General features: G+C 36.4%; 12 protein-coding genes and 4 long non-coding RNA genes across 18 annotated transcripts; 11 read left to right on the top strand and 5 right to left on the bottom strand.

The window, feature by feature from the left end:
* Positions 1 to 22888: 22888 nt before the first annotated feature.
* Positions 22889 to 25691, bottom strand: LOC136810195 (uncharacterized). The gene has a single exon (XM_067066763.1). It carries the CDS (start codon positions 25541 to 25543, stop codon positions 23066 to 23068), a length of 2478 nt encoding a protein of 825 aa, XP_066922864.1. The 5' UTR covers positions 25544 to 25691; the 3' UTR covers positions 22889 to 23065.
* A 10685-nt stretch (positions 25692 to 36376) lies between these two features.
* Positions 36377 to 69871, top strand: LOC136810330 (uncharacterized). The gene is given in 17 exon segments (XM_067066888.1): positions 36377 to 36690; positions 42716 to 44017; positions 44205 to 46166; positions 49903 to 56732; positions 56767 to 58311; positions 58373 to 59983; positions 59985 to 63409; positions 63411 to 64908; positions 64911 to 65568; positions 65571 to 66242; positions 66245 to 67870; positions 68007 to 68223; positions 68357 to 68626; positions 68741 to 68794; positions 68907 to 68992; positions 69259 to 69315; positions 69614 to 69871. Coding segments are annotated over 17 exon segments (21948 nt in total). The 5' UTR covers positions 36377 to 36629; the 3' UTR covers positions 69688 to 69871.
* A 14784-nt stretch (positions 69872 to 84655) lies between these two features.
* Positions 84656 to 87494, bottom strand: LOC136810193 (uncharacterized). Its single transcript, XR_010847073.1, has 2 exons — positions 87271 to 87494; positions 84656 to 85723 (listed from the first exon to the last, which is right to left on the bottom strand). It is a non-coding gene; the product is annotated as an uncharacterized lncRNA (long non-coding RNA).
* Positions 87495 to 88062: 568 nt separating this feature from the next.
* LOC136810304 (uncharacterized) lies at positions 88063 to 89590 on the top strand. Its single transcript, XR_010847090.1, has 2 exons — positions 88063 to 88367; positions 88733 to 89590. It is a non-coding gene; the product is annotated as an uncharacterized lncRNA (long non-coding RNA).
* Positions 89591 to 91654: 2064 nt separating this feature from the next.
* LOC136810303 (uncharacterized) lies at positions 91655 to 92849 on the bottom strand. Its single transcript, XR_010847089.1, has 2 exons — positions 92747 to 92849; positions 91655 to 92484 (listed from the first exon to the last, which is right to left on the bottom strand). It is a non-coding gene; the product is annotated as an uncharacterized lncRNA (long non-coding RNA).
* Positions 92850 to 101639: 8790 nt separating this feature from the next.
* Positions 101640 to 103115, top strand: LOC136810192 (hydroxymethylglutaryl-CoA synthase 1-like). The gene has a single exon (XM_067066762.1). It carries the CDS (start codon positions 101648 to 101650, stop codon positions 103019 to 103021), a length of 1374 nt encoding a protein of 457 aa, XP_066922863.1. The 5' UTR covers positions 101640 to 101647; the 3' UTR covers positions 103022 to 103115.
* A 21426-nt stretch (positions 103116 to 124541) lies between these two features.
* Positions 124542 to 129116, top strand: LOC136810189 (uncharacterized). The gene is made up of 2 exons (XR_010847072.1): positions 124542 to 124722; positions 127927 to 129116. It is a non-coding gene; the product is annotated as an uncharacterized lncRNA (long non-coding RNA).
* Positions 129117 to 131816: 2700 nt separating this feature from the next.
* On the top strand, positions 131817 to 148259 carry LOC136810190 (uncharacterized). The gene is made up of 20 exons (XM_067066760.1): positions 131817 to 132050; positions 136062 to 136322; positions 136743 to 136913; positions 137208 to 137387; positions 137639 to 137889; positions 138037 to 138182; positions 138357 to 138574; positions 138826 to 138876; positions 139296 to 139412; positions 139625 to 139762; positions 139959 to 140096; positions 140382 to 142895; positions 143252 to 143368; positions 143827 to 143976; positions 144168 to 144296; positions 144532 to 144657; positions 146708 to 146797; positions 146981 to 147229; positions 147398 to 147518; positions 147716 to 148259. The coding sequence occupies exons 1-20, from the start codon at positions 131948 to 131950 to the stop codon at positions 148071 to 148073; spliced, it is 5628 nt and encodes a 1875-aa protein (XP_066922861.1). The 5' UTR covers positions 131817 to 131947; the 3' UTR covers positions 148074 to 148259.
* Positions 148137 to 158499, bottom strand: LOC136810191 (uncharacterized). Its single transcript, XM_067066761.1, has 10 exons — positions 158042 to 158499; positions 157522 to 157704; positions 157098 to 157257; positions 156692 to 156804; positions 154336 to 154485; positions 153929 to 154142; positions 153458 to 153688; positions 151854 to 153245; positions 149208 to 150926; positions 148137 to 149012 (listed from the first exon to the last, which is right to left on the bottom strand). Exons 1-10 carry the CDS (start codon positions 158042 to 158044, stop codon positions 148549 to 148551), a joined length of 4629 nt encoding a protein of 1542 aa, XP_066922862.1. The 5' UTR covers positions 158045 to 158499; the 3' UTR covers positions 148137 to 148548.
* On the bottom strand, positions 150931 to 151848 carry LOC136810302 (integumentary mucin A.1-like; the record flags this gene model as incomplete). Its single annotated transcript, XM_067066870.1, has 1 exon — positions 150931 to 151848. A coding segment is annotated over one exon (918 nt), but the record flags the coding sequence as incomplete, so codon positions are not given.
* Positions 158500 to 163105: 4606 nt separating the features above from the next.
* Positions 163106 to 179750, top strand: LOC136810188 (transcription intermediary factor 1-alpha-like). 2 transcript variants are annotated; one of them, XM_067066759.1, is made up of 8 exons: positions 163106 to 163120; positions 168498 to 168556; positions 168960 to 171328; positions 175039 to 175238; positions 176010 to 176062; positions 176210 to 176262; positions 178233 to 178388; positions 178770 to 179750. In XM_067066759.1, the coding sequence occupies exons 3-8, from the start codon at positions 169022 to 169024 to the stop codon at positions 178914 to 178916; spliced, it is 2916 nt and encodes a 971-aa protein (XP_066922860.1). In that variant the 5' UTR covers positions 163106 to 163120; positions 168498 to 168556; positions 168960 to 169021; the 3' UTR covers positions 178917 to 179750. The 2 variants fall into 2 exon arrangements, with proteins under 2 accessions (XP_066922860.1, XP_066922859.1); XM_067066758.1 differs by lacking the exon at positions 163106 to 163120 and adding an exon at positions 176681 to 176755 and having other exon boundaries at positions 168419 to 168556.
* A 15011-nt stretch (positions 179751 to 194761) lies between these two features.
* On the top strand, positions 194762 to 198931 carry LOC136810187 (heterogeneous nuclear ribonucleoprotein A0-like). Its single transcript, XM_067066757.1, has 4 exons — positions 194762 to 194824; positions 195861 to 196488; positions 196615 to 197097; positions 198750 to 198931. Exons 1-3 carry the CDS (start codon positions 194822 to 194824, stop codon positions 197091 to 197093), a joined length of 1110 nt encoding a protein of 369 aa, XP_066922858.1. The 5' UTR covers positions 194762 to 194821; the 3' UTR covers positions 197094 to 197097; positions 198750 to 198931.
* A 286-nt stretch (positions 198932 to 199217) lies between these two features.
* LOC136810186 (dol-P-Man:Man(7)GlcNAc(2)-PP-Dol alpha-1,6-mannosyltransferase-like) lies at positions 199218 to 207697 on the top strand. Its single transcript, XM_067066756.1, has 8 exons — positions 199218 to 199397; positions 199788 to 200094; positions 200203 to 200397; positions 200549 to 200652; positions 200825 to 201060; positions 201240 to 201415; positions 206207 to 206285; positions 206970 to 207697. Exons 1-8 carry the CDS (start codon positions 199254 to 199256, stop codon positions 207208 to 207210), a joined length of 1482 nt encoding a protein of 493 aa, XP_066922857.1. The 5' UTR covers positions 199218 to 199253; the 3' UTR covers positions 207211 to 207697.
* Positions 207698 to 208638: 941 nt separating this feature from the next.
* Positions 208639 to 220045, top strand: LOC136810185 (L-threonine 3-dehydrogenase-like). 2 transcript variants are annotated; one of them, XM_067066754.1, is made up of 13 exons: positions 208639 to 208842; positions 209190 to 209245; positions 209639 to 209741; positions 209924 to 209986; positions 210270 to 210356; positions 214165 to 214230; positions 214349 to 214409; positions 214649 to 214746; positions 214892 to 214982; positions 218677 to 218713; positions 218838 to 218962; positions 219228 to 219282; positions 219501 to 220045. In XM_067066754.1, exons 1-13 carry the CDS (start codon positions 208680 to 208682, stop codon positions 219558 to 219560), a joined length of 1065 nt encoding a protein of 354 aa, XP_066922855.1. In that variant the 5' UTR covers positions 208639 to 208679; the 3' UTR covers positions 219561 to 220045. The 2 variants fall into 2 exon arrangements, with proteins under 2 accessions (XP_066922855.1, XP_066922856.1); XM_067066755.1 differs by lacking the exon at positions 214649 to 214746 and having other exon boundaries at positions 214349 to 214384.
* Positions 220046 to 222574: 2529 nt separating this feature from the next.
* On the top strand, positions 222575 to 223785 carry LOC136810184 (muscarinic acetylcholine receptor M3-like). The gene has a single exon (XM_067066753.1). It carries the CDS (start codon positions 222709 to 222711, stop codon positions 223681 to 223683), a length of 975 nt encoding a protein of 324 aa, XP_066922854.1. The 5' UTR covers positions 222575 to 222708; the 3' UTR covers positions 223684 to 223785.
* Positions 223786 to 232236: 8451 nt separating this feature from the next.
* On the top strand, positions 232237 to 253286 carry LOC136810183 (cleavage and polyadenylation specificity factor subunit 6-like). The gene is made up of 8 exons (XM_067066752.1): positions 232237 to 232436; positions 247513 to 247599; positions 247805 to 247841; positions 248379 to 248509; positions 248888 to 248991; positions 249973 to 250038; positions 250280 to 250359; positions 252184 to 253286. Exons 1-8 carry the CDS (start codon positions 232398 to 232400, stop codon positions 253035 to 253037), a joined length of 1398 nt encoding a protein of 465 aa, XP_066922853.1. The 5' UTR covers positions 232237 to 232397; the 3' UTR covers positions 253038 to 253286.
* The last annotated feature ends 3282 nt before the right edge of the window (positions 253287 to 256568 follow it).

Raw genomic sequence — 256568 nt, 5'->3', positions numbered from 1 at the left:
CGAGCTGTACCCTAATTAACCCTTTAAGTACAACGGTCCTTTTTTTCTAAGTTTTTTAAGAAAGCAGCTAGTTAAAAGTTTAGAGGCTTATATCTCCAGATCTACAAAGAGTTAGAAGCTCATTCAAAGCTCGTTAGATAGCTGAGAGTCTCCTCTTTCTTTTGGGCGTCCAATTTAGGAAGGGCGGGATAGGCGCGGGCTAGGGGGTTAGGTTAGGGGAATTAAAGTAGTCGACGGAAAGGTGCCCAGTGGTAAAACTTCAAATCAATTTGCTAGAGGACAGAATAAAGTCAAACTGGGCCAAATTTCGATGTTCTTTGATCACTTGTTGACCAAAAATGGTCAAAAAACGGTCAAAATCTCAAAATATGGATTTTTGTCAAATTTTTGAATTTTTTTGACTTTTTGTATGAAAACCTCGCTTGAAAGACTTACTTTTGAATTTTTTTTTGCTTGACCATGAAGCACAATCCAATTTCTACGAGTTCGACCAAAAATGACGATTTCTAGCTTAAACTGGGCATTACAGAAGGGCTCCGCCCTCCTATTTAGGCCATGTCCGATATACTCGACATTGGAACTTAAAGGGTTAAGAAGTTTTGGCATCCGTAGTAGACTAGGTTTAAAGTAGAAAGTAAATGTCATTTTTTCTTCCTTTGATTACGTATTTCACAAGTACTGCTGATTGACTTATCCTGTTGTCGCAAAGAAAGGCTTAAAAAGTACCCTATATTTCTACTCGTCCAAAAATGACTTGTGGTCTCGACCTTATTAATCAGGAATACGGAATAACTAATGAGGGGTGGCCGCTTCCTTTGAACTTGTAGTCTTATGACGTAAGCAAGGTAGTCAGCAGCCCTTGCTTTGGAATAGTATAAAACACCACCATGGAAATTGCTATCTATACGCTCGAAAAAGCATAAGGAAAACACACAGATACGAACAGTGCAATCGACATCGAGATGATTTTTCAATTTTTCACCGTAATCCTTACATATCATTGGTTTAATGTTGAGGTGGGTAGTTCTTCTTTTTCTCTCCTATGACAATTCTGTAAAGACAAATCAAATTTATAAAATTTAAAAAAAAATTTAATCCACTTTGAATATGTTCTCAGTTTGTAATTCGAATTCTTCATTTTCCCTGATTTTTCATTTTAGATTTGGTCTCTTCCCATCCAGGCGTCCAACACAACTGGTATCGGTCATCAAGTCATGATGAATAATACAGTCCATGGTAATTACAGTCTCGCATACTCTGCCTCATGCCAAACAAATTATAACAATACAAACTGCCCCATGTTAGCCAAATCGTTGATTCAAGATCCATCAAGAAAAAGGTGTCAAGTTCCGGAATGCGGTCATCAATTATGCCCGCATGGTTATGAATGCCTAACAAAGTTCCACTGTATTTGTGAATGTCATGACTGTCCTTATACGTTCTGTTGTCCAAGCCCAGGTCGGATGCCAACAAATAAGAAAGTAGTAACTACGTGATCAATTAATAATCCATTATTTTTAATATTTAAATCAAAATACAGTATCGCGATATTTTGACATCTAAAGTTAACAATTCATACTACTAAGTGAGGGCCGACATCGGAAAATGCGCAAAACGTAAATTTTTCGCCTTAAGCCATATCTCGGCACCAGGAGGTCGAAACTTAACTATTAACCCTATTTTCCTTCTCTACTTTTTACCGTGGCTGATTTAGACAAGAGTGTTTGTGTTCTATTTTAAACGTCCGGCCGCGTGTCTTAAACGTCCGGCCGCACATCTCGAAAAATCACAAACGTGTGGCCGCGTTTCTTAAACGTCCGGCCGCATGTCTTGAATAATCTTAAATGCGCGGTCGCGTGTTTTAAACGTGTGGCCGCGTATCTTGAAAAATCTTAAATGCGCGGCCGCACGTTTAAAACGCGCTGCCGCACGTTTGGCGATTTCTGGTCTGCAAATTTTCTTCAAAATTCTCCTATAACCTCTACATAGAGCCAATACTTTCCATTTTGAGCATTCCTTCTGTTATAATGAATGGTATTATGTAGGCCAAGGTACTTTTAGCATGCGAATTAGGTAAGAATATAGGTAAGTATTGGAAAATCGTCGTCTCGCAATGATGTGAAAAATGCTCTGTGACTGTGCACTGTAATGCTGGGTGGCTGACTGTTTTGATTTGACTGGAACTTTGCGTAGAATTTGCCGACCAGAAATCTCAAAACATCCGGCTGTGTGTTTTAAACGTGTGGCCGCGCATTTAAGATTTTTCAAGATGCGCGGCCACACGTTTAAAACACGCGGCCACGCATTTAAGATTATTCAAGATACGCGGCCGGACGTTTAAGACACGCGGCCACACGTTTGTGATTTTTCCAGATGTGCGGCCGGACGTTTAAAACAGAACACAAACACGCTTGTCTAGATCAGCCACGGTAACTTTTCGCACTGAATCTGATGGTAACATCATATATTTGATCTTCATATTATCGTTCGTTAGTAAAGGGGGACCCTTGATAAGTTCTATCGTTTAACCAGTTTTTTTAGATTTCTTTATATTTTATATTATTATTTATTGGCAAGTTTATATTTTGTACTTTTGTATTTTGAAATTTTAGATTAGAGTATTCTAAAAAAATGAAAGAATGTAAAAGTGTTTTGCTATTAAATTAATAAAAATTATTCGTAACTTAAATGGGTCATATGACACGTCTTTTGGTCATAACTCCTGACCACTTGAGATCCAGAGAAAAAAAATCGGCTATTTTTTGTAGCTGAGAGAAAGAGCTTTCCAACGATACCAAAGTCGATACCTGAATCGTTTGTCCTGGTCGAGAAATTGCCTTTGAAAGAATAAATTTCCAAAAAAAAATGTTGAATTTTTTGGCTTTTTTCAAAAAAGTTAGCGGCTTTGAAATGTTAATAAAAATTTTTTAAATCTTTACAACTGGTCCAAACTGTCCAAAATGACTATTGGTACTAAGAGAAAGTAGACAAAGGCATTTTAAATGAAAAATGAAAAACGATTGAGCTCATGTTAACCCTTAGGAGGCGAAACACGTATATATACGTTTTGAAAAGGTCATTTTACCGATACACAGTCTTTTGGTCATAACTCCTGACCACTTGAGATTCAGAGAAAAAAAATCTGCTATTTTTTGTAGCTAAGAGAAAGAGCTTTCCAACGATACCAAAGTTGATACCTGAATCGTTTCCCGGGGGGGGTACTACCCTTGTCGACCGACGGGGGTGCTCCGCTGAGGTTCGAAAAATGGACCCTACGTGGGACTCGAAATTTGCGAAAAAAGTGACCCTGAATGGGACTGAAATTCCAAAATTTTCTCAAATTTTCTACTTTTTCCCCAAATTATCCAAAAATAGGCACCCTACGAGGGACTGATTTTTATATTTTGGTACTCGTGGAGGTTAAAAAAGGTACCCTGACCAGCGGATCATCCCCGTAACCCCCCCGGGAATCGTTTGTCCTGGTCGAGAAATTGCCTTTGAAAGAATGAATTTCCAAAAAAAATGTTGAATTTTTTGGCCTTTTTTAAAAAAGTTAGCGGCTTTGAAAGGTTAATGCACAAGAGAAGGGAGTTATATATCTGAGCACTTAAACAGAAATTTTGATATCATATTATTTGGTGAGACATTCATCTCATCTCATTTAAAATAAGTACATACTATGATTAAATTGGAGCAAGATACTGAAGTTTCATCAATACTCTAAGAACGAATTAGAAAGATCACAGTGTGAGACTCGGTTCTCATGAATTACTAAAAAATACTGATTCAAAAGTACTTCAAGAAGGAAACAAGACTTTCAAGAGCACTTGAAATTCCGAAAAATTGGTTCTTGTCAAAACCATGTAAACTATTCCTGATCCCCAAATTCGAATTAGATATTAAGGGAAACTAAGAAGGGTCTGACTCTTGTAACGCTGTGATTGACCAATCATTAAAAACCGACAATTTGACTTTAAGTCACGTACTGAATACACAATTTTAATGAATAAGTCTAGCATATATATGAAAATCAAAAAAATACAGCAGCAAGTCACAGGAAAATTTGATTGTTCTTATAATTGAACCTGTACTTTAATTTCTCAGCAAAAATCTTTGATATTCCGATAATACGTAGAAAAAATTACTTATACTTTATTTGGCATTACATCTTTTTGGGTTTTCGTCAACCCACCCCATTACAAACAAAGTCAAAACTTTAAAGAAAAAAAAGAAGCGTGACGCATTTCCTTGTTGGGTGGTGAGTTTGATATTCATCAACGAAAGGTTCCTTTGTGTGGGTTACTATGTCCAAAATTATTCGGTATTTCTGAAGAAAAAAAGAATTTATTCAGGTCTCGAAAAGAAAAAAATAAGTGCGATGGCTCCAAAATCTTTTTTGGTGCTTCTTTTTTTAGCATTTATAGGAGCCAACTGTAGTGTTAAGATAGAGCATTCGGCTACTGCGAGGGTGGCCGAGGCCGACTACCCCGGTCATAGCAAAGGCTTCCTACTTAGTACAAAATGGTACCTCAGAACAAAATGATACCTTTCTGCTTAGCAATTAAGAGATCAAGTAATTGGTGCGATCTAGGGAGAAAAAGAGATGTCTCGGGTAGATAGCTATCGAAAGAGAAGCCTTTTGGTTGACTCCGACTGTGGTATTGCATCTGTTATCTGATAACCTTATGGTTATGGTGCTCCCAAATTTTAAAAGAGTAAAAAGAACTCGCCCTTCGATGTTGTGAAAGTTGTTGTGTAGTCAGGTGTTATTCTTGACCTCTTGACCTTAATATTAAAGATTTTCGGTTTTGATTTTGGCGATGATGAACTTCACTTTTTTGTGAGCTTGGTCTGCAAGGTGTCTATAGGACCATGAAAATGAAAATCCAGTTTTAAGACCCATAAAAATCATATTTTAGGACTATCTACAGCATTTTGCGCTTGCGCTGCTCGCCGTCATTTCGTTACCCTGTGTGTTGTAAAGACAGTCATTCAAATTCTGTCAGATGCAGTACAGTTTAGACTATTTGACTCAATCGTCAAACTGACAGAATTTTGAAATCTAGATGGTTCTATTCTCTTGTATGTTCTAGTAAGGAACTGAATGTAGTTCCTTTTTTTCACTCAGAACTTCAAACTTTATCATAATTACAACTGTACTGTATTCTTTTTAAAATTCAACTTTTGAAAATCGTCAATCTTCCACTTACAGTTCTACCTGTAACGCCAGTCTTGGTTATTTGCTTGACACCTTTCAAATATATTTTCATTCCAATGATCCAAAAACAAAATTTTTATCATGGGTCTTAGTCTTGAATCTTGCGACGGACACATTCAGTGCGATGGCAATTACTTTGCCAAACCTCAACACTTTGTTAGATATGCAACAAAATATTGCAATTTGCCCAAGTTGATTTCGACTTACAGCACACCCAAACAGCTATACCTCCTACATACTAGTGTCTTGTAATATCTTTTTCGGTAAAAAACTAAGAACCAGTTAGGAACAAACCCAGCCTCAGATTTTAGAAAATAGCTAATAAAACATTGATTAAAAAAAAGCTCCTTCTAAGTCAATAAGTAAATATAGTAAGCATATCAAGAACATTTTGAGAACATTTAAACCTGAAAATCACGGAAAATAAGAACAGCCGAGACTCAAGTAAAATTTACTGGCTCTTACAAAAAAGAGCGTGCACATAAAGGTGTGATCAAATCACTTTTTTCTTCCTATTTTCCTCTTGTTTTGTCTGAGTCTACGTGACTCATTTAAGCCCTTTGTCGCTTTATATTCAGTTTTGGTTAAGTACTTTATAACGCCAGAGTCCTTCAGATAGGATCCAAGAAATGCAGTCGCGACGATCGGATATCGTCCATCTGCGTAATGAGCGATGGTTGACCCAGGACAGCGGATGTCTGACGTCATCATGGGCATGCGTATAAAAAGGGTCAGAGATCGTTGTAAGTCAGAAAGCTCATTGCTTAATTGTGATTCTACTTATTCACCACGAGTTGGCAAACTCTTACTCAATCGCAACCACAAACTTATCAACGGACCTGTACCGCAAGGCAGCAGTCGATTTTTGGAGTGCTACAATGAATTTCGTCAAAATATCCTACTTTTTCTTATTTCAAGCCATATTTTTTCAGGTAAGATTTATTCGAGCTTGTTTTTGTTTACGATAATCTCTGTAATAGCTTTTTATAACTTTTTCTCATCAAAGGTTGTTCTAGTAAATAACCTAAACTTTGGTCAGTAACAGTAAATCTAAATCACTGCTTATATATTTAGATAATGGCCGCCCCGGCACCAAAAAACGCCACAACCTCAGGAGTATCAAATTCTCCAAGCATCCCTTGCAGACCCTGTCAGGTCCCAATACCAGGTCATCGGCTGTGTCCTGATGGCTACTGCGCATGTCCTCATAATTGTGACTGTCCATGCCAATGTCAGTCGGCAACCGTCTTACCCAACATATGCTGTTTCCCTTCACGGAGCTGTACAACTTTGTTCGATAATGGGACCTTTTCTGCTACAAACAAAAAAGTGATCACATAATTACCCACCGCGTGAATCAAAATAAAGAAAATGATGCAAAAACTTTGAACTGGACATCCTTATCACATCTGAATTGATTGCTAATATTGCACTTTATAGTATTTAAAAGATAGATTAACCGTCTGCATAGAGAGGTTGTTTTTTTGGGTATGTGTGACAGGAATTTATAACGTAAATCCATGAAATAACGTTATTTATAACCTCTTTATATGAAACTATGACACAAAGTTATACTTATTAAAGTCTTCTGATCTCTCTGTTTCATTAAGAAAAACTAAAGAACAGGCTAGTAAATGCCACACTATACTTAATCCCTCTATGTAATATTCCTTGTTCGCTTCAGCTATTTTCTTTATAACTTTTTATAATTTTGATTTTATAGTTAATCATTACATGCTTTATCATTTTCTCTACCATAAACGTATTGTAAAAATATTTACCGAGTTTACTGATTATAATTGATGCACAAGTATTTAACTGGGCAACTAAAATTTTGTTCTGTAGTATATTCATGTCTTTAGTATAAAAAGAGTTGTTATTGTCAGAATTTAACTAAACAAACTTTCTTGAGAAACAAAAATTTAATAAGTTTGATAGATTTTTATATTTAAGGTCCAATAAATGGTAGGTTAGGCCACCTGTTCGGTTAGTATGGAGGTTCGGCTCACATTATCTCTCCTACAAATTGTCAGAGTGTCACGCTGCGTATTTTGGTCTTTAAAATTTGAAACCTTTTCTGTGGTTTTTTGCTATAAGTGCATTTTAGTGTTTGTTTTGCATGAGTTTCATAATATAACATATAAGCAATTGGTTATTGCTCCAAATCAATTCAAAATTTCCCAATGTTTGTTTGTGTGTAGCCTGCCAAGTTCGACTTTTACTACTCTCATTAGTGATGTTTTGACGCCCTCGTCTCTACCACAGTCAGTCGACACCCATTGACAGCCAATGAAACATGAAATAGTTTAGAAATTACTAGACGGTTCCCGTCGCCGCAAACACTGGTTAAGTGTTGCTGAACGCGAGAAATAAGTGATATACATGAAAAAATTGAAGAAAATAAAGGTAAAGCTGAACGATCATAAGCCCTATGGATAGAAAATGGGCGAAAGCTTGGATTTATAAGCCGAAAAACGAAAGATTACCACTTAAAATAGTTTAAAACTTCTATTTTATAATACGCTTAAATCCAAACTCTCCCATTCTCCCATTATCGCATAAAGGTTTTCGCTAGCGATTTCTAAGCACACGGCAGCGCTTTTTCGCAATTTTTCTGTATTGCTCTTTCAATTGGTCAATTTTCAGCCTTAAAATGAAAGCCGCAAGAACATTTTCTTTCCTTTTTCTAATCTTCTTTGAACACTCGTCCCTGTTTCCTTTTTATTTTGAAATATCAAGTTTTCAAAGCGATTCAAAGTCTTTCAAAGTCATCCTCAAATGTCTACGCCCGATGGATAGCCACGATGGCAAAGCTTCTAGCGTAAGGATAGTTTTTCAAGATACTCTTGATTGTGGTAGATTTTAGCAATGTAAGATCTTCTTTCTTTTTTGCCACTAGAATTGAAAAAATGTCAGTTTCGAATCGATTTCTTTTCAAAATAACTCTTCTACCACTTTTTACCTTTCTCGAAAAATCAGCTTGGTAAAACTACCAAAAAGATTGCTTTAGATAATTTTCCTTTGAAAATACAGGATGTTAACTCATGATGTTCCATTCAATATACAAGAAATTATTGTTGTTCATTTTCTTTGAAAAATACAAGAAATCATTTACATATCTCGCATAAGTAAGCAATATATTCAATTTCTCAACAATGACAATAGCTTAATTATTATGGTGAAGAGTCGTCTCGACGACTTTTTGTTCCTTGATAAATTGAGGAGTCAACCATCTTCCAACTCGTTTTCAATCTCGAGATATCGCATTTTTTTCTGTTTGATGACGTCATCAACTGAAAGATTCAGCCAAATTTTAAAATCATTCTCAATCCTCATAAAACCTTCCATTGTATTCCCCATAAAATTCTCGATCCAACATCTAAACTCCCTTTCAAACCCATTTCAAACGTCATTGGGTCCCTTTACCCCTAATGTTTCCAACGTTCAATTCGTGAATTTTGGTCCATTACTTCCACGGGAAAGTGATTTTTTAATTTTGCGAAAAATTGACAACGACTTCTTCTCCGGAAAACCTGAATCTTAATTTATTCTACCGGTTTAAGCGGACGTAAAATTAGGAAGATATTTCAATGAGAGTGGCCGTGACGATCGGGATGTTGTCAAATACTGGGCGTAATAGCGTATAGCGTAATATAAATTTTTCATAAACCCATAAAGTATAGTAAGATACAAATTTTAAATGAAATCAGATTTTACCTAAATTTAGTATTAGGTACTAGATTCAGGGGGATACAACCCTGGTTTTTTCAATTTTTTTTTCAAAATAATGCAAAATGGCAATGCCTAGTAAAAAGTGACGAAGCCCGATTTTCGAAAAAAAATCTTGGCAAGTTTGAGCCCAAAGCTGAAAACAGAGGGCAAGGTCCTTTTCTGGCTAGCCGTTTTTTTCCGGAAAATCTTTTTGGCCGTAAAAATCGGACTTTCTTATCTGGGGAAATTCCCTTTTGTCATTTTTTTTTTCGAAAAAATAAATCCTTGGGCAACTTTTGGCAAAAAAGTGCCTAAAATAGGGTTTTTTGGACTTTTTAAAATTGGTTTTTGCCTAAAGTTACAGGGAAAGGTTTTCTTGAAAGTGACTGAAACCGTTTCTCCCGGAAATTTGTTTTGCCCGTAAAAATTTAGGGAAAATTTCCTTCTGTCATTTGGGCATTCCCGCGAATGGCTTGGTCGTTTGTGGTTTGCATTTCCTTACTATTTTTTGCCATTTTTTTCTATTTTATTATCATATTATCCTTCAGGTAGGTCCATGGCAGGTTTATGAGCTAACTGGTTTTTAGTCTATTTCGAAATTCGTTGCATTTTATCTTACTTGTTTAGCTGCTCGAGTCTGGACAGCCCCCTTGTTCCTTACGACGGTAGTTTTCCAAGCAAGTCTATCCATTGTACTGCATTGTAATGTTTTGTAATTGATTCAGTGTGGATCCAGGGTCGATTAAGGTCTGATCTTTGCAACTTTTCGGAGGTCTCCCACGCGGTCTTTGTCTTCCTTGTATGCGGTGTTCATTGGGTTGGTAGGATCTCTACGAATCCCATGACCAAACGACAAGGAGCGTCTTTTTATAATTGTGTCTATTGTGATTTGAAGTGATGTTTCCATCATATCGTTAGGACTTTAGCTATTCCTCTGTATGCTTGATACCATTCTTGATTTGCATCATAAAATTGTAGATCGTTTGGCTTTAGGCTCTCTCACGGTTAGTTAATCATTTTGTCAATCGGACATTAAAATTGAACTCAACCTGAGTTGAGTCAACAAAGATTCATTTGAGATTGAGATTCATTAGATAGACTTCGACAAGCTAAGAGTCAACAAAGATGAATTACTTCACGTCCTCTACATTGAGTTAAAAATTTATGTCGGATGGACAAAATACATTAAGTTCGAAATTCTTTACTGAAGATATTTAAAGTATTTTTAAAGTATAAGAAAGAAGGATAATGTTGGCTCAACATATCAAATTTGGTAGAGCTTGAAGTCTTGAGGGGGAATTCTGGAGGGGGGGAGGGGAGGGGTTCGAGGCCCCTTTCCTGGACTTTCTCCGAGATTTAATTATTTGATTCTTCACACTCTGACGGAGTTCAATTGTTGAAAGAAATTTATCTGCTTATGGTACCAGAACTATATCGAGTTTTTTGAGTAGTTAAAATTACCAAAAAACGTGAGCTCGAAATAAGCCTGATATTATTACTTTATTCGAGTTTCGGAAAATAACATCTTCACTAGCTCGTATTGCTAGCAATATCAATGATTATTTTCTCAGAGAGAACTAGTTTTTCTAAATTCAAATTGAGCTAGAACACTAGAACAGTAGAACTAGAACTATCCTTATAATATCTGTTTGTCTTTTTATCTGTCATGAACCTTTAGTGCACCCGGCCGGGAGTGGTCTTCCAAAATGGCATGGTTATTTTTAATTTTCCAAAAGATGGGCCTAGGAATAGCTATAATTTAACCAAAAACATGATGTAGAAATTGAAGTTTGATGCCGGTTTTGGCTTAAACTTTCGAATATTTTAGTTAAACATGCACTTGTAAAACCTGGACACTGTCCAGAAATCAATAAAATAGAAAACACTTTTTAATTCAAGAGTTTTATAAATCTCTCTGAATGGTGCTCGCAAATTTTTGGAGGGAGAGCAATAACCAATCAGGAAAGTCTTTACTGCATTTGTTAGAAAATATTTTCAGTCAAAACAGGAATAGCCTTGTTTATCTCTTAACTGCTGCTGACGTGTACTGTCAAGTAGACCTCTACATTATCTATTTCGCGACCCTTTTTAAACTTTCGAAAAGTGCCATGACCATTCATCACTTCAAGGATTGGTAGCCATAACAATGTTATGTTGGGTATCAACGATTTTGGTTTGGGTTGGTTTTGATTTAGAAATGGTTAAAATTATAAAAGGTTTAATATTGATTTTGAATTTCGAATTTAGATGTTGTTTAGTGTGGGTGTCGAATAATTTATTTTCATGTGAAAATCTTTTAATTTTTAGCTTTCGGTCTACTCCTGGCTTGAAAATCTACAAACATTGATTTAGATAAGGGTTTCAATATTTTGCTATCCCACGCACGACACTACCTTAATGGCTCTATGTTTAGTAAATTTCTTCCATTTGCGCATTGTGGTTCGTGTTATTTGTTGCATATAAATCCAAATCGTTGGAGGTTCTAAAATTATTTTGAATCATCTTTCAAATATATTTTTTGTTGGCCACTCCCACAATTGATTTCACAATTAAAATAGTTGTCGTTCCACATCTAAGTACATCTAAGTCTGTGAAAATTTCTATCATAGTTTCTTACGAATAAATTCTGAAAACAAATAAAATATATAAAAACATGGTTTTATCCAGAAAAATGAGAAATATCAGATCAGAATTTTCAGTGACTCTTCCATTTAGAAATTTAGTTCTTACTTCATTTTAATACTTACCATAGTTTCATATTGGTGGATCTAAGAAGGAATCAAAATTTGACCTAGCTAAGTGTTGATTTTCACACGAGCTTTGCCTTTAATTTCAACAACTCTGTCTCTGATCCATCATTGCATCCTGAATATCCTGAGGTTTAAATCATTTTAGACAAACGAACATGATTTAAAGTAAATTGTGAGTGCAGCGAACTACCGTTGTATAATCTCAGAGGTTCTGGTGTGTTTCTTCTTATTCTTGTCAATTATTTTACACCCAATAAAAATATTGAGGGAACATTTCTATTGTAGACTGTGGATCAATTTGCTAAAATATGTTTGCAGTACCACTTTTGCGTTTGCGAAAATTTTCTAAAAAACACTGCAATTTTTTCTTCCTTTTTTATGTTTTTGTTTCTGTTTTTGCCAATTAAGCTTTATTTCATCCTTTTGGTATGTTTTGTACGATTTTGGATGATTTTATTTTGAGAAACTTTAACAATTTTGGTATCCATTTCCCTTTTAATATAAAAAAAAAGAAAAGAATTAGTGAAAAACAAAAGAAAAAACACCTGAAAACACCTTCGTTTTACTTATCAAGTCAAAAGTATTTTCGTAATAGTACCAGTTATTGCCTTTAGCCACCTAGGCACCCTATTAGCTTACCAATTATGGTTGGACAAATTTTTATTCCTTAATTTTCTTGATCATTTTAATTCAAAAAAGGAAAATGAGCAATGTTTTTCGTCAAGGATATTGAATTAAGGTCGATATTTTTGAAATACGTAACAAGGCTAGTATTTGAAGAAATCTCTTATGTAGTAAGATATTCGTATAGCTGTGGTGTGGGTCACCCTTAAAAATAACTCTGATGAGAAGCTTAAATTTCTTCCATGGTTTTGATTGATATTTAACAAACAGTACCACAGGAGGCCCATGGAGGCTCTTTTTTTACGAATTGATTTTTGTGAATATCGCCATCATAAGTTGATTGCATCTCTACTACATTATTACTTAAACATTGGCTATGTACTGTCTGTCATTGTCTGTCTTGGTATACAGGTGTGGAAGCCATGTTGAATCCATTCTTTTTTTCTAATGATCAGTATTACCAGAGATTGGATGTGCGCTAAGATTTGTTTTGGATATCCCGCACAACATTTCAGCGACTCGGTAATTGTGTTTGATGTAAAGCCATCTTAAGGATGACGTGTAATTATAAACTACCTACAATAAAATAGATTATATTTGGGAATACATGTTTTTGCTATAACAGCAAACTATGAACATAAGGACATGTTTTCAATTGTTTCGTTTTTGGCATTTAAAAAAAGTGAAAATCTGAATGCATGTGTTTCATGCTCCCAAACTTATGTATATGAGCCATTTTAGCATTTTCACCTAGTTTACAAAATCCCCTAAATCAGTACTAAAAACCATTTATATCGATAATTTTGCAAATGAATCTTACAATGGGATGGATGAACTATGCTGTATTGTTATGTGGCCCACATTTTCCTAATGTACGGTCTGTTTTTGAGCCAATTTTTAACACCTATTTTCTTGCTAATTTTTTTCTCAGTTTAAGGCCTTATAACAGAAATGATTGTTTGATGCTTAGTCGAATGCTATATTTACTAACCAATTATTTAAGTATTGAACCCATAATTTGGCCAGAAAAATGGAGCAAAAACTTTCCATCTCACTATTTCACGGCAGGTGCTAATTACAATTTTTAAGGGCTAGAAGGTTAACGAAGTATCTAATAGTCAAATAGTACCTAAATTACCTATTGAATGATGATAATTTTTTAATTATTGCAATTTCCGAAATGAAAGGTAACTTTGTGAAATATAAGAAATGGCCTTCTGTTAAATTTCAGCTCATATAAAAGGACATAGCAATCTCTATATCCATAAGGCTTCGATTCCCAAAATATTAAAAACAAGTTATTATAAACAATATATAATATAAATATATAATATAATGTAAATATAATGAACGAAGGCTTCAAAAAATTTTAGGTAAAAAACCGTATAATTGTTTTTGAATTAGGAAATATTTTGAAAGAAATCTAAATTTTTAACTGGATTTCATTGGACCCCAAGCAAGGGGATTGGGGATGTCTTGACACTCAACTTCCCATTTTTGACAGTTTATAAATTTAGGGCTGTCAAATTTTGTACAAGATCCCTACATAATTTTGACAGTCTGTAAATTTCAGGGTTGTCAAATTTTGTACGAGGTCTCAAATTAGCTGTTTTGAAGGTTTATTTATTTTGTCGCGTGAAATTTGCGCCTGAGTTTTGTGTTGTGTAAGGACAATAGAAAAACAGGAAATGTGAATGGAAGTGTCTCTAACCAAAAGTCAACTTAAGAGTTCGTGCACGATTGTGACGAGTTTCAGTCAATGATGATATCATCAATATGTTTTAGCTTCATTGTATTTCATATTGTTAGAGTCGTAGGAAGCTTTTTAGAATTTCTTAGTTAAGAATTTTAAAATTAAAAAGACAGTCGAAATATGATTCTAAGTATACTATTCTAAATGATTATTTGAAATCTGGGATTTTCATTACCTCACGCGAACCTAACGTCGAATTTTTATTGTTTTGGAGCAGGACAATTAAATTTTTATATTTTAACAGGTTAGAACTTTTTTAAAAGGTCACAAATTTTTTTCTTCTAATTATCGATTTACTCAAAATTTGTCCATATTAAACTTGGGTAAAGAATATTAGCGAGGTGTGCCCAGGATTATTTTGGCCATTTTCATCATGGACATTCTTATAAAGTGTATTCTTATTAAAAAAAAAAACGTGTAACTTAGGAGAATTCATCACGTCAAACGATGGAGTTTTCGCTACATATCTTTCATTTCAAAAGGTTTACTTCAGGCATACAAACCTTTCCAAGAAGAAACTTTAGCAAGGGTGAAAATCGAAAATTTGACAGAAATGATTTTCGTGAGCATTGATTTTAGCGAATCATCTGGAAATGAAAATTGTCTTAAATGTGAAAATAACTTTTTAAATTGGGCTGAGACGGTTGTTTTTAAATTTCTTCTAAATGTATGCTGGAATTTGAATATTTTGAAGGTTTTTACTACATTAAAAAAACAATATCAAGCTTGATTTTTCAATTTCTGTATCATTACTCTGTTGCAACCCGTATTTAAACCCGTAAATTATGTTTACGATTTTGCTTTAGGCTTTTCCACACGGTTAAATTTCGTTAAAATTTATAGTTCACTTATATATAATTCACAACTTAGACTATAATAATTTTTTAAATATTTCTAATAAGTTAAATACATGAATCTACTAAAGTAAAAATATTCCAGTGAAATCTACACTCTATAATAAGCCGATGGTGCATTGATAACAAAATCCCAGCTTTTTTTTTCTCAATTGATAATTTTCCATTTTCTCTGCATGGTCTGTACAAACTTCTTCGTCATTCTATTATCCTGTTCACTTGAGTTCGTCACGGTTTGTCCAGGAGTACATGCGGCCGGGTTGGATGGTGGACAGCAATAGCTTGGTGCATAGTCGGGGCATTCGCATTGACATTTGCACTTGTGGTTGCATATATATCCGTCAGGACAGAGAACATGTCCTTTCTGAGGATGCTGGCACCTTCTTCGGACAATGATTCGTGCAGCGTCATTCTAAAAATGATTTATTAAGAATTTGGTTTCGATTTTGTGGATTTTTAGGGGATGAGAAAATCTCTTCGGCGCACTAGATTCAAGAGCACTTTCCCTTTTATTCAAATAAGCAGTTTTCAAGATTGAAAGTCAAGATTGTAATCAAATTGGTGTAGTAATTTTTGGTACCCGTGAGATATTTTCAGTAGCACGTCCTTTCTGGAGAAGAAAATGAGTAGGGGCTCATCTTTTACTCACCATTGTAGATAGTAGTAAGAAGACCACTGTGATTGCTTGTATCCAAAGTCTAAACATCTTTCTCCAGCTCGTTGGGTTGGGTTGTTCTTGTAGTTGGAACTTTTTGGGGAACTGAAATGTATCATTTGAATATCGGTGCCATTATTTATACTAAATTGTTCAAGTGTTGAACAATGAATTAAGAATGGTTGATTGTGTTCATAGATTAACAGCTCTTTTTTACTACAAGTAGAGAAAACAGCTTTAAGATGACGAAGTGCCTTTTTACAAAGCCTATTTGAATGTGTATTCTCCTTCCTTTCAAGTTTACCTTCAACTATGTGATTCAGATAAATGACTTCACAAGGCGTGTCTCTTGCAACGGAAAATCTGAAGTTGGCTTCTCCAATAAAAGTAAATTTAAAGTGAGCTCTTAATGATTCACCAATACTAGAGTTTCCTTCGGTTTTAAAACCATCAAAAAATAGTGCTTCTCGTCCCATCATTTCAAAGTTACTGAACAAGGAAATGTTAAAAACTTCATCAAGCACATAAAATAGTGTCAACTGGGAACAGACCATCAACCTCGCCAAAAAATGAACCGTGTATACTCTATAAAGTAAGAATAAGTTTATGTCATCTTTTTACGCCGGCTCTTATGATCGTTATTACTGGGTACAAAGGGATAAGGGGTGGTGTAGAAGGACCAAATATTAGAGATTTTTAACCTTAAAATTGGCGCCATTTAAGATTTTAAGAAATGATTCTGGAAATAAAACAATTTTTTTCAAGATGTGTGTAATTTTCAATATTTTCCTTATCAAATCATGACATTTATGTGAATTCCAACCCTGGAACTGTATCTGAAACTTGTTTTTTAATGAATTGTACAGGTGGCCATGTTACGAAATTTGTTAAATTTTTTCCATCTGTTCCTCCGACATAATGCCTTTATCTCGAGTTAATGGTCACGGAAAGTATAATTTTTAATAACTTTCTTCTGTTCTCGTTGAAAACGAAAATGGAAGGAGCCAGGGGAAAAGTGTGAAAATTAGCTTATGATACTGACTTCCAGAACAAAACAAAAACAAAAACAAAAAGCTAATAAAGGAGAGTCTTACTTTGAATTATTTTGTTGGATGGACAAGATGCGCCGAATGACAGAGCCAGGTTCACGTGCACTCTTTTATAATAATGTAGCCTACTCTCAATTGCCTAATAAAAAGAGTGGTCAGAATAAACGGGAGAGAGGTTGCAAAAATCTTCAAATTTTAATGAACGAGGGGGGTATAATTACAGGGGGATTGGAAATTGTACCAATCTTTTTGATGAGTGAAAAGACTGCTAGTTTGACGTAATGCAGTAGAGATCTTTCTTGAGAGCTCGCTTATGTTACGTAAAATTTGGCACGGTTTGATATTTAAATCTTGAAATTGGAAACTCTAATCTAAATCTCAAATATAAACAAATGGGGATTGGAAATCAATATATATCTTGTACTATAGATCGGATCGCTTTTATAACGAGAGCCCTTCCCTTTCTGGAGCCACAAACTAGGATGAGCTTAACATTTATGTTTCTAGCATATGGATGATACTCATCTTTTAATTGAAGGACATTATGTAACGCATTTCTTACCATTAGCTTTAAAACATTAGAAAAGAACTTTTTTCCTCTTTCAGCGCCGCGTGAGCAATACTTTTGAGAAAGTGGTTACTCTGCTTTGTCAGCATTGAGGAGCGCCTCCTTAAGCCTCAAGAAAGTACTTTACAGACCATAAATATATACTTAACGATTGTAGTGTAAATGTAGAGCAGCATCCGGCTGCGCTGCGCAAGGTTATGGGTTTCATCTCAGATCAGACCAAAACCTCATACTTAATACAAAATTCTACTTGATGCCTTTTTGGTTAATGCCCAGCAATACACCTGTCCCGAGTCTATTTCGACTTTTTGAAAAACAATATTCCAAAACACTGCTCTACTTGCGATTAATTTAGAAAGATTCTACTACGAAATACAAAATCAACAAAGAAAGAATTATGTTAAAAGCTCTTCCGGTTCTTGAGATATTTAAATTTTAAAGTTTTTTCTTGAACAAAAGTATCCCATAGAAACGGCATAGAAACGAGGCCCGGTAGGATAAAATATCTTTTAAGAGAGGTTTGACTGTAAAAACAAGGGAATTAGTTAAAACAGCCATAAAAAAGGAACGGAAAAAGCTTTTGATCTCAAATTTTCAGAATGACTTTGTATCCCCAAAAGCTTCAAAAGTATCAAGTTCTCGTTTCAAACTGGAGAGGTCGAAAAAATCGATAAACTTGGGAAAGGTGTATTAAGGGAAGCATCAAGTGTAAGTGGAGAAATCTAGGAAGAAAGGGCCCTCCCCTACGGATAGATAGCTATCGGAAGAGGGGCTTTCTGGTCGCCTCCGACTGTGGTTGTATGTACTTAGCTAAAATTGTATTTTTGATGATTGTCTGAATCGATTGAATGCTGATTTGTATAACAAAAATGACCAATGTCCAATTGGACAAATTTCCATCAGTCATAAGTACTGACCATCTCGAGTACCCTCCTGGTTGATTTTTTACTGACCGATTAGTTTTTTAATCCAGATGCTCACCTTCTGCATAATTAATGGATCCCTTTCTTTACTGTAAGTCATTATCTGAATGATAATAGTCTGAATCCAAATTCACAGTAGATTCTGTTTCATACATAGCAGCCATAATGATAAAGCTGAGGCAAACCCGCAACCACCCTCAGTGCTTGTTTCGTACAAAAGAAGATTCTGTTTTAACGGGTAGGAAAACGACTGCAGTGGGAGAAGACTTCGCCCTTGGTGACTCAGAGTATGCTGATGACACGGCAGTTTTGTTTGATTCAAGAGAAAGTTTGACTGAAAAAGCTTCTAAAACAGAAATCCAATTCGTCACCTGCCGCAAGCACCCAGCTTCTGAAACCGACCGCGTAAAGATGAGCGTGAATTAGGAAAGATTCTTCCCGTTGTCGATAGCTTCAGTTACCTTAGTTCAATCATAACGAACAACTGCTCAGATCGTGAAGATGTGCTTTCTTGAATTAAGAAAGCAGGAATTATGTTTGGCTCCTTGAAAAAGTGTTTATTTGGAAATCAAAAAGTAAACTTTAAAGTAAAAGGAAAAGTTTATGAATCACTCGTCTTGTCAGGGGGGGGGTCAGTGTACCAGAAGGTGGCATATATCCTGGGATGGGTGGATGTTTGAGAAAGAAATTTGTCATTTACTATCTGTGTACTATAATTGGGGTGTTGGGTCCAAAATCGATTTCGATTTTTACTACCTTAAGTGGATAAATTTTGGGCGTGGATTTAATTTGGCGAATTGGCGAATTTGGAAATTTTGGCGAGGATTTAATTTGGCGAATTTTGCCAAAAGTTTCTCTATTTTCCGGATTTTTCCAGGTAGTACCCGGTAGTAAATGGGGGGTATGGGGTGGTTTCGGTTTTTTTCCCAGGTGCTACCCGGTAGTAGATAGGGGGTATGGGGTGGTTTTGGGATTTTTCCATGTAGTATGGTGTACTTCAGGGGTGGGTGGGTGTCAAGTTTTGAAAAATACCTTGTACACGCTTTTTTTTATAAGAATGGTGTAAATCCATTTCATCATGGATATTCTTAACTTTTTTGGGAAAATCATCCTAAAATATTCTTACAGCATTCTAAGGTTAGGATCCTAATCAAGACTAGATTTAACATTTAGTGGGGATTTATACATATGTCTCAAGCATAAAATGACATTTTTGTTAAGAGTGAGCCTTACTTGAGGGTAATTCACAATTTATAATTGAGAATGCTCTAAAAATATGGCATTCTTAGCTTGAGTAGCAAAATTTCATGATGGTGATATTCTTAGCATTCTTCTTCTTTTTTTGGCCATTTTCATCATGGACATTCTTATAAAGTGCATTCTTATAAAAGAAAAATCGTGTAGTACACATAGGGGGGGGGCAGCTGGGCAAAAGGACCGACGGGTATGTGCGGGTCCTAAGGGTGCCTTTTACAATATGTTTAAAATGCACTGTAAGGGTCGGAAAAACTAGAGATGCACTGTAAGGGTAGAAATTTCAGAAAATTCTTGAAAAATCTAGATATTTTGACCAAAAATGCTAGAATTTTGACCAATTTTTGCACGAAAGGGATCGAAAATTTGGGGGGAAATGCACTCTAAGGGTATGATTTTCACTGATTTTTGCTGCACTGTAAGGGTGCAATTATAAAAGCCAATTTTTGGCCCGCACATACCGTCAGTCCGCAAACCCAGTGCCCCCCCCGGACATGCCACCTTCTAGTACACTGATCCCCCTAGTCTTGTCAATATTATTGTATGGTTTTGAATCGTGGTGCTTGACGGAAGAGCTATTTCGCTGGTTGCGTAGTTTTCATAACCGATGCGTCAGAATTATGTGCAATGTTAATATGGCTGATGTTTTTTAGAATCGTATTACTACTGAGAGTTTGTTGATTATGCTTAGAATCTCTTGCATTGATGTTTACGTAACGAAAAGACAGTTACGATAGGTTGGGCATGTAGTTCGTATGGGAATGAATAGATTGCCCAGGAAAATGTTAACATCCTGGGTTAATGAGAAACGCCCTCGTGGCTCGCCAAAAATGACATATGATTTTTTTGCACAATGATGCTGCAAAGTGGCATTGCCCAAAATAGGACGAAGCCCGATTTCCGAGAAACAAACATGATTCAATTGTCAATAAAACAGATTTTTGAAGCTTTCTAAAAACCGCCTGAACAGCCGAGAATCGCCAGAAAACAGTTTGTCTTGAATTTCTCGAGCTGTACTTCATATTTTTTCATGAAGTTTTGCACTCTTTTGAACTCCAAACAAAAGAAAAGTGTCAATATTACAATTATAATTTTAATGGCGCGACAAAAAGCGGAAATAAGTACTATCTTTCATTTCGCGACACTATCTTTATTAAAACGACGCTATCTTTTTTAAAACGACATCATTAAAAACAGCGAGCAAACCTTTCTCTCGTTACCAGCTTTTCTCGGGATTGTCTCATTAGCTGTTTTCTGATTTTTTGCACAGTGATGTAAAATGGTGATTTTCAAAAAGGGACAGAGCCCGATTTCGAAGAAGAATAATTTTTTGGGGCAAATTTGGGCTAAAACGGACTTCAAACGGAGTTTTTTTCTGATTTTTTTCATAAATATAGGCAAGGTTCTCTAAAAAGTGGCACAAGCAGTTTTTTTCGGAAATTTTTATTTGGCCGTAAAAATCGGATTTTCTTATTTGGGGAAATTCCCTTATGTCATTTCTAAGGAATAAGAGCATTTCTCCCCGCGATTGGATTGATATTTTTTGCACTTTGATGTAAAATGGTAATATTTAAAATCTTTTTTCAAAAAAATAATTTTTTCGGGCAAAAGTAAGTAAGTAAATATATTCATCTGGTGGCGGAGCCGGGAGTGAGGGAGTCTATCCCCTTTTCTATTTGCGCTAGACCTAGGATATCGAATGCTGAGGTGGAGCGCCACACCTACTCTCAGCTCCCAGTAACTTATCGCCTAGATCAGATTAAACTTAGGCCAAAAAGTACCTAAAAATGGGCTTTTCTGGACACCTTTTATCGTCAGGGAAATCACGCTAAAATATTTATTCACCCACGACTATAAGTCATACGACTTTAACTATACTTCACAGGTCGATATTAATTAGGGCTGTGATATTCATGGTAATCTATTCAAGCTGATCACTACACTTTTTTACTCTCGTGCTATTTGTCCTATTTTTATCTGATTCTCATCATCAGGTAGGTCCAGTCAGCATGTTGCTTGTTTCTGGTGGCCCTAGGACCCCATATATTATTTTCAAGGTAAAATTTAAAACATAATTCTATCCGACTATGATAGCGGCAAAAAAGTGCATCAATAAGCTTCCATACCCAGCTGGCACACAACGTTTTTTCAACGTTCATCTAACGTTATATAGACGTGGCAAATGTTAGATAAATGTTGAAACAACGTTGTGTGCCAGCTGGGTAGCTTGACGCTGTTTGAACATACATGGGGTTCGGGTTCTCAAAGAATTGGATATTTTATGTAATTGTTTCAATATTTTTTTGGTTTCTGCCATATTACAATGAATGCAATGTACAGAACTTCTTTGTTCCTCAACTCAGAAAACCACTATTTTATTTATTACACTGTACTAACTTAAATTTAGCTTCAAAGATAAACCACCCTACCAGCTATTGGTCAGTGCACTGTGTTGGTACCCCCCCTGGAGTAGGAACATTTTAGGATTTCGGGTTCTAAAAGCTCAAAAAATGTTCCGTTAAGGATGAGAATATAGCGTCACTGATCCTCTCATAAATCGAACTGTCCAATGGAACAATCTCGTCAATCTAGCCTGAACCTTAAATTCTAAAAAAACGTTAAGATACACAAGATACACGCATTTTGACGCTGATTGTAGAAAATTTATATTGCTCTCAACTCAACGCCAATTGGGATGGTTTTGGAATTCAATTTTTCTATTCAATTTTCAATGCGGGTAAAACAGGAAAATCATCAGGCAATTTCCCAATGAGATTGAAATTTTAGGGTATTTTTCTACCAGTGTTGATATTTTAGTCAACTTTTCCAGTGGGGCGGGTATCCACCGAGATTGTGAATACGAATTTTCTTTAACACAATATTCACTGTTTTCTGAACTGTAAAGTTTCATAAAAGTCCCTGATAGAATAATTTTTTTCCGTTTTTGGTCTTTTTCTAATAAAATTGAGATTCTTATTCTTGTGGGACCGTTATCTGGACCGTTATCTATTCAACGGTTGAATTGACTTACTGCTAGTCACACACGATGCGATGTCTGAAGGGTGTCCTTTGCATAATCTCTAAGATTTGAGGTGAGCGCTGCGAAATATTCCAAAACTTGTTTTTACTGTTCCTTCAATACATATTTCGCAAGATGTGCATTTAATCTCAATAAGAATTTGTTAACAAGTTCTCAAGAAATCTCTCTTTTTGTAAATAAGTAAGTGTTTTCTTTGGAAATGCTTGGCTACAAGCTTTAAAAAGTACAAAGTTTTCTCTTCCAAGTCGATTGTTTTGTACCCTTTATTTCTCTTCAAACAAGGTCAATTGGCCTTTTTGGGTCAGTCAGTGTTAACAAATTTGGGTAATTTGGTCCTAAACACCTGTATCCACTTGATGCCCAATCTACTAAACTTTCAGCTTTACAAGTAGGTACGAGAAGCAAGTTAAAAGAACACAATGAAAGCCTAACAAGTCTTGGATACTATACTCAATTTGAAATGAAACGGGTTAAGTTAAGTTTCTTTCTTTTTTTATGATAATATTTTCAATAATATGTACAATTACAATTAAACCTTCGTTAGCACAATAAAACACAATTTTGAATAATTTACTTTATTTTCTTTTTTTTATTAAGTTCATGGTGAAAGATAACCAGTGTATTGTTACATTCATGGGTTATATTACAGTAACTGTCTGGCAGTACTTATTCGAGACTGTTGTCCTGGACATTTGGTGATTGTGTCTCATTTTCCCCGGTTTCTGCGTCACTGTTGTAGGATACGGTAGTCGCGATCGAAGCTCGTGATGGGGGCCGTTCGGGCTCTTCTTCAGGTACAGGGGCATTCGGTCGCTCTTCAGCAATCGGTTCCGGCGCTGCAGGGCGTGGCGGTGGTTCGTCTGCCACTTCTTCGGATGGCTCCTCTTCAATTCTTGGGGATTGTCTCAAGTCGCCTTGACTTCCCTCGTGTGCACTACAGCTACTATCACTCCGTATTAATCGAGATTCTGAACTGCACGAAAATTCGGATTTTCGTCTTGTTAACCTAGCTTGACTGCTGATGGTGTCAGAAGGTTGTTCAAAGAAGACACTTCCATCGTCCATATCGATAATGGTTTCTTTGTTGTTCTTTTCATCTTGTGGTTCCTCCTCTTTATCCGCTTCTTCCTTGGTTTGCTCATCATCAGATTCACATTCAGTGTCAGTGTCCATCTCAGAATCACCATCACCTGCCATTTCCAATTCCTTTTTGAAGTTTTGGATCTCCTTCCACGTCCAACATTCCACATTCGATGCGAAATGGTGGTAAAACAAACAGATGGTTTGGATTCCGTATAAGCCAACAAACAGCCAAGCATAAGTGCTGCTGTCTTGGTTTGACATGGCCATCACACCAAATACATGCGTGAAAGCGTACACAAAAATGTAGCCTGTACACCGTCGAATGAAAATGGTGGATCGCGTGTAAAGGTAATCATATTTACTTCCAATCCAACTCATTAACTCCCACACTAACAAAACATCGAAAGCGACTTGCATGATGACAATACCAATTGTGGGGATGAACATATAGAAGGCATCACCTCCATTTGCGTACACCCACAAGAATTGCGTTTTACCGGAGAAGACGTAATTGTAGCCTGTTGCTGCTCCAGCCATTGCAGCAGACATTCCAAAAGCCAAAGTGGAGTAGAAGAAGATCATGCCAATGGAACTGGAATACAATGGTGTCATCTCATGGTAAAGATGCACTCCTTCCACGATGAACCAGATCGCTGAAGCGTGATGAAGAAAATGAAGAGCTGCAGCGATGATTTTGGCTGATCCAAGGTCTTCACTCGTCATGACGCTCAATAAGACAACAGCACAGTAAATTATGAAGGTGATATCAGCGGTACGATACACCTTCAACATTCCCCCAAGATGTTGACATTTGAGCGCGTAAGGTAATATGATCGACGCCAATGCAGCGAAGATACCAAAACCTGAGATAGCGTAAAGCGTGGTAGTCAAAGAATCGCGATTCAATTTCGGTGGTGCGGGTGGTGTTATGGTGAGATCAGAAATGATTGCATACCGACCAACTATTGTGTCACAAAGGCAGTAGATAAATTTCTCATCTTTTTCGTGCACATAGCAGCCAGCGTCTGACCAGAAAGAGATACGGGAGGGATTGTACTTTACGCATCGATGATTAGTAGTGCCTTCTGGATCTCGAAGTTTAAACTTGATTAAAACGTAATCTTCAAAGTTCTTTTTCAATGGAGCTACTGAAAAAAAGAGGATGTTGCTGTTGATTTGGTATCCTAGCTCTTCATCGGGTGCTGGGTTCGAGATGCTCGGTGGTAGTTTCTCCAAAGCCCTTCGAATGGGTGTCGCCTCTTTCCAATAAAGGAAGTTATCGGTTGGGTTATAGATCTCAGTGAAAATGCTACATTCATAAGAAACCATGTCCTCTTCCAAAAGATGTGGTGGAAATTGGAAAGTATCTTCGATGTTATCTTCAGAAAACTCGACTTCAATCTTATTGTGTGATAATGTAAAGGACCTCTTTACCGTTCCAAATTCAGCTGAGAAGTGAACGCCCTTGACTTTCTCGATAATTTTCCCTCGGAATTCGGCTTGTGTTGATGTATAAGATGTGATTCTCTCAGCTCTCAACAATAAATACTGTGTCAATTTTTCTGCAATGTTCTGAGGCTCATCTTTGACTTTTCGTGAATTGCATTCAAGGTGGATATCAAACAACTTGGCATTCCTTTGAACATCATCTGAGGTTAATTGTATAGCGCTCGTCAAATAAACGTCAGGGTCCCATTTGGTGTACCTTCGACATCTTGTTTCAGCTGATGTGGTTGGAATCACCACTATTGAACTGTTTGCTGGTGTGGTTGCTGGAGCAGTAGGTTGAATTGTGGTATGAATCGAAGACACACTTGATGTACTGATTGTTGTTTGACTTGCGGAAGGTGTGGCAACGACAACGTAAGTTGGATTATCGTTAGTTATTGTCTCTGTTGATGCTATTTCCTCGATTGTTGTGAAAAGAGTTATTGTAGCGTTCGAGAAATCGTCAAATATCGAAGATGAGTTATTTGTGGAGTTTGTAATGTTCAAAGCATCCACAGAAAACAAAACAACCAACAAAAGTAAAGTCATCGTCTTTTTTGATGCAACTCTCATCTTAAATTGTCTTTAAGTTGAACAAATTATCAAGAAAGGTAAAATACATCTACATGTTGTTTCATTATATCAAGTCATTTTTATCACTTGATTGATAATATCCCTTTCTCATAATATTTTCTTTTTCATGTAATGACAAAGCATCATCTTTTCTTTTTCGAGATTTCCTAAATTTAGAAAGAAAAAATTTCTTGATTAATAATTTGATTCAGTGAAATTGAATGGTACCAATCAGTTCAATAATCTTCGCCATTCCACCCTGAATGAAAATGATGAATTTTTCATGTGTCGTTTCATTGATTTCGATTTCACTATTCAATTATTATCTTCTGTCTCTATGGGAATAAACAAATAATCGCGAAGTGATAACAAGTCAGATTTGACGTGCAATATTTTGACTAATGATAGGAAGCAAATAAGTCTGCGATCGCAGTCGGAGGCTCCGCTATCTACCCGAAGGTAGGGAGGGCGTCACTCTTTCACCCTGGATTGCTCCACTTACCCTTGATTGTAATTGCTGAGCATCAAACAGAGAGGCATCAAGTACCATTTTGGAAAACTTTGGTTTGACCCGCCAGGTGGTTGAACCTACAACCTTACCCCCCGTAGCCGGATGCTCTACCACTGCACTACGGTCGCTTCCCATGATACCTATATTGGATAAAATGGGACCATACTTGCTGGCATGAATTTAAACTTTGAAAATAACAGACTCATAATAACTAAGCGGGACACTAATTATTATACAGTGGTTCATATACTGGTAGACAGGACGGTTGAAATCTTTCCAACAGAATTGTGTATTTGGACTGATCTATTTAAAAGACTCTTTTTAAGAATATTTGAACAAATATTTCACCTGATTTTATCTTCTAGACAAGGAAAATCCCAACTTCCCAGGTAAAAATTCCAAATTCCCAAGAAAGCGCCAATCGAAATATCGCAAATTTTGAAGCAAGTTTGAGCACTTATTCGATGAACCCTTCTTTGGGTGAATGTTTTTGATTTTAAGAGATTTTGATTATGAGGGGGGGGGGGGGGGTCGGGTTCAATAATCCGAAATGATAAGCCGTCGTCGAACATAGAGGTCGTTGTCGCCGCACATAGAGGCAGTGGTCGCACATAGAGGCCGTGGCTGGATGTAGAGGTCGTCTTCAAACATAGAGGTCGTGGTCGGACATAGAAGTCGTCGTCAACCATAGAGATCTTGGCCCAATTTTATTTTGGTCTTTATTTTGTAAGTTCTGGTCTGGAAATTTGACAACACAGTCTTCAAAATACACCTTCGTCGTATTTGTGTATAGCAAAGTCACGGCCGAACGTCGTCACCGGACATAGAGGTCGTCGTCGAACATAAAGGTCTTGGCCGGACATAGAGGTCGTCGTCGAACATAGAAGCAGTGGCTGCTGGACATAGAGGTCGTCGTCGTCGAACATAGAGGTCTTGGCCGGATATAGAGGTCGTCGTCGAACATAGAAGCCGTGGCTGCTGGACATAGAGGTCGTCGTCGAACATAGAAGTCTTGGCCGGACATAGAAGTCGCCGTCGAACAACGGGGTCATTGGTTAACTTTTCAAAAATATTTTTCTAGTAGCTGCAAGTTTTTTTCAAGATCAATCCGCTGTTTTTCCTGGGCTTACCAATAAGTTGATTTACAAAATTTTAGTTCAGCCACCTATTTCGTATTTGTTGAAATTCAGCACCCTGGAAATTCAGTCTATTTGCCAAAATAAATTAAAGCAAAATATACCGAAAAACGGTTCTAGGTGATATTTAGTACTAAACGGACCAGTTTGTAAAATTTCTCCATCCAAAGGATGGCAGAGAAAACGGGAAAAGGGAAAATACCACCCTGAGCAAGAACCACCCTGCTGGATAAACTGCCTTCGTTGATGCGAACCGCCACGGCGAATTCTATGTCCGACGACGACCTCTTTGTCCGGCCACGATATCTATGTTCGACAACTTTACAATTTGAATAAACATGACATGGATCAAGCACAATTTACAGACTTTGTTGTCAAATTTCCAGACCAGAACTTATAAAATAAAGACCGAAAAAAATCGGGCCAAGACCTCTATGTTCGACGACGACTTCTTTGTCCGACCACGACCTCTATATGTTCAACGACGACCTCTACCTCCAGCCACGGCTTCTATGTGCAACGACGACCTCTATGTCCGGCCACGACTTCCATGTTCTACAACAACCTCTATGTCCGACCACGGCCTCTATGCCTGGCGACGGCGACCTCTATGTTCGACGACGGCTTATCATTTCGGATTATTGAACCCGATCCCCCCTGATAGAAAGTGAATGTTCTTTGTCCGTTTTAACGATCTTTTTTTGCACTTTCATTAAAGTGTATCCAAATATAAATGGCAGTGGAAACAGTAACCTGTAACTTTTGATGGTCAAAATTAATTATGGAAATTAAAAACCTTTATTAAAAATTTGGAAATTTGATATTTCACAGAAAAGTGCTACCAAGGGACTAGCTGGAGTTTTTACAAGTTCTTATTTGATTTGGTTGGTCGTTAAGATGTAATAAAAGAATCGTATTACTTTTTCTAAAGAACGTGTCATCTATATCACTTTAAATGACCAATTAGTGAAGTATCTTGTAAAACTCCAAGGCATCTCGCTACTAAGGGGTATTTCGGGTCCCATATCTTCCCAAGGGCTTTTCTGTTTGCCTTGAAATTTGACAACCTTCTTAATTTAAGATCGAACTACCCCTGATGTAAAAATGAACGTTGTAGCATAAGTAGAAAAAAAGCTCAATTTTTGCAATCGCAAATTTAACCGCTAAAAATCGCGAATTTTTCAACCAAAAATACATTCAAATATAGCACTTTTGATTCTCTAAAACAAACAAAAAGATTTTCGCAATCATATTTAACTAACACTTAGTTACAGGTATTCTTGTTTCCACTGCCAATTATATCTGGATAAAATTTAAGCTACATTTGCCAATAACCGAATGCTTGTTCTTTTTCAAGCAAAACCAAAACAAGGGGAAAACTCGAAAGTTTTAATTGATTTGGTTTTATCAATTTTTAGTTCTTATATCTTGGATCGAATTTAAAAACAATATTATTGGCTATTTGATTAAGACTGACAAATAAATGTACCCCATTTTTTATCCACTTAGAAAGCAGAGTGCACAGCGAGAAAATGAACGTCTTATTTCATTGGGAAATTTAATTTGACCTTACTTACTTTATTGAGCAGTTACTTTGTTGAAAAGCGCCCCTAAAATGGCTCGGGTTAAAGGGCCACGAAATATGATTCAATTCGATTCAAAAGAAAATTCGATTTTACAACTTTGTTATATCCGAAAAGATTTTGATACTCCGCGCATGACACGTATTCACTCTAGGGTCATGGCTCCGTAAAAGAATCTGCTCAGGTTGATGGACAGCTTTGATCTTTTTTATCCAGATTTGGGATGAATATTAAATGAGCTTTTGAGTGCGGTGATTGGTTAAAGAATTTACCAAATCAAACAAACATTTCATCCAGGGATATGTAATACACGCTTTTTTTTTATAAGAATGGTGTAAATCTATTTCATCATGGATATTCTTAACTTTTTTTGGAAAATCATCCTAAAATATTCTTACAGCATTCTTATTACTTGGGGGTAATTGGCAATTTATAATTCAGAATGCTCTAAAAATGACATTCTTTGATTGAATAGCAAAATTCCATGATGGTGATATTCATGCAGTACGTTTGCACATATTTTGCTTTGATGTTCCCGTTTTTCATCAAAATAATATTTGCAGAAGATATCCCAAAAGCTTCCTTGTAAATGAAATCTAATTTCATCAGCGTGTGTATTGATTTTGAGAAGCTTTCATGATTCCTCTTTAAAAATTTCGGATGTAAGTATTCTGACAAATATTGTTTCAATTGACTTGAAATCTTTTCCATAATCAGACATACCGACTCGCTATCTGAAAATATCAGTTAGAAAGTGAGGCACCCTGCGGTGTAGCGCGGTGTTTCATTAATGAAAACAATATTTTTCATTTTTTTAAATTGTCATTCACCAATGTTTTACAGACCCTCTTGATAATTAAAAGTTTTTAATCGTGAAGGATAAATGCAGCAGCAGAATCATTGGCTAAGAGGAAATCCAAATTTCACGACTTTGTAATTAAAAAAGTTAAATTTCATATCAAATTTCAGGGTACACAGAAAGAACAAGGCTTTTTCAAATGTACGTTATCCAGCTCCGCTATTACATATCCCTGTTTCATCTGTAGTAACCTACTGGAATGCTAAGATCTTCACAAAATGGAACTATTTCACTTGTGATAAATTTCTCAACATCATCTCTATTCAATAATTTTCAAAATAAAAGGAATTTCTTTTGCTTTCACTTTGGTCCGATATAACGAGCCAAGGAACTACAAGTAATGTGATAGCAAAGGTTCTGTAATGCTCCAAATAAAACATTTTTAAGGATGTACAATGTTTTGCGCTTTATTCTTTAATTTCCCACCAACATTCTGAATAGTTCTTCCTTACTGTCACCATAGAGGTATAAAGAAAGACAGGAGATGAATTTGTCGGTAATTGGTCGTTAAAGTCTTTTGATTTCTTTTATGTAATAAATCAAAAGAAATTCTAGGCTCGCCCGAAGAAATACGACTTTTTAGTAGAACTCAAGTTTGCTCTGAACATTCGAAGATTTCTAGCCTTCTAATATACGAGAATAAAATATAATTTAGATCCACGAAATAAGTTTGCGTTTAATTTTGTCATCCATTAAATTTTGTTTTGAAAAGATATTTTCTCCAGCCAGAAAATAAAAAATTATGTATAAGCACACACAATTTCAGACCCAATTTGTAGACAAAAAGTCGCTGGAGAATTTTGGAGGAAAGTATTAAGCAATAGAGTTCACCTTGAAGAAAATGTTGATCGAAAAATCTTGTCATTTGATGAAGGGTTGCAAAGTTTACAGGCCTTTTTTTAATCCAAATATTTTCTTACACCAATGTCAGAAACAATGAATCTCGTCTCATCTTATTTCCAACACTTAAGTTAGCCAATAAGATTTCACCTATCAACAAAAGAGCTCATTAAAAATGCACGATATATGAGATTATGAGCATGCATACCTCGTAATTTTTTTAATCGTAGGTTGAGCATGGTTACAATAGCATACTTCTCCTGTTCCTTTATACCTCCATGCTGTCACTGTCACTCAGCTGTCGGTCAACAGTTCATTTAACATCTTTGGGCCTCTTCGCTGAATTGACACTATTTTACTTTAGCGTTTTCATCTCTATATTTTTCGCTTCTTTATTAGACAACAGTCTACTACCTCTCCCTCTTCCTTTTTCGTAGGAAAACATTTTTACGTCACTCTTGTTAGTGCATGAAAGGATTGAAATATGGGAGAAACGACGAAAGAAGCAAAGAAGCGGGAAATCAGGCCATCGTTTTCTTCCAGATTTCATTTCTAACTTTTATTGCGTTTGTCTGCACCCGAGGCACCTGGACAATTCACCGTATTTAAGGGCTCTCTCACCCTCATTTACAAAAAGTGCTTAGTTTTAATGGGTAATTAACCTTTTTGTGTTTCGAAGTTTTTTCATACTGTAGGCAAAGAATTATACTGCTTAAATTTTTCGGAAAAAGTTTTTAAAATGATGCATCAAAAATTATGACTGTTTTTCTATGAAAAATTGGGATGAAAACTTGGTAAAAAAGCACTATTTTCAAGATTTCGAGACGAATCAGCTTTTAGAGAAATTTTCCAAAAATATGTTTTTAGTTTGGTAAGGGATACACCATCTAACCGCCAAAGTCGAAAAAACAACTTTCTTGGACCTATATTTTGTTTTTTTTTGATAAAACAAATGGCTTCTTTTATCTCCCTCATTAACTCGATGTGCTTGCTTATTTAGATAATCAAACCTAATTAGCAACATTAATTCAATCAGTTCTAAAGCACAGAATGTTATACGAAATTAAAGTAATCTAATTATGCTCTATGATCAGTTGATAATTATTTTTGTGACGTAAGTTATGAAGACATTCTATAGGTTTGCTGATTATTTTTCATTCGAGGTCTTCATTTAGTTTTCTGGCATTTCAATTTCTAAATTTTTTAAAAATATTCAGTTTGTTAACACACAAAATGTAATGACCAGCATGTTTTTTACTTTCTTTATAAGAGCATCCAGTTTGAAGCCTTCCGGTCTTCTTAACGTTTTGAGTTTTAAGGCTAGAAATGTTCTTAACATGTTCTTATTTTCACCATTTTTAAGCATTTTCGTTCATTTCCATTTGCCTAACAAAGCGGGTGTTAAAGAGTCCGCAAAGCCTTGCAATGTTCTGAACTTGTTCTTAATATTTTGGCCATCGAAGCCTTATTTTCTAAATAATTTTTTCTTATAAAAAACGCACAGAAAGTTTAAATGGATCTCTTGGATGTGCTCATTCTTTTGCCAATTTTATTGGAAAGTTTTTATTACCTTGGGTTATAAAAATTGGTCCTCGAGCCGAACAAATCTGCTTTGATTTAAAGTTTGAAAGTAAATAATTACTGCAATTACGAGATAATTTTGAGCAAGTTTGGCTATCTTTTCTCAGGCTGTCTTTTACGATATTATTAATTTTTCTCAAATTTCAGCTCAAAATGTTCTTATAAACTGTGTACTAATAAAAAAACGTGCATTCCACTTCCCATGACTCGGTACAGTGTCCAGTCAGTGAAATAGAGCTTTTAGGCTAGAAGCGAATACCCTATGCATATAGGATTGGAGCCCCTTATTCCCTATATAAGTTTCGCGTCCTGCGTGGTTTTCATGCAAGCGCTGGATTAAGAAACACATTTACCGCTAGATTTCCCCACTCGAAAACAATGAAAGACTACGCAAATCTTAAGGCTTCCTTTTATCTTGCTTGGGAAATTTGGCAAGAGTGCGTTTGTTGGTTTTGGTTTTGACATGGCACTCTGACTCTAAAGGTTTAGTCGGTGACGCAAGTCTATTCATTGGCGGGATACTGCTTTACATTGCAGTCTTCTTTGTTTTTTTTTAATCTAGTATATTTTTTCGATGAATAAAGATTTTCATTGTTTTTCAAAGTATTTTTTTTTTGAGGGGAGACGATAGTTTTTTCAAGTTTAAATTCCATAAGAATGAATTCCTTTATATGGTAATGGGGAAAATCTAGTATTCTGATCGGGACCAAGTATTTATGATTCCAGGTAACAGTTTTGTGACTTGAACTGGAGCCAACCTCAAAAACGTAAGCTTTTATTTTATTTTTCAGCAATGCTAAATGTTCAAGAGCAATGTATCACCATTCCATTAGAAGCAAGAAAATCATTTTTGACGAACAACCCACCGGCACAATCACTGACACTCCAGAAGATTCACCTGACGTTTCCTCTATCAACCACGTGACCATGTCTTTGAGGTGAGTTAGCATTACATCGTAACTTATTAATGCCAGACAAATTTTTATAAGAACAAACTATATAAGAACATAAGGCTTCGAGGCCCAAAAATTTAAGAACATCCTAAGAACATTCTAAGGCTTTGGAGACTTAAAAACATGCATTTTCTTAAGAAATTACATCAAAATGCTCAAAAAATGCTGAAAATAAGAACATTTTAAGAACATTTTTAGGCTTCAAATCCAAAAAACTAAGAACATCCGAAGGCTTCGAAAACTTTTGACGTTCTTATAAAAAAAAAACGTGTAGTCATCTTCATAACCTCCCCACACTTTAACGCCAGACACTATTAAAGCTTACAAACGTTTCTCTTTCACCTCTAAAAATATAACCCGGGGAAAGGGGGGGTTAGAGGTATGCAAGATGATGGTTATGTCCGACTTTAATTTTCGAAAATTGTTCCTTAAGAAAATTGTTCCTTAAGAGAGGGAAAACTTTTGTCCAATATTTGATGTTTTAACGACCTTTAGAGCCCAATTCTCAGCGAAAAGTTTCGGATTTTATGAAACGTTTGATTTCGCAATTTTGGAACCGTTATAAAGACTTGAATTCTTTTTAAGATTTTTTGTGTGCACCCCTCCCCCGGAATTGAATTTATCACATTGCTCAAAGAAATTCAGCTATGATTAGTTTGAAAGAGGCTTAGGATTTATTGGGATAACCATAATAGAGTAGATCTTTTATTTGTTAATAGCTCACACGAAGTAAGTAAGGGTAAAGGGAGTCAAAATTGAATTTTTACCATGTCTGAGTTTAAACATTGGGATATTCGTCTCCTCTTATACCTCATTCGCCGCTTTTTGATATACCATAGTATTGTCTTGTTTTTGAATGCATAAGATTAGGTAACCTTACAATCAAAAGGTCCCATTTCATTTCTCTCGGATTTTGAAATCATCTCAAGGGGCCTAGGTTTTCTTTCGGCCATTAGTGAAGTGAATAAAGCCTGGAATACACGAAGGCGAGGTTGTAGTCTAGCAAGCTAGACGACTAATTCAGACATATTATTAATAAAGCAAAAAAGTAAATTTTATACAAACTAAATCCCGTATCATTATTTGTGTTTATTATTACTATTACATGCATTATAAACGACTCCAGTCTAGCGAGGTTGGGAAATTACATACACGTTTTTTTTTTTATAAGAACGTCAAAAATTTTCGAAGCCTTCGGATGTTCTTAGTTTTTTGGATTTGATGCCTAAAAATGTTCTTAAAATGTTCTTATTTTCAGCATTTTTTGAGCATTTTGATGTAATTTCTTAAGAAATTGCATGTTTTTAAGTCTCCAAAGCCTTAGTATGTTCTTAGAATGTTCTTAGATTTTTGGGCCTCGAAGCCTTATGTTCTTATATAGTTTGTTCTTATAAAAAAAAAAACGTGTAATTTCTTTCACCCCTAACACTGTCATTGGATAATTATTGTGTCAAAAGCTTCCAGCTGAGTCTATCACGCCAGTACTTTCGGATTTGATTACACTGAGAACCTGATATTTTCAATTATTCATTCTTACTCATAAACAGCACATAAACATGCTCATTTAATCAAAAGCCATTCAAAGCTATTTTAAAAGAACTTCTGAGGGATTATGAACTTCACTCAACTTCCAAGCCAGTTGTATAATTTATGTTTCCTACTAACATGTTATTTATAAGAACCGAATGAACTTTGGCTCGACCTCGGGCGGTTCTTAAGGCTTAATTCTTTAGTCTTGAACGTTTTTGGACCTACCCCGGTGGAGGTCCTATAAATAATTAACCTCTGTCCGTTCGTCCGTCCGTTCGTTGCCAACTTTTCTCAAGATTGGCTCATTAGTTTTTTCTGATTTTTTGCACAAAGATGTGTAACTATAAACCCTCGAATGTGACGGAGCCCGATTTTCGAAAAAAAAGTTTTTGGGCAAATTTGGGCCAAAAAACGGCTAAAAAACGGGTTATTTGGACTTTGTGAAATATTGGATCTGATTTTTTGCATGAAAGTAGGTAAAAGATGGCTCAAGCAGATTTTTGTTAAAAAAAGAATTTTTCAGCTCAAAAAACGCATGTTCATCTATAAGAATCACTATTAAAAGTACATCAATGTTCTTAGTCAAATTACTCATTTTTTTTATGAGGTAGATGTTTTTTTTTGCTCACGAGGGCTTAGTTTCGAAGAATATGTGTGTTTAAACAGGAAATTTTGGTTGCTTGGCGTGTTTTTATAGAAAAACTGGCCAAATTTGATATTTTTTATAAGCACATTATCAATTACCTAGGTATTAGCTTTTCTTGAGATTGGCTCTTTCATTCTTTATGATTTTTTGCACAAAGATGCATAACTATAAACCCTCGAATGTGACGGAGCTCGATTTTTGAATAAAAATTTTTGGGGTAAATTTCAGCTAAAAAACGGCCAAAAAAACTGCTCACGAAGTCTTGAATATGAAAGAATATTTCAAGAGCATGAAATTTTAGTTTCTAAACGTTTTTTTATGAGAAACAAACGACTAATTTTATTATTAATCACTATTTGTGTTCGCTGAATGATTGTTTAATGGTCACGTCACGTAGATATCAATTATAAATGTGTTAAATGCATGACCAGTTAGGTCCATAAAAGTATCACTTGTTGGAAGATATATTTCCTTATAGGTTTCTGAAGTTTCAGTTTCAGACTGCTGTAAGTTATTTTATCTTGAGTTCTGTATAAATTTTGGGCTTCATGTGTTTATAATAGCCTCATAGCCTCGAGCTGCCCACCTGAACGGATGGAAAATTACTCAATCAAACTCTCAATATATATTGAGGTCTTTTAATTAGCATGAAAAATAAGAGTTTGCCCTCATTACTAACTCTCATTACTCATTACTAAATTATATAAGAATTTGATGAAAAAGGCCTTTATTAGATTCCATTGGATTTGATACCTCTATCTTCTTTGTCATTCGACTAGAGAGGTGAAAACAAAACTACAAAAGGTCCATGAATTACTAAACGAAATAGCTCAGTTAATTGACAATTGTCTAATCATAATAGGAGGTATTTAATTAGGTTACAATAGATATAAAAAAGGATGAAAAGGGGGATTACGTTGAACTTTTTCATATGTTTTAATAACCATTTACTCCATTTGAATCTTTCAAATCTAATCAAGCTTCAAAAATTAGTAAAGGTCCTTTGTATTGACTAAATATTACTCATTCCCTTTCTACCTACTTTAAAGTATTTTGTTCGGCCAATCGTTTTATCTCCTAATTTTCTATCATTATTGTGCCCTTTATCAGGCCCTTTGTTTTACACATCATTTCTATTCATCGAACTAATGAACTTGCCCTTTTCCTTTATCTTGCATAGCCCCTCTTGCATGCTTTTGTTGTGAGCAATCCAGTGCGAAGGGAGAAAAAGTTCACTGATCGAAACTTACTTAACTCACATTAAAAAGCCCCTCAATCAGAAAGGGGCTCAAGTGAAAATATTTTTACAAATTAAGCTTTTATAAATTTGATACACTGGAAAAAATTTTCATCATATCTCGAGAAGCAGTAGAAGTATTGTGTTTACGAGAATATTGAAGTTTTCAGTTTGTTGATAAGAAGGGTTTTAACGCCCAAAACGAGAACCATGGTGTTCAAAGAGTGGTGTCTTGTGCTGGTTGTTCTCAGTATCTCCCTTTCTGTTCAAGGTAAGTTACAATCCAACTTTGTTTGAATTATTTTATTGATAATCAGGCCATTGACGGTGACTTTGAGAATGTGGAAATCATACATTTCAATAAAGTCATTCCTTTCTTTATTTACAATTCAGCCCCTGATATACGTATAGTAGGCTACACAAGCTTTGGTTCTCCCTAATTTATTGGAAAGAGGACTGTCAAGACCTCATTCGCTTTCGCTCAGTTTTTTGCTATCTGCTAATGTTGCCAATTGTTTGGAGAATTTCTTTAAGAGCTGCTTGAAATTCCTAGGAGATTTTCTCTTGATTCAGCCTTTGACTTCTTTCACTTTTTTAGGCTTCTTTAAGTCATTTCAGTATTAAATTATCACTGATTTTTGCCCCTTTTTATACTGTTTAAAAAATACACATATAAGTGTGTTTGATGTGAGTTTTTACACTGAAAGCTAGATGGGAGCTAGATTTAAGATAAATCTTGGTAATGATAGAGCTAAAAGTATCCAACTCAGAATATATGCGACTTAAGATGAAAACAGGTTGAGGCTTGATTAAAGCTTGCCATACCTATCTATACTTTCATTAAAATATTATTAAAATATTATCCATTGAAATAAAGGATAACTAAGGGTTACTAATTTGCTGTTTACTGATCCGCAATTATATAGCATCATAGTCCGCATAAAAAAACCGGTCTGGGAGCCTTTTGTTTCTTTCCATTGTTTCTTACTTGAATTTGTGTTTGAGAAATTAGTTTGTCTTGCTTGCTTTTTGATCATGTGGTTAAATCTTAAACTAGACTAGAGTCTACTTTTGGCTGAACTTTGCTTTTTTATAATCTTTTATGACACTGAGTCCAGTGAAGTAGACTAGGAGCATTTGGCGAGGTCACCATTTTGAAAAAAAATGTTAAAAATCCAAATAACAATAAAACTACTTGGAGTTGAAAGATATAATCAAAAATGAGAAACAAACATAAATAACAGATTTGCAATCCTTTATTCTCAAATGAAAACATTGCTTCCTACTTTTTTTACCTTCCAAAAAAGCATATTACCATATACTACCGGGCCATTCAGTCTATAAAAAAAGCTTTAAGTGGACCCCGGGCTAATCTTAAACCAATCCCAAGAGGAATAATTGGTAACGTGTTCAAAAACTGAGCAAAGCGATTTTCATCTTTTGATAATAACAAAGGAAAAAGCTACCAAAAAGTTAAAAAATAAGCTTCCAGACCGGGTTTTTTATACGGACTATGCTTATATAGCTACATAGTTTAAATCGCTTACGGCCTTGTATGCAGACTCACGGTTTAGCAGAATGAGTCAAATAATTTTCTTAGAGCACAATCACATCATTTAAAGAAGCGTATCCTCATATACTAAAAATGAAAATTGGCCATAAAGCTTTCAGCCATCTAAGTTTAGTGTAACAAAAAAAAGAAGGAATTCATTTCAGGTTTTATTAGCTCTCGGTAGCATTTTTTGTGAATACGAATGTATGAGTTTCCTCAATAATCGAAAATAGAAAGTATCTTGCACATTGTCAATAATTACTACAATATCTAATCTGTAAACATGCAACCTCATGCGTTCGTTGATTGATAATCGGTTGATACGATGGTTGTTTATTTCTAATGATCCAACACTGAATTGATTTTTAGACCCTATCACTGAGTTCCATCCTCTTCCTGGAAAGTAGAATTCACCCTCATTTAAGCACTAAAAGTTTCAAAAATAATTCACAAGGTTTCATTTTCAATATTGAAGGCAGTCCCAATGAAAATTAGGAAAAAATAAAATTAAAATGAGACCAAATAATTTGCTGTTCTCCAGGTAGACTGTCAGAACGTCACATCAAAACTAAAAAGAAGTCACATTTAACAAAAAAATTAACTGTTGGTGGATTCATATTCAAGGGGTCATTATCTACCAAAATTTGACCTCTTATACTTCAGGCGTACAAACTTTCGCGACCAGAAACTTTCGCGATTTTCGAATTTTGGCCCTTTTCGCGAAAGTAAATGTCTTAAAAAAAATTCTAGAAAGGGCCATTCGCGAAAGTTTATGCTCACGAAAAATTCTTGACAAAATAAAAAATCTGTAAAACTTCAAACTTTGAATAAAATGTAACTTTTTTGGCACTTTTTAGCCTGCTAAAAGACTAATAAGTTAAAGGACAAATGTTTCAAGCCAATCCAAGAAGTATTTGTCTCTCTAAGCCAATTTTTCATGTGAAAATTCTCAATTTTACGTCTTGATTCGCGAAAGTTTATGCTCGCGAAAGTTTGTACGCCTAACGTACCTTGTCTATAACCTTTTTTTTTAATTGAGTTTTATTTGTAAGACTTGATCCACTGGAAAGTTTTCAATTCAATAAAGCCTTAAATACACATTTCAGAACTAAAAAACCTTAAAAATGGACGTTTTAAATCCATAATTTTCAGTACACGCTTTTTTTTTTATAAGAATACACTTTATAAGAATGTCCATGATGAAAATGGCCAAAAAATTAAGAATATGGTAAGAATATCACCATCATGGAATTTAGCAACTGAACCTAAGAATGCCATTTTAAAGGCATTTTAACCTGTAGATTGCCAATTTCGATCTTAACCTAGGAATACCGTAAGAATATTTTTGGATGATTTTCGCCAAAAAGTTAAGAATATTCATGATGAAATGAAAAAACACCATTCTTATAAAAAAAAAAGCGTGTATTTTATTTCACAAAGTTAAAACAATTTCAGAGTTAGAAAGACTTAAATCCAATTTTGTTGTTAAGGCTTTTTAGCTCTGAAAACCTTTATTTGCGTTTTTCTCAAAATGGCAAAATGTAACTTAAGTCTTTTTAATTTTGATATGACGAGAAGTTGGATGTAATATTTTCATCGATTGATTTGAAGGCTCATAACATCGCCGAACTGATGTTTTTTGAAGTGCTTAAAATTTAATCAATCATGATAATTCTTTCGATCCTTAAATCTCATGGCGAGTTATTTATTTATTTTCTCTTCATTATATAAAAGATCATCTTTAACATGAGTCATTATTTCAAACGCTTCTTTTACCCTAATTTAAAATTTTTTAATTTGCTGATCTGTCAGAAATCTTTTCAAATAATTTTTTCATACTGAATTCTGACCACTAAAACATCGTATTAAGTCACAGGTATACTTTCAACCAACAAAAAGTAAAAGTGTGTCTAAATTTTCTGAATTTAAAAGATTTTTGTTCTGAGCATAAAATAAATATCGTAATGAAAGAAAGGTAAATTATGTCTGAATGCACGATTCGTGAGCCGATCATTTTTCGAAAAAGCTTCCTTTCTCAGACCGTTGAAAGTAAGCGGCTATAAAAACACAGATGCTGTCTTAAAGAAGAATTCTTGAAATTTTAATGAGTTTTTATAAACATTTTGAGTTATCCTGGACGATGAAATTACTTTGAAAAGAAATTTTGGGCTAAAAAATGTTGTTATTACAGTAAACGAATCCGTTGGTATTTAAAAATAGCGGAAAAGAGGGGAGCAATCAACTGGATTAGGTATTTTAATAGCACTGTCATTTTTCTTCTGCTACTGCTAGTTAGTAAGCTCTCAGTTGGACATTGATCTTTAATCAACAAAATAGGATTTGGATAAACAATGCTTTCAACCAAGGTACAATCATTAGTCACCTAGCAACATCATCTGATAGCTAATTACATTGAATACTTGATTACTCAGCTAATGACTCATTTCTTCTCGAGTTTTTCTGACATGTCCATAAAATCACTCCCTTTTTTACAAGCGTATGACAAACGGATCAAAACTTTAGATGAGGCTCTAACCTTAACTCTTCTTTTGTTTTCTCGTTATACCGATATAACTATAAAAACAAAAAGATATATTTTAAGGATTTTAAATTTAGAGGTTTCTCCCCGGTTTCTCTTTCCAGTAATACCCAACAAAAAAATTATTAGGTTAAAAACAATATCTTATTTTCTAAAGAATCCTACATTAACTAAAAATAGACAAAAAGAACAACAAATTTCATAAAAAACGACAAATTCCGCCGTCTGCAACCCCGACTAGGTTAGTTTGTCCAACCCTGCGAATTCATTCCTCTTTGTTTATCACGGGAATTAATTACATATGGTTTAAAGAACGAAAAATTACGTATGCGTGTTACAATGCAGGATTCTTTAGAGGAACAGACTGCTTATATTAACTGAAAAATATAGATTGGTTTGGATAACATTGACCAACAGTTTCTCTCTATATCAACATCTCTTTCTCTAGTTATTGTAATCTCGGTCAAATATGTTTGAAATTTCTATTTCAAAGGTCTTCATTTTTTTTTTGAAATGCTACCCGTAGAGAAGTCATTACAGCGTTAAAAATTGACGTCTAACAGCGCTACATCATCCGATGTATTCGATGGAACGTTGATCTAGCGCTCTCGATGCATTTACACCGCTCTTGAGTAGTGCCGCCATTAGGGTGCCACTTTTCAAAAAGTTCCGATCTTGGCCAGGATTGAGAAACTTGGCCCAGGGTATATACAGGTCAGTGGTGCGAATAGTGTAAGTTAATTAAATTAAGGAAAAAGTGAAAAGTAAACAACATAAAAAATGAACTTTTTAATCGGTGGTAAAAACTTAATTTTTGGGGTAGGGGCACTTTGTAGGTAGCTCGTTAGAGTAAAAAACACTATTTTTGCTGGTTATTTTTTTCACTTTAACGTTCCATCTTCTAAAGCTTGTAATTTTCAATGCAATAATTCTTTGTGAAAAATAATTATTTAGTTGGCGTACTTTGTAGGTCGGTAGAGTCAATAATATGTTTTTCGTATCACTTCAATGTGCCATCTTCTAGAGGTTGTAACTTTCGATGCAATAATTCTTTGTAGAAAATGCGATTATTGAGTTGAAATCAGGAGGCTTAGAGGTACCTCTGTACCAAAAATGTAGTTTCTTTGAACGAATGAAAAAAGTTCCTTTTTTCTTTTAGTTTTTGAAATTCCTTTTTGGAATTCCACCACTGCAATGACTTAACGAAATTATGCAACTTTTCTGTTTTTGTTCCACCCAATACGTCACTTTTTCTATTGTTTAAGCATGGATGTAATAAAAACTTCTAGGGGAAGCTGCCCATAAAGCCATCGATAGATTTAAAAAAGAATTACGTGTTACGATTAGGAACCTTGTATCGATCATTTGTCAGAGTATGATAACCGCTGCCCACTTAGACGTGAAGATTTTAAGATAAGAAACTTGATCAATGATAATGTGATGCAACTCTCAATGTTAACAAAATACCAGCCCAAAAATGTGTCCTTATGAAATTAATATACTCTTACATCAGTTGAAACTATTTCGAATCACATTTTAACAAGGATTTTCGGCAAAATTAAGTTTTTCAAAATCAACCAAACAGTCTCTTTCTGTTCTTATAAAGTTATAAATTGATGTTTTTTGCTTCCAATAATGGTGCAAAGAAAAACCGCTTTGAATAGATTTATAAAAGATTTCAACGACCATTTAGATCATTACCGAGACGTTTTCTCTCCATCTATATCTTTATTACCTCCATGGTTTAAGGGACGTATTGTGACGTATTGGATGGAAAAAATTAAAAGTGATGGTGCATATCATGATGTGAATGGACATTAATTGATGTTAAAGTTACCAATTTTTATAGCTGCAAGACTCATTATTTGAATATCTACCCTTTCCTTTTACTTGAACCCCCTATCCCCTTTTACCCCTCCTTTTCCTGATTTTCTGGAGTCCTCCTTTTAGGCTGTGTCTTTATGGTATAATGTAAAGTCATGGGAATTACGCCACCTTTCAATCAAGAATCTATTCGAACGTTCGAACTTTAATAGAACAAACACTTGCATAATGTTAGAATGTAGGAAGAAAATTATTACCGATTAAATACCTTTTCCCTTTTCCTTGATCAGAGCACAAAAATATTCAAAAAATTTTTTACTAGCCACTGGTTGTTTTTTCGCAAATTAAGGGACCATTCCCTTCTTTTTATTCATCTTATAGGTTTGAATTTCGAGCAAGCACAATATACAGTAGCAAGAACGGAATCTACGTTCAGTAGTCGCGAAGTTCTAGTGACGATCCCGGTGAAGGGAGTAAGTGGAGTTGTCACCTACGCTTCACCCAATGATGGACTGGACGTTGACGGAAACCAGTACTTCGAACTCGTTAAGAATGATACTCTCAACACTGTCAGTCTTGTTGTTGATTCCAGCCCTGCTGCAAGTCTTTTAGATTATGAGTTGCTTGGCAACTATATCTTTGGAATAAATAATCCAGTGGCAAGATTGACAATTATGATTACAGCCACTGATTCAGCCGATAATACCAATGCCACAACCACAGTGTTCTTGGACATCTCCAACGATAACGAATGTCAATTTTCATCAAACTTAATAAGACTTGTTCTTATGGAACAGTCTGCTACAGTCAGTTCAGAGTCACCTAATTTGTACACATTAAGAACGATAGTCCCTTATGCTGGTGTCACTTTCGGTTTGAACACAACAAAAACATCAGCGGTGGCAAGTGGGATATTCGATCTGAACTCTATTAGTGGTATTGTGTCTGTAAAGGATGGTGCTGTTATTGATTACGAGTCAGCTACGGAACATTCTCTTTTTTTCAATTGTTTAGTGAATGGTGTAGCTTCGCCTGCTGGCACAGGAGAATTTGAAATAAAGGTATTGATCGGTGATATAAATGACAATAACAATGTTTTTGCTGCATCGTCGTACGCATTCAGTGTATCTGAAGATGTGTCCATTGGATATAGTGTTGGTAATGTATCTGCTACCGATGCTGATTCTTCAACGGAATTCAAAGCAACCTACTATTACGTGGCTGCCGAACAATTTTCCAGTTTTTTCATCATCAACTCTACCACAGGGATTATCTCAACGAGCGGTACATTAAATTATGAAGCCTCTACGTCATACGCTCTCACCGTTTGTGCCACTGATAACGCCACCAGCGCTACACAAACTGACCCATCCTCAAATATCAGGGCCAACTGTGTTCCAGTCACCATCACCTTACAAGATGTCAACGACAACCACCCAATTTTTAAAGCTACTTCTCCTTCCGTCCAAGTCTCTGAAAAAGTCCCTGTTGGTCGTGAGATCTACACTTTCGTTGCCACAGATGAGGATTCTGGAGTCAATGGTGTAGTCGAATATGGATCCGACAATATCAATGCTTCACTCTTCGCTTTGAACTCATCCACCGGTGTAGTTAGTACCGTTGCTCTTTTGAACCACGAAGATGCTGTCAGTCATACAATCACTGTTTATGCTGTAGATAAAGGTATTTTTTCCTTTTACTTTGGTTTACTCAAGATTCCAAATTTATCAAGTTTATACAAACTGCCCCTCGAATCGACAATTGTGATTTCAAGTAATGACAAAGATGATTGCTGTAGTTAAGCAGATTTCTTATGAATTCAGAAAATGCCCTCTTATCTCAATTTCAAAATTCAGTCTTCTTTTTCCAGGAACACCAAATACACTTCAATCTTTGACTAACTCGACTTTGACCATCAATGTTGCTGATGTCAATGACAATAACCCAATCTTCCCAGAGGATATCTACACATTCAATGTCACTGAGAATTATGCTGGCTTTCTGACCAACATTATCGCCGTGGACTCAGATGGAACAAGTCCAAATAAAGATGTCACATATCGAGTTGTAGACCCTTCAGGCTCTGCTATCATCACTTACCTTGCTGATGGTAACATTACAATCAACACAGGCAAGCTTGACAGAGAATCTTCTTCAAAACACGAGTTCTTATTGGTGGCTACCGATTCTTCAACGGATACAACAGAACAAAGATCTGATTCTGCAATCTTGATTTTGAATGTGCTGGATCAAAATGATAACGCTCCAGTCATTTCACCTGAAGATTACAACGTCACCATTGCCCATTATGCTCCCTTCCAATCGTCCATCTTCGACTTTGATACAACTGATGTTGATATCATCGGAGACATCACCTTCCAAGCTTCTGATCCATCTGATCCTGACTGGTTATATTTTGAATTGAATTCAACAACTGGTGATATCCTCCTCAAAGATTCTCGTGCAGATGTTGGTGTCTACACAGTTCAAGTGTATGCAAACGATGGAGTTCACAATTCGACCAAGATTGCAACCTTAAGAATCAATGTTAAAGAAGATAGCTTGATGTTTGTCAGCGATCGCTATCATTACGAGCTTCCAGAAACTACTAATGTCGCCGTCTCCGGGTTTATAGGAATTGCCGGAGTTGCCTCGAAAGATGCTCCTGAAATCACGCCTGCGAACCCCAATGTTAGATATTACATCAGAGATGATACCTCCCATCAAAGTGAAAGCAAATTCCAAATTACTGATCCGAAAACTACCATTATATCGCTTAAGGAAGTATTGGACTTCGAAGCGCAAAGATATTACGCCTTCAATGTGGATGCTGTTGATTCCACCGGTGAATTGAGAAATGCTACCACTCTTGTGGTGGTCGATGTCCTGGACAGAGTCGATGTCAATCCTAAATTATACGTTGGTTGCGATGCCAATCCTAACAATTGCACCGAAGGCACGTACAATCTTGGTGAAAATGCCATTGTTGGTGAAGTGGTAGCTGTTTTGTATGTAGATGACATAGACACCGAATCAGTCAATGTGGGTGGAATGACGTATACATTGAACGATACTTCTCTTCCTTTCAATATAATTATGGGCCATCGTCAAACGACTGCTTACATTGTGGTCAAAGATAGCGCCATCGACTACGAAAGTAAACAACAATATGTATTTACAGTTCAAGTCAGAGATGCTCAAGATCTCGAAAGTAACGTTGTCCCAATCACAGTCAATGTAGTTGATAGGAATGACAACAGTCCAGTTTTTGAACAACCTGACGGATATACATTTTCAATCCCTGAGACTACTGCTTCTTCCTCGAATGTTGGACCGGTCAAAGCTAACGATGCTGATGGAACTTCACCCTACAAGGACGTGACATACTCAGTACGTGGTAACGAAAATGATGTCATCATCAATACTACTACTGGTGAGATCAGTATCAACGCTTCCCTCGATTACGAAAGCAAGAAATACTTCCATTTCATTGTAGTTGCCACTGATAGTGCTTCTCCGGATTCATATAAGCGTGAATCTGCAGTTTTCATCACTATCAATATCACTGATGTCAACGACAACCACCCGATCTTCAAAGCTACTTCTCCTTCCATCCAAGTCTCTGAAAAAGTCCCTGTTGGTCGTGAGATCTACACTTTCGTTGCCACAGATGAGGATTCTGGAGTCAATGGTGAAGTCGAATATGGATCCGACAATATCAATGCTTCACTATTCGCTTTGAACTCATCCACCGGTGTAGTTAGTACCGTTGCTCTTTTGAACCACGAAGATGCTGTCAGTCATACAATCACTGTTTATGCTGTAGATAAAGGTATTTCTTCCTCCTTCTTTAGTTTTTCCTCCCGTTGATAAATCTTTCAGGTTAATATATAAAGTTAGGCTCATTAGAGGTAGTAACTTAAATTTGCAACGCTCAAACGATATCAATGACTTTCGAAAGACACATGATGAATGTTTCTAGGACAATAATTTACCCTCAGATAAATTTCAATGGCTTGAAAGCTTCATTCTTGACAGAAAATATCACTTTTTCAATCACAAATTCTCGGCAATGTCAATGAGGTTATGAACACAACGAAGTTTTTAAAAGTCAAATTATGGTTATTTCTTTTGTTCTTTTGGACATTTGTAAGTTAAAAAGAATGATTTCCCTGGTTTAGTTGTTTATTGACGTATTAACTCAAACCAACACGTGAGATATCTTACTAGTGAAGTCTGTCAGTACATAACATAAATACGGTACTTAAAATGGTGATAAAAGGCTGAGATTTATTAAAGATGATCTTTTTAGCTACATTTTTTAAAATCAGTTAGCAGGAAACCAGGGGGTACCGTCACCATCAGGAGGCCATTAGGTCGCTAGATTTGAGACTTTTGGGAAGGGGGCTAAACCCCTTAAAGAAATAAACAAATAAAAATTATTTTCAGCCTAACAAAGATTTATTCTAAAGCCCTGGGAAAGCCCTAAAAGCAAAACCTGCAAATTTCACTAGCTCTTTGTTTCTCGAAGTAAAGATATTTAGGTTGTGGTTTTGAATGCTTGCTAGAAAACTAAAGAAAAAATTCAACGTGAGATTCTTGTGAGGAAAGAAAGTTTGCCACTGCAAATCGGATTAATTAAATCCAAAGTAACATTTATCTTGTTTCCTTAAGTGACGAAAAACGACTACATTTTTCCCAAACTAGATTTTTTTTCAAATTCTCAAGACGAGAACCAAAATCTATTTTTAGGATTCATGTATGAAATATTTTTCAGGATTTACCTGCAAAGACAAAACTTCGATTCCTTTTAAAGTTGATAATAATTATAACAATAACAATAATAATGATATATTTCAGGTAATGGGATTTTCCAGAAAAAAACCGTGCACCCCCTAAATTTTTTACAAATTTTCGATCATTACCCCCTTGGAACTCCGCTTATTTTTGACGGATTTTCGTCTACCCTTATGGAATTCCACTGCATTTCAAACCTTACCCCCTTGGAACGGAAATGGACCTCCTTAACAGAGGGTGCACGATTTTTTTCTGGAAAAGCCCATTTCCAAAATTTACATTTGGCTTATGGATTGAATGTATGGTAAGATTAAGATGAAAAATTGGTAGCTAGGCAAAGAAAAACCTGTATGAAATCGACTGAGCGTGTCAGCTGAGTCCATCTAATATTCAATAATATAAAAGGAATTTTACTAACATAAATTTAAAATTCATTGATTGATTAATTAACATATACTACAGTATATGGCCCCCAAAACGGAGACGGCCCCGTAAACGGAGGTTTTGCCTTAATGAGCCATGTTGATACTTTAAAACCTGGAAAAGCTTCAGATTCAATCCTAACACATTTATCTTGAGTCCGAAAAAAGAAAAATACCAAAATGTCATTTTTAACATGGCTAATTTTATTCTTTCTTTTTTTCAAAAATTTGTTCCTAAAATCCCTTTATTTTTTCCTAAAACCGTCAAAAGTCGAGCAAAATTGGAAATTAACACCTACAAACTGGGTAACTCTGGAAAGTATAAACATATACCAACAAACCAACTCAGTAATTCAAAGTTTTTCAGAAAATTCGAAATATTTCACGATAAGATTAACATTAGAGACTGCTAGTATTTTGCACGGGATTTTGCACTCAGCCAGGCCTGAAACACTTATCGTTTTGGTATGAATATTTTTTGCAAAATTACCAAAAACTAATTATTTTATCGTGTCATTAATCCGAGACATGTTTAAGTGATGGATTTTTAAACATTTCAATTTAATCGAATCTACGTTTTGGGGGCCACTAACCTCCGTTTTGACAACCATTTGTATGAAGATAAAGAGAAAAAAAGTAAATTTTGACTTTTTTAACTCGTAAAGCATTGCCCTCATTATTGATAGTAATTTGATGTCGGTGCTATGCTTTTTGATTAAGATATTTCGAAAAAACTAAACCTCCGTCTTGGACTCAACTTTGACTGAAAAAAAATTATACAAAAACCTTTATTCTAAGAAAATAATCTTTTGGGAAAGAAACTAGACATGTTGAAGCTTAACTCGCAAGAAAAGTTTTTAACGTTCCCTATTTTTTGAATTACACTCCTGTGTCACAGACCCGCTGGAAAATCTGGCAAAAACTTTGACCCCGGTAGGAAAATACCCTGGAATTTCAGCCCCACTGGGAAATTTACTTAGATTTCATCCCCACTCGAAATTAAATGTTTAAAAATTGTAGTCCAAAACCATCCTTACTGGATTTCTTAAACTTTGAACAATAGAATTTCTATCCCCATTGGATTTTCAATAGGGATTCTTATCCCCACTGAGGAAAAGATTTCCACCGGGGCTGTGAGACAGGGGTGTTTAATTCACTAAAGAGATTTCAATTTGGATAGACGTTTTGGGGGCCACATATGTAATGCTAAACTAAACTAAAGGTTATTGGACTAGGAAAAGATTTTTTTTTAAACGACGAAGATTAATTTCATTCCCTTAGTGCGTCGATGCCAGTGTGAGATTATAATACTTTTGAAAGTATTTATTTATTTATTCAAGCCATAGCCACCTGTCATCTTCTGAAAATTTATGTGGAGATCTTAATTATCTTTAAAGGCTAACCGACAAAATTTCATCTTTTTAAAACTTTTTGAGGTATTGTTTTATTGCTACAAACACCACCTAATAAATAATATCAGGTGATTTGATTCGGAAACCTTTTAACGAAAACGGAATAATAAGCAGATATTAATTAGGTAAAAATACTTGCCCTTATCGGGGAAGAAAATGTCGGAGTTTTATTAAGTCGGGGAAAAATTCGTCACCTAGATGCATTTTCGTCACTTTCCCCGACCAAAATTTCAAATTCGTCATTTTTCCCCGACCAAATTTACAATTAAGTCACTTCCACCCGACTAAATTGTCCAAATGAAATGGTTTCCTTCACTAGCTCGAAAATATATCTTGTAATTCGACGTTTAAAGCACTTTCGGTTAATAAAGGCGTAAAAAAAATGGATTTTAATTTTGGTTGGAGGGAAAAATCGAGTAAAAGTTTCGGTTGGGGATAAAATAATCGGGTAAAAGTTTTGGTCAGGTGATAAAATGTCGGGGACAAATTTCGTTGGGGAAAAATTTCGTCACTTTCCCCCGACATTCTTTTCCCCGATATGGTCGAAAGATTCACATAAAACACTCCCATAATCGAACGTTCGAATGTTTTTCTTTTTTGATGATTTTCTTAATTACTTTGAGTCATAAAATTTGTTCATGAAATCGACAATAGATTTATTTTAATAAATCTCTTTGATAAACAACAAGAGCGACATAAAAATTACACTTTGAAAGCAAAATTTGAAAACAAAATCTACTGTGGTATAATAGCCATGGTATATCAAGAATCATTCAATGGCTGTTTTTGCCTACAGGTATATAATAATTTCGGTTATCACTGACTCTTGAACGGAATGCCCTCTTAGTGTTAATTTAGTAGGTTTACTTTCATTTGTCATGGAAGGTGCAGACATAAATGAAAGTTATAGACATAAATATAAAATTATTTTTTCCAGGAACACCAAATACACTTCAATCTTTGGCCAACTTGACTTTGACCATCAATGTTGCTGATGTCAATGACAATAACCCAATCTTCCCAGAGGATATCTACACATTCAATGTCACTGAGAATTATGCTGGCTTTCTGACCAACATTGTCGCCGTGGACTCAGATGGAACAAGTCCAAATAAAGATGTCACATATCGAGTTGTAGACCCTTCAGGCTCTACTATCATCACTTACCTTGCTGATGGTAACATTACAATCAACACAGGCAAGCTTGACAGAGAATCTTCTTCAAAACACGAGTTCTTATTGGTGGCTACCGATTCTTCAACGGATACAACAGAACAAAGATCTGATTCTGCAATCTTGATTTTGAATGTGCTGGATCAGAATGATAACGCTCCAGTCATTTCACCTGAAGATTACAACGTCACCATTGCCCATTATGCTCCCTTCCAATCGTCCATCTTCGACTTTGATGCAACTGATGTTGATATCATCGGAGACATCACCTTCCAAGCTTCTGATCCATCTGATCCTGACTGGTTATATTTTGAATTGAATTCAACAACTGGTGATATCCTCCTCAAAGATTCTCGTGCAGATGTTGGTGTCTACACAGTTCAAGTGTATGCAAACGATGGAGTTCACAATTCGACCAAGATTGCAACCTTAAGAATCAATGTTAAAGAAGATAGCTTGATGTTTGTCAGCGATCGCTATCATTACGAGCTTTCAGAAACTACTAATGTCGCTGTCTCCGGATTTATAGGAATTGCCGGAGTTGCCTCGAAAGATGCTCCTGAAATCACGCCTGCGAACCCCAATGTTAGATATTACATCAGAGATGATACCTCCCATCAAAGTGAAAGCAAATTCCAAATTACTGATCCAAAAACTACCATTATATCGCTTAAGGAAGCATTGGACTTCGAAGCGCAAAGATATTACGCCTTCAATGTGGATGCTGTTGATTCCACCGGTGAATTGAGAAATGCTACCACTCTTGTTGTGGTCGATGTCCTGGACAGAGTCGATGTCATTCCTAAATTATACGTTGGTTGCAATGCCAATCCTAACAATTGCACCAAAGGCACGTACAATCTTGGTGAAAACGCCATTATTGGTGAAGTGGTAGCTGTTTTGTATGTAGATGACATAGACACCGCATCAGTCAATGAGGGTGGAATGAAGTATACATTGAACGATACCTCTCTTCCTTTCACTATAATTACGGGCCATCGTCAAACGACTGCTTACATTGTGGTCAAAGATAGCGCCATCGACTACGAAAGTAAACAACAATATGCATTTACAGTTCAAGTCATAGATGCTCAAGATCTCGAAAGTAACGTTGTCCCAATCACGGTCAATGTAGTTGATAGGAATGACAACAGTCCAGTTTTTGAACAACCTGACGGATATACATTTTCAATCCCTGAGACTACTGCTTCTTCCTCGAATGTTGGACCGGTCAAGGCTAACGATGCTGATGGAACTTCACCCTACAATAACGTGACATACTCCATTCGATCTTCAGTCGAATCACAAAATGTTTTAGTAAATGCAGTGACTGGTGAGATCAGTATCAATTCCTCCATCGATTATGAGATGAACAAACATTTTGATGTAGTAGTTGTTGCTACAGATGGTGCAATACCTGATTCGTACAAACGCGAGAAAGCTGTTGCAGTCCGCATTGACATCACTGATATCAATGATAATGCTCCAATTTTCTCCGGTTCTTCTAACTTCTCACTTGATGAGGATACAGCTGTCAACAGTCAAGTTTTTGCAGTTGCGGCTTCGGATGCTGATTCAGGAGATAATGCGAAGTTCGTCTTCACCAGCGCAATGTCTTCACCATTTGCTGTCCTCCCAACCGGAGAGATCATTTTGAAAAGTGCCCTTGATTACGAAAGCCAACAATCGTATGTCATGAAGATCGTTGCAAACGATACTGGAGGACTGTTTACAGAACGTAATATTACCATCACTGTAGTCAATGTCGATGATAATCGTCCAATATTCAATCAATCTTTAGGTTATGCTCAATCCGTTTCTGAAGCAAGTCTACCTGGCGATTCCAACATCCTTCTTAAGGTAGAAGCTACGGATGCTGATTTACACACTTACAACAAAGTCTCCTACAGCATCATTAATCCTTTCAAAAATATCCAAGCTTCAACATTATTCCCCTTCAAAATCAATGCCACTAGTGGAGAGATCATTTTGGCTTATCCTCTAGATAGAGAAACACGAGACATGTATCAATTCATTGTCAAAGCTACAGATGATGGCCAACCAGAACAATTAACCAATGTCGTTTTCGTCAATATCACCGTGACTGATGAGAATGATAACAGTCCTCTTTTCAACGCACCATGCTATAACGTTACCATTTCTGATGCTACCATCGTTGGAGGTACTGTTCGTGTGGTTTCTGCAAATGATATTGATGCAGGACTGAACGGGGAGATCCACTACAGCATGGAAGACCCTACCAACCATTTCTCCATCGACAATGCAACAGGTGCTGTATACGTTGCTGACCACCTCTACTTCAAGAATAGAAACAGTTACCCCATCAAAGTGGTTGCTAGCGATAAAGGACAACCGAGCCGTAACGGATCATGCTCGTTCGTAATCTCGTTGACAGCAATGAAGAACTACCCAACAACAGTTGCTGAAGTTGACTACATGGAAAATGTGGGTGGAAACCTTCCGTTGGCGCCAATGATGATCCTTTCAACAAGTGATACTCCAACGTATGAGCTGGAATTTATCAACAGAACCGAAAGTGCTGCTCATTTTTCAATTAATGCTGCTGATGGTATGGTGTCAATCAACCAAACATTAGATAGGGAAGTTCTTAAGGAACACATCTTTATCAGGAAGGCTCTTGTGAATGGGTATGTGATTGGAGAGCAAACAGTTTTCGTGGATGTACTTGATATGAATGACAACATTCCATATTTCGCACCTGAATCCATCAATCAAGTGGTGAACATCAGTGAAAGCAGTGAAGTAGGTCAGATTGTGGCTGTTTTGCGTGCGTTTGACCATGACGAGACCGATAAACTCTCCGTCTTCATTACACCAGTACCTGGATTCAACTTTGATGTCTCTTCTGCCAACGATACGTACGTTATCTTCTTGACTGCTGAATGGGACGCAGAGGTTGCCACTGAGGCTACTTTGGCTGCAACATTGGATGATGGAAAAAACAGAGTTAGCACTAATATCAAAGTTAATGTCATCGACGAAAACGACAACTCTCCATTATTCAATCAAACTGTTTACAAATTCAACAAAATGGAAGGTTCCGCCGATCCAATTGTGGGACAAGTCTTTGCGACTGATAAGGATGCAACTACCCTACGTAATGAAATCAAATTCCGAATCTTGGATGTAGAGCCACAGCAAACATTTGAGATATATGACAATGGAACAATTGTTTGTAAACAGACCTTGGATCGCGAGCAAGTTCCTTATTACGAATTCACTGTAGAAGCTTACAACACTGATGAAGCCGAGAGTCGTGTAGGTGCTGCTGTTGTTCATATTACAGTTGACGATATAAATGACAATCCACCGGTGTGCCATGGCCCAACCACCTACCTATTCAAAGAAAACAAACCGTTAGGTACTCTATTCATGATCAACGCGACAGATGAAGATGCTGGTGAAAATGCTCGTCTCACTTATATACTTGTCTCTCCTGGCAACCTGGACGTAGTTGTTGATCCCGTCACTGGTGCTGTTCAACTTTTAACTCCTATGGATTATGAGAAATACAAGTCCACCAGCATCACGGTCGATATCAAGGATAATGGTATCGCTCAGAAGTCTGTCTCCAAAACATACATCATTGAACTTGAAGATGTTAATGACAACGCCCCGGTCTTCACCATCCGACCTTCTCTCAAGTACATACAATCTATCATGGAAAATGTTCCAGTCGGTACCTCTGTCATCCAAACAAATGCTTTCGATGGTGACAGCGGTGTCAACAAAGAGCTCAATTTCACTCTCTACGATGCTTTCAACAACCTACCATTCAACATCTCATCAACTGGTTTGATCAGTATTTCAGGACCCATCGATCGTGAACAACAATCATTCTACCAATTTTTCATCACTGTATCAGACAACGGGGATCCATCATTATCCGATACTATCCTTGTAGAGGTCACTATCTTAGACGAGAATGACAATAACCCAATCTTTGACCGACTTGAATACAATATATCACTGGCAGAAGGAACGCTGAAAGATTTCTCTGTATTACAAGTCAATGCCAAAGATGCTGATGCAGACCTCTTCGGCAAAGTATGTTACGGTTTGAAAAACATTGACAACTCTCTCTTTGCTTTGGATACAAGCACTGGTGTTTTGAGCACCACCGATAAAGTTGGTCCCATTCCCACATCTTACCGTATGATCATCAATGCTTCAGATAAAGATACGGTAAATATGCGACACTCCCTCCAAGATGTCATCGTCAATATTCAAATTGTCCGACTCATTGGTCCGAAATTCAGCAGAAACTACTTGGAATATGACATTTTGGAAAACAAAGAATCCCACATTGCCAATGTTAAAGCGCAAGGAGATGTTGTTGCATATTCAATCATTTATGATGATGTCAGTCGACCATATGCTCGAAACTTTATTGTCGATGATGGTAATTTGCATATAGTTAAAGGATTGGACTATGAAAAAGTGAAGACACTTTCATTCACCGTTCAAGCACGCGATGTGTACAACTTGAATGCTACACTCAATATCGTGATCAATGTCTTAGATGAAGAGGACAACTCTCCATACTGGCTGCCAATCAATAAAACGGATAACGTCATCGATGTTACAATCACTGATGAAACCAGACCTGGTCAAGTTGTAGAAACTGTAAATGCTGGAGATGCCGACTCCGTCAGTCACAACAGATTAAAATTCACAATCGTCAATGACATATATTCAGCTTTCGATATCTTATCTTACAGAGATGTCGGTAAAATAGTCGTGACAAAGGATTTGAGATTCCTTCCAAGTCCATTAACCATCAATGTTGAAGTTGAAGATCCCAAGGGAAACAAAGCCAACACTAGCTGTTCACTAAGAATCTCCGTCCTGCAACCAGCATTACCAAAATTTTTACCTTCCGTTTATTCATTTGATGTGTTTGAAGCCAACACAACCCTCATCGGTCAAGTCTCAGCTACGGGTGTTCCAACAATTAGATACAGAATCATAAGCAACGAGGACCAGCTTAGTCCTCTCTTCACCATCAATGATAACACTGGTGTCATTACAGCCACGCGCTTTTTGGATATTGAAAGTCAACGTGAACACACGATCACCGTCGAAGCTCGTGAAAAGGATTCCTCTAGATTTGCCGTTGCTGTTGTCCATGTCAGCGTTAAACCAGTCAATGAATTTGCACCAGTATTCACATCACCTATACGATACTGGGTTTCTGAACTACTCCCTATCAACTCCAATGTCATCCAACTCGATGCGTCAGATGCGGATTATTTCTACAAAACGCTGACCTACTCATTTATATCCTCTGACCTTGCAACACTTCAATTGAGTGTCAACCCACAAACAGGAAATGTCACATACCTCGGTGGTTTGAATTTTGAATCGAAACCAACAGTTTCTGTTACTTTCAGAGCGACGGATAATGGTGGAAAATTTACAAATCACTTGGTTCAGATGTTGCTGTCCAATGTCAATGAACATAGCCCGGTATTCACATCGAGTATTTACTCCACTAGCATCAACGAAGATTTTAATGGGTTTTTGAACGTTGCCGTGAAAGCAAATGATAACGATGCTGGACCTTCAGGTGAAGTAGAATACCGTTTCTTGACAGGACAAAATGTTGGGCCCTTCGTTATCGACTCTGTCAATGGAAGCATTTCAATGAATACTCTTCTTGCTCTCGATTATGAGACCAAGACCAGCTATGAACTGGTGGTTGTTGCTAGCGATAAAGGACAAGAAACACGTTCGTCGACCGCAGTTTTCGTCGCAAAAATTAACAATGTGAATGACAATAGGCCAATATTCAATCCACAAGTTTACCGATTGACAATTTCTGATAACACTCCAGTATTCCGTTCCTTGTGTAATATCCAAGCTACCGATGCAGACATTTCTCCATTGAATAATTTCACTTATCAAATTACAACTGGCTCAGGGATGGAATACTTTGATATCAACCCTGAAACTGGCGAAATCTTCTTGAAAAAAGCCATCGAATACCAATACCCAGACACGCGTAGTTTCAAATTAAAAGTAATTGCTACTGAAGAAGCTGGCCTTACTTCTCCCACTCCAGCTGATGTGACCATTGATATTGTTCAATCACTGTTACCAGAACCGCCATACTTCATCCGAGCACAATATGTTATCACTTTCAACGAAGACATTGATTTGAACGAGTTATTGAGAGTTAAATCCGTCAACCCATCCGGAGGACCAGTTCAATACTCTCTAATCAACAACACCTTGATTCCCGATGAAGACTTCTTTTATTTGGATAAGGATGCTGGTGCCTTGTTCTTGACCAAGAAATTGGATTATGAGACACAACGTCGTCATGATTTCGAAGCAAGAGTAACCTGTTCTACAACTGGGATGTCAGGCGTTGCTACATTTACTGTCTTTGTAGAAGACGTCAATGACAACCCTCCACAATTCGTTGCTCCAAGATCCAAGACCATTCACATCAATGAGAAGACCAACATTGGACAAGAAGTGACCAGGATCTTCGCATCGGATGTTGATACGGTCAGTAACGATCTCTTCTTCCAGATCAAAAGCACCTAACGTCCCTTTCCAAATCTCTTCTAATGGTAAGAATGCAGTGGTCTCCGTTTCACAAGAGCTTCGACCTACCATCTATACCATGGAAATCACTGTCTTTGATAAACATGGAAATGGAAAACTTGCCAATGAAGCAGCTCAAAAGTATTTCTTGACTGTTAATGTTACCGAGAATGACAAACGGTATCCGCTATTCAGTCAAGCTGTTTACAGTTACACACTTGATGAAAACACACCAGCTCCTAAGGCACTCTTCTCTGTTTCAACATCGAACCCACCCAACCCTGTCTACAAATTATTGGATTCACGTGGAAGATTCTCAATCAACCAACTTGGTCAGATATCTGTTAACCATGTATTCGATGCAGAAGTTGATCCAACTTGTGACTTCACCGTCTCTGCAACCAACTCTCATAATAACTTCACCAGCTTTGCTACTGTCACAGTTGACATTAGAGATCTTAATGACAACGGCCCAATTTCCAAGGACCATTCAATCTTCACATATCCAGAAGACGAGGCCAAGAACAGTCTTTTGTTCACTGCTCAAGTCACCGATGCAGACAAGACTGTTTTACCAAAGACATATACTTTGATTTCCTCATCTATTCCACTCACCGTCCAAGAAAACAATGGAATGGTATTTTTGGATGCTAACTTTAACTACGAAGCTCGAATCAAACACACTGCTGTCATAGAAGTGAAAGATGGTGCTCTGTCAGCCCGTCAAAATTACACATTGCATATTACCAATGTCAACGAATTCGATCCGGTATTTAAAAAACAAGTATACACACTTGAATTGATTGAGAACCAAGGAAAAGTTGGAGGCTTCGACGAATTGATGAGGCTGCAAGTGTCAGATAATGATGCAGGAGATGCTGGACAAGTCGAACTAAGAATCGAGAACGGTGAAAACATCCCGTTTTTTATTCCTAAGGATAATCCTATACTCTATTTGACTGGTCCTCTTGATGCGGAGAGTAAGCGAGAGTACAGATTCACAGCAGTGGGTGAAGACAAAGGGACACCAAGGAGAACCGGATTGACTTCGATCATCGTCACAATCAAAGATGAAAATGACAATCAACCTATCTTCGATAAATCTATCTATGAGGTAGACGTTGTCGAGATTGCACCGATTGGCCAATCATTAATCGTTGTCCACGCCACGGATAAAGATATCGATGAAGTTCATCGCATTGTCGAATACAAGAAGATCAAAGGAAGCAACCTCTTCAAAGTGGACCCAGTCACTGGTGTCGTTTCTACCGATGCTTTGTTAGATCATGAAACTTTGGCTTACCACGAGATTACCATTCAAGCTTTAGATAAAGACAAACCAAACCCAACAACGGCTAGTGAGAGTACAGTGCGCATCCGTGTTATTGATGCTAATGAACACGAACCAACCTTCGCAACTCCTGTCAAAACGCTTACTATCCTTGAAAATACAGCTGTCGGTCGAAGCATTGGTGAAACTGAGGCTAAAGATTCAGACAGTTCCTTTAAAACCGTCAAGTACTCAACTGAACAGCAGGAAAATCCACCTGTCTTCAGCATCACAGAGACCACTGGTGTAATTTCTTTGGCTAGACCTGTTGACTACGAGTTAAAAAATTCTTACGCCTTCACAGTAGTGGCTACTGACAACGGAGGTCTTAAAGGACGTCAAAATGTTATCGTCAATATTCGCTGATACCAATGACAATGATCCAAAATTCAATGATCGATATAACCAAACCTTCGTCATTAGCAAGTTGATCAGAGATGGTCAAACTATTGCCGTGGTGCATGCTACTGATAAAGATGTGGTCAGCCAAGGAAAATTGGTCATCTCGCTTGTTGACAACACTTTGCCCTTCGAAGTTGTCATGGATGGTCATTCTGGATATCTCTCCAAAAAGGCTGGCACTGAACTCCAACTTGGTAATTACAATGTCGAATTGCGTGTAACTGATGGTTTGAGAACATCCGAAGTGAACGCTTACATCTCGATCGTTGTCAAATATCCACAGGGTGTTATCATCAAATTCATCCAAGAAACTGGCTACGCTTTCAACGTTAGCGAGAATGCTCAAAATCATATTTTCGGTCCCACTCAAGCTACCGTCACCGACAATCTTGCAACAATCAGTTACCGCATTGTTGAACCGAATGTTCCGTTTACCATCTCTACCAGTGGATTGTTAAGTCAAGCGGCTCCACTCGATTACGAAACAGTTCAATACTACTTGATCCATGTAATGGCATCAGTCACGTATGATGGAAACACATATTCCACTATCGCTTCTGTTCACATCAAAGTGAAGGACGTCAATGATAACAGTCCATACTTTGAAGGGAGAAACTCTGTCAATATTCCAGAAGATACGTTGGTCGGCACTCGTATTTTGACCATCACAGCTAAAGACGCAGATGCTCCAGGCACACCAAACAGTCTAACTGTGTACAGTTTGCAAGGTTCAAGCAAATTCACTATTGACAGCTCAACTGGTGAAATTACTTTACTTCAAGCACTTGATTATGAAGACCCAAACCAACGCAAATTTGAATTAACAGTCACCGCTTTTGATAAAGGACAACCTGCCAAGTCAGGTAAAAATGTATACACAGTCAATGTCTTCAACGTGAATGATAACGCACCATCTTTTGTTCGAAGTGTCTACACAGTGGGTGTCAATGAAGACAGTGGTACAGACAACAATCTGCTCTGTGTCAAAGCTAACGATGCTGACGATTTGAAAGCGCTCAAATATGAATTGTACAATGCTGATGATGAATCAAAACGCTTCTTCGGTGTCTCTCCAAATGATGGATGTATTTTCTACATTGGACCAAGTCAAGGATTGGATCGTGAAAAAAGAACTTATTATGAATTGTTGATTCGTGCTTATGACAGTGGGTCACCAGAGCTTTCTGCATTCACCAATGTCATCGTCAACGTCCAAGACACCAATGATAACACGCCGTTGTTTGCAAGCAGTTTCTACAACCTTCAATTGTCAGAAGAGACTACATTGGGAACAGAGATCATTCAACTGACTGCCACCGACCGAGATGCAGGAGCAAATGGTGAAGTTCAACTCTCTATTTCATCTGGAAATATTGGAAATGCCTTCTCATTGACTTCCAATGGTCGATTGAGAACCGCTACTTCCTTGTTGAGTGCACCTAAGGAGTTCAACTTGGTCATTAGAGCTCAAGACAAAGGAGCCCGCCCACAATCGAGTCAAGTTAACATCAAGATAGCCATCATTGATTGCTAAAAATTTCATTTCGCCAACATGGACACAAAGTGTTTACTCGAGATCGATCAGTGAAAACCAAGCCACCGGGCAATCTATTTTGAAAGTTTCAGCGACATACCCAGGAGCTCTCATTTCTTATGAAATCATGGATTCATCCATCAAGACTAATGGAAAGATTGCGATCAGTGCTAGCGGAGACATCTCGTTGTTGCAAAAGTTGGACTACGAAGACATCCAATCAGTGTCTTTCTACGTCAAAGCATACGACAGCAATAAACGTGATGAAGGCTACTCTACAGCCATTGTCAGGATTACCATTCAAGATTTCAACGACAATCCACCCGTCTTTTCGCGAACCAATTATCAAACATCACTGGCAAGAGATTCTAAAGTGGGAACAGTCATCGCCAATGTTGTGGCAACTGATGCAGATTCTGCTACTGGGAATGCCAACATCGTCAGATATGAATTTGCACCTAATCAGTTGAACACTGATTTGTTTGCTATCAACAGCGTGACTGGTGATTTTACTTTGCAACGCATAATTGGAAAAGCCGACATTAAAAACTACGAGATGAATGTTCGTGCTTACGATCTCGCTACACCGAAACTTACTTCAACAAATAATGTCAGGATTGCTGTCAATGTTTACCCTGACAATATGTTTGCACCGGTCATCACCAACGCCAATGCTTTGCAATCTCTTACCATCAGCGAAAGTGCCACCTTTAACACCCAAGTGACTACAGTGCGAGCAACGGATGAAGATTCGGAACTTTCAGCAGCCGCTCGTGCGGAACGACCATCTGCCAGCAACTTTGGTGCAGTATCATTCCAAATCCTTCAAACTGGTATACCCTTCAGATTGGATGCAAGCACTGGTGTATTAAGAGTATCTGGTACCCTTGACCGTGAAACAAAATCAGTGTATGATTTTACCATTCAAGCAAGAGACGGTGGCAATCCATCACGTGTTACGACTGCTTTGGCACGCGTCACTCTCACTGACGTTAATGAAGCTCCAAAATTCCAACAGTCCAGTTATGTAACCAAAATCAGTGAATGTTCGCCATTAGACATGTCTGTCTTGAGTGTCAATGCTGTCGACGAAGATTCGAGTTCGAATTCACGAGTTCAATATTCTGGTAACCTCGGTCCGAAATTCAAGTTAGACGCGTCTACAGGCGAGATCTCTCTTATCGATCACTTAGACTTTGAAAATCAATCCAGATACACGTTCACAGTACAAGCAAGCGATGGAAGATTTAATGCGAACCCTGCAGCTAGTATTGTTATTGATGTCATTGATTGTAAAGATGAAGTGTCTACTGAAGGTATTCCAGTCTTTGACAAGTCAATCTATTACTTCAGTAAAGATGAATCTTCCACAGGTCAATCCCTTGGAAATGTACGAGCAACTGGTGCTACTGTAACTTACAGTCTGGTTGCTAATGGAAATGATAATCGATTCTACACCGTCAATGCAGCCAGTGGTCTTGTCACCCTTTCAGCTGTCGATTATGAATCTCAACGAACATACAGTGCTGTAGTGAAAGCTACTAACACGGAAAATACAGCTCTATCATCTATCACATCCATCGTTGTCACTGTTCGAGATATCAACGATAATACCCCAGCATTTGTTGGAGGCACTACTGTCACCGCTTCTATCAAAGAGAACGAACCTATCGACTCAGTGGTTTACACATCATACGCTACAGACAGTGACTCAGGAAATAATGGAAAGCTGACCTTCTCACTCGTTGAAGAATCTTCATTATTCAAAATCGAAACTTTGGACAACACTGGTATTGTGAAAGTGAAATCAAACATCAATTACGATGGGCAGCCGTCTTCCTACAGCCTCCGTATTCGTGTTTCTGATAACGCTGGTGCTCAATCACGATCAGCCGTACAAACACTTACCGTCAACATTCTCGATGTCAATGACAACAACCCGCAACCAATCGATGGAAAGAGCTCTGGAAGTACCACCATCCCACAAAGCTTTGGTATTGGAAACAAAGTTCCCTTCACTGTTCAATATAGTGATTTAGATAGTAGTGACAATGGAAAAATTCAATATATCCTTGCTCAGCAAAGTGAATACTTCAAACTGGATTTAGACAATGGCACAATTTTCAGCAAGAAAGCCTTGGCACCTGGTGTTCTCTCTTACAAATTGTACATTACCCCAGAGGATATGGGCACTCCGAAACGGCAGAGTGCATTCACTCTGACCATCAATGTCCAGCAAAGTGGTGGACCAGAGAACACTCCATCCTTCAATCCTGATGTTTATAGCTTTTCTGTTAGTGAAGCATCGCCAATCGGCTCCATCATTGGACATTTAAATGTCATCGACGGCGACTTCAACACTGACTCTTATACCTATACCATCCAAGGAAACTTAAACCCACCTTTCAATGTTTTACCCAGTGGAAATGTCCAAGTGAAGAGAAACCTGGACAGAGAATCTTCTTCATCTTATAGCTTAAAGGTTAAAGTGCAAGATCGTGCTGGCAACTCACCTCAGAAAGAAGCTTCTGTGACCATCACTGTGATCGATGAAAACGATAACAATCCAATCTTCAACCCAGCCTCTTATGTTTTTAATGTTCCAGAAAACCAACAAGTTGGAAACGTTAACAACGGACCATTCATCGGAACCGAAATTACTGCAACTGATGGTGACGAACAAGACACTGCAAACTCACAAATTACTTACTCCCTCGTTGATTCCACCGATACTTTTAAGATGAGTGGTCAAAAAATCTACTTGAACAAACAACTCAACTTTGATGCGAAGAAAGAATTTAACATTTTTGTCATCGCTCAGGATCAGGGAAACCCAAGAAGACACAACACAGCTTCTGTTACTGTCAAAGTGATTGATATCAACGAGCGACCAGTATTCCAACCATCATTTTACACTATTGATGTTGTTGAATCTGCAATTATTGATAGCAAACTCCTCACCTTGAATGTCATTGATAATGATGAAGGAGATAATGCTCTGGTTGATCTCACCATAGCCCCAGCGAATGAAAAATTCAGATTAAGTGGTAATGACCTCATCTTGAATGGTGCTTTGAACTTTGAAGTGACCAAGAGTTATACACTGAACATCAAAGCATCAGACACAGGTTCACCGTCTCTACAAGCTTTAACCTCAGCCACTGTCATTGTCAACGTCAAAGGAATAAATGACAATGAACCTCAATTCCTGCAAAATCCATACACTGGCAAAGTCGATGAAAACCTTGTCAATCAAGTTCTTGTCACTGCACGTGCAACCGATGCTGATCAAAACTCTCTTATATATAACCTCGACAATTCTGAAGATGCCAAATCTTTTAGCACACAATTGTCTAATGGCAATATTCTCATCTTGAACTCCGCTCCTTTAGACTATGAGACAAAAACAATATAAATTCGACCTCGTCGCATCTGACGGTACATTCACTGGAAAGACAACGATCATTATTGATGTCGACGACCAGAATGACCACAGACCTGTCTTCTCTCCAACCACCTACAAGTTTACCATTGCTGATTCTGCACCAACTGGTATTATCATTGGTTGTGTGCAATCTACAGATGATGACACCGGTATCTTTGCCGAAACCTCGTACACCTTCAGTGCTGGTGAAACAACCCCATTCCTTCTCCAAGATAACTGTATTGTCCTTAAAAACACTTTGGATTACACAAAGAAAACAAGTTATCTTTTCCAAGTAGCTGCATTAGACAAACAAAATTCTTTGACAGCGGAAGAAGCTGCCTCAGTCACAGTTGACGTCAAACCATCCAATGGAAGTGCTCCAGTTTTTGATAAATCAGTGTATGTTGCTACCGTGTTCGACAATGTAACCAATGCAGATACCATCGTGATAGTGAAAGCAACCGATGATGATGGCACTGGATACAACACTATCACTTACTCTCTAGACACTTCACTGGGAGATGCTCGCTATTTCAAAATTGAATCGACTTCCGGTCGTGTCCAACTAGCAGATGGACAAACACTCTCTATTCGAAATCATATCCGACATGCTCTTGTAGTCGATGCTGTAGACAACAAAGGCCTGATGAGTCAGGCTTACGTCATTGTTGACGTGCAAGGAGTGACTATCGACTCAACAACACCAACTTTCGAAGTAACCGATTATTTTGGCGTCGCAACCGACCGTATGGCTGCGTCTACCAGTATTGTTCGTGTTTATGCTGATGGACCAAGTGGTATAAAATATAAATTAGAATCTGGTAATGACGATGACTTGTTCGCTGTCTCCGACTTTGGTACAGTCCTCTTGAAATCACGGATCATCTACGATGCAAGCAGACCTACCAGTTACACATTATTTATCAGTGGAACCAGTAGCAGTGGAGTGAAGAGCACCCAAAACGCCAAGGTGTTCGTTCAACTACATTATTTGAGTGCAGACAGCCCAGCATTCACAAGATCTGAATACACAGCCAATATTGATGAAGGTGAAGATGGAAAACCAGTCACTCTAGTCTCTGCTAGCTTCGGTAATAATGGTACCGTTGGATCAATCAGATACAAGATCCTTTACAATGATGTTGTCCGTAAGGAAGATTTCACCATCAATGAAGTGAGCGGACAAATCTCATCTGAAAGAAAGTTTGATCGCGAAGTAAGAAGCCAATACATATTTGAGGTAGAAACCTTCAATTCGGCTCAATTGACGAGCAACGATAAAGCTCTTGTCACCATCAATATCGATGACTTGAACGACAACGCACCAGTCTTTAAACAAACAGGCACTGTTACTGTGGATATTCCAGAGAATGGTCCAGCTGGTATGCAAGTTGCGTGTGTCTTTGCAACAGATGCTGATGAAGGCGTCAATGCTCAATTCAAATACTCCTGCTTGACAACTTTACCATGTACGCTATCGATCAAGACACCGGTATTATCACTACCAGCCGATTGATTGATCGCGAAAATGATGGCGGACTCCAGCGATTAAACGTTGTCGCTAAAGATAATGGTGGACTCGAAGGAACAGTTTCTGTTAGTGTGACTATTCAAAACATGAACGACATGCGACCTGTTTTCTCTCAAAAATCATACAGTGCAGCAGTTGATGAAAACAAGGGAGTTGGGACGAGTGTCATTAGCGTCAAAGCAACTGACGCCGATTCTTCTTCTCTCAAATATGCAATTGTCATTGAAGATTCAAATTCCATTCCATTTGAGATCAATGTAAACACTGGAGAGATCACCACCAATAAACTGTTGGACTTCGACAATGGCAAGACGAGCTACGAGTTGTGTGTGAAAGCATTCGACGACGCTGACCCATCACTCTCAGAGATGACGACTGTCTCCATCAACATCATCGACGTCAATGACAATGTTCCCGTAGCAGACGAAGAAGAAGTAGAAGACGATATCACCGCCCTAATCTCCGAGGCGGCAGTTCCAAACACCATTGTTGCAGTTGTTCATGTTACAGATGCCGACAGTGGTGAGTTTGGACGAGTCATTTACTCTATCACAGGTGGAAACACTGGTAGTGTGTTTGCCATAAGATCGGCAACCGGAGAGATTTATGTAAATCTCCATTGAATCGTGAACTACAAAGTCAATATACTTTGGAGATTTCAGCTCGTGACAATGGATCACCTCCTTTGAGTATTGCAAACACTATCAAGGTTGCAATAAAAGTTGATGATGTCAATGACAATTCTCCATCTCTCAAAGTCGAAGCCAACCTCAAGGTAAGGCAAGGTCAAGCACAAGTTGACATTGCAAACAGCGAAATAGAAAGCATTGATATCGACGAAAATGATACTCCACAACTCTCTCTTCTCAATTACAATAACGAATTCGAAATCACCAACAGCAACAAAATCCGAACGAAGGAACCTTTGAATGCAAACACCGTCTATGAAGTAGTTGTTCAAGCTATAGATAAGGGAGGTCGAATCACCGCCAAGAAAACAATCATTAGTGTTGATACAGAAAATGTTTCACCTTCATTCGACTCACAAGCCGATTTTAACATCACTGTACCAGAAGATCAACCACTCAACAGTATTCTCGGTGTCTACATTGCTACTGATAAAGATGTCGGTGTCGGAGGTGATATTTCTTACACTTTCACTGGTACTAACAAAGAAAAGTTCATTTATGAAGAAGGTATCTTAAGACTGGCATCTCCTTTGGATTACGAATCCACCAACAGATTGTACCAATTGACATTAACAGCGACAGATGGTGAAGGTAAGGGACCGACCAAATCTTGAAAATCCATGTCTCCAACGTCAATGATAACGCCCCAGTGTTCAATCCATCCTCGTATGAAGTGAAATTGGAAGAATCTGACAGCAGTGTTTCCATCTCACTTGATGCAACTGATGCTGACGGAGACGCTTTGACTTACACCATCATCGAGAACGCTATCTCGTCTTTGTTCCAGATCTCCAACAATGTTGTCTCCAATGTCAACCCACTGCCGAAGAATATTGATCAATACTACTTCAACGTACAAGTATCTGATGGGGCTCACGTTGATATTGCCAACGTTCTAATTGATGTTGTCAACTCTACATGCAGCAGTGCTGGAGGAGCAAGTGGAAGCATCAAAATGGACACTCAAATATACACCGAATCGGTTGCTGAAAACTTTGATATCACAGTCGCATTAGTCACCGTCAAGGCGACCGCTTCAGGTGGTGCTGGATCACCTGTTTATTCTATTGAAGATCCCACCAGCATGTTTAGAGTCAATCCTAACAGTGGCGAGGTCTTTGCCAATGCTACCCTAGATTATGAACAAAATCGAGAATACACTGTTTGTGTTGCTGCTCAAGGATCAGTTGAAAGTAGCGTTAAGGATTCAACTACAGTTAAGATCAGTGTCATTGATATCAATGATATCCCTCCAATCTTCGCACCTGGTCTGAAATCATTCACCGTCGGCACATCCCAAACAGGCAGTCCGTTTACTTCTGTTCTTGCTAACAGCCCCGGAAGCTATCCAGTTCTCTATTCCATCGAAGGTGGACGTCGCCAACGTCGCTCAACAACTTCAGATGGTATTTTCGGTATCAACAATTCAACTGGTGCTATCACATTACTCAAACGTGAAGCTGGTGACTACGACCTGGTTGTCACTGCTTCAAGTGGTATATTCGAAGAGAAAACCAACATTTCCGTAAAAGTGGAAAACGATATTGCACCAAGCTTCCCACAAGAACAATACACTGCATCACTATCAGAAGATGTAGCAATCGGTACTGAATTGCTTGTCGTTATAAGAGCGGACAATGTTGTGTCGCCACAATACGTTATCTTAGGTTCTTCCTTCTTCGAAATTGCCAACACTGGTATAATAAAGACTAAACTTGGGCTCGACTTTGAAACTCAAGCTGTCCATACTTTCAGTGTAAAAGTCACAGACCCCTCATCAAGCCTGATTGCCGTTACAACTGTCCAAGTGAGCTTGATTAATGTGGATGAAGAGAAACCACGATTCTCTGGTCCATTCAGTGCACAAATCACCGAACGATTCCCAACAAAATTAGGATTGATCCATGCCACAGTTGTTGAAGGTGCTAATGTCAATTACACTTTCAAAGGCGATGTTGATGGATATGCTATCGACGAGACAACAGCTGAAGTCACGCTCACAAAAACACAAACGATTGGCGTTTACGAATTAACCATTCTCGCCACTAACCAATACGGTAGTGATGAAGCAGTTTTAACCGTTGATGTCAAACAAGGTGGTTTCGGCTCTTTCTCTCTTGTTCAAAGATCATTACGAGATGAACAGGCAATGGAGTTGACAGCACAACGAAAAGATGTCCCTGAAGGTGGATGTTCAGACGTTCTAATCACTGTTGGTCAAGGTAACAAACATTTTCTTATTCCATAAAATATTTTGAAACTTTCCTTCTGCTTTTTTTCTTCTGCGAAACAGTCTTTTGCTTGCATAAAATCTTTCATAATAAAATCATAAAAATGTTTCCTTTTACGAAATTTCAGACCAGCCAAGTGAAATCGTCTCCTACATACAAGCAATGGAAGAAGGAGGAACGTATTGGAGTACGTCTGTCTGCAACTCAGACTCCAACAGTCGAAAGAGACGTGCATCTGATAACGAACAACTTGTTTTCGTCGTCGGCAAAGATTCTTTCTGCCGTGCCCCACACAACCCCAACATACCCTGTAACATGGCTTTGAAATCCAACGTAGAGTACTTGTAAGTAGTTAAAGAAATTCATTGAGTAGTTTGAAAAAAGGACTTTCTTAACATGCTTTCCTAACATTTCGCTATCAAATTCAGACAGAACCGGGCTGGACTTTTTTAAACTGTTTCACTATTTCCCATTCAGAGTGACATTCCGAAGTGTGGACAAAAATGGAAAGATCTCGTATACCACCGCCACAACCAAAACGCAACCACTGCACAAAGCGCCCGTAACACAAGCCACAATGGGAACCACATCAGAAAAGAACAATTTGAATTACAATTACATGATTGGATTGATTGTGATGGGTGTTCTTCTCATCATCTGCATCGCTGCTATCGCCCTCTTACTTTGTAAACAACGCAACCAATCCACCAAGGATGTCGCTGATTACCCTCCTCAAGGCGTCATGAAGTGAGTTTTTTTTTCGGTTAAATAGAAAAATTTAATAACCATTAGATGAGTAGTTTTCTTTCCCTCATACTACCATTACAAATTGTTTGATCATCCATTTTTCTCACGTTCCAGGCAAAAGAACAATGCTTATGCACACGACGAAGAAAACCAATACCATTTTCAAGTGTAAGTATATATCTCAGCTATTCATTGTTTCACCGATTTGATCACACTTTACTCGTATTATACATCCCTTTCTGCGTATTCTTTTTTGACTTATTTTTATATTTTATTGTAGTGGTGGTCCAACGTCATCTTCACCATCTCATGAACAAGCTTACACTCGGCAAACCTCTTCTTTCAACCCTCTTCCTATGGGCACTGGTAAATATTCTTTATTTTCGATTCTTTGTTGCTACTGACTGGCGAGAGAAGTTGGGGATATGGGGAATAATGTAATGGAAATAACACTCGCCTGTATTTCTTTGAGAACTAAATGCGTTCTATTCCTCTTGTTGAACCCATATTGAACCATTTTGGAGAAAGGGGACACTAGGACATTGGTGCACAGAACTTTCTCTATGAAGAATGATCAGTTGAACCTTTCATCATCAGTGCATATATCAATAATTATCTTTTTCTCTTCATAGAAACACAAGAAGTGAATCTAGCTGTGGATGATATCGGCTCTGATCAACCTCCAAGACGTAAGTACACTGAGAGCAACATGTTTAGACCTTTTCTAACAAAATTTCTCTGTAACCGCTGCTTTTATTTCACAGTATATACGACGTACCTATCTATTATGGTGACCGTTTTTTGCCATTCTTAACAATTCAAGTTTTTAGGGTAAGTTGAGAAATCCAAGGGAAAAGTGTGACGCCCTCCCCTACCTTCGCGTAGACAACTAAAGGAAAGGGTCGCCTTTAACAGCGGTTGCAAACTTACTTAGATACGACCTGTAAGTGAGGACTTTATAAACCAACTGTCAACTTTTTATTTCAGCGCCATCCACTAACCAACCGAAATTAGAACGAACGCCATCGGGTCGTATCATTCTACAACATGATTTCCAATAAACATGAATGACAACAATCAAAGAATAAAATAAAATCGAGATAGGAATCAAAATCAAATTTTTTAATTAATTAATTTTTGTCATTTGTATCGTAAATTTTACGTTCATACTCCATATTTTCATTTTCATTTAGCCCTTGTTTTTATATTAATTATCATATTTATTTCATTTTCATTTTTGTTAAATCCTAACATTTCTCTAACAATATTGATAATAATCCATTTACAAATAACCATTTCAAGAAATTTCAAATCCTTTTCCTTTTTTTCAAATTTTATAATTATATGATAACAATGATTTAATGATAACAATAAGAATAATTATAATAATAATTTAACTTTTTCGGTGGAAATTTTGTTCCTTTTCTCAGACTCTTAACACAAAATATTCATTCTTCTCTACTGTTTTTACAAGTTTCAAACTGAAGAGCTGTTCCAAAATCGAGAATGACGTAACAGGACAGATCTCTCACCTTGTATCCACCTGTATTACTCGTAATCCATTCTTATCTACACTTTTCAGGCATACTGGAGAAGTGGGACGTGGGACGGTGGGACGCTCAGGTGGGACGCTCGAGTGGGACGCTCAGGTGGGACGGTCAAGTGGGACGGTAGTGGGACGCTAAGGTGGGACGGTAGTGGGACGCTAAGGTGGGACGGTAGTGGGACGCTAAGGTGGGACGGTAGTGGGACGCTAAGGTGGGACGGTAGTGGGACGCTAAGGTGGGACGGTAGTGGGACGCTAAGGTGGGACGGTAGTGGGACGCTAAGGTGGGACGGTAGTGGGACGCTAAGGTGGGACGGTAGTGGGACGCTAAAGTGGGACGCTAAGGTGGGACGGTAGTGGGACGCTAAAGTGGGACGGTAGTGGGACGCTAAGGTGGGACGGTAGTGGGACGCTAAGGTGGGACGGTAGTGGGACGCTCAGGTGGGACTGTAGTGGGACGCTAAGGTGGGACGGTAGTGGGACGCTCTCTCGTAAGGCTTTTGTATTTTTGCTTCTCTGATAATTATGTACGAGTAAAAAAGAACTCAATATGAGTAAATGAATACTTTCAGTATTAGTTGTTATTCTGATCGGAATACTCTCAAATGATTACGCCAGTATCGACAAAATAACAATGAAAATCCTGCCTATTATGCGCGAATGAAAATGTTTTACGCAATTACATTACGTCATTTTTTATTACTTTTTATGGTAATATAAAAACATTTGCTCTCACCGAAGTAACAAGACTAACTAGCTCAGTCGGTAGAGCATCAGATTCAAGGTCAGGTGGTCCAGGGTTCGATTCCCCCACACGTATTTTTTTTTCTTTTCTAAACTAATCTATCCACAGGGATCAAAAATATTTCAGACCTGATCAAAAATATTTCAGACCTACTTAAAAATATTGATTTTTCAAGCACGGAGGACGAGAAATTTATCTTTTTAAATAGCAGATCTTGTTGTTGTCCTTTAATCTTTTGATACTTTTGATACAATTTTCATCCAAAATCTGTCTTTGAATCATACAAAGTTCCAATACACTTTCCTCGAGATATACATGGGGGGGATATTGGCAAAAAGGTTTGCGAGGTGACAGGTATGTCCGAGGCAAAAATCGAAAATCGCCCCTTTGAGAGACAAAATTTTGATGATTTTGGGACCCTTTGAGAGATTTTTTCCCTAAATTTAGTTTAAAAGTCTGTACTAGACGGACACGGTCCTCCGCCTACTTTGAAGTGTTAAAAATTGGTTGGCTAGTCAGACAGGCTAATAACGTTTTTTCTGAAACAAATATTCTTTTGACACTTTTTGCCGGACAAAATCGGTTCGGAAAAACTGGAGCAACCTTCGATTGCCTTATCGGACTTTTTAGCTGTTGGACTAGATGATGTCGGATGCATGACTTTTGAAGACTCCTCCCCCCAGTTTGTGAAATCATCATTCTGAGCAGTTTTCCAAGAGAAAAATAAATAAAATCTGTATTTCCAATTAAATAAGACAGGCTATGAATTTTCGCATAGGAAATTGATTTTCTGTGGTTTCTCAAGGGAATAATAATCTTCTTTTTCAAAAAGAAAAATTCAACTAATGATTGCTCAAGGAATTTCAGTTATTTTGTATTTTTTGCAAGGGAAATACCTTTTCTTCCAAAAGAAAATCAATAAAGTGCTGTGATTTTCCTTGGAGAATACGTGAAAATTGATTTTCCTGGGAAAGAACGGAACAAAGGATTTTCCTTGGAAAATACGCAACAAATAATTTTCCTCAGAAAATACGGACCAGTGATTTTCCTTGGAAAATACGCAACAACTAATTTTCCTTGGAAAATACGCAACAACTAATTTTCCTTGGAAAATACGCAACAACTATTTCCCTCAGAAAATACGGACCAGTGATTTTCCTTGGAAAATACGGTCTAGTGATCTTCCTTGGAAAATACGCAATAACTAAATTTCTTTGGAAAATATGCAACAACTAATTTTCCTTGGAAAATACGCAACAACTATTTTCCTCAGAAAATACGGACCAGTGATTTTCCTTGGAAAATACGGACCAGTGATTTTCCTTGGAAAATACGGTCTAGTGATCTTCCTTGGAAAATACGCAATAACTAAATTTCCTTGGAAAATACGTAATAACTAAATTTCTTTGGAAAATACGCAACAACTAATTTTCCTTGGAAAATACGCAACAACTATTTTCCTCAGAAAATACGGACCAGTGATTTTCCTTGGAAAATACGGTCTAGTGATCTTCCTCAGAAAATACGCAATAACTAAATTTCCTTGGAAAATACGCAATAACTAAATTTCCTTGGAAAATACGCGATAACTAATTTTCCTTGGAAAATAAGGGACAACTAGTTTTCCTTGAATTAATTATTTTAATCTTCTTATCTTCTAATCTTTCTTATCCTTTCGGGCTGACCTTCCAGCACAGCTGGTTTATTTCCTTTAATCCTAGGAAGCGTTCTCTTTATAAAAATAATTTTACATAAAAATATAGCATGCTTTTGTTTCGAAACTGCTGATGCAAGATTTAATTACAAAAAAATATAACATGATAGTTTTCGAGTGTTATATATATTTAGTGCAATCGGCTCTTGCATGTTGGAAATAATCTAAAATCATTTCTTTAAGAAGTCAATACCTTGACAGGGTAAAATTATACAAGTCATGGCAAAATAAAGGTCTCATGATAATCATTGTTCACTTCTCTTGCACATCAGCTGCGTGGCCGAGTGGATAAGTCGATGAAACGGCAACTTAAGGGTAATGATTATAGAGAGTTTGAATCCTATACGGGTGCGACGAAATTGTGTTATTTTGTCTGTTTTGTCAACATTGATCAAACTTTTTCTGGTTTTATGAGCTCTTATTGATATTTTTGAAAATTTCCGTTAAAATTTTAAGAAACAAAAATTGGGGGGGGGCAGTCAGGCAAATTGACCGACGCCGCGACGGGTATCTGCAGCGGTTTAGGCTATCTGATATTCCGATGGCGTATTGGCGGCCGCCCACGCTAAAGCATACTGTCAATTGGTAACCCCCCCCCCGGAGTGTCACCTCAGCTCAATGCAGTTTGATTCAAGTACAGTATTTCAAAATGGATAAGGTTGATTAGCGGGTGGAGAGTCAGAGTCAAGAGTTATGACTTTCCCTTGTCTTGAAAATCTAATGTTCCAAAACTTTCAACTAAAAAAATGCTAAAAAATTGGCTTTCGTCTTTTTTTATATTATATCTTATAAACACTTTTTTCAGAACCACGATGAAAAGAAAAGCAAAACTGACTGAATATGCTGCCAAAAAAGTGATTGACAGGTCTAGAAAATGATTGACAGGCCCGGGTTAGATATTTCCGTGAGCAATCTCGTTATATTTATCAAAAAGTAATATACTTGTGGAAAGCACAATTATTCTACTTTTTCGAATGCTGTGTCATGGAATTTTTTTAACAATTAAATAGAACGGGGTTTCCTCTGATGTAAACAAACCTCGAGTCCTATCCTGAAAATTGACATTGAGCGTAGAAAAAAAGACAAATGAAAGTATTTTCCTTTTTAATTCATATTTCCAATAATTAAAGACTAACTTGAAAACACCAAGAGTGAAATGTAGCTAAATGATTAGAACGCCTTGCGACTTAGAATTTTTTTTCAAAACTGAAAATTTGACCCTGGCTCGAACTACCAAAGTCTCTTGTCAATGATTCTGAGTCCGGCACGCTAGCAATGTGCTATCGAGCCGATACGATATTACGCAATTCAAAAAGCCTTATAAAAAACACTACTGCATATACGGGTGAACTGACCTTGGACCTCATGGGCTAGGTCTTTGTAGCTTCAAATTGATTATGTTATTATTTTATAATCCATTCACTATGAAAAAAGTCAAAAACATTTCGATCGATCTGTGTATTGTTTATAAGTACTTGCGACCTGTCCCTCTTCACTGTATTATAAAAAGAAAAAGACAAAATACATATAAAAGAGCGTCCCACTACCGTCCCACTTTAGCGTCCCACCTTAACGTCCCACTACCGTCCCACCTTAGCGTCCCACTACCGTCCCACCTTAGCGTCCCACTACCGTCCCACTTTAGCGTCCCACTACCGTCCCACCTTAGCGTCCCACTACCGTCCCACCTTAGCGTCCCACTACCGTCCCACCTTAGCGTCCCACTACCGTCCCACCTTAGCGTCCCACTACCGTCCCACTTTAGCGTCCCACTACCGTCCCACCTTAGCGTCCCACTACCGTCCCACCTTAGCGTCCCACTACCGTCCCACTTGAGCGTCCCACCTGAGCGTCCCACTCGAGCGTCCCACCTGAGCGTCCCACCGTCCCACGTCCCACTTCTCCAGTATGCCCACTTTTCACACATTTAGACAGAAATGGTTTTCCTGAAATCGAAGGTGACGTAATGGGGCGAGATCTTTATCACCTTGTATCCACCTGTATTACTCGTTATACATTCTTATCTACACTTTTCACACATTTAAGACAGAAAGGATTACCGAGAAAAACGAAAGTGACGTAATGGGAGATATCTGTCACCCTGTATCCACTTGTATTACTCGTAATCCATTCTTATCTACGCTTTTCGCACATTTAAGTCAGAAAGGATTACCGAGAAAACGAAAGTGACGTAACAGGACAGATCTATCACCTTGTATCCACTTGTATTACTCGTTATACATTCTTATCTACACTTTTCACACATTTAGACAGAAAGGGTTTTCCTGAAATCGAAAGTGACGAAATGGGGCGAGATCTTTATCACCTTGTATCCACTTGTATTACTCGTTATACATTCTTATCTACACTTTTCACACATTTAGACAGAAAGGGTTTTCCTGAAATCGAAAGTGACGAAATGGGGCGAGATCTTTATCACCTTGTATCCACTTGTATTACTCGTTATACATTCTTATCTACGCTTTTTACACATTTAAGACTGAAAAGATTATCGGGAAATCGAAAGTGACGTAACGGGAGAGATCTATCACCGTGTATCCACCTGTATTACTCGTTATACATTCTTATCTACACTTTTCACACATTTAAGACAGAAAGGATTACCGGGAAAACGAAAGTGACGTAATGGGAGATATCTGTCACCTTGTATCCACTTGTATTACTCGTTATCCATTCTTATCTACGCTTTTCACACATTTAAGACAGAAAGGATTATCGGGAAATCGAAAGTGACGTAATGGGGTTAGATCTATCACCCTGTATCCACTTGTACTACTCGTTATACATACTTATCTACGCTTTTTACACATTTAAGACTGAAAAGATTATCGGGAAATCGAAAGTGACGTAATGGGGTTAGATCTATCACCCTGTATCAACTTGTATTACTCGTTATACATTCTTATCTACGCTTTTCACGCATTTAAGACAGAAAGGATTATCGGGAAATCGAAAGTGACGTAATGGGGTTAGATCTATCACCTTCTATCCACCTGTATTACTCGTTATACATTCTTATCTACACTTTTCACACATTTAAGACTGAAAGGATTATCGGGAAATCGAAAGTGGCGTAATGGGAGAGATCTGTCACCGTTTATCCACCTGTATTACTCGTTATACATTCTTATCTACGCTTTTCACACATTTAAGACTGAAAGGATTATCGGGAAATCGAAAGTGACGTAATGGGAGAGATTTATCACCCTGTATCCACCTGTATTACTCGTAATCCATTCTTATCTACGCTTTTCACACATTTAAGACTGAAAGGATTATCGGGAAATCGAAAGTGACGTAATGGGAGATCTATCACCGTGTATCCACCTGTATCACTCGTTATACATTCTTATCTACGCTTTTCACACATTTAAGACTGAAAGGATTATCGGGAAATCGAAAGTGACGTAGCGGGGTTAGATCTATCACCCTGTATCCACTGGTATTACTCGTAATCCATTCTTATCTACGCTTTTCACACATCTAGGAAGAAAAGGATCTTTTTGAAATCGAAAGTGACGTAATGGGAGAAGTCCATCACCGTGTATCCACTTGTATTACTCGTAATCAATTCTTATCTACGCTTTTCACACATTTAGGAAGGAAAGGATTGTTTTGAAATCGAAAGTGGCGTAATGGAAGAGCTCTTGGATGCGGACAAAACATATCAAAACGAACATTTTAAGTTTTAGAATTTTTAAATTTTGTAAGAACTTTTTGTAGAGCTGAAAAGTCATATTTTTAATGTTTTTGAAAGAGGTATTTCTCGACTACTGTTCTGAACACACGCTTTGCAAAAGCTCGAGTATATCATAGTGTAGATCGAGTGTGATAAGATGTTATTAAGGGTGAAAGGGGGTGACTAGATTTCCACTTTCGATTTCTCAAATTTCTAGTTTCTTTCAAACCTGTGAATAGTGTAGATAGAGTGTGATAAGATGTTATTAAGGGTGACAGAGGGTGACTAGATTTCCATTTTCGATTTCTCAAATTTCTAGTTTCTTCCAAACCTGTGAATAGTGTAGGCAGAGTGTGATAAGACGTTATTAAGGGTGAAAGGGGGTGACTAGATTTCCATTTTCGATTTCTCAAATTTCTAGTTTCTTTCAAACCTGTGAATAGTGTAGATAGAGTGTGATAAGACGTTATTAAGGGTGTGAGAGGGCGACTAGATTTCCACTTTCGATTTCTCAAATTTCTAGTTTCTTCCAAACCTGTGAATAGTGTAGATAGAGTGTGATAAGATGTTATTAAGGGTGACAGAGGGTGACTAGATTTCCACTTTCTATTTCTCAAATTTCTAGTTTATTCCAAACCTGTGAATAGTGTAGACAGAGTGTGATAAGACGTTATTAAGGGTGAAAGGGGGTGACTAGATTTCCACTTTCGATTTCTCAAATTTCTAGTTTCTTTCAAACCTGTGAATAGTGTAGATAGAGTGTGATAAGACGTTATTAAGGGTGAGAGAGGGCGACTAGATTTCCACTTTCGATTTCTCAAATTTCTAGTTTCTTCCAAACCTGTGAATAGTGTAGACAGAGTGTGATAAGACGTTATTAAGGGTGAGAGAGGGCGACTAGATTTCCACTTTCGATTTCTCAAATTTCTAGTTTCTTCCAAACCTGTGAATAGTGTAGACAGAGTGTGATAAGACGTTATTAAGGGTGAAAGGGGGTGACTAGATTTCCACTTTCGATTTCTCAAATTTCTAGTTTCTTTCAAACCTGTGAATAGTGTAGATAGAGTGTGATAAGACGTTATTAAGGGTGAGAGAGGGCGACTAGATTTCCACTTTCGATTTCTCAAATTTCTAGTTTCTTCCAAACCTGTGAATAGTGTAGACAGAGTGTGATAAGACGTTATTAAGGGTGAAAGGGGGTGACTAGATTTCCACTTTCGATTTCTCAAATTTCTAGTTTCTTTCAAACCTGTGAATAGTGTAGACAGAGTGTGATAAGACGTTATTAAGGGTGAGAGAGGGCGACTAGATTTCCACTTTCGATTTCTCAAATTTCTAGTTTCTTCCAAACCTGTGAATAGTGTAGATAGAGTGTGATAAGACGTTATTAAGGGTGAGAGAGGGCGACTAGATTTCCACTTTCGATTTCTCAAATTTCTAGTTTCTTCCAAACCTGTGAATAGTGTAGACAGAGTGTGATAAGACGTTATTAAGGGTGAAAGGGGGTGACTAGATTTCCACTTTCGATTTCTCAAATTTCTAGTTTCTTTCAAACCTGTGAATAGTGTAGATAGAGTGTGATAAGACGTTATTAAGGGTGAGAGAGGGCGACTAGATTTCCACTTTCGATTTCTCAAATTTCTAGTTTCTTCCAAACCTGTGAATAGTGTAGACAGAGTGTGATAAGACGTTATTAAGGGTGAGAGAGGGCGACTAGATTTCCACTTTCGATTTCTCAAATTTCTAGTTTCTTCCAAACCTGTGAATAGTGTAGACAGAGTGTGATAAGACGTTATTAAGGGTGAAAGGGGGTGACTAGATTTCCACTTTCGATTTCTCAAATTTCTAGTTTCTTTCAAACCTGTGAATAGTGTAGATAGAGTGTGATAAGACGTTATTAAGGGTGAGAGAGGGCGACTAGATTTCCACTTTCGATTTCTCAAATTTCTAGTTTCTTCCAAACCTGTGAATAGTGTAGACAGAGTGTGATAAGACGTTATTAAGGGTGAAAGGGGGTGACTAGATTTCCACTTTCGATTTCTCAAATTTCTAGTTTCTTTCAAACCTGTGAATAGTGTAGACAGAGTGTGATAAGACGTTATTAAGGGTGAGAGAGGGCGACTAGATTTCCACTTTCGATTTCTCAAATTTCTAGTTTCTTCCAAACCTGTGAATAGTGTAGATAGAGTGTGATAAGACGTTATTAAGGGTGAGAGAGGGCGACTAGATTTCCACTTTCGATTTCTCAAATTTCTAGTTTCTTCTAAACCTGTGAATAGTGTAGACAGAGTGTGATAAGACGTTATTAAGGGTGAAAGGGGGTGACTAGATTTTCACTTTCGTTTTCATAAAATTTCTAGTTATTGTCAAACCTGTGAATAGTGTAGATAGAGTGTGATAAGACGTTATTAAGGGTGAGAGAGGGTGACAAGACTTCTGGTTTGGATTTGTTAAATGTTCTTAAAGTTGATGAATAGTATATAATAAATGTTTATATGAAATTTACAACTAATTGTAGTAATTAAAAAAATTCAAAAAAGTTAATTTAAATAATTTTTTATATAGTTCAACTAGTAAATATTCTAAGAAATCAAGTTTTTAGCTTTCGCTCTTGTCATGAGAGTAGCGTTTGTTCGTGAAGGGTGAAAACAAAATTCTGGATCTTTAAGAATGCGCGTCCATTTGCCTTGGCCATACTTCCTCAGTCCTTTAAGAATGAAATCGTCTTCTTCTGCTGTGAAAGAGCTTTTTGGCTTTCGTTCGGTTGGTGAGCGTTGCGTGCTTTTTGGAGGTTTGGCTGTTGATGTAGGTTTCTTAGGTTCTTGAGATTCGACATTTGGTGATTCGTCGTCTGGTTGAGAATTATCGTTAGACATGTCAGTTATGTTTTCAACGCTTACCTTCCTATTGTCCTGATCGTCGGTGATGGTAGAGCTAGGACTGTTATTGATCAGTATTTTCATGCATTCGCTGGCCTTTCGCGCAACATCTCGAGATTTTTGTTTTTGATAGTGGACTTTTGCAACGTTTGATGTGTGTTTTTGGTCCAAGCTGACGATTGCCTGTTCTTCTGTAGTCAAACGTTCTGCGCTCTCAGTTTCAATAATTTGTCGATATCTCGTTGGATTCACATATTTTCCAATCGCTTGATAGACCATTCTGCCAAAGATATCACCAAGATTCTTCAGCTGTGTACCATTTCCGTTCACTAAAAGATACTGACAACATGGTTTGAAAGTTGGTCTCACAATTTCAACATACTGTTTCACTTTTTCTAAAACAGTTTTTTCAAATAGTAGAGAGTCAAATGCATATGTTGAGTTTGTTTTAAATTTTGTTTGGTCAATCATACCATCCTCTTTGATCGAATTCATCATGGGAATCGTTATAAATTGGTAAGTCATTGGCCTACTTGACTTTACTCTCAGGAACAGCATTGCAACGATAAATGAAGTGGCAAATGACAAATCCCTAGAGGAATGGTTTTTAGTTGTTATCAGTTTCAGTATCTGTTCATATCTAGTTTTGTGGTATGGCAAAACTGTTTGAAGCTCTGCCAAAGTGGCCCAGCTGTTTTTGCTCTCAAGTGTTTCAATACTGAATAACGTGTTCCACTCTACTCGCATTTGTCTCCGTAGGCATTGTTTAGCACGAGATAGAAATACTTCACTCGTCATGAAAACTGAAAGTTTTGTAGAGTCTACTCCCTTGTATCTCATAAAGTCAAGGCAATGAGAAAGAGATTGTAAATATGAAATGATACCTGGTTTACCCATTTTGCATTCGGTTTCAATAAACACAACAAATCTCTCGATAAACTGGACGCAACCAATGCAATATTCCATCATGACTTTGGTCAGTTCACACGAGTCATCAAGATCTGAACAACAGTATTTTGCAAATTTGAGTATTCTCTTGACGATTTGTTCAGCTTGAACTTTGTCTTTTCCACCACCACCAGCACTGCAAATCCAATTAACGAAGTCTTGAGCTAATCCACACTTGTTTGAAAAGGATGGCATATCCCAGGTCTTTGTTCTCAACGGTGAAAGTTTGGTTGCTGGATTCAAAAGCTTCTCTGGAAATTTATCTTCTATCTTGGGTTTTTCGTCAAAAAAGAAAAACCAGCCGTGTTTTTCTGTGACGTGTTTCCGGCAACCTCTCTGACTTTTGTAAGCGTTGCTGTCACATTCACTGAGTGGACAAAGATAAATACCATTGATATCTGGTTGTAATTTCAGTCGTTTGGCTTTTTCGCTGGCACCCTCAACATTTTTCCACTCTTTTTTATGAAACGTCCTCTTCATATTGACTGAGTCTAATGATTAGAAAGAACGAATGATCCCTCTATTTATGCACAAAATTCCTTTTGTTTGATTGCACGATTTCATTGGTTCTTTTCAATGGGTTCAAAGTCTAAATGATACCATTAGTTCCATTTAACATCGTTCCACTTTAAATTGGCACTATTAAGTCCCCGCCAAAATTTGCCTTTTTCCATTGGTTCTTTTCCAAGAGCTACAATTGCGCTGATTGTTAACGGACCAATCAGAACCCAATTTTGTATTTCTCTTTTTGTTTTGGGAAAATAGGAATAAACCTAATAATATTCCTTATTTTTGACAATGATATTAAAATCATTCTCTCTAAAAAATTATTTAGTGTTTATAGTTTTTTAGATATGAATAATACAAATATAAAGTACAAACAGTTACTTTATAATTACAACATATAAAATTATTTATTGTAAAAATCTTAAAATTAATTGTTCTTTTTTAAATTTACCCTTTATATTCCTTTTAAAAAGGAACAACACTTATATACAGCATAATACATGCAGGCATGTTCCGTTCAATCAATTTTTGACGACATTTCTGGTCAAAAAATTGAATTTCGATGGTAATTTTCAATTTTCAATTTTCGAGTCAAAAAATTGAAAATTGAATTTTGATTGAAAGTTTCAATTTTATTTTTATTTCTGCCAGAAATGAACTGAAATTTCCAGTATCATATTTGATTTTTTGATATAAACTTTTTGTATTGAAAATTGAAAATAATATTTTCAAATACTGAAATTTTGTCGTGAAGAATTGAATTTGATAAAACCAAACCAATTTGTAAAAAAAACGTCTCGGATGAAAAAATTGAAAGTTGAAAATGATTTACAACCAGTTACAAAGAAGACAAAGGAATCAATAGTTTTATTCAGTCTCTTCTTTTTTAGTCTAATTTTTCTCTTAATGTATCGATTACACACGCGTTTACTTCATTAAGAGCTGAAATGGAAGTGGCGAGAGTAAATAAGCACATCCAGACTCAGCCGAATTATAGGTGTTCTAATAAAAAAAATCGGCTAAAGTCAGTACCTTTTTAAAATCTGAAATCTGAGGCTCACATTTTTCTTAATCCGGGGGTGGGGGGGTACTACCCTTGTCGACCGACGGGGGTGCTCCGCTGGACCCTACGTGGGACTCGAAATTTGCGAAAAAAGTGACCCTGAACGGGACTAAAATTCCAAAATTTTCTACTTTTTCCCCAAATTTTCCAAAAATAGGCACCCTACGAGGGACTGATTTTTCTATTTTGGTGTTTTTGCGGCCCTACCTGGGACTCGTGGAGGTTAAAAAAGGTATCCTAACCAGCGGAGCATCCCAGTAACCCACCTTGCCCTAGTACCCCCCCCCGGGTTCTTAATATGTTCTTAGATTTAGGCCAATTTCCAGCCTTCTTTTGAAATTGTTCTTATAAAAAAAGAGTGTAGTCAAATATAAAAGGCCAGACAAAGACCATAGAGTATCCGAAGAGTTAAATATTACGTAAAGGAAATTGCTCCAGCGTGAAATTTATGCCATAATGTATTTATAGAACCCAAAACTAAATTAAGCTGCAAAAGACCTGGAAACTAGACAGCAACAAATAACAATAAAACCGATGAAACACTACTTTTGAGCATCTGTTTTCGTGGAAAAGCAAGCGTGATAAAAAATTGGTTTGGTTTTGTCAATTTCAATTTCTTACGACACAATTTTCAGTATTTGAAAATATTATTTTCAATTTTCAATGCAAGAAGTTTATATTAGAAAATCAAAGACGATACTGGAAATTTCAGTTCATTTCTGGCAATAAACAAAACGAAAATTGAAACTAGCAGTCAAAATTCAATTTTCAATTTTTTAACTCGAAAATTGAAAATTGAATATTGCCATCGAAATTCAATTTCTTGACCAAAAATGTCGTCAAAAATTGAATGAACGAAACATGCACACACGATAATATGTTCCTTATAAAAGGAATATCATTGTATAAAATTATTTATTGTAATAATCTTTAAATTGTTCCTTTTCAAAATTACCCTTCATATTCCTTTTACAAAGGAACAACACTTATATACAGTATCATATGATCCTTATAAAAAGGGAATACATATATAGTGTATGATATGTTTCTTATAAAAAGGAATATATCATTGTATAAATTTACTTATTGTAATAATTTTTAAATCATTCCTTTTAAAAATTACTCTTTATATTCAATTTTAAAGGAACACCACTTATATACAGCATAAGATATTCCTCATAAAAAAGGAATATGCATATAAATATAGTGTATCATTTGTTCCTTATAAAAAGGAACAACACTTATATACAGTATGATACGATCCTTATAAAAAAGAAATATGTATATATAGTGTATGACATGTTCCTTTTAAAAATTGAATAAAACATTGTATAAATATTACTTATTGTAATAATCTTTAAATCATTCCTTTTAAAAATTACTCTTTATATTCAATTTTAAAGGAACAACACTTATATACAGTATGAGATATTCCTTATAAAAAAGGAATATGCATATAGATATAGTGTATGATCTGTTCCTTATAAAAAGGAACAACACTTATATACAGTATGATATGATCCTTAAAAAAAGGAATATGTATATATAGTGTATGACATGTTCCTTTTAAAAATGAATATACCCTTGTAGAACATTATTTATTGTTATAATCCTCAAATCATTGTTATAATCTTCAAACATTACCCTTTGTTCTATCGTAAAAGAATTTCCCTATTTATATTAAATTTTTTTCCTTCAATTTCAAATGAATATTATGTTCTCTTTTAAATGAAAAAGAACATTTTGTTCTAATTTGAAAAGTTCCCAATCAAACAATACCAGCACTATTTGTTCAATCAAAGGGAACTCATTGAATACTTTTGAAGGACCATATTCACGTGCACTGTTGGCCAAATTGTTCCCTTGAGAGAGCATGGCAGAATATAATTTGTCAGAGAATCCTTTGTTCCTCCGAATCAGTTCTGAATTATCAATTAGGAACCTATTCCAAGATCAAAGGGGGGTAATCCCATTGATTTTAGGTAGTTTTCACAAATCCATAATGATGTTTATGTAGATAAGCAATATGTAGAGCAATTATTCGTATCGTGTGCCATCATTTCAGACCTTAAACGAGTTGCTACCGAAATTTTAGGTTGAGTTCTTTGGTAATATAATCAAAATTGAAACAACTGTTTAGCAGTTTAGCTTTGTTCAAGCGGGTGATAGTTTAAAAAATGTCCAAAATTAAATGCATTATTCAAAATGTCTGTCTGTCTTTCTTCCTCAAAGTTAAAATAATTTTCTTAATAAAAATCTTGGGTTTTAAAATTTTCAGATCTAGAACATAGTTGGCCTACCAAATGTGTGTTATAATTTCATGGGCTCGATCAAAGAACCCACCTCGTTCAACAGGCGTCTTGTATATAGGTAACTGGTCTAAGGTTCGGTCATGAAATCAGCCTAAAAAATAAAACCAAACGCTATGCCAAAACACTACGCCTTAAGAAGGTTTTATTTTTACATGAGTGCTCCCGTTTCATATTAGGCACATATTTCATATTAGGACAGTGTCTTCCTATTGTTATATTATGCTGATAAAATATTCAATGTGAAAAAGCATGAGAGTTAAAATTGATGAGTAAGCAAACTTATCAATTCATTCTTATTTGAAAACAATACCTTTTAATCTTCTACATTCTTCCCCTGGGAAAAATAATTGTAGATATTGGGTATAAATATGGTTTTAAAGATCCCGGTGTATTTTTAGATGAAAACAACAGAATTTCAAAATCCCATTTAAAGTCCCCTGTCTCGATCACTCGGCGAGAAATTTTTCAATGAGGACAATAATTTGGTGGTGTTTTGATATATTTCCCCATATTTCCACTTGTATCTAGCATCATATCCTGACTGACATATTCATGTAGGGTCACTTGAGACAAGGAGTCTTTTAAATAGAGGAATGAGTTTGCTTCTCAGCTTGATTACTTCAATAGGGATCTTTTTACAAAAGTCACATAACAATTTTCAAAGTTTATAAAAGAAAAATTCCTTTGGTTTTTTGTCAACATATTCATAAACATCACTTTTGATTTTTAGACGTCTGAAAATTTTCACCCTGAGAATTCTGATGATGGTGCATTTTTCCTACGTTGGTCAACTCTTCGATTACGGGCAAGTTCCAAAGTATATACTCTTAGCTTCCAAATAACCTGGGGAGGGGGTTGGAAAACTTTCGAGATTTTAATAAACGGGGGGGGCCTAATTGCCGGGGGGTTGGAAATTGTACTTCTGAAACCCCAAAATAAGGTAAATATAGGCTAAAATCAGGCTATTTAGAGCAAAATAAGGAGCCTTCTCTTTGACAGCTGAAAATATTCTTAAAAATTAATAAACGGGGGAGTGGTCCTAATAAGGTCCGGGGGGATGGAAAATCGGGGTGGGGGGCGTTTATTTGGAACCTAAGAATAGATTTAAAGTCCAAGAATTTGTTTTGATTTGCCTCGGTTTAAAGTCAGTCTGTGCCAAGGAATTTATTGGTCTTACATTTAACTTGATGATAGATAATGTCAAAATCATATTGCGTGCTTTCCACCTGTTAACTTTTGCTTTGCATTGTTCGGTTGAACTATGAAGGGTTCGATGAGTTTTTTAACGCACCTCTCTGCACAGTGTGTTTTGTTGGTGTAGCGAAAACTGTATACACCAAATGTCTCTACAACTTTGTGAAAAATATCAGCCGATTTTTTACATTCATCGAGACGGTTTGAAGCGAAAAACCATTTGGATATGAGTGACATCATTTCACGAAGCGCGCTTTGCACTCGTTTGATCTCGCCCGATGATGTTATTTTATTAGTGGCTCGTCTCCAGCCTTCCAAGATGTTTTTCTTTAACTCCACCATCTTCTTCCATTGACGAAGAAAATTTGATATGAAACGTTTGTTCCGTCTCCCTCGTCTCGATTCTTTTAGGTCTTTGATGCAAAAAGAATGCATGAGTTTTCGGAAAGCAGTATCACACTGTGTTTGGGTCCAACCGTAAGAACCACCCTAAAAGTCAAAGAGTACAGTGGAGTAAGTGCTGCAAACTAACACTTTCTATTTACTAATCTGTGCTCGAATGAGGTATAAAGGCGAATTTATTATGTATGGCGCTTTTCCGGCGACGTAGACGGTTAGTTTTTACAACTTGATTTAAGGGCTCTGACCATAGTCAGAAAATTGATTTTAGTATCTGAAACATAAAAGTTATGTTTTAGATTCTTTAACACTTTTAACAAAGAATTGCCTTTATAAATTGCTTTTTAATCAAATCCCTTAAGAGTAATTAAGAACTTGATTGCAAAAATGACGTTATGAACTTTAAAAAGACGTTAATAATATGTTGCATCACCTTCTTTTATAAAAAGTGCTAAGTTTTAATGGGTAATTAACCTTTTTGTTTCGAACTTTTTTCAAACTGTCCGCAAAGAATTGAACTATTTTAAATTTTGCGGAAAATTTTTCTAAAAAGATGTGTCAAAAGTTATGTCTGTTTTTTTAAGCAAAATCCAGATGAAAAATTGATGAAAAACCACTATTTTGAAGATTTCGAGACAAAGAAGCATTTACAAAAATTTTCCGCAAAAATTTTTATTGTTCGGTAAAAGATACACCATTTACTGCGAAAAATTTTTCAAAATGTTTTTTCTCCGCCGAAACTAAGCTCTTCAAAGTTGAAATACTCTTCCTCGCAAAAGTCTTCATTTTCTTCTTCATCAAACTTTTTCAATGCAATTTTTGAATTTTCAGATTACGGAATAGTTTGTCTAATAGAAAATGTATAACATGCTATAGTTTTGTTGGTTACATCAGTCAGAAAACACATTTTAAACAGGGCAATTATGAAAAATTCACTATGGTCAGAGCCCTTAAGGACAACAGAATCAGCATAATACCGTCAAAACCCGGGGGATGTTAAAAAGGGGTGCTGAGGTGTGCCGCTGGTCGGGTACCTTTTTTCTCAACAACACAAAAATAGAAAAAAATTAGCCTCTCGTAGGGTACCTTTTTCGGGAAATTTGCAAAAAATATAGAAAATGTTTTGAAATCGGAATTTCAGTCACATTCAGGGTCACTTTTTCCAAAAAAAAACGAGTCCGACGTAGGGTCTATTTTTCGAACTCCAGCGGTACATCCCTGTCGGTTGACAAGGGTAGTGCCCCGCCTTTGAGATCAAAACTGCGCGTTACTCTAAAATTGCTCATGGCCCCCGTCACCGGGGGGGCCAGGGGGGCCATGGCCCCCCCAATATTTTGCAAAGTATTTTTTTTTTACTTTGAAAAATCTTATATATACCGTTTAGAGGGGTGAAATAAGGGCAAAAAGTCGAAAATTTCTTTCGTCGCCCAACCATGGTGGACGACATATTTTTTGGCCCCCTCAATTCGATGCGCACGCCGGGGGCCATGTTGCTTCAGTCGTTCCGTTGTCCTTAGAACTGGGGAAAATTCGTCACTTTCTTCCCACCGAAATTTCAAATCAACAAATGATGGGAGACCAAGCAAACAAACAAACATTTTTCCCCAATCAGGTAACAAAAAGAAGACTCTACTCACACATCCATAACATGCATCGTGATGTAAACAAGCAGGTGTAAACTCATCTTTAAAAGGTACGTGAAAACCAAACGGTATAGAACATCTATCCGAATCTTGTATGACAGTACAATTTTGGAATCTTGTTAACAGGCTAACAAGTGCCACTGCCACTGCCATCTCTTTTCTGTTTTTTTAAAGTGTTGTTAATGTTGCTCAGGATTTAATAAATATAAAGTTTGAGAATGTAATGTTATGAAAACAAGTTATTTTATTATCATCCAAAATTTCAAGGAATGTGTCATGATACAACCGCTTGAATAGGTGTGAATAAAAATGGTCCATAAAATCTGTTTGTGATTTTTCAAGATGGAAATAGTGTTATGGAAAAGGGTTACGCTTCAATATGAATAAAAAAAGTTTGTAAAAACCGTGACTAAAAATGCAGAAATATTTCATAATGTCCTTATTTTTCAAATTTTTCATAATTAAAAAACATTTTTATAAATTTGGTGCTTTGCAACCTATCTTAGATTAGAAAAATGTCCCTTGTTCTTCTAGGAACTATTTCGCCGTTCCTATTCTTGGCCCTGGATGCGTACACTATATAGGCAAAACAGATAGGCAAAATTTACAGATATCTAATGTAGCCATGACGATACGTCATCAATAAAGATGCAACCTTTTTAATTAACGCGTGTTTGCTTAGAAAAACGAAACCATGCTATTTTGGAAAGAAAAAGAGGTGTCGTTTTCGTTTGAGTCTATTTGCAACTGTTTATTTGTCCTTTCTTCAGAAATTAGAATGAAGTTGTCAATGCTTGAATTCTATAAAAGAGATATTCACCTCGGCAAAATCAAAATTTAACTACAACAATAATACTGCTTTAAAAGACATTTTAATGATTTCAAGGAAGATATTCGATTGAGGAGAATGAATAGACCCAGAGATCCCGTGGTAGAAGGGAACCCTTCTAGGAAGATTTCTCTTTTTCAAGTTATTCCTCGAATGCTGCGATTACGAAAAGTGAAAAGTGTGACTTTTTCGGTCGTTCACTATGACGAACCACGCGGTGATACGCGACAATCAACTGACTCCTTTCTCTCCTCCATAACGGGTAATTTTTTTCTGTGACACTCTTACCAAATCTGTCGGAGCCGTATATTTAGCCGTATAAAGTGTATACACGCTTTTTTGTAAGAGTGTGCTGTTTTTTTTCGATTCATCATTAATATTCTTAACTTTTATGGAAAAGTCATTCTAAAATATTCTTACAGTAATCTTAGGTTTGGCAATTTAACGCCAATATGCTCTAAGAATGGTATTCTTTGCTTCAGTTGCAATTTCATGATGGTGGTATTCTTACCATATTCTTAATTTTTTGACCAAAAAAGCTATAGTGTCCTGTGGCGGTTCAAACTTTTTGTCAGAAATTAGTACTTAAAGTTTGATGAATGCTGATCGTAAGAAATCATTTTTTAGATACAGAAGGCAACAAGAGAGAAGAAAGAAATTGGAGTAACTCTTTCATTGTTCCTTCACCCCATCTCCTCATTTCTTTTGATGCTATATCCGCCATTATGAAAGACGCATGTTCCTTGGTAACCAATGGTAACCTCCAATCATCAGATGAAGTTAAAAAGATGCTACCACGCATCACGGATTTTACTAAATCAGCCATTAAGGACATCAATCTGGATCGTTACAGGGTTATTGTCACAACTTACATCATTTATGGTCACACATTCCAGGGAAGGTACGCATCAGGTTTCCTATGGGACCAAACAATGGACAGGAGCGTTGAGTATAGACATAGTATTCATAATGGCACACTTGTATGTGTAGCTTATCTCATTTATATGGAGTGAGTAATTGTTTATAAAACAGTAGAATTGATACTTGTGTTATCAAGTTTAACCAAATAGGTGATTGTACTAAACCTTAAGGTTCTGTAGCACACGCTTCGTCATCATTTTCAAAGGACGATGGCATCTTGGTATAATATCCTTCGTGAAATGGACGGTCCTACTGGGAGACATTCCTTAGCGACTGTGTTCTGATGTTCATGTCTATGATTGTTTTACTGCGTAATTATTGCTTTAGCGCAATCCCCTCGCTATCAAAAGCTCATTTAATATTCTTCCAAAGTGAATAAGTTAGTACGTGACATGCACGGAGTTATCAGAATCTTAAAAAATTAAAAAATAGTCCTTCGTATGATTTGAACCTTGCTCCATTATTATTGGAAAATAAAAAATAGATCTTATTTTTTAACTACTGCAGAGTGTTATGTAAATATTAGTTTTATGTCCGATTATAACAATCATTTCTGTTGAATTCGACTTTTAAAAATCGTTTTTAAATTTTTTTTCTCATTTTGGGGGTTGGTAGTTTTGCTTACAACGTTAATTTTTTGGCCATAAAAACTTTTGCCAGACCTAATTCGAGGGGATTGGCCCCCTACTAGTTGGTTTTTAACACATAGTTTTTGTAGCGGTCCTGTGCCAATACTTGTGTGAATATTATTATCCATTCATCGGTCACTAACATTTCAATTAGATCATGAACATATAAACGACTGGACATCTATCTGTTATTGTCTCTTTGAAGCGAGCTTCGTTGCCGCCTGTATTTCAAAATTGATATGAAAAATCCGACAATATTCCGTCATAATTTTATTTCTTTGAATTATTTAGGTAAAAGGATTAATAGAGCTTGAACATTAGTCCCAATTCACAAAAAAAATTATTCTCGGATTTTTTCACAAGTTTGCAATATATTTTATCAACACTTTCACCTCTGAAATGCAGAATTTCAACTGCGTGTATAATTTTGAATCACTTTTGTCACTCCAATAATTTTTTTGATGACTTGAAAAAAAATAGCTTGCCAAAGTTGAGAGCCTCTGTCATAAGAATATCAAATTTGAATGTGACACTCTCTAAAATTATTCGACACTTTTAAGTCAAAATTTAGAAATATTAGTCGGAGTTTTGACAAGCTGACGATGATTTTACCTATTTCTTATGATATAGATAAGAGACTTGAAAAGAGTTGAACAACAGAGACTTTTGTCGAAGTTTTGACGTTGTTAGCAAGGTATTCCCAAGAGGTATATTATCAAAATTTATTGTTTCATTTTATGTTTTTAACGAGGCGGCAACGAAGCTAGCTGTGTTATCTTTAAAAAATACAAAGGAGATGGATGTCCAGTCGTTTATATGTTCATGATTAGATCAATCCTTTGCGGTCAATTTAAAGAAAATTTGAAACAAAATGGTTGTACCCGTTACTTAGCACTTTTTTTAAAGAGGGTAATACAGTATTACATTCTATTAGTGTCTTTTTAAAGTTCATAACGTCATTGTTAAATTTTAAATTACTCTTACCGTGAAAAGCACATGCTGAAATCATATATCAACCTGTGCCGACTAATCTACAGGGTGTCCCTAATAAAAGTATCGAGTTTGAACATGCGATTGAGTAAAAAAGTTTGTGTGTGTTATCGCTAAAATATAAGAACGTTCTCCATCACATTTATTGTTACGTAATGACAAAGAAAAAAGAGGGAGAGCTTAAAATACAATTTTGTGAATACACACTTAAAACTTTCTATTCAATCGCATGTTCAAACTCGATACTTTTATTAGGGACACCCTGTATATTATATCCTGCGCAGAGAAAAGTAACCATGACGACCAAGATCTTGGATTAAGTTCAAAGTTGATATTCCTATTCGCGTCGTTGAAAATACAACTCAAAAATGTCGTCAACTTTCTTAAAAGAGTCAATGATAGAGAATCATATCATAAAAGTCTGTCTATTATTAGCTCATTTCAATTACACTTGGAGGTTTATGGAGAATTTGTCAATAGTAAACATACAATGTATATTGATGCAGTCTCCTAGACATAACCTGATAACAACTGTTCATAATTTTCTTACGCGCACGGTAAACCTCTGAAGGCGCTTGAAAATCATGCACCTGAGGAAAATAATCCTCCCGTGGAAAATTCTACAACAAGAATCTTGTTGTGCGCCAGAAAGTCAAAAAATTATACGGCACCCTATTCATAAACGTAATCACGCAACTTTGTTGTCATTCCTATTCCTTTTAGACGAACGCGGTCCTTACGATTTCGAGATTGTATATTCGTCAGATTGTTATGTTTTCACACATCCCTTTAAAGCTTCAGCCTGGTGTGCAGAACAATCACAATCTCAGTTTACCTAGGCATTAATATATAAATATTTGTTTTTTTATCTTTGATTCTTTCTACGGTGACAAGATTGACACATGCGCGATAAAATTTCTATACTTGGTCGTCAGAGGTTGATATGTTCTTTGAAAACTCAACCTCTGATACTCAGGGTAACTCTTAACGGAATAAATCAACAAATAACTTGTATAGAGCAGTTTTTTGTTAAAATGTCAAGGAACCTGAAATAAAAGTTTTATCTTCAAATTACCTAACCAAATTTCTGACTATGGCCAGAGCCCTGAAGTAAAAAATAAAAAGTATATAAAGAAGACACGCCCAATTGAGAGGTCGATGATGTTTACCAGCTGAGAGACATCAAAACAAAATATAGAAACGCTACCAAGAAAGTTAATTGGCTGTTTCATAAGAATCGACTCAAAAAGTATTTTCATTCGTCAAATACCAGATACCATTTGATGTATCTCGAATTCAAATTTCTTCGGGAATGGACAACATTGTGGTAGCCTGTACCATGACGACGTCTTGAATTGACTCCTTCTGTATGAGAACATCTTTGCAACATGCAGGCTTGACATAACGCACTGTTGTGAGGAGCCTTCGCCTCAAAGCCTTTCTTGTGTGAGTGGTAATCTTCTTGCTCTGCCCCATAAAACTTTACTTTCACTTTTGAAAGCAAACGGCGTAAAATATCGTCGATTGAATCTAGTGCAAACTTTGCAGCGTAAAAAGGATTTCTTTGTGGTATCGATCTAGCACCGCCTCGTCCACGAGAGGAGCTTCTCGAACTTCTCTCACAATTCTGACATTGTTGGCCGAAAGTAAGTACTTTGATTTCACCAATTCCGACGTTTCCCTTTGGTATCATATTTGAGTGATGAATGGGCGTCGAAGGAATGATCTGAGGACGCGGGAAGTAACATTTGCTCTAGTTCACTGAATATCACAGCAAATATAGAAAGCCAATCTTCCTTGTTTGGCACTCTCATCTCTTCACAAGCACCAAAAGATACTCTAGAAAGGCGAAAAGTTGTCATTAATTTAACCTTCATCAATAAAAGAAATGGAACCTTGCGACATTGGTATTCAGATAAAAGAGTGGACTTAATAATGCTGTAAAAAGGACACACATAATTTCGAATAATTTCTGTCAGTATCACAACTTGTGAGAGACTGTGACCTTTGACCTCATTTGGAAATCTTCCACGCAAATTAAATCATACCTGATAAGATAAGATGGTATTGGGAACAGTTGTAAACGAAGGAAGATACTCACCGTATGAGAATCAACCAAATGTTTTGCAATCAGATAAAACCACAAAAACAGACAAGTTTCTCTTTCACCTGATTTTACCACGCAGCGCACTCTTACAAAAGGCATAACATTTTAAATACAGAGTCTATGAATGACATATATAAGAATTGAAAGCGTGGCTAGAATTCCAAGAAGTCCATTTCTCGGAAATTTGTAATTTGATCTTTACAAAAGCTAATCAATAAATAAAACAAAAACTTATCCTTAGACTACAATCAAAGTAGATATGAATTGAAATTTTGTCATCTTCTCAATCTTTTCGGAACTTTTTCTAGCTGAGATCCCTAAGTTCATAAGTCTAATGTTGAAACTCTACATTGTCTCCTGAAGTAAACCTAAGCATTATCACTCTCGAAAAAGGGGGTCTATTTTGCCTGAGTTTCCCCTCGTACGGGAGAGTTTACGATTTTAAAGCTTAAAGAACAAGACAAACAAAATATAGATTAAATTTCTTTTTAAATGACAGTAAAATTTTTTGGGGCGGTAGTTTTTGAGATAGGGTTACTCGGATGACGTCAAAGGGTGTGTTTCTATACAACGAACCAGCCGGAAAATTGATAGCGTGACATCCAGATGCCCAAACTTTTTGTGAAAAAAAGTAATTCATCGAAGAGGTGAGACTTGCCAGGCTGGTTCAGAAAAAGTTTAAAGAAGGCTTTGTTACCCGGGTACAACACCATTAATGATAATAATTTCTTTCCTCAGAGTAAAAAATAGATAAATGATTGAACTTTATTGAGGTTGGTGCTCATACAACGCAAGAATTTTCTTTCTGTCATACCTTATCGGGGAAAAAAATATCAGAGTTTTATTTAGTCGGGGTTTTTTTTCGTCGGGGAAAGATTTCGTCACGTAGAGGCATTTTCGTCACTTTCCCCCGACCAAAATTTCAAATTTGTCACTTATCCCCGACGAAATTTACAATTTAGTCACTTCCACCCGACTAAATTGTCCAAATGAATTGGTTTCCTTCACTAGCTCGAAAAATGATCTTGTAATTCGACGTTTAAAGCACTACGTCATCAGCATATTCTAGCCATAATACTGTAGTGAAATTTCTGTATAGCGTATTCAGTTCTGGTTTATGGTTTTTGCATCCCTGCGAGGCCCCATAATGGTTCACAACAATACACGGATGAATTTTACCTACAAATATTCGACAGCTTAAATTTAATGTCAAAGGTTAAATATTCAATTTAAATTTTGTTTCATCTTCATGTTTTTTGAAGTCTTAAAATCATTCGCTTAAGATTTTTTTTCAACGAGTTATTAACCGTGAGTATCACGCGTAAGGATATGTTACTCATAACGCCGTGAGGACAGATCCCGATTTCATTCAACAACATGCATTCAGCCGCAGAGCGTTTTTTTTATTTACGATACATATGTGCGCGATAAAGTTCTTACAGTTCGTCTCCACAGATTTAAATTTCAGAGGCTAAGCTCTGGTGTTTACGGTAACTAGATATCACTTTTAATCGTATATTTTCTCCTTCAACCTTCAAAAGATATGTATCATATCAAAATGTGCGGCTGCCAATTTTTTGGAACAGACAAACTGTAGAACTAGAAGAGGAGTAGGCTGCACACATCCCCTCTGATAAGTTTTGATATAGGGGATGCGAATCAGGCTCACAAAACGCTTCCGAACTTAGCAAAAAATCTGCTAACCAAAAAAAGAGTTGAATGATAGAGAACTTTGATTGACAGTTTGTCGTCTTTTGTTAGCTTGAGAGTTTTGTTTGCTAATTCAATTAATTTCGATAAACAAAAAAAAATAGAGGAGAAAGAGAGATTTCTAGGCATATGTTCTTTTTATTTGAATCTTTATTTGATTTCTATTTACGTCATCAAATAACTCAAACAATACACATCGAGTGTTTTGAAAAATACAAGTCGCCAAAATTCTGCAAAATACATAGCTATTCGATAATTTTCTCGGAAGCGATATCAGAGCCCGATTCGCATCCCCTATATCAAAACTAATTTGGGGATGCATGCAGCCTAGAAGAGGAGTACATTTTTTCCCTGCGGCTTTTGGTTCATTCATATCGGCACATTTTAGCCGATTTTCCGGCAAAGACGGTCCACGGACGAACTGAAATGTACCCTCGTTGATTTTGTCTTCCTCAACACTCGGATATCTTTATCTCAATGTCGGTGTTTATGATCAGAGTCCAAAGGGAAGTCCAAAAAGTAGGAAGGAAAAAAATCTTGAAAGATCAATTTAGTGAGGAGTGCAAATGTGCACATTGGGTGATCAGTGATGAATAAATGGTACGACTAATTGTAGGAAATGTAATAGTACAAGCCTCCCTTTTCATGTAATAGTCTTTTCTAATTTTATTTATCATCATCATTTATCTAAATAAAAATTTTCCGGATTTTGTAGTTTGAAAATTGTGAATTTCTCGTTTGAACTTTAACTAGAAAGTTTAGTGGTTTGTAGCGCTCTACTTGATTGCAGGATGTGTGAATAAGCGACTCACACTAGTAAATTTTGGTTAAAGAAGTCAATTCAAATTGATATATTACGTCAATTGCTCTAACTTGGGACAATAGACCTTTTTTCAAAGAGGCCACCCTGTCCCTGTTGAATAATTATGTAGTCCAGAAGAAAAACAATGATAAAACCATGCATAATTATAGACCTTTTTTCAAAGAGTCCACCCTGTTGAATAATTATGTAGTCCAGCAGAAAAACAATGATAAAACCATGCATATAATTATTACAATATGCATGATACAGTAATTATGCATGGCTCTATCATTGTTTTTATGGCTGGACTACATAATTACCCGTAAGTTGGTCTAATGTCGACATCGGTCTTCTAATTTCGACATCCTTCTTTATAGATTGGAATAATAAGAAGGTCGAAATCACTGATAGACTAAACAGTGCGTCTCAAACCGCGATATTTCGAGAGCACGGAAGCGCGTCAAAACACCAGCTTTTTTAGAGTTTTGTCTCGTTTACCCAAACGCTGCAATCCTGCGTAGGCTTTGGGCTCAAGACTAGAACCCCCAATACGAGACATTGGCCTGACCGAAAAAAAATCATCATCATCAATTTTGTTAATTGTCAGAGTCGTTTACTCACTGGAAATACGCAACTTTCTGAAGTTTCGTTTTTTTTCGGTTGTGCTTCATTTTAAAAATAACGAAGATGAAAAGTTACCATCAATCCCGCGAGTAAAAGAAAGTACTCCGACTAGTCTACGAAAAGTGCGCTCGCGCGGCGAATAGAATATCTCGTAAATTATATATGCATAAAACTGACGAAATCCTTTCTTTTTTATGCTTAGGTGACGTCACCATCGATCCTGACTCGTCAATGGAGAACCAAATTTGGCAATGTATAATTATTACGAGCGGCCGAGAAAGTTTGTGTGACGCAAAAATTGCGCGATAAACGAAGCCCTAGAAGAACGCCCACTGAAAATTGAAACCAGGAATTTATTGAATATTTCACTAATGAAGTATCAAACTTTTTGTTTTTGTAATTATTATAAATTCATAATTTTTAAATACTTTTTTTGAATGTCAAGGACAATTAAAGTGAATTTAAGCTGATTGGGTGGATATTGGGCGGACGGGCGTTTTGCACGTGCCGAGATTGGAAATTAAATGAGAGTAAAAGACGGGGGCGTCTTAGTATGTAATATTAATTCATTATTCTTTTATTTTTATTTTTCGCGAATGAAAAATGAATTTTTGATTTTTGAATTAAGGAAATATAGTATAATATATTGTATTTGATTGTCAATGCCAAAAGATACTTACGAATAATCTGCTGTGTTGCTTCGCTATTTACCCCCGGATTGTTTTAGTAGGCACTTCGGTCACGTAAATAAAAACACGTGTATATGTTGAAGCCGACTGTGGACTGACCGCAATTGCAATTACATAAATTATTGTGGAAGGGAACGCTTGAGACGAATGTTTGGGAAATCAAAAAGACAACTTTTGTGAGAATGTTGAGTTTTGTTTATATGGCTGTTTGTGACGCACTGCTAAAGATTTTTTCCTCTCATCGTGCTAATCAAAGTCAATCAGCGATTCCGACCTTCCTCAGTTTCTATTGTTCCTATCTCTAAAGAAGGGTGTCGAAATTAGAAGACGGATGTCGACATTAGACCAACTTACAGTATTCAACAGGACGTCCTCTTTGAAAAAAGGTCCATTGGTCGCAACATGGGACTGATCTGATGATATCTGGTCTGTATTTTCACTTACTGTTATAAATCTCTTTGACAACAAATTTGTTTTCGTGTATTTTTTAGTCAAATCAAATGACTTTGGAGGTTCGATGAAATGGTGGCAGAATTGCCGTCCCATGTTTTGTCAGATAGTCCTACCTAAGTTAGCGACTCCAGAAGTCAAGCAACTTTTGTTGATGTCAAACCAAATGTTTCATTTCTCTGTGAACTTTGAACCCTTCTAACTTTTTTTTCTATTACTATGTATGCTAAAGCGTTCCGGCTTTTACTAAAAGAAAGCCTGTGATCTTAGCCTTCCAGCGGTATATAACACTGTGGACGCGGGCTAGACGGCAAATTGGTAAAGTGCAACATTTTCAAAACAGTGAAGTCTAGTTTGAAGATATTCTTTAATAGAAAAACAGTTAAAAGCAGTCAAAACGCAATTTACCTTACCTCCTGAGTTTGTCTTTGTTATGCTAAAATATAACAAACCTTTGTCATGCTGTCTAATTACAAAAACCTCCAATCACTACTTATCCGCCATCTTGTTTCAATTTAAATGCCGTTTTTTAAAATTCCTCAGCTACATTATATATATATGTACGGAAAAGGTTTTCTCCGGGTTTTTTCGATCCCGGGATTAAACTGCGAGGGCGGTTCCTCCTGCTTATTTTCCTTTCAGCGTTGAGGCCTGGGGATACTTAACAACAAAAGAGATTTTAAGATTAGCATATTTTTTCGATAAATTCAGGTGATAGTCAACAAAAAATAAGGTGGTTTTAAACAAATCTTTGACAAATTGGCGTTTCTTTCTGTTCTAATACTGTATATGCAAATCACGTCGAAAAAAGAATATATTTCCACCTTTACTCTCACTTTCACTTTCGTGTTACACGATTCCAATTGGATGAATACCGCTCGCTAACAAATTCTGATTGGCTGTAATGTAAGTCTTTAGCTTTGGGATTCTGATTGGATCATTTCCTGCGTCACGGTTGAATTTTTGATTGGTTGAAAGTTTCTGAGGGTGAATTCTGATTGGGATGAATACCTGAAAAGTAAACAATAGTATGTAATTTGTATTTTGCTTATCAAAACTAAAGATTTCCAGGGGGTTTTATTTACTTTGCATGACGATAATTAAGCCTACAAAACACCGAGAGAAAAAACCAACATAGAACAGGTGTATTTTGTAATGCAGAATATGATAGTGTGAATCTTTTTGAAATTCTATGTCAGGATTTTTTCTCAATGCCCTGTAACTATGCCCGGGGTAACCGTTTCTAAGACCTTATGTTAAAAACAAAAGCGATTACGGCAAAAATTCATCAAAAATAGCGATTTTCGTAATACCTCAAATATTGATATATACTACAATATTTCCGACAGGAGAAAAAAAAGTTACAACTATCGATGAACAAATATTTCTGGAAATGGAGGAAAACATAGTTGAAGGCTGAAACTTTGAATGTTTATCAGAAAAAGGGTGAGGAATTCAAAAATCACATATTCGCTAATTTTAGTTAGCTTTCATTTTCATGTAGTTTTTTTCACTTTTTTGCTTCTTTTGCATGGGAATGTCCCAAAAAAAGTTTTTGTTTCTGCCGAAATGGATTTTCTTTTCATTGGGGTTTTTCTGAAAGGAGAAATTATAATATTTTTTACTTATAACTTTCTGTTCCTCCATTTCCATTTTCCTATCACCTTTTTTGACTCATTTCAACCTTTTTAAAGCTACTTTTCTTCAAAAACAAAAATAAAACAATGCAATGTCTTCTTTTTTCAAAAAAAGATATATCTTTCGTTATTTTTATAAATATACTAAATATTTCACAAATAATTTTATATAATAATATTCTAACACCATCAAAGAATTCTCCCGTCAAATTTCAGGTCTCTAGCTACACTAGAAAAAGAGATATGCAAAATTAAAGAAGCATGACTGGAAATTTTTTTTTTCTTTTTTGACACATTTTTCGAATTTTTCCAAGCTATTTTCCTAACCTTTTTTTTGAAATTTTTGGTCAATTTTTTTACACTAAAATTTGAATATCTTTACAACCACTTATCCTCTGGAGGCCTATGACCCCTCATTTTCTTTCTTTTTCAAAGCTCTACAAGATAAGATAGGTTTTGAATCTGTACCTTGGTTTTGTAAACAAGGCAAATTGTATTCAAATTACCATAGAATGGGATACGTTAGGTATTAGAGCTTAAGTTTTGTAGATTTGGTATCATTTTCAAGTCATTTTTTAATATTTTGTTTCGTCTTTGAAATACTAGCAAAAATCTGTGACGGACGGGACGTCCTGTCCGTCACGCATATGCCTGTCTTCCTACCGCTCAATTTTTAATTAGACTTTCTAAATTCTTGTCAATTTTATGTAAAAATGTTACTCTATAATGGAAGTTATGCTTTGCAAATTACAAGCCATTTTCTTGAACCAAACTTGAATTATAAATGAAAATGTGTGACGGACGGGACACAATTTTGTTGTTTTCAGAGCAAAATTTGGTGTTCAAAGCTTCTTAGACAGTCTAAACTTAAACTCCTATATCACGATTAGAAACTAGGCTAGTCTTACCTCTTTTATCTTTTCCTTTACAGCAATACAATGCTGACAAGTTGACACAGCACATTTTGTACATGCACATTGACAATGTAATCCCTAAGAGAAGTTTTTATAGAAATCTGCAACAAAAACGAAAGTGGTCTTCTACTGATTGCTTCCCAGCGCTCCTTTGAAGCTGTTTATCAAATTTCCACCAATGAGGTTGCCGCATTTCAAACAGCCTTTTTTGGCACCCGTGGCTGTAAAATCCTACCCTTTTTATATTTGTTTCAATCCTTGATCCGTGGCTTAGGTTTGTTCTCATCTTCAATTTGCTGAAGAAAGCGGAATTTGATGCGAGAGTTAGATTGTCAACAAAGTGCCGTAAAAAATCATTGAATAAAAGAAGAACTTAAAATCTTAAATATTTTCATTTTGAAGAATAGGTGCAAAAAAGTGAAACATAGAAAAGTTTCATTTTTCATTGCATTGTAATCGAAATGGGGGATTTCGAAATTTTTCTATGTTTAGTTTTTTGCACAAACCCCTGTAACTATGGGCAAGCACCCCGTTGCTAAGATGTTGGCTTGAAATCGAAAATGAAACCACTCAAAACAAAAGTAAAATCAGCCCGTACTCGAAATCCCGTAATCTTGATATACAAGTTTTTAAGTCCATACTATTAGAGGAAAAACTTAATCAAAATCTTTACAGTTTTCTGCACTATTTGGTCACATCTTGATAGGAGAATACTCAAAATACAAAAATGCATCCTCAGAACATACAGTTCTTGAACAAATAAGCATTTTGTGCCAATTTTACCTTTGAAACAAAAAAATAGTGTCCCGTCCGTCACACATTTTCAGTTATAAATCAAGTTTGGTTCAAGAAAATAGCTTAAAATTTTCAAATCATATACTTCCGTTATAGAATAACACTCTTACATAAAATTGACAAGAATCTAGAAAGTCTAATATAAAATTAAGGGGATAGAAGACAGGCATATGCATGACGGACGGGACATCCTGTCCGTCACAGATTTTTGCTAATATTTCAAAGACGAAACAAAGTATCAAAAATGACTTGACTAGTCCTGACTGATACCTTCTGCCACAGTACCATATCCACAACAACTCAAGTTCAATACCTAACACATCTACTTTTATAGCAATTTGAAGACAGTTTGTCTTGTTTACAAAACCCATGGTACAGATTTGGTGCAATTCACCCTTATGTTCAAATTCGTCATATCCTTCTTTTCTTTCTTCAGTTGTAGTATGGAAGACAACCCTCAGGCCTGCCAACTTTCACGCATTGAGCGTGAGACTCACGCATTTCAACATTGTCTCAAACAATTTTTGAAAAACTTGATTTCTCACGCAATTTCACGCATTTTTGATTTTTTTACTTTCTCCGATTTGATTTCCCGAAAAGCAAAAAAGTCTCCATGATTTTCCGATTTTCGGAAAAAATTTCCCCTTAAGGCAAGGGGAATTAGAAAAAAAAGTTAGCTTTGAGGTTATAAAAAATCAAAGTTATTGTTATTGAGCTTTATTTACCTGCCTTGATGTCTAAAATAAAAACAAATGGCGGAATGAAGTCACAATATTTCGAAAGGAAAGACAAGTATTTTTGTATTGTAACGTACTGCCAAATTGTAAATTAGAAGTTGCGAGTTTGCTCATAGAGCGATATGGATATTTCAAGTTAGCATTTGACACTTAGATGAGTTTTGAATGTCCAAAGATAAATCAGTAAATGTATTGACATCATTATTAAATAAAACATAGCATTTGTCATTTTTCATTTGATAGCTGACGATTCCATAAAGATGAATCTTGAAGTACTATATCATAATTCAATTTTGTTTTGTTTTTACTTATACAGTATTGATAAAGTTTAGTTTTAAGATTAATATGATTCTTCAAAACTTAAGATGTTGAAAACTGGAATGCCACAGATTTGAACACACACGCCTTAGATGAAAAAAAAAACAATGATAATTCTTTCGACTGTCTCTGTTAAACTTAGCTATTATCACATTTCAGTTATTCAAGTACGTGTTTTATACATTACCTGTTATTATGTTCTTTTTATAAGACTAAAAAATGGAACAAGAAAAAAATAATGTTGGTATCAAATATATTGAGCTTTACTTTCCATCTCAGTACGTTTGTCAAAAGAAACTTGAAAAGTATGATCAAGTGTCACCGGGCAAATACACCATTGGTTTGGGTCAACAGAAAATGGGTTTCTGTGGAGATCAAGAAGATATCCATTCCTTGTCTCTCACTGTTTTGAAGAATCTACTTGAAAAGAACAAGATCAACCCTAAAGATGTGGGAAGATTAGAAGTGGGCACTGAAACATTGATTGATAAGTCAAAGTCTGTTAAAACAGTTTTGATGCAACTATTTGAGGAGAGTGGTAATTCAGATATCGAAGGGTTGGATACTACCAATGCTTGTTTTGGTGGCACCGGAGCTCTATTCAATGCTATTAACTGGATTGAAAGTAGTTCTTATGATGGTCGTCTTGCAATTGTTATTATAGCTGACATAGCAGTTTATGCTGAAGGAAATGCAAGATGCACTGGTGGTGCAGGAGCTGTGGCACTTGCCATCGCTCCTAATGCTCCATTGGTGTTTGATACCAAGTTGAGAGCGTTGCATATGGCTCACCAGTATGATTTCTATAAGCCAGATATGCATTCAGAGTATCCTACCATTAATGGTCAGTTATCATTGAAATGTTATTTGTCAGCAGTTGATACTTGTTATCAACTTTATGGGCAGAAATTCAATAAGAAGTTTGGTTTTTCAGAAGCTTTTACCATGAAAAACCTTGATTATATGGTTTTCCATACCCCATATTGTAAAATTGTACAAAAATCGGTTGGTAGGTGCATTTTGAATGATTTCATCCACTCATCAAGCAAAGATTCCTGTTTTGAGAATCTCACTAAATATCGTGGTGTTTCACTGGAAGATACCTATGAAAATGCTTCATTGTTTAAAGAAATTGAAAGAGCTTGCGTGGAAGCAAGCAAAGACGTTTTCAATGAAAAAACAATGCCTTCATTACAAATAGCAACCAACGTAGGGAATATGTATTCACCATCTCTTTACTCAAGCTTGTGTAGCTTGTTATGCAACAAGAGTATGGATGATCTACTGGAGAAAAGGATAGCTTTTTTCTCCTATGGGTCAGGTTTAGCTTCTGCTATGTTTTCTTTGAAAGTGACTGACAAGCGAGATGAACTGGAACCATTGATTCGCGTTGTCATGGATTGCTATAAACATCTTGATCAGAGGAGAGAAATTGAGCCTCAAGATTTTGTCAAAACATTAGAATTGCGTGAGAAACGTTACAATGCCAAATCATATTCACCAGAAAGTCCTGTAGCTGATCTTTTCCCCGGAACATATTATCTATCCAATGTAGATGACAAGTTTCGTCGTACTTATGAACGAAAAACTTGAATTTCTGACACGTTCTTGTAGTTTTTTTTATTATATTTTTAGAGGTGCACATTTATTATACTGTTATTAAAAGAGTGTTATTAAAATTTCATTTCACATGACGTCGTTCTTCTCTCGGACGCTAAACAAAATCATCGAATTTAAAACTTTTCTGTCTTTTATAAATCTTTAGTTGAATTTAAAATATTTATAAGTGATATTTTATCTCAAGCCAAGGCACGTCCGTCTCTTTCCTTTGTCCGGTGTCAAGTTTGTCAATTTTTCACAATTACAGTACAAATTTTTTTTTCATTTGGCGCCTGGTGATGCGAATAAAGGAGTGTGAAATTCCAATTTCTATTAAAACGATATTATCAAAAATATTTTGCTTCCAAAGTTGTCATAATATAGCGACAATCTTTAAACACCCCGAAATAAAAAAAATTGGGCCTGTCTTGACTTGAGTTGATTGAATATTTTCATATTAGTAGACCTTAGATAGTAATGCTGAAATAAAGCTTCAAGGAGATAAACGTTTATTATTTTTCTTAATCCTAAGTATCTCCGAAGGCAAAGCAAGTTTTCTTTGCTTCCTTCTTTTATTGAAGTGTCTTGGGAGCCTTACTTTATGACATAGTAAGAGAGAAGTGAACCCTCCGAATCATCCGGAATGGGCCCTTTCCCACACTTACCAGACACTGCTAACCTGCGCTCGCGACACGATATAGTTATTGGTGTATAGACGATGATACTCGAACTATACGGAAGGACATACATCTTCGCAGGTGTTGAACATATGAGTTTTGTCACCACACCAGATGCAATGTCAGGCATACTATACTATACTCCCCATACTCTTTTATCAGAGTGACAGTACCTAGTCCCCCTTATAAGGGCATTCACTTGCCAAGTGAATCATAGCATCGAGGGTGAATTGATCCCTGACCTCCCAGACGGAAATCAAGGTTGATAACCACTACACTACTACGCTGTGACAGAGTAAGACAAGATTTATTAAAAACGAGCAATTATCGCAATTCATTTTAATCTCTTGTAATCTATTTCCAAGGTATTCTTTAGCATAAAAAATGACTGTCGACTCTGAGACTCTCATTTTTTAAGATGTAAAACTCTCACATGTTTTAAAAATCATTTTCTGTTTTTAAAGAAAAAAACTGAACAATATATGGAACGAATTAGAATGCAATACAAACTCAACCGACGAAAGACATTTCAATAAAAGAAGCAAGGTAATGATTTATTCTCTTCCTCCTTCCTCATTCCCTTTTCCCTTTTCCCTTTGCAGCGTGTCGAGGGGCATTGGCAACGCTATAAACCTTCAAGTTGGTATAAGCCTAGTAACTTTGAAAATCTTTCACTTCGGTGATATTGGAAACCTTTCTTTCCTTATATCCTTTGGAAAGGTAATATTGAAGATCACACCTCGTTTCAGTAGAATAAAAAAAAAACAACAAATCCCTGAAAAACCTTGAAAAACAGTTGGTAAGTGGAATTTTGGCGTGAACAATTTTCTCGGCTTAAATAGGTTCTTGTGAAATCGTATTTTACTAGTAAGGTCGCAAACTCGTTCTATTTCTTTTTCAAATCTTGCATTCGATATACAATCAAGGTCATAATATTTGAGAAAAAAGGGAAATTCCCCAGGAAGTTTTGAAACCACAATCGATTTGTAAGTGATCTAAAGTAGGTTCGAAGGGTAGAGTGGGTAGAGTTTTAAACTCTGAGTTTTAACGCTAGACTTAAGACTTGGATTTGAGGATCCAAATGTTCAAAAATAGTCCAATAGGGCTCGGAATATAATAGCCTGGAAGTCTGCCAACCCCTCCCAAATTGAAATATTGAATTAAATTAAATCGACTTTCTCGCTGGAACTTTAAATCTTGAAAAACGTTAAAATAACCGGAATTCTCAATATCTTTCTTCAAACATGATTGTAGGTCGACCTTCATCTTGTATTGTGATTCATACAATATGCAACCAGTCAACTGTTTGATAATCATGACACTTAACGGACATTGCTGGGTCGTAAGTGTTTAATCTTACCATAACTCGAATTTACTCTACTTTTCAATTTAGTCACTAATTTTTGTTTCCTATTCATTTGCTTGGAAATTTCAGTAAATTTAACATTTCAGTAAAGAAAATGCTAATACTGTAGCCTATAATATTTGACCAATTATCAATCTGCTGACTGCCGTAGCGTAGGAGATAGAGCAGGCGTACTGGCCGAGTGCGCTGTGTAGAAAAATGTCTACGTGAGGTAAAATGATATGACAAGGTGCGGAAACTTCCCTGTTCCAAAAGATCTAAACATTTCATTCTAAACCTCGATAAACAAAGACGCGTGACTGCAGTTTTTACAAATCTCATGTGACAGCAATAAAAGCAACCAATGAGAAACGGTGCGTGATAAAGTTGATTATAATGGCGTTGTCCAACAAACGGCTTTTTTGATTTGGAATTTCAACTGTTGGAATCACAGATGTAGAAAATATAAGAACAACATGGACAACAACAAACCAAGCTCTGAAAGGTAAAAGTAACTTTATGTCATATATTGTTTTTTGTGTATGCATTTCACTCACTACCTTTAACTATTTTCTCCCAACGCACTCATTGTTTCTCTTCGTTTGATTCATGTTGAAGTTTTTGATTTGTATGAAACTACGAAAGAAAAATATACCCGAAAGCATTCTGTGTAATCCATTTTGTGTTTCATTTGGCTCGTGGAAGATGATAGCTTGTTGTGGATCGTAGTGAACACAATGGACTTAATGTGGGTCATAATAAATTTACATCGGTGTTGGTGAATATCTTTTCTTGAAAGCTTGAATAAAAGCTTGAATATCATCAGAGATGTTGGGAAAATCGTGATAATTAGATGCGTCCTTGTTTTTTTTTCGAGAAAAAGACCTGAGTAATGTGCCCTGAATTTAAGTTACCATTATTCCAAATGCTATCGATGCGCATTATAGGCGGTGTCGTAAGTTTTATATTTTCTTTACTTTTTCACGTTCGGTCCTCTTTCGTATTCATCATTTTTCTCAACTTCAGTTGAGCTATAATCTGAGAATGTCTGTATGTATGTCTGTATGTATGTATGTCCGTCCGAAAACTTTAGGGCAGGCTGGACACTTCAAAAAAGGTCGGATTTGGCTGGAATTTGGCACACTTGTTCCTTGGGTGAATATCTGGGGGTGTTTTTTTTCATTTTTTGAAAATTTTAATATTTTTGGGGCCTGGGGACGAGTTTTTCGCCAAAACGAGGCTAAAACTTTGGGGCAGCCTGGACACTTCAGGTCGGATTTGGCTGATATTTGGCACACTTGTTCCTTGGGTGAATATCTGGGGGTGTTTTTTTCATTTTTTGAAAATTTTGATTTTTGGGGCCTGGGGACGAGTTTTTCGCCAAAACGAGGCTAAAACTTTGGGGCAGCCTGGACACTTCAAAAAAGGTCGGATTTGACTGAAATTTGGCACACTTGTTCCTTGGGTGAATATCTGGGGCTGTTTTTTTCATTTTTCAAAAATTTTGATTTTTGGGGCCTGGGGACGAGTTTTTCGCCAAAACGAGGCTAAAATTTTGGGGCAGCCTGGAGACTTCAAAAATTGTTCGATCTGGCTGAAATTTTGCACACTTGTTCCTTGGGTGAATATCTGGGGGTGCTTTTTATATTTTTCAAAAATTTAGATTTCTGGGGCCTTGGGACGAGTTTTTTGCCAAAACGAGGCTAAAGCTTTGAAGCAGCCTACAGCCCTCCAAAATGGTCGGATTTGGTTGAAATTTGGCACACTTGTTCATTGGGTAAATATCTGGGGGTCTACAATTGGGCCTATGAATAATTTGAAGCCACTGAAGTTGAGCCCAGTGCGTTGCGCACGTTCGACTATGGTTTAATCAACCATATCTTTCAGAGTGTAATATGAAGTTTCAAAATGTTTCATTCGGCAAGTGTCCGATGAAATATTCGCTTTCATTTGAGATTTGATAGCGTCTCGTTAAAATCCATTTACTCAATAAAAACGAGTATTGGTTGGTTGTTTTGGTCTTTCATGCACTTTCATTAAATTCTTATTGTTAAACTCTAGTATATATCACGGTAGTTTAACAGTTTATTTGAGTCTTTTTACTAATTATAATTAAGTCTAAATATAAATATCTGAAGGGTACAACCCTCTAAAATTACATCCAAATTAATTTGAAATATTTCATTTCATTAGTTATGAAGATTCCAAAACTTGTCTGAAATCTCGAAAGTCAGATATTAAAATTTTGATTAGTAAGGGAATGTGAATAGGAAAAAATGGTGGTAACGCTTCCTTGACAAAACAGGTGTACTTGTTTGAAAGTTCATTATAAATTGTGTGCATTGCTTTCGTTCCTGATGAAGAAGGGAGTCGTTTGTTTGCCATTACACTACCTCCTAGATCTGGCGTAGGGTCGATCGTTCGGTAAATAATTCTTATGGGTTTATCTAAATGCATCGTTGGAAGCCAACAGTTTGAGTGTCCAAGAAAAGAGATATTCTTGTGAAAGCAGTTTCATTCTTCTTTCTCAGAAAGCAATAAGAAATTTTCGGTCAAATGTTTTGATTAGGGTCGGTCGGGAGACGAATGCTTAATGCCTTTTTATCCTTGTTCGCACCTTTCAATTATTAAAGATTTTACTCCCTTTTTTCAGGGAGATCAAGTGATAAAAATTTCAACATGAAAGTTGTATTGTTTTTCGTTCTTGCAAGTTTGTCATTGGTTTATGGAGCGAGATACAGATTCAATCATGATATCTGTCATTTGAACACCCTAATCACCAAGGTAAAGCTTCTAAACCTTACAAAGTTTGAAATCTGTCGGATCGAAATTCGTTTTGAGAATTTTTTTTTAAGAATACTTCAAGGAGCATGTTTTTTTTCGCATTCAACATATGTTTAGATTGGCATCAGTTCGAAAAAATTCGAAAAAATTCGAAAAAAAGAGAAAGCTAAAAACTCATTTCATCGATATGCCTTAAAGAAAAAATTTAGATAATCTTTCTTGTTTTGTTTTTTGTTGCAGAATAACTTGAAGAGATATCAGGGTGGTTCAGTATCCGATTTGGAGGTTGAGATGACCAAGTTTTGCAGAGTGCCCTCCGTCTTCTGTCGTCTCGACCGATACATCCTTGGCGATAGAGATGTTAAAGCGTGCTGCGTGCATGCTAAACGTTTTTGTGTAGGGCAAAGTCGAGCAAGAGGCAATGCTTGCGGAAGTTACTGTCAATGTTGGAAGAAAGAATGCGACGGACATTTTTAATTGATGCCCTAATTTGTATTTGCATGATTTTTAGAAGTCTTCAATTCCTTTTTATTTTATTTTTTATAGTTTAAACATTTGTTTAACAATCTTTGTCAAGTTAAGTCACAATTCTGTGTAACTTTGATTCTCTTGAACCATAAATTGACGAATATTTTGAAAATCTGAAAATGAAGACACAAAGTGAAGAAGAAAGCTAATATAATATTTTAGCAAAAAAGATTTTTTTTATTTTTGAATCTTTGCTGATTTTAAATATGTATTTAGATTTTTCAGTTAGATAAGAAATTACAGTCCCTTGCTATAGGTCCCTATGCTATTGCTATATCTTAACCCTTTTATTACTTATTACACACCCTTCTCACAGGCCTACTGGGACCCCTTCTAACTGGAAAAATCGGCCCAAATATCGTCCCCGGTGGAAAATTATCATACAATAAACCAACCAATAAACCAAAATAAACCAATCCTCACTGCAAAATAATGTGCTATTTTTCCCATCCCCACTACATTTTCTGACTTAAAAACAAAAGAATTGAAACCCTCAGCCATAAAAAAATATGTAAATATTAATCCCCATAAACATTCATTTCGTTATTTTTATACACTGGCTGAAAAAACCCTACCGGGTCTGTTAGAAGGGGGTGTCTTCTTTGGAATCCTTTGGGAAGGCTTTAACGGGCTTTAACTTTTGATCTGAAAGAGCTAAGATTAGCTTGAAACATATGAAATCAGTGAGATTCTAATAGCGCTCCGTTTCGACTTCGTCATAATTTATGCGAAGTAATATTTAGCGCAATGCTTTGCGGGTAAAACGCAATGCATTGTAGGCGAAGTCGGACAAAAATCAAAACAGCGATGTTTTGTAGCACCTTTTTTACTCTGAAATCCACTGTATTCGCCCGCCATCTTGGGTTGTTTGTCTGACTTGCGATCCCACAATCCTTTGCGTGTAAAAATCAAAACATTACGTAATCTTAAGAAGTGCTATTTTTAGATTCGGCGCGGAACCCTTTCGGAAAGTATGAATTGAAAATCTCATGATCTAGAAGAAAAGATTTTCGCTCCTGAAGGTTTAGAAATTTCTTCCCTCAAAAGCAGAAGTTAGGAATGGATACGGGCCATTTCGGGGGAACAAACTTTACCAGGGGGGGCAAACAGTGGCGGAGACACAAAGGAGATTTTAAGGGGCCCCAGAGGGGGAGTAGCGATAGGAGACCACGAGGGGGGCCTACAGAGACATGAGCGAGGAGAAGGAGAGTGAGCGAAAAACAAGAAAAAAGCGCAAGGAAGGTTAATTGGACGGGCATGGCAAGGAAGGGCAAGGGCAGGGTAAAGGCAGGGCAGGGCAGTTTAAGGGCGGGGGATTTCATGGGCAGGGCAGTTTCAAGGGCAGGGCAAGGGCAGGGCAGGGCAGGGAAAGGCAGGGTCAAGGGCAGGGCAAGGGCAGGGGAAGGGGAGGGGTTAACTTCAGGGCAAGGGCAGGGGAAGGGCAGGCAAGGGCATTGCAAAGGGCAGGGCAAGGTCAGGGCAAGGGCAGGGGAAAGGCAGGGCAAGGGAAGGGGAAGGGCAGTGGAAAGGCAGGGCAAGGGCAGGGGAAGGGCAGGGCAAGTGCAGGGTCAAGGGAATTTCAATTTCAGGGCCAGGGCAGGTGGAAATTCAGGTTCAAGGGCAGGGGAATTTCATTTTAATTTCGGGCAATTTCATTTCAATTTCATTTCAATGGCATGGGAATTTCAGGTTAAATTCAGTTCAAGGCAAGGGCAAGGGGAAGGGCGGGCAATTTCATTTCAAGGCATTTCAAGTTCATTTCAATTTCAATTTCAATTTCAATTTCATTTTCATTTCAATTTCATTTCAATTTCATTTCAATTTCATTTCATTTTAATTTCATTTTAATTTCATTTCATTTCAATTTCATTTTAATTTCATTTCATTTCAATTTCATTTTCATTTTATTTCATTTTCATTTCAATTTAATTTCAATTTCATTTTAATTTCATTTCATTTTTATTTCAATTTCATTTCATTTTAATTTCATTTCAATTTCATTTTAATTTCATTTCAATTTCATTTTAATTTCAAATTAAATTCAAAATGAATTGAAAAAAAAATCACTTCATGGCCGAGAAGGACAATAAGGGCAAAGACGTGGACGAGAAGGACATTAAATGGCCGAGAAGGACATTAATCTTTTTTATTTCAATCTCAAATTAAATTCAAAATGAATTGAAAAAACGACCACTTCATGGCCGAGAAGGACAATAAGGGCAAAGACGTGGACGAGAAGGACATTAAATGGCCGAGAAGGACATTAATCTTTTTTATTTCAATCTCAAATTAAATTCAAAACGAATTGCAAAAAAAATCGCTTCATGGCCGAGAAGGACAATAAGGGCAAAGACGTGGACGAGAAGGACATTAATCTTTTTTATTTCAATCTCAAATTAAATTCAAAATTAATTGAAAAAAAATCACTTCATGGCCGAGAAGGACAATAAGGGCAAAGACGTGGACGAGAAGGACATTAAATGGCCGAGAAGGACATTAATCTTTTTTATTTCAATCTCAAATTAAATTCAAAATGAATTGAAAAAACGACCACTTCATGGCCGAGAAGGACAATAAGGGCAAAGACGTGGACGAGAAGGACATTAAATGGCCGAGAAGGACATTAATCTTTTTTATTTCAATCTCAAATTAAATTCAAAATGAATTGCAAAAAAAATCGCTTCATGGCCGAGAAGGACAATAAGGGCAAAGACGTGGACGAGAAGGACATTAATCTTTTTTATTTCAATCTCAAATTAAATTCAAAATTAATTGAAAAAAATCACTTCATGGCCGAGAAGGACAATAAGGGCAAAGACGTGGACGAGAAGGACATTAACTTTTTTACCGGGGGGGGGGGGTACTAGGGTTGGTGAATGAGGGGTATGTGCGGACGGGACCTCCGAAAACCAACCCTTAGAGAGACCAAATTTTAGTGAAAAAGTGACCCTTAGGAGAGACTTTTTCGAAAAAAGTTCTCTGATTTTCAAAAATTTCCTACCCTTAGTGGGACTTTTTTGTAATTTTTTCTCTCAAAATCAAACTTTTTTTCTAAAAATTGTGATTTTTCCCACCCTTAGAGGGACTTTGATGAAAGGTGAAAAACCCGACCCTTACCGTCCGCACCTACCCAGCACCTATTTTTGCCTAAGTACCCCCCCCCCTGGCTTTTTTATTTATATTTCAATTCAAATTAAATTCGAAATGAATTAAAAAAAATCATTGAGGAACCAGACCACTCACATACCGATTTTTCTCATGATTAACGTCATTCCGACGCTGAGTCCATGACTCCACTATGTACTCCACTCCCTCCCCCTAAACGTATTTTTGTAAGAGCATCAAAATCTTTTGAAACCTTCGGAACGCCGCTTTTAGGTTAAAATTGAAAAAATCTTGGCCCTTTTTACGCCGGCCCTTTTAACGCCGGCCCTTATTACGCCACGAGCCCAAAAATAACGCCAATAAGGCCCGGTGTAAAAAGGGCCGATAAGGTAGTTTATTCTTATATTAAAAAAGAAACGTTTAGCGGCGTAGTAGTGTCAGCCACCAAAAATCGATGAAATCGCTTTTTCTTTTATTCACATATTTACAATGAAAAACTTGAGTCCACAGCTGCGGGAGTAATGACTTTGACACTTTACTTCATCAAAGTCAAAAACAGAGAATTTTTCTAGAGGTGTGTGTAAATCCCCAAAGGAGAGAGTGTGAGGTGCGAAAAATGCAGCTCAATCTCAACCGGCTCGCAACCGTTTATTTACATGACTAATAGACCTTTTCATTAATTACATAACTAACATCACATTTGCGCGCAAAAAAAATCGATGGGTTTTGATTGGTTTTTGAGGAAACATTACGTTATGGTGGAGAAATCTTTGGTCTGTAATTTAGAATAGGTAAAAAGTCAAACAATTTGGATCAGATTCAGATTATAAAAGGTCTTTCTTGACATCGAGTTTAAAATAACATAAAGTACCTTTTAAAGTTTTTCTCATAACCATAGAATTATCTGACTATCCCTCTAAGATTTTCTGTTTAGCTTCAGGAAAATGCATTAAGATTTCTAGGCGAGACTTATATTAAGAGCAAAGTCCTTCTGAAGAGGAAACAGAACGCTTTTAATGCTTTGATTAAACTTAAATTTTTCCTAGTTCTGTTAGATCAGTTAAAAATACTATTTCAACCAGACTCTATTCACCAGAGCGATTAACTCTAGCATCAGAGTCACTAGGACCATCGAATCCATTAGACTCACTAGAACAGTCGACTCCACCATCAGCTGAACTATCAACTCCATTAGACTTGCAGAAGCACCAGTAACAACATCCGACTCAAAATGGGCTCATTTCAAGTCTAGATGATAATTAATTTATAGTCCTCTTCCCAGAAATCTAACATTTTTCTCGTCCACGTCTTTCCCTTATTGTCCTTCGCGCCCATGATGTGATTTTTTTTGCAATTTATTTTGAATTTAATTTGAGATTGAAATAAAAAATGTTAATGTCCTTCTCGGCCATTTAATGTCCTTCTCGTCCACGCCTTTGCCCTTATTGTCCTTCTCGGCCATGAAGTGATTTTTTTTTCAATTCATTTTGAATTTAATTTGAAATTAAAATGAAATTGAAATGAAATGAAATTGAAATGAAATTAAAATTAAATTAAAATGAAATTGAAATGAAATTGAAATGAAATTGAAATGAAATTGAAATGAAATTGAAATGAAATTGAAATGAAATTAAATTGAAATAAAAATGAAATGAAATTAAAATGAAATTGAAATTAAATTGAAATGAAAATGAAATGAAATTAAAATGAAATTGAAATGAAATTAAAATGAAATAAAATTAAAACTAAATTGAAATTGAAATGAAATGAAATTAAAATTAAATTGAAATGAAATTAAAATGAAATTGAAATGAAATTAAATTGAAATTGAAATGAATTTAAAATGAAATTGAAATGAAATTGAAATGAAATTGAAATAAAATTGAAATGAAATTAAAATGAAATTGAAATGAATTTAAAATGAAATTGAAATTAAATTGTAATGAAATTGAAATGAAATTGAAATGAATTTAAAATGAAATTAAAATGAAATTGAAATGAATTTAAAATGAAATTAAAATTAATTTAAAATGAAATTAAAATGAAATTGAAATGAATTTAAAATGAAATTGAAATGAATTCAAAATGAAATTAAAATGAAATTGAAATGAAATTGAAATGAAATTGAAATGAAATTGAAATGAAATTGAAATGAAATTAAAATGAAATTGAAATGAATTTAAAATGAAATTAAAATGAACTTGAAATGAATTTAAAATGAAATTAAAATGAAATTGAAATGAAATTGAAATGAAATTGAAATGAAATTGAAATGAAATTGAAATGAAATTGAAATGAAATTGAAATGAAATTGAAATGAAAATGAAAATGAAATGAAATGAAAATCAAAATGAAATTAAATTAAAATGAAACGAAATTGAAATGAATTAAAATGAAAGTAAAATTAAATTTAATTGAGCTTTTTTATTGATTTTCGATCAGCTAATTCATTATATCGCTAATGTCTCTGTAGGCCACCATAGACCACTTTTAAGGCTCCATCATGTTTGGGGCCGACGGGTCAGGAAACTCTTTGGACTTTATACCCTCCAGATTGGCTAAAACTGCCTCTCCGAAAGTCAATTTTCGGCAAAAGCCAAGTAGAAATCGCGTGCATATTAGTACATTTTCAAATCATAAGACTACATAGTTAGGCCTAGTTAGTGCGTTAGTGGCTCAACGTAAAAGTGGTAAAAAAAGGGAATAGATTAAGCAAATAAATCAAATAAGTAAATATACAGACAACGTTGACGAAATTTACACCTTTTTCAAAAAAACACCATAATCTGAAAAAGCTTTTGGACCCTCCGGTGGCTACGGCACTGAAAGTAACGCATACGTTTACAATTTTCTAGAACTTGTACTCATTAAGTTTTGTCACAATTTACGTTTCACTTTATTTTTCTAAAATAGAGACAGGTTTTCATTACAGAATTGATAAATTGATTGATTGATATCTGAATAAATGTAAATCGAAAAATAATGTTCACCACAAACTCAATAACGAATTTTCCTTTGAAAAATAAGTAAGACCGAAGTCATAGTAAAATAGAGACAATCCATCACTTTCATGTTTCATCATTTAAAAATTTTACACTAAATTGTTGCTGGAGATTGAATAAAAGTGAATACTGTTTACAGGCGAATACTGATTGAAATCTTATAGCGCTCATTTAATATAAGGGAATATATAGTTTTTATTTTGTCATGCTTCTTGCGGATCAAAATATCTTTTGGGAAGAACTTGGCAGAATTAAACGTTATTATGGTGGTTTAGTAATATAAATATTAGTGACGATTTCTTTCCGATTTTGCTGTTTATACATTTTGGGGGTAGCTTTCCATCAAGAATTATCAGTTTTAATGCTCTACGCAAAATAGAGCGCGAACAGCTTATGATTAAAGTGACGTCATCAGCCTAAAGATGAAGAGAAAATTCTCAGTAAACTAAATTAGAAATTTCTCCACTTGACATCGGCGGTACTCAACTTAACACACAATTGTCCCATTAAAGTATTTTTTTCACAACATGCAAATTAAAAACTGGCTAGTGTAATCTCAGCAGTCATTATTCAGTGAAGTTGCGTCTGATTGGAGGTCTAATGGTTGTGGTTTCTTAGTTATGTGTGCTCTCTATGGAGAGAGATCGAAAGAGAATTGGAATGCTAAATGATAGTAAGGTTAATTGCTTTGGTACTTGGTATTTATCGGTGGTTTAATGTAACTTTTAAATGTCACTTGTTTATCAATCATAACACCACTATGACAAACACTTTGATAAATAAACTTGTAATAAACTCTTCTTCTTTATCCGCCCATCCTGTCTCATAAAAAGTTGCTGATGAGACAAGACTCCAGAAAACCATAGGTACCTCTATCTCTCAATATAATGCGCTATGAATAACCTTCTCTTTACAAATGGTATTAATAAGAGTTCTATATTACTATCAATGCCTGGACAGCCCTCTAACTGTGTTAAGTGATCTCTAATTAAGAAATAGATCTTACCTCTTCAAAAAGCAATGCACCTCCCATTTTCGTTCGTTCCAATTCATAGGGAGATAGTTTGAATTCATTGAATAGAAGTGGAGGCCCTTACGGAAACTAAATGCTCTTATTCCATTGAAAACGAATATTGAATGCATTAAAAGAGAATTAAATTCTAGGTTCAAAACTTTGATGAATTTCTAATTCATTGGGAATCAAAATGTATTTAAATTCTAGACTTTAAATACATAGAAAATGTATAATAAAAGATTACGCTGAACTTGAGCAAAGAAAATACAATTCAAATGTTGTTTCAATCAAATGCATTTTCCATTAACTTTTTTAAACGTAGTAAAATTATATTTTTAATGTGAACCACGGATTCACTAAAATAAAATGTAATTCAGATGCTCTTCACAAATAAAATAAAAATTTTTTTATTTTCGATTGTTAAAACGCATTGAAACTAAATTTTTCTATATGGTCATGAATTTGACAAAATAAAATACAGTTCAAATAGTTTTACAAATAAAATGCATTTTTTATTCGATTTTTTAAACGCATTGAAACTAAATTTTTCGATATGGTCATGAATTTGACAAAATAAAATGCAGTTCAAATACTTTTACAAAGAAAATGCACTTTCCATTCGATATTTAAACGCATTGAAACTAAATTTTTCGATATGGTCACGAATTCGATAAAACAAAATGCAGTTCAAATAGTTTTACAAATAAAATGCACTTTCCATTCCATGCTGTTTTAATTTTTTTGCTGAAATTCATTTTTTTCTACTTTTCTAAAACCAAAAAATTAGTAAAGATAAATTAATAAAGATTAACACCACAGTAGTCACGAGACTAAATGCAACCTAATAAACTTTAAGTAAACTATAACCAGTCTATTCGATATTCAGAAAAGAGATATCTAGAATAATTTTCTTTTAGTGTCATGCATTTTCTGGTACAGCGATTACCAAAAGAGTCCATTTTCACCTATTTGAATTCATTGCAGAATGGATATTTTTCGCAAGCTTTCAAATGAAATATTACCAAAATTCTTGAAACTTCTTAATTGGAATTTCATGTTCTTTCTCGTAACATTATATTTCAAGCTAACCTTTTCCGTGGTGAAGTGAAAGACCCAGCGGTTTTGTAATCTTAAAACCATATGTACCACAGATGAATGTGGCTATCGCTAAATCGCACCTTTACAATGAAGATCGTAATCGTCAAAAATAAGGCACGTTGATGACTGTACAGTATTTTGCTATCAATTTCAAATCTTTAATTCATGTTTATCATTTTTTGTTAAATCTCTTCCTTGAATAATTCTCTCAGCTGTTCACAAGCTAGAGGAAACAGTCCCTAATCACAGACTCGGTGGGACCCCTACCCAGTGAAAAAAGCCGCCAAAAATGGTCCCGGTGATAAAAATACCCTGAAATTTCATCCCCATTGAAAAGCTATAATAGCTCTCATTGCCGCTGAGAAAAAAACACTGAGACACTGAGGAAATCCTCACTGGATTTTTGAGCTGTAAACATTACAATTTGAAATCCCCACTTAGTTAAATAACAAACGGTTTTCCAATCCCATTTGCATAGCTCATTTTGTCTTCACTGGCTAAATAACTTTAACAGGGTCACTGAGACACGGGTGTCAGGAAATGGATCTGAAAATAATATATAATGTTATATGTCATTGAATATGCTATTTTTCATGAGTGAAAAATTACAGTTCATTGTGGTAGGTTTCAAAATTTAAATGATGTCAGAAAATAGATAAGTACTTTTCAGGAGTTCTGTCTTTTTGAGAGCATGACCAGTGCACGAGTTTTAAAAAGATCAAATACAGCTTTTTGTGCACAATGCAGGGCGGGTCGGGAAATCATTTAAAATTTTGAAATTTTAGTGACCCAGCCGCCCTCAGGATTAATAGCGAAACTTTTTTTCTCTGAACCAGATAAGCTTTCGATAAGTTTTTTATCGGACAAAAAGTGAATATTTGTCTAACAACAATTTAGAAGCTCTACGCGCAAGATAACAGAATATGTTAGCTTTTAGTTGCAAGTAGGATGAATTCTTCCGCAAATTATGAACAAAAGTTTTTTTATGTTATTATTATCACATATCATAGTATTTCACCATAATGGCGCAACTTTATTTCTGATTCTAATCATAAGTTTTTTGTCTGACAAAAAAAATGAAAATCTACGTAGGGTCTAATTTTCTGTCTTACTTGTAAAAACGAGACTAGCACAGTATTTCCATGGATTTGTAAGTTGAGTTAGTTAACAATAATAAGGACAGAAATTTTGTTTTTATCACAAAGAAAATATCATTTTTGATGTTTGATTTATTCTTCAATGCAGAAGAAACTTAACCAAAATTGTAAAAATTTGTGACAATTTTTTTACGTTCAAAATTCTTAGATACGTTTAAAATACATTTACTTTTTTCGAATAATTTGGGTAAATTGCTCTGCTCCATTGATAATTGTAGCAAATTAGTTAGCTAAATTGTTTTGTGTATTGGCGGTTTAGTTTGATTAAATTACGAGCAATTAGAACACAAAAGATTTGAGAAAATTGATGTTTAAAAGTTTTATTTTGACAAGCCAAGTTGTCAGTTGTGTCAGTCACAGTTTAGAAATGATGTTAAGGAAGAGTCTCTTCTTGGCTTAAATTTAACAACTCCAATGTTATTTCTAACTTTCAGGTAAAACCATAATATACCGACGGAATACTGACACACAATTGAAGGATGATTAAAATCACGATACCAAACAAAAGACGAAGACGCCATCTTATTTTAAATTTTTAAATTTTTAATCTTTTATTAGAATTTTCGTTGTAAATTTTAACTTTAACTTCTGTTTATTCTCCTAAATAAAAAATTCCATTTGCAACTCAAACGATTAGACTTGTATCCTGTATCTCAAAACGCAGTTAATCTGAGTGAATATTAGCCAATAACCCATCGAATACAGCTCAACAATGTATACCCCTTGCAAGCATCGATAAACCTCGGAAAATAATCAGAAAATGCCCCGATAAAATCCCTATAAGGACCCGAATACTGGTAGTGGTATTCTTACAAAGAAAAGAAAAATAATGCATTACAAAATCTCAATTCTTATGAAAAATCTTTCCTATAAGAAATATTTCGGATATTGAAAAGGCATTTTAAATTTGGATTTTCAATTCATTTGAAATCTTGTCCGCTATTTAAAGTGCATTTTAATTTTGACGCCGTTCATTAAAAATGTATTTATAATTTTCCTCAATTCTCTTTTTCATGTTAAAAATGTATTTGTAATTGTGAAGTATCAAAAAATTATAAAATTGTTCAAAAAAGTAAATGCATTTTAAATGAAATCCTAATGAATTATATATCCTATTTTTTCAAAAATGTTATTTCAATGCAATTAAAGTGCATACTGTATGCTATTCCATGATGCATTTTATTTACAAAGTTTTTACTCTAGCAATGCGATTTAAATTCGTTTAACATTTTTGTCCAGGTCCAGTTTTCACTACATTTAAATTGCAATTAAACTCAAATTTCAATGAAAAATTCGATGCATTTAAAACGCGTGGAAGTTCCGTAAGGGGGAGGTTTAAAGAATTTTGGGCTGGAAAGAATTGATCTGTTTAATTTGTTCATAATTATTTTGAAAGTTTGATGTTATTGTATTGTCTTTTTGACGAGACTTGGTGTATCGCTTGGTCCCAAAAGCTATTTTAGTGTTTTGATCTATTGGATAGATTTGTTGTTGCTGTGTTACTCTGTATAGACCAAGGAAGCGGAGTTTAGAGTAGACTAGAGTCTACCTCTGGCTGAACTTTGCTTTTTGATAAATTTTTATGATGCTGAGTCCAGTGAAGTAGACTAGAAGCAATTAACGAGCTTGCCATTTTGAAAGAAACCCACAAAAATTTATAAACAGCCACAAAACTACTCTTACGTTCCAAATAAACGGGGGTTCGAATAAACGGGGGGGGGGGGAGGTTGGAAATTGTACTTCTGAAAACCCAAACATAAGGTAAATATAGGCTAAAATCAGGCTATTTAAAGCAAAATACGGGGCCTTCTCTTTGATAGCTGAAAATATTCTGAAAATATCCTATCGTCTACACAAGATCACTAAAAAAGGAAATAGTTTAGGAAAAGCGTGATAAATTCGGGTGGAGTAAGCAGTGGCCGCCATTTTTTTCCCGTAAACCGCCCTTACGCCCTAACTCTTTTCCGCGTTTACTACTGACCTCTAAACGGACGATAGCATCGTCTAAAAATATTCTTTAAAATTTATAAACGGGGGGGGGGGATTGGAAAATTTTTCGGGAATTCACAAGCGGGGGGGGGGGGCGTTTATTTGGAACCTTTAAAAATTTAAAAAATTTTAAAAATATTAATAAGAATGGGAAGCAAACATCAATAACAGATTTGAAATCCCTTATTTTCAAATAATAATTTGCTTCATCCTGTTTTTACCTTCCAAAAACAACAAAAATCTGGCGGACTGTTTTATAGTGTTGTTGTTTTTGTATTTCGTTGTTTTGCTAATGCGAATTTTAAACATCATTCATAATCCTTCTAATAAACACCGATCCGTAATTCGAGAAAAGCATGGCACCTTCAAAAAAAAAAGTTTAAGAAAGTCCCATCGAAAATAGTTCAATATATATATGCATTTTCGGAAATCATAAATATTAAGTAATTTTAAGTTTTGGCATTATGAAATGATCAACTGACATGATATCGGTATATTGATCATTAGACATTAATTATTTGCATTTATCTTAAGCTTTTTATCTTTTTTCATTAAGTAGGTTTTTATCGTGATATCATACAATGTCTAGTTTTGTGTTGAAGGCGGTGCAATTCGTCTAAGTAGGTGGTTTGGAATGTAATCATGCTTAATGAAAGTAGTTAGGTTATAGTCACGGTGGCCAGTACTACTCTTCTACTAAGAGATACAACCCTTAATATTCTGGAACGGTTATACAAAAAAGGGGAATACTCAGTAGTATGTTTTGACGCTCTTGACATCATTTTGCTATCTCGTAATGTCCCATTTCCGTTTTTAATGCTAATATGGAGCCAGCTTCGATTAGTTATTTGTGTTTTCTGCAGACTTGTCAGCCTCTCAGCGGGCTCATTATAAATAAGTATTATGTAAGTGTTGAGACGAGAAGATGGTATTTTTACGCCAAGGAGGGAAGATAACTCCTTGGAAGAGCATAGTAATAAATGCTAGATTTGCTTTATTTAAGACAAAGTAGGTATGGTAAGAAAACTGAAACACATCTTCCCCCGGGGGTGGGGGGGGCACTCGATTTCTAAACAACGGCATGTGCCGTCCAAAGAATGGCTTTGAAAAGGCAACCTTACAGTGCATATTATCGAACGTTTCTGACCCTTACAGGGTAGTTTGATTTCATATCTTATTTTGCTGAAGCCACCTGGAAATGAACCTGAGAAGCAGTCCCAAAACACACTCTTACAGTGTACCCAGACCCTTGTAGTGCACTCTATCAAAAGTACACCCTTACAGTGCATTTAAGGTGTCAAAAAAACCTACCCTTAAGGCGATACGTGCCGTGGGCCATATGAGTGCACCCCAGGCATACACTTCAAACGATTGTAACAATATACAAACCAATACTACCACTCAACAATCATTTCATCATATACTTGACCTAGAGCACTGCCTAACACGCATTGATAAATTATTCTTCAGTCCTTCAGTGTAGGAAGATCAACAACAACTTAGTTTGTTATTGTTAATAAAGACATACAAGATATATAAGCGCTGTGGTACAGGATATGCTTTTCTCAACCTGAAGAGTAAGCACCGGTAATCCTCTTGTAATTAGAACTCGTTATCGATCCAAATTCATTTCGTTCTTCTTTTCTATATATCCAAAAGTTGGTTGTATGCTATGTCGGTAGCTTTGGATAGATTGAATGTTTTTTTCGCTGACGAATCATATACCAGTAATTTATAATGGCATTAAATTTTACATTTTACAAAATGAAATTTTTGCTTTTGCAAAATTTGAGCTTATTTAGCTCCTGAATCAAAACTTTATCAAGATAACAAGGGTAATTCTTTTTTGATAAACCCGGAAGGATTTTTGTACTTTCACAACGCCCTTAGCTCAATGATTTTGATGAGCTGGAATGCATAGTTGATCCTTGAGTGATCTGATGTAATATTTGCTGATTTTGCACGTACTAAAATGACCAAAAGTATTTTGCTGTTATTAAGTGGACGGCTTCTGAGGTTGTTTATCTCCAATTTGGTTTGAGACCTCGAAGGGATTTTTTTATTAAACCTGTAGTCTCAGAACCAAACTTACTTCGACCTTTGCTCCTCCTACATATTCAGGAATGTGGCGTCTTGTAATAGTTCGGTGTTATTTTGCTGGTATAAAAGATGTTTACATTCATGATCACTCGACACACCTTTCTTAATTCAATCATAGTATAAGAAAGCCGCGGCTGGAATGATAACATCTGAATTTCTGTTGTTCTATCGTATTTGATGACTATTTGTTGATCAAGAAATAAGTAATGTAGCATCTTTAATGGTAAATTTTATTGATTTGTCGTTATTACTTACTTCTCAGTGCGTTTTAGACATTAATGATATGCCCTTGATGATGCACTTGCATTATAAAAATCATTGTGCATGAAAGATCAACAATAAGAAATCTAAACAAGCACAAAATGGCTGGGCTGAAAGAACTCAAAAATTAATAAAGTGCCTCGAAATGCCTTCACAATATTTCAGTGAAATCTTTTTAGAAATCAATGAAATAGTACATCAAGATAATTCTGTGAAAATTTCAAGCCAGCACCTTCAAAATTTATCATTCAAACTGACAGGAAAGTTGCCATCTTGAATATAGTTCTTATAACTTTAATTTTGGCGAAAAACTATCGTTTCCACAAAAAATACCCCTAAAATATGTCCAAAATCAGTTCAAGTGTTCTATTGGGTACGGATTCAAAGATATATAGCAATAAAAAAACCTTTTGTGAAGGAAATAAGAGAAAAATTTCAAAAACTATCTACCAATAATAAACTGAGCATATTGATGTTTTTATAGAGCTCGGAGACAGAGATGGAACAGCAATTAACTGAAAAGACAATGCGGTACATATTCCAGCCGCGGCTTTCTTATACTATGATTCAATGATGACAAACTGCTCGAGACGGACTTGTGCTTTTTAATTTAAGAATATTTCGTTGTGTGTGATTTGCTTCTCGGAGTCTTTTGCTTTGATCAATTTGAAGATTATACTGCACAAACCACAATGTCTCCAATTGAAATGTGGTATCATTTGAGTACAGTAGCTTGCACATTTCTATTTGCGAGTGTCAATGATTGGGCTCTTCTAGAAAGAATTTGAATATGGGGGGGGTGGAGGATATAGATTTTTTGGAAAATTACCCCCCGGATAACGGATCTCACCCCCGGACAAGCATCAGTTGACCCCCCAAACATTTAAAATCACCCCTAATCAGAGCAAGTTTGTGAAAGTCATATCTATTTTCTGCAAACCTTTTTTTTGCTACTTTAAACAGTCTGTATCGTTTTTTGCTCTTTTTGTTTTACTGAGTGACTTCTGTTTGGAACTTGTTAAGCCATTCGTTTTAATCAAACTTATTTAGCCTGATTTAGCAGCGTCTTTCACATCAGTCAGTTGTCAATAAAATAAAATAAACCACAGATTTTAAAGGGGAAAATCGGAAATATTTCGGAAATTTTATTCAAATTCTTAGGGTTTGTGGGGCCTGCAAAGCATCTGATGAAACTATTCTAGCTTGAAAAATATTCCTCTTAGTTTCGTCAGTTTTTTCATAAATTGATAACACTATCCGTTACGTAATTATTTTAGTATATAAAATGGGTCAATTATCTTTGCCTTATCCAAACAAGTATTGGGTTACACAATATTTCCCTGATCGTTACCGAAATATTACTACATCACCACCACTTAGTTTTATCTTTTCGTATCAACTATCAGAGGCCAAATGGCTAAACTATCAAAAGAAGAATGTATGAAATGTCTAGAAATCGATTTTCCTGTTGTGGGACACATGATGTATGCATTTTGATCGATAATAGCATTAATCATTCTTTTATTATCCTTTACGATAACAGAACGCCTATGTATTGTTTGCGAAAGTATTTATAAGCTACATTTTTAAGCTGCACGCGAAGATTACATAGATAAGAACGATCGCTTAATCTAATCGGGATGATAAGGCATCGTTTTGGCAAGTCGATTAATGGAATCTTTTTCAGTGGTTTTTCGTGATAATTAATGATTCGTCGATTGAAGAAACGACCTTTATGATTGAAGTTAAGAAAGTGCCACAACCTTTTGAAGCGAGGTTCGCACGCAATCTGCCAAAGGGCTGATTCGAGGAAAATTGGGCACAAATCTGTAAAAATATCGCAAAATTGTTTCGGTTTTCAACTATTTTTTCAGAGATTCTTTGAAGCATCTTCGGAGACACCCGTGTCAGGTGAACCGGAAATGGTTGACGAAACGGTCAGTAGCGTTGTGGGTCGACCAAAATTGGGGAAAACTGGGGATAAGCAATTTTCGAAAGTTTGGGTTTTGTGCCCCCCCCCCCCTTTAAATTAAAAGTTACAAATAGTTGCCCACCCCAAGGCAGTCGGGCCTTTACGTCAGCATTATAATTGATTTTGCAACTAGCTTCAAAATGTTTAACAGGTTGATGTTGACAATCTTTTTCGAATCTAAATTAAGATGTCATGCACTATCATTGCGAAAAATGGAGCTTGGTGTATTTGTCCTTAGACTTTTCATCACAAAGCACCGACAATAGAGAATGCCAATTGAAGTAAATCAAATTAGAATGTTGTTTGAAAGGAAGAAATCATTAATAGATGTATATTCAGTACTTGCATGTCAATTAGTACAGAGGACACAGGAGAAGCAATGTTTAATACAATTTTCTACCAATTAACATAATAGCTCATGGTAATTGCGACATTTATCGGTTGTCGTCGTACATTTTCTTTTTTGCATCTCTTATTGTTTAGAAAAATCTAAATCTGTAAACAGTAAGCGAGTTACTCTCAGCAAGAAACACACAATTTTTTAAATTGTTGAAAATATGGGTTGGACCGTGAAATGATGATTGGATTGAAATGGTGCTTGACTTTTTTATTGTTAATACAGACGACCATTGTGGTTTTCCTTCAATCAACACTTTTCACAGGTAAGAAGAATGTTTCTTAGCAGGCAATTTTAGGCAAAATTGGGTACGGGGACGTACCGCTGGTCAAGGTCTTTTTTTAGGCTCTGAAAATATCTGACAGGGTACCAAATTTAGTAATTTCCAAGATGTGTATCTGACAGGGTCGCTATCTTTAGTCATTTTAACCACTTTTCAGGGTGAAAATGGGAAGATTTTTTAGATTTTTCTTTCTGACAGGGTCCCAAATTTATCAAATAATTCATATCTAACAGGGTCCTTTTCGAACTCCAGCGGTACGTCCCCGTCAGCCGTCAAGGTCGTGTTCATACTACACATACGCGTTTTAAAGAATGCGTGCTCAGGGGTTTCTCTAACACCTCTATTACCCTTACTATTTTCCCTCCAACCTTTTCGACCAGTGGATGACCATCTGCCTTAAGTGTATATATTTTCGCGGGTACTATTTTCGAGAAACGTGTTTCACGAGTACTAAATTTCACGATTGCGACCTTCTGGAGGTTTTTCGCGTGTATTAAATTTCGCGAATAACTAAATTCTGGATATTTTTAAAGAGGATCAAAACAAGAAAAAGACTGATTTCGCTTGAAACTCAACGTAATAGGTGCAAAAATAGTGTCAAAATTAGAATACAGTATATGGCCCCCAAAACGGAGACGGCCCCCAAAACGGAGGTTTTCATTAAAATGAAGATTCTGACTTGTAGATTTATCAGAATTAAACGATTTTTTTTTATTTTGAAAGAATGATGGTTATACTAAAAAATGAGCATGTTTTTGATGGTTTGAGACAGATTCAAAATAACATATTTGCGTCTAAAGGAAATATTTTAACACCAAAATTAGATAAAAATTGCATATAACTCACTCTAGCTCCTTGGATATTGAAAATAAGCTATGAAAACGGGGTATAGGAAACTTTCTACACCTAATGCCGTTCAGAAAATGCAAATACATCTGTGACTTTAGAGGCTGGGTAAAAGATATAGCATCTTGAAGGTCAACCAGTATTTTGGAGCCCTAGAATCAGCATTGACAAAACCGAAAATTCTAATCATGAGAAAAAGCAAAAAATCTTGGAATTCTATTCCTATCACCTTGAGTTAATAGTTTATAACAAAAAATTAACATTATATATAAAATTTTTCGCTGAATCAGCAAAAACGGCAAATTCTGTCATTTTTTTGCAAAATATAGGAGAAAAATATCTTTAAAGCTTAATATTTTCAGTTTCAGTTAAGCTTTTTTTCTAAAATTTTCACAGGTTATTCCATACATGAATGGAACTATTTTGAAAAGAGATTTGTTTTCAAAAACTTAATTAAGACGTTGTTAAATCAAAATTGTCATTTTGAAAATTTCTAATTTTTGAGTTTGGACTTTGCAATATCGAAAATCTTGAAATATTTTATAAAAATCATAAATTTTACATCCATCGGGTCGTAAATTTAAGGGAAAACACAAATATGTTCATAGTTTTTCCCCCTATTACCACTGGGCTTAATAATTTGATTTTAACTACACCTCCGTTTTGGGGGCCCCAAACCTGCATTTTGACAACCAGGGGTATACTGTAAAAATTTTATCAAATAAATTTATGCCCAAAACCCTCTAAATCATATTTCAAAACTATGGTCAAAATTTTGTATTCATATCTTAAAGATATCTCGAGAAATCGCTAAAATTTCAAACCTCCGTTTTGGGGGCCATTAGAAAAAAGCTACCTATCTTTAAGCGATTGAAAAATATTGTTTAAATTGAAAATTTTGAAAAAGAACTTCCAGGAAATAAAGTAGAGATGGTAAAGGTTTTCATGCAGCAAAAATTTTTGTAAAATCTCTTTTCCTCTAGATTTGAGAGAAATTTCAAATTTGATCGCCGCTTTGGGGGCCACATACTGTAAATAGTGTGTTATAAAAAAAAAAATTTTCGCGTGATATTTAATTTCGCGATTTTGTATTTTTGAGAAATTTAAAGAGTACTAATTTTCTCGGAAAAAAAGATTAAGGGGTTTTGGATTACTTTAGGGAATTTTTGAATTGCTTAAGAGATTTCTGGGAGTTTTTGGAAAAATTGACAACATTTTTTTGAGTGGTTTACTCTTTTTTGGGGATGTTTCATAAAAATTGCGAAAATTGTAATTTGTATTTCGAAAAACTTCCATGTTATTTTAATGATCTTAACATAAGGGTTTTCGGAATCCACCTCTCGCTCTATATACACATTTTTTATAAGAACATCTAAAATTGTAGAAACCTTCGGATGTTCTTAACTTTTTGAGTTTGAAGCCTAAAATTGTTTTGAACATATTCTCATTTTCACCATTTTGTGAATAATTTTGTCCATCTTCTTAAGGAATCGGGTGTTTTAGAGTCCGCAAAGTTTTAAGATGTTCTCAACTTGTTCTTAATATTTTGGTCATCGAAGCCTTTTGTTCTTATATAGTTTTTTCTTATAAAAAAGGTAGTTAGGTTTTTCATTCAAAAAATTAGCAAATAAAAACTAATAAAATATTGTTGATTAAACTTATTTTAATAAATAAGGATTAAGAATAATTGTATTTCGAAAGGCAAACCATGTTATTTTTTTCATGGGGATAAACTTCCGGCTAAAATCACTAAGTAGGGAATTATCCGTAAGGTAGACGCAGAGAAATTTATAGATGTATGTGTCTTTAATTGAATGAACTTTGATTTTATAAAGAAACCCGTGCTATGAAAATCCCTTTTGGAACCCACACAAATTTTGGATTAATTGAACTTAATCCTATAATAATCTCGTAATGTAATTGAAAGGAGGTATTAATTTTCCTTCCAAAGAATACGAAAGTAAATATCACGGGACTCATGTTGAGAGTTATAGTCTAAATACCGCCTGATGTCTATAATACCCATTCATGAATTACGTAAACTAAAGCCCTTGTGAAAGTAAGCATTGATTACCATATTACTTCGATCGAATAAACGCCCAGGGCGTTTTTTTAATTTTTTCAATTTTAGGAGGGGCGTTTATTCGAGGGGGTATTTAGAAAAAGGGGGCGTTTATTTGAAGTAATACGAAGTATCTTAATAACGTTTTGACGTCGATAAATGCCACACTGTCTTCATCATTGCGAATAACTGTTTTTTGTGGTAGTATAGTGGCCTTCCTACAGTAGTGTTCAGAATGCTATCAAAGTGACGTAATCTTTTCCTTTATTTTTCTTCAGATGGATATGCATTTCCAAACGATTCGGACCTCAGAGAGTTATGTTCGGAAAAGTTCAAAGCAAAGATTATCGGGAAGGCTCGACTGTGTATGATTCTCTTACGAATGAAACCTACTTCTGATACAAGGTCCAATAAAAAGAAAGCTAATGAGGTTAAAAGTCATGTGAAAGTTGTGAAAATTGATGAATCCCCAGCCGCAATTAAAGAACATCCTACATCCACAACCTCGCATCCAAAACTAGAAACGATAAACACAACGTTAAGCACTTCTCTTTCATCAAAGGAACCAAGTTTTGCGACTGGATTGAAATCTTCTTTATCTACAACGAGACGAACTTCAACCACAAATGTTCAAACAGTAAGGCAGTTCACAACACACACTACAACCCCAGAAACCTCCACCCCATCTTCAGATGCTCAGATAACAACTCTAAATTTGGAAGAAAATGACAAAAAACATAAGCAGCCATTTACCACTCAAAAAACCAACACACAAACGCCTTTGATATCGAGTTCAAATAAATTTTTTCAACACACTTCAAAAAGTGCAACATTTTCAACCTCAGACAGACCAACAAATTACCGTACCAGGAAAATTTTATCAGATACTCTGTCATCCGCACCTGCTGACCTAAAAGAAAGAAAGGGTGACAATCAACGGATTGATCGTGCATTACCCGATTTGCGAACAGACGAATCCATCAGTACATCGTCATCAGCGTCAATGACATTATCTCTCCCCATCATAATTATCGTACTATCTTCGTCCTTATTAACTTGTTGCTGATATCTGTGAACTGAGGTCATCTACATTAGTAGATAAAAAATGATAAAAAGATTGACAAAATATTTCATACGAACTAAAAATTATAAGAATCAAATGCTTGGATAGCATTACTTGGAAATCTGTCTTTATTTTGGAAAGATTTATATAGTTTAAGTATTCGACCGTGAGGCTCCAATATGATTATCTTCTTCAATCAGAATGGCTTTGTTTTGAGAACAGTGTGAAATTGTACTTCGTGGTTTCTTTATACAGCGTGTATACTATATTTTAATTTTTTTTGTTTTGAAAATCTGAAGAATCTCTATATCTATATTTTCCGCTGTTAATATATTGTATTTAAGAAATATTACCCAACATCCAAAGAGAAGTATCTATATTTTGAATAACCACCCTTGACATAAATCTGGTTACAGATGTTTTTTCTTTATCAAATTTCATTCAAACTGGAAGCTTTCTCGATGCTTGAATTATGATAGAAAATATTAATTTGATGTACCCAAGAACCTTAACGTTGGGTAGTTTTTCAAAATTGATAATTCACAAATAATTTACTGACACTGGTCTTGATCCAAACGACTTTGGATGACCTTTCTTTTTTGTCTCCTTTGAATGAAACTAATGCGTTTATGAAAAACACATGCCACGTTGCCTAGTAACTAAGTAATCACATTTCATGTTGGATTAGAAGGCGTATATAAAGAGGAAAATCCAATTTCAAGACATACCCGCTTAAGCTTTCACATTCCATTGAATAAAGAAGAAAGTTCAACATAAGAAATAAATACCTTATTTCAAGCCACGCTTTTCACCATTCCTGAACCCAATCTTATACATAAATTTAACTAATAAAGAGATTCGAATGATGACTAATCTGAACTTGAAATTTGAAAATGAGAATCTAGGAGAGTCACGTGACACTATTAGATTTCATTGGTTGAGATATGGGAAATATAGTTTGCTGCCTGTTTTCTGTTCAAAAGCAAAATCACAAAATCGAGAACTGCCAAATACAGTCAACTCTCTCTAATTCGAACTTATACTATTCGAATCTTTCTATTAATCGAACTAGTATATTGGTCCCCTCAGCTAGAAAGTAGTATAAAATACTCTCTTTAATTCGAATTTTTCTCTAATTCGAAGAAAATCCCTGGTCTCTTAAGGATCGAATTGGAGAGAGTCTAAGCTCTCCAGTCTATCAAAAAGCTTGGAGTCCGGGCTAAGTGGACCCCGGGCTAAGAGATATTCTATTGACAATGCTCTACCTAAAGGATACGTTGCGCTAGATTCAATTAATGGGTACGAAAACTTGATGCTCAAAATATTGTTTCATTTTTTTCACAGATTCTTGTGCTATGAACATACAAGCAATAATGACGTCACTACACAGGAAAATTCATTCGACTTTTAATTAGATGACGCAGACATTACAAAGCCTTATATCTCGTTTAAAATCAATAATATTTATATTTATGAGTGATTACATTAGAAACTCGATGATTGCTCGTTATTTCTGTTACTTTACTGAGATCAACCCGCCCTCTTCGTTATATATCCTTTTCTGTAAATCATAACGGTAGAGGTAATGCTATCTATTTAAGCCTTCAGGAATGCATTTGACTTGAGGAATCATCGAAGGCGTAGAGGTGTAAAATGTCAGGGGTTGGCTCATCCGAAAAATCTAATCTCTGGGAGAAGAAGGGGTTTTCAGACAAAGTTGTCTTTGCAATTTTTCCTGGAAGACTATTTCATGCATCATAGAAATTAATCACTTTTAAAACGATCATGAAAGACATATCATGAATTGCATAGTAACTTAGAAAATATTGCATAAGAAACTTAGAAAGGATCGAAACCTTCTTTCGTTTGCGTATCCTTCGTTGAGACTGACTCAACAAATTTCGTCGTAATTAAGAATACTTTTTCATTTTCATTTCCTCTCCTCTTAGAGCTTCTCACCAACTTACTTGCAAATTAGCGGGAGTGACCTTAAAGGCAGGCAGGTTATCTGTTTAGGTGATTTGAACTTAAATTGCACATTTTAATGAGGCAATAAAAATGTCGATTATCTTCGCTTAAACTTCCCGAATTATTGATTCATTATTAAGAACTTATCTACAAGTAATTTCTTTTTTTTTTAGTAACAAATACATTGAAAACCTCTAATTAACGGACACCATCGGTGAAACAGGTTAGTGTCCGCTAATTAGATCGATTAGAGCTTTTTAGAGACTTTTGATTCGTGGGCTCAAAATGAAGAGCAACACCCTATCATGATGTCACAAACCTAATATTTCGTTTTTAAATAGTACCTTGAGATACATCTTCATCAAAGAAAGACACAAAAAATCGTTAAAATCTATTCTTTTTTGAATCCTAATAAAGCAAAGCAATTGATATTTTTCGAACCTCGATAAAACAAAGCAATCTTCGAATTCTTTTTTCGAATCGTGATATAAAATCTTTTCTTTTTCGCATTGTGAATACCCAATTCCGGTATTCTGTCCACTTTTTGACAACTTATTTTTCAATATCCAATTTATCGCTTTAAGCTATTTTTCCAATGTAGAGACTGGCGAGCTTCAGCTTGGAAATTATTCTTCGTTATGTTTGGTGTCGAAATTGTTATTTTGCTGGATTCCTAAGTGTTGGGTATTTATTTAGAATCGACAACGGCTGTCAAAACCTATAGCTATAAGGAAGCCCTTGAAGGCCTCAAACCTGATTTGGAAGTTGTCTTTTTCTGGGTTCTAATTTTGTGCGAAATATTATTCAAAGTGTTATTGGAACATTTTTGGTCACAACACTCTAATTTTGGACATCAAATCTTTTTATAAAAGCAAACAGAAAAGTTGAGACAAAACTTATCGAAAAATTATGAAACTTAAAACGCTTATAGGGACGTTATACTGACCACACTATGAAAAGAAACTAAAACAGAATTGGATACGACGGTTGAAAAGTTAAATTTGCTTATTGTACGTCAGTGAAAGAGAATGAGTTTTCGAACCAAATGAATGGGTAATATGAGAAGTGCCCCAAACAGTGACTGTCAACCACCAGTCAAACCACACAAAATATATCCATCATATATCATGATATCATCATCCATACTTTTCATCAAAGATCAAACCATCCTTTTGTCCCATTCGATCTTCTCTCTTCATTTCATGTTTGTTTGATCCAAGCAAACGATCGAAAAATTGTACGAGAGAGATTGATAAAAGGTAGCAAATATGGTCAAATGCTTCTACCATATTGTATTTATTATTTTTGTGTTGAGCAATGGTGTGTTTTGCCAGGATAATAGCGTTGCTTCAGCTTTGCGTCGAACACCAGGTAATGTAGCTTGAAAACAAACTTTCAAATGAGAGATTTAACGTTTTAGAGTGGCTTTTTTGACTATACTGGCAGCTGTGTAATTCTTTGACTTTAAAAGTTCATCGTTCGCAAAGGACGCATGATAGTCACTCTCCAGTTGTAAAGCAAAACCCATCATATTGTATTAGCTTCAATGGTCAAAGGTTATGTCTAACCGATCTGCTAGCAAAATGTTAATGAAATTTATGATATTTTTATGATAATTCCGCGACTCGTTTTGGTGCAATTTTTGAATGTACCGGGCGATAGGCACTAACTTCCGACGAGGCCCTGCGAATGCGGTTTGAAAAATGTTACTTGTCAGAATTTAATTTTTAACAAGGTAACTGACCCTTGAAAGACGAAATTCATTTCCGACAGATGGAATTTGAAAAGTACTTAAAATGACCAAATGTCGATATTGTCATATGCGCTTTTTAGATTTATGTGATTTTGCCAGATATCTTCAGAACCAGAGAAAGGGACCTTGATGAATCACACATCCCGTACCTATTTTAATTTCCCTGAGTGTTTTGAGCATTTTATTGGCCGTTCCGACCGACCATCAGTCTGCGACCAATTATTCTGAAAAGCATCGTCTGGAACACAGTAAATTAAGTTGGTTTCGTACGTTATATATTTTGAATAACATAAAAACTAACCTATGAGACCCAAAGGTATTTCGTCTCTACGAATGATTTATTTTTTGTATAAATTTAATGAGATTTTTTTAAACCACTGGTCAAATGGATCAAAAATCAAATCTGCTTTGATGACCAAATTTATCACCTTCTTTATATAGAAACTTATATTACCACAAAAATTTATATTTTTAAATTTAGATAATTTAGTAATGCATCTATTGTCATGGTCTTTCGTTTCTCAGTAATTTAGCGTAGCGTATGGATGCATAATAAATAATATTATGTAAAAATAAATAATAATAATACGCCTAAAACTCGATATTCGAGTAAAATACAGTTAAAATACAAGAGAACTAAGAAAAAAATATATTATCTTTTTCTTCTTTCTTTTCTTCTTTCGTACATATCTACACGTTTTACATTCAATTTTTCACAGACAGATGACACATTACGTCTCCAACCGGATCGGTCTGAAACTGAATCATTCCACGAGTGAAGGATGTCACCAGTCTTAAGTAGAGCTTTTATGTTATCTTTGTACCTCAAGCGTGGACGCCCAATCGGTCGGCTGCCTAGAACTAGTTCACCGTAAAAAAGTTGCTTAACAGTTCGATTGTTGTCCATACGGGCAACGTGACCGAGCCAACGGAGTCGATTCTGGGCTAGCATAACTTCGATATCTACCGAATCGGATCTCCTTAATATCTCCTCGTTACTGACAAAATCATCCCATTTAATATGCAGAATGTTTCGCAGATGACGTTGTTGTACAGTTCTTAATTGCTTTATTTCGTGGGAATATAAAGTCCATGTTTCACAACCATAAAGAAGTATAGGCATTAAACATCGGTTGAAAACTGTAACTTTCGTACGTGTTGTCAAATCATGGTTGTTGAAGACTCTGTCTTTTAGTCTGCCGAATGCACAAGATGTGGCTTGAATACGTGTGATCAATTCATCTTTGAGATTCGATTCTTTAGACAATATACTTCCGAGATATTTGAAACGGTCGGTACATTTTAGTTTCGTTTCGTCAATAAAGAAGTCACATTCAGGACCTAGGCACATAACCTCAGTCTTTTTGGCGTTTATTTGCAGACCGAATCTCTTGGCAGTAAGATGGTAGCTTGTTAGTAGAGATTGCAGTCCTTCGGACGTATCACTGAACACAGCGATGTCATCGGCATATTGAGCTTCACGGATATACATGTGGAAAGTTTTCGTTTTCGCTTTTAACTTTCTTAGGTCGAAGAGGTTGCCATCCATTCGGAAACATACGTAAATTGAATGTTCTGTGTTATCTTTGAAAGCGATCCAAAGGGCTATCGCTGCATATAAACCGTAGAGGGTAGGGGCTAATTTACAACCTTGCTTCACACCACAATCGTAGTTGAAAGGCTTCGAAAGTTCACCTTCAATGATGAGTCTCGCTTTGACATCTGAATATAGCAGCTGGATTGCTTTAAGAAGATTTGGCGGACATCCGATTTTGAAGAGAAGTTTAAATAAAAGGGGACGATTGACAGTATCAAACGCTTTCGTGAAATCAATGAAAACGATATACAGGTTACGACATTGCTCTCTAGATTTCTCCATTAGCTGACGAACCGTGAAAATGCCGTCGATTGTGCCACGTTCGCTACGATAACCGTGTTGTGAATCTGGATATACATTATTGACAAGCTTCTGTATTCTGTGTAAAACGATATCGGCAAAGATTTTCCAAACACAACTGAGTAAGGATATGCCACGATAATTTCCGCAGACACTACGATCGCCTTTCTTAAATAGAACGGTGATGTTGGGATCGATTAAATCAGAGGGTAACTTAAGTGTGGTCCAGAATATCGTGAATAATGAAAAAATGAAGTTTCTGACTGACTGTCCACCAAATGATATTGCTTCAGGAATAATGCCATCGGGACCTGGGCTTTTACCGAGTTTAGACCGTTTTATTGCATCGTCAAGCTCTTTTTCGGTGATCGGTTCATCAAGTGAGTAATCGATAGGACGTTGATCGATTTCATCAAGAACTGTTTCGTCGGTTTCTGTGACGTTGTTGAGAAGTTCTGAAAAGTGTTCGACCCAGCGTTCCTTTATTTCACCTTTGGTTGTTAGCAATTTCCCGTCTTTCGATTTGATAGGGTGTGAATTGCGAGATGAAGGACCGTATACCTCACGAAGAGTAGCTTAAAAGTCTTTCAGATTGTTTTCCAAACGATATCTTCCAGCTTCTGACGCTTTTTGGATGAACCAATCATTTTTTATCTTTCTCACTTCTTGTTGGATCTCACGTCTGGTTCGATTTTTGTCTTTAAGAAGTGTAAGAATCTGTTGATCATTTTCATCAAACCAATCTCTGTTTTGCTTTCTTTGTTTGGGAAAGGTGTTTGACGTAGCAGATAGCAGAGAAGTTTTTAAGTTTTCCCAATTAATTTCAGAGTTCGCAAGATCATTATCTAGACGACGTTGAAGTTCCAAAATTCTTTCTGGCGTAATGCTGTATTTCGGTCTGGATGGAGCTTTCGTTCCTTTTCTTTTTCGAAACAAACGGAAGAAACATTTACATATAACAAGTTTATGGTCTGAGTAGCAATCAGCATCAAGATACGTTTTGGTGATTGAGATGTGGGGTCTTGTTTGAGGATCGGCGAGGACGTGATCAATCTGATGCCAATGTTTTGACCGTAAATGTTGCCAGGAGGTTTTAAATTTATTCGAAAGTTGGAAAACAGAACCCATAACAGTGAATGAGTTTTGGGTGCAAAAATCGAGTAGCATAAGTCCGTTTGAGTTCATTTTTCCGATACCATGCTTCCCGAGGACGTTTGGCCAAAGTTGCCAATCTGATCCCACTCTTGCGTTGAAGTCACCGAGAATAAGATAAAGGTCGCCTCTGTCAGAACGTAAAACATCCGTGAGAGATTGGTAAAAGAGTTCTTTCTCTTCCTGTGTGCGTTGCATAGTTGGGGCGTATACACTGACAAGTTTAAGATATTTTCCAGAATGGAGTCGAATTCTTAACACCATCAATCTATCGCTTATCGGTACTGTGGTCATTTCGAAGGAAGATAATTTGTTAGAAATGGCAAATCCAACACCGGCTTCCTTCTTAGTGCCTCCGCTCCAGTATATTGTATAATCTCTTTCGACTAGGTTTCCTTGTCCTTCTCGTCTAACTTCGCTCAGTGCACATATATCAATGTTAGCTTTAGCGAGTTCTCGTGTTATGATTGCAGTTGCTCGTTCGGGTCTGATTGAATCGGTAGTGTCGTTTGTCGTAAATATAAATAATGGATGCATACAAAATGAAATTTATACTTATCCACCATTTTCTTTTCATCAGAACGTCCATCAATCTTCGAAAACCCTGAAGAAGTGGTATTCGCAAGTACTGGCGATTCCCTGATCTTAAGCTGCGTTGCCAAGGGGATTCCCCTTCCAAGTATTACGTGGACAGTACCGTACGATATCACCCCTCATAAAGTTTTGTCCAATGGAAGTCTACACATCCAAGAAGTTGGATTCTCACATTCAGGACAATTTTCGTGTGAAGCAAAGAATTCTGTTGGGAGTGATATCAAATTCTTCGATATCTCTGTGAGAAGTAAGAGATTTTCTTTTGAAATGAAGTTTATAGGCAAAAATAAATTCGGTGTTTTTTAATAATGTTTTGTTTGAGATCTTGTTTCTGTATCAATTCATTTCGACACTGGATATTTAAAGGATAGAGTTTTATGGACTACTATTGGTAAAAATTTCTGACACTTCATTATCCGATCAATGGCTAAGACCACTAAAAGTTTCCCCATTTCCCCATTATTTACCCCTTAAAAATCGTAAGCTTTAAATTTCCTTTATCTGCAATTCCACAAAAGGTAATATCTTAAAACTTTACCCTCTTGATTTTTTTTCTATATTCATAATTTTCACACTCAAGAATTTCTGGAAAGCGTATATCTATAACTTTACCTAGACTTTTCTTACTGCTAACGAGACCTTCACTTATTTATCTCGTTTCCATCAGTCGACGGTCAGTATACACCGTGGAGTGAATGGAGTGAGTGTTCTTTGACATGTGGTGAGGGAACACAATGGAGATATCGAACGTGCACCAACCCTCCACCAAGAAATGGTGGTAAAGATTGTATTGGCGATGCTCTGGAAGAACAAAAGTGCAATCTCAGAGATTGTGATGGTATGATCATTCTTATTCCCATATCTCCCCTGAAAGCCGACCTTGAAGTTCTGAGACATCTTTTATAGGACTAGACTAAACTGATTTCATGAAAGTAGAATGTATTTCAAGGCTTTTCTGAGATGGAGACGCTAGATCGCCCTTCTATTAGTAAAAATGAAATTTTAAGTTTGATTCCCAGACTAATTCGAGGTTTGAAAGGTGATACTTTGCGCCTGGGTTAGTACTCAATCCCAAAGGGTTGGAATGAGGAAACACTTTTTTCTGACGATTCACTTTTTTCTTCTTTCACAGTTGATGGGAAATTCGGGGAATGGGGCGAATGGAATGCTTGCTCAAGAAAATGTGACGGTGGCCGACAATTTCGGTTCCGGCAATGTGATTCACCTCCTCCCTCTGGCAACGGAAAACAATGTGATGCAGATGGGGAGAAAAGTTTCGATGTACAAATTTGTAACACTTATAAATGCCGAGGTATTTATCATTTTTATTTTTTAAGTTGTTCCTGGTATCGACATGAATGAACACAAGTCAAGAACAACACTTTCTTTATTAGTGCATCAATTGTCAATTAAGATCAGCTGGATGAAAAGTTATAGGAGTATGCTAAATTCCTTCATGAATGTGCAAACTATTGATCACACGTATAAGCTAAACATATTATATTCAAGTTTAGTTGATGTTGTAGGATCTAACAAACTTTTCTACTCGACTCTGTATTTTAGTTCCAAAGAGGATTGACAGTGCTATTGGTACTCTGTATGGACAAGTCAATGGTTTGAATCTATTGGACTCGGGTGTGATGGCCAAAATTCATACAAGCGCAACTGGGCGTGTCTCGTTGACCGTCAACTTCACCAATGTTCCACAATTTACCCAAGGGCTTTCATGCTTGTTGACGCCCATCTATTTAGCAGTTGTAAATGGACTCGAAGGCTTGATCAATTCCAATGGAGAATTTGAACATTTCTCAAGGGTATGGTTTTAGTCTCTTTTTTCTCTAAATTCACTGCTCGTTGCGTGTAAGATTATCATGAAAGTTTTTTTCTGTAATTAATATAAGACCTGACATGATATTTTGGCAAAATATTCTTAATTTTTATTCTGTTCACTTCTTTTGAAGATGACGTTTGAATCGGGAGAGGTTTTACAATCTTCCACATCAGTTATTACGGAAGCCGATAAAGCAGTTCTCTATTTGACTATCAACATCCAAGGCCGTCTACCTTTTGGTAACGAAATGTTTATGCTGGATGCTTTCAAAGAAAGGTAAGCCTCGTCATTCCACCTCCCCCTTTCCAACCCTTTCTCTCTTTTAAATGATTTTTTCAGCAATTTCCAGTTGTTGTTTTTTTCTGCACTGTGTGTCCAAGATTGTAATCACAAATCTCACGCATGACCATTTCTACAGATTGAGTCATATCTCTGACATCACTTTTTCAGTATCGTGCAATCAGGTTACGAGCAATTGTTGGGCGTTTCCATGCCGACCATCATTATCAACAAGAAGCCGGTACGTTACAGTGTGGAGCACGTGACCAAATACAACACACGTGAGATCTTGGTGCCGCCACACCGCCGCTTCAAAGTGGACATGCTGCAAGTGGCTTACGATGATATCGAAGAAGCTACCAATTTTGAAGCGACTGTCGACTCAAAAAGTATTTCAACTTTGTTCTGATTTATTGCAGGAATGAGAAAATTCAATTATTTTGTTTGGAATCTTTCGATAGGTTGGAATTGAAATGCTTAAAGATTGTTGCTACATTTTTAACCTTTGCTTGTTTTTGCTAATTTTTTAAACCTGAATAACTTTAACAAAATATCTGTTTTGGTTTAGGTGGGGCTTGTATAGATAAAGATAAGTATGTCAAGTACCACCTTTTTTTAACTTATTTCCTTCTTCTTTCAGACAGTGAAGAGTGTCCGAAGGGTTTCTATAGAAACGGTATTTTCTGTCAAGGTAATCTTCATCTTTTTCGCTTTTGATTGACGTACTCTTTACAATAGGTTTTTATGTTGGAGCTGTTTGAATACCTCTACCTCTGTCTACCCGGCTGCTCACGTGGCAATTAAAAATGGGACTAAATACCGATGGTGATTGGAACTGTTTTATTGTTTTTCACTGAGGATTTCGAATCTTTATCGATTTTTAGTTTCAAATACCTTGTCGCTGTCAGGATAGCGATTCACCTTAACATTCTATTCCTCGATAGAAATTAAATTCCTTTTACTTTCCCAATTGCGACCAATTTGTACTTTTTGGACGATTTCGATTCCTATTTTCTCAACTGGGCTAAGCCGAAAGCAGTAAGTAGAAAGTGTTTTTTAATTAAAAAGAATTTTGAGAGGTAGTAATTTTCAAATGAAATTGATTTTCAGATCGTGACGAGTGTATGAACAGTCCCTGCACACAAATCTGCACCAATACTTATGGGAGCTATGTCTGCTCGTGTACTTCTGGTTATGAACTTTCTCAAGATAGACACACCTGTTTAGGTAAATTCTTTTGCATTAATACCTGTCATATCTGTCCTCTGTATCACTAAAGTTTTCAAATTTCACACTTACTAATATAAATACCTGGGTTTAGGAGGGGTTGAGTTTCTTAGCAAAGGGCTTCAGAAAGCCGCTAATTTTCTCATGAAAACTTTTATACGGCGATCTTTCCACCTTTCTGAATCTTTCTTCGTTTCATTTTTTTTTGATAGACGTCAACGAATGTGTGAAAGGAACACACACTTGTGGAGCTGAAGAAGTCTGTATCAACAATAAAGGTGGTTTTGATTGCGCTGTTGATGATTGTGAGCAAGGCTATCGCTTTGATAACATCACTGGCAGATGTAGTGGTATGCAACTTCTTTTACGTTCACTTTCGATTTATAATTGAAAAGAAATTTTCCGTTAGCGAAAGTCTTTTTCTCGAAATTTCTCACTGCGTCCCTAAGTTTGATTTTTAATGGCTCGTAAAATTGATAATCAAAAGTTACCAGTTCCGTACCAAACGTTGCTCTTCATCGTCCATCTTTTCTTTGTGTTATACAGATGAGGATGAGTGCGAAGCTGGAAGCCATGATTGTAACGAAGATGAAAATTGTCGCAACATCGTTGGCTCTTATGTTTGTGAACTTCGTCCATGTCAAAATGGATATCAAAGAAATGAACAGACACAAAAATGTGAAGGTAAAAAAATGCGAAAAGCTCGCATGTGTCCCTTATTAAAGCGTTGGAACGTTCTTTCCGCAGAGATTGATAATTCGAACCATTTTTAACCTTTTCATTGTCCGCTTGACAGGTACTGCTCCTTGAAATAATAAAACTTAAATAGAAAAACGCTATGAAAAGATTATTTGGTTATCAGCAGACAATATCCTACTCTTTTAAATTATTACCTAACTTTCTTCCTAGTGCTCAACCTCTTAAATAACTTTTGCTCTTCACATATCTGTATTTTTTTTACTACTTCAGATATCAATGAATGTTTGCATTCACCTTGCCCCTTTGATGAAGTTTGTCAGAATCGTGATGGGTTCTTCGAGTGTATGCCCATCACCACAACCACCACAGCGCAACCCCTTACCACCGAGGTGACCACCGATCCATCCATTCCATCAGGTGGTCCACAGATCGTCACTGGAGATATCGGTGAAGCAGCAACTGACATCCCCATTGTTGTCACTGATGAATCTTCCGCTAGCTTCACGGAATCTCCTGCAATCAGAACGGACCCTCCCACCCTTACTACAGATGAGACTGATGAAGTTAGCACAGATTCACCAGCAATCTATACTACTGAACCTGTTATCGCCACTGACAGTACTTCCGGTGCATTCACTCAACAACCTTCATTGAAAACAGATTCTTCAGCTGTCTCCACAGATAGGGTTAATCAAACCTTCACAGACAGGCTTCCCATCCTGACAAGTTCATCTGTTATTACTACAGATGAATCTTCAGGGGTCTCTACTGAAATAACGACTTCAACTCCAGAACCACCATACATAGTCACTGATCCAGAAGGAGAAGAATTTACTCAATCACCACTTCCTACATCTACACCAGAACCTCCTTTTGTTCCAACTGACGAAGATGTTGTCAAGACAACCATAAGATCCGCAGTCAAAACGGAACCTGCCAACATCACGGATGGAGATAACCAGATAGGTACTCTTCAACCGTCAATCGCAACATCTGTTCCTGCTGTGGTTACAGATGAGGTGCCAGGTGGTCAAATCAAAGAAACTTCGAAACCAACCGATCGTCCTGTCTTTGTTACTGATGGAGCCTCCGTGAAGCAAAACAGTGAGCCTTTGGAGAAAACAGATGCAATGTATGTCGTCACTACCGACGGTTCCTCGTTCTCAACCATTTCCCCACCTCTTGTCATTACAGAAGAAGAAATTGATTCCTTTAGGTCTACTGAAAAGTCAACTACAACACTGACAAAAATGACCACTACCCCACCGACAACAACTTCAACCACCTTCCAACCTACAATCACTTCCCAACCTACAACCACTACAAACACTATCCCAACTACAACGACCACAACTACGACGCCACCGACAACCACAACACCACCGACGACGACTACAACCACAACCACTACCCCACAAACAACCACTACCCCACCAACAACAACCACTACTAAAACGCCACCGACAACAACCACAACTACAATGCCACCGACAACAACCACAACTACAATGCCACCGACAACCACTACACCACTGACGATAACTACAACCACTACCCCACAAACAACCACTACAACCACTACCCCACCGACAACGACCATAACTACAACGTCACCGACAACCACTACGACCACTATCCCACCAACAACTACGACCACTACCCCACCAACAACTACGACCACTACCCCACCAACAACTTCGACCACTGCCCCACCAACGACTACGACGACAACCCCACCGACAACGACTTCAACGACTTCTCTGCAGACAACGACCACAACTACAACGACAACAGCTACAACGACAACAGCGGCCCCGACCCCAACATCAACCTCAACTACACTACCGACAACGACAACAACAACCACCCCACCTCCGACAACGACAACGACAACAACAACCACCCCACCTCCGACAACCACTACAACCACTATCCCACCAACAACTACGACGACAGCCCCACCGACAACAACAACCACTACTACCCCGCCGACAACGACTTCAACCACGACAACAACAGTGGCCCCAACCACAACAACAACCTCAACCACCGCACCAACAACAACTACTACCCCACCGATAACGACAACAACAGTCGCCACACCTCCGGCAACCACTACCCCACCAACAACTACGACGACAACCCCAGCGACAACGACAACCACTACTACCCCGCCGACAACGACTTCAACCACAACAACAACAGTGGCCCCAACCACAACAACAACCTCAACCACCCCACCAACTACAACAACTACCCCACCAACAACTACGACAACCCCACCGACAACGACAACGACTTCAACCACAACGACTTCAACCACAACAACAACAGTGGCCCCAACCACAACAACAACCTCAACCACCCCACCAACTACAACAACTACCCCACCAACAACTACGACAACCCCACCGACAACGACAACCACTTCAACCACTACTACTCCGCCGACAGCGACTACAACCACTTCCCCTACAACAACGACTACAACTACGACGACAACAACAACCACTACTCCGCCGACAACAACTATGACCACAACGACCACCACCCCTCCAACAACTACGACCCCACCAACGACCACGACAACGACTTCTACGCCACCACCTACAACCACTATTCTGCCAACGACTGTGACTACAGAGATACAAACAACAACAGACATGTCTACAACAGAAGCAACAACAATGATGACATCAACAACAAGTTTCGAGATGGATTCTACCACACCTTCCAATATTTGTCCAGAAGGTTGGAAGCTGGATCCTGAGGGTTACTGTATAGGTTTGTAAACTTAGTTTCATCTTGAACCGATTAAACTATATATGTATCTCCTTTAAAATTTCAATCTCCTAACTTGCTTATGTTGGACTTATCTTCCATCTTTAAAAATTTGAAAATCTTAGATTTTAATCTTTATGAATGCAGTTTTAATACACCAATAACAGATTGAGGATATAATGAGTTAAGAAAACCTTGTGTGGGATAAGTAAGGAAGTTTTCAGGAATGGTTGGACCTTAACATTATTTGTGGAACCGTCACACTTGAGGGATAATTCTTTATAATAATTGACTCGAAGCATTATGTTGTTAACCCCTGTAAACGACAATTTTCCATTTCCTTTTCACGTGAACATCAGACGTGGATGAATGCAAGGAAAATCCGTGCCACCAGATGTGCATCAATACTGATGGTGGATACAGATGCACTTGCCGTATCGGTTATGTTCTACAACTCGACAACACAACCTGTCTTGGTAAGGAAATTTCTTTTCTTGAGAAGTCTTTACAAGAAAAACTAATGAATATATTCCAAACTGGTATTTTTATCAAAATTAGACTTTTGCCTCATCTTTTAACGATAAGAGGACCGTAGTGCAGTGGTAGAGCATCCGGCTACGGTGTGCAAGGTTGCGGGTCCAACCCCAGCCGAGTCATACCAAAGATTCTCAAAATGGTACTTGATGCCACCCTGCCTGATGCTCAGCAATTAAGAGAAGGATCAAGAGTAAGTGGAGCAACCCAGGGAGAAATGTGGCGCCCTCCCCTACCTTCTGGTAAACAGCTATCGAGAGAGGAGCGTTCGGGTTGCAACCGACTGTGTTCCGTAGACTTACTTACTTTAACGATTCTGTAGACCTACTCTTGGGAAATGTGGCTAGAAAAACGACAAACGACAAGACTTGAGATATTTTTCTTTTTCCTTTTCATGAAGATATCGATGAGTGTGCCCTGTCGATGCGTTTTGAAGGTGGTAACTTGTGTCCACAAGAAGATATGGAGTGTTTGAATACCGAAGGTTCCTTCAAATGTATGATGCCCTGTGAAAAAGGCTTCAAACGAAACATACAAGGACAATGTGAAGGTTAGTGTTCATGTAGAGTTGTTTTGAAGCAACTACATTACTAGTCTCCATAACTATGATTTTTCGAATTTCTCATAATTTACACAAATTCGTTGCCATTCTGAAAATTTACTCATAAACTCTTATGAAAATTTCTACAAATTTCGAACAACGATGCTTGAATGTAACACAGTAATATATCTTTACTTTAGACGTGAATGAATGTGTTACGGGTGATCATAATTGTGGAGAGTTTTTGCTTTGTTTGAACGTGGAAGGTGGTTTCCGTTGCCAATGTCCAAGAGGATTCCGCAAATCTATGCCTGACCGTATCTGCATCGGTATGTATTATATTCGAAAGTACTGTTATTTTTCTCTTGACTGAGGGCGCATGAGGATTGTCGAAATACCATCATCTTATTGAATAAGTCGAATAAATAAGGCAATAAAGGAACACATACAAGCCCCGTACGCCCCGTACATCCTCTTTTAAAGTGTTCCTTGGATTTCTCTATAATTTTTGATTTTTCCCGTGCATCTACCAATGAGCTCATTTTTATCCTTCCAAATTTTCAGATGTGGATGAATGTACAGAGGTTGGCGTTCGTGTCTGTCAACAACGCTGTCAGAACACAATGGGTGCATACAAATGTTCATGTAACCAAGGATTTTATCTGGCTTATGATCAAGTCAACTGTGAACGTAAGACAAATACACTTGTTTTCAGTTTCTTACTTAACGTACTCACAATCTGGTACGGAAACATGCTTCCATCATTCCACAAACAATCGCAATCATCACCATCACTACACCTGTTGATATTTTCTTTTGTTGGACCTTTTAGGAGGTCCGTTCGTTCGTTCGTTCGTTAGCTTTTATTGTGATTGGCTCATTAGTTTTTTTCTGATTTTTTGCACAATGTTGCAAAATGGCAATACCCAAAATGTGACCGAGCCCGATTTTCGACCTTTTGGGACCTTCGGGACCTAGGGGTACAAGTATTTTGTGGGGAGGAGGGGATTTTCATCTCGGGACCTTGGGGACGTAGAGGGTACATGAACATTGTGGGTGTATTTGATATATTTTCATCTCGGGACCTTGGGACGTTCGCGACCTATTGGTACAATTATTTTGTGCAGGGATTTTCATCTCGGCACCTCGGGACCTTCCGGACCTACAGGGTACATGTATTTTGTGGGGGTGTACAGGAGGCCCCCCCAGTCGACCCTCAATTCACGTATTCACGTGCAAATTTTTGCCAATTCACGTATTCACGCGCGAAAAAAAACATTTTCACGTTCACGCGCCAATTTTGCTTTTATATCTTTTGTTAAAACGATTGTGACCTTAGTGGGTTAATTATATGACCTTTTTATGGTTTCTTTAAGCAGTTTGACCTATTCTTATGCCAAAACACAAGCTTCAAAGAAGTGGAGCGGTAGTACAAGCAGAGGATGCAAATTCCAATATTTGACCAGTATTTCATGGAAGAAAATGTTTGAAAACAAAAACGCGAGTGAAGCGAGTGCGAAATTTTTCGAAATTTTTCGCCTTTTGTGACTAAAAACGGCCTTAACACGCTATTGTTAGTCAAGTCTGCCTTGTTTGGTCGTACATAATTCTTTTGAAAATCTTTGATTTTATTTAGCACTGACCGTTTGTTGGCAAAAATCTGGCGTTCCAAGAGTTTCGCCAAAGAGAAAACTTTTTAAATTTAGAATGCCTAAATTTGAAAACGCATCATGTGCATTATCTATGAGAATTATTTTTTAATTGCTTGATGCTTGTATGCAAGATGTTTTAGAACTACCCTGAACTATCTACTTTTGCAAATTATTGAAGGAGTAAAAATCCTCTAAGTCTCTAAGTTTAACGCTGTATCATTTTGTGTATTGTATTGTAGCAACAATATAAGTGACTACGTAGAGACGACCATTACTAAACGCTGACGGAGAAAATTTTCTCTAGACTGTTTTGTTTTGGCTAACGGCGCTCTCGTTGGATGCAGTATTTGCATCACAAAAATTGTCATTAAAAATGAAAAATACGCCCTTACAAAAATAACAAAAATATTTGTTTAGATATCTTTGATAATTTTAATGTTATAAATTTGATTATTTTGAATGACTTTACCATGACAATAAGTTAATATGACAATAAATTAATCCAAGACTATGCGAGCGAAGCGAGCAAGAAAAATTTACAGATTTAGGTATTTAGGTCTTAGATAGATTTTTAGAGTTTCCTTGTGTTTTAGACAATGATTTGCTTTTCACGTTTACGCTAAAAATCTTGATTCACGAATTCACTGTGGAAAAATCTTATTTTCACGTTCACGCTGATATCTCAATTCACGTATTCACGTGCTAAAAAAGTCCAATTCACGTATTCACGTCAGAAAAAAGGCTCATTCACGTGTCACGCCAGCCCCTGGGGGAGCCCCGTACAGCATATCATCCCGAATATAGAACTGGTTCGGTAAAATACACAGGAAGAAATCTTTAGCTGACGTTGTAAAAACTCCAGATCATCTACTATAACTCGAATTTCAGTAATTTGAACAATTACTGATTACCCCCCTTGGCATTCCAGCACTCGACTATATTACACTTACCTACTTGCTCTAACTTTAATCATCAGGTAGATCCAATCATTGTTCCGACTTGTTTATCTTGATTTTGATTGTAGTTCCACTTTTTGCACAAAAATGTGTGTAGGTTATGCTTCGTTAATATGGCTCCATTTTCTTTAGGAAATGTGTCAGAGTTGATCAAACCGACGAAAGGGCAAGTGCTGACCACAAGACCTTCAACTACAAGGAAACAGATGATCTCTACCGTTGGTACGAACATATCAAAATACAATATCTCTTATAAAAACTATATGACTTTTTTCTTCTTTGTACAGCCCCTGAGCACGTCGAAGTAAAGATGTTCGACTATAGCTGCTTTTTTTCAATTCTAACTCTAAGCTGGAAATCTCAGGAGTATATAGTTAACGGAAAAGCTTTCGATTTCCTTCATAGGTGGGAGTGATGGTTTATCAAAAGAAACTGTGATTCCAAAAACAACTTCCAAGAGTATTTTGGTGACAGACAAACCATCCACCTCTGTACCATTGACCACCATCCGGTCCATCGTCACTACATCGAGTGAACAGCAATGTGCCAAGTGGTACCAAAAGTTTTGTGATTGGAAATGTGTAGCTAGCAATGGACATAATGAATGTTTCTGTCCGGCTGGTTATCGAAGGTTGTATAACGGACGGTGTCATGGTGAGTCTTGTATCTTTTTCTGCGTATTCCTTTCTTATGTGTTAAACTCTTCCTTGTTATTTCGAGAAACCTGATTTATTTTAGGCCTGCCATCTCAAGCCCAAGGGTTCGGTTGTATCAAGCCATCTACTTGAACAATGTTTTTAATGTTTTCATTTCGTTTTGCAGATAGGAACGAGTGCTTGACACACAACGATTGCAGTACATCACAAAAATGTTTCAACACCAAGGGTTCATACAAATGTGTGGATTACTCTTGTCCGCAGGATTACAAACAAATATTCAAAGGGTGAGGAAGAGTTCTGATGGATAATAAATAGAAAAAAGAAATAGAGTAGGAAGACTTAAAGGGAAATCCAGTTTGAAAACATGCCAAGCGCTTACTTAGCCTCTAAATATTGTAGTTTTAATAGTCCATGTCACTGATAAAAGAAATAAACCACTATAGCTAACATTGCATTAAAATTTTCGACCTTTCCATCGTAGGGGATGTGAAAAGACGTGTACAATCAGTCCTCAGTTTGGATTCTGTCGTCGTTTCTACGTTTTTTACTACACATTGAGTTTGACCAAAAACACCAAGACTGGCAAAGTTCTTTTGAGGTTGAAAGCCAACGAGAATGTGGTGCGAGACATGAGCAAAGCACATTTCTACATCTACAACAATTCCAATTATAAGCTTCGGTCATTCACTGATCGCGCTGAGTTGTTGACCAACCGATATTTCCGTTTCTCTGGTGAAAACAATGTCATTGTGGTCTCCGATATTTTTGATAGTAAAGATCGCATGGTTTGCAGAACTAAATTCAATATCTATGTTGATGTCTCTCAATACGAATTTTAAAGACTTCAATTTGCTTTTTGTTATTCAGGGCTTATAAGACAAAGTGAGGAATACCCTCAAATATTATTTGTGACTATTTTTTGTTTTTATTTATTCCAAATTTCTAATATATCGGCAGTATAAATTTACAAGTTTCAATCCATTTAATGTCAATAAAATATAATTTCTACTATATTATCTAAAATATGATTTTTGTGTAAAATTGTTTATTGTCCCCTCAGGTATTAATGGCTTTAATATAACTTTTCAAATTGGCATACCTTTTCTATTGGCATCGAATAGGCATCATACAAAAATATGAAAATTTTAAGATTTCACTCTGAAGTCTAACTGTGACGTACTCTCTTGCACAGATTTTTCAGAAATATTATTCTCTAACGCTCCTAACAAAGCTCAGTAAAGGTGCACAGTATAGATTCGTATTAAAAAAGATATCTTAATTTCATGAGTCTATTCTCTTATTTTCTCATTGTATTTAACTAGCAGTTTGCAGATGTTTTCCGAGATTACAGTGGCGTGCAACCACCGCCACTACCGCCACAACCGCCATGCCGACCACCACAAAAGCAGCGATCAAAACTACAATGACGGAAGAGACAATGATTGAATTGCTCGGTCCCGACACCTGGTTTACGTTAGCAGCATTGGTTTCACCGCTGGATGACGTATTATGTTGAGTATGTTTTAATGCTAAATGTTCACTAGACTCCATAGTCTTCTTTTGTGCATTATTATCGTCTATTGCATTGGTACTATCATTTTGTTTGGTTCGTTTAGAGTTGGATTTGCCAACCAAGGTGACGATGGAACCAAGATCACCAGAAGTTTCACTACTTGTGGCCTGATGTTGGATATTGGACGCTGTATTCGCATTGATGGTGCTGTCAGATGTTTGGTTTCGTTGCTCACTCTTCTGGGCTGGTACTTCAAGCACTGTGTCTGTGAAAAGAAGTAAGTTTCCCATTCATTATTATGTTTCAAAATCAAAATCGTTACATTGACTGTTCTTGACTAAGTATATTATTTCATGATTTCCACCAAGAAGACGTATTCTTAGACTTGCTTTAGAAGAAAAATTATCAAATTTAAAGTTACTTGTAGTGATAAACAAAAGTTATAGATTTATGAATTTACCTCTGGAGACAGGTTTGACGGCGCCCATATCTCCCATGTCACCTTCTTTAGTGTCCATTGCCATCATTTCCACTGTGTCCGGCTCATGTATCGCCGATGAGAGAATATCGGACACGTGGGGTACCGGCACATTGGCTTTCCGTGTTCTGGTTGGATCAGTGATCATATCTAACACTTTCTTGATGGCAGCTTTTGGGCGTGGTCGTCTGATGAATGACAACTGTTCTTGTGATTTTCTACCAATGGTGGATTGTAGTGAAGATTCGACTTCTTTGAATTTGGGTATGTTTGCCAGTTGTTTGATGAATGTTGAAGGTAACATAACGTTGAAGCCGATGTTTTGTTTCTTCATGGGGACGGGTGATGGAATGAGGAGTGGTTTGGAAGGTTGCTCAGGAATGTGGTCATTCTTCACACTACTTGCTTCCTTCTCGGGTGGTGAACCTATCTTATCGATTTCATTAGCTGTACCAACGATAGCAAACTTTTTGTTGTGGAACCATACAGTGCCGTTGAACTTGTTATCTTCACCACCATCTTTTCCACCTACTGGTTGAGCATTCGACTTCCCGTTGCTAGTTGCTCCTGTCGTTGCGTTGGTACTTGTGATAATATTCTCATTGGTGATGGGTTTATTAATGCAATCTCGACCATCTGGACATAGTTGTGGCATGGATGAATCACTGATGACGTCACTTACTGATTGAAAAACGCGTTGATTTGTGGCACCAGGTGACACCAATGTCATGTGACCAGCATGTTTAGATCCGCCTATTTTTATTGCTTCTTCTGTAACACCTGACGCTGTGTTGGCTGGTGATGTTTTGTTTTGACTTGGTGACGTTTGATTAGAAGCTACTTTACTTCCAGAACCACCAAAACTACCAACTTGAGACTCAGATGTTGATCCAGCCTCAGTGGAGGTTCCAGTACCACTTCTCATGTCATCTGTGATGAAGATCTCCGTGCCACTCTTCGTACGGTTTGGGAATGTAGGATTTGTCATGCCACCACCCATCTCTTGTGGATACATGGAAACTGTTTGATTCCCTTTCACTTGCAACAATCCACCATCACTATCCAGTGTTTTAGTTGATGCCTCCGTATGGTTTTGTCCAATGGAAGCCATAGTGTCAGCTAAACTTCCCACCTCTGTCAGTGATTCCGCCCCTGCACCTGCGCCTGCTCCCGCCCCAGCAGCCTGGGATGAATCAAAAGCAGTATCGTTAACTTGTAAGGGATTAATGACGTCGTTAGTTGGCCGTGCCATAGCGGGTTTTTCCACCTTGGTGTATTGTGGTTTTGGAATAAACTCAGAAGCAGCTGGTATTTTATCGGTATTGATCTTCCCTCCAGACGTCATGGTAGATGTGCTGTTCATCATCTTGGGCCCATTGGCGCCTGCATCGGCCACAGTGTCTAACTGGGCATTGTAGTAGGCGTCCTTGATACCTGTGGAGTTGGAATTGATCTTATTCATCACCTGTCCACCAGCTTCTGATTCACTGTATGTCTCTGAACCATTTTCAGTACCAACAAATTCTGTCTTGTTACCATTCCTCTGTGACGCACTTTCATGGTCCGCTTTAGCTTGTGGCACCACGTTCGAAAGGTCTGTGGATGGTGCTATCGAAGCTGAGATGGTTGGGATGTAATTGGTTGATGTCTCGTTGTTGCTGGTGGATTGGCCTGGTCCTCCATTCACTTGGTGCTCTGGACCTAAAAATTTGGAAAGACTTTTATTTAGTAAATGTGTTTGGTTAAGTAGAACAGGTCTAGGTGTTGTGTGGGTTTTCTTTTGAACATTTTGTTCGATGGTTGAAGGAGGTCTGGGAAGGAAGTGATATTGGTTGTTATTGTTATTGTGCTTGTTATCAAGGAGAGATGCGGAAAGTTTTGTCGGACGTGTGGTTTGAAGGCCAGGCCTGGTAACTCCTTTGGTGGTTGTTGAAAAGGTGGGGGGTGGTTTGGGGTTCTCAGTTGTACTGAGAGGGGGAGGTGATTCTGGAGTGGTAGGTGCCCAAATTGTTGATGTAGGGGCCCCTGTAGGTGCGGTTGTTGTCGAAGGACTCGTTGTCATGGTCGATGTAGTACTTCCCTGAGAAATAGTTGTTGTTGTTGTTGTTGTTGTTGTTATTGTAGTAGGTTTGCTTGGAGACTTTGGGTATTGTGTGGTACTTATTGGAGGGGGAGATTTGGGAGTTGTAGGGGACCATCTGGTTGAAGAAGAGGGTCGGCTAGTTGTTGTGGACAGGGTAGTTGATGTAGTATGGGTAGTGCTTATTGACGAAGTAGAGGAAAGGGTGCTCCCTCCTCCCTTTGTTGTCGATGAAGAAGTTGTTCTGTCAGATGTCGTAGTCGTTGTTTTTGTTGGTTTTACCCCTCCGCTAGGAGTTGTTGTTGTAGAAAATGTGCTTGTTTTAGAGGGTGTTGTGGTGGGAGGACCAGGCCTTTGTGTTGTTTTGATGTCACCTTCAGTCACTTTGTGTGTCTGTTTGCCTTCCAACACATCTACATGATGGTTTCGGAATTTACCACCAGCTTTGGCTGTACTGTCAAGTCTAGCTTTCCCATTTTGAAAATCTTTTCCCTTGACAGTTATTGAGCCAGTAGCGTTTGCTTCTTGGTATGGTAAAGCATCCTTACCCTCTCCTAATGTGTGGTTGCTTGCGTCAAACACTTCAGTGGATGTCTGGTTGCTTGTTGTTGGAATGGTTTGGTTAGCCGGTGATGTTGTCCCATTATTGTCGTTTGAAAACTGTTGTCCTGTTACAACGAAAGAGTTCTCTTTGTGTGTGGTCTGGGTGCTCATGTCCAGTGCCTTCATCCAATCCAAATCCTTACCAAAAGTTATGGCTTCTTTTGACTTGTTCTGATGAACTTCAAGATTTTTACTGTGAAGACCAATTTCTGTATCATTGGTCTGTAGTTTTCCACCAAGAGTGTTTAATTGCGCTTTGGTGTTCTCTGACAATACACCGTACGTGTCTGAAGTGTTGCTTTCCGTTGCAAATTCTCCGTTCTTTGCAATAGTGATTTCCTTACCATGACCAACGAGATATCCAGCAAGGTCTGCTGTTTTGTTGGAATGGTCGATTGGTGTCGGAGGAGCTGGTGTAGTGGTGGTAGAATCTGTGGTGTTTCTAGTACCACCTATCAGAAGAGATGGGTCTGGATAAATTGATTCAGGGTAAACAGTGGTATGGTTAATTTGTTGCAATACAGGTGAAGCGGTAGTGTTGATGTAAGATCCTTGGTCACCAAAGCCACTTTGTAATGTTGAATGGTTTAGGGAGGAAGACGTGGGTACCAAGACACCAGGATAGTTGGATGAAGGCACCGGTGCATTGACTGATTGTTGCGAGGTCTCATTTCCATGTGGTGAGTTGTCTTCTTGTTGTGTAGTGTCATTTTGTTGTGTTGCATTGGCTTGAATCAGACCTTTCCATGGTCCCCAAACTCCACCATAGTTTTCAGGGTCAGCCGCGTTATCGAGTGCAGGGTAGGAAGGTTTTTTCACAACACGGTGATAATAATTTAAGCGATCTCTCAATACTTTCAACGTGTTGGGCATGAAACTTGCAAGGTTGTGGAATTCACACGGATCCCATTGGATATTAAACAGACATGGTTTCTTCATGGGATCACACGGCGGTGCGTGCATTTGTAAGAAAGGATGGGGATAGTTCTTATCACACCGTATCTTTGCGTTGCTCATTGTGTTCTTTGGTTCTGTCCGATTCTTCAACTCGTCGATTTCGGAAGGCCTTGGAAACCAGTCACCATAGTAACCGATATCTTGGTTGACGATGATTTTGTAGTCCCCAACCCTCAACGCGCATTGGTTGTTTTGTATGGGGTCGAACTGATGCAGGATTTCAAACCGTGGTGAGATGGTTTTCTTATGAGTCATCGAATCCCACGTGTTGTAACCGTCCAATTGTGGAATGACGTCTGGCATATCTTCTCCTGCCGTTGCTAGGTGCAATATGGTTGGTAGCCAATCGGTAGAGTGGAATAATTCTTCATTGACAAAAGCTAGAAATAAAAATCAGCAAAAATAGAGTTAAAAGTAAAACATTATCCGGCTTTTATACCTCTTTTAGATTTAACTAAGATTTAACAAGATCATTGGAATATGACTGTCAAAAGTAAACATAGGACAGATGTTATCATGAATCTCTTAATAAATGACATAAAGTTGACATAAGTAAAAAGGAATCAATTAAAATGGTGTAGATAACACTTACAAGTATCATTGATGAGATCACTAACAAGAAAGGCGACTGTTCTCAATCCACCTTCCCATAACGTCATCTTGGAGCCACGTAAAGGATAATTCGACCCCATACTCAATTCCATTCCGCCAACTGCACCACCAGAAAGACTGGTGAAAATGACCACCGTATTGGACATGAAACCACGATCTGATAACGCGATCGAAATGTTGAGGATGGATTCATCAAGTGCATTCACCATACCTATGGATGAAACAAAGATTCTCAGTCAGAATGTAAAAAGTGTTTGAAGATACCTGTTTGGTTATGGGAACTACTCACCAATCTGTTAAGACCCACAAGTTTGTCAGACAACACTTTATTGCTTAGAAAAGATGTCATTAAAAAATAAATTTGGCGTGATACGCAACAGCAACTTGTAAACATGGTCTTAGATTTCAAAAGGCTTATCATTGGATTTGATAGAAATTTAAAGAAAGTTACCTGCAAATTTTTGTCGTTTTGGGTCCTTGATGTATTTCAGATTATTCAAGTAGCGATCAGGTACTTGGAGAGGGTCGTACAGATTTCCGCTGTGCACGGCTTGATGTGAGACGTATAAAAAGAAAGGCTTCTCCTCAGAATAAGTATTGATTATGTCAACGGCTTGCTCTGTGTACAGCTCTGTAGCATATTTCCCTGTCTCGTTGTGAACCACCTACAAAATACAATAAACCAGAATCAAATACTAGTCTACATATAATAAGCGTTACTGGAAGCCCGAAGCAACAATGCAACAATTTAGAATATTGATGGTCGAGCATTTCAAACTGAGCAAACTTTCAAAGATTACAGGAACTTATATAAGAAACTTGTATCCGACTTATTCTTGTGTTTTACATTAGCCTTACCTCTTCATTTGATCGAAGGTCCAATCCATAGTCTTCATTGAAAGCCGAATGAGTGTAATAATCACACGTAGAGCTGGTCAAGCCTCCATAGAAAGTGTCAAAACCCCGTTTCCATGGTAACATTTTCTCTTTGTAAAATCCAAGTCCCCACTGAAAGAAATCGATCGACAGATGTTTAGAAAACTGCAAAGTTACCCACCCATTCGGATAAACCCAAGTTAAACTTGGCTGATAAATTAAAAGGTTTTGAAAATAGTCAAAACATACACGAGTAATGTATGGAAGCCGGGAAGGGTCATTTGGCGATTTCTTTCAAAATATGTCGAGATTTCTTTCAAGTTGTCGAGATTTCTTTCAAACTGTCGAGAATTCTTTCAAACTGTCGAGATTTCTTTCAAACTGTCGAGATTTCTTTCAAACTGTCGAGATTTCTTTCAAACTGTCGAGATTTCCTTTAAACTGTCGAGCTTCCAATAATTGTCGCGTTCCCAAAAGACTGAATCGCGATTTCATTCCTCATCAAAACCACGGGAACATAAACTAAACGCAGGACATGGGTATCACCTCCACACGCGGGAAAGAAAAATAGGAAACACCAATCCAGTCGGAGTTAACTGTAAACTACTCCGAAGATAATGGCTTTATTATCTTTCTTTGAAGAAATTGATAATCCAATTTGTGTAACCGCGACGTTGATGCGACCACCAATTTTCAATTCTCTGGTTATTTACAGATTTACCATAACGGTGAGCATTGATATCGTTATGAATGTGGGACTGGATTGTAGCCACGACACCATTTTCAGTCCCACAATCGGTTTGTACAACCCTTGGAAGCACTTTGAATTCCTTAATTGCATTGATGAAAAAGTTAGCCGGGATATTTGGGTTGTTATTTGACTTGCAAACTTTGAGCCAAATGATCTTTCTGGAAAAACCATCCACACAGCCATGAATGGGAAGTCCGTAGGGTTTCAACTTGTCGTACCCATCTATATGCCACGCGTCATTAGGGCCATCAGATTGATAAACACGCCTTCTTAACTTTCTAGCCTTCCTCATTTCGGTGCCCTCAGGATCGATCTCTCTTAAGAGTCTCATTACAGTGTCTCTAGTCCGTAATTTATTCCACATTCCTCGATAGCCAAGTTAGGAACCTGGCCCTTCAATCTCATTACTTATGATTTGCCGAAGTTGATCGTCGCTGACTTCACCACCAGCTTTACTTAGCCCATAATCTCTCAATCTTCTTTTCAATGTGCTTAGACTTATATTCAACGCATGAGCCAAAAACAATAAAATTGATTCGTATTGAAAGCCCCTTCTGAAATAGTACTCAATTATATCTCTTTCTGTTTCAAGAGTATTGACGATAATGTTCCGCTTTTGTGTGCCACAATTGCCACAAAAGATGTCCCTAATTTCATTGCCACATCTATGGCAAAAAATCGTTAAAGAAAAGCTTGGCACGTGGACTTTTCACAAGTGGATAATAATAGGGTGATTCCCCCACTGTAATGCTTAACGCTTTTTTGGAAGCTCGACAGTTTGAAAGAATTCTCGACAACTTGAAAGAAATCTCGACAGTTTGAAAGAAATCTCGACAACTTGAAAAAAATCTCGACACTTTTTGGAAGCTCAACAGTTTGAAAGAAATCTCGACACTTTTTGGAAGCTCGACAGTTTGAAAGAAATCTCGACAGTTTGAAAGAAATCTCGACAGTTTGAAAGAAATCTCGACAACTTGAAAGAAATCTCGACAGTTTGAAGGAAATCTCGACAGTTTGAAAGAAATCTCGACAACTTGAAAGAAATCTCGACAGATTTTGAAAGAAATCGCCAGATGACCTTTCTCGGCTTCCATAGTAATGAGACAGGGATGTAGTGGGATTGAACTTGATAGTCAGGCTTTCATGCAATTGGGATAATACAAATGGAATTTTTCAGCTGGCTCAGTACGATCTTGCAAAAAGTGTAATTATGAAAGGCGAAGAATGCAATTTATTTTTGTAATGAGATCATTACTATCGGAAGTCATCAAACTAATTTCCTCTGCATTTAATTTGGCATTGGAAAGTTTCTTTTTGGCAACCAGCCAAGAGTGCTCTGAACTGTCAAACCGAAATGAAATAAGGGGTATTTGAAATCGATTCTTTATAACTACCAACAGTAATTATTGTATTGACTAAATGAGACTGCCTTCTGTTAATTGAACTTTTACGTTTAGTTTGCTTCGGGAATATTTTGATTTAAAGTGGTGGCACTGAAGTTTCGAAAGAAAGGTTGAGATAAATTTCACATTTGTAGATTATCTAAAGCCAAACACGTTCTCTATAGCAAAACTAATTACAACACACCTTTCCAACTGCATGAGTAGAATATCCAAGGTCTTTCAAATACTCTGGGAGGATCTTCTCGTTTTCTGGCAATCCACTTGGTTGTTTGTTGTGGAAGATTCCATGTTGAACTCCTGTGTGGATTAAAAGATTTGTTCCCAAATTTATGGTAGTCGTGCCCAGTCCCTTAGTTCGCTTTTTGATGATCTGATAGCGTTTACGAAAAATTGTATCTTGATCATTATATAGTTAAATCAAACAGAATTGAAAGACTAGCTCTGGAGTACGAGATTGTCATTAGAGGAATTCGCTTCAAAAACTATGGTAATACTTTTCAATGTTCTCGAGTTTAATGCCTTTTAAATCAATTATATCACCATTATCACCTGATATTATTAATTCAAATGATAATTTTTCTGTCCCTTACCAAGTTTAGTTGCATATTTTCCAGTCATGATTTCTACTCTTGTAGCGAAGGGTGATGGTGAAACATAATAACTGTTCAATAAGACACCACTTCGTGCCAAATCGTCCATAGTTGGTGTTTGGATCTGCTTTGATCCATGCAATGCAATGTCGTCCCAACCCTGTCGTGAAAAGGTGATTAAAATGTAGATGTTAGGGATAGTCTAAATTACAGACCTCTACAAAACCGAAGACATTCTAAGGAGCACGAATCCGTTAGTGGATGTTAGCAGCCAAGAGCTAACACTATATTGCCTATGAGGTAACACGTAACACCAAGAGATTTCTGAATTTTATAAAGAGGTGATATTTATATTGGCTCTGAAGTCAAATCGCGTCAATTGAGCCTGATTAGAAAGCATTTTTGTTGAATTGTTTTTACTTACCAAATCTTCAGCCACGATGAAAACGATATTCGGTCTTTTGGCGTCATAAGTTGCCTCCTCTTTCCCTCCGCCTCCCCCTGCTCCTCCTGCATCTCCCATCTGTTGTTGATGTGTCTCATTGATGGTGAGCGTTATGCTCAAACAGATGAACCAACACAAATTCCTGGTTATCGGAAACAACACCTGCAAGTGAAGAAGAACCGTGTCAGAAATCTTTTGATTTTATTGTTTTGACTTCCTCAGAGTGTCTGTTACCTAGTTACACAGACTTCGATTGGTTTAATAAAAGCAGAATTACAAAATTATTCGAGACAGGGCTAACTTTTTTCGAAGTTCACAAGCTCGAATGAGAAAAACAAAGGTTTCTTTGAGAGCTTTGAACTTGCGATAATTTTTATAGAAAAAAGAAACAGAACAAAAAACCATGGTTCATGACAATCATTAATGCTTCTAAATTCTTGTGTAGCTAAGTCTCTTGTTGAAACCAACCATGTAAGTAAGGGAGAGTGAGATGACTAACCATTGTGTTATTTCTGTATTTGGATGATGTTTCAAATGTAATATTCTTTCAATCTCTTCCAACAACAAAAGTTCAACATTTTCAAAAAGGTCAACGCATTCCAACCCAAAAAAATAAGCTCTATCATTCAATTAAATCACGATAAAAATCTATTGAGAATGATATTAAAATACTAGTGCGGCTTTTAATATTTTTTGATATTTTTTCCGACTTTATTGAAATCAGCGTGAAAAAATCTTGATAGCCGCAAATTAGCGAGTTATTTTTTGCGCATATTCAATCAGGTGATCTTTTCATCCTTGGCTGATTTTCATTCTTTTGTTAAAAGCTAATTGGTCACACATGATTGCGTTCGAACACGAAGAACAGTCTTTTGTTCTCTTTGTTTCGTTGGTATTGTTTTCTTTCTCGTTTGTTTGTGTTTGCCGTTCCCAAACCTCTGAAATGCAAAACTAAACAGTCTTTTTAAATTTGACATGACTTTTGTGAGCCTTCTTGTTTAATTTCTGTATTATTACCAAAAAGTGACCATAAATTGATCTGAGAGTGATTTGTAAACGTTTTCATCAGCTTGGAGGGTCTGAATGAGTTCTAAATTAGTTCTATGACGTCATTGTCCAATTGTCGACGTCATAGTGTTGTCATGTTACGTCATTACAGCCTGCTACAGCCATCAATACTTTCAATCATTCTATCTAACGAATTTGTTTTATTTCATGCACGTGATGCGCTATCGGTCATTACCCTGAAAGAAGTTTTATAAGTAAAACCAACGAAATGTGACGAATCAGTGAGTAATGAGGTCGAATCATTCAACTTTTTTGACAACATTTTTGAACGATGAGTCACATCCGTTCAAAAAATATTATTCACTGTGATGAGTTTTGACAGAGCAAGTTTAAAGTCTTTTGTCATGTTTTTTTTATTTCGATGGAATCACGGTCAGGAAAAATGGTAAAAGGAACTTTATTCTTTAATGTCTGAAAAGTAGAAGCTTTCTTTTTCTATTGATGAACTTTCTTTCTCGTTGATAAACAGGATGAAAAGCGGAAAGACGGATGTGATTTATTCGAAATCCTGTCTGACTTTTAATATAACTGTTCGATCTCATGCTAAAAAGATCTGGATTATTTCTTTAGTTGAGTTCCAACCGTGCTTTAACAATGAAACCTACCAACAGATCACTAAACTCTATAACTTTCATTTACGTAACATAAGCATCGAACCATAATTCTCGACGTGTCAAAATAACAACTTTTGGTTTAATTTCATCAGTATTCCCTTCTAAGATATGCATTACTTGTACCCAGGGCTAATTTGAAGCATTCTATGTTCTCATGTCTCTCATATTTCTTAAAATCAAGGTGGCACAAAATGCTGAGTAATCCTCTTACTAAGTTTTGGGAAATTATTTTCTTGAAAATCATACCAGGAAGTGTAAACTTCATGATTGTTAGAAAATTGTATTTTTGTATATTTAGTTTTTAATTTCCTAGAAGACAACCGTTGTTCGCGACCCTTTTGTTGTTGTTTATAGTGGTAAGGATATCACCTTTATCCTTTTATTGGGCGAAGGAATGTCCATCTCAAGCTACCAAATGTTTGTATATTCGTCACAGCAAATTCCCTTAGTACAACAAAGCAACAAGAAAGAACACGAATCGAACTTTTGGCAACACGTGATTCATACTTGAATGAGCTTATCGAAAGACATTTTTCTGCTAACTAAAAAAATTGTGATGACGCCAATTCTTGTTACTTTTCATGCCAGCTTAAGTTTACACTGCCAACTTTTTTGTTGTCGATTATAATCATATTGTGTTATTGTGTTGCCATTTTCTTTTACACAATGATATGTGAGCGCGGAATGTCAATAAAAATTTCTGGAAGGCAGAATGTTCAAATGGTGACCAACAAAAATCTACATATGGGTTTTTGAATTCGGATGGTTTAAGTACCATTGGGAAATGTTTGTCATAACCGGAAATGAACCGGATGTTTCGGCATTTGACTATGGTTATATATGTTCAAAAGAAAGCTCCGGAAATCACTATTTTCTGTTTTGAGTAAAATAATCATCACTTCCTTTCCTGAGTGCGGAAATATATGTAAGAATGAACAATTATGTAAAAAGGATTTCTTTTCGGAAAGATAAATTTTACATGTAAGTAGATAGTGGTCTGATGGTTGAAGGAAGTTTTAGTAGTTGAGTTGAGCAAAAACTGATACTTTTTTGTTTGTCTTTATGTGCTCTATCGTTTGGACTTGGTTAATGTTTCTCTCCATGACCTACATTTTTATCTTCCGATATTTTCATCCATTTCTTACAAAGCGCAAAGTGCGAAAAGTTGAAATAAAAAATAGGCGTCAATTCATGCTAAAAATGAACTTTGTGTTTTAGGACTTTACGGAATACGGAGTCATTTTTCCGGTTAGAAGCCTCCGTCTCCAAGATTCCACGTCACTTTTAAATTTGGAAGCTCGTTCAGTAATAATGATGTTATAAAGCGGACGTCGGACTTGTGTAGCCTTTACTTATGTAAATGGTTCAGCAGATAAAAATTCAGTTTTGGTGAGATATTTTCTATTACTGCTCGAACTGGTGCATAGAGATTAAATATTTGTCACTGCAAGGACCTCGTGAGCTCCGTTGTCATAATTATACCCGCAGGCCATTTCCTCAGTACAGCATTTCGCTGAGTGCGTATGTGCCTTTTTATCGTATTGGTTTTACGAATTTATGCATGAACATACAATTATGATAAAACTTTGAGTTCTCTTCATGTTTGACCTGCTTCATTTTCGTCTTTCACGCGATGTTCCATTGCTGGTTTGAGTCATATACAAAAACACCTGCCACAGTTACAGTTTTTCTTTTCAATATCAAACAATCTTATGATTAGAAATAACAGCTGCCTCACGAGCGTAGAAGTTGTGTGTTCTGATTTGTATCGTTTGAAAAATACTTGGCTTTTAGCATGAACTACCGTGCAATGTGAATTTATGTGATGAGCGTGATTCATGCTTACACAGTTTATTGCATGATAACCTAATTCCATTTTTTTATTAGCGTGATGCTGATGGCTGATGGCATGCGTAATATTCTGATTCCAAGCATCTTAATAAAAACGTTTTCGTTCGATGAAGAAAATTCTGGATGCGTATAATGTGACGAAATTTGAGGCGTGTACGATACGTGAATTTGGTGTTTTTTGAACTTAAGTCCAACTTAGAAACTTCTTAAAAGTTCAATAACTTCAGCGATCAAAGATGTAGAAAAATATAAGATCTCCTCTCACCCCCGTACGAAGAAACGACCCAACTTCTAGTCTGAATCGCAGACCTCTATAGTATACCTCACAAACGGCGAGGAATGTAAGGGAGCGGTCATAAAGTATCTACTAGGAGGGGGGGGGGTTCGAAATTTTTTTCGAGGGTTTAGGGGGGGTTCCAAAATTTTTTTGAGGGTTTAAGGGGGGGGGTTCCAATTTTTTTTTGGGAAACTCGAGAGAAAATGTAGGAAGTCTAATTTCATAGTTTTACGTTTGAAGATTTCAAAAATTTTTCGGCCTTACGGAAAATGGTGGTGAAAAATATTGAATTTTTCGCCCGTCGGCACAAACCATGGTTGCGCCTCCTTAGCATCTGCTAATGTCAAAACACCTTAACATTTCAAATTACAAAAAACAAATTCCAAAGTTTCTTGACTCAAAGAATCCGGGCGTTACTTTCAACCATACTGCTCTTACAGTTTAATATTTTCACTTAATAATGGAGGGCGCAAGTAAGGACAAAAAATACCAGGGGCGCCAATTTCATAGTTTGCACCCCCAGAAAATTAAGCCAGGTCGCTACTGAGGAAAATAAGCCGTATTTTTTTCCAAATTTTACAGAAGCTCAGAGAAAACCACTTGATGATTCTTGTCTTAACCTTGTTAGTTATACTTAACAGGGCTAAACTATCTCCCTTACCTTATTTTGACATAAAAAACTGTCATACAAACAAATAATACTCTTTGTACCGCATCTGGATGAATTCTTTTTCTCGTAAAAATTTTCTTAGTAGGGGGGGGGGGTGCGAAAAAATATTGGACCTTATGAGGGGGGGTTCGAAAATTTTTTCCAGGTTAGGGGAGGGGGTGCGAAATTTTTTTTGGATTTTTCAAAATATCCTCCACCCCCCCCTCTAGTAGTAGATACTTTATGACCGCTCCCTAATTTGTTCGGATTATAAACATTACTTATTTCTAATTCGTAGACTCAAACGGAAATATCATTATACTTCTCCTTCTTTTCATCTTATATACCTAGTGTAGTATATAAAACATAGTAAGGTCGTCTAGATAACCTGTAATTCCTATTCTTTCCGCCCTTGTACTAATATAAGTACCACGTGACAAAGAAGCGCCGAAGGAATAAAAATAAATTCATGATAGAGATTCAAATGAAATCATTTCACCAGGGCAGGGTGTCCCCTTGCCGGGAACCGACTGAATTAGTTCAAATTATAGAAAAGATTCAAATAACAGAAGCTACAATAAGCCAGACCCGGGAGGTACTTCCCTTGCCGACCGACGAGGGGTGTACCGCTGAAGTTCGAAAAATGGACCCCACGTGGGACTCGTTTTTTCGAAAAAAGTGACCCTGAATGGGACTAAAACTCGCAAATTTTCTTTTTTCCAAAAATCTCCAAAAAAACTGATTCTTCTATTTTGGTGTTTTTGCGACCCCCTACGTGGGACTGGTGGAGGTGAAAAAGATACCCTGACCAGCAGTAGCCGGTACACCCTCGTACCCCTTTTTGCCCAAGTAAAATCCCCCCCCCCACCCTCAGGAAGCCAGAGTTAAAAAATAAAAGATGAAGACGGGGTGTTGTTAGCCTGTACCAGACTCTTCTTCGCTGACTGAATGAACAAATGAAAAGCCCAAAAAGATAACGTGAAGTTTGAGTTGTTCAAAATTGTTCAAAATGTGACGTAGACAAAAACACTACGTCGGAGACTGCACTCCGCCATTTTTATTTCAGCGATTTCGCACTACCAGTTCAGTCAGGTTTATTGCTCGGTGCAAACAAAAGAGGTGAGATTATGTTGATGTAGAACCTGCTTGTGTGTGTATTAAACTGCCTTTATTGTGACACACACTGTATTTTTCAGATTTATATTTGTATGTCGTTTTATTCTTCTTTTGAGACAAGATTTCAAACAAATTGCTAAATTTCAAACTGAGACAAAATTAGCTTTTACTGGTATATAGATTTAGATTTGAAATGGTACAAAACTAAACTCAACCTTGTCATCTTCTTCTACTACACAATCAGGGATCTCTTTGCAATTGCTAGCCCAGAAAACTTGGTGACCAAAAGCTGTATTAAGTTCAGCCAAGTTTGGGTTAGAATTGCTATTTTAGCACTTCAACTTTCTTTCATTGAATATTTATTTCGATTTTGGAGGGGTTCAAGATAGACCGTTTTGATATTTCTATTCTTGTACAGGTAAGAATCGAAAGCATCCAACGAGGACCTTTTTTTAAATATCTGTTTCCCAGACATAGCCTTCCTGGAAAATTTGATCCGTTGGCCGAATATTTCAAAAATCTTATTCCTAGAAATGAAGATCTGTTTCTCCGCAAAACCTAAATTTTTAATCTCAAAGCATCTTTCCTAAATAATTTGATCTGTTTCCACAATTTTCAGAATTAAAATTTTGATCTGTTTTCCCAAATAGGATATATCTGTTCCCCTCTCCTGAGAATTTTCATCTGTTTCCCTTTCTTTTTGTTATTGATATCTGTTTCCCCCATAAAGTCCAATCTGTTTCCAATGCAATATCATCTTTTTTGGAAACAGATATCTGTTTCCCAATTTATTATGTCATCTCGTAGAAATATTGATCTGTTTCTCTCTGATGGCGTCATCAGCTGGAGCGGGGAAACAGATAGTTTTAATGAAAAGGTCTCTCCTAGAAAATCGGATCTGTTTCCCCATTTTTCAAAAAAAGCTCTCTCCTGGAAAAGGGAAACAGATATTTCGGGGAAATGGGCTCGTTGGCTACTTCTGAAGAATGTGTGACGTCATAATTACTGCTTTCAGTTTGCTTGTTTTGAAAGTTTGATGTGTGTACCTCCGTTTTTGTGGAATATTTTAATGGCATGAAAACAGAATACGCCAGTTTTCAGAATATGGCAGAAATCATTAATTAGGACCCTGCCGACGCACCGGACTGTCCGGTGTATTTGTCCGGTAGCAAAAAGTATCCCTACGCTACACCGGACGCAATAAGTCCGGTGTCAGTCCGGTGTTGCATACAGGGAATTTTGGACGCCAGACATTTATGAAACAAAAATTTAAGAAATACCCGACGCACCGGTCATGTCCGACACCGGATATCCAACTTCCTTAAGTCTGGTGTAGAGATTGTCCGGTGGTAAAAAAAAATTCTCATTTTACACCGGACTTTCGCGTGTCCGGTGTTCGTTAGGTCCGGTGTGTCGACAGGGTCCTAAATCATTGAGATCTCGAGGGCAGAAATTACTCACTTTTAAGGGCAGGGGCAAAATTTTGATAATATCTACAGTTCAGGGTCAAAATCATTGAAAACTGGCTATATTTATATACATGTTTTTCTAGCTTTTTTTGTGGTGGGAAACAGATCTTAAGATAAAATATTTTGCAGATTCAAAAATTTTCAGATTCACAAGCTTCAATTTGAGTAATTGAAGCCAACTATTAAGTTGAATTATTTGTTTAGCCCCCACGTTAAGTGATGAGATTTTAGCTCCCCCCAAGTACATAGGTCCCCCCAAAAAAGTGGTGTACTTCCAGCCCCCTCCTTTTTTGGGAAAAATTTAGGGTGTAACCCCCCCCCCCAACCAGCAGGGGGGGGCTGACGCTATGTAACTCCTTTATGGTTTGGAATAGCACATTAGACTGCATTAGATGGTTAGTCAAACTAGTAAATGAAGGTTTCTGGAAAAAGAACGTCAGTCATCTACAGATGTATTTTTATTTATTTTTGGAACTTAACTAAGATATCATAAGTTGGTCTAATGTCAACATCCCTCTTCAAATTTCGACACCCTTCTTTAGAGAAGGAATAATATAGGAAGGTTGAAATCACTGATAGACAAAAGGTTTTTTCTCTGATTTCTAAGCAAAGAACAGTGCATCACAAACAGCCATATAAACAAAACTCAACATTCTCACAAAAGTTGTCTTTTTGAATTCCCAAACATTTGTCTAAAGCGTTCAATTCCACAATAATTTATGTAATTGCAATTTCGGTCAGTCCACAGTCGGCTTCAACATATACACGTGTTTTTATTTACGTGACCGAAGTGCCTACTAAAACAATCCGGGGGTAAGTGGCGAAGCAACACAGCAGATTATTCGTAAAGTAAAGAAATATCTTTTGGCATTGACAATCAATTATAATATATTATACTATATTTTCTTGATTCAAAAATCAAAAATTCATTTTTCATTCGCAAAAAAATAAAAATAAAAGAAGAATGAATTAATATTACATATTTTAAGACGCCCCCGTCTTTTACTCTCGTTTAATTTCCGATCTTGGAACGTGCAAAACGCCCGTCCGCCTAATATCCACCCAATCAGCTTAAATTCACTTTAATTGTCCTTTGACTTTCAAAAAATAGTACTTAAAAATTATGAATTTATAATAATTACAAAAAACAAAAAGTTTGATACTTCATTAGTGAAATATTCAATAAATTCCTAGTTTCAATTTTCAGTGGGCGTTTTCTAGGGCTTCGTTTATCGCGCTATTTTTGCGTCATACAAACTTTCTCGGCCGCTTGTAATAATTATGCATTGCCAAATTTGGTTCTCCATTGTCAAGTCAGGATCGATGGTGACGTTACCTAAGCATAAAAAAGAAAGGATTTTGTCAGTTTTATGCATATATTAATTTGCGAGGTATTCTATTCGCCGCGCGAGCGCAGTTTTCGTAGACTAGTCGGAATACTTTCTTTTACTCGCTGGAGTGATGGCAACTTTTCATCTTCGTTATTTTTTTAAATGAAGCACAACCGAAAAAAAACGAAACTTCAGAAAGTTGCGTATTTCCAGTGAGTAAACGATTCTGACAATTAACAAAATTGATGATGATGATTTTTTTTCGGTCAGGCAAATGTCTCGTATTGGGGTTCTAGTCTTGACCCCCAAGCCTACGCGAGATTGAAGTGTTTGGGTAAATGAGACAAAACTCCAAAAAAGCTGGTGTTTTGAAGTGCTTCCATGCGATCGAAATATCGCTGTTTGTGACGCACTGAAGAAGAATAGTTTCCATCAGCTATTCTGACCTTCCTATCATTCAATGTCTAAAGAAGGGTGTCGAAATTAGAAGACCAACATAAGATCAACTTGCAGTACCTTACCTTAGTCGAATTCCAAAAATTAAATAAACATTTTCGTAAATTGAAACAAAATAAAATGTACAGCAGCCAACTAATCAACCTACCAAACTTGTCATTCAACTCTTGAGAGAGCACTACAACTTGTTAGGCCTTGATTACACACTAAAGTAAAAGTAATTTTGCACATATAAATTGGGCAATGTTTGAGGCTGACAAAGTCTCCAGGATACAACCTATCTGGGCAGTGTGTGGATCTAGGGTGGGTGTTTTCTCCCTCGTAGATCTTTTTCTTGGGAACTTTCTCTTCAAATTAGTCTTTGAGGTTGGCACTGGTATTCCTAAAAGGTAGGGTCCCCCAATTGGGCTACTTATTGGGGTACGCATTTGATTTACATACCAGAATTAAATAACCGAAATTTGTGGAGGAAAGTCATCTGCTAAACCAGGAGTTATGAATCTAAGAAATATTTCAATTAATATTGCAAAATGCAGAAGATATTCAAAGATACATGGTGTATGAAATGAGCTTTGAGATGGGGTTTGATATGTGTAGTATGCATAATATCCATAACATGCATAATATAATATGGGTAGCAACGTCAAAAATAATAACATTACTCGCCTATCGAAGTAATTATGTTATTGTGTACATAATAAATTAAAAGACAAAAAATCGAAAATATTTAAGAGGATGAAAGATCAAATGATCAAATTGTAAACTACAGCTTTTAACACCAAATTTAGAGACTTTGATAAAATAAAAATAGATAAAATAAAAGGAAATGATATTTTCGCAACATCCTTAATTTAACCAAACAGAACATATAATACACTGTTCTGCGTTTTTCAGAAATTTTATTCTGGTCTGTATTTTTGGACCTACCTTGGAGGTCCTATAAATTAACCGATGTCCGTCCGTCCATCCGTCCGTTCGTTCGTTCGTTCGTTCGTTCGTTCGTCCGTCCGTCTGTTACCAGCTTTTCTCGAGATTGGCTCATTAGTTTTTTCTGATTTTTGGCTGAATGATGCAAAATGGTAATGCCCAAAATGTGACGGAGCCCGATTTTCGAAAAAAAATCATTTCCGGCCGAAAATGCCGGAAATATGCTGGAAAAACCGTTTTTTTGGCATTTTCTCGAGATTTCATCATTAGTTTTTTCAGATTTTTTGCACAAAGATGCGTATTAGCAATGCCCAAAACAAGGCAGAGTCCGATTTTTGAGAAAAATTCTTTTCCTGCCGAAACTGCCGGAAATATGCCGGAAATCGCCGTTTTTACAGATTTTTATCGGACTTTTTCCTTATAATTGGTTGTTTTTTCACACAAAAAACATTGTTAATAGCAATGTCCACGATCAAGCATAGTTCAATTGTCGATAAAACTGATTTTTGAAGCCGGAACTTTCTAAAAATTTTCGCCGGAAAAACGGTATTTCTTGAATTTCTCGAGCTGTACTTTATATTTTTTTATGAAATTTTGCACACTGATGTAAAATGACAATACCTAAAAAGTGATGGAGCCCGATTTTCGAAAAACATTTTTTTCCGGCCAAAAATGCCGGAAATATACCCGAAAAACTGTTTTTTTGGCATTTTCTCGAGATTTTATCATTAGTTTTTTCTGATTTTTTGCTTAAAGATGCGTAGTAATATTGTTCAAAACATGGCCGAGTTCGATTTTTGAGGAAATTTTTTTTCCGGGCGAAAATGCCGTAAATATGCCGGAAATCGCCGTTTTTCTGGATTTTCATTAGACTTTTTCCTTACAATTGGTTGTTTTTCCATTCAAAAACATTATTAATAGCAATGCCCACCATCAAGCATGTTTCTTTTTTTAATAAAATTGATTTTTGAAGCCGGAGCTATTTAAAAATCGCCGGAACAACCTATTTTTGCCGGAAAAACAGTATTTCTTGAATTTCATGAGCTGTACATTATATTTTTTTTTTGAAATTTTGCACACTGATGCAATATGACAATATCTAAAATGTGACCGAGCCCGATTTTAGAAATGCCGGAAAAACCGGTTTTTTTACATTTTCTCGAATTTTCATCAAAAGTTTTTTCTGATTTTTTACAGAAAGATGCGTATTCCCATATTCCCGTATTCTCGAATTGCTATCCAACTTTCATCATCAGGTAGGTCCATTCAGCATCTAGCTTGTTTTGAGTAAGAGAAGAAGGAAGACAACATGGCGCCTGACCATGATAATGTACCTTTGGGAAAATGACCGTAGACTATTGTGACTTATTAAGTTTTATGATAATCTTAAATCTGATTTTTGTAAATGATCATTTGAAGGTTTTAGTATCGTTTTATCATGAACTCAAGCATCAGTTTGTAAAATTTAGGACAAAAAGGTGTACCCCAACAAGTAGCCCGACTGGGGGGCCAATTGGGGTACCCTTTTAGGAAAACCCGGTTGGTAGGGTTCAAATCTTTTCATCTATGGCTTTAAAATAATTTAGGTAATCTCTCATATTATTATTTTTTTAATTCATTAAAAAGCCATATTTAATCCGTACTCTTGATTTTTTTTAGTGAAAAAATGATACCAGAAGACTGAGTTCACATTCCAAAAGTTGTAGATTTTTCATAAAGTTATGGCAGATGCTGACACAGATCAAGTTTTTTTAGACAGTGACCATAATGAAAAAGTAACCCCAAATCAAGACACAGAGTCAGGGGCAAAACAAGTGGAAAGTAATACAGAGTTAAATGGAGTAAATCAAGAAACTATCGATGTAAATTTGAAGTCGACTACGAAACCTGATTCGAATCCTACAAAAATTAAACAGGAAGATCATTCCAACACTTCTACCTGCAAATATGATGAAGATGATAAACTCATTCAAAGTGAAAGTGGAACTTTATTATCTCGTGGTGGAGAGTTTGAAGCTGAACCTAATCAACCTGATAGCGTGTTGAATGATATACAGACAAATTCTGACATAAGGTTTTTCATTTGTGGTTCATGCAAGTATAATCCTATTTTAATTGGTTCAGTTCCAAAACTTCTTCCATGTTTACATTCATTCTGTGAACAATGTTTGCAAAAACGTTATGAGATACAAAAACTCAATAGCAATGACCCCTCAAGTGTTGCTCCAAGGTTAAAGTGTCCATCTTGTGGTCAAGAATTTTTAGTTTCTGGAAATGATAAACCAACATCTGCTTTTCTGAACAATCAGTTTGTAATTGAATCGACTCCAAATAAAGTGAAAGGTGTGAAGGGAATAAAAGAGGACCATCCATGTACTTCTTGTGATGATGACAGTAGCGCAAGCTCTTACTGTATGAACTGTAATGAGTGGCTTTGTGATGCTTGTGTGAGTGCACATCAACGGGTGAAAGTTACAAAAGACCATATCATTCAGTCCAAATCATGTGCCGATGAATCAGGAAATGCAGAATCACCTCATGGAGAAAGTGCTGAAACTAAACACAAACCTTTGTTTTGCAAAATTCATCCCCAAGAACAATTGAAGCTTTTTTGTGCAAATTGTGAAAAATTGACTTGTAGGGATTGTCAGCTAATCGAACATAAAGATCATCGCTACCAATTTATAGATGAAGCTGCGACACGACATCGAGAAATTTTGAAAAAACTATTACAATATTTACAAATAAATCTTGGACTGTTGAAAGATACAATTTCAGACGTTGAAAAGGTATCTGATGGTCTTTCTATCCAAGAAAAAGAGCTAGAGCGTGAAATCAACAATGCTTTCAATACACTCATTGTATCGATCAAGGCTAGACAAGATGCCCTGTTAAAAGAACTTAACACAATAGTTTCGAACAAAAAGGTATTACTTAACAAACAGAAAAAGGATTTGACTCAAATGAAAGTCATTTTAGAGCACAATCATGATTTTGCTGAATTTGCTGTTAAAGGGGGAAGCAATGTTGCCCTTCTTTATAGCCGAAAGGTATTAGGGACACGTCTGCACAATCTCAATAGCTTGAAATATCGTCAACGTCCACTGGCTGCTCTTGATTTGAAATTCAATCTAGATGTTGAAAAATTGCAAAACTATTTTTCAAAAGTTGGTTCGATTTTCTCACATGAAGAAGTTCAAAGGAAAAATGACAGCTATGCAAATACCAAGAACACCACAAATCTTCAATCAACAATGAATCGTCAGCTAGCGCAGAATATCAACAGAAACCTTCAATCAGGTGTGAAGACAGCTGAGTCGCTGAACTTTCTCAAGCGACAAATGGAAGCATCAGCAACCAATCAGCCGCCCACAAAATATATTAACTTAGCAGCATCAAAGCAAGGATTAGCTGGACATCAGATGGTGAGGACAGCAGCAATGAACAATTCTCCAAGCAACCAACAAAGATATTCATCACCCTCTTCTTCTGCACAAGACATGATTGTACTGACCTCTCCACATTCGTCAAGATCCTCTTATTACAGCATGCAAGATGGTAAAGTGAGACAGCATGTATCTAAATATGGAAGTTATCAGTCAAGTAGGGATCATCAAAACCACATCAGGGATAGAACAGATAGAAATCCCAATTATGGAAGAGAATCAAAGCACATCTCACCTAAAACACCATCAGATAACAATAGAAATTTTCAATTTTACGGGGGAGCTCGTGGTAACTCGTCTCTCAGCTCTCCCATAGAACATCAAAACGTTCACTGGCCAAAGATCAGTAATGAACAGTCATTAAAAGACAAAGTAAATATTGATGATGTGTTGCAGAAAGGGAATGAGCAGACCAAACAACTGATGAGAAAGTTGATTGAAAATTCGACTCTAACTACTTCACGTTCGCCAAGCACCAAATCCAATGGAAGTGATGGGTCATCACACCCTCCTTCAACCGAAGGAAATGTTGTGGTAAAGCAAGAGCAAGTGTCAGACGATTCTCAAAGCTACACTGCAATTGTGAGTAGATTTCATCTGTTCTTATCTGAATATTAATAGCAGTAGTATGTATGTCTGTTTTCTGTCTGTGTATCACTTTCGTTTTCGCAAGCAATGTTTTTGTTCCCGATAAGTTTGTTTTGATTGATAGATCGGATCTAGAGCCTGGTTTAGACTTTGTTAAACCTTTGTTTTAAAATTTTAAGGCCCTTCTACATTTAGTACTTTTAATTACTGCCTTGGCTTGTCCACCCCTTTTTCGCCCTCTTTTCTTTTGTTTTAAATGTTTTCGAATGCAATTAACGATCGTATTTATCAATGACATTCAAATTCTTCTTAAAACAAAACAAATTCCTTTTATACACCCCCTTCTCACAGACCTGGTAGAATTTTTTCAACCAGGGGAGGGGGTAAAAATAATGGACTGAAACTCGATTGGAATCGATATTCCCTTAGTATTTTTTATGACCGGGACTTAAATTCTTTTGTTTTCAAGTCGGAAATTTCAGTGAGGATGGTAAAAATAACATAATATTTTGCAGAGAGGATTGGTTTATTCTGGTTTATTTGATTATTTTTATTGCTATTGGGGACGTAAATTGGGGTATAATTTTCCACCGAGGACGATATTTTGGCCAATTTTTCCAGTCGGAAGGGTTCCCAGTGGATCTGTGAGAAGGGTGTGTTTTTATGGAAATGAACATTTCAAATGTAAATCAAAACATAACAAGACGACTTAAAGTCGAAAATTTCGCATAATACTTGAACATCAACGACGAAGACGCATGAAACGTGACTCCTGCAGCATTATGCATTTTGAATGAAGCGCTACACGAGGTCATAGATGCCCTGTTTTTTATGAAAAATCTTAATCCATTAAAAAAAGATTCCTTAAAAAATGCGACTAAAGAATTCCATTCTATAAAGTGTAAACAAAATCTTTCAATTCAGAGAACTGCAATATTCACTTGAGAAAAATAATTTTAAATTTTTTTGAAAATGAAGAAGAAAAAATGAACTTTTCATTCTTTGGTGCCAGAAACCTCATTTTGTGCTTTGAAGGAACTTGTGATAAAGACTTCATTCACTTGCGCAAAGTTTATATCAACTTCTTTCTATAAACAGTAGAATTTATCTAAACTGAGAAAAATGGCTAGTCAGAAAAATCTGTTGTATACTACTTTCTGATATGAATGATGGCCCACCACCATCAAAATCATTTGACTTTTCCAGAAAAAAATTGAATAGGGGGGGGGGAAGGATATAACATTTTTTGGAAATTTACCCCCCCCCCTGGACATTGTGACTTTTGATCCCCCGGACAGCAGGTCTAACCCACCCCGCCCCAGACATCAGTTGAGTAGTTGAGCTCCAGCTTCTGGACTAAAAAATGGCAGGGTAAAAACTAGCCGACTTTAAGCTTTAAAGAAATAATACTCATTGAGATTAAACTTTGACTCCTTTATAACTGCTTTAAACGGCATCCCATTAAACAAACCCTCCCCAATCTCTTGATGTTTATCCTGTGAAAAAATAAAGGGGAAAGATTCCAGAAAAGTAACAAGATTCTTAGTGCAGAAATGGGAATCTTATACAAACAACGGTAGCATGATTCAAAATGTGTATCAAGATCGGTGAAGTTTGATTGAAGCTTGATTAGTTTGATTTATTATCTTGTTTCCATTCTTTTTACATTCCGACGGCTTATTTAGCAGACGCCCACGCTAAAGTTTATAGAGCGAGACAATATCTATCATCCCATCAGGGAGGAAAATCTGGAACTTTTACTAACCAAACTCACCGAACACCAATCAAACTTCATTGGATAAAAAACTGTCATCATTAACGAGGGACCGCTGTACATTGTGCGGTGGTGTACGGTGGGGCTGGATCTAAATGTGCTTTGTACGGCGGTGAAAATAGGTTAATTTGAAATCTGCTGTATTATCTGTACACCCCACCTTACCTTACCTTACCTTAAATCACCGTACAATGACAATGTACGGCAGTGTCTAGGCAGGGTCGTTTCGATTATACAAAAATGATTGCTGAATTTCAATTGACATGATTTCTAAGAAATACTGTGAGATCGGGTAACTTGCATAAGGACCCTGCCGACGCACCGGACTGTCCGGTGTATTTGTCCGGTGGCAAAAAGTATCCTTTCGCTACACCGGACGCAATAAGTCCAGTGTCAGTCCGGTGTTGCATACAGGGAATTTGGACGCCAGACATTTATGAAACAAAAAAATAAGAAACACCGGACGCACCGGACTGGTCATGTCCGGTGTTTTGATTGTCCGGTGGGAAAAAATATCTTTCTCCGACACCGGACATCCGACTTCCTTAAGACCGGTGTAGAAATTGTCCCGTGGTAAAAAAAATTCTCATTTTACACCGGACTTTCGTGTGTCCGGTGTTCGTTAAGTCCGGTGCGTCGACAGGGTCCTCTTGCATAAGCCCTCAAATGAATGACCCATTTGGTCATTAAAATACAAAGTTAAATCAAAACAAAAATGGTAGGCTACAGCTGCAAGCGGAGCTGCGTAGTTCATTTGTTTTGAAATTTTGCTGCTTTGATTGGTCAGTCATTTGATGGCTGTGCAAGTTACCCTCCACTGAGATGCAAGTTACCCGACTTCACGGTACTTGCTAAAACTGACTGTTTGTCACAACTAGTTTCACTATTAACACATAACTATCTGGTGAAAAAAGGAAAAAAAGATCATACCTGTGCTGTTTGTAGTTTTGGTGAAGAAGAGAAGAGAGGGTTAATAATGTTGTTGTTTGTTTTGGAAAATTAACTCTTCTTGTACTGCTTACTGAGCATGATCAATTTATTGGTGCATTCACTAACTACACAAAATACTTAGTAGTAAACAAATATCAAACCTCTTTAAATACTTTACAAAAGACCAGAAAATATGATAAAAATTTATACAGCAGCAGCAAGTTTCAAAAGCATGTCTGATGTGCATAATCAAGCAGCCATTAAAAAGTTTCACAATGATTGTTTACAAAGGCTTGGTTACACTTTTTGCACTAGCGTATTTTATTTATTAAGAAAAGCCCTGTTTTTTATCACTTTTTATCTTTGTGAGTGAGTCCACCTTTAGAATATTTGCCGTAGTACGCCCGCAGCCAAACGCCCACGCCATAATTTGCGCCCCAAAAAATGTCTCGCCAGCCAGACACACGGAAGGCTATCGTAATACTTTCGCTAAGCGAAATTAAAAATCTATAATATTGTCGACAACAACAGCATTCAAAGGGCGATAAAAAGCAAAAGGAAAATTGGTCCACCTCTTTCTTTATATAAAACCATTCAAGTCATCGTTACTGTAACAAAAGTGTGTACGTCATTTTACATTTTAATTTGAAAAGTTATGACAAGGGTTTAAAAAAAGCATTTTAGAATATTCTTATTTTTTTTTTAATCTGATTTTCAATCTGCCGGGTACCGGCTAGTAACATTTATTAATCCTTAGTGTTACAGTCTATCTGTAAGGAGACTGGTAAAGAATTTATTCATCGGTTGTTGGAGGAAATGTCTCTTAAATTTTTCTCTGATTTCAAAGTCACATCCAATATTCTATATTAAAAGTTTATATAGAAAAGACTTGACTTGAAAGTCTTCTTTGCTAGAAAAAAATGCTTTGAATTTGAGAGTAAGAATTATTCCTCGGGAAAGAACACGTTGAAATTTTTGGTAATAATTTGTTCTCCTACAGAATGGTAAACATCGTTCGCAACCACTAACTCACCATCGTAGCGAAGGGAAGAGTGAACGAAGTGAAAGTGGTTTTGACGAAGGGCAGAATGAAGATTATTGCGGTGTCTGTCGAAATGGCGGAGAGTTGTTATGTTGTGATACATGTCCCAAAGTTTATCATTTACATTGTCATATCCCTTCTCTTCATGCGCTTCCAAGGTATCTCTTTTATTCCATTCAATTTCATTCGGTTGCGTTTTTAATAAGTAGATACTGCAGTTATTTTAGAGAAGTATATTCAAATTTTGCGCTATTTCATCTCTAGTACATGTTTTTTATAAGCAAAGTGTCTGTCCCTACATCAGGCTCGCGTTATGCTTAGCATTCTATCGTTCTCAAACAATAGAGCCATTGTTTAGATACTAAAAACTGAGCCTGCATATGCTTATAAACGTTATGCTTATAAAAGAGAAAGCATGCATAGGAGCAAAGCAAGGTTCTGAGACAGTAACTATATTTTCTCTTCAATATTTTTACATATTTTTGACTTTTGATTTCTCGCCAACGATACATTTTCATCAGAGTGATGTAACACCGTTAACTTAGCTTTCATAGTTGAATAGTTCACGTGTTACGAAATCCTCGCAAAATGTCAATTTTCCTCAAATTGCTTTTGAGCTGAAAGCTACCCAAAAGCCTTCAAACAGTATGTAATGATTAATTGTCGGATTTCTCAGAGCTATTTTGTATCCTAAACACGTTGCGATTTAAGTGACCCATGGTTTGACCTTTAATCTACGACAATTTCCTAGAATAATTTTATTGGTTCATAATTCTTGAAAACACTGGGGTGACGTATTGTTTCGGCCAAAAACTTATACGAGGTTTTTGTTCTTTGCAAATGAAATAACAAAAAGAAGACTTGTAACGAGTACAAAACGTACTCTAAAGTATCAATGCCCTAATCGTTTAATCCATTTTCATCTTCAGTGACTCATGGAGCTGCTATCTCTGTAAAGACATCGGCAAAGAAAATTCTTCCAGTAAGTGTTATGATCTTGTTGTTTTCTCTCCCTTTTAAACGCATTAGAGAAGAGCATCAGCCTGACATTCAAAATCCAACAATTTCAAGGAGAATTTTCACGGAGCTCACTAAATACTTATAAACCTCGCTTTACTCAATTTTATAGATTTGGGAACGAAAAGGAAGCACATCGAAGGGATGACTGATTGGGAAAACAAGGTATAAACAAACAATATTTTTGGACCTTCCCCGGAGGTCCTTTAAATTAACTGATGTTTGTTCGTCCGTTCGTCTGTTACCACCTTTTCTCGTGATTGGCTCATTAGTTTTTTCTGATTTTTTGCATAAAGATAGAGGGCAAGGTTCTCTAAAAAGTGGCTCAAGCCGTTTTTTCCGGAATTTTTTTTGGCCGTAAAAATCGGATTATATTTTTTAGGGAAATTCCATTTTGCCATATTTATTTCTTATTTTTTGCATAGTGATATAAATTTGGTAATATCTATAACATGAAAAAACCCGAAGATAGCCGACGAGTAGAATATTATACATACATACATACATAATACTTTCTTCCCTATCTCCCATGAAATTTCATTGAATTTCTCATTTTATCTAACGTGACTTGTTCTTACTTTAGTTATGTCGGAAGATTTTGTTGAACCTATTTGTACACTCGGACAGTTTACCGTTCCATCACAAAGTCAGTAAAGCAGTGAGTGTTTCATTTATCACTCTTCTCCCTTTTTATTTTGATACTAGAGCTGAATTCTATCCATTTCTTGTGCTTCAACCCATCCTTTCCTGTTTTTTTTTGTTTTTTTTTTTACCTTTTCCGAATAAAAAAAGTCAAAATCGGCTAATTTTTCTTAGTTTTAGATTGTACGTGCATTCGGGGGCAAAAACAAACGAAATACTTTAGATCTTCAGCGTCGTCACTTTCTTAACCCTCTTAATGTGTTGTTCGATTAGGACCCCCGTACGCACATGAGAATAAACCAATAATGATTTTATTAAGCTAGCCGTCCCGGCGTCGTCCGAGACGGCTCTTTACCATGAACATTAAAGCTCGCTGTAATTTTTGAGAAATTGAATGTATTTTTTACTTTTATAAGAAATAGGTAAACTCTTGTGTTTTCTAAAGAAAAGGACTAATGTATTTTCTTTTATATTAAATGGAACATTAATTGAAAGTTTATCCTGTATTTCCCAAGGAATATAATGCAGAGCAAATTTCTAACATATTCGAGGGAAATTAACTGAAAACAAATTTGTTGTATCTTCAAAGGAAAATTACCTCAAATAGCTTCTTGTATAATTGGTAAGGACGTAAGGAAAACAATCTAAAGCAATTTATTGTATTTTCCAAGGAAAATTACATTAGACAGTTTTTATATGTTGAAAATACTAAAGAAAATGAAAATTAACTAAAGTAATTTTTTGCTACTTTCATTAAGTTGATTTTTTTCCAGAAAAATCGCTCTTTATCTTAAAAAAGATGAAGAATAGTTATTGTGAAAGCAAATCGAATCGAAAGTGCTATTTTTTCAATCTTTTTGCAAGGAAGGAAGGTCTTGCATTGCTAAAATCTACCACAATAAGTGTTGTGTAAAACTATTCTTATGCTTGGAGTAGTTTAGCCATCGTGGCTTGCCACCGGGCGTAGACGTTCGAAATTGACTTTAAAAGACTTTGAAAATTTGAAAATTTAGTATTTTAAATTTCAAAACGCTCTTAAAAATGTTCAAAATAATAGAAAATTGAAAAAAGAAAAGGAAAAATTTTCATGGCTTTCAATTTAAAGCTAAAATTTGACCAATAGCATACCGCTATGCAAACGTCATAATTATTACGTTTATTATTTGACCAAATTTCAATCCCACAATCCTTTTCATCTTGATTCGTAATGCGTGCAAGTTATTACTTTTGTATTGTCAATAAGTGTAATTAACTTTCAAAAGTAATTAATGCAAAGCATGATGGGATTAAAACTCGGACAAACAGTAATTTTGATGTCTATTTCTAGAATCACTGCGGTATGCTATTGAAAGATCAATACAGAAAAGATGCGAAAAAGAATTGCCGGCTGTTTAAAAATCGCTAGCGAAAATAACTCATGCGAGAATGGGAGAGTTCCGATTTAAAGCGTATTATAATAAAGAAATTCTTATTGAAATTTTATTTAATTTCAGCAAGCACCAGATTATTACAAGGTGATCACGCGACCTATGGATCTAAATACCATCTTGACCAAATTATCACCCAATCATTTCGAGAACTTTCAAATGTTGGCAAGTTTCATCTCTGATATTCGCCTGGTCTTCTCAAACTGCTTCGTTTACAACTCTGTGAGTTTTCATTCTCTCCGAAAGAATTTTCTTTGCATAGTCCGGAATCACAAAAGTTAGGATGTTTACCCAGTCCCAAACTGTGCGATTTTAGGGTTTAGTACCATTCTGACCTGTTCTGACTTTGTCCTCGACGTTATTCTATTGGATCCTCAGATCAATAGTCTTAAGTCTAGTTAAACCCAGTTTTCAAACTCTATACTCAAGATGCAAGTCAGAGCACTTGTAATGGAACCGACCCCTCCCCCCTAAACGATATCTAACTCCAACTTCTTTTAAAGTTTGGATAACTTTTTTCAGTACTGTATATGGTACACGGTTCGCTCCAATTCGATCTTCAAGGGGAATCGACTTGGTTCATTTATTTAATTTTTTTTTCAGGCTGAGTCAGAGGTTTGTAAGATGGGGCGACGTTTAGAAGGATTTTTCGATCAGCTTTTACGGAAGTATGTTCCTCACGAGCTTCACTACCCTGATGAAAGTGGAAAGTTGAAACAAATTCGTCGCGAAGACACTGGCGTATTTTGAAAAGATGGAGGCGTAACTTATTTGTGTAAATCCTGTAAATCCTTTTCTTGGACACACCAAAGAAACGTCCATGGATATTGAGTTATCGTTTTTCAAATTAGAGTTGAACTTTATTTATATTTCTAATTTTATATTTCTTCTTTTTTTCGCGTCGAGTTTCTGAAATTTTACTTTCTCGTTGCCGTGAACAGAAGGCGACACTATCTAAATGGCGAGAAATGTCATCGTGGGAAATATTTCCGGAACAAGAAGTTTGTGTAGTTCGAAATGGAAATAGATTTCCGTCCGATATTGCCATCTTGAGTTTTCTATCGATTTACTGCACTCCGTCCGGGAAGTATATGTCAAATCAGCAAGCTAAAATCGGGATAATGGAATTAAAAAGTGATTACCTGTTGAGTTTCCTAACTACACGTTGAGTGTTAGTTGTTTTTTCTTCTTTACAAGAGGTTTTGATCTTTTACCGTCATTTCCTGGGAGTCCACAAAGACAACTTTCCTGATCGGGAGACATGCTACATTCATGATTCAAAAAAAAATATAGCCATTTTCCACCACCCCGTTGAACCTTGTTTAGGAAATATTTCTCGATAAGGCAAAACTTGATATATCAAGACATTGTTGCTGACTGAACTGAGGAAGGCTGAAGATCGGTTGCAATTTATTGTTACATTTCGCCCTTATTTGACTTTTACCTTTTTGAAGGAAAATTTTTCTTGTTTTTGAGTCATTTTCAGAGCATTTTTTCTTTAAATTTAATACTACTGCTTGTAAAGATTATTTTTAGCACATTACTGTACTTTCCTGGCAAGAAATTTTACATTTGCTTTTAAAACAGTCCTATAGTTTTTGATTTCGCATCGTTGTTTCTGATGCATTGCATGTATAAGCATTCTCTTGAGCCTTCGAAAAATGTGTTTTCCCGATTTTGCCGTCTTTGATTGGGATTTTACGGAATTTCCTAAAATTTTGCTTGTGTTATAAGCTTCCGTAGGCATTTTTCAGCCTTGTCAAGCTTTGACCTAAGCATCTTCGATTCGAGCCTGTTTTCAAATCTTTGTATGCTTTTAAAACACCCCTGTGTCACAGACCCGGTGGACCCCCACCCCGGTGGAAAAATAGGCCAAAAAATCGTCCCCGGTGGAAAAATTTTTCTACAATTTCAAACCCACTGCGAAATTGCTCTATGATTTTATCCCCATCGACACCCCCGTCTCTGTGACCCAGTGGGATCCACTCCACTGGCCAACCCAGTGAAAAATATTTCCAAAAATGGCCCATTTTTTTACCCCACTAGATAAATCACTCACCCCACTGGAATCTTGTAGCTGAAAATGAACCCATTGAAAATAACGAAAAACCCATACATACCCCACTCAAAATGTTCTTATTTTGATGTACCCAATAGAATTTTCCCATCAAAAGGGTCACCCCACTAGAATCTCAATTTCATTTATGGAATCCATGTTGTGAAAAAGAAAACACAAAAAAGGCTTAAATTGTTTTTCAATGAAAGTAGTAAAACTGTATAACACTTCCATCAGCCTTACTGCACTGCTAATAGGCAAGTATGTGTTGCACAAAATCGGGCACAAAATCCAACAATGACAATTTACTGGGGAATCTGGACTAAAATCCTACCAACCATAACTCAGAACTACTACGTTTTCAGATAAGATACCCTTGTTGTTTTAGAAAGCTGAGGCCGAGAGCTTTCCAACTGTACCAAAGCCATTTTAAGAGCCAAAATATCGTTATTTGAAAATAGATTTTTATCGAAAAAACTTGGGAAAAAACACTACTTTCAAAAACTAGTGGAACATAAAAATTTGATATGAACATATTTGCCTGAATTCGTTTATATTTTTATTTTGAATTTGCAATGAAGTTGCAAAATTTGAGAAAAAAGGGAATGGTTTTAGCCAAACAAGAGAGTCGAAAATCAAAAATGTTCCTACATCTTTTTGGAAAGTAGGTTCATTAAACGTTTTTAATTTTTTATTAGAACACCTAAAATTTGGCTGAGCCTGGATGTGCTTATTTTTTTTAGCAATTTTCAGCCTAAAATGTTCTTAAATGCGTTCTTAATTTTTCAGTCTACTCTAAATCGACAATATGATACAAAATAAAGAGCACTTAAATTTGGCAAAATTTTGTCATTTTTCCAAACTGAGGCTGGGCATGTTCTTAAGATGTTCTTAATTTTTCGACGAATTTCAGCCTATATGTTCTTATAAACTAGGTTCTAATAAAAAAAACGTGTATGTCTCTAAATGTGTATATTTACTATTTATATCGTTTATATCCCCCGTCAATGCGTCCATCCCGAGGGTGCATGGTCTCACGCACTTCTCATTTTTACGCTTCCACCACGCCCGCTTTTAAATCAAACTTCAAAACGAGGCTACTATATTCGAAACCGAAAGCGCGCGCGTGTGTTCCGCTTTTCAATATGGCGGTCGTCAAGGATTCCACAAGGGTGAAATGCTTTTATTCTATTTATTACAATATCTTATTTGACATTGCTTATCGTCTCTGTTCCACAGTATATAGTATAGATAGATGCAATGGCATGCTAATGAGATTGTCTTCTTTTCACTTCTTGTTGGATCTTCTGTCCTGAATGCTGGAAAAACAGTCTTTCGACCTTGGCTTCTGTGAAAAGGAGGCCAGGGTTCGATTCCCACTCACGGCAGTTCACTTGGCAAGTGAATGTTCCTTCGCACGGGTCAATCCATGCCATGTGAGGGGAATTGGGTAGTCAGTTCAAGGTGCTGACGGGACGCTTATTAGAAAGCGTGCGTCTATAAGGCTGATGAAAATTAATGATATGTTTACCGTAATGACGATTTTCAGAATACGACCCTGCCTATGCCCCGGACAGTCCGGGGCAAATGTCTGGGGTCTGAAAAAAATAACTTTTTCCCCGGACCTACGTCCGGGGCTCCAATTTTTGCGCCATAAATTTACCCCGGACGTATATACAAATACAGTGAAATTCAAAAAAAGTGAGAGATTTTTTTTATAAACTACTGTAGGCAAGGTTAATAAATTAATTAAAAATAAAAAAACTAACTTTACTTACCTTTCTCTGTCTGATCAGGATCCATTTTTCAGCTTTCGGTTAGATTTTAGAATTTGATTACTGAACAAACCACGCTTGAGATTTAAGGTTCAAATACAGGCCTCACACACGAAACGCCAAAATCAGGACATTACAAGATCTTTTGGAAGACGGCATTTGTCCACGGAAGAATATTTCAATGAATTAGAAAAAAGCCCGCGCAGTCAGCGATTCTATAAAAAGCGACCGCGCGGGCTGTCTGGGGCGTCCGGGGTAGTCTCTCAAAAACAAATAATACGGACCCCGGGCACGCATCAAAAAAAACCCCGGACTGTCCGGGGCATAGGCAGGGTCGTTTCAGAATTCGATGCGGCCAAGTTTTCATTATTCATTAAATTCATTATTTTCCCATAAACATTTATTTTTCCCAGATTTTTTGTTTTTCCTTATATAGATACACAATCCGAAGTCTAACATTGAGTTACGGTGATCAAACGTTCCCGTTTGTACGAGCTTAAAGAGATAAATCTTTTTCTTCCCGCTAGAGAATTATATAATGTTATCTCCACAATATGACAAAATTAAATTCACACATTAAAGACTACTAGAGGGCCGTTCGGGTTGTTAACAATCTAAAAAAGCCACGGGCCGTTTGTTTTGATATCAACTTCAAAAATTTTTGTTCTCTGCTCAAGTGGGAGGAAAAACAATGACAACTTTTCGAGAAAATGGCAAATTATGACAACTTGATGCGGCAGGTTTTTGAACACGCGTGCGGCTTACGGTAAACATAACATTAAATTCCATCAGCCTAACGGGCCATTCCAGAAAATTTTTGTATACCACCGTCGGACAACAACCCACGGCATGGCCCGAACATGTTCGGGCCTGTTCGGACCATGCTCGGGCCACAAAAAAGTATTATTGAATCAGCCCGAACATTTTGTTTGGACCATGTTCAGGCTATGTATTTACAATTAATTTTATTTACCTCTCATGGTTTATCATCATCCATTGTTAAATATTTTCATTAGACAAATTCAAAGTTCCAAATACCAGTTTGATTCACATAGCTATAAGCAAAAAGCTTGTACCCAAAAATTTTAGAAATGTCAAAAAATGAAGGTCTTCAAATCTCTCTAAAACCTATTTTTATAGGAACCTATGGTATTTTGTAGCAAAAAGCAAAAAAAATTAGAGCTTAACATCGCTCTAAAAAATTTTTATTGCATTTTTCAGGTTTTTGTAAAATTGTAGGCCAAAGTAGGAGAAAAAATCATGAAGTTTTGCATTTCCTTCTCATTAACTTCATTTTCAACCCCAACTTCTAACCATTTTTGAACTCTACATAAAATTTCTGACAATTTGATATGTAACATGCCTATGTTCCCAAGAAATCAACATAGGCTAAATCTGAACCTGCTGCTACAGTACTGAAAAAACTGCTTCGGAATCATATGTCCTTATTAGAGGGTTTTTTCAGTTATGGATTCAAAAAACTAATCAAAAGGTCTCTTTTATAAGCTGAATCAACTTTGTATAGGACTTGGACTGGTTAAATCTATGATTTGAGGCTTTCAAATCCATTTTTTCACTGACTAGTAGTAGGTCAGAGTTTTTGTCACGCCGTGACGGAAAATTTTCAATAGCCTGTAAAAATCTATGAGAGTGGAATCAGGTCTTCATTTTTTCCATGAAACATCAACCTATTAGTGTTAATCAGAAACCTAAAAAAGAAATTCAAAAATTAACTCACAAGATTTTCTGTAGCCCTTTTTAGTTTTTGTCACGCCGTGACGGAAAATTTGGGCCTATGTCAAAATTCCCTTAATCTTTTCGTCAATTGTATTTGAATTGAGATTTCTTTGCTGGAAAATTCTTCAAATAGGTAGAGTTCATCAGAATATGCAAAAATTGAGTCAAAAATCCAGAATTACAATGAACTAGAGGTCCTGCAATGTGGATTTTCTCATTTTTGATCAAAATGTTTCATAGGCTATTTTTTGAAAAACCCGGCCGTTTTTTAGGATTTAGTGTATGTTTTAACTTTCAAAGTTAATTTTTCTCATTCTTGTATGTATTTATGACAACTTGACATTAAAATAATAATTTTTCTTACAAATTCAGAAAAATAATTTCTTATTTCACATTTGTGATTTTTGGCGTTTCATCACTTTTTGGGCCAAAATTGGGTCATTTTTAGGCCGAAATCCAAAAAAACGACAACAGTAACCTGTAAATAACCCTAACATGTTATATATCAGTGGAAGCGGAATTTTGAGTAGATTTTGAATATCCAAGTTTTATGTCCTAAAAATCAATTAAATCAAAATTATTATGCTTTAACAGCTAAAAAAAGACATGGGTACGAGCTTTTTGCTTATAGCTACATACAAAGTTGTATAACAGTACAAAAAACGATCCAGAATCCAGAATCCAGAAAAATTCTGCTTCGAATAGGAGAAAACCACGAGAAAAGGGAACGGGATATTAAAGAATAAAAAGAAGACCATATTATGTAAGATTCAAATCATTCTTTTTAATAATTTCCCTAACTTAATTGGAAAATAGATGATTAACTTTTATATTTGAACAATATATATTTGAATAAAGATGAAGATTTTTAAATTTGTTTGCTAAAATAAGGAATTTAAAATATAAATATTGGGTCCTGAAATTACACGCGCGATCGTAGCAAGTTTTAAAAAATCTGGCCCGAACATGGTCCGAAACTGTGCGGGCCCGTGCAGGCCACTCGCGGTCCATTTTTAAAAAGTATTAATCAAGAGGCCCGAACATGTTCAGGCCATGCCGTGGGTCGTGTTGGACGACTTTGTGCATTTTTAAATTTCTTCTAGCCTCAGAAATAATTTTTCTTTTCCAGTGGTGGTCGGAAATTCCAATGAAAATCTATGTTTTTTTGCAAAATGCATCGGAAATTCCACTCTATTTTGTCTTTTTTAGTTCAATTGCCTTGTTGGAAATCCATACATTTTCTTCTCTCACCTTGGAAATTTCGAATTTTGCTGAAAACCTCTGCCCCTCGGAAATCCTGTGTCGTCCGCCCCCCTGTTACAGACAAATTCTGGAATGGCCCAATAGTTGCGAGAATAGGCCTCTAAAAGCCTCCTGTAACTCAACCAAATAGAAAAAAAAATAGAAATAGAAACTCCTCCTACACCAGCAGCTGATTTAATAGTTTGATGGTTTGTTTAGAGGAGAATGCAACAGTCTATTGAATAACAAATGCTCTAGCATACATTACTACATGCCCTCAGCCAGTACAAATATGATATAAGATATTCCTTGTTGTTTGAGAAATCTAGAAACTGAGAAAAAATTATATATATTCTCTTTTTAGCTATCTAGAACTACTAGGCTAGCCTGAGATCCATGCTATGATTTCTTATTCTATCTACTGATGGCGAAATATATAGCATGGTATGGGCTGAGAGTTTGAATTTCCCAGATCCTAATAACGGTTGAAAACATTTAACATATATACCGTGAGATGGGGTAACTTGCATCAGTGGAGGCTAACATGCATAGCCCTCAAATGAAAGACCTGGCTGGTCATTAAAATACAAAGCTAAATAAAAATCAAAATGGTAGAGTAGAGCTGCGAGCGGAGCTGCACTCGCAGCTCTACTCTATTTTAATGATGTATAATAATTTTAACAAAATTAATAACGGTACTGTCATCATTGACAATAAAACAAAGGATTTTCTGTCAAGAGTCTTGTAAGCATTCCAACAACTTCCATCGAAATGATCTGTCACAGCTGAGTCTACCATTTTTAACACGGTCTGAGGATTGAGCTGAGAACGCCCGCAAGCTCCCACGCGGGTGAAAATTTTAATCTGTCAATCAACTTCTCAAGCGAAGAGTAGGCGAAGCGATTCTAGTTTTACAATAGTGCTGCGGATCATCAGTGGATATTATTCAATTACCATTATCCCTTTATTTTCATTCCTAGCAGGGGGGGGTCGGTAGTAAAATCTCAGACATAATGACGTTTACTACGGTGGTGGTGTGACGAAAAATCGAAAAAAAATTTTACTACCCAGGGTAGTTAAATACTAAAATGGGTGGTATCTATGTGTTAAATGTTGAGAAAATTTTACTACCTGGGTAGTTAAAACTGGTAAAATTAGCAAATTTTAGCTATTTTTTGTAATTCTTTTAATTTTCTGGATGACTTTTCTGAAAAAATCTGAAAATTTTTATAATTTGAAAAAATTTTCTGTTGGAAAGTTGTTTGCTGCAAACAAAAAATTCTCGAATTTTTTTGTCAATATAAAAAGACTTTAATTCTAAGGGAAAAACATTAATTTTTGCACTACGTGAAAAATGTGTCACAGAAATAATCATTTTTTAGCTTTTTTTGCAAAATCAGTCCGAAAAGCAACCAAAAAATAGGTGGTCTCCATGACAAATTGTCCCAAAAGCTTTTTACTACCAGGGTAGTAAAATACCTCTTCCAAGAGTCTGGGTGGTGGTATGTAAAAATTCGTAAAAATCCTTTTACTACTCATATATGTCTGAGATTTTACTACCGACCCCCCCTGTTCCTAGAACTTTTGCAAAAAAAAGGAAAAATAAAAAAGTTGTAAAGTTGTTTTTTTTACTGCTCTATTCACATACTGAATTTGAAAGATCTTCTATGTGGCGTTTTTTTGCAAACTTCAAAAACTGATTTTTGTCCCGCCTTTGTGGGACTTTGGCTTAAAAGTGCAGCATAGGGGGTACAAAGTCCAAATATGCATTTCCCGTAATTTTTGTATGAAGAGTTAGGTCTATACTATGTGTACATGTATATTGACAAGTAATCCCTGACCTGAGAGAAGTTTTTACAGAAATCTGCAACAAAAACGAAAGTGGTCTCTTCTACTGATTGCTTTCCAGCGCTCCTTCGTAGCTGTTTATCAAATTTCCACCAATGAGGTTGCCGCATTTCAAACAGCCCTTCTTTTTGGCACCCGTGGCCTTTCAGTGCCTTGCAAGACGGGCGGCTGTAAAATCCCACCCTTCATATATTTGTTTCAATCCGTGACCCGTGGCTTAGGTTTTTTTCATCTTCAATTTACTGAAAAAAGCGGGAATTTTTTTGCGAGAGTTAGATTGTCAACAAAGTGTCATAAAAGATCATTGAATAAAAGAAGAACTTAAAATCTTAAATATTTTCATTTTGAAGAATAGGTGCAAAAAAGTAAAACATAGAAAAGTTTCATTTTTCATTGCATTAATCGAAATGGGGGCATATCTTAGAAGGGCAGGGCAGCATCCATTGGTGGCCAAAAGGTCACTTTTTCTTTTGTTTTCCCGCTAAAAAGGCTGTTTTACCAAAATTTTAGTGATTTCAGGAGAGGGCCATGTTCGATGACCGGACGCTAAAAGAGCATGAAAAATGGCCTGTTCGTCTCACAAAAATGCGTGAGAGCTCCAAGTCGTAGAAATTTTCTCCAATAATCCAATTTCTCCAAATCGGAAATTGGGAATTTGGGGAATTTTCCCGCAAAATCCAATTTTATCGATATTTATTTTTTTTTGATTTTGTAAAATCCAATTTTATCGAAATTTTTTTCGGGAAATCAGCAAAATCAGCAAATTTTTCGTCTCAATTTTCCAAAATCAGGAAGTTTTGCTATTCCATTTTTTCAAAATCTGAATTCTTTTTCAGGAAATCAGAAAATTTTTGGAAATGCGAGAGATGTGGGAGAGAATCCTGAAAATGGGGGAGACTTGGCTGAATTTTTCCCGCGAGAGAAAATTTTGGTATGCAGGAGTCCCCCGCCCAATACGGGAGAGTTGACAGCTATGAAAACTTAGCCAATCAAATTCTGTTATTCTTTCACTGGTCACACTTTCTTAGAGAAAAATATCTACTTGCAGAGTCGAGAAAAGTCAGAAAACACAAGTTCGAAAATTTGGTTTTTTATCTTAGTAAGTGAGGACAAAGCTAAATTCGTATTTCTCACTGTAAATTTACAAGCACTTAAAAAAACCATAACATTAGACATATCGTGAAGTCGGGTAACTTGCATCAGTGGAGGGAAACTTGCATAGCCATCAAATGACTGACCAATCAAAGCAGCAAAATTTCAAAAAAATGAACTAAGCAGCTCTGCTTGCAGTTCTGCTGTACAATTTAATCATGGTTTCAGCCCCCCTCCCAGAAATCTGAAGGGCACCTAGGCCAGGTTAGTAGTAGTGGCTAATATTTTGCAATCCTTTGGGGTTACCTATTCATTAAGGGTACCTAGCTGTCTTGATGGAGGCTCTGGGGGCTGGTTATATTTTCCAAATCGAATATTTCAAAATATTTCAAATTATTGAATTTTTTTACCCCAGCACCTAGTTTCCCATCCAATTTTTCTTTTGTTTCCCATCACGCCATCTTTTGCTATATTTTTCTAATGTGATTGTTTTGATTTACAGCCGCCATCTTTATAGCTTAACAACAAAGCTTATTAGCAGGCGTTTATGCATCATTAAGATTTTAGGAATGACAAAAGAACAAAAAGTGTCAATTCAAAAAAAATATCAGCTGAATAGGGGTACCTAACTCAAAGCAGTTTCTCAAGGGGACCTTACTCGTTGGGGGCACCATGCTTCAATGGGGGCACCTGAAAAGTGGGCTGAAACCATGAATTTTTGTTTTGATTTAATTTTGTATTTTATGACCAGCCATTCATTCATTCATTTGAGCGCTATGCATGTTAGCCACCACTGATGCAAGTTACCCGATCTCACGGTACTTCAAGCTGAAAAATCGCCAGAGAAGGTACAAGAATCCTTACATATTCAGCTGACGGTAAAATTATTTACTGGGAATAGCACTGCAAAATTATTAGATCAAAACATTGATCTGGACCCCCATATTAACAAGGGCTTTTAGTAACAGCTCTCAGCCACACCGGAAGCCTTTTGTCTGGTGTTAATTTTTTTAACCTCTGGACACCGGACACGTGTGTTTCAAAAATAATGCGCACCAGATACACCGGACTTGTGTCCGGTGTTACATCCAACACCGGACTTTGCATGTCCGCCAGTCTGGAAATTGCAATATATGCGGCGTAGATTTGAGGTTTGAGATCTGCTGCCTTAAACTTTTCCCAGTTAAGTTGGCGCAGCTCCGGTGTTCTTAAAGTCTGGTGCGTTGGCATGGGCGTCGTGTTGCACTTGACCTTGTTAATTAAAACGAGGGTTTTGATATTTTCTTGCAGTTGCACAGGAAAAATGTGTTATTTTTAATTACTCTTTTCAATTTGCATGCTTTGCAGTGTAGTTGGAACTTCGATATTCCTTTGTTAGAAAAAGCTATATCTCTCGGGGTACCTAAGGCACTCCTCAATGGCTGCATGAGGTTCCGCCCCTTAAACAAAGCATTTTGATATAGGAAATGAAACGGGGCATTGTCAGATAGTTCCACTTGCTGAAAAATCGAGAAATTTTTTTTTTAATTTCTTAGCCATAACACCGTTTAGCAAGGGTCCTGGAGGGTTCAGGTACCCTCAGAAAATTTAGGCACCCCCAATCATTTTGGTACCCCCAAAATTTTTAGAATTCTAAAGTAGCCCCCTCCCTAGCCTGAATATCCAGGCTGTAAACTATTTCACAGTCTAGTTTTTGATATTTTATGTTCTGGTTTACAGCCTGGTCTCAGATCCGAATACAGTCCGCTTGCTTGCGCTCACTTCGATAAAGCCGTAAGAGCTGATCTACATGGCGTGGATAAAATCTGCAACAAAAATAGGCATAGCGTCAGCCTGGGTTTAGGTCCCAGGCAAAAATTAGGTCCCCCTGAGTTTTAAGTCCCCCCAAAGATGTATGAATTATTTGTTAGTCCCCAGGACTTTTGACCCTATACACTTTCAAAAAATTGATCTGGTAAAAAAGGGTTTTCCAATGTAAATTGCGTTCAGCTCTAACAGGGTTCGAATTATAAATTTTAGGAGCTTCGCAATTTTTCCGAGCGAAGCGAGGTAAAAAAGAGCAGCGCCGCAGGTGAAAAATTTTTTCACTGTTTGCGAAGCATATTTAGTATTTTGCGATGTTGTTTGAAAGAAAATGCGAAAGTATCTTCAATGCATTTCTCTAGAAAAGCAAAGTAAGACTTAGGCTGTTGTGTGAGATTGTAGACAAAGCAAAGTTAGTGAGTTTCTAAAACAATAGACAGACAAATTAATAAAGTTTTGAAGTAGCGAGTTGGTAAAGCAATAGATAAACGAATGAAAAAAGTTGCGAGGTAGTGAGTTTATAAAGCAATAGATAAACGAATGAATGAAGCAGCGAAGTAGCGAGTTTATAAAGGAATAGATTTTAAACGAGTGAATAAAGTAGCTATGTAGCAAGTTTATAAAGCAATAGATACACGAATGAAGGAAGCAGCAAAGTAGCGACTTTATAAAGCAATAGATAAACGAGTGAATAAAGTAGCTAAGTAGCAAGTTTATAAAGCAATAGATAAACGAATGAATGAAGTTGGGAGTTTATAAAGCAATGCATAAACGAATGAATAAAGTAGCGAAGTAGCAAGTTGATAAAGCAGTAGATAAACGAGTGAATAAAGATACAAGGTAGAGAGTTTATAAAGAAATGGATAAACAAATGAATTAGTAGCAAAATATGTGTTTTCTTAAAGTTTTTTTAGCTTCGCATTTTTGAGTTAGGAAATCTTTTTGGGTCGCTAAACTTAAAATTCGCTTCGCATTTTGCGAAGTGCGAAGCTATAATTCGAACCCTGTCTAAGTTTAAGATAAAAGATTTTGCACACTTTCTATAAAAATATTGGGCCGCAGGCCAACTATTAAGCTGAATTATTTTAGCCCCCACGTTAAGTGATGAGATTTTAGCTCCCCCCCAAGTACATAGGTCCCCCCCAAAAAAGTTGTGTACTTCCAGCCCCCTCCTTTTTTTGGACAAATTTAGGGTGTAACCCTCCCCCCCAACCACTAGGGGGTTGATGCTATGATAGGATGACTGCTCGCAAGGGGGGGGTTAAAAGGTCTCAGGGCAACTGGTACCTACAAATAGTCTTTGGCCAGGGGCCACCTACTGAGCTAGGGGGGACCTAATTTTTTACATAATGAACTGGGGGCTAAATCCTGATTGAGTACATTTTTTCAAAATTTGTGTGTTTGCAAAAACTTTCTTTAAAAAAGATGAATTTATTCAAATGAAATCATTGCATTGCATTTGCTAGCACAATGCGCTGCACACAGCTATCGTTGTTGGATGATTCAAATGAAGATGTTGCATTGAAATTCGAATCATCATTGTGATTTCAAAATGTAAATCATTATGTAAATAAAAATCTTTTAAAGAAAAAAGTTTTCGCATTATGAATGATAATTTAACACTCTTTATTTTTTTTCAGAAATGTTAGTAGTAATTAAGATATGTAACAAAAATATTTGATAAATGTCCAGTATGTCTAAGAGAGGAACCACGAATGGCTTTGATGGGGTCAGAGGAGAAAAGACAGCGAAAAAATATTTAATTACACTTGACAAAAAAGAAAGTTTTTCTAAAAGTATATCTACAATTTCAATTTTTAGCTTTTTTCGATTTTTGAACTTTTAGGGGCCACCTAGAATATTTTTCCAATAGGGGCCACCTAAATCATAGGGGGCACCTAAATTCTTAGGGGGGGACCTAGGACCTGCTTATAAGCCATGTAAGAACTTTGTATGTTGAGGTAAATTTTTTTTCTTCTAAAATTTTGAGCTATCCAGGCTATAGCCCCCCAACTTTGAGTTACCCCCTTTTTTTATTGTTAAAAATGCAATAAAGGAACTGTCATTCCTGGGAAAATACTTCCATGGTGAACATTTTTTACCACAAACTTTCAAGTGTTTCTAGGGCTTTTAGTTACCTTTAAAGATAAAAAGATTATCCCAATGACGATACGTTTGGCATGAATTTTTTTAGGGACAAGATAATTTATCCAATTTGTACGGGCGGAGGGAAAGTAATATAGCTGGAGTAATTTGTTATTCAATAGACCATCACATTCTCCAAAGCAACTATTAACATCTTAACACTTTTGTTGAGTGATCTCTGCATCTTGGGTTTTTATTTTCTTTCCCATACTTTTATAATTTCCTTTTGAAATCCTGAAATTGTCGATGTTTAATATACGTGATCACAACACAGTTTAAAAGAAACAAAAGATCTCACATCGCATTGTATTCTCAACTTTATGTTAGACATAACTGAATTTGGTATGTAGTGTACAATTCAATCGCACTTCTTACATTCATGAGTTACATTTTTCTCCACATTCAGATGAGCTGCAAAGGTTATAAATTGAGACTGAGGCTGGGCTTAAAAAATTGTTGGTTTACCGTCACCTGACCCTAGATTTTGGAGGTGGGTCGGTCGTTCGGAATTTTTTTTTTTTTGGCGGTTTTTGAAATTTTCGTCCATGGAAGGGTTAACAGTTGGTTTACATTTAGGTAATTTTGAATAAAAAACAGACATGGTTTCTGCCCCCCCCCCCTTAAAATAAGGGGGGGGGTCAAAAAAATTGCCTTTTAAAAAAGGGGGGATTTTTGTAATTTTTTTTAAATAAGGGGGATTCTTTATCAAGGGCTGCAAGAATCTATCAAAATAAGAAAAAAGGGGGGACTAAAATATTTGGTTTTATTGATAATAATTTTCTTTTTCTAATAATATCTTCTTTCCCGTTTTTGTGCTCACAATATCATGCCCACTATTTTTGCAGACCATGCTATATTGAAAGTTATGTACATTAGAATGACCTTTAACAGACCAAATCAAACCATAAAAACTATTATTCTCCCCAATTAGATAACGTTTTAAGCTGTTTGAGGGTGTAAAAAGTGAAAATTTTTCTTCGTCGCCCAACCATGGTGGGCGACATTTTTTTCCTAAATCTTGCCCCTCCACTCAAATGGCTCGCCGGGGCCCATGAATCTGCATACTCTCTTCTCTCTCTCTCTCTATTGTAAAAATTGTTTGCTGAAGGGTACAAAGATTTTCTTGAAATAGTTGGTCGACATCAATGATCTTTGACATTAATGATCTTTGACATTTTCAGCTCTGTCACATCCAAAATCAATGTCATAAGCATGAAATCTTACTTGTGTTTTACTGCCTAAATTCTCTACTTGGGAAGACCACTTACTCGACCTAACTTAAACTAGGACTACAATCAGAAAACATTCCCAGTTCAAATCTAATGATAAAGATAATTTACAAGGCCTAAGATATGAACAAAACACAACTGTTGTACCAGGTACTGCATCTTTTGTTTGGTTTTATTCATAAAAAGTTTTATTTGTATCATTTGATTATAGGATCCAGTTTATTTTCAATGATTTCTTTTTATTGAATTTTATTTAGTTGGATATCATTATGTACCTAATATAATGTTGATGGCATTGATATCAAACCAATCGTTGTACTTTGTTATTGTCAAAGTCTAAAAATAAAAATCTGAGGGGGGATTCCTCTTGTTTTTTCATTTTAAGGGGGGACATTCTAACAAGGGGTACCGGTAATTTTTGTTCGATTTAAGGGGGGAGTTTTCTTTAAGGGCAAAATTGCATTTTAAGGGGGGACTGAAAAAGTAGGCAGAAACCATGAACAGAAGTACTAGCAGGGAATTTACGATTCTTATGCTTGAGACAAACAAGATACGAGTTTTGATTTTTTATTGTTTGAAGTTTTTGAAGGAAAAAAAATCTTCTTTAAAATGGCAATAAAATTTTTTGGGCCGGACAATTTTTTAAGTCAAGCCTGAGTCAGTTGTTTTTATAGGTTTTCTTGAGTTCAGCAACTGTAGTGCAGTGGTAGACCATCTGGCTATGGTGTGCAAGGTTGTGGGTTCAATCCCTGGTAGAAATTGAGACTGAATCAGTTGTTTTTATAGGTTTTCTTGAGTTCAGCAACTGTAGTTGCAGTGGTAGACCATCTGGCTATGGTGTGCAAGGTTGTGGGTTCAATCCCTGGTAGGGATTCATACCATCATACCAAAGACTTTGTATTCAGCACAAAAATAGTACTTAATGCCTCTCTGCTTGGTGCTCAGCAAGTGAGAGGAGGATCAAGAATAGAAAGATCCAGGGAGATAGAGTGGCACTCTCCCCTACCTTCCAGGTAGATAGCTATCAAAAGAGGGTTTTTTGGTGTCTCCGACTGACTGTTGTCACAGACTTACTTATTTTCTTGAGTTTTCTCCGCCATATTAACATTATTATTTTGATGATAAAAAATGTTTTTCTTATTTTCTGGTCACCAGAGCCACCACCTGAAAACAGAAGTTGGGACGAAATAACTGTCAGCCCTGGTGACCCTTCAAATCCATTTCACAATTTTTTCCTGGTCAAGATTTCAAGTTTAAATCTGATTATTCTACGTTTTTGCAAAAACATTCCGAAAGGGTTGCTAGAACTGAACATTGCTGATGGCTAGCCCTACGCAATATTAGTTTTTTTTCTTACAAAGTTTTTTGGATAACCTCTTTTGCTAATTTTTACAAACAAGCTCAAATTAAAAAGTTAAGAACTACAACGTATTTCTTATCATTTCGGATTTCAGGCTTACCTTCCAGCGCAGCTGGTTTATTAAAATCAGATTTTCTAAACTATCTGAAGGTAGATCTGATACAAAACTTGAATGTTGGAACCTCAAAAATTGATTTCTTCTAAATCACTTTTAATACCTCTTGTCAATACCATTCCAATTTAAAAATGAAGAATTACTTCACCTTTTGCAATAGACACTGCACTAACTATTTATCTTATTCCTTTTAGAAATCAAAACAAAGCTACTTAAAATAAACCACCTATTGATATATAATACTTCTTTGAACATGGTAAGTTAGGCTTTTTTTCTACTGGGTGTACTAGATACAAACCATAATTTCTAGAGTTTTTTTATAAAATTGAAAAAATCAAAAGTTCTATTGTTGTAATCAAGTCAGGCTAAAAATGAAATAATACTGGGTGGTCAAAAAAAAGCTTTGGATGTTTGGCAACACCTTCAAACAGGGGGGGTTTGTACTTTTACGATGTGTCGGGATTGGTCCTATTTTAGTACGGTATTACAGTATTTGACGAAAAAGAGATGGGAAAATGGTACTTTAAAATACAGACGGTGACGTTTTTAGCCTTATTTTTTGTCATTTTGCCGGTATCTTAACCTCTACAAACCAGTGTGACGGTGTTATTGATTGTTTTTTTGAATTTTTGAATTTATTGAATTCCGGGATTCAGCAAAAGTTTTGACGGTAAAACGGTATTTCAAACCCAGCTACAACCCCCCCCCCTAAGAAAGCTGAAGGTCTAACCTGATCTAACTTAAATTTTGAGCTGTTACTTTTTAAAATTGGTTCAGTAGTTTTTGAATTAAATCGGTTCTCAAAAAAATGGGTGATTAAATTGTCAACGAGAAAGAGACGGGACTGAAAAAAACATGTATCTATCTCTCCATAATGTTTGTATTAGCACATTTTTTTATTTTTAAAAAATAATCACAAGCTACCTTATGGGATTTTGTTGACCCCTTTTTGATGGTCCGCAAAAGTTAGTTCCCTTAAGGTATTATAAACAAAAACTTAAAAAATATATCATTCCAGCTTCTTTGGATTTCCTATTTTCAAGGGAGTTCATAATTTTTAGAGAATGACTTTGTTCACTTTTTTAAAGTGTTTCTTTTTTTATAATAATTCTAATGCGGGGTCAGTAAAAAAAATGCAGGTGTTGTTAAAAAAAGAGAAATGAAAAGCTAGTCTATCTAGTGATCCCATTTTCTTTTCTTTCAGTAAGGTCTCCGTACCCACTTTCTACAGGAACAATAATAACCAATTTGGGGCTTAAAGATATTATCGTAAAGTTTATTTTGAATCCTAGGCAAATTATGGTTCTGCACAAACTTATGGAGATGATGTTGTTGAGCCAGATACCAGGCAAGTCGAAGCCATGCGCAAATTGTTCATTGGTGGTTTACGAAGAGAGACTCAAGAGGAGACCTTTAATGATTATTTTGCCCGATTCGGCGCCATAGCTGATGTAGTTATCATAAAAGATCCGAATAGTGGACAATCAAGGGGATTCGGCTTTGTTACTTATAACAACTCTGACTCAGTGGAAGAAGTGTTCAGAACTCGGCCTCATGAGTTGGATGGAAAAACAGTGGATTGTAAACGAGCTATGCCAAGAGAGTTCAATGCCTCATCTAGTCATGCTAAAACTACAAGATTGTTTGTTGGTGGATTTAAAGGCTTTGACCTGGAGCCAGAAGAACTTAAACAATATTTGGAGAGTAGACATCCAACATCATTTGGAACTGTAGACAATATTGATTTCTTGAAAGACAAGGAGACAGGAACCAATAAAGGCTTTGGATTCATTGATTGTTCTGATACGGACTTCGCTGACCGACTTGCTATCAGCGAAAATCAATTTGAACTGAAAGGAAGAAAAATGTCTATAAAAAAAGCAGAACCTAAAGATGGTGGTTCTGGTGATCAATATGGCGGTAAGACTGTGTGTTTCCATTGCTATCATAAATTATGATAATCGAAGATTTCTGCTACACAAGTTATAAGCCTAAAATTTAATCTACACTGTTGTTTTGATTGCAAATTTGCTACCTTTCTTTCAGGACGTGGTGGTGGACGAGGTGGCGGACGAGGCCGAGGCCGAGGTGGTAGCAGAGGTGGTGGTAGAGGTGGAAGCAATTACCAAAACTCATCAGGGTTCGGTAATCAAAGTTCAGGTGGCTACAATCCAGGCTACAATAGCAATCAAGGATATAATCAAGGCTACAACTCGCAGAGTAACCAGAGTAACTATGGAAACCAAGGAAGCTATGGAAACCAAGGAAGCTATGGAAACCAAGGAAGCTATGGAAACCAAGGAAGCTATGGAAATAACCAAGGAAGCTATGGCAACAGCCAAAGTAGCTATGGTAGTTATCAAGGTCAACAACAGCAAAGTTATGGTGGAAACTCCACGTACGGCGGGGGATACCAGCAACAATCTGACAATAGCGGAGGATATAATAACCAAAGCTATGGAGGAGGGTTCAGTCAGAAAGGCAATGATGGAAAGTCTAGTGAAGGACGCTACAAACCCTATTAAACAGGTAATGAATTTAACGACTTTATAAACAGTTCTGAAGGTATGGTCGAAATTATTTGTCGTTTATTATTCGTCGTTTATTATTCCAAGCAATCGATTGCAAAAATGGAGTAATTTTTCATGTCAGTGAAGTTAAAATTGGCTTTAACTTTGATTGTTTAAATGCAACTATTTGTTATTCATTTGTTTATGTTAATGAATTGAAAAATGGCTATTGTGAACAAGCTGTGTCTTTTAGCAACTTCATATCACATTAATGTCTCCTTTAGCTTTCTGGGAAACCTGTATCTGAAACTCAGTGCTCAAAGAAGCCTATGCCCATATCCCTCCTTTCATTCAAGCATGAAACTTCTTCTCTTCAAGATTATAAGCTCTTTTTTGATTATTTAAAGTCTTCAATTTACATTGCATGCGCACTAGAGTTTTAGAGAAACAAAAGAGATTTTGAAAACGAAAGCCTATCAGCTGTATTCCAAACATTCTGGTATTTAAGGTCCTGATTTCAGCAATATAATTAGTATATTTTTTCCCTGGAATTCTTACATCGTGTAACTCATTGGGAAAAAACCGTTTATGCTGTGTTTTTTGGACCTACCTCCGGGTACCCCGGTGGAGGTCCTATAAATTAACCTGTGTCCGTCCGTTCGTCCGTCTGTTACCCGCTTTTCTCGAGATTGGCTCTTTAGTTTTTTCTGATTTTTGGCACAGAGATGCAAAATGGCAATGCCCAAAATGTGACGGAGCCCGATTTTCGAAAAAATATATATTTGGGCAGATTTGGGCCAAAAACTGCCTAAAAATAGGGTTTTTTGGACAAAATCCTGTCATTACTTTTTTCTGATTTTTTGTACAAAGATGGAGGGCAAGAATTTCTAAAGAATGACTTAAGTGGTTTTTCCCGGAAAATTCTTATTCGCCTTAAAAGACGGATTTTCGTATTTTGGGGAAATTCCCTTTAACCAAATAAGAAAATATAGCTTTTCTCAATGTTGACTCAAAATTTTTTTCTGATTTTTTGCACAATGATGCAAAATGGCAATGCCCAAAATGTGACGGAGCCAGATTTTTAAGGAAAATTGTTTTGGGCAAATTTGGGCCAAAAACTGCTTAAAAATAGGGTTTTTTGGGCCTGAATGGTTTAAGTGATTTTCGTATTTGGGGAAATTCCTTTTTACCATTTTACATTATTCAACACACAAGCTTTATTTTTTCCATTCTGAATTTTTGTACAATTATTGTCACTTTTTTCTTATTTTCATCTGATGTTAATCATTAGGTAGGTCCATTCAGCATGTTGCTTGTTCTTTCTCAATCCAATAGATAACCTTCTGGGGTCTTCAAACCTTCTTTAGAATGATCTTATCAAAATTGATTTTATTTCTGAAATCAGTACCAGAAATCAAGTTCCAAGCACTAAAGGATAAAAAGTTCATTTCTTTCTTCTTAATTTGTTTTCTTCATTTTCAAGAATCTTTTAAACATAAGCAGTATATAATTTGTAAACTTTGTAAAAAATTGTCATGGAGTGTCAGAATCATTTATCAGTTAGAGTCTTTGGGTTGCTACACCCAATTACCCCAATCATCATGCATTATCTGGCAATATTTCACAAGCTTTGATTTTGATCGTCCTCCTCACTTTCAAATTTCTTTTTAGGTTTTTTTTTACGTGGTCACTTTACTCAAAGAAAACACAAGAACAAGCTCAAAGAGGATCTTGGTGATATAACGACAATGTCTTCAACACTTTTGGAAAGACAACTTTTAAAGTAGTTTCTGTAAAATAATTTTTTAATTTTATTAGCTAGAGAAAAGAAGAATATCTTGTAGTTAACTTCACCCTTTCTTCTTCCATGCAATTTAGTCCTCGTTTAATTGCTTCACTTCTCTCATTTTGTAAAACATCCTTTTCAATAAAAAACAATAATAATTAGAACTTATGTAACTTGCATGTGGTTCCGTTTTAATTCTACCATAATTTTTTAACCAACATACAAGGTTCTTATTTTGGTCCAGCGAACGGCGAATTTTCTGTTCCAAGACACGAAGAAATTCAAGATATGCCGATCTAAATATTTCAGGGATTCTATTAAAAACAAAGAAAAAAACCCGAACATATCATAACATTTGTTTTTCCTTTCTTCAGAAATAAAGTAGAAACATGGAATACAGAAATATGATAAAATTGTTTCCACACATGGCTATGTTGACTCATTTGATACTTTGCCCATATTCCAAAGTGGAGGAAAGTTTCAACATGCAAGCTTCACATGATCTGCTTTATCACGGGCTGAACATCAGTCAGGTAATGAAATATTTATTCATCGATGGTTTCTTCTTAACCCATCACTTACAGCTGAGTCATGTATTGTTATTAGAACTAGTGTAAGGCTGATAATCATAAAATTTGAACAAACTTTTTGGTCATTTTCTCGGTAACTAATTTTCACGGGAACTAATTTTCGCGCTTTTGGGTGTCTACCACGAAAATTTGTTCCGCGAAATGCAATTTCTACTATAAATTCTAGAAAACTCCTAGAAAATGAAAGAATTTTGACAAAATTGTGTGTCAACCGCGAAAATTAGTTCTGCAAAAAACGCCAATACCCTCGCACCACGAACATAAGTTCCGCGAAAATTAGTCGATTCACGAGTAAAGTATTAATTTGACGTTATTATATTTCTATGTTCTCAGTATGACCATATTAATTTCCCTGGTGTGGTGCCGAGAACCTTTGTTGGACCCATTGTACTGAGTAGTATCGCTTATCCAATCAAAGCTCTCATTGAAATCACTGATCTACCCAAGAGCGTGATGCAAATCATTTGTCGAGCAGTTCTTGGATTTCTAGTGTGCTATTCTTTCAACACTTTCCAATCATCAGTGGAACGAAAAATCAACGCCAGCATTTCACATTTAGCAATCATATTGACGGTGTTGCAATTCCATCTTTGGTTCTACGCGTCACGTACTTTACCAAATATCTTTGCTCTTATATTAGGTGAGGTCCATTGGTTGTATTTTGTTGCATGCCTTTATCTTATAACTTTTTTGATTGAACAAAAAACATTTTGCGAGGAAATAATCAAATTAATCATTTTCATTTTAGTTTTGAACGCACTTTCTTCCTGGGTGGAAGACAATCATTTCAATTTTCTTTTCTACTCTGGCTTTGCCATACTGGTTTTCCGTTTTGAACTTTGCATATTGCTGGGAATGTTGCTGTTGGTGAAACTATGGAATGGGAAGTTTCCGCTTGGTGCAACAATCCTCACTGGTTTATTGTTAGCACCACTTATAATAGGTTTGTACTGAATATTCTGCTCACCTTAACAATCCACCCAACCAATTTAATCTAAGTTTGTAGATAGCAAAATTTCGTATCAGTTATTCTTCACACTTCCTAATAAGAAACTGATGTTTTGCTATCATTTTGAAGTGATATCCATTTGTAGGGACAACTGCGTCAATGGATTCCTTCTTTTGGCAACGTCGGTTGTGGCCAGAAGCTGAAGTGCTGTATTACAATACCATCCTGAATAAAAGTTCCAACTGGGGAGTATCCTTTTCCTAAATAATGTTGAACCTCTTTGAAAACCATGTTTTTATTTTATCATTGACGGAAAGTTGGAGAGACTTCAAAAGCTGTAGCTTTTCATCTATCAGGTTTGAAGAAGTGAAATGCTTTAACAAATTGAATAATTTGTCCTCCTTAACATTGCTTGTTCTAGACTTCGCCCTTCCTCTGGTATTTCTATTCAGCTGTCCCCCGTGTTATGCTTTTGTGTGCATTATTCGTCCCCATCTCGCTGGTGTTTGGAGAAAGACATCAGGACATGAAGACGCTGACACTGTGTGCTTTATTTTATGTCTTTTTGTATTCGTTTTTACCGCACAAAGAACTGAGATTCATCATTTACGTGTTCCCAGTACTGAATAATGCAGCTGCAAGTGGAATGCTACAAGCGTGAGTGAATCTCTATTCGTACAAAGAGTTTAGTGGTAATCTTTTTTATTTTTTAGCTAAAATAAGTTCGAAACTTATTGAAGAATATAAAAAGACGTTTTTCAGATGGCATGCTTCGTTTAGCAGTATTTTTTCTCGATAGCCAACCTGTATATTCACTCTAAGCTTTCATCTTTCAGTGTTTCTTGGTGTCGAAGAAATGAAAAGCTGAAGACATTATGTCTTCTCTTTATCACTGGAAGTCTTTGCTTGAATATTGTTGCCACTTCATGCTTCACTTATTTCTCATATCACAATTACCATGGTGGAGAAACTTTCAAAATACTCCACCAACTCAATCACCACGAAAAGAATGGTATGTGTTATCAAAGAACTTTAATAAAACAGATTAATTTTCGCGCATTATGTGATTTTAGAAATATTTGTTTTAGAGTGTTTTAGATGAAAAACATAAAGTAAAAAAAGAGAGCGAAAAAAAAGAAAGTTCACTAATAGTTCGTAAACGGGCTAGATCTTACACCTCAGAGTATATTTAACCTAATTATAGGGCTCGTTTCTTAAAGAGAGCGCTAAAATGAGATTTCTACACATTTGTTACGATAACTAATTCGTTCACCCCTTAATGTTCGCGCAGCCTAGTGCACGAAAATAGGCCTTTTTCGCGTGCGTTTTTCTGTTAGAGTAGTCTGAGTCAAAAAGAAGAAAGAAGTTTATTATTTCGCTTTCTCTGTCTAAAGATATTTCACATATATTTGTTAGCTATTTTTGTTCAAAATCCTTGGGGGCTAGGCATTTTTCAAGGTTAGGTGGAATAGCAAGAAGGGGTCAGACCTCTTTCCGCACTATGAACGTGACTTTTTTTCCCTAAAAAGGACATTCGTTTGTCGCTTTTCCAACTTAAGTAGTTTTTGTCAAATCTCAAAGAAGGATAGGATTAACACGGAACTTATCCATTGATTAGTATCGATAAGTCATGACTATTACAGCCTCACAATTTTTGATGACTTATAAAATAAAAAATAAATTCTGACTATCGAATCGGAAGTCAAAACTTCTGTTGAATGATAAGAGGGGACAAAAAGTATAGACACAGATAAAAAAATTCACTCCATTAAGAATTAGTGAATAAGATTTTAGAGGAAAATCCAAATAAAAAGAAAATAAATTACATGGTAACCCCGTACAATAAAAGCGGTAATTCCACTCAAAGAAGGAAGGAAGGAAGTGAATATCATCATGTTTCCTGTCCTCATCAGCTTGGTGTTGGTTATCTCCAATCATGGTTGCGTCACTCCTATTGAAACGTTCATCAGTACGATTACTGCGACAGCGCCACCATCGACGATTAAATATGCTAAATCGAGAACCAACTACTACTCGAACTCAACTGCCACTTTTAGTATTGTCCTAAGTGGTGATATCGAAACGAACCCTGGACCAACAGCTCCCAATAACAAACCGAAATGTACGGTATGCTCTAAAACTGTCGGAAAGAACCGTAAACGATTCGAATGTGAAATCTGCTTCTCAATGACTCATATTACTTGCTCCGAAATATCAAAAGCTCAGCAGAAACATTACAATGCTATCAAACCTTATTCGTGGATATGCTCAAATTGTTTCTGTAGTGAACTACCCTTTTACAAAGAAAGGGAACTTCCCATACACAAAGTAATGAACCCAAACCCTGTGCAAGATATTATCGATCCTCACATTGAAGTTCTTCAAAATCACAAAAACCGCATCTCTATTGGTCACCTGAACACCCAATCACTTCTACCCAGTCTTGGAGAATTCTCAATTGTCGTCAATAAATATAACTTAGATATCTATACCATTAGTGAATCGTGGTTACAAAACAATGAAAAACAAATAAACCTTGCCGAACTGGAGGGTTACAAACTTTTCTACAAAAACCGTGTCGGAAAACGTGGAGGTGGTGTAGCCATTTATGTCAAAAATACCATTACTCGTCACGAACGTAAAGATATTACCAAAAACCATAAAGACCTTGAGGTAGTTATTGTCGAGGCTAAAGGCAAAAATAAAAACAATTCGTATTTGATCGTAACTGTGTATCAGCCAAGTTCCAAAGAAGAAGATAAGTTATTATGGCTTGAAAAGTTTGATAAGTTATTGGCTGATTTGAATGTTAAATGGAACGGACCAATCTTTATCGCAGGAGACACCAACATTGACCTGCTTGGAGAGATCAAAGAATCTACCAAGAGATATAAAGACATTCTTTACTCCATGAATTTGAAGCAACATATCACCAAGGCTACAAGACACGGGAAAACTTTAATTGATCACATTAGTAGTAATATCTCAACCAAAATCATCCATACTGATGTAATTCACACTGACGAAGTAAGTGATCATGATATGCCATACGTTATTGTTAACATAAAAAAGAACGCTTTCAACCGAGACGAAAAGAATTTTGACATCAATTCTTTCACATCCGACTTTCAACAACTTCCGTTATCCCTTGTATTTAGCTTCGACGACCCCAATGATCAGATATCGATTCTCAATAAACTTGTATATGACTGTATCGAATCACACGCTCCATTGAAAAGAGTACGGATAACCAGGCCGATTGCACCGTGGATGAAAGATCCAAAAATTATTCAAGAACGTCAATTACTCGAAGATGCACGTGCGAACAAAAACGTTAACAATGATCATCATGCACGCTATAAAGAGATTCTTAAAGCATACAAAAAAACTGTAAAGAGCTTAAAAAACGAATTTCTTCGGAAAGCTCTATCTTCGAAAAATCCATCGATAGTCTGGAGAACAATTGACCGAATTCTAACCAAGCAGAACACTAAAATAAACCACGAACCTTCCGACATGAACAATTACTATTGTAATCTTGCTTCTAACCTCACAAATAAACCTAATAAACCTGCAAATTATGATAATTTACTGGGTAACCCATCCATCGAAAATGATGAGAATGTTTTTACAATCAAGCATACGAATTATGAAGAGGTCTTGAGTATACTTAAAAAACTGAAAAATGATTGCTCAAGCGGTATGACAATATACCGGTACGATACCTGAAGCCAGTCAATGAGTATCTTGTATCTCCTCTTGTTAACATTATTAACAATTCAATCGATAAGCATTTATTCCCAGATAAGTGGAAGATTGCTCGAGTCAGCCCAGTCCCAAAAATTGACCATCCAACGAAATTAAAAGACTACAGACCAATATCAATCCTACCGGTTTTATCGAAAGTCTACGAACGTGTTATTTTAACACAATTATGCGATTTCATTGAAAGGAATTCACTTTACCGTCCAAATCAATCTGGATTTCGGAAAGGGCACACCACAACAACGCTACTCTTAAAACTACGTGATGATATAATCAAAGCTATGAATAAAAGTGAAATTACACTATCAATTCTTATCGACTACTCCAAGGCATTCGATACGATCGACCATTTTACCCTCATTGATAAACTTAAAAAGTTAAACTTTAGTTCCATGTCATTGCAAATCATTATAAGCTATCTCACAAACCGTCAGCAATTTGTGCAAGTGAACGATAAAAGATCACCCGTTCAACCCATTCACTTTGGTGTCCCTCAAGGCAGTATTTTGGGTCCAGTTTTATTTAACCTATATGTTACCGAATTATCTGACCAAATCTCCTCTCTCAGTATCCAATATGCTGATGACACAACGCTTTATCGTCACTCAAAAATTCGTGATATACTTCAATGCATCCGGGAAATCGAGACTGATATCGAATCACTTTCCACCTGGTCAGCTGATCATAATCTCTTGTTCAATGCTGATAAACTGCAATACATCATCTTTTCAACCAAACGTCTAGCGTCATATCACAGATTATGTAGTGACTACTCGTATCTTATTTCTTGTTCAAAAAAATCAATTGAACAAAAAGATGTCGTCAAGCTTCTTGGTCTTCATTTTGATAAAAGTCTATCCTGGTCCGACCATATCAACCAAATTATAAAATCCAGTCATGGTACCATTCGAGCTCTTCGTAATTTCCACGTTTCACACCATTTAAAGTTCGGAAATCACTCGCTGAAGCTATAGTGCTATCGAAAATAGCGTACTCCATAGTCGTATTCGGACAGATCCCCGATTACTTATTAAATCGTCTGCAACGTATACAGAACATTGCTGCAGGATATGTCCTAAACCGATATGCCACACTGAAAGATGTTGTCGATCTGCAATGGTTACCAATAAAAGAGCTTATTGATTTTAATGTTTCCAAACTTGTTACAAGGCCCTTAATGATAAAAAATGGCCTTCATATCTTTCTTTGGTGAAAGTAACTCAGCCTCGGAAGCTTCGCTCGCAGGATGATGGTATTAAAATTGATTTTGGCTTATCTAAGACATTTCAGGACCAAGCTCAAATTTTTAACGAACTCCCGAAAAATATCAGGGAAATCAAAGACCTGAAAGAATTTATTAAAGAATCAAAATTGTTTTTTAAATCTAGGGCACATACTCGTGCAACACAACAATAAAATTATAAATTTATGAAGATCTATTTTTACTTTATTACTTACTAAATATTTCCACTACTATTATCCACTATCCTTTTGCTAGTCCCTATTTCGATACAATCTACATTCAGCCTTTGTGTCTTAGTTATCCAATTCCATTTCATGTCTATCTAGTGGTCTAGTTTTAATAAAATTTTATCCAGAAAATTTGTAAAAATATTTATATTTATTAATACTATTATTCTTTAGTGCTTTTTATTTTGATATTTATGTTTAGGGGGAAGAACAATTTTGTATGAAATTGAACCTAATAAATGATAATAATAATAATAATAATAATAATAATAGACAAAAAGAACGACAAATTTCATATTTCGCCGCCCACAACCCCAAAAGTGACTGTACCACCCCTAGCGATTCATTCCCTTTCGTTTATCACGGGAATTAACTACATGTGGTCTAAAAGAACGACAAATTACGCATGCGTGTTACAATGCAGGATCCTTTAGAGGAACAGATTGATAAAGATGATCTATCAATGTACTTAACGCTGAAGTTCAGCATTACCTCAATTCGATGTAGCTTCATCTTGTTTTAATTTCTTAAAAACTGACAATAATTATAAATGTAATCGATTTTACAGGCAACCTCAGCGTGCACATTTGCAACAGTGCTGCACAGACGGGCGTAACGCGATTCCAGGAGCTCTTTCCAAAGTGGAGGTGAGATTTTCAAAATTGGCCTTTGCTGATTTTCGGAAACATTTCCCATTATCTTTTCTTTTGTATGGTTAAAATATCTGTTGCGTCAGGGGGGGGGCACGCAGTTACTACAAGACATGATGTGTAGTAAGTGCTTTTTCAACACTTTTTTTCAGGACCACCACCCTTTGCAGTTACTACACCTTGGTAGTAACTGTTTTCAGAAAAGGTTCCAGGTACCACCCCTGTTTTTGAGTGATATCATCAAAAACATGCTCGAAATTACCCTAAATTGCGATTAATTTTCAACCTAAAGCCATATTAGTGCTAGATTTTCTTTTAATTTACTTGGTGAACAGCTGTTGAGAACATTTTAATGATAATTAGGGAAAGCATAATTTCAAAGTTGGGTCTGAGAAAAATTTCAAATTTTTTTTCGTCCATTTATAACAAAAATATTTTTTTTAACAAAGAATTTTTTCATAACTTCTGAATACAGTACCACCACGGTAGTAAGTGTCATACTGTCTTGTAGTAACTACGTGCCCCCCCCCTGGTTGCGTAGATCTGTGAGAAGAATATTTTTCTCATCTATTGGTGCGGTTTATCTAATGACATTGCGGTCTGTAGTAAGCACACAATCCGGTTGGCAAATAAAATCTGAGTGATTTGATTTGAAAGGGTGTCTTGTTTCATTGGTTTCAGATATTCAAAAGATGAAACGTTTGAGTTGACTGCTTCCAATGAAAAACAACGACCTTTCTCGTTGGTTATCGCTGAAATGCCAACATGTCGAAAACAATTCAAGCATTACAAAAAACAGCATACCGTATCTGGGTTTTCGAGATTGATATTCTCGAGGAAATTCCCTTTCGTCAAAGTACATTTTGAAGACAAATTATGCATTTTTGCTTCCTTAGACATTCAACTATTAAATTTATATTAATTATCTTTTAGAATTTTGCACGTGCGATTCTGCATATCTTATATATTTCATAGATTTAGGAACTTTAACGTTTTAAATGATCTTTTATAAAATTAGATTTTTTTTTATTTTGAAGCTGGGATTTATGCTTTATCAATTTTGGACGAATATTTGTTAGCTTTTCATTTTATCTCAGTCGATTTTGAAGGCCACATTGTAAAGTAGACAGTCTGGTCGTTTCAACTCTCATAAAACTGCGAACTTTTTGGACCTACTTTGGCCTACATGGAGGTTCTACAAATCCACCTGCGCTCGTTCACGAAAAATTGCGTCATCATCGTTCCTTTCAATTTTTTTTTCATAAAGTAGTGTACCATCATAGGAATGAGATGGCTGAAGCATTTTTTCTACTATAGGGATCATTATTTATTAGCATATATCAATGTTCATAATCTAAATTACCAAGTCTTTTGATGCGACACATGGTTTTCATGCTTGTGAAACTACATTTACTCTGGACGAAAGTTATATTGGAACATGAATTTTGGTCAAACATGAAAATGAGCTGAGTTTCATCTTTATTCATAAGTACATCGCTACTTAGTTAGTTCCCAGCTTTCCTGAAAGTTCTTTTTGGCTCAAAAATGAATCTTTGGTGATGAAAGCCACTATTTTTAAGCACTTATTACTTTGTTTGTGTACCAAAGCAATAATTTTCAGAATTTGACTGAGAAATTTGAATTCCTTTATGGATATTTGTCATGCCAATGATGTATGGTAAAAGATAAAGTTTCAAAACCTTAAGTTTTTTTAAAGCATAATAAATATCAGACTTTCTTGAATTAGATTTTCTTTCTGATGTTCATCATAAATCTTATTCTTCCTAAACTTTTACAACTTAATGAATGTCATTATTTCGTCACAGTTGGCTACTAAAGGGTTTCATATGGTTTTCTACTCTAACGATTTCAATTTTATGTTTATACTCGTTTATACTCGTTGTTACGTAGATTTACCAGGTAGGTCCACAATATTATATCACTTGTTTAATGGGCTTTTCCAGAAATAGTCCGTGCCCCGGGGGGGGGGGGGCACTGTTGAGGATATCGGATATCCATAGGGGGTTGAGTGATTTTCGTTCAAAAGTGGGTTAAATATCTACAAGGGACCGGATATCCAGGAGGTAAAGTGTCTTTTTAAGTAAAAAATACGATATCCAGGGGTAAGCATCATTATAAGAGAGGATATCCAGGGGGTTGAGCATATTTTTAAGAGTGGATATTCAGGGGGTCTTTACTAATAAAGAAGGATATCCAGGGGGTTTGATACTTCGAAAATCAATTCGAAAAATTTTTTTTCAAAGCCCAATATAGATTTACAAAAAATATGTTTTGAATTTCTAAGTGATATGTCGATTACTTGATAGCCTTGTTTGATATTCATAGTGAAGAGTAAAGAAAAAGAATTTAACTGAAAGTAAAGACAAAAAGATGGCTGGCGACAAGATGAAATGTTTAATGAAAGAGAAGGAAGAACCAGGATACACCTTAAAAGAAATTGATGTACCCATCCCTCAAGAAGGAGAACTCTTGGTCAAATGTCTCAAATCATCCATCTGTGGATCTGATATCAACTTGTTCGTTTGGAATGATAGTCAGTTGCTGCTTTATCATCTCATACTATATCAGTTTTAAATCAATAATTGCCAAGAAATCTACCTTATTACACGTGAATCGGTTACCCTTGCTTTAATTACAATCGTTTAACAAAATTTGAGCCGTGGTAATTTTCGAAAACCCTGTCTTTCACGTTAATAAATTGTCACATTTCACTCATTTTTCCCGCGTTAAATACTTGCTTAGTTATATAAGTGTAATAAGGTATTTGAAAATGATGACGTTATCATACATCTTTATATTAATTAGTAAAAACTCTACTCGAAGAATTTAGTATGGTGCTAGCTGCCTATAAACATTCTTCCTGTTTTTCATTTTTTTCAGTTGCTCGAAATATCGCAACAGTACCTTTCATCCCCGGTCACGAAGGAGTCAGTGAGGTAATATTGAAGCCGTAAGGACTAGGGATGTGTGCATTGCAATGGTACACTTAGATTTTCTTATTATTTAACGATTCACCCAAGACATCTATTCAAAGATTTATAATCTTTAACATGAAATTTTGATAGGGTGCCTCCTCTTTCTTCTATATAAAGGTTGAGTGCTTGGGTCATATCCTATACATCAATACCGATATTATGTACCGAGGTATGAGTGTTTTTCTGCGACGGAGACGGTAAGGTTCTAATTTGACTAGATCATGTCCAACTGGGGACGACGATAAATCAGCACTTTTACCGTCCTCGATTTTGAGCATCAGAACTGCGTCTTCAAAAACTTGTACAAATACTCACTAAAACTTTTAACTCGACTGTTTATTCTTTTACTTCTAGATCGTGAAAGTTGGTGCAGGCTGCCCTGAAGAGTACAAAGTTGGATTGACAGTGTGTTGTGAAAACCATTTTTACTGTGGAACCTGCTATCAATGCTTACATAGTAAGACGTGTTCCGTTCTATTCATTCTATAAAAAGCTTTATTTTTATTTTTGGTGGTTGTATGACACCTTTTTTGGGAAAACAGAAATAGAAATAATGTTGATTCCAGAAATGTGAGTGTTATACGACATTGTATATCTTCTATAATTTCCATAACATTTGGTATCTACCTATTTCCATAGACCAACAGCACATTTGTCAGAACCTCAGTCAATATGGTCACGGTAAAGGAACTATACACGGCGGTAAGTCAGACAGAAAATAAATCATCTTTCAACTCTCCTTCCATTCGTTCAATCGAGCAAATCCTCTCCTCAAAGGTTTGCTATTTGTCCTTTGTTTGTTTTTTTAATTCAAGTTCTGAAAGATTTGAGATGTTTTTACGCTGAAAACACAATTCTGATCATTTCCCGAGTTTTTTGTCGCGAAAAGCGAAAATCTCATAAAAATCAATACTATCAATGTTTTGGAGACAGGTTGAATTGAGCTATTAATGTTATGAAATATAACTTGTTCACTTTGGTGCAGGTTTTTCGGAATACTCAATTATTCCGACAAGATATGCTTACATCCTGAAAAGAAACTTGGATCCGGAGATCGCATGCTTGTTAGAACGTAAGAAATAATTTTAATCCTGTCGTACTCTAATCAATAAAATACCGCGTGGTTTGAATGGAAATGAAATATGCTTTCAGCTCAAACTAATTTTATTAAGAGTCTCAATTTAATGAGTTTTGACTGCAAAAGACTATAACTTTTAATTTACAAAGTTAAAATTCAAAAAGCTCAGGAGGTTGTCAATCATCTAAAGTATTCCCGAGTCAGCCGGTATTATAATTGGTGTCTTAAACTCTGGTTTGGACGACCCACTTTGTGCGCCATGCCTATTCTAATTGTGAATTAAATTTGGCGGCGAGTGGGCAGAAAGCTGTCTAAAGCGAAATATTATAGTCGACACGGTCCGGCTTTCTTTTTATTCCAATCGAATTGTTTCGTCGATCATAATCAAGAAAATGGGCAGAAAGCGGATTCTCTTTCGAAAGCCGATTTGATGATATAGTCCGGGAGCCAAACCCAAAAAATGGCATTTTGCTTAAACCAAGATTCTAAAGGATAAAGTATACATTTTTGGAATCCTCAACTATCCTAGTTTTGGAAATGGTCGGTCCCCAAAGCTAACTCCTGGTCAATTTTTCATACTGGGCCCGAGTTTAGGGGGTACTTTTTACCCTTTGTAAGGATTTGTTAAGGAAAATGCCATTCCAGGGGTGATATAATTTGATGTATCTAGTCAATCAGTTGACCAATTGCTTTGAAACTTTGCAAAAAGTTTCAAGGTAGGCTGATGATTGTTTTCGGCAAAAAATTTTTGTGAAAAATTATTTTTATAGGTTTGCCTGGGAAAAAAAAGGGAAAATTTGGGTATTTTAACTAAATTTTGACCCTTTTTAAGTCTGGGACCTACCCAAACAACTTTTAATGAGACACAAACTAGGTGTCATGATAGACTTTGATGCAATACATCAGAAAAATTTCAAACAGACAGTATTTAGTATTATTTCAGGGCTGCAGGGGGTAAAATTGCCCATTTTTATGGGTTTTTACCTTATTTGAGCAATTTTCACCACTAATCTTGGTTAAAACGTCATCAAAAATAGTTTAAACTTGATTTTCGTGTAATATATCCTGAAAGATTCCAAGCTGACGTAAAACTAACAAAACCAGGGTGCAAATGGACAAACCAGGGGGTAAAAATGCCCATTTTAGGCGATTTTTATCGTTTTTGGACCTATGTTTTATTAAAGCGGTTTTTATGGTGTACCAATTTTATTTCTGACCACTGAAACAAGGATAATTTTGTAGTAGGAGCAATGGGAAAGTTATTTGTAGTTTTCATTGTCTGTAATCAGGGTCACTGTGGGCAAATCAGGGGGTAAATACACCACTTCTTGGTAGTTGTTGCCTGAATTTGGATGTTTTTATTGTATGGTAGCCTCAAATTTATGAAATTTTGAGATGGAAACCAGTTATTTACCCTTCAGTCATTTTTTAGTATTTTTGTTGACAACCTACTCAAATGATGACGGATTTAAAACTTAAGTTATGGCCAAATGATAACATTTATTTGACGTAATTTTGTCAGTTTTTGCTTTGAGATTCCACTATATTGCTATTCAGAGCTTCCCAAAATGGTCCCAGCTACTTGTAGAATTATTATCTTGAGACTAGCTACTAATAAAAGGTCAGTAAAACGGCAAAAATGATCAGTCAAATTATGAGTATGTAGTACATTATGAGTATGCAGAGGACCGTTAGTTTTGTTTTCACAAAACGATTAGAAATTTTTCATCAAAGCAGGCCTTAACATTGACACAGCACTTTTATTTCTACCCAAGTTAACAATATTTTACAAATTATTAGGCTCCAAATAACTATTCTACTTAAAAACCAGTACAGGGACCATTTTTGGAAGCTCTGAATAGCAATATAGTGGAATTTCAAAGCAAAAATGACAAAATTACGTCAAAAAAAATGTATAATTTGGCCATAACTTAGTTAAATCCCTCAATTTTGTTTAGGTCAACTTACACACAAAATCAATTTTGTGAAGATTGTCAACCTCTAAAAAAGACTGAAGGGTATATAACTGGTTTCCATCTCAAAATTTCATAAATTTGAGGCTACCATACATAAAGACATCCAAATTCAGGCAACAACTACCAAGAAGAAGTGGTGTATTTACCCCCTGATTTGCCCACAGTGACCCTGATTACAGACAATGAAAACCACAAATAACTTTCCCATTGCTCCTACTACAAAATTATCCTTCTTTCAGTGGTCAGAAATAAAATTGGTACACCATAAAACCGCTTTATGGGTGAAATAGGTCCAAAAACGATAAAAATCGCCTAAAATGGGCATTTTTACCCCCTGGTTTGTCCATTTGCACCCTGGTTTTGTTAGTTTTAAGTCAGCATTGGAATCTTTCAGGATATATTACACGAAAAATCAAAACTATTTTTTGACGTTTTAACCAGATTAGTGGTGAAAATTGCTCAATAAGGTAAAAAACCCATAAAAATGGGCAATTTTACCCCCTGCAGCCCTGAAATAATACTAAATACTGTCTGTTTGAAATTTTTCTGATGTATTGCATTAAAGTCTATCATAACACCTAGTTTGTGTCTTAAAATGTGTTTGGGTTCCCAGACTTAGAAAGGGTTAAGTTAGTTAAAATACCCAAATTTTTCCCCATTTTTTTTTTGTTTTCCCAGGCAAACCTATAAAAATAATTTTTCACAAAAATTTTTTGCCGAAAACAATCATCAGCCTACCTTGAAACTTTTTGCAAAGTTTCAAAGCAATTGGTCAACTGATTGAATAGATACAGCAAATCATATCACCCCTGGAATGGCATTTTCCTTAACAAATCCTTACAAAGGGTAAAAAGTACCCCCTAAACTCGGGCCCAGTATGAAAAATTGACCAGGAGTTAGCTTTGGGGACCGACCATTTCCAAAACTAGGATAGTTGAGGATTCTAAAAATGTATAGTTTATCCTGTAGAATCTTGGGTTAAGCAAAAGTGTTATTTAAGGAGATATAGGATTTGACTCCCGGACTAATATGAGCCCTCCCCACTGGGGAATGGGTCCTACTCCTTGCGAAGTAGGAATTCCTCCTCTTTCGATTTGGAACGCATAGCGCTGTCCAGACACCGCTGTGCACGCGAGACTCGCGAGACATAGATACCATGATGCATAGTGATGACACTCGAACCACGCGGGAGAGCATATAGCTCGTCGCAGGCGCGGAACGGGATGACTGATACCACACACCACAATGCCTAGCATATCACCCACATTCTTGTATCAGAGTAGTGGTACCCAATTCCTCCCACATGGTATGGGTTGACCCGGGCGAAGGTGTGTTCATTTGCCAAGTGAACCGTAGTGCTACAGTGGGAATCAAACTCGGGTCTCCCAGACGGGAGTCAAGAGCGATGACTACTACAACACTACTCCTTAGCCGTTTTGAGATCCATTTTTAGCCAATTTTTATAGTATTTCTTGTAAAAATATTTTAACTGTTGCTGCTGTGCATGCCCACCTTTTACTCACTTTTTGCTGTGACAAGCAATTAGAATAGGCAGGGTGAAAAGTGGACCGTCTAAACCAGAGCTACCTTAAGGGAAGAAATTTTCGCGGAATTTCATTTCGCGGTTTACAGCTCAAAATTCGGTGCGGAATTTAATTTCGCGGTTGAGAGAAGTTTTTGTTCAACATTTTGCCCTAAAAAGTCTAACTTTAGAAAAAAAATTCTTGAAAATATTCGTGTTTAGGGTTTGTCAAAAAACCTGAAAAAACCCTGAAATTAAATTCTTCCCTTAAGGTAATATACTTCATGATACTCTCTTGTTTTAGCGTTCGGTGTTTCACATCAAGGTGTTGAAAAACTGCAACCAAAGGATGAAACTGTCCTCGTCCAAGGTACTTCATTGTTTTTAAATGCAATTTCCCATTTGTTGTAGAAGGATCTCGATATTATTTCGTTGATATCCTATTGATAACCCCAGAACTATAACAATTATCTTTTTCATTGTTCTAGGTTGTGGGCCCATTGGATTGTATGCTGTCAGTTTATGTAAATACTTTGGTGCCAAAAAGATGTTTGTTCATTCTTTTGATCATTTTAGTGTGACAATTCTCCCAAAAACTTTTCACCTTTCAGACAGATTATTTTGTTCCAAGATTTACTTGCAGAACAAACAATTTCGAAATCTGTTAAATACTGATACATCGCGTCAAAAATTCTGCTGTGTAATAAATAACATTGCTAACAGTTGCCAACAAGTACAAAATTTAGATGCGTGCGTTCATGATACCTTTTTACTTTCTTTTGCATTAGAATTGCAACGGATATAGTAGAGGAACGCTTGCAACTAGCCAAACAACTTGGTGCCGATGTCTTGATCAACGGCTTAAATGAAGATTTGCCGAAGAAAGGTTTTTATATTTTATCCCTTTCCAATTCTTTCAAAGTATTTTTCATTACGAATCAGAAAGGTTTGATTCGAGTAAAGAACCTTTTGGTAAAGCAAAAAAATTGATAACCTTACCATTTAAATTGTAACTTGTTTTCATTTTCTAGTTATGGAGGAGACGAATAATGACGGAGTAGGTTGTCTTTTAGAAGCATCAGGAGCTCAACCTCTTGTAAACAACTGCTTCCAAATGCTCAGGTAGAGTGATTTGCTCATTCCATAGTAATTTTCACACTCCTTGTGTTTTCGCTCCACACCAGTTTTCTCATAAGCTGGCTGCACAGCATGAGGGTTTTTTCACAGTCGACACTCCAAAATAACAAGAACTGCCTTCCTACCTACCTATGATTTTATCACATTTTAAAAGCAGTGATCAAAGTTCTTCCGTCTCACACGGATTTCCGTCTCACTGAAATTGTTGTCAAAGTTTTCCGTCTCTGTTAGAAATGATTATTTAGCAACAAATAGTGATTTTATTCTCTAGAATAATTCCATCAGAAAGATATCTCGTATTAAAACTGTTTTCTGGCTGATTTTACATTTTGGTCATGATTATTTTTAAACCTTTTTAGATAAATGTGTATTTTTGCTGTATGATCGGCATTTTAAGAACATTATGAGTTGTTTTAATTAACAAATTTTAGAGCCTTTCTAGCCAATCTAGGGGGTAAAAATTCTGAAAATTTTCTGGCCCTCGCCTCGGCCCCAACGGCCCCAATCATGGTGGGGCCTGCGGGTGTCACTGTGCCCCAAAATATCTCTATTAAGAAATTTTCCGTCTCACAGAAAAAACTGCTTTGACCACTGTAAAAGCGCCAAATATTTTAAATCGGGAAGTAAATGTAGAACAAATGAAACAAGACGACTTAAAGTCGAAAATTTCGCATAATACTTGAACATCAACGACGAAGACGCATGAAACGTGAGTCCTGCAGCATTATGCATTTTGAATGAAGCGCTACCACAGATATATAAGCCCGAAGGGCTAGATTTGCAACTTTAAGCTTTCTCCAGCAAAAAAAGTGAAGCAAAAATTTGACTTTTTAAATTTCGTGCCGATGGATAGGATCTAGCATTTTAATTGTTTTCGGAGCGCGAGATCAAAAAACGTAGGCGGCAAACGCTATTTCACATCTCTCAAACCGGTGAAATTGCATATTTTAGTCACGTGACTCTGGTAGGAAATCCTTCCAAAGATGAGCTTCACTTTTTGAACAAAGCTGCAAATCTAGCCCTTCGGGCTTTCCAGATATCTGTGAGCGCTACACGAGGTCATAGATACCCTGTTTTTATGAAAAATCTTAATCCATTAAAAAAAGATTCCTTAAAAAATGCGACTAAAGAATTCCATTCTATAAAGCGTAAACAAAATCTGCAATACAAACAAGAACTGCAATATACACTTGAGAAAAATAATTTTAAATTTTTTTGAAAATGAAGAAGAAAAAATGAACTTTTCATTCTTTGGTGCCAGAAACCTCATTTTGTGCTTTGAAGGAACTTGTGATAAAGACTTCATTCACTTGCGCAAAGTTTATATCAACTTCTTTCTATAAACAGTAGAATTTATCTAAAACTGAGAAAAATGGCTAGTCAGAAAAATCTGTTGTATACTACTTTCTGATATGAATGATGGCCCACCACCATCAAAATCATTTGACTTTTCCAGAAAAAAATTGAATATGGGGGGGGGGGAGGAAGGATATAATATTTTTTGGAAAAATTTTACCCCCCCCCCCCCTGGACATTGTGACTTTTGATCCCCCGGACAGCAGGTCTAACCCACCCGCCCCAGACATCAGTTGAGTAGTTGAGCTCCAGCTTCTGGACTAAAAAATGGCAGGGTAAAAACTAGCCAACTTTAAGCTTTAAAGAAATAATACTCATTGAGATTAAACTTTGACTCCTTTATAACTGCTTTAAACGGCATCCCATTAAACAAACCCTCCCCAATCTCTTGATGTTTATCCCGTGAAAAAATAAAGGGGAAAGATTCCAGAAAAGTAAACAAGATTCTTAGTGCAGAAAATGGGAATCTTATACAAACAACGGTAGCATGATTCAAAATGAAAATCCTAATTAGCAAAATGTGTATCAAGATCGGTGAAGTTTGATTGAAGCTTGATTAGTTTGATTTATTACCTTGTTTCCATTCTTTTTACATTCCGACGGCTTATTTAGCAGACGCCCACGCTAAAGTTTAAAGAGCGAGCCAATATCTATCATCCCATCAGGGAGGAAAATCTGGAACTTTTACTAACCAAACTCACCGAACACCAATCAAACTTCATTGGATAAAAAACTGTCATCATTAACGAGGGACCGCTGTACATTGTGCGGTGATGTACGGTGGGGCTGGATCTAAATGTGCTTTGTATGGCGGTGAAAATAGGTTAATTTGAAATCTGCTGTATTATCTGTACACCCACCTTACCTTACCTTACCTTAAATCACCGTACAATGACAAAAGCTGGAACTTTTACTAACCAAACTCATCTAACACCAATCAAACTTCATCGGATAAAAAAACTGTCATCATTAACGAGGGACTGCTGTACATTGTGCGGTGGTGTATGGTGGGCTGGATCTAAATGTCCTTTGTACGGCGGTGAAAATAGGTTAATTTGAAATCTGCTGTACTGTACACCCCACCTTACCCACCGTAAATCACCGTACAATGACAATGTACGGCAGTGTCTAGGCAGGGTCGTTTCGATTATACAAAAATGATTGCTGAATTTCAATTGACATGATTTCTAAGAAATACTGTGAGATCGGGTAACTTGCATAAGCCCTCAAATGAATGACCCATTTGGTCATTAAAATACAAAGTTAAATCAAAACAAAAATGGTAGGTTAGAGCTGCAAGCGGAGCTGCGTAGTTCATTTGTTTTGAAATTTTGCTGCTTTGATTGGTCAGTCATTTGATGGCTATGCTATGCAAGTTACCCTCCTCCACTGATGCAATCAAGTTACCCGACTTCAGTTCACGGTACTTGCTAAAACTGACTGTTTGTCACAACTGGTTTCACTATTAACACATAACTATCTGGTGAAAAAAGGAAAAAAATATCATACCTATGTGCTGTTTGTAGTTTTGGTGAAGAAGAGAAGAGAGGGTTAATGTTGTTGTTCTGGAAAATTAACTCTTTTTGTACTACTTACTGAGTATGATCAATTTGTTGGTGTATTCACTAACTACATAAAATACTTAGTATTAAACAAATATCAAACCTCTTTAAATACTCTACAAAAGACCAGAAAATATGATAAAAATTTATACAGCAGCAGCAAGTTTCAAAAGCATGTCTGATGTGCATAATCAAGCAGCCATTAAAAAGTTTCACAATGATTGTTTACAAAGGCTTGGTTACACTTCTTGAACTAGTGTATTTTATTTATTAAGAAAAGCCCTGTTTTTTATCACTTTTTATCTTTGTGAGTGAGTCCACCTTTAGAATATTGGCCGTAGTACGCCCGCAGCCAAACGCCCACGCCATAATTTGCGCCCCAAAAAATGTCTCGCCACATACATACACGGATGCCTATCGTAATACTTTCGCTATGCGAAATTAATAAGCAGGTGGGTACTGGTGAATTTATTAACTACCTGGTGAACTAAAATGTTTCCGACTCATAGTGTAGTGATTCAACTTTTAATACACTTTGTCTTTTCATAACTCTTTTCTCGTTTTCAAAGTTTATGCTAACACAACTAATTCCCGATGGAATCTATTATTCAAAAATCAAAGAATGATTGGATGTCCCAAGAAGGATAATCGATATAGTAATTTCTTCAAGAAAGACAGGGGTTCTTCTTCACCTATTATATGAAAGTGCCGCTGTTATTTAACATGCTAGAATTCATCCTTGGATCTTTCTTACATTTTAGGAAGGGCGGAACAGTGGTATTGATAGGAGTACCAAAGGTAAGGCGCCTTCATTTAGGTTTTTACAACTCGCCGACATCCCCTCGATCGAGGAATAAGTTCGATAGAAACCCTTACCTACCCTTGAGAATCGCAGGTGCAATTATATTTTTCTGGTTTTTAGAAAGCATTGTATGTGGAGAACGTCAACCGTGACATCCTGTTCAAATCATTGACCCTACACACTGTACATGGCCGAAAGATCTTCCACACCTGGGAACATTGTGAACGAATATTGGCCGATGGAAAGTGAGAAAATTTGTATTTTTCGACTTCAGTTAAGCTACTGTCTGTGTGTCCTTTGAGGGGGGGGGGGGGACTTTTTCATACCAACTGTGTCACGAACGAATAGCTTCTTCTTATGAATTTTATGACAGGTAATTCCATTGCAGGGAATTCATTCTTCCTCAGAAAAGAGGAAAGATTGTCTTCGATTTTGATAGCCCATTTATCAAATTGTAAAAAAATTACGGTATGGAGGAATCGATCATCATCCATATTTATTTATTTATAGAATTGATATTTCAGCCACCATTTCTCATCGTTTCGGAATGTCTGAATGGGAACAGGTAGGTTAGGTAGCTAACTTACTTTGAAAAAGACATAATTTTCAATTTATACAGTTGTGTTTGCGAATGTTAATTATACTTTCTAGGTTACCCGGGAGCTGTAAACGATAGGCCTCCCCATGTCAACACATAAGAGTGGGATGTTTACTGCATAGTCTTGTCATGGAGAACTTTAATGGAAATCTAGTCACTTTAAATTTACTTATCTTTTTCTTCAGGCATTTGAGGCGTTGATGTCAGGCAAGTGCTGCAAAATTATGATCGACCCTCAAAGATAACGATTAACCTTTATACGAATTATACGAAGATTGGAAAGGTGCTTATGTTCAGTTAAAATTTATTTCAATTTTTAGTACCCGTCAGTAGGTCCTTAAAAATTTAGAGAACGCAAATTGTCCACGTAATTTTGAGGTAGTCTTACGCAAATTCAAGCATAAATATTCTAAACATTAAATACGAAAACGAGGATAGTGGTACATAAAGTTCAGTATTTTGGTCAATTTCGTGTTTCTTTCTAAGGGGACACACGCATATCGATTTTTCCCACCACTAACGTCATTCCGCCACTGTTTATTTGCGTTGCGTTGCGTTCCGTTGCATTGGGGAGCATGGTGTATTGATGATTTTATGATAATTTGCTTGGACAAGTCATTCGGATTGATTTTTTATGTGAAGAATGAAGATTTGTCCAAATGAAGTGATATTATAATATAATATAGAACGCCCCCTTTTGAAAAGAGATCTATATTACTTTTATGTTGAATTATGAACCGTGTTTTTTTGCGAAGAGGTCGAAGATTGAAATTTTTTCTTTGAAATTTGGCTGTGATTTCATACTGGATTTCATCGGTCGCTAGGCCAGGGACTTATACAAGATATATTTTCTCTTTTTGAATCTACCTCAGAAGTCCTTTGATTTAACCTTTGTTCGTCCGTCCGCTCGTCTGTTACCAGCTTTTCTCGGGATTGGCCCATTATTTTTTCTGATTTTTTGCATATTGATGCAAAATGACGATACCCAAAAAGTGACGGAGCCCGATTTTCGAAAACTTATTTTTGGCAAATTCAGGCCAAAAAAGGCCTAAAAATGGGGTTTTTGTGAAATTGTGAAATTGCTTCCTTAGTTTTTTCTGATTTTTTGCACACTGATGTAAAACGGTATTGTTTAAAATCTGATAGACCCCGATTTTCGAAAAAAAAAGCAAAATTGGGCCAAAAAGTGCCTAAAACGGGTCTTTTTGGACACTTTTTGGAAATTCCTTCTTTAGTTTTCCTATTTCTTTGCACAGTGCGAAATTGTAATCCTTAAAATCTAAGACTAAGAAAAAGTTTTAGCCAAATTTTGGATTTGTGGAAGCTGCTTCATTAGAAATTATCTTTAAAGAGCTAGAATTATCTTTACACGAAAGAAAGAATTGTTTTTGTTTGTGCCCAAAACTTAGCATGGCTCTTTACCTCTATAAACTATAGTCAGGTAGAATTAGGTGATAAACCGCCAAAACCCGGACAAAAATGGTGTAGAGATGAAATTTTGCACAGAGGTCCAGGAACATGTCAGGAATCGCCAAAAAAAAGCCCTACCCCCAGGAAAATGGGAACACCCTCAAATCCATAATGGCGGACATGGTACATTTTTCTACAATTAATCAAGGGGGACCCTTGATAACTGATTTTTAATGGTCAAAAATAACTCGACAGGGAGATTCCTCTCGATGAGTAGATAAAGAAAATCGGGTCACTTTTGAAATTTGAACCACGTGGTTCCGAGATATGCCCTGTATAGTCCAAAAAATGACGATTTTGATGACGTCAGCATTTTTACTGAGATGGATAAATTGGAATGTCGATTATTTACTCATGTAGCCCTAATCATGGACTTTCAGAAAAATATATATGTTTTAGTATGTTTAAACCAACCGTTGGCGAGATATAACGATTTTAAAATCGAAAAAAAGTGCTGACTCAGCAAAAATAAGCGTTTTAAACGATTTTAAAATTGTTATATCTCGCCAACGGCTACCGTGAAAAGCACAGGCCAAAATCATATGACCTGTGCCGACCAATCGAGATTCTATTCGGCGCGCAATCAACGCAGACAAAAGTAACCATGACGACCATCCAAGATCTTGGATGAAGTTCAAAGTTGATATTTTTATTCCCGTCGTTGAAAACACAACTAAAAAATATCATCAATTCTTTTTAAAAAGAGTCAGTGATAGAGAATCATAACATAAAGTCTGTCTATTATTTCGATTCAATTAAAAGTGACACTTCCATAATTAATAGTTTAGTAATTACTGTTATACATTTGGGGATCATGTAAAAGATTTCTTTTGAAAAAAACTCAATTACACTTGGGGGTTTGTGGGGAATCCGTAAATAGTGAACTGCATACTGATACAGTCTGCTAGACATTATTAATAAGGTAATATTTGCTCTTCATCTTTGATTCTTTCTACAGTGATTAGATTGACACATGGGCGATAAAATTTCTATTATTGGTCTTCAGAGGTTAATATATTCTTTGAAAACGTAACCTCTGATACTCAGGGTAGCCAACGGCTGATCCAACATATTAAACCATGTATTTTTCTGAAAGCCCATATGATCAGGGCTACACGATGTTCCAATTTATTGCTCTTAGTAAAAATGCTGACGTCATCGAAATCGTCATTTTTTGGACTTTAGAGGTCATATCTCGGAACCACGTGGTCCAAATTTCAAAAGTGACCCCATTTTCTTTATCTACTCATCGAGCGGAATCTCCCTGTCTAGTTTGACATTTGAAAACCATTAAAAATCAAACCTACCTAGCTCCCCCAACCCCGTCATGTCATTGCGATGTTAGTTGCAAGAAACATCGATATGTGAGCGACCCCTAATCTAATTTATTGTTGTTTTTTAAATTTTCTAACATTAAATTGCTTTACTCTTCATGATTTATATTTTTCTATCGAACCTTGATGAATTTTTTTATCTTATATTTCAGCTTATTTTGTCCTTATAAGACCTCATGATAATGTAAATTTTGTTCGTTCATACAACTTCATCCTCTTTTTTTTCACTTACTCATGCCTTTGATTTTTACGGATCTTTGAACAGTAATTACAAATTTTTGATAAACTCTTGCTTTCATTAGTAAAAATACACCCTATTTTTTGAGATTGTTTGACAAACTCATTTCCATATCTTCAAAGGAGGAAGTTCTTTTGAGCAATTAGCAACTTCGAATTTCCCAAACATTCAAAATAATTTGACATAAGTCTAAAGTTTGAGAATCATAAAACTGTTGAATAATAATTTTTTTAAAGGAATAAACTTTAAAGGAACGATAAGGAGAATGTTCAGTTGAATGCTCTGATAGAAAGATTAACAGCTTTTACCTCTACTCGCCGTTTCAAAGAGGAGGGAGAATCGACGTGGAAAATGAATTTCACAGTTCGTCAGTTCGATCAAACAATGACCGAAGGAGAACGTTCCATATTAATTACCGTCAATATCTTCATAGCTCTGGTTGGAATACCTGGCAATCTGTTCATTCTTGTCTTCTTCATCCGGTCCGAAAAATATCGGGAATCGTCATACCGATATTTTCTCCTGCACCTTGCAGTATCGGACTTACTCACCTGCTGCTTGATCCCTCTCACCAAAATACCTGTGCTCTTCACAAGAGGTCGTTGGACTACTGGACACTTCTCCTGTCAGTTTTTGTATCCCTTAACTTGGATGTCGGTCGCCAACTCTGCATGGATTTTATGTGGTTTATGTTGGGATAGGTACAAGTCTATTTCCAAACCTTTGGATGGACGTTTGACGAAAAAACAAATAACTATTTATTGTGTTGTCGGCTGGGTTGTTTCATTTACTATCTACGGACCGTTCTATTTCATAACGAGAGTGGAGGATGGCTTTTGCGATAGATTTTTTTTCGGTGAAGAGCGTTCTTACACCACCTACATTGATTTGGCGAAAGATATTTTTAAAGGATACCTCCCAAGCTCAACTATGATCACTTTCCTCATCAATATGCAAATGTCTCTTAAACAACGACGAAAAGAGCTGAGCGGAAGACTAAGAGTTGACAAGGACCATCGGGTCTTTCAAAGGATGCAAAAAAATTCGAAATTCGTGACTCTGACAACTGTTTTGTTCGTAGGTTGTTTGCTTCCCTCCACCATGCTTAATACGACTGTCAATATTTTACGCTATGTCCCCCGTTACGAACACGATTTAGTGTTATACGAACGTTTTGATCGTGTTCTTGGGTGGCTTTGGGGACTGACTTACGTGAACAGTGCTATCAACTGTTTCATTTATGCTGGAAGTTTCAAAGATTTTCAACAGTTCATCGTAGTTTCGTTGAAGGGATTTTTTTACTGTCACTTATTCACCAAGAGATAGAAGTTGATATCCGATCACGACTACACATAGCGATCCATACAAAGTCGAACACAGTTCCTTACTTTGTTCACTTTTTTTATGATTCTGATATTTTTGTCTTATAGCTATATATTCTTTGTATTGTCATTTTTTGATGTTCCTCGTGCTTCGAAAGTTCGAAAGTGCTTGAGATGAATAAATATGTACCTGTTACTCTATAAACAGAAAATATTTTCTAGGAAATCCACAAATTACCACTAAATCCTTTATTAATTTACAAAAAGACTGAAAAAGTTTACTTCAAAAAGAAGTTTCAGGGTTGAAGGACAGAAGTTTCAGTAACGGATCTAAATTGGCTCTTCGTAACCTAACGGTTATTTTCTCCAGTATTCCCTTTGGAAGTCATCACTCAGATCCGCCACTGAGTACCTTTAACTTTTGCAGAAGACTCAAGTTTTGTAATCAAATGTGTTCTTGTTGTCTAGGTAACCCTAGAAAGCTTCAGAACACATCTGTGAAGGAGACAGAGGTATAACCAAGCAAAAATTGATTTAATCTTGTTGCCTGGTAACCCTAGAAATTCTCAGAACACATCTTTCGTGGAGAAAAACAAATACCTTACAAGTTTTTCTTGGCAAACTGTTTTTCCTAGATTTTAGAACACATCAAACCATAAAGTAGTGATAAGTTTAGAGAGACAAATAGTGCGACAAAAGTTTCCTAGAAATCAGAACACATCATTTGTATAAAAAAATGAAAGGTCATAAAATTTGGTCTCCTAGACGATAAGAACACATATTTCTAAACTAGCCATAATTTCCATTAAAGTGCCACCGCAAAAGAACGATCAAATAAATTGTTAAATTTGGAAAGAAGTGTTACTGATTGCCGTTACTTCTGTTAGAATGGCATCTCATCTGAAGCAAAATTCAGTCTAAAAATATTAGCAATTTGTGTCCATCTCATAGATATCTTCTTATAGAGATAAGATAAAGTTATTTACCTGTTTTTTTGTCATATCTTTTATTACCAAAATGGTTTGTTTATATCATACTTACTGAAAAACGCGCGCAAAATTATGAGGAGATGTTTGCCCAACTTCCTTATGCGTGAAGCTATGAATGCCATCCTCGGAAGCTTTAGGCTTCCTGCGGTTTGCAAAAATCCCTTCGTCGGCTGCTTCTGGATTTTTATCTGGTGATTGAAGAAAATCAACTTTGTTGATATCATTCTAGTTCTTAACATGTTGCGAAACCTGTAATGGTTTTAATTTAGGTCACTTTGCATCAGAAAGTGTAGATTTAACATGTTTTTTTTTTGGATTGACACTTTCGTTATGTATGGATCTTATTGAGGAAATTTTAACCGCATCGGCTTGTGTCTCTTAACTTTAAACAGCTCCTAGTAACATTGAGCACTTTTTACGAAGACTCATTTCACCAATTTATAGCTTGATTATAATTCTCTTGCTTTCTTTATGGCTAAGTTCCTCTGGGCTAATATTTTTAGCAAAATATTGGACTCGCTTTCATTCTGAAAAATGGAGCTGCCCTTGACCAAATGGCTATTTCAAATGTTTACTTTCTTTTGAGTTTTTTTAGTCCTTGTTCCTCCGGGTTGGGTATGCTATACGCCTCTGCGGGGCATTTTTAGCCATGGCTAATTGCTAGTTATTAGAAATGTTCAAAAAATGGGTGAGTCCAATTTTTGAGAAAATTTTTTGTGTGGAAATTTGACCATATTTTGCCTTAAAATGGTCAAAAAGAAATTCAAAAAGCCGCACCGTGCGTAAGGGTCGATTTTTGCCCATTACTCAAATTTGGTCAAGTTTTCTTTGCACTTTTGTAAAGATCCGATACATTGAGTTTGAAGCCCCGCAAATGGGCTAGAGATGAATCTTCAACCTTTCTCAAGCAGAAAAAGTGCAGCCTAAAATTTGCCCCTCATTTAGAAATTTTGTTTGAAAAAAACACACGGATCACGTGTCTAGGTAGGATATGGGAAAATAAGTGGCGACGAGCTTTTTTTTTGAATATCTGCTGTTCGACCATAGTCATAGGCTGCGGGCATCCACTAACGGATTCGTGCTCCTTATACTACCAGGGGTTTTGTAGAGGTCTGCGATTCAGACTACCATAGTCAAAGGTTTTATTTTTACATAAGTGTTTCCGTTTCATATCAGACACATATTCTATATCAGGACAGTGTCTGCCTATTGTTATATTAAATGCTGATATAAAGCAAAAAATGTTTTTCTTTTCCTCTTTCTGACCAATCTTGCTCCACATATCTGTGTCAATCCAATGTTAAAAAGCTTGTGAATTAAAGTTGAGGAGTAAGCAAACGATATCACTCTTATTTAAAAACAAAACCTTTAACCTAGATTTTTGGATCTGTTGTTCCTGAATTCTTTAAGAAACCTTACTCCAAGAAATATCTATGTGCTGTTCCCGAAATGTCAAACTTAATTTAGAAGGACCCCTTCTCCTAGATATTTGAATCTGTTGTTCAGCTAAAATCTACTTCCTCTTCCCAATCCTAGAAAAAGTTGCTATTGGGCTCTTCCAGAAAAAAAACATTCATGGGGGGGTGGAGAATATATTGTCCAGGGGTATTGAAAAAACCCTGAAAAACTGCCATGTCCATGGGGCGAATCTGATGTCCAGGAGTAAATATTTGTGTCCAGGGGGTCGGAATTCATACATGAAAAATCAAATTTGATGAAAAATTTTTCAAAACGAGGAAAAATACCCACAAAAATCGGTATCAGAATTGCAAGTATTTTTTTACGGAATTTCGGAAATTTTGGCAAAATTATACGGTATTTCGGAAATCGCAAACCCCGTGCGCCCCCCCCCCCTAGAAAAGATGTCACGGAACCCCAGGCTTGGTACCCCACTACATATAGATTTTTATAAACAAAAGGCGTAAGGAAATAAGCTTTCGATGAAAAAAAAGTAAAACAAATCAGTAAGCATAAAAAAGCTTATAATACGATAATACGCAGGGAACGAGGTTAGCTCTAGTAGTCAGGCAGCTGAGGTCACATAAAAAAGTGCAGTAGCTACAAAGTTTGCGAACAAACTTTAAACAGTTGTTTTCAATAGATACGACCTTTCTGAACACAAAATCATCAACCGGACAGTTTGAAAATAATTACCGGACGCGTCCGAAAATATTTTCGTATTTGATGACGTCACAAAGAAAATGAAAATTTTTATGAACAAAAGCATAGACATATTATATACCAATCGACGCGTTTTTTGACGTAGATTAAGAAAAAGGTCAGTAACTATGTCTGAAAATTTGATAATAAAAAGTTACAAGCTTCCGAAGTTTTGATGATGTCATATTTACACTTTCTTTAGGATCGAATTTCTCGAGTTAGGTTGAGAAATCATATATATCCACTTAAAAGTCTTCTATATCGATTTTTGAGAGCTTTCGAATGGCGGTCTTAGATTTCAATTTTGATAAGTTTGAATTTTTGATTTTTTTTTCGTCTCGGACAGGTAAAATTGACGTTACGGACATAAAGGAAAAGCCTTCTTACTTTTTATAGCAAAATTTTCAGATATGGTTACTGACCATTTTCTTAATCTACGTTAAAAACGCTTCGATCGGTATATAATAAGTCTATGTTGGTTCTCAAAATTTTTTTCAGTTAGCCTACGGGCACGCATGACGTCATCAGGTACTAAAATATTACCGGGCACGCATGACGTCATCAGGTACTAAAATATTACCGGACACGTCCGGTAAGTAATTTCAACAACTCCGGTTGATCGTTTCTAGATATTTAGGTTGTATATTTTCAATTTAAAAGTGTTTTGGGATTGTTCGCTACCCGTCCAATTTTTTTGTGACCTCAGCTGCCTGTCTATAGTTGAGACGGCCCACTTTTTGCCCTGCCTGTGAATTAAAAAGTTGGCATAGAGTGGGCTGTCTAAAGTCAATGCATAGGCCTCTTTTGACGTCAATGCAATGTCTTCTTTCAACCTTTTTCAAACAAAGATTTTGTTTCAGAGTAAAGAATTTTTTTTGAAGTAAAAAATTAATTTTTCAAATGTTTTGAAAAGTTAGTTAGAAAAATAAATTGAGCTATGACCTATGACGTTCACGCCTGAATCTAATGTAATTTACGATGGCTCTGAGGGAGAATTTCTTCTCCATTTCAAATTCTCTTTTCCTTTTAAAACAAACAATAGGTTCTATTGTTTAACAAAAGGAGAAGTGAATTTCAAAAGGAGAATTATTTTCACCTTTTGTCAAAAGGAGAATTTTTTTCACTTCACCTTTTGTCAAAAGGAGAATTTTTTTCACTTCACCTTTTGTCAAAAAGGAGAATTTTTTTCACCTTTTGTCAAATGGAGAATTTTTTTCACCTTTTGTCAAATGGAAAATTTTTTTCACCTTTTGTCAAAAGGAGAATTATTTTCACCTTTTGTCAAAAGGAGAATTTTTTTATCATCTGGATTTGGATTTTTAGACTAGTCGTCATGCATGATGCATTTTAACCTTGAATTTTAACCTTAACCTTAATCGTGAGTTGATGAGGAAAAGCTTAGTATTTCCTGTTGTCTTTGGACCATCTTTAATCTGGCGTTTGTATGAAAACCATGCGGCCCGCGCAACTTATGTAGAAAACAATTTGCTTCAAATTCTACATAGGAGATTCACTTCAATCATTCGGCTTTACTTCATTTTCCCCTCCTCACTCTAAATACGGTCCGTTTTGTTTCTGGGAAATCTAATAAAGGTTATCATGTTGGCATACCGGATAAGTGGGATGGGGGAACCTGGGAACCTAAAGTGGGAACCTAAATGAACACCTGAAAAGTGGGATGGGGGAACCTAAGTGGGAACCTAAATGAACACCGGAAAAGTGGGATGGGGGAACCTAAGTGGGAACCTAAATGAACACCGGAAAAGTGGGATGGGGGAACCTAAGTGGGAACCTAAATGAACACCGGAAAAGTGGGATGGGGGAACCTAAGTGGGAACCTAAATGAGCACCGGAAAAGTGGGATGGGGGAACCTAAGTGGGAACCTAATTTTTTATTTTTTTTATTTTTTTTTTAATTTTTTTTTTATAGCAATATATTTCGCACGTCTATTGACCTCCTATGAAACAGAACTTTTGATTTTACATTTTATAAAGTTTTTTCTCCCTTTCTTTTATCAAACGCTCTTTGAAGACTTGTAAGGATGGTGCTTCAACAATATCTTCTTCTAGATCATTCCAAGGTTTCACACTTCTGTAAAAAAGAGAGTTGATTTGGTAGCCTCTCATACCGTCATTAGCAAAGTTCCTTTGAAGCTCGTAATCATGCTGACGTCGTGGTCGTGTTCGAGGAGTAAATTTCTCTGATCTTATAGACTCGTCATAAATGTGGAGGTTCTTGAAAACTTCCACCATATCACCAACTTGCCGCCTGGTCTTTAGGCTAGGTAGATTGATGAGTCGTAGCCGATCTTCGTATGAGTAGTTTCTATAGCAACTAACTAGCCTTGTAGCTCTTCGTTGGACGCCCTCGATTGCATTGATATGTTTGATTAGCCTTGGAGACCATACTACATGTGCATATTCCAAATGGGGTCTGACAAATGCAATGAAAAGCGTTCGAAACATATCTGATGAGAGAAATTCGAAGCTCCTGCTAATCAAGCCAACGATAGAGTTAGCTTTCTTGATTTTACTGAATATATGGGCTTCAAAGGTCAGGTCACTATCGATTATCACTCCTAGATCGTTTTCTTGAGAACAGATCCTGCTATGGTATAGGGATGGACATATTTGATGTTCCAAAATTTACCCAGTGTTAAAACATGACACTTGTTCGGATGAAATTCTAAAAGCCGGACTGGCTTTGACCAAATTTTAAACCCTTAGAGTGCACTTATTCTCATTTTTGCTCATTTCCACCCTTACAGTGTACTTTGGGAAGCTTGGAAAAAAGGGCCGCACGTACGGTAGGTCGTTTACATTGAGTGCCCCCCCCCCCCGTGGATCTATGCTTATGTGTATTGAAACGTGGCAAGCCGTGCAATATGTTCTATTTTACTATCAAACATTTTTAATTAATGAAGTGTATTCACACGCTGTACTGTTTGGTTGGTACAGAAAGAAAAACGAGCTAGAATCCGTTAAATGCTAAGCGACCCCAGCCCTGACCCGAAAATTGGAGCTGCTAATAAAAAACAATGTGTATTGCATCAAGAGTGAACAAAAACTAGATGGTAAATAATGTTTTACTAGATTCTGTATTCAAGCAAATTAGATCCGTGCAAAAGAAAGAAGAGGCTCTAAGTTATCCATCGAGCTATGAACGAACTTCTAATTCCTTCTAGATTTAAAGATATGACGGTTTAAAGTTTAAAGTTTAAAGTCAATTAAGTCAATTTACTAAAAAAGAACCTTTCAAAAAGATGCACTATAAAACTGCTGATAAATAAACATGCTTTTTTGAGCTAATTGAATAAATAAATTCCCTTTGTTTTATTTTCAACATTATTGTTTGCGAACCGTAATGTAAAAGGTAAATAACTGGTGTTCATTTAGGTTCCCACTTAGGTTCCCCCATCCCACTTTTCAGGTGTTCATTTAGGTTCCCACTTTAGGTTCCCCCATCCCACTTTTCAGGTGTTCATTTAGGTTCCCACTTTAGGTTCCCCCATCCCACTTTTCCGGTGTTCATTTAGGTTCCCACTTAGGTTCCCCCATCCCACTTTTCCGGTGTTCATTTAGGTTCCCACTTTAGGTTCCCCCATCCCACTTTTCCGGTGTTCATTTAGGTTCCCACTTAGGTTCCCCCATCCCACTTTTCCGGTGTTCATTTAGGTTCCCACTTTAGGTTCCCAGGTTCCCCCATCCCACTTATCCGGTATGCCGTCATGGCCTGGCTATTAGCTAGTACTGTTCATATTCAACACGAATGATTGTCCAAACACGTGTGCATTCCCTTAGAATTCCCATTTCCATTTTGTCAAAAGGTGAAGTGAAAAAAATTCACCTTTTGTGTTAAATGTAAAAGGATAAAAAAATTCACCTTTTGATTAAAAGGAGAAAAAAATTCACCTTTTGTGTTAAAAGGAGAAAAAAATTCACCTTTTGTGTTAAAAGGAGAAAAAAGTTCACCTTTTATATTTCACTTCTCCTTTTCATTAAAAGGAATGGAGAAATTTTGAAAAAGAGAATAAAACCGCTTTCAGAGCCATCGTAGTAATTGTTTATATTTCTCTTTTTGTTTGTATTTCTCTTTTCCTTTTCTCCATTTTTTTTGCTTTCTTGCAAGATAAAAACATTACATTACCTGCCTTGCGCATGATATTCAAGCGCTTTATGAGCCTTATCTTCTTCAAGAAAAGGGGCTGTTTTAGCCAATCTAGAGAAGTGAAATTCGCAAAATTTTCTAGCCCGTCCGCGCCAACCATCGTGGCGCCTCCTTAGACACTATAGTATGTGGCCCGACCACTTAAAATGTCGAGCCACGGTGCCTGTAATAAAGGCCGCTACCCACTCAGTATTTTATGGTCGGCGAACAAGGCGCGCAGCTCGGGCGCTTTGGTCGCTGAACGCTTTTCCCATTCCATTGATCCAAAATAAAGGGGAGATATGCTGCACATTTTTTATTTTTTCTATTGTTGATATTTTTTGCGCACGGTACAAGAGAGTTAAATGTCTTTTCTGATTGGCTAATTAAAAAAGAACAATAGGGAAGCTGCACAGCTCAGCGAAAAAAGTTGAAAAGTTTCAACTCTTGTTGCGCTCAAAGCGACAGCCTTTGAAGGCTTAATTTATGTAATTCATGCAATAATCAAGCCGTGCGCCTTGTTCGCCGACCATAAAATGCGGGATAAAATGCTGAGTGGGTAGCGGCCTTACTAGACTGGGAATCCAGTCGTTTATAACGTTTTTGTTGAAAGCGGGAAATTTTTATGTCGGGATATGTTAAAATAAACGACTGGGCTAAGGTGGTTTCCGTAGCTTACGGGAGTTCCAGCAGGGCCCGCAGATTTCTGCGGGGTGAGAAAACAATCATATACAACAAAATATATAAACAAATGAAAATTTCAGCCAATGAGAATTTCTAGCTAAGTGAAAGAAAAAAAAACAAACCAAAACAAACCAACAAGACCCCCTGAAAATGTTATCCAGAAACATGAAAAAAGAGAATTTTTATGAAAAGTTTGTTGTGCACAAAATATTCTAGACGACTATATTGATGCTCCTGTCAAGTTTTCTACTTCCTATTTTTTACTGAGTTAATTCGTCTAGCATAGGCCATTTCACAGTCGCAAAGCGTAATGGGTAATCAGGACCACTGCGCGCTAATAACGACTTACTATTGGTCCAAAGTTTTGAAAAAAATTGAAGATTTTTGCGTCTAGCCAACGGGAAGCCGTAATGGAGGCGCAATCAGTCCTGATTACCCATGATCCATTTCGACCGTGAAATGGCCTATGCTAGACTACGGCCTTACTACTAACTTTGCGCGAAAATTAATATTTTTTTGTCTGAACGAACCGCGTTTTGAACACGTGACCTATATTTTGCCCGCGCTTTCATAATTTGCTGACATCTGCATCTTCTTAATCACCGCCATTTTGTATTTCAAGAGGAGCTGGTGGATGAAAGATCGTACTTAAATACTTACACTAAAAACCATCCAAACAAAGCAAGATAAAAACATATAAGACCCTCGAAAAAACCTGCACAGAAGATCTACATAGCAATGACAGAAGTTGAAGTAAAACCTGAAGCAAGCAATGTGGTAAAATTTTTACTTTTGTATTCTTTTTTTATAAAGATCGAAAGATAGGGAGGTTACTGATGGTGAAGTCAGGTAACTTGCACCAGAGTGTAGGCTAACATGCATAGCCATCAATTAATGACTGACCAATCAAAGCAGCAAAATTTCAAAACAAATCAACCACTCAGCTCCGCTCGCAGCTCTACTCTACCATTTTTGTTTTGAATAATTAACTTTGCATTTTCCAGACGGTGTCAATCGAACGAATCGAACGCGGAATCAATTGAACGCCATCAAACACAATCAAATAATTGAGATTCGATTATCGAACGCAATCGAATCGCAATCGAATATTACCCAGAATTTGCCCTTTCGATTGCTTCGATTACGTTCGATTGTATTTCAGTCAGGCACATCCTGGCAAATGAACGGGGTATTTTTCACTTGCGACCATTGGCAAATGAACGGGGTCGAAAACGAAAGTGACGTAATAGCGCTGAATACCCAGTTTAATTGAACCGGGTCGGAAACATTTTGCTTCATTTCAAAGAACTGCATAGATGAAATTTTTTTTCCATGGGTCAATTTTGTCTTCTAAGATTGAAGAAATTTTTAACGAAAAAATAAAGTTCCCAGTTTTCTTCCTTTTTTCCCTTTTTCAGTTTGAAGTTCATTTTTATTCATTTTCACGCTTTTAGCCTGAGACGTCCTATCTCATTTACACTGGGTGACGAATACCCCATGCAAATGCTCACCCCGTTCATTTGCCAGGATGTGCCTGACTGTATTTGATTATGTTCGATTGGGTTCGATTGATTCAATTGTATTCTATTTTATTCATTCTAGTACGGTTACTTACACACTCGGCCGTCCACGCTAAAAAGAGCTTTAAAGGAGTGATCAAATTTAATTTAATCGCAATCAAACTTATCAACAATAATCATAATCGAAGATCAATCGAAGGTAATTTACAATCAATCAAACCAATTAAACATAGATTGACTATCAATCGAACCAATCAAACGTTACTTGAACGCAATCGACCACAATTGAATATTACCCAAGAATCGGCCGTTCGATTGAGATTCAATTGCGTTTGGCAATCGAATCGCAATCATTCGATCGTGTTCGATTGTGTTCGATTGGTTCGATTGCGATTTCCGTTCTAAGTTGTTCGAATGACACCGTCTGGCATTTTGGATGAAATGACACCAGACAGTTCATTCATACATTTGTTTTGAGAGGGCTATGCATGTCACTCGGAACCACTACATAGAAATGGCAACTATTGCCTTAACGGGAAATATTTCCCGGTGAAAAACTTCCCAAAATGGATAGACAGTCAGGAACATTTCGCGAGTTCCTGTACGCGGCGTGGCCGCAATCAATAAAATTATCACATCACTCATTAAAAAACGGCGTTCGTGTCTCTTTGCACTTTTTTTAGCCTAGACGATGTAGCAAACATAGTAAGTGTAGAACTGTGCTTTTAATTGGCTGAAATTTTTTTTTGCATCGGAAAAACTTTTTCAAACTTTCAGCAATGATTGACCAAACTGTTACAATAAAAATTATCCACCAGCGTTTTTATCTTCTTACCTTCTTCATCTTCATTGAAGCACTCAAGGTTTACTGAAGTTAAGCACACAAGTGATATTCTTATAATTATTCATAATCACTGAAACACCGTTCGTTGTGCGCTGCGATGAAGTGCATGACGTAACTCGCGCGGCAACTAACTTGCCTTCTGTTGGAAGATCATATTGGGCGTTTTAGCGTTACCTCCCTCAAAGCAGCAGGCGCCTTTGTCTTTCCACCATTTTAGATGGCCTTAACAATAGATCCAAAAGGGCGCCATAATCTTGGAAGATAATTTGTTTTGGTCTCCGGCTTTGGGAAGTAGCAATGTTTTTAGTTGTTTTCGATGGAAAATGGTAAGAAACTTAAGAGCCATTTTCTGTAAAAATCAGACAAAATCAGACAGGTCGAGGAAGTGATATCCTCAGATTTTGCCAATTTTTGGATATTTTGCTCAAATACATGAAAATAACATCCTGTGAAAATTTTTTTGAAAAACCTTTTTTCGTTCCCAAGATATGGGCCTTTAAAATTTGGGCCAATTTGCCCAAAAAAGTGCACTTTTGATAAATCTTTGACTTCAAGAGCAATTTTAGACATGATCAAGCTTAAGATTCATTTGAAAACATATTTTCCTGGTAGAAATCCATGGGTACTTTGAAAAAATGGCATTTTGAGAAAGAAATTTTTGACCCTATGGCTAGAAATCATTGCCTGAAATCACAACATTTCTAATTTTGAATAGATTTTGAGAGCAATTAGCTGGCTTGGCCACAAGTGTCACATTGATATTTTTGTATATTTCTGAAGTCTGCTATGGTCATCTTTAACTTTCAATTAAAATTGTCATGTGACACTTAAGGCCACGCCCTAAAATGGCGGTTAAACATAGCTTTTCGCTCAATTTTTAGTATTTTCAATGAGCTTTTAAAGCCATGGCCCTAAGTTCCACCACTGAAACAATCCATTTTTAGTTAGTGTTTTGGCCATATTACCCAATCCTAAAATCAAACCCATGTGTTCTAATACCATTTTTGCACAATTTATCTTCGAAAATCTTTTTAAGTCATCAAGACTTAGCCAATTTTTCCCTTAGCAACGCATTGTTTTTCCCCAGCAACCAGGCATCCAGCTTTATCAAAATTTTCCAAACTGTTTCCTAGTGGTTCCAGACCATGGTAAATGTCTTAGATTGCAATATCAAAGTCTTGGACACAATTTTCACTGAATTTTAGGGCAAATTAGGGTCGCAGAGACAGAAATAGCAGACCCCAACAGGTAATGAGGAAGCAACTTTGGCTGATGCTTGTTGCAAAACCCTAAATCAAATCAAATTGATTCTAATGTTTTTAACATTATTGCAGAGGAAATACTAAGATAAAATTAAGTGGGGGTACTTAGCATAGAAGTTGAAGGCTCTTTTAACAGGTGAAATGAGGCTTTTGACAAGAAATTTCACCACTAAGGAAAAACGCTAAGAGGTTTTTCTTTGTTTTCAAATGCTAAAAATTATTTGCCATTGATCTTTGAAGGGAAGTTTCTTCTTGCATTTCATACCTTTGTACTGTTTTATCATTATAGATACTACACAGACCTAGAAAAGAACTTTGAAGAAAGTTATACTGCCTTACAGATGAACTCTAAGAGGAGGAGAGGATACAGAATTTCAGTGCAACACTGAGTTTTTAGAACCACTTTAATCGAGTTTCATCAAGCATGATCATTTCAAGTCAAATTATTTCAATATTTTGATCAAAACTAATATCAAAGAGTCAAAATTCAACTAATGAAATTGGGTGGAATCTAGCATAAATGGTTCTAAAAAATCAATGTTGCACTGAAATTCTGTACGATCCTATGTAAAGTACTGTAGTTAGAGTTCATCTGTAAGGCAGCATAACTTTCTTCAAAGTTCTTTTCTAGGTCTGTGTAGTGTCTATAATGATAAAACAGTACAAAGGTATGAAATGCAAGAAGAGACTTCCCTTCAAAGATCAATTGCAAATAATTTTTTAGCATTTGAAAACAAAGAAAAACAAGAGACTTAGCGTTTTTCCTAAGTGGTGAAATTTCTTGTCAAAAGCCTCATTTCACCTGTTAAAAGAACCTTCAACTTCTATGCTAAGTACCCCCACTTAATTTTCTCTTAGTATTTCCTCTGCAATAATGTTAAAAACATTAGAATCAATTTGATTTGATTTGAGGTTTTGCAACAGGCATCAGCCAAAGTTGCTTCCTCGTTACATGTTGGGGTCTGCTATTTCTGTCTCTGCGACCCTAATTTGCCCTAAAATTCAGTGAAAATTGTGTCCAAGACTTTGATATTGCAATCTAAGACATTTACCATGGTCTGGAACCACTAGGAAACAGTTTGGAAAATTTTGATAAAGCTGGATGCCTGGTTGCTGGGGAAAAACAATGCGTTGCTAAGGGAAAAATTGTCTAAGTCTTGATGACTTAAAAAGATTTTCGAAGATAAATTGTGCAAAAATGGTATTAGAACACATGGGTTTGATTTTAGGATTGGGTAATATGGCCAAAACACTAACTAAAAATAGTTTGTTTCAGTGGTGGAACTTAGGGCCATGGCTTTAAAAGCTCATTGAAAATACAAAAAATTGAGCGAAAAGCTATGTTTAACCGCCATTTTAGGGCGTGGCCTTAAGTGTCACATGACAATTTTAATTGAAAGTTAAAGATGACCATAGCAGACTTCAGAAATATACAAAAATATGAGTGTGATTATTTACGTGGGTCCCGTGCCCTCGTGGGTCCCGTGGGTCCCGTGCCCTCGTGGGTTCGTGCCCCCGTGGGTCGAAAAAAAAACCCGTGGGTCCAAAAAAAAAAGCCGTGGGTCCAAAAAAAAACCCGTGGGTCCAAAAAAAAAACCTGTGGGTCCAAAAAAAAAAACCCGTGGGTATTTCGTGGGTCCAGAAAAATATTACGTGGGTCCAAAAAAAATTTACGTGGGTATCTCGTGGGTGCAAAAAAATTACGTGGGTATCTCGTGGGTCCAAATTTTCTTTCCGCCAAAATTTCTTCCTTTAAGGTACTTTATTTTGTTTTTGATATTTTACCAACTAATATTACTTATACCTCAATGTTCTTGTAGTTGTATATTTCTTTTAAGTTCGTTTATTTTGTATTTGAACGAAAAGCTAAAAGAAATATTTTCTTTATCATCATCCAGACTTAAAACCCTTTCGATATCGCCCAGCCAAAAAATCGTTCCTTTTGGAACGACGTCTTCTTCACCTTATAACCTCTGATAGAAACATCCACTCGCTTTGAAACTGAATTTTCTTCAAAGAGAGGCCTCCCCAGCGATTTGCATGATGGCGTGACCGGGGGTGGTTTTCAAGCGTGATGGCGCGATTCCGAATTTTTTTGGCTTGATTGCGTGATTCGAAGTTAGAACGTGATCACGATTTTGACAAAATTTTGGAGCGTGATGCGTGATTAAACGAAATTTTGCTCTGTATGTATTGCCGATAATTGCGTGATGAACTTCGATTTGGTCATTTTTCGTGATGAGTGATTGAACTTGAAATTTAGCGTGATCGCCTGATTTGGGTCTGATTAGGGGTCTCTTCAAAGTTAATGAAGTTTACTTTCGATTAAAGCAAAAATGAAGCAAGTCTTTTCAACAGTGAGAAATCGCCCTGCAACAAACTTTCTCATTTGTCAATTGCTAAAATCCGGAAACTTTCTCTTTCAAATCGCCCTGCAACAAACTTTCTCATTTGTCAATTGCTAAAATCCGGAAACTTTCTCTTTCTGGCGGTATTGAAAGAGTTGATATTCGACTTTTTTGTCCTACCTTGAACTCGAGAAAAAGACTTTCGAACACTCAGTCATCCGCAGACAATGTCTAAAACCGACCCCCGCAGTTAAAACACACAAGCAAACAATAGAATGTTTCGAGACATTTATTTTTCAGGAACCAAACCACCAAATCCACGAAGTTGGATTTTTTTTTCGGGGTTTTTTATTTGGACCCACGGGATTTTTTTTGGACCCACGGGTTTTTTTTTCGGACCCACGGGTTTTTTTTCTGATTCTTACAGAAAATGACTCTTAATTAAGTTTACAAGTATCATTTAGTTTTTGCTGGCTTATAGAATGGCAGGATCCTGGATGTTTTCCCTAACTGATAGAGTTTTCGAATTAGGAAGTTAACCAGTTTCCCGATCGGGAATGTGACCTCTGTGATTATTTACGTGGGTCCCGTGCCCTCGTGGGTCCCGTGGGTCCCGTGCCCTCGTGGGTTCGTGCCCCCGTGGGTCGAAAAAAAAACCCGTGGGTCCAAAAAAAAAAGCCGTGGGTCCAAAAAAAAACCCGTGGGTCCAAAAAAAAAACCTGTGGGTCCAAAAAAAAAAACCCGTGGGTATTTCGTGGGTCCAGAAAAATATTACGTGGGTCCAAAAAAAATTTACGTGGGTATCTCGTGGGTGCAAAAAAATTACGTGGGTATCTCGTGGGTGCAAAAAAATTACGTGGGTATCTCGTGGGTCCAAATTTTCTTTCCGCCAAAATTTCTTCCTTTAAGGTACTTTATTTTGTTTTTGATATTTTACCAACTAATATTACTTATACCTCAATGTTCTTGTAGTTGTATATTTCTTTTAAGTTCGTTTATTTTGTATTTGAACGAAAAGCTAAAAGAAATATTTTCTTTATCATCATCCAGACTTAAAACCCTTTCGATATCGCCCAGCCAAAAAATCGTTCCTTTTGGAACGACGTCTTCTTCACCTTATAACCTCTGATAGAAACATCCACTCGCTTTGAAACTGAATTTTCTTCAAAGAGAGGCCTCCCCAGCGATTTGCATGATGGCGTGACCGGGGGTGGTTTTCAAGCGTGATGGCGCGATTCCGAATTTTTTTGGCTTGATTGCGTGATTCGAAGTTAGAACGTGATCACGATTTTGACAAAATTTTGGAGCGTGATGCGTGATTAAACGAAATTTTGCTCTGTATGTATTGCCGATAATTGCGTGATGAACTTCGATTTGGTCATTTTTCGTGATGAGTGATTGAACTTGAAATTTAGCGTGATCGCCTGATTTGGGTCTGATTAGGGGTCTCTTCAAAGTTAATGAAGTTTACTTTTGATTAAAGCAAAAATGAAGCAAGTCTTTTCAACAGTGAGAAATCGCCCTGCAACAAACTTTCTCATTTGTCAATTGCTAAAATCCGGAAACTTTCTCTTTCAAATCGCCCTGCAACAAACTTTCTCATTTGTCAATTGCTAAAATCCGGAAACTTTCTCTTTCTGGCGGTATTGAAAGAGTTGATATTCGACTTTTTGTCCTACCTTGAACTCGAGAAAAAGACTTTCGAACACTCAGTCATCCGCAGACAATGTCTAAAACCGACCCCCGCAGTTAAAACACACAAGCAAACAATAGAATGTTTCGAGACATTTATTTTTCAGGAACCAAACCACCAAATCCACGAAGTTGGATTTTTTTTTCGGGGTTTTTTATTTGGACCCACGGGATTTTTTTTGGACCCACGGGTTTTTTTTTCGGACCCACGGGTTTTTTTTTTGGACCCACGGGTTTTTTTTTTGGACCCACGGGTTTTTTTTTCGGACCCACGGGTTTTTTATTTGGACCCACGGGTTTTTTTTTCGGACCCACGGGTTTTTTTTTTGGACCCACGGTTTTTTTTTTTGGACCCACGGGGGCACGAACCCACGAAGGCACGGGACCCACGAGGGCACGGGACCCACGTAAATAATCACACTCCAAAAATATCAATGTGACACTTGTGGCCAAGCCAGCTAATTGCTCTCAAAATCTATTCAAAATTAGAAATGTTGTGATTTCAGGCAATGATTTCTAGCCATAGGGTCAAAAATTTCTTTCTCAAAATGCCATTTTTTCAAAGTACCCATGGATTTCTTCCAGGAAAATATGTTTTGAAATGAATCTTAAGCTTGATCATGTCTAAAATTGCTCTTGAAGTCAAAGATTTATCTAAAGTGCACTTTTTTGGGCAAATTGGTCCAAACTTTAAAGGCCCATATCTTGGGAACGAAAAAAGGTTTTTCAAAAAAATTTTCACAGGATGTTATTTTCATGTATTTGAGCAAAATATCCAAAAATTGGCAAAATCTGAGGATATCACTTCCTCGACCTGTCTGATTCTTACAGAAAATGACTCTTAATTAAGTTTACAAGTATCATTTAGTTTTTGCTGGCTTATAGAATGGCAGGATCCTGGATGTTTTCCCTAACTGATAGAGTTTTCGAATTAGGAAGTTAACCAGTTTCCCGATCGGGAATGTGACCTCTGCGCACTCCGGAAACGGTCGTGGAAGGTAAATAACTGATGCCTATTATTATTGTAATAGAGGTTAAATAAATACCTTTCACTGGGTAGTTAAGAAATCCACCGGGTAATCGCTTCTTATTCTACTTTCCCCATTCCCAATTAAAAACTTCCCTATTTGGAATCTTCTTCTCGATCGGGAAACAAAAATCTGCTTTGTTTATAAAAATTCAACTTCCCGTTTGGGAACAATGAAAAGTTCTTGACCAAAACGGGAAACAGAATTTTAAGTGATGAAATTTTCAATCTGGAAACAGTTTCCTTTTTGGGTTATTTTCACCTTCCCGTTCGGGAAATATTTCCTGTTAAGGCAATAGTTGCCATTTCTATGTAGTGGTTCCAACTGCATGTTAGCCTCCACTGATGCAAGTTATCCAACTTCACAGAGTAAATAGAAATAAATTTCAACTACTCACTTGCAAAGTCAAACCAAGTTGTATAATGAAACAGCCCTGTGAATTCAGACAAAATCATTTCGGCACGGAAGTGCCGACCAAAACCGGCCGTAGGCTGGCAAAATTTTGCCGACCTAGAGGTCATTTTAGGTCGGCAAAGCCGTCCTAAGTAGCTTGTTTAGGTCGGCAAAGACAATAAATCTCCTACAGTTAGTACTACTATCCTTAATAATTGTGTTAATAAGTTTTATGATTTATAAAGAGAATGGAATGAGGCTCGATTATCATGTGTTATCAAATGATAACACAATTAGAATAACCTAACAAATAATATTTTTCCTCTTTAGGTCGGCTTTGCCGACTCAAAACATTTCTTTTGTCGGCACGCCGACCTAGAGTGTAAATTACGTCGGCAAATAAAAGCCGACTTCAGTTCAAGTTACGTCGGCTTTCAGGTCGGCATTGCCGAATGTCGACCTGGATTCACAGGGCTGATGAAAAGCTTTTAGGGGTCACTCACATATTGATTCTTCCCGCGACTAACGTCAAATTGACGCTAATTTGAAACCCCCCCACCCCCACCTCTTAATGTTAAAGTTTAAAAATTATCAAATATCGATGAAACTCTCTCCTTCACTTTCATTGTTGTTTCGTCAGCCATGTTTAATTTTGCTACAGCTTGCTCAGTTTACATTTTAAAATGATGGAGATAATTTCTAATTTTTTTTCGGAAAGTTGCCTGAATTAATTATCTCCGTAATCATAATCAACAGAACAGCGGCATTTCACAAAGAATAGACCGGCCGTCAGCAAAATTTAAGGGCCGTGCGGACTGTATAAACAAAAGGAAAACAAGAATAAACATCAGCCAGTTTTCAGAAGGCGGCGTAGCCGGCCGCCCCCGAGATGATTTTGGAATTTTTTGGGGGTATTTATATAATTTTTTTCGCACTTTGTTTTGGTACCGCGATTGAGATGTTTGTTCTTTTTCAGGGCGGAAGGCCCCGTTTTATTAAAAAGGGCGGTCGATTGGGCGTAAACTTATTAATTTTGGCCTCCGTAATCTTGTCAAAATCATTTTCGGAACAGTTCGGAAGAAAAGATGGCAGACGTTGGCGGTGGTTTGTAGATGCTGCCCTTGGCCTTGGAATCTTGCACTTTCTCTACCCCTGGTAAGAAGCATTTCTGCCCCTGAGGGCACTGATACAACTTTTTCTGCCACTGCCCTTCAGAAAGGGAAAGGTGCTGCCCCCGAGATCTCGGCAAAATCAGCCACGATCTGAAAACTGGAACATCAGGCCGTTTGTTTCTTTTAAAATTGGTCTATAAAATAGCGAAGCGAACGAATGCTTAGGTATATAAATGGAGGAAAATAAATATGGAATAAATAACATTTGTCACAAATAAACGTATCAAAAATCAATATTTCTGGTGAAATTTCTTAGCGCAAACACTCTAACCCCCCCCCACCATTCCGCGTCAATTTGACGTTAGTCATGGGAAGAATCGATATGAGAGAGACCCCTTATCCAGGCAATGTCAACCAAATTCTCAAGAGAAGAGAAAAGAGAAAAAATGAGGGTTTATTTACCTGGCAAAAAGTTTTAGTTCTTGAGATATATCAATTTGAAGTTCCAATTTTACAGCTTGACTTCGGTAACAAGACTGCCCAGCTAAATTCCACGATTTTTTGGCACTCAGTTTCGATTTCGCTCTTAACCAAATCTCAGCAAGGTAGCGCGCATGCGCGTAAACTAAAAATTGGGGTTTTACCTTGCGCGGCCTTGAAAATCAGTCAACCTGCTCTTCAAACTTTTGTTTCCTACCGTCAACTGCTCTTATTTGGGACGATTGGTAGAAACATGTTTGATAACTCCACCAAGTTTATCAATCATACTTCTTTGTTCCTCTTAGAGTGCAGACACTCGTGTGTTTTCCACTACAGATTTTTTTCACATTTCGATTTAAAAGCCTACTCGGGTGCGAAAGAGAAATAGTGTATTTTTTAATACGACATTCATTAAACTGAAATCAAATGACTTTGGAGGTTCGGTGAAATGGTGGACGAATTGCACTCCCATGTTTTGTCAGATAGTCCCAAGTTAGAGCAGTTGACGGACGAATAATGTGAAAAAGATATCAAAAACGGCTTAATCACATTTAAAAAGAAGAAGTTTTGGCTTTCGAAAACATCCACTCGTTTAGTTATAACCTTTAAAGTTTCAAAGAAAATCAGAAAACAAAACTGAAATGTCTCTTTTGACCCGAATCCAGAGGAAAACCCGAGCAAAGCATTGATTAAGGAAAATTCAGTGAAGTCAAGTTTGAAATAATTTTTTATTAGAAAAATAGTTAAAAGCAATCAAAACGCAATTTACCTTACCTCCTGAGTTTGTCTTTGTTTTGCTAAAATATGACAAACCTTTTTCATGCTGTCATGCCTGCTTATTTTCCTTTCGATGTTGAGCCCCAGAGCTACTTAATAATAAAAGAGATTTTAAGATTAATGTTGAAATATGTATTTTTTCGATAAATCTAGGCAATACTCGACAAAAAATAAGGTGGTTTTAAACAAATCTTTGACAAATTGTTTCTTTAATTATGTTCTAATATATGCAAATCACATAAAAAAAAGAATATAGTTCCGCCTTTACTTTCACTTTCGCTTTCGTGAACTATGCAAATCTGATTGGATGAATCAATACCACTCGCTAACAAATTCTGTTTGGCTGTAAGTCTTTAGTTTCGGGATTCTGATTGGATCATTTCCCGCGCCACGGTTGAATTTTGATTGGTTGAAAGTTTCTGAGCGTGTATTCTGATTGGATGAATACCTGAAAAGTAAACAATAGTATTTAAGTATTTTGGTTATCAAAACCTAACGATTTCCAGGGGGCTTTATTTACTTTGTATGACGATAATTAAGCCTACAAAACACCAAGAAAAAAACCCATCATAGAACAGGTGTATTTTGTAATGCAGAATATGATAATGTGAATCTTTTTCAAATTCTATGTCAGGATTTTTTCTCAATGCCCCGTAACTATGCCCGGGGTACCCGTTGCTAAGACCTTATGTTATAAACGAAAGCAATTATGGCAAAAATTCCTAAAAAATAGCAATTTTCGTATTAGCTGAAATATTAATACTTGACTGTACTGAAATTAGGAATCATGTCGCAAAGCATGGTGAAAAAAAATGCCGGTAGATGAAAGATATCACTTGTAATTGTTATTTATATAAGGGTAGCTGAAAAATTTTTGGGTGCTGTTTTTGCGGAGACGGAATATGGCAGACGAAAAGCCTGTATTTACCATTACCATTACCGTGTAATGCCCAGGGAGGGTGCTAGATTTTCCCAACTTCTTTAGGATAACAGAAAAATACAGGAATTTTCTGACTTCAGCAACTTTTACTGGGACTAAAAGATGACATCCATACTCCATCTTGCCAGGGTAAAAGTCATTAGGGTGTTAAGGTTTTTGATGCCTAGACCCCCTAGAATGTCAAGTGTGACAACCAAAAGTTAACCTCAATTACCTCAGGAATTTTCTGACTTTAGTGACTCTAACTGGGACTAAAGGATCCATTCTCATCTTTTTACATTTAAAGTCGTTAGGGTGTTAAGATTGACCCCTGGACCCCGTAGAGTGTCAAGTGTGACAACCAAAAATTTACCTTAATTATTTCAGTAGATTCGCTTCACCCCTATCTTTTCTTCCACTGTGGATCACACATTTAATTTCAAAATATATTGGAGATAGTCTTCAAGCCTTCCTTTAGGTTTGCGGGAATATGTTGTATATCTCCTCAACCACTAAAACAGATGTGACCATAGAATGCAGAGGGGTCCAGCCCCCAGCTTTCTCTAGCAGGGCTAAGGAAAAACCACTTAGCCCCCATCTCAAAACAAAATATTGAAGGTATTTTGCATGCATATTGTGAATAAATTTATTGTGGTACTAGCAAAAAAAATTTTAAGAGGGGTCAAAATGTTCCCCACAGCATAGATTTTTCAAATGATTTAAGATATTTTTAACCTATCTGCTCTGCCACCCCAATTCTATTACTCAAACAAATAATGAAATTTATTTTTATTCCATTGACTGACTGACCTACCCATATTTGTCTGAAGATCTTCACGTAAAACAATAAATTGAATTTGTTTCACCTAATAGGAAGATTGGAATCACCTGTTGCTGATAAGTGGTCAAAGAGGAAAAATATTTTTTAATCAGTGATTCTTATCTATGTTTTATTCAATCTTTGAGAAGGGTGTTAGGTTGAGATAGGGATATTGACATTATACCAACTAGGGTAGTTCTTAATGGCTTTAAATGGCTAGGAAACTTCTCAAAGTTTATTTTTTAAATGTTATATTCATTAAAAAGTGCCGGTTTATAGTTCTATAAATCCCTTTAGAAGTTTTGCCGCACATTCCTTTTGAATGAAAATGATTCCTCACGAATCAAATAAATAATAATACAAATTTCTGTGAGACGCTGGTGTAGCTAACTGATAGGACTTTTTCCAATTAAAAAGGGGGGTTTGAGCTTCTAAGGGATCCAATAACAATAGCATGTTAACAGTATTTTTGTCAAAATATTTATCATATTTTAAACTGGAATTTAGTATTTGTTAAGAAAAAGTCAATATGAAAAGCAAAATTTTGGCCTGTGACAACATTTATACTCACAGAATTGTGAAGTTTTGAGCTTTTTGCATATTTGAACGGTTGGTAAACTGTGACTGGAAATATTGCAGGTTCGCGATATTTTAAAAATAAGGATACAATATAAAATGGTAGTTCAAACCCCTCTGAACATTATGTTGTGGGATGGCCCTTTTTTGGGCTGAGCTTTTAGGGCGATGGTTTTGGTTTTTCTGAAGCATGTTTCATAAAGGAAAAAGAGAGAGATATGAGGTACATTAGCAACATACGAGGCAAGTGATAATTGATTAAGTGTAAATTTTATAGCAAAAGCTTTCTTTGAGATAGAACATGACATAAATAACAACTGAAATTTCGAGCCAAAATCAGAAAAGGTCCTATAAAGGATGCTTTTATTTTCAAATATGAGGGGGTTTAATTACAATTCCTGTATTTACTAAAATTAGGTAAAAAAAAACAAAATTATCAACCATCCACAACCCAACCCAAATGTTTTGATTCCTCTTTGTTTATTACAGAGATTAATGACTTATCGGTTAAAAGAACCACAAAATCTTGCCTAAATTCTTAGGGACCACCTAAAACCTGCTTTAAGCCATATTCGAATAAATACCCTTGCCGTTTATTAAGTTAATTAGATTTAAGGAGGGGTGTTTATTTGAGGCAGGTGTTTAAAAGAAGGGGGTCATTGTTAAGTAATCCAAGGTCACTTTGTATGGGGCACGAGGTACCACTTTGACGGTGAAAAAGGTTTATAAAACTGTTTTGGGGTTCAAACATATCTATATTTTGAGAATCGCAATGGTTTTCAGGCTAACCAGGGGGCGATAAGTTTTTAAGTTGACTGGTCTTAAAAACTAACATCTGAAATTTTGAGGTTTACTTAGCTTTTTGCTTAGCTTTAAAGAAAACCGTTAAAAGTTGTTCTCGCATTTTTCAAAAGAAATGGGCTGTATATCACAAAATAGTCGTCTAAAACTTCCCACAATGTTTCAATCAAACAGACTACGAGCAGCGAATGCATTTACATCTATTTCATAGAAGAATTAAGCCCTGTGTGAAATTTAAAAGTTATATATATTTTTTTAATTCGATTTTTTCACAAAATTTTGATATTTGGCTCTGTAATATACACATTTGATGTCTTATCTTAAAAAACCTGCAAAGTTTTTTAATGTGTTTTTTGCCCTATCCCAGGCAAAACTGCTCAAAAAACGATTGCCAAGTACCCTCGAAACACCCCCTCTGAGAAGTTACCGCCCCCTGGGGCGTGATTCTCAAATATAGATATGTTTGAACCCAAAAACAGTTAAACCTTTTTCACCGTCAATGTGAATAAGGTTTATTTATGTTTAAAATGGGTCAAACTTGTTTGGGTGCCGAAAGAATATTAACACATATTTTAAGTTTTCCCTGGTTTTCCTCCGTATGATTTTCCCTTACAGCTACTTGTTTCAACAGGGGGGGTACAAAGGCAGGGTACTAACCCATAGCCGCGTGGTGGTGTCTATTTTTGCATTTCAAAAAAGTTAGTACCCGGTACTACTTTAGGGGTGGGGGTGTGTATTTTTCACTCTTCTAGCAAGTACAGGGTACTATTTGGGTACTTTTTCACAGAGTTTTGCTCCTTTTTCAATAAAAAAAGTTTTTTAAATATTATTTTTTTGATTTGAATTTTTTTTTAATTGAGAAACTTTTTTTTACTCTTTTGAGAAATTTTTTGATTTTTGTGAAGACAAAACTTCCGAAATGGTCAAAAAGTGTGTCATTAAAATCAAAGGACAAAAGCCTCTGACTTAATCAATGATAGTTTGTTTGAATTATCTGTCCATTTCAGTCAGAAAAACTAACATAGTACCCTCTCTTTTGGTCTAATCTGTAAAATATAAGATTTTAGGGGGTGGTGTCTCTATTTTTTACAGCAAAAATGAAGTAGTACCCGGTACTAAATATGGGTGGGTGGTACTAAAAAGAAATTGAGTGAAAAATCAAGTTAGTACCCTATGGGTTAGTACCCTGCCTCTGTACCCCCCTGGTTTCAAATGAAATGTGTTTAAAAGGAAGTGGGCATTTATTCAGAGTAATACGTTTTTGTAACTTTTTTATTATAGGATGAAGGTCCAGAAGCTGCTTATGCTCAATCAGATTTATATGCTGATGTGATGCAAGACTCGAAAGAGACAATATCTAATGGTGCCGTAAGTGACTGCAATAGCACACAATTATCAATCTATGACATCATAAATATCAATAGGTATTGGTACCAAATAATATAACCAATCAAACCAAAATTTGGAAAGGGGATTATTATTTCTATTAGTGTTTTTGTGAATTTTTCTCATTTGAGTTCTCTACACTTCTTAAAATGATTTATTTTCAATTTGTTTTTGACTTGTCTTTCAGGATGGTGAACAACCAGTACCTGGGGTGCAGACTGTCTGTGAGTGATTTGAAAATTATTTCATGTTCCTTTTTAATTCATTTTAAGGTTAATGATAATACTGCCCGTGATCAGTTAAGCCTAAATCGGAGAATTTATGTCTGTTGGTCTGTCTGAAAACGTTAAGCCAGCCTAGAGGTTTCAAAAATATTCAGTTCTTTTGCATACTTTGAGGATTTCCAGGAATTTCCGGATGATGAGTTTAAAATACTAATTTAGTTCGTCCACCTCCACTTTATGCTTTATGAAAGAAAAATCTTTCAAGGGTTTCTTTGCAAATTTTGTCATTTTCCAGGGGGTATCTACACATTTCCAAGAATTTCTTTTTTGGCTTGAAACCGGGATTGTCCACCCCCTGTATGAATTTTCTATAGAACAGCCCAATGTAAAGAGTTTAAACAACAGCCACAACTTAAAAATGTTGTCTAACCTGAGGTTAAGCCTAGTGCTTATTTTTATTATGTATGATTATTGTGCTTAGACTAATATCTAAAATGCTTCATCTAACAAGAATATCATTGAATTATTATTTTCTAGTTATGGAATACAAATCTTATACTACAACACACCCCAAATCAGTAGAACAGCAAGAAAAGGAATCCAAAATTGCAGCAAATGTTGACTATCATCCAAGAGGAAAGCAATTTTATGTGGGTGGTCTAACTTGGGTAGGTGATTCGTTCACTGTGTCGGTGAAGTATGCTTTTTATTTATTTCAATAATGATTACAGGATAAATTATTAGCCAAACACAGAAATAGTTCTTACTGTAAATAACTCTACCAGTCCAAGGAACTTTAATAAAGATAAAGTATTGAATATTATTAACTGAAGCTCCCTGACCGGTCCAGGTGTCAATGTGAATTTTACCATACAACCTTCAAGTGAAATTAATCGATTATTTTTTATTTGAGCATAGAAAGGCATTTAATTTGTAACTAATATTGGATCATATTTTATGTATAATAACTTCCTACTGAGATGTAATATAATTACACGTCATTATCTTTGTAAATTTGTTATAAACAACTGTTTGTTAAACACTAGTGGACCACAGATGAGCAAGTAGGGAACGCCATCACCCAATGTGGAATTGCTGATTTGATAAGTGTCAAATTTTTTGAGAATCGCATCAATGGACAATCGAAAGGGTGAGTGATCCTCCGTTAATCATTTTCTCATTTGTTTCTTTTATCACAACCTTTCTGTAGTGGTGCTTATAAATAATCGATTTTTAACTCGATCTTCTTACATTTTGATAATTATGGAAATTTCGATGAGAATAAAAGGTTTAATCAGTAAAAAATGTTTCCAATTTTGCTAACTCACTTGATTAATTTAGACCTGATTTGAAATATACCTCATATTTTCCTCCTGCTTACTCTTTGTTTTATTTTAATTTAATTGATCTTCCCCATTTGATGCTTTAGATCATCTGCTGTGGGACCCAAAATGCAAGCCATTGGCTGAATTTTTAACACTGTACATAAGAATTAGTTTTGTAAACAAATATCCTATAGAACAGTTACCTTCAAAAGGCCGGTAAATTTCTTAAGGAGCATTTCTTATTAAGCAAAATAAAAAGTTTTTTACGAGAACAGACTATTGTTCATCTAATTGATCCTTTTGAAGGTATTTGTTCGTGAACCTTTGGGCAGTTTCTCAGTATTAAACGTTGTAAGAATTTTTGCTTGTAAGCACGACACTGTAAATGCAGCTTTTATATTTTTAAATTGGGGAGGGCAGGGTCATGTGAATCAGGTTAACTTGTCTATCAAGTTTGTTGTGGATATCAATTGTTGCTGAATGATGTTGCATCTCTTATTCAGCTTGTTGAGTTTGGTGGAAGCAACGTTATTTTTAACTTTATGAAATGATTCAGAAAAACAAAACCCTTTAACAGGATGGTCAGCTCTGACTCCTGCTTGGGTGAAACTAATCAATGTCATCCATTTTCTTTTCACTTCTCATCATCCTTTTAGCAAACTGATTTGAAAAATTGTACTTGTTGTTCAGATTCACTTTAGTTTAGTAATGTCTCCGACTCTATTGGCTAAAATGTAGTGTGGTATTGCAAAAATACTCCATTTCCATTTGAATATAATTCTAAAACTATTTATTTTTTTGTACAGGTTTGCTATGGTCGAAGTGGGCAGTGAAGCATCACAGAAACTGTGTATGGAACGTTTAAGTGCTCAGTAAGTTCTTACTACTTGCATGCAAAAATAATGCAGAAAAAATATTTCTCATTGTCTATTGAATATTTTAGAAGAACTTTAAAGAAGTTTGAAGGCGATCGGTAAAACAATATAAATGCTTGTAACATCGTTTGAGAAAGAGTTTTGTTTATCTTTATTTGGGAAACTTATTTTGCTGAGTGGAATGATTGGCACGCCATGGTAATGGATTCATTTTTCATTTGTTCTCGTTTCTTTACAGCTTGATACATGGTCGAAATCCTGTTGTTGATTATGTCAATAAGCAATCACTAACTATGTTTGAAAACCAAGCCAGAAAAGGTATTCGTATAGTAACTTCCCCGAATCTTCGTTGCTAGGAACTAAAGGTTAATGGTGTAAAGTTTTGATAATTTGTCAGCATTTTTTGCTAAAAGCATTAAAATTTCGAGCCTCGATCCTAATTTCATTTGCACGGTTCCCACTTGCAGAAAGTCAAGTTGTCACAAAAAAATAGGTGCTGCGTGCTGGCCTTTATGGTCAGATGTACCAAAACTGATCAAAACTAAGACTTTCGAGAATTTCGACGGTGAATTAAAATGTCGTCTGGAAAGTGAGCATCATTTTAAGATTACAGACGTCAGAAGACTCTGCTGTTTGTTGGCTATGAAAGAAAATTACCACAAATGACTGTTAGTGTATGTTACAATTAGTCTTTATCGTCCTCGTGTAAACATAGGATCCACCCCCCCAGAGATTTGGGGGTACCTAAATAAAAGAAAGTTTTAAAAAAGCCAGGTACCTGGAAGTATTCTTAAATTTAGGGGGTACCTGATATGTTTGGGGGTACCTGCATTTTCATTAGTGGGGGCGGGGGCTGTTGTTTTTGTATGAAACCTTGAATTCCTTGAAACCCTTGAAACACCCTTGAAATGCAAGATTTATACCCTTGAAACCCTTGAATTGCCAAATTTTGTGTCCATTTTTAGCCATTTTAACTTTCAGAAATACAAAAATTTTACTATTGCGTGGGATACAAACATCGTAGTGACTTAAAAATGACTTTTGGAACCCCTGAGACTCAAGGGGATATTCCACGCCCATTCTTATGGGGTTTACCTTTTAACTCATTAAGTGCCACTGGAATTATATGAGATGGGCAGGTCTGGGTGATAGAATGGGTGGTTGTAAAATTATCAATTATGAGCCAATTTAATGGCCATCCTTTACACAAAAATTGAGAATTCAACCTTTCTCCTTTTGTCGACAGATTTCCTTGAAATCTTTGAAAACTAGCAAAGATCAACTAAAAACCCTAGAAACCCTTCAAAGTTTGTGGTATATAAGAATCTCTTGAAACCCTGGAAATTATAGTTAAAAATAATACCCTTGAATTTGTTGAAAAAGAAGTGCTGGCCGCCATGGAAGTATTTTCCCAGGAATGACAAAAGAGCAAAAAATCCCTTTTTGTATTTTTAACAATAAAAAAATTAACTACTTACTTACTTATTGATTGGGGGTACCTGAACCCTGGAGGACCCTATTGTAAATTAGGCAGCTGAAACGCTGAAAAAACGATTTCCAATCATTCAACTTAAGATGCATATTCAATTTGTTACTAGACTTGTCAGAATGCTTTTAAGTTTCTTGAAGAACAACAGATAAAAAGTGGTAGAATCCGTATATTTTTTGTCAGAATTCTCTCTGTCAAGTCTCTGCCATTTTCAGGCGAGCAGTCTTGCAGGTGGTTAAAGTCTGTCTCAATATAATCTGCAGCGGAGACAAAAAAGCTATAACTTTCGATGTAATTCGAATAAGATACCGGTTTTGTACTCTTTAAAAAGGTATTCCGGAGTGGAATATTATCACAGAAGAAAAATTCAAAATAATAGAAAAATAAAGATGAATAGTGAAGAAAAAGAAAATCAACCTCATGTAGAAAGTGTTATCATCTTCATTCTTGAACTCTTCGTTCTTATAACGTCAGAAATGCAAAAGAAAATTCAAAAAATATTTATTCAGTCAAAAAATACAGCTTAAAACGTTTCCCTGGTGGACTTGAAAAGGGGCTCCTTTTTGTTGTTTTTTGATGGTTTTCAAAGTCAATCAGATACCTACGTTTACTTGCTAAACCAATTAAACTTGTTTACTCTATTCTCTCCACAGAAATCCCTGGATTAGCAGCAGCAGAAAAACGAGAAGACGCTTTCAACAACTATTCGCGCAAACCGAAGCCTGCTCCAGTCGTGCCCCAACAACAAGCACCGCCGCAAATCATTGCAGGACTTCCACCACCCGGTGCAACTATCGTCAATGGCCCTCCTCCCTTTATGGACCCTAACTTCATTCAGCAGCCTCAACCACCACAGTTCATCCCTCATGGTCAAATACCACAAGGAGCAGTCATAGTCGATGCCGCTGGAAACTTCATACAAGGAGGTCTTCCTGGACAACTTCCCCCCGGTGTTGTTCCACAAGGTCTTCAGCCCGGCCTTCCCATGCAAGCGCCTGTTCGTCCAGGAGTTGCTCCTCATATTAATCCAGCGTTTATCAACCAAGACCAAGCTCCTCCTATCGACCCTGTGACCGGCGTCCCTTTGCAAACGGCTGGCTTAAATCAACAAGACATGGAATCGATGCGACGAAACCAAGCAGTTGCTAGCACTGCAATCCAACGCGCAATGACTGATGCAAACGCCGGTGAGTTCGAAAGTGGAATTGAAACTCTGGTGACGGCCATTTCTCTTATCAAACAATCTTCCACTGCTAACACTGAACCTGCGCAAGTTTTAGTTCAATCGCTGCAAGATTGTTTGCAAGGTTTAGAAGGACAATTAGTTCAAAAAGGTTCGGGTGGACGAGGTGGTGGTCGTTATCAAAACGATTATCGTGAGCACGAACGTGGCGATAAAAGGAGACGCCGTGATAGATCACGTTCTCGAAGTCGTGAACGAGGTGGTGGCAACCGTCGCTCGTATTCACCACGGCGATCGAGATCAAGAGAAAGAAGACGACGCTAAATTGAATATATTGAAAACTAGAAACAGTTTTTTAGAGAGAAGATTTTCACCCGTGCGTGATTTACGAAAATGGTATTGACATTTCAAAACACCCTGAGTGTGTCAAAGAGAAGAAACGTTTATGATATGAATAATAGTCTGAGAATTTTAATGCGGTGTTTTTAAGTATTATTTTTTTTACTTATCAAAGGGACCATTGTAAACAAACGATGTATGTTTTTATTGTAAAGATTAGTTTCTATCCGGTAATTTCTTTATTCGTAAATCAACTTCTTGTCCTCTTAAGGGCTCTGACCATAGTCAAAAAAATTATTTTGGTATTTGAACATAAAAGTTATATTTCAGGTTCCTTAACACTTTTAACAAAGAATTGCCTTTATAAATTGCTTTTTAATCGAATCCCTTAAGAGTAATTAAGAATTTAATTGCAAAAATGACGTTATGAACTTTAAAAAGATGTTAATAATATGTTGCATCACCCTCTTTTACAAAAAGTGCTTAGTTTTAATGGGTAATTAACTTTTTTGCTTCAAAATTTCTTTACACTGTCCGCAAAGAATTGAACTATGTTAAATTTTGCGGAAAATTTTTTCTAAAAAGATATGTCAAAGGTTATGACTGTTTTTTTTAACAATCCAGATGAAAATTGATGAAAAACCTATTTTGAAGATTTGAGACAAAGAAGCATTTACAAAAATTTTCCGCAATTTTTATGTTCGTAAAAGATACACATCTACGGTGAAAATCTTTTCAAAATTTTTTTTCTTCGCCAAACGAAGCTCTCAAAGTTGAAATACTCTTCCTCGAAAATTCTTCATTTTCTTCTTCATCAAATTTTTTCAATGCAAATTTTGAATTTTCAGATTCAGGAATAGTTTGTCTAACAGAAAATGTATAACATGCCATAGTTTTGTTGGTTACATCAGTCAGAAAACACATTTTAAACACGGCAATTATGAAAAATTCACTATGGTCAGAGCCCTTAATTTTGCAATTGTATGACTGATTTCTACTTAGTGTCAAAGTTCCGAGTTCAGTGGGCCGACTTTCTTTACGTTATCGCCCAAAACTTAGTCGGCCTTAATTATAGTCGCCTCGTCCTAATTTAGTCACTAAGGGCCGACTAATAATTAAGACCGACTCAAAATTTGGGCCATTTCTAAATTTACAAGCAGATGGAAAATAGAAGAAAGCTTAAAGTACTGGAAAATAAGGAAAGCTTAGTTATGAACGTTTGATTTGGCCCAAATTTTAGTCACCAAGCCAAAATTTAGTCACTTAAGGCCGATTTTCTTTATACACCATGATTTACAGTGAAATAAATAGAATCACAAAGTACCCAAGAAAGTCGGAGAAATAAAGAACTAAAGTCTATTCACGATAAGTGTGCACTCTTTTTTCTTTTACCTATAACTTTTGAAGGAATTCTTCAATCTTTATAAATTTGGTATCATTGGAAAGATATTAGTGAGTGGAACAATTTGAAATAAAAAAATCTTTAAAAAAATTCTAAAAAGAGATGAAAATGAAGAAGAAAAAAATGAAGATCTTGTAAAAAGTGCTATACTTTCATTTTCACTGGAGATTTTTTGATCTTAGGAGATCATCACTGTGAAGAAATTTCATTAAAATATGTTATTCAATATAAAGTTATGATACAAAGTTAATAAGTGACTGACCCCAAAAAAAGCAAAAAACTCAGAAACACGTTTTAGACGTCAATCAGCTTATAACTTTTTTTGATATCTTTTGACTGAATGATTATTTTTGAGAATTTTTTTCACAGTGATGACGTTCGATGATTAAGGATTCACTTCAGTGAAAATGATAGTTATAGCACTTTTCTACAAGATCTTCGTTTTTTTCTTCTTCATTTTCATCTTCATTTTTATAATCTTTTTAAAGTTTTTTTTATTTCAAATTGTTCCACTCACTAATATCTTTCCAATGATACCAAATTTATAAAGATTGAAGAATTCCTTCAAAAGTTATAGGTAAATGAAAAAAGAGTGCACACTTATCGTGAATAGACTTTAACTCACCATTGCTAAACGGTTTTTCATGCTAGTCCAATCTTCAGGCAATCGAAATTTTAATAAACGGGGTGGAAATTGTACTTCTGAAAACCCAAAAATAAGGTAAATATAGGCTAAAATCAGGCTTTTTGGAGTAAAATAAGGGGTCTTTTTATTGCCTACTGAAAATATTCTTAAAAATCAATAAATGAGGGGTCCCAAAAAAAGGCTACCTGTTTGTGTATTTCACAGACAAGAACAAGTTTCCAGGCTAGAATGAATTTTTCTCCAAAGTATGTCATATTACATAAGACTATGCTATAGTCTAAGACGAGTTCCATTATGAACATATAAACGACTGGACATCTATCTTTTATTGTCTCTTTGAAGCGAGCTTCGTTAAGAGAAACAAACATGAAGACGGACTTTTTTTCGAGAGTAGCTCTTCTTGTCGTAAACACAGACTCTAATCCGCCGCGCAATATATAGTAATATATTGTACGAACGATATCATCGTCTAATAATATTGCATTAGTTTAGGAATAAACTTATTGTTATTACTTAGTTTTATTCGCCAACAAAAACCATTAAAAAAAAGAAATAAGTTTATACCTAAACTAACATACCGAAAATGAAGCCAAGAAAAGTTATCGCTGACGGTTGTTTGAAAAAATGACGTAAATGCTGACGTCAGCAAAAATTCAAGTTCCACCCAAATAAAGTTTATTTCTATCCGTACTAGTTATGTTATATAATATATTTTTGATATTCGAATCTGAAAATTTTATATCACATTCGAACCTGCACTTATTCAAATGATTCGGTTATTCGAAGTGTGAGATGGCCGTTCCCCTTGGATCTGCTTACCCAAACACTCTCGGTTATTCGAACTTTATTCAGTTATTCGAACTTCATTCAGTTATTCGAACTTTGTTCAGTTATTCAATTCGAAGCGATTTCTTTTCCTCTTGGGGCCAATTATAATAGGCTAAATCACCCTCAGTTATTCGAATTTTTTTTATTGGGAGATCGTCGAGAGAAAAACCTTGATTTTCTGCGATTAAAACGATTTTTTCTTCAAAAATCGAGTTTCAATATTCATTGCTATTTACACCTATTCAGCAAGTTCGGCAGGAAACGAATTCCCGGCGGTTATTCGAATCGAAGTAAATTCTTATCCCCCATGGAGCTTCGAATAACCAGGTACCGTATCTAATGTATTAAAACTTTGAAGACTTTATTTTCAGCGAAGAAAACAACAATTTGAAAATAATTTTTCGCTATGATGATGCCTTTTACCGAACCAGAGAATGTATTAAGGGCTCTCTGACCATAGTGAATTTTTAATATTTGCCACTTACAAAAGTTCTACTTGATGTAGCCTATAAAACTGTGGCATGTTATACATTTCCTGTTTGTTAGGCCAATAATCCGTGAATCTGAAAATTTAAGGGTTAAGAATTGCAATGAAAAAAATTTGATGAAGAAGAAAATGAAGACTTTTGCGAAGAAGAGT

Source organism: Clytia hemisphaerica, unplaced genomic scaffold (genome assembly GCF_902728285.1).
Source record: "Clytia hemisphaerica strain Z4C2 unplaced genomic scaffold, Clytia hemisphaerica genome assembly, whole genome shotgun sequence".
NCBI classification, from domain to species: Eukaryota; Metazoa; Cnidaria; class Hydrozoa; order Leptothecata; family Clytiidae; genus Clytia; species Clytia hemisphaerica.
The sequence above is the reverse complement of the archived record's forward strand: the minus strand, read 5'-3'. Positions and strand labels throughout refer to the sequence as shown.

Coding starts and splice junctions, on each gene's coding strand:
- LOC136810184 (XM_067066753.1), top strand. CDS start 222,709: ATGAATTTCACAGTTCGTCAGTTCGATCAAACAATGACCGAAGGAGAA.
- LOC136810191 (XM_067066761.1), bottom strand. Junction 156,805..157,097: donor AAAATATGCAACTAAACTTG/GTAAGGGACAGA, acceptor TAATCCACACAG/GAGTTCAACATGGAATCTTC. Junction 154,143..154,335: donor ACCTTCGATCAAATGAAGAG/GTAAGGCTAATG, acceptor TGTATTTTGTAG/GTGGTTCACAACGAGACAGG.
- LOC136810185 (XM_067066754.1), top strand. CDS start 208,680: ATGGCTGGCGACAAGATGAAATGTTTAATGAAAGAGAAGGAAGAACCA. Junction 209,742..209,923: donor CTGCTATCAATGCTTACATA/GTAAGACGTGTT, acceptor CTATTTCCATAG/ACCAACAGCACATTTGTCAG. Junction 218,714..218,837: donor TATTGATAGGAGTACCAAAG/GTAAGGCGCCTT, acceptor TCTGGTTTTTAG/AAAGCATTGTATGTGGAGAA.
- LOC136810192 (XM_067066762.1), top strand. CDS start 101,648: ATGGAACAAGAAAAAAATAATGTTGGTATCAAATATATTGAGCTTTAC.
- LOC136810195 (XM_067066763.1), bottom strand. CDS start 25,543: ATGAGAGTTGCATCAAAAAAGACGATGACTTTACTTTTGTTGGTTGTT.
- LOC136810188 (XM_067066758.1), top strand. CDS start 169,022: ATGGCAGATGCTGACACAGATCAAGTTTTTTTAGACAGTGACCATAAT. Junction 176,063..176,209: donor CGGCAAAGAAAATTCTTCCA/GTAAGTGTTATG, acceptor TCAATTTTATAG/ATTTGGGAACGAAAAGGAAG. Junction 176,756..178,232: donor ATCACAAAGTCAGTAAAGCA/GTGAGTGTTTCA, acceptor ATTTAATTTCAG/CAAGCACCAGATTATTACAA.
- LOC136810187 (XM_067066757.1), top strand. Junction 196,489..196,614: donor TTCTGGTGATCAATATGGCG/GTAAGACTGTGT, acceptor CCTTTCTTTCAG/GACGTGGTGGTGGACGAGGT.
- LOC136810190 (XM_067066760.1), top strand. CDS start 131,948: ATGGTCAAATGCTTCTACCATATTGTATTTATTATTTTTGTGTTGAGC. Junction 138,877..139,295: donor AAACGGTATTTTCTGTCAAG/GTAATCTTCATC, acceptor ATTGATTTTCAG/ATCGTGACGAGTGTATGAAC. Junction 140,097..140,381: donor ACAGACACAAAAATGTGAAG/GTAAAAAAATGC, acceptor TTACTACTTCAG/ATATCAATGAATGTTTGCAT.
- LOC136810183 (XM_067066752.1), top strand. CDS start 232,398: ATGACAGAAGTTGAAGTAAAACCTGAAGCAAGCAATGTG. Junction 247,600..247,804: donor AGACAATATCTAATGGTGCC/GTAAGTGACTGC, acceptor CTTGTCTTTCAG/GATGGTGAACAACCAGTACC. Junction 250,360..252,183: donor TGAAAACCAAGCCAGAAAAG/GTATTCGTATAG, acceptor TTCTCTCCACAG/AAATCCCTGGATTAGCAGCA.
- LOC136810186 (XM_067066756.1), top strand. CDS start 199,254: ATGGAATACAGAAATATGATAAAATTGTTTCCACACATGGCTATGTTG. Junction 201,061..201,239: donor GCAAGTGGAATGCTACAAGC/GTGAGTGAATCT, acceptor TTCATCTTTCAG/TGTTTCTTGGTGTCGAAGAA. Junction 206,286..206,969: donor GAGCTCTTTCCAAAGTGGAG/GTGAGATTTTCA, acceptor CATTGGTTTCAG/ATATTCAAAAGATGAAACGT.